Raw genomic sequence first — 288,358 nt, 5'->3', positions numbered from 1 at the left:
GAAGGGCGCCTACTCCCGTCTCAGACGCGTCCACCTCGAGGACAAAGGGCAACCCAGGGTTGGGATGCGACAGAATCGGAGCCGACACAAAGGCGGACTTTAGGGCCTCAAAAGCTCGGATGGCCTCGAGCGGCCAGACCTGGGAATTACTGCCCTTCCTGGTCAGATCCGTGAGAGGCTTGGCCAGCATGGAAAAGTCCCTGATGAACTTCCGATAATAATTGGCGAAGCCCAAAAAGCGCTGCAGGGAACGAAGACCACTGGGCTGGGGCCACTGTAAGACAGCCGAAACCTTCTCAGGATCCATGGAGAACCCCTCAGCGGAAATGACGTAACCTAAGAAGGTTACCTGGGATCGGTGAAATTCGCATTTCTCAAGCTTACCGAACAGCTTGTTCTCTCGTAACCGTTGCAACACTCGTCTGACATCCAGAATGTGGGCCTCCATGGATTCAGAATATACCAAGATGTCATCCAAATAGACTACCACACACTGCTGCAACAGGTCACGGAAAACATCGTTGATGAATTCCTGAAAGACTGCGGGCGCATTGCACAACCCAAAGGGCATAACCAAGGATTCGTAATGACCGGTCCTGGTGTTAAACGCGGTCTTCCACTCATCGCCCGCCTTGATCCTTACCAGGTTATATGCCGCCCTCAGGTCGAGTTTGGTAAAAACCGTGGCCCCTTTAAGGCGATCGAACAGCTCGGAAATCAAGGGTATCGGGTAAGCGTTCTTGATCGTGATGCGATTGAGACCCCTGTAATCGATGCAAGGCCTCAACTCACCGCCCTTCTTTTTCACAAAGAAAAATCCAGCCCCTGCCGGGGACGAAGATTTGCGAATGTGTCCGCGTGAAAGCGCCTCCCTCACGTACTCCTCCATGGCCTCATTCTCCGCTACCGACAGTGGATAGACTTTGCCACGAGGAGGAACGGCACCAGATTGTAACTCTATGGCACAATCGTATGGGCGGTGCGGAGGTAGGGCAACCGCGCGCACCATATCGAATACATCCCGGTACTCCTCGTATTCAGGAGGCAACAGAGAGTCCGAGGAAGTACACAGCAACTTGACAGACCCATGGATGCAACTAGCCCCACACTGCGGTGACCACGAGAGGATCTCGACCGATCTCCAATCGAAAGTCGGATTATGCTTCTGGAGCCAGGGGTACCCCAAGACCACCGAGTAGTGTGGAGACGAAATAACCTGGAGGCAGACCGACTCTCTGTGAACGGCACCAATGGCTATCCCCACTGGAAGGGTCTCATGAGTCACGTGTGGCGGCAGAAGGGGTCTGCCGTCTATCGCCTCAAGAGCCAGTGGGGAACCTCGAGCCTGCAGAGGAATGGAATTGGCGGCAGCGAACACACTATCAATGAACAAACCACCAGCACCAGAGTCCACCAACGCCTGGGTCGTCACCGAGCCCCCGACCCAGGAGAGGACAACAGTGATCAGTGGTTTGTCAACACGGGAAACCGGGGACGAGGAGACTCCACCCAAGATCTGCCCCCGACAGGATCTCAGGGTACGAGCGTTTCCCGGACGGTTCGGACATGCCAACCGAAAATGCCCACCGAGACCACAGTACATGCATCGGCCCTCGCGTCTCCGGAGTGCCCTCTCCCCCTCGGACAGGCGAGCAAACCCCAGCTGCATGGGTTCACCCCCAGACAAGTCATCCCCAGGAGGCGTGGGAGGAGAGGGAGGCACGGGTGGGACAGCAAACGTAGGCACCAATCTGTTAGAAGACCTCCGCAGGTTCTCCTTAAAGGAAGGTCTCTCCCTGAGTCTGGTGTCAATCAAAATCAGGAAAGAAATAAGAGACTCGAGCTCAACTGGTAGGTCCTTAGCTGCAACCTCATCCTTCAAGGCATCCGAGAGACCATGAGAGAAAGCAGCGACCAGAGCCTCATTATTCCAGCCCACCTCTGCTGCCAGGGTACGAAACTCAATGGCGTATTCAGCTACGGATCGTGAACCCTGTCTGATGGACATAAGGAGCTTCGCAGCAGAGGCAGCACGAGCCGGCACATCGAATACCTTCCGAAGAGAAGCAACAAAACCGGAAAACTCGGCAACCACCGGATTGTTGTTCTCCCATAAAGGGCTGGCCCAGGCCAAGGCCTTGTCCGAGAGCAGCGAGATCAAGAAGCCCACCTTTGATCTCTCAGTAGGAAAGGCATGTGGCAGCAACTCGAAATAAATGCCCACCTGGTTAAGGAAACCTCGGCACTGAGTTGGCTCTCCCCCAAAGCGCTGTGGAAGAGGGGCAGAACCGGTCATACCCCGAAACACCGCAGGCGCAACAACAGGTGTCGGGGTAGACTCTGGCGCAACAACCGGAGCGGCAGTAGGAGCGAGCCCAGGAGCGACAACCGACCCATCGGCAACGGGAGCGAAATGAGCCGTGCGTTCAAGCAGGGTTTGCAACGCCACAGCGAACCGACCCAACAGGTGATCCTGCTGATCAAGTCTGGCAACCAGCGTGGGTAGCGAGGATGGCCCTGTACCGTCAGAATTCATGGCTTGGTCCTAATGTCACGGAACCATGAACCAGACGTACAACAAGAGATAAGTGAAAATAAGAAGGCTTTATTGAAAATAAAGCTGTAAAGCAAAAGTCCAAACGGATGGTGAAACCGAGCAGAGTCTTTGCGAAGCCAGAGGTCAGGAACCAGAAGGGTAGTCAGACGAAGCCAGGATCAGGAACCAGCAGGGTAGTCAGACGAAGCCAGGATCAGGAACCAGCAGGGTAGTCAGACGAAGCCAGGATCAGGAACCAGCAGGGTAGTCAGACGAAGCCAGGATCAGGAACCAGAAGCAGCAGCAGTCTTAGAAGCATGTGAACACAAGAGGACCAAGCAAGGAACTGAAGCCACAGACCTCCTATATATATGAGCTAGGCATCCAGCTCCTCCCAGGGGAAGGAGGAGCCGCAGGGTGGAAGGCTACAAGAAACCCAGGACCCAAGATGGCCGCCAGCACATGTCAAACGAAGGAGAGCAGCAAGCAGGTAAGACCATGACATAGTGCCATTAATATGGATGACAGATATACAATCCCTTTAATATGGGTGATAGGTATATAGTGCCATTAATATGGGTGATAGGTATATAGTGCCATTAATATGGATGACAGATATACAATCCCTTTAATATGATTGCTCGGTGTACAATTCCACAAATATGGATGATAGGACCGTGTACAATCCCTTTAATTTGGATGATGAATGTACAAGTTCTGTAATATGTATGATAGTAATATGTATGCAATCCTTTTAATATGGATGATAAGTGTATATTCCCTTTAACTTGGGTGATAGGTGTATAATCCCTTTAATATAGGTAATAGGTGTACATTCCCTTTAACATTGTACAGCCATTCAGCTCAGCTGTTCATGCAGCCAACTCATCTCTGCTGTTCCTCCTGATGTTCCCTGAAGTGCCTCACTCTTTTGGAGTCATTAACCCTGTTTTACCCTCTTCCTTGGTGCTCATGCCTCCTACTACCTTTAAATTCCTTCTCACTTAAGCCATTAGTCATGTATATAGCGCCAACATATTTCACAGCGCTGTACACAGGATGTCACATCGGTCTCCACCAGGGAAGACAATCTAAATTTCCCGATCACTATGTAGTGTGTGGGGAGGAAGCCCAGGAGAACACGAGGAGAACCCACAAACTCCATGCAGAAGATGGCCTCCTGGTAGCCCATGTTATGGGCACTGGGTGTGGATCCACTTTACCAACTTACTGATTTAACTTTGGGCTAACCCTAAGGGAGTTATCCTGTCAAATTCCTGATTTTCACCATTTAAAGAGAGTCTGTCAGCATTATCAATCCTATTAACATTAAAATTATACTTTTCTGTGAACAAAGTGGTAATATGAATATTAGCTTTCTAAGCATAGAAATCCTCTCTTCTCATTATGGTAAGGCTATAATAAGTAGTGTATATGATATGCTTGTTAGGACACAGCTCTGTTCTCAGTATTCTGATGTCTAGCCCTGTCAATCAAGGGAAGGTGGGAGCATTCAGAACACAGGGGGTGTCACAAAAGCAGTGCTCCAAGGATTCAGCCTTGCCCTCTGGTGCTCCAACTTGCTCATTTGCATATGAGCAATATTTAGCATGCAGACAAAAGAAAGATATCATTTTAATCAGGCCCTACTAGGTAGTATGTCTGGTTTAATATCGTTGATAATGCTGACAGAGTCTCTTTAACGCCTATACAGGGATCTAGACTTCACTGCAGGAGACTCATCAGGCCTCTTGAAATTGTCCCGATGTGGTTGGAAGCTGACCTATGGGATCAGGCAATACACATAATCAGGAAACAGGCAGGAGTCAGGACAGGCAGAGTTTTTGTGCAATTTCGCGAAAGGTCGGGGCAAGTAGGCAGGCAGTTTGGTAAACAGGCCAAGGTCAGGGCAGGTGGCAGAATATCAGAGTCAGTTAACAGGAAGAAGTTTGGTACATGGGCAGACAATCAGAACAGCAGACCTTAACTGGTAAACTAGGAACCTAAGCTCAGGCAAGGAGTGAGAGGGCACTCCAGCATTTATAGGAGCACAGATTAGCTTATTTGTCAAGCAGGTGAACACACAGATCTATAGAAGAGGTGAGTTACAATGAACAATGGTCCTAATTCACACACAGGCAGCCAGTGCCCAAACACACAGGACAGCACCGACCATGAACCGCAATTGTAACACCCCAAACTTCATCCATGACTTTTATGCCTTCTTCCTGGTACGGACCCCAGACTTCCTCAACTCTTAAAACATTTTCCTGTTACCCAGGCTTCTTGCTTGAACCATGTGGAAATTCAGGCTGCCTTTTTGGAAAATCATCTTGTATCCTCCTTCCTCATGCCTTCTACACAACAACTAGGGTTACATGGCAACTTTGGCCATGACACACGTTGCACACTCAAATACCACAATGTAGCGCTGTGTAAATCACAACTAATGGAAATGAAATGGGTGGCAAGAAATTCAGCAGGCTTGAATTTCTTGCAACTGTCATGTCACGGTTGCAGCAACTTGCAGGTCGCAACGTGATCCCATCAACTTTCAACAATCAGCCTAGACTTAGTGAGTCTGATCATGGCCTGGCCTGGACTTTGTTTAGCAGTTCACCTCTGATTCAGAACGATGACATGTCCTACCTACCTGGTCCTGGCCGGTTTTGCTGCCGACACCCAGAGGAAGAGAGGAGAGAATTTTTTTCTCTGCTCTGAGGACTGCATTTAGGGGACTAAGGGGTTGTGTGAGAGTTATAGGGGGCGATAGAAGTCTTATCTGGGGTATGTATAAATTTGGTGTCTGATCTCAGGTCTGTAAAAATATGGGGTCTGATCTGGAGTCTGTATGAATTTGGGGTCTGATCTGTGGTTTGTATAAATATGAGGTCTGATCTGGGGATCTGCATAAATCTGGGGTGCAATCTGGGATCTGTACAAATTTGGAGTCTGATATTGGGTCTGTATGAATTTAGAGTGTGATTTTGGGTGTAAACTGGGGTCTTTACAAATTTGGGGTCTGATTTGGGTCTTTACAAATTTGGGGTCTGATTTGGACTCTGTATGAATTTTACGGCTGATTTGGGGTCTGTATTAATTTTAGGTTCTGGTCTAGGGTCTAGGAGTCTGCATACATTTTGGAGTCTCATTTGGAGTTTGCATTAAAGGGGTTGTTCGGTTTCCTATACTGGTGACCTATAGTCAGGATTGGTCATCAATATCAGATTGGCGGGGGCCCAACTGCCGGCACTGCTTTCCCTTTACAGTTTACATGCTCACTTTCTGCATTGCAGCGGCGGTACAGGGTAATTACAGATCCTCATTTTTCTATTCAATAGTACAGAGCAATTCTAGTTACACCCTGTCCCATTGAAGCGAATGGGACAGATGAGTTGTAATTACTGTTGTTATTGCAGCGCAGAGCAGGAAAGCAGTGAACAGAATGCAGCACTCAAACAACTCATTGGTGGGGGTGTCGGGAGTCAGACCCACGATGATCTGATATTGATGACCTATCCTTAGGATAGGTTATCAATATTGGAAATCAGACAACCCCTTTAAGGAGGGGTTGTCCACCCATGTGAGATTTATTTTTGAAAACTGTATAAAATGCCACAAAAAGTTGTGATACCTCTCTCATCCCACTACTAGCTCTTGGCCTGTCAACTGGAAATGTTTTTCTATGTGCAGCCCGGATTTAACTTATGAATTCATCCCTGGTTCTTGGCCATCTTTTCTCTTTGACATTGATCTGGTTTGGCCCTTTGGTTCACAGTCTAGCTTTATATTTTATTGACACATCCGGGCAACACAATCTGTGAACTTTTTGGTTTAACCTCAGTTGATCTCACAATTACCATAGCTGTAACCAATCTGAGGTCCATGACTTGGGCATATACAGTACCAGCTATGGAGTCCAGATCTTTAGGAGAACGTCAAGGTGAATCCATCTAGCTGTACACCTCAGGGCTTTTGAACTGTGAGAGACTTGTTTTCAGGCAGAAAATACTGACCTCATGTCAGTCAAACTAAAAAATCCTCCAAAAGCTTGAGCAGCCCATCCGTAGACAGCTTGTTTAGGGTTCTTGCTCCACATCAGTACAGTCCCCCTTGAGTTTCATCGAAGGCATCTCATTCAGCCAACCAGTATAATATTCTATGCAAATGAGGGGTGAGAACCTCAAAACTGCTGTCTACTGATGAGCCACTCTTCTTTTTGAATGAGTCTTTGATTTGTCTGACATGAGATAATGTGTATATTTCATTGCCATGGATTATTGAATGAAAATAAGTCATTACCCTCCCTGGATATTTTAAATGAGAACAAGTACTCCGTTCCCCTACCTGATCTGCAGCCAACCCATCTCATCCAGCCAAAAGTCCCCCTGATCTGTTCTGATGAGGGGCAAGAATTTCAAAACAGCTGCCTATAGACTGGTCTTCCCATATGGGACTTCTCTTTAGAAGGAGCTAACAAGGGTCTTAGAAGAACTTTCTTGATGTTATTTGTGTACTGTGACACATTCCTTGCCATCTTTGTGGCCAAATTTGGTGGCATTTGGACAATCTGTTTTCTGTAAGATCTTCTAAATGTTCATAGCTTTAGATATTTGGAAGACGTTTTTGTGTCCATGGTGGTAACTCAGATGGTGCTTAGGCCAAGTACGAAAAAGAAATTAGCAAAAAGCCAAACTGAGAGTTCAATCTAGAATATGGTGGGAACATCAACAGCATGGACTAGAGCCGTTCAGCTTAGTTCCTCTCAATCAGATTGGATCAAGAGGAGAAAACAACCAACTAACTACTTTTAAAGGGTGTTTTTTTTTAAAAAATTCTCTTATGAAAGAATAGATTTTGTAATTTTGCAAGGAACCGATACTTGACCAGAATCTCAAGAATATCAAAACTGCACTCTTAACCCTTTCAATTTTGGGAAGGCTCTGAAAAAAAAAAAAAAAAAGTTGCACTGAAGGGTGCTTAAACACATGATAACTGCCTGCACACACTCATAGCCATCTGTTAAGATGGCAGGATTCCTGCTTACAAGTTGGTTGGATATTTGCTCGAGGGCATAGATGCCAGCAATTATAGGTTTTAAGAGATGGTTTGCGTTACACTGCAAGTGCCATCTGCTCGGCATTAACTCCCTAGAAGATGCCAACACATTGACAATGATACACACAATCACACACACAAGGGAACTGTCAGGGGAGGGAAGACGCTGGGTGGAACCAGGCTGTTCACTCTACTACCTGCTGTGCTTTATGGATTCCAGGCAAATATCAAGAGCCACCTGGCCCCAACAAAGTACAGGAACTTATTGTTCTCCATTTGGCATAGTAGGGAAACCACTTATGGAATCCAAAAAACTGCAATGCTAGTGATCATTTTTAGATACATATTGGGCAGCTGGTACCTCCTTTGTACTTCATTCCCATATAATGGTTGGGGTTTCAAGTTAATTAAAGGGAACCTGTCACCAGTTTTATGGTGTCCTAACTAAGGGCAACATAAATAATAAATGACTGATTCTCTTAGCACAATGCTGGGTCGCTTTCTTTAATTAACCCAGTCAATCTGCCAACATCTTGTATTGAAAAGCTCCAGCTGATAATGATCAGTCATGAATATTTATGAGCTCCTGACAATCCCCGCCTACTTGCTGCTGATTGACAGTTTGTTTCCATATGAACCAGCAGCAGGTGGGCAGGGGAGTGGCTATAGCTCAGAATTAAAAATATGCTGGACTCAATGACATCACGCTGGACTCAAATCAGCTCATTACCATGCGGCATGCGGCATCTTTGTGTGTATATTATGAGATAACCATCTGTCACACCAGTAAGTGAATACATCTAAGGTACTTTTTAGTAGTTAATGATTGTATATAATTAGTTAGATTATAATCAAATATCAACATGACAGGTTCCCTTTAAGCAATATAGAGGTCACCAAGCTTGAACGCCACCCTACAATGAATGTGAAGGTCGTTGATGGGGGGATGAAGAACCAATGATTCAACCACTATCAAGATATGGTGGCCTGAACTGGTGCCAGTAGGGAGTTCCCATTTCGATGTTCCTTGTACATCTATCTAACTCAACAAATGTTAAGACCAACAAGGGTGTTATCACATAATTCAATGACTTGTAATCATTTGATGACTGGATATTAGGGTTGAGCGAACCCGAACTGTAAAGTTCGGATTCGTACCGAACTTTACGATTTTGGGACCTTGGACCCGAACATTTCAGTAAAAGTTCGGGTTCGGTGTTCGGCGCTTTCTTGGCGCTTTTTGAAAGGCTGCACAGCAGCCAATCAACAAGCGTCATACTACTTGCCCCAAGAGGCCATCACAGCCATGCCTACTAATGGCATAGCTGTGATTGGCCAGAGCGCATGTGACCCCGCCTCTATATAAGCTGGAGTCACGTAGCGCTGTACGTCACTCTGCTCTGATCAGTGTAGGGAGAGGCTGCAGCTGGACTTGTGATTTCAGGGAGAGCATAGGAGAGAATCTAACTCAGCGATCTACAGACAAACAGTTGTGTGGGTGCAGGGCACTATCGTTTCACCCTGCCCTGAGCTCATTGACCAAAAAATACTAACTTTTAGAATTCTGTTAATTAGGTGGGTGGCGGCGGAGGCCATTTTATGCATGCTCAGTGCACCAGCACTGCATCTGAGCTTTTGGGACATTGCAAATCACAATTTTTTTGGGGCAAACTACAACATCTGGATTAGTCAGTGTGCAATTTAAGGTAGAAATACACCCATCATTTTCTGGGGTTTTAAAAATACACAATTTTTTTCAAAAAACAGTATTTTCCAGATCTGCAAGTGTTAAATTCAAGTTTAATATATACAGCTTTCATATTCTGTTAGCAAAAAAAGACTTTTTGGGGGCAATCTACAACATCTGTATCAGTCAGTGTGCAATTTAAGGTAGAAATACACCCATCATTTTCTGGGGTTTGAAAAACACACTCTTTTGACAAAAAACACTATTTTCAGGCCTTGCAGCATCAGCACGTGTGAAATTACAGGCTTATATACTGCTGTCAAATTCAGTTTTTAAACAAACACTTATTTGGGCACAAAAAATTTAGTTGGCAGCCTTTGATGCAGATGTCATTGTGAGATACACCCTTAATACATTTGGGTTACATTCAGAGATTTTAAATACCGCCATTTGGTGCACCAATATTGAATTCATGCCTACACTGGTTCAGGCCCTGTCAGATACCCCCTCTACATACAGGGGTTTGAATTAGGCATTTGAACTACAGCCATTTGAACTACAGCCATTTTGTGCAAAGATATATTTACTTCAGGCCTACAGAGGTTCAGGCCTTCTGAGATACCCCCTCTACATACAGTTGTTTGAATTAGGCATTTGAAATACAGCCATTTTGAGCAAAAAAATATTTTATTGAGGCCTAGTCTGGTTCAGGCCATGTGAGATACACCCTTTACATACTGTCGTTCTATTCTACTATTAATTAAACCCCCATTTAGGGCAAGATCCTAAATTTAAAAAATATGAGGACAGTGTCAAATAAGCGACGTGGCCCAGGTCGTGGTGCTGCTGGTGGAGCTCCTGTTGCAGGGAGAAGACATGGTCGATCTGTGCCAGCTACACGCACAAGTGAAACCCCTTCCTCAGGTGCGAGTAGGCGACAGAACCTGCAGCGGTATTTGGTCGGGTCTAATGCTGCTCTACGAATGGTGAGGCCTGAACAAGTACAGGTGATAGTAGATTGGGTTGCTGACAGTGGATCCAGTTCCTTCACATTGTCTCCCACCCAGTCTCCTGCTGAAAGACCACAGTTGGCACCTGCAGCCGATGTCCATCAGTCTTTCACCTCACCCCCTTGCAAATCAGCCAAGCAGTCTGAGCCCCAAGTCATGCAGCAGTCTCTTCTGCTTTTTGATGACTCTGTTAGCAGGGTTTCCCAGGGCCATCCACCTAGACCTGCCCCAGAAGTGGAAGAGATTGAGTGCACCAATGCCCAACCACTTATTTTTCAAGATGAGTACATGGGATGACCATCACAGCACGTCTCGGATGATGATGAAACACAGGTGCCAACTGCTGGGGCTTTCGAAAGTGTGCAGACCGACAAGGAAGGCAGGGGTGAAGACTGGGTGGAAGATGATGTGGAGGACGATGAGGTCCTCGACCCCACATGGATTCAAGGTCATGCGAGTGACCGATGTAGTTCGGAGGAAGAGGCGGTGGTCGAACATAGCCACCAGCACAGCAGAAGAGGGAGCAGGGTGCAAAAGTGGAGCGGCCGTCCTCTAGACAGTACGCCTCCTACTGCCCACCGCAGCAAGGGACCGAGCACACCAAAGCCAGCTTCAAGGAGTTCCCTGGCGTGGCAGTTCTTCACACAATGTGCTGACGACAAGACCCGAGTGGTTTGCACGCTGTGCAATCAGAGCCTGAAGCGAGGCATAAACGTTCTCAACCTGAGCACAACCTGCATGACCAGGCATTTAAGTGCAAAGCACAAGCTGCAGTGGAGTAGACACTTCAAAAACCAAGAAAGGTCTCTGGCTCCTCCTGCTTCCTCTTCTGCTGCAGTCGCAGCCTCTTCATCCCCCTCTGGAGTGACAGTGCCACCTGGCACCCCACAATCTGCCAGCAACCCCAACACCTGGGTCACCCGCGATCCCTAGCCCTGAATGCCAGTATTTCTAAATTACTTGCCTTTGAAATGCTGTAATTCTGTCTGGTGGAGACGGATAGTTTTAAAGGCCTTATGGCGGTGGCTGTCCCACAGTATGTCGTGCCCAGCCGCCACTACTTTTCAAGGCGAACCATCCCTTCCATTTGCAACGAGCAGGACAGTGGGTCAGTTGGGGCTGCCATGCAGTGGGTCAGGTTTAGATGTAAATAAGTTTGTGACGCCAGTTGCAGCTTATGCAGGTACTATAGCAGGGCCCTTAAGATGGTATGAGCACATGTACTAGGTTAGGAATGCCAGAGGGGGGTATTGTCTCTGTATTGTGTCAACGGTGTCTCCTACCTGTAGTACGGCTGGACTCCTGTATCCTGGCTCACATGCAACAAAATTGAGTGTTGTAAATAGGAGTAATGGAGGAATGATGGAATTCCACACAGAGAATAGGGTCCAACTTGTCTTTACTTGAGGTTATCTTATGCAGCTCTAGATCCGTACAATGTTACAGCAATAGTCTAGGGTCCCAGCAGGTATTGGCAATATGTGGCAGGAATTATATATATCTTCTGCATCTAGTACATACACCTTTAAGAATCTGGCAGGTATCTGTCTTCTGCTCTGTCTATCTTCTGCTTTGTTTGGGCCTGACTAGCTATGGAGGTACTTATCTTCTCCTTGTATTTGGAATCTGTACTTACAAGACTGCTCGCAGGGAATGGTGGTTTCTTCCTGGAGATCTAGTAGTTCTGAAGTTGGCTGCTTTCTTTGTCATCCAGCTGAGGTAAGGAACTCAGGCTGGGAATGTTGCTTTGGGCCTCAGCAAAGGCCTAAATCCTTGGTTGGGATCCCTGTTTTCTGGGAGCTCCTATTCACACAGCCTTCCCCAACAGGGGGTGGCTGGAACACTGCCTAGAACTTTCTATCCTCCCTCTGAAGTAGGGTGTGGGAAGATTCCACTCCTCCTCAGATAGGGGGGAGCTAGCCTGGAATGGTCTATTCCAGTCTAGATATACTAACTAGCTTGGTTCTGCTACATACTGCTGCCACCTGCTGGTGTACATGAATATTACAGCATAAATACAATGCAACAGACCTGGAAAATACACATTGTGGGGAAAATGATGCAAACTTATACCAGATGACATTATGCATATACCTAACATTATGAAGCAGGGGAACAGAAGTTTAGTGACATACTTCAGGATGTTACACATTCACAACCAAGTAGGGGACAAAATCTGGTGTGCACTGCGCAACGCCATCTGTGGCAAGTTGCACCCAACTACGGATATGGCTACGGATACGTCAGGGCTGTTATATCTCCATAACAGCACACTGGGTAAATGTAGTGGCGGCTGGGCCTGAGGTGGATAGCAGTTTGGCACATGTCCTTCCACCACGGAGGATTGCAGGGCGCTTCAGTTTGACTCCTGTTGCTTCCTCCTCCTACTCTGCTTCCTCATCCTCTACCAGCTCCTCATCCGGTCAGCGAAACACCTTCACCACCAACTTCAGCAAAGCCAGGGGTAAACGACAGCAGGCAGTTTTAAAACTTATCTGTTTGGGGGACAAATTGGGGGAGCTGTGGACGGGTCTTGAACAACAGACCGAGGAGTGGTTGGTGCCAGTCAGCCTCAAGCTCGGCCTGGTGGTGTGCGATAATGGGTGAATTCTTGTAGCAGCTCTAGGACGAGCCGGTTTGACGCCCATCCCTTGCCTGGCGCATTTGCTGAATTTGGTGGTGCAGAGATTCCTTAAAAATTACCCCGACATGTCAGAGCTGCTACATAAAGTGTGGGTCGCCTGTGCGCGCTTTCGGCGTTCTCACCCTGCTGCTGCTCGCCTGTCAACGATTCAGCGTAACTTCGGCCTTCCCGCTCACCTCCTCATATGCGACGTGCCCACAAGGTGGAACTCCACCTTGCACATGCTGGACAGACTGTGCGAGCAGCAGCAGGCCATAGTGGAGTTTCGGAACAGCACCACTTCACCACCAATGACTGGGCCTCCATGCGAGACCTGTGTTCCTTGTTGCGCTGTTTCGAGTACTCCACCAACATAACAAGTGCCGATAACAATGTTCTCAGCGTTACAATACCACTTCTATGCCTCCTTGAAAAAACGCTCATGGCGATGATGGAAGAGGATGTGGCACAGGAGGAGGAGGAAGAGCGATCATTTCGTAGGGTTTCCGGCCAGTCATTCCCAAGTGGCTCCGAGGGTGGGTTCCTGCACCCACAAACCCAAGGTACACAATTGTCCAGCCAGGGCACAGTTCTGGAGGATGAGGAGGTGGAGGATGAGGAGATGGAGGAGGAGGAACCATGTTCACAGCAGGGTGGCACCCAGACCAGCTCATGGCCATCACTGGTGCGTGACTGGGGGGATACAGAGGACACAGACGATACGCCTCCCACAGAGGACAGCTTTTCGTTGCCTCTGGGCAGCCTGGCACACATGAGGGATTACATGCTGCAGTGCCTGCGCAACGACCGCCGAGTTGCCCACATTCTAACCAGTGCTGATTACTGGGTGGCCACGCTGCTGGATCCCCGTTAAAAGGACAACGTACCATCCTTAATTCCGTCACTGGAGCGTGATCGTAAGATGCGCGAGTACAAGCGCACGCTGGTAGACGCGCTGCTGATGGCATTACCACCTGACAGCGGGGGCACAGTGGAAGCACAAGGCGAAGGCAGAGGAGAAGGAAGAGGTCGCTAACGCAGCTGGGGCACCGCCAGCACCTCAGAAGGCAGGGTTAGCATGACCGACATGTGGAAAAGCTTTGTCAGCACGCCACATCAACCAGCACCACCAGCTGATATGGAACGTCTTAGCAGGAGGCAGTATTTCACCAACATGGTGGAGCAGTATGTGTGCACACGCCGACACGTACTGAATGATGGGTCTGCCCCCTTCAACTTCTGGGTCTCCAAATTGGGCACATGGCCTGAGCTTGCCCTTTTTATTTTATTTCATTTTAAGTTCTTTCCCTATCCACATTTGTTTGCAGAGCTGTTGCCATGCTCTTAAGCACATTGTACTGCCTTTTACATCCCTCTAGCCTTTTCAAGGACTATTTTAGAGCCATTTTAATGCAAAAAAGTGCCAATTTTAGTGCCCTAAAATGAAAAAATTCTTATTTTCAATTGTCGGGTGACATTTTACCATTTTTGGCGTATACAAACCCCTGCTGAGCCTGGGTGACAGGGGCCTAAATCTCTCAAAATCCTCTGTTCTATTGCTGGGTGACATGAACCCCCTTTTGCCGTGAATGAACCCCTGCTCTGCATTGCTGACAGGGAACTAAATTTAGTGAATACATCTGTTACTGATCGTAAGATGCGCGACTACAAGCGCACGCTGATGATAGCATTCCCACCTGACAGCGGGGGCACAGTGGAAGCACAAGGCGAAGGCAGAGGAAGAGGTCGCCAACACAGCTGGGGCACCGCCAGCACCTGAGAAGGCAGGGTTAGCATGGCCCAAATGTGGAAAAGCTTTGTCAGCCTTGGAGGTGCTGACCTGCCCTGCAGCCAGTGTATAGTGTGAACGTGTGTTTAGCACGGCAGAGAGCATTATCACAGGCCGCAGCCAATGTGGACAAGCTTACGTTTATTAAAGGGTTTCTACCACCAGAAATAATGTACTGTTATGTAGCTGACTGATATAGCGATGCGCTAATGTCAGCATTACATAACAATATGTTTCTAACGTTAGTCCCTGCAGCCGTTTTTGTAAAAAATGCACTTTTATTATATGCTAATGAGCCTCTAGGTGCTATGTGGGCGTAAAATCAGCACCTAGAGGCTCCGTGTTCTGCCTGCCCAGCTCCTCTTGATTGATGGCACGGTCCGCCGCATCGCTGCCGAAATCCCGCGCCTGCGCCGTTCACTTCTGTCTTCGGTGCAGGCGCAGTGAGTGAAGGCCGCTTTCCTGATGCCGGCTTCCTCACTGTGACGTAGTCAGCGCAGGCGCAGTGAGGAAGCCGGCATCAGGAGAGCGGCCTTCACTCACTAAGCCAAAGACAGAAGTGAACGGCGCAGGCGCAGGATTTCGGCAGCGATGCGGCGGACCGTGCCATCAATCAAGAGGAGCTGGGCGGGCACAACACTGGACCTGGGCGGCATAATGGGTGAGTGGACGGAGCCTCTAGGTGCTGATTTTACGCCCACATAGCACCTAGAGGCTCATTAGCATATAATAAAAGTGCATTTTTTACAAAAACGGCTGCAGGGACTAACGTTAGAAACACACTGTTATGTAGTGCTGACATTAGCGCATCGCTATATCAGTCAGCTACATAACAGCAATTCTGGTGGTAGAGACCCTTTAAAATGAACCAGGCATGGATCCCACAGGACTTGTCCGTACCTTGTGCAGAATAGACATTTATACCAGCCTCAACCATCCATTCTTGTACTCAAGTGCACTTATTCTTTGTTTTATTTTGTTATATGTCCCAATATTTTGGAGGATACCCCAACTTAAAAATAAAAAATAACACAAATCAGTGTTGGCTACCTATTCCTCCTTCACCGCTGCTTCCACCTACACCGCCACGTCAACCTACACCGCCACATCCACCCATCCACCGCCTCCTCAACCTCCTACTCCTAGATCCAGATTGTTATTTTTCATTTTTCTGTATTTTATGTTATTTTAAGTAATTTCTCTATCCACAGTTGCCATGCTCTTAAGCACATTTTGATGCCTTTTGCAGCCCTCTAGCCCTTTCCAGGACTATTTTAGAGCCATTTTAGTGTCCAAAAGTTCGGGTCCCCATTGAATTCAATGGGGTTCAGGTTCAAGTTCGGGTCCCGAACCCAAACTTTTTATTCAAGTTCGGCCGAACTCGTCGAACCCGAACATCCAGGTGTCCGCTCAAATCTACTGTAGATCTTTAAAGGAGATTACCAACTTCCATCTTTTAATTAAAAATGCATTAAGCTCCAGAAATACATCCAGGCCCCTCCTGAATTCCTTTATTGCACTCACTATCACCACCTCCTCAGGCAGAGAGCTCCATAGTCTCACTGCTCTTACCATAAAGAGTCCTCTTCTATGTTTGTGTACAAACCTTCTTTCCTCCAGACGCAGAGGATGTCCCCTCGTCACAGTCCTGGGGATAAATAGATGATGGGAGAGATCTCTGTACTAACCCCTGATATATTTATACATATTAATTAGATCTCCCCTCAGTCGTCTTTTTTCTAAAGTGAATAACCCTAATGTTGATAATCTTTCAGGGTACTGTAGTTGCCCCATTCCAGTTATTACTTTAGTTGCCCTCCTCTGGACCCTCTCCAGCTCTGCTATGTCTGCCTTGTTCACAGGAGCCCAGAACTGTACACAGTACTCCATGTGTGGTCTGACTAATGATTTGTAAATTGGTAGGACTATGTTCTCATCACCGGCATCTATGCCCCTTCTGATGGATGCAACCCATTATCTTATTGGCCTTGGCAGCAGCTGCCTGACACTGGTTTTTGCAGCTTAGTTTGCTGTTTATTAAAATTCCTAGGTCCTTTTCCATGTCAGTGTTACCGAGTGTTTTACCATTTACTATGTACGGGTGACTTGCATTATTCCTTCCCATGTGCATAACCTTACATTTGTCAGTGTTAAGCCTCATCTGCCCCTTATCTGCCCAAGCCTCCAATCTATCCAGATCCCTCTGTAGTATATATACAGTATACTGTCCTCTGTAGTATATATACAGTATACTGTCCTCTGTAGTATATATATACAGTATACTGTCCTCTGTAGTATATATACAGTATACTGTCCTCTGTAGTATATATACAGTATACTGTCCTCTGTAGTATATATACAGTATACTGTCCTCTTCAGTATATATACAGTATACTGTCCTCTGTAGTATATATACAGTATACTGTCCTCTGTAGTATATATATATACAGTATACTGTCCTCTGTAGTATATACAGTATACTGTCCTCTGTTGTATATATACAGTATACTGTCCTCTGTAGTATATACAGTATACTGTCCTCTGTAGTATATATATACACAGTATACTGTCCTCTGTAGTATATATACAGTATACTGTCCTCTGTAGTATATATATACAGTATACTGTCCTCTGTAGTATATATACAGTATACTGTCCTCTGTAGTATATATGCAGTATACTGTCCTCTGTAGTATATATACAGTATACTGTCCTCTGTAGTATATATGCAGTATACTGTCCTCTGTAGTATATACAGTATACTGTCCTCTGTAGTGTATATACAGTATACTGTCCTCTGTAGTGTATATACAGTATACTGTCCTCTGTAGTATATATATACAGTATACTGTCCTCTGTAGTATATATATATACAGTATACTGTCCTCTGTAGTGTATATACAGTATACTGTCCTCTGTAGTGTATATACAGTATACTGTCCTCTGTAGTATATATGCAGTATACTGTCCTCTGTAGTATATATACAGTATACTGTCCTCTGTAGTATATACAGTATACTGTCCTCTGTAGTGTATATACAGTATACTGTCCTCTGTAGTATATATATATATACAGTATACTGTCCTCTGTAGTATATATATATACAGTATACTGTCCTCTGTAGTATACAGTTGCAAGAAAAAGTATGTGAACCCTTTGGAATGATAAGGATTTCTGCACAAATTGGTCATAAAATGTGATCTGATCTTCATCTAAGTCACAACAATAGACAATCACAGTCTGCTTAAACTAATAACACACAAAGAATTAAATGTTACCATGTTTTTATTGAACACACCATGTAAACATTCACAGTGCAGGTGGAAGAAGTATGTGAACCCTTGGATTTAATAACTGGTTGAACCTCCTTTGGCAGCAATAACTTCAACCAAGCGTTTCCTGTAGTTGCAGATCAGACGTGCACAACGGTCAGGAGTAATTCTTGACCATTCCTCTTTACAGAAATGTTTTAGTTCAGCAATATTCTTGGGATGTCTGGTGTGAATCGCTTTCTTGAGGTCATTCCAGAGCATCTCCATAGGGTTGATGTCAGGACTCTGACTGGGCCACTCCAGAAGGTGTATTTTCTTCTGTTTAAGCCATTCTGTTGTTGATTTACTTCTATGCTTTGGGTCGTTGTCCTGTTGCAGCACCCATCTTCTGTTGAGCTTCAGCTGGTGGACAGATGGCCTTAAGTTCTTCTGCAAAATGTCTTGATAAACTTGGAAATTCATTTTTCCTTTGATGAAAGCAATATGTCCAGGCCCTAACGCAGCAAAGCAGCCCCAAACCATGATGCCCCACAACCATACTTCACAGTTGGGATGAGGTTTTGATGTTGGTGTGCTGTGCCTCTTTTTCTCCACACATAGTGTTGTATGTTTCTTCCAAACAACTCAACTTTGGTTTCATCTGTCCACACAATATTTTGCCAGTACTGCTGTGGAACATCCAGGTGCTCTTGTGCAAACTGTAAACGTGCAGCAATGGTTTTTTGGACAGCAGTGGCTTCCTCTGTGGTATCCTCCCATGAAATCCATTCTTGTTTAGTGTTTTACGTATCGTAGATTCGCTAACAGGGATGTTAGCATATGCCAGAGACTTTTGTAAGTCTTTAGCTGACACTCTAGGATTCTTCTTCACCTCATTGAGCAGTCTGCGCCGTGCTCTTGCAGTCATCTTTACACGACGGCCACTCCTAGGGAGAGTAGCAGCAGTGCTGAACCTTCTCCATTTATAGACAATTTGTCTTACCGTGGACTGATGAACAGCATGGCTTTTGGAGATACTTTTATAACCCTTTCCAGCTTTATGCAAGTCAACAATTCTTAATTGTAGGTCTTCTGAGAGCTCTTTTGTGCGAGGCATCATTTACATCAGGCAATGCTTCTTGTGAAAAGCAAACCCAGAACTGGTGTGTGTTTTTTATAGGGCAGGGCAGCTGTAACCAACACCTCCAATCTCATCTCATGGATTGGACTCCAGTTGGCTGACACCTCACTCCAATTAGCTCTTGGAGATGTCATTAGTCTAAAGGTTCACATACTTTTTCCACCTGCACTGTGAATGTTTAAATGGTGTGTTCAATAAAAACATGGTAACATTTAATTATTTGTGTGTTATTAGTTTAAGCCGACTGTGATTGTCTATTGTTGTGACTTAGATGAAGATCAGATCACATTTTATGACCAATTTGTGCAGAAATCCATATAATTCCAAAGGGTTCACATACTTTTTCTTGCAACTGTATATACAGTATACTGTCCTCTTCAGTGTCAATTACTTTACACAGTTTAGTGTCATCTGCGAAAATTGATACTTTACTATGCAAGCCTTCTACAAGATCATTAATAAATATATTGAAGAGAATAGGGCCCAATACTGACCCCTGAGGTACCCCACTAGTGACAGTGACCCAATCTGCGTATGTACTGTTAATAACCACCCTCTGTTTTCTATCCCTCAGCCAGTTACTTACCCACTTACAGACGTTTTCTCCCAGTCCGAGCATTCTCATTTTATATACTAACCTTTTATGTGGTACAGTGTCAGATGCTTTGGAGAAGTCCAGATATACGACATCCATTGATTCACCTCTGTCAAGTCTAGAACTTACCTCCTCATAGAAACTGATTAAATTAGTTTGGCATGACCGATCCCTCACGAAGCCATGCTGATATGGCGTTATTTGCTTATTTCCGTTGAGATGCTCTAAGATAGCATCTCTCAGAAAACCTTCAAACAGTTCACCCACAACAGATGTTACACTTACCGGCCTATAGTTTCCAGGCTCTGTTTTTGGACCCTTTTCGAATATTGGCACCACATTTGCTATGCGCCAATCCTGTGGGACATTCCCTGTCAGTATAGAGTCCGCAAATATTAGAAATAAGGGTCTGGCTATGACATTACTTAATTCCCTTAGGATACGGGGGTGTATGCCATCCGGTCCTGGCGATTTGTCTATTTTGATCTTTTTAAGTCGCTGCTGTACTTCTTCCTGGGTCAGACAGGACACTTTTAATGGGGAATTTATTTTTACATTCAGCATTTCATCTGACAGTTTATTTTCCTCAGTGAATACAGTGGAGAAAAAAATATTTAACAGCTTTGCTTTCTCCTCGTCGCTCTCTGCGACTCCCCCCTCATTACTCTTTAAAGGGCCGACACCTTCAGATTTATACTTTTTAACATTTATATAATTGAAGAACATTTTAGGGTTAGTTTTACTCTCTTTGGCAATTAATCTCTCAGTCTCTAGTTTGGCCACTTTTATTTGTTTTTTACATGTTCTATTTTTTTCCTTATAGTTTTTCAGTGCTTCCGCTCAACCCTCCTGTTTTAGTGATTCATATGCTTTTTTTTGGTCATTTATTGCTTTCTTTACAGTTCTATTTATCCACATTGGTTTATTTTTGTTCCTTAACCTTTTATTCCCATACGGTATGTACCTCTCACAATGAGATTTTAGGATGCTTTTTAAAGATATGCCATTTCGTGGCTGTATTTTTATTTTTGAGGACTTTGTCCCATTTAGTTGGCTAAATTTTGCTTTTTTGAAGTTTGGTATTTTTGTTCCTCCCTTTAGAAACGGTCTTTTGAATGATAATTGGAAGGTTATTACTTTATGGTCACTATTTCCCAGGTGTCCCACAACCTGCACATCTGTTGTTCTGTCAGGTCTATTGGTTAATACTCAGTCCAGTATGGCCGTCCCTCTAGTCGGTTCCTGAACCAGTTGGAGAGTTAATTGTCTTTGGTTATTGACAAGAACCTGTTTCCTTTATGGGATGTACAGCTTTCAGTTTCCCAGCCTATATCTGGGTAGTTGAAGTCCCCCATAATAACCACCTCAGGAAATCAATCAGGAAAAACTCCTGGTAACAAGGGATGGGGGGAAGGAAGTGGGGAAAGGGAGGGAGGCACAGGCCCGAAGCTTTTTTGAAAGACAGGCACATCAAGGCGAGAGGGGGAGGTGAGGGATATTAATCTTCTTAAGTGACATCCGGAAAGTCCATGATGGAATAATCTCTGAGCCAGCCTGCTGCAGTACAGGGTAGACATCCTCTTGCAGTTCACGACCAGGCATCTTCTGGTGAGCCACAGTGTCCTAAAAGAAGTTCATAAGTCGCCAGGTTTCCTGGGTAGCCTGAACCATATGGATCCAGGAAAGAAATAGGATTAAATTGTACTGTAGGCTCCTCATGGGAACATAGGCTCTGACTGAATTTTCCCGGTTGTCTAACAGGGCATACAAACTCCCAGAAGAGGTGTAAGAGTGTAAGAGGTTTGCTTGCATGAAACTTCCTAGGGGCAAGATCTCATGAATCGACAATCATGCCAGGCCTTTGTGCCCATAACCTTGCTATAAGCCACATTTTTCTAAACAGTCTGAGAAGTGGCAGCAGGAATCCCTGGAAAAGTGTCTGCTAGGTCTTTTGTTTGGATGAGCTAGTGGACAGTCTTTGGTTTCCACAAGTTAGGCTTGAGTCCCTCTAGGTGGTGTCCCCTTACAAACTTGAGAAGTTTCTAGAATTATCAGGAGGTGTCTCAGATGTATGATTAAAGCTGTCCCACTTGTCGCAACCCAGGCTTCTCCACAGAGCCACCTCCTTTTGTTGTGAGAGTCCTCCTGGGCTCCTTCTACCTAACAGTCATGGTGACATGAAGAAGCCAGGCTTGTGTTGTGTACTGAAGCACAGCAGGATTTTATACACAAGAGTCTTTCCCTCGATGGTGAGCTATCTGAGGCTCCACAGTCTGATCTTTTGATTGACCTTGGCTAAACGATCTTGCCAGGACTTTAGGGCTGCTTCTTTTTTCCCAAACCAGACTGACAAGATTTTGATGAAGTTCGGTTGAACTTGAAGGCCCACTCCCCAAATATCATGGCCTCTGAAGACGGTCATGTTGCCCATAGGGAGTGAACATTTGGCCATCCCTCTGACCTCTGAGTTCTGATGGACAGACTCTGTGAAGAGATCTACAACACAAATGAAAATAAGAGGCTAAGGAGGGAAGCCTTGTCTGACCCGAGAGAGGGTCAGAAAGGTTAGTTTTCCAACCGTTCACCAGGACCATCATGAAAATTAGAGATGAGCAAATTTCTTAAAATTTGTTTGGTCTCCCGATTCATAAATCTTTTTAAAAAAAAATCAATTCAGCCTGAATTAAATGTGCTTCAATTTCCCTGAATATTGGTATATAACACTGTAAGGTCTCCAGTGAAGACTCAAGAGAAAATTACCATGGATAGCTGAGTATCCTTCTGGGTGCTCTTGATACCTTGTGAAAATCAGTTGTGGTGTCCCAGAGAAAAAACTTTTTATTCTATAAACAAATGAGGACTTTAGTGCTCCGAGGGGAATGGCTAGTACTAGAAAGTTGGGATGCACTAAAAGGCTAGGCCCTGCCTCTTGGTGCACTGAAGCCCTCATTTGCAGTATTTGTTTCCCCCAGGAACACCCAAACCGATCTTCACAACACAAGTTCAGCAGGGTCAACCCTAGTGGAAAGTATGCCTGATTTTGAAGGATTCATCCTGCTGCCAGGTGCTCTTTAACTTTTGGGACATTTATGAGACTTTGTGTCTATGAGGATTGTGGCAGTGATTTTTTTCAACCATAATGCCCTTTTGCTGGTCTACAAGACAATATTCTTCTCTGGTGAGTAAGGCGTAAAGTTTATGTCCTTGATAATTTCATTTGCATGCAGAATGGGATTACCATGGGATTAATATTATTATTATTACTCAGCAGGGTTCGACAAAGAGCATAGGAATTAGGCCCTCCTCCTGAGGCATGATGGGAGGGTCATTGTTCTGAATAAAAAGCAAAAAACAACAACAATGTATGGCCAATGTATGGTTAAAATAACAAAATAATGCAACAGGAAAGCCATAGGTCTGTTCACTCATTGACTCCAGGTGGGGTTAAAAGAAAAAATAGAAAAACAAGAGTGGGCTGCTGACATTGATGAGACTCCAGCAGATCGTCAGAAAAGAATATGTAATTTCCCTATCAGTATGTCAGTTTTGTGTCTGCTCAGAATCTTCCTTCCAGGTGCTTCCATTTACAGTGCACCTCTTTAACAATCTGGATAAAAGCAGCCATCGATGGGCAAATTATGAATTCTACCTCTAATCACTGTCACACGGGAACCAATTTATACTTTGCAGATGTGAAAAGCACCTAACGCTGCAAAAAGCAACCCCCCCCTTCCCAATCCCAGCCATCACTCCAGTGATCAGCTCTTGTCAGGAACATTCGTTCTATGGAAAATGATCTACAAAGAGCGGTCTGTTTAATAGTGATGAATACAGATGGAGCTCTGCAAATCTGTGTCAGCAAGGCTCCGGATAGAAGCTCCGAGCCACTGTACCTTAAAGGAACAATGCACAGTATTTATGTTTAAAAATTAATTTCTACAACATTTAGACACAAACAAGTACAGGCCATAAGAAGGTAGATAATGTTTTATATAAAAATGTGGAGGTAATATTTTCCCTTCACAGAAGACTTCTTGTATCCAGTAAGTTCAATAAAAGATGATAGCCAGGAATCATTCTACCTACTTGTCAAAGGAATATTAGTATAATCCACTAATTCCTCAGGAACCATCACAGAGACTCTTCATATCCATGAGAATACAGCCTATCAATACAACAGAAACCACTGACATGGCTGAGATACTTAACATCCACGAGGATACAGCCTATAAATACAATAGAAACCACTGACATGGCTGAGATACCTAATATCCACCAGAATACAGCCTATAAATACAATAGAAACCACTGACATGGCTGAGATACTTAATATCCACGAGGATACAGCCTATAAATACAATAGAAACCACTGACATGGCTGAGATACCTAATATCCACCAGAATACAGCCTATAAATACAATAGAAACCACTGACATGGCTGAGATACCTAATATCCACCAGAATACAGCCTATAAATACAATAGAAACCACTGACATGGCTGAGATACTTAATATCCACCAGAATACAGCCTATAAATACAATAGAAACCACTGACATGGCTGAGATACTTAATATCCACGAGAATACAGCCTATCAATACAATAGAAACCACTGACATGGCTGAGATACTTAATATCCACCAGAATACAGCCTATCAATACAATAGAAACCACTGACATGGCTGAGATACTTATTATCCACGAGAATACAGCCTATCAATACAATAGAAACCACTGACATGGCTGAGATACTTAATATCCACGAGAATACAGCCTATCAATACAATAGAAACCACTGACATGGCTGAGATACTTAATATCCACCAGAATACAGCCTATAAATACAATAGAAACCACTGACATGGCTGAGATACTTAATATCCACCAGAATACAGCCTATAAATACAATAGAAACCACTGACATGGCTGAGATACTTAATATCCACAAGAATACAGCCTATCAATACAACAGAAACCAGTGACATCACCAAAACACTTCATATTCATGGGAATACAGACTATTAATACTGTACATCCAGAACCAGTGATATCAATGAGACTCCTCATATCCATGAGAGTAGAGTCTATTAATACAAAAGAAACCATTGACATCGCTGAGATACAGTTGTGTTCAAAATAATAGCAGTCAGACATCACTAACCTGATCAATCACTGTTTTTGGTAGAAATGATATCTCTACATGGCAAATAATTTACTAGCAGATGTAGTAGAGTAATAGATATCCAACAGTCATGACATGCATGCTGCTGATTCTGTGTAATTGAATCACTAATTGAAAGGGGCATGTTCAAAATAATAGCAGTGTGGAGTTCAATGAGAGAGGTCATTAATTTTTCGAAAAACCGTTGGCAATTATTGCCCTTTTTTAAGGAAGGAAGGCAGCAAATGTTGTACATGCTGGTTACAGTGCATTTTATCTCTGAGATTCTGAGGAAAATGAGTTGTTCCAGACATTGTTCAGAAGAACAGCGTACCTTGATTAAAAAGTTGATTGAAGAGGGGAAAACATATAAAGAAGTGCAGAAAATGATAGGCTGCTCAGCTAAAATGATCGCAAATGCTTTAAAATGGCAACCAAAACATGAGCGAAAAACTACCATTCGAATGGATAGAAGAATAGCCAAAATGGCAAGGACTCAGCCAACAATCAGCTCCAGGAAGATCAAAGAAGGTCTAAAGTTACCTGTGAGTACTGTTACAATTAGAAGACGCCTATGTGAAGCCAAGCTATCTGCAAGAAGCCCCCGCAAAGTCCCACATACATTTGCTGAAGAGGTTACAATTTACCAAAGAGCACATTGACCGGTCTAAAGAGACATGGCGCTACATTTTGTGGACTGATGAAAGTAAGATTGTTCTTTTTGGGTCTAGTGGCCGGAGACAGTTTGTCAGACGACCCCCAAAAACTGAATTTAAGCCACAGTACAGTGTGAAGACAGTGAAGAATGGTGGACAAGCATCATGATATGGCGATGTGTCTCATACTACGGTGTTGGGCCTATTTATCGCAGACCCAGATCATGCTGCTTTATGCTGAAGAGGAAATATCCTTGAAATGGGTGCTCCAACAAGACAACGACCCCAAACACACCAGCTAACGTGCAACATCTTGGCTCCAGACCAACAAGATTGACGTTATGGAGCGGCCGGCCCAATCCCCGGATCTTAATCCAATAGAAAACTTGTGAGGTGACATCAAAAATGCAGTTTCTGAGGCAAAACCAAGAAATAGAGAAGAACTGTAGGATGTAGTCCAATCATCCTGGGCTGGAATACCTGTTCACAGGGGCCAGAAGGTGGTGACTCCGAGCAGCACAGACGTCCAGCAGTTCTCAGAGACAGCGGTTATACAACTAAATATTAGGGAAGTGATTCAAAGGAAAGCAAAAACTTCAAACATTTTTCAGTTTATAGAGTGAATGTTTGAGTTTGTAAGGAAGAATACAAACACTGCTATTTTTTTGAACAGTCTAATATTCACTTTTCTTCACATTTTTTAGAGGAATAACACAAATTTTCTTTCTTTCTTTTCTTCATGTTTTGACTTGGAATAGAATGTGTAGTGTTCCCAATGCAATTGTGTGTATGGAAATAAAAGCTATTAGAGGGATTTTGAGCTGTGATCATTTTTTTAAACACACTGCTATTATTTTGAACACAACTGTACTTAAAGGGGTCCTCTCACTTCAGTAAGTTGAATTTATTATGTAGAGAAAGTTAATACAAGCCACTTACTAATGTATTGTTATTATCCATATTGTGTCCTTTGCCGTCTGAATTCATTTTTCCATCACATACACTGCTGGTTTCCATAGTTACAGACCACCCTGCAATCCATCAGTGGTGGTCGTGCTTGCACACTATAGGAAAAAGCATTAGCCTCTCTGGTGGCCGGCACCATGGGGGCGCACATAGGTTGGTACTTTTTCCTATATTGTGCCAGCACAACCACTACTGATGGATTGCAAGGTGGTCTGTAACCATGGAAACGAGCGGTGTATAATGTGATAAAAAAATAAATCCAGCTAGTAAAGGAAGCAATATGGATAATAACAATATATTAGTAAGTGGCTTGTATTAACTTTCTCTACATGATAAATGCCACTTACTGAAGTGAGACAACCCCTTTAACCGCCTCCGGACCGCCTAACGCAGGATCGCGTTCCGGAGGCGGCAGCCCTGCGCAGAGTCACGCATCTACGCGTCATCTCGCGAGACGCGAGATTTCCTGTGAATTTCACAGGATCGGAAGGTAAGCGAGTGGATCTCCAGCCTGCCAGCGGCGATCGTTCGCCGGCAGGCTGGAGATGCGATTTTTTTAACCCCTAACAGGTATATTAGACGCTGTTTTGATAACAGCGTCTAATATACCTGCTACCTGGTCCCTTTTGTTTGGATCGACCACCAGAGGACACAGGTAGCTCAGTAAAGTAGCACCAAGCACCACTACACTACACTACACCCCCCCCGTCACTTATTAACCCCTTATTAGCCCCTGATCACCCCTGATCACCCCATATAGACTCCCTGATCACCCCCCTGTCATTGATCACCCCCCCTGTCATTGATCACCCCCCTGTAAGGCTGCATTCAGATGTCCGATGATTTTTACGGATCCACTGATACATGGATCGGATCCGCAAAACACATACGGACATCTGAATGGAGCCTTACAGGGGGGTGATCAATGACAGGGGGGTGATGACCCCATATAGACTCCCTGATCACCCCCCTGTCATTGATCACCCCCCTGTCATTGATCACCCCCCTGTAATGCTCCATTCAGACATTCTTTTGGCCCAAGTTAGCGGAAATTATTATTTTTTTTCTTACAAAGTCTCATATTCCACTAACTTGTGTCAAAAAATAAAATCTCACATGAACTCCCCATACCCCTCACGGAATCCAAATGCGTAAAATTTTTTAGACATTTATATTCCAGACTTCTTCTCACGCTTTAGGGCCCCTAGAATGCCAGGGCAGTATAAATACCCCACATGTCACCCCATTTCGGAAAGAAGACACCCCAAGGTATTCCATGAGGGGCATATTGAGTCCATGAAAGATTGAAATTTTTGTCCCAAGTTAGCGGAAAGGGAGACTTTGTGAGACAAAATATATATATATATATATATATATATATATATCAATTTCCGCTAACTTGTGCCAAAAAAAAAAATTTCTATGAACTCGCCATGCCCCTCATTGAATACCTTGGGGTGTCTTCTTTCCAAAATGGGGTCACATGTGGGGTATTTATACTGCCCTGGCATTCTAGGGGCCCTAAAGCGTGAGAAGAAGTCTGGGATCCAAATGTCTAAAAATGCCCTCATAAAATGAATCTGGGCCCCTTTGCGCATCTAGGCTGCAAAAAAGTGTCACACATCTGGTATTACCGTACTCAGGAGAAGTTGGGCAATGTGTTTTGGGGTGTCATTTTACATATACCCATGCTGGGTGAGATAAATATCTTGGTCAAATGCCAACTTTGTATAAAAAATGGGAAAAGTTGTCTTTTGCTGAGATATTTCTCTCACCCAGCATGAGTATATGTAAAAAGACACCCCAAAACACATTGCCCAACTTCTCCTGAATACGGCGATACCACATGTGTGACACTTTTTTGCAGCCTAGGTGGGCAAAGGGGCCCACATTCCAAAGAGCACCTTTCGGATTTCACAGGTCATTTACCTACTTACCACACATTAGGGCCCCTAGAATGCCAGGGCAGTATAACTACCCCACAAGTGACCCCATTTTGGAAAGAAGACACCCCAAGGTATTCCGTGAGGGGCATGGCGAGTTCCTAGAATTTTATATTTTTTGTCACAAGTTAGCGGAAAATGATGATTTTTTTTTTTTCCTTACAAAGTCTCATATTCTACTAACTTGTGACAAAAAATAAAAACTTCCATGAACTCACTATGCCCATCACGAAATACCTTGGGGTGTCTTCTTTCCAAAATGGGGTCACTTGTGGGGTAGTTATACTGCCCTGGCATTTTAGGGGCCGAATGCGTGAGAAGTGGTTTGAAATCAAAATCTGTAAAAAATGGCCGGTGAAATCCGAAAGGTGCTCTTTGGAATGTGGGCCCCTTTGCCCACCTAGGCTACAAAAAAGTGTCACACATCTGGTATCCCCGTACTCAGGAGAAGTTGGGCAATGTGTTTTGGGGTGTTTTTTTACATATACCCATGCTGGGTGAGAGAAATATCTTGGTCAAATACCAACTTTGTATAAAAAAATGGGAAAAGTTGTCATTTGCCAAGATATTTCTCTCACCCAGCATGGGTATATGTAAAATGACACCCCAAAACACATTGCCCAACTTCTCCTGAGTACGGAGATACCAGATGTGTGACACTTTTTTGCAGCCTAGGTGGGCAAAGGGGCCCACATTCCAAAGAGCATCTTTCGGATTTCACCGGCCATTTTTTTACAGATTTTGATTTCAAACTACTTACCACACATTAGGGCCCCTAGAATGCCAGGGCAGTATAACTACCCCACAAGTGACCCCATTTTGGAAAGAAGACACCCCAAGGTATTCGCTGATGGGCATAGTGAGTTCATAGAAGTTTTTATTTTTTGTCACAAGTTAGTGGAATATGAGACTTTGTAAGAAAAAAAAAAATCATAATTTTCCGCTAACTTGTGACAAAAAATAAAAAGTTCTATGAACTCACTATGCCCATCAGCGAATACCTTAGGGTGTCTACTTTCCGAAATGTGGTCATTTGTGGGGTTTTTCTACTGTCTGGGCATTGTAGAACCTCAGGAAACATGACAGGTGCTCAGAAAGTCAGAGCTGCTTCAAAAAGCGGAAATTCCCATTTTTTTTGTACCATAGTTTGTAAACGCTATAACTTTTACCCAAACCATTTTTTTTTTTACCCAAACATTTTTTCTTTATCAAAGACATGTAGAACAATAAATTTTGAGAAAAATTTATATATGGATGTCGTTTTTTTTGCAAAATTTTACAACTGAAAGTGAAAAATGTAATTTTTTTGCAAACAAATCGTTAAATTTCGATAAAAATGGCAGCAGCAATGAAATACCACCAAATGAAAGCTCTATTAGTGAGAAGAAAAGGAGGTAAAATTCATTTGGGTGGTAAGTTGCATGACCGAGCAATAAACGGTTAAATTAGTGTAGGTCAGAAGCGTAAAAAGTGGCCTGGTCATTAAGGGTGTTTAAGCTACGGGGGGCTGAGGTGGTTAATAGCCATGAGAACAAAGCCTATCTATTACCCAGGAACCAGTGACATCACCGAGACTCTTCATATTCAGAGAATAGAGTCTATGACTACCAGAAGCTAGTGAAATCACCAGACATTTCATTTTCATGAGAATAAAGCATATAAATTTATCAGGAACCAGTGACATACCCGAGACACTTTATATCCATGAGAATACAGCCTATAAATACACCAGAAACAGTGACATCACGGAGACACTTTCTATCCATGAGAATATATCATATCAATTCGCCAGAAACCAGTGACATCACAAGACACTTCATTTATTCATGAGAATACAGCCTAATAATATGCCAGTAACCCGTGACATCACAAGACACTTCATTTATTCATGAGAATACAGCCTATTAATATGCCAGGAACCAGTGACATCACAAAACACTTCATTTATTCATGAGAATACAGCTTATTAATATGCCAGGAACCAGTGACATCAAAAGACACTTCATTTATTCATGAGAATACAGCCTATTAATATGCCAGTAACCAGTGACATCACAAGACACTTCATTTATTCATGAGAATACAGCCTATTAATATGCCAGTAACCAGTGACATCACAAGACACTTCATTTATTCATGAGATCACAGCCTATTAATATGCCAGTAACAAGTGACATCACAAGACACTTCATTTATTCATGAGATCACAGCCTATTAATATGCCAGTAACCAGTGACATCACAAGACACTTCATTTATTCATGATAATAAGGCCTATTAATATGCCAGAAACCAGTGACATCATAATACACTTCATTTATTCATGAGATCACAGCCTATTAATATGCCAGGAACCAGTGACATCACAAGACACTTCATTTATTCATGATAATAAGGCCTATTAATATGCCAGAAACCAGTGACATCACCGAGACTCTTTGTTGTCATGAGCATACAGCCTATTAATTCACCATCATTACCATAAACTTTGTGTCGCCATTTTTTTTAGATACATTCCCAATTTACAACCTTCATACATTTCACTGATACAAGAATGAACCTCCATGATGCAATCTTACTTTATATGTCAGAGCCTGGAGCTATAAAGCTAAAGGTTATTACTCAGTGACAGGTTATAAAACACAATAGATCACCAAGTGACTGAGAGGTTCGTAGCTGAGCTATGGAAATCGCAGATACAGTGTTACTGGATAATGTCTGTAGGTGGCTTATTGGCACAATATATATTTAGATGGAGATGGATTTTTATTGGCTGCTGAACTAAAAACATAATCATGGTCCATGTGGTTCCACACTACAGAGCCACGGGTCTTCCATGTGTCATCATGGGCTCAAAAATCTTCTGTAGACAAAGATGTGATTTTTGTAAGCCTGTGGTCAATGGGTATTCTTAAAACTAAGTTCACAAGTAACAGTAGGAGATTAATCCCAATGTGGGACACAACGAATTCAGGTCTATGTCGATGAATAGTCGGTAAAAAGCTGTCTGGGTCAAGTCTATGTTCTAGTTCAGATGGTGGCTATAAATGGCATTACATTGACATGAGCATTACGTTTATGTGCACTAATTTAAGCCTGAAGGCTTCCTCAGGCAAGTACCACCATACTCAGCTATTGTATGACTTCTCCAGGGCTTCTTCTGTCATTTATCATTAGACACAGTTCATTTCTCTACCTGGATGTTTATTGTAGAGGAATGGGAATTGTAGGTACGAGATATTCCCACAACTACAAGACAAAAAAGAGAAGCACTTAGCAATGTCTTTAGACAGGAATTCTAGTGAACAATCAATTTGTAGACACTTTTGGACAGGTTTACTAATTAAAATGCCCCAGAATGGTGGTAAATGGTAGTTAGATGAACTTGGGGGGGGGGGGGGGGGGGGGGGTAAGGGCTTTCCTTAAGGAGACCATCTCTATGTGAAGGCTTAGTAACAATCATCCATGGGAAAACAAACCTAAAAGCTCTTTCTCTGGGCGATAACTCTTTATACAAATTTAGACTAGACGGTCTAAAGGTGCACCAGATTTATTATCCAGTACCAGTCATTGGGTTACATCTGGCAACCAAGTCTTGAGAAACTACAAATAGCTAAGATTTAAGCATCTATGGTGTTTTGCAATTTACTGCAAAAAATGCACCAAAATGATACGCAACTAACATTACTAGCTAATTCCTCAGGCCGATGTTAAAAGCTGAGAACTGTGCCAATATCTTCCAGTCAGGAACATATCGGAGCCCCTCATGCACCACGTCACGGTGTATCAGCACGCATGGGGTCCTACCACTCAACTGCCCGTGGTGTGTGAACAGGGTCTGAACCAACTAACAGCCAGACTCTAATTAGGAATTAGCTAGTATTGTCAGTTGCGTATGATTTTGGTGCATTTTTTGCAGTGAATTGTGTATGTATGCGGCTCACAGCTTTATTCTACCTCACAGTGCATTGGTGATACCACTATGGAGGCATGTGAGAGTCTGGCTGTGAGTTGGTTCAGACCCTGTTCACACACCACGGGCAGTTGAGTGGTATTGCCGTTGTCTGCGGACCGCATGCGGAGGAATTGCTCCCCCGGTTATAGACACGCTACAGTGTCTGGGTTTGGAACATTTTCACCTGTTTAGGCCACTTTTTTCAGTGAGTTTTTGTATCTATGGTGTTTTGGTCACACCATTATGGACATAGGTAGGCCGCTTATTCTTCAAATGTCTCCACTTTAAGTTCTGCCTAACTTAAAGGAAATTGGGAGAGTCAACCCACAGTTGTACAAAAGGGTTCAATTCAATGTCAAATTTGCGCTTTTTTAATAGGTGTGACAACCAATGTAATGGGTGGTGATCCAGATTTAACCCATTTTGATTATCACAGTGTTAGAGCAATTTATAAGCCTATGACCACTTGACAGTATGACTACATGGGGTAACCATTAGTGACCCAATAACCAATATCTCTTTTATCCAGCATCCTCTTTTAAAAGCCACGTTCAGTAAACTAAATGGGTTGTCCGATGGGATAACAGTTTTTCGATAAGGGGTAGAATGTCCATTACCCACCGATGCCATTCTGATGCTTACTGTCACGGTCTCCCCTGTGACAGGGGTCAGAAGATCTAAGAGACTGGGTGCACGTGATGTGAGCTGACAGCTTGTTTGGTTTCACTTGCTTCTGTGTTGTTGCTGGTTATGACCACACCACTTGTCTTAGGTGTAGCTTAAGTGGTCATTCCAACTTCTCTATTTAGTCTGGTCTCACCATCATGCTATGTGGTTGATTGCTCCCTTTTGTTTGTGGAAGTGCTGGTGTCTGGTTCTCCTCTGAGTTCCTGCTCGTCCACATACTATGGAGTTAAGTGTCTTTTCCCTATTTCTTGTTCTTTGTTTTCCCCTATCTTTTGCTATTAGGCCTGAGGGAGTCTCCTGTTCCTTCAGCTGGGAAGGAACAGGTCATCTCTTGTCCTGACACTATTTGCAGTGCCCTTTAGGGTCGGATAGGGCTCTAGGTTCCAGTACATGAACATTCCTACCATCGAGGTCTGTTCATACTGATAGTAGTCAGGGCTCGGTTTAAGGATTCGCTAGGTGGCAACCTTTCCCTTTTCCCTAGTTTCCAGGCCTAGTACCTTTTCCCTTCCCTCTTGAGTTTACTACCCACACTGCGCTGTGACACTTACCAAGTTCATACTGGCCTCCACTTTCTGGTCCTGGCTTGACAGACAGGAAATGGCAGGACATCCCTGCTCATCCAATCCCTGGTTGAGGCAGATTACCACTTCCACCAATGATTGGGTCAGCAATCATCTCCTGTCATTTCCTTTCCATCGAGCTTGGACCCAGCAGGAACTTGGTGAATGTTGAACACAATGCAGGGGGATATGTTTGGTCATAATTCTTTCATTTTTTACGTGATTTTTCCCCAACCACTTTGACCTGGTTAAAAGGTTTCAAACAAATCTACCCACTGTCATGAACTTTAACTTGATCAAATACCAGATTTTAAAACAAGAGATTGTGTCAGAGCAGTGGAATCACTGGCATCGGCTTTTACAGGACAGCCAACTGGATTCAAAAGTTGTAGGAGTGCTCCGCTTACCTATATTTGTGACATTAGTAGGATACAGTAGGTGAGGAGTATGGTGGGAACCAGATGGCCTCATCTACTTATCTTTACAGAGCTACAGATGGACCTTGTCTCATGGATTGAGATATCTCGACATGAGTTGCAAAAGATGGCCATGTTAGGAAGTAGTGCAAATGTTCTTCTTCCAAAGTTGGTCATCTCACACAACATATCTCAAGATATCTTGAGCCAAGCAGAAAGGTAAGAAAGCACACATATTAAGAAAAGAGGGAAGGTAAGAAAGATACGTCGAGAAAAGAGGAAAAGTAAGAAGGGACACATGTCAAGAAAAGTGGAAAGGTAAGAAAAGAAAAATGTCAAAAAAGGAGGAAAGTTAGGAAAGGACCTGTGAAGAAAAATAGAAAGGTATAGAAAGGACACATCTGCATATGATATCTTATGAATAGAGATGAGCGTATCGAAGCTGACGAAGTGAAATTCGATCCGAATTTCAGAAATTATTCGATTTACACCGAATCCGAATTTCTTCACGCTTCGTGGTAACGAATCGCATTTTTTCCTAAAATGGCTGCTGCATGTGTCAGGACATATAGCAAGGAACTCTGGGAATGAAGGATCAACCACAATGCCATGCATGGAGCCAATCAGCAGCCAGTCAGCCCTGTGATTTCACAGCCCTATAAATAGCCTCAGCCATCTTGGATTCAGCCATTTTCCAGTGTACTTAGTGCAGGGAGAGACGTCAGCAGGCGCTAGGGACAGTGCTAGGAAAGATTTGAAAACATATTTTGCTCAATAGAAGTTCAGGGAAAGAGCATTAGAAGTGTAGGGAAAGGATACAGAGGATTTATTCCACAGCATTTATGTAGAACAGGGTTCAGTAGGGGAGTGTACAGCCTGGGTAATAGGAACAATCCTATTACACCTTGCTGCACTGATCCAAATTACCATTATACTGCTGCTCATTTCAGGTTTGCAATAGATAATACCTCTGTAATGCCAGCAAACCGTTCTTGCTATTGGGTTCTTTTTAGCCCTTGTGCGGTGCAGTTATATATATATGTTCTAAAGCCTTTTTTTTTTGTCGTGTATTAGTGGGTGGGAGGGGCTTATTAGCCATTGTGAAGTGAGAAAAATACAGCCCTTTTTGGCATGTATTAGTGGCAAAAAAAAAATATTATTTGCCGATCACGGCCGCAGTTATATGTTGTAAAGCCTTTTTTTTGTCGTGTATTAGTGGGGGGGGGGGGGAAGGGGGCTTATTATCCGTTGTGTGGTGAAGTGAGAAAATTACCTTTTTGGTGTGTATTTATTTTCCTTTTATTTTATTTTTATTTGATCTGACAGTAAGTCAGACAAAGAAGTGCCAGGCCCTGCACAGGAGAGTGGCAGAGGCCTAAATGTTTCTGGCACAGGCAGAGGTCACATCAGATTAAGGGGCCGTGGCAGCAGGGGTCGCAGCGAGAGGCCTGAACTCCCTGTGTCATCTAGCGGTCGTGTCTTGACCAGCAACCCAGCGGTTCTTGAATGGTTGACTCGATCTTCGACTTTGTTGCAAGTGACATCAGACACCCCCAGCCAAGAGTCGGTGAGTTCGTCAGACACAACCCTTAGTTGGCATGGCCCGGGAGTAGACCCTGTGCCCTCACCTGTCCTCAACATGCCTCTGTACTTTTCTGTTCCCTATATGGTGACGGTCTGAATATTAGTTCCCATAAAATAATATCGCCAAGAATCCACACAGTAAAATATCGCTGGTGTCACATAATAATCCACACAGGAGGCAAAGCTTCATGCTGGAACAAAAAAAAAGTTTAATGGAAAGCATGCATAAAAACAGGTTGCCACCGGTAGCCAGGACGCTACTGAAGCCCTGGCTGCCATGGTATGTTAGTGAGCAGCATTATACTCACGTGCGTCGTGGCCGCCGGTCGCTCCTTCTTCTGTCTGTGCGGCGCATTGCTAAGGCTTATAGCATTAGCAATGCGCCGCACAGACCTATGAGAAGAAGGAGCGCCCGGCGGCCACGACGCACGTGAGTATAATGCTGCTCACTAACATACCATGGCAGCCAGGGCTTCAGTAGCGTCCTGGCTACCATGGTAACCGATCGGAGCCCCAGCATTACACTGCTGGGACTCCGATCGGAACTGCAAACTGCCACCAATGATGGGGGGAGGAGGAGGACGACGACCCTGTGGCCTCCAATGATAAATACTGGGGAGGGAGAGAGGAGGGGGGGCCCACTGCCACCAATGATGGGGGGACGACCCTGTGGCCTCAATGATTAATACTGGGGAGGGAGGAGGGGGGCACTGCCCACATCCACCAATGATGGGGGGACGACCCTGTGGCCTCCAATGATTAATTCTGGGGAGGGAGGAGGGGGGGCCGACTGCCACCGATGATCGGGGGGAAGACCCTGTGGCCTCCAATGATTAATACTGGGGAGGGGGGGGGCCACTGCCACCAATGATGGGAGGGGCACCCTGTGGCCACTGCCACCAATGATTAATACTGGGGAGGGGGGGGGGCCCACTGCCACCAATGATGGGAGGGGCACCCTGTGGCCACTGCCACCAATGATTAATACTAGGGGGGGGGGGGTTACCAGAGGGGGCTGATAAGAGGGAGAGGCTGGGGGGGCTGATCAGAGGCTGGGGAACTGCCCGTCTGCCCCCATACAGTATAACGTCTCCTTGTGGCTGCCCCCCATACAGTATAACGTTTCCTTGTGGCTGCCCCCATACAGTATAACGTCTCCTTGTAGCTGCCCCCATACAGTGTAACGTCTCCTTGTGGCTGCCCCCATACAGTATAACGTCTCCTTGTGGCTGCCCCCATACAGTGTAACGTCTCCTTGTAGCTGCCCCCATACAGTGTAACGTCTCCTTGTGGCTGCCCCTATACAGTATAACGTCTCCTTGTGGCTGCCCCCATACAGTGTAACGTCTCCTTGTGGCTGCCCCCATACAGTGTAACGTCTCCTTGTGGCTGCCCCCCATACAGTATAACGTTTCCTTGTGGCTGCCCCCCATACAGTATAACGTCTCCTTGTAGCTGCCCCCATACAGTGTAACGTCTCCTTGTGGCTGCCCCCCATACAGTATAACGTCTCCTTGTGGCTGCCCCATACAGTGTAACGTCTTCTTGTTGCCCCCCATACAGTGTAACGTCTCCTTGTGGCTACCCCCATACAGTATAACGTCTCCTTGTGGCTGCCCCATACAGTATAATGTCTCCTTGTGGCTGCCCCCATACAGTATAACGTCTCCTTGTGGCTGCCCCATACAGTATAACGTCTCCTTGTGGCTGCCCCCATACAGTATAACGTCTCCTTGTGGCTGCCCCCATACAGTATAACGTCTCCTTGTGGCTGCCCCCATACAGTATGACGTCTCCTTGTGGCTGCCCCCATACAGTATAACGTCTCCTTGTGGCTGCCCCCATACAGTATAACGTCTCCTTGTGGCCCCAAGTGTTTTTTTCTTCTAAATGGGCATTTATCGCGATATATATCGTTATCGCGATAAATTTCTTAATATCGTTATCGTGGGAATATTTTTGATATCGTCCAACCCTAGCTCTGACCATGTGGACAATTTGGAGACCCAGTAGTTGAATGGGGCAGAACCATCAGTCAGTACGTGTAGTCGTGTGCACAGGTACTGTTCCACCATGTTGGTGAAATGCTGCCTCCTGCTAACACGCTCCATATCAGCAGTTGGGGCCGGTTGTTGCGGCGAGGTGACAAAGATTTTCCACATGTCGGCCATGCTAACCCTGCCTTCTGAGGTGCTGGCGCTGACACAGCTGCGTTGGCGACCTCTTCCTCCTCCCCTGCCTTCGCCTTGTGCTTCCACTTGTCCCCCGGCGTCAGTCGAGAATGCTCTCAGGAGCGCGTCTACCAGCGTGCGCCTGTAGTCGCGCATCTTCCGATCACGCTCCAGTGAGGGAATTAACCTCTTCCCGTCCGCCCATAGGATATAAACGTCCTATGGGTGGATCTCTATTTCTGAACGCACGTTTTAAAACGTCCGTTCAGAAACTGCAGCTGCACGCTAATCATGCAGCTGCTGATCGGGTTGCCCGCTGTCAGTGACAGCAGGGCAACCTAGAGAGGAGGCAGGGACAGTTCCCAGGTGTCCCTGCCTTCTGGATCGCTGCATACACAGCGCTCACCGAGCGCTGTGTATGCAGAGCAGGAAGCGCTGTGCTCTTCCTGTTACGGCCCGGCGGTCATGTGACCGCCATGACCGGAGAGTGCAGGAGCTGTGTGAGGTTTTTCAGAGACCTCGATCAGCCCTGCTCTGAGGCTGTACAGCGCAGTATTCTGCTGTACAGCCTCTCTGGGGGTGCATTTCTTCTGTAACTGGGGCTACTATGTCAGCCCCAGTTACAGGAGAAATCAACAGTGAAAAAAAAAAGTGTCCCCCAGAGGTCTTGTATGACCTTATGGGGGACAAAAAGTGTAAAAAATAAATAAATAAAGGGTTGAAAAAATAAAATAAAAAAAAGTTTCACGTAAAAAAAAAAGTCTCCAAGTAAGGAATAAAAAAAAAATGTTGAAAAAATAAAATTAAATAGACATATTTGGTATTTCCGCGTCCGTAAAAACCAGCTCTATAAAAATATCACATGACCTAACCCCTCGGATGAACACCGTAAATAAAAAAATAAAAAAACTGTGTCAAAACAAGCAATTTTTGTCACCTTACATCACAAAAGGTGCAACACCAAGTGATCAAAAACGCGTATGTCCCACAAAATGGTACCAATAAAACCGTCACCTCATCCCGCAAAAAATGAGCCCCAACATAAGAAAATCTCTCAAAAAATAAAAAAAATATAGCTCTCAGAACATGGACACATTAAAACATAATTTTTTTGTTTCAAAAATGCTATTATTGTGTAAAACTTTAATACATGAGAAAAAGTATACATATTAGGTATCGCCACGTCCGTAACAATCTGCTCTATAAAAATGTCACTTGACTGAACCCCTCAGGTGAACGCTGTAAAAATAAATAAATAGAAACTGTGCTAAAACAACCAATTTTTTGGTCACCTTGCCCCATAAAGTGTTATAATGAATGATCAAAAAATCATATGTACCCAAAAATGGTACTAATAAAACTGGCACCTTATCCCCTAGTTTCCAAAATGGGGTCACTTCTTGGGAGTTTCTACTGTAAGGGTGCATCAGGGGGCTTCAAATGGGACATGGCATCTAAAAGCCATGTGGAGTTCCTTTTCTTCTGCGCCCTGCCGTGTGCCCATACAGCAGTTTATGACCACATGTGGGGGGTTTCTGTAAACCGCAGAATCTGGGTAATAAATATTGAGTTTTGTTTGGCTGTTAACCATCGATGTGTTAAAGAAAAAATTGGATTAAAATGGAAAATCTGCCAAAAAAGTGAAATTTAAAAATTTGATCTCCATTTTCCTTTAATTCTTGTGGAACACCTAAAGGGTTAACAAAGTTTGTAAAATCGGTTTTGAATACCTTGAGGGGTGTAGTTTCTTCAATGGGGTCATTTATGGGGTTATCCACTATGTAGGCCCCACAAAGTGACTTCAGACCTGAACTGGGTTTTGGCAATTTTCTTAAAAATTTGAAGAATTGCTTCTAAACTTCTAAGCCTTCTAACGTCCTAAAAAAAAAAAAATTACATTTCCAAAATGATGCCAACATAAAGTAGACATATGGGGAATGTTAAGTAATAAATATTTTATAAGGTATCACTTTCTGTTTTAAAAGCAGAGAAATTGAAATTTTGAAAATTGAAAATTTTTCTAATTTTTGGGTAAATTTGGGATTTTTTCATAAATAAAGGTGAAATATTTTGACTCAAATTTATGATTATCATGAAGTACAATGTGTCACGAGAAAGCAATCTCTGAATGACTTGGATAAATAAAGGCGTTCCAAAGTTATTACCACATAAAGTGAGATATGTCAGTTTTGCTAAATTAGGCCTGGTCAGGAAGGGGGCAAATGGCCCAGATGGCAAGTGGTTAAGGACGGCACATTGTCTTTGTAATGGGGATCCAGCAGGGTGGCCACCCAGTAGTCCGCACACGTTAAAATGTGGGCAACTCTGCTGTCGTTGCGCAGGCACTGTAGTCGCTCATGCGTGCCAGGCTGCCCATAGGTAAGGACAAGCTGTCCTCTGTGGGAGGCGTATCGTCTGCGTCCTCCGTATCTCCCCAGCCACGCACCAGTGATTGGCCCGAGCTGCGTTGGATGCCACCCCGCTGTGAACATGCTTCATCCCCATCCTCCTCCTCCTCCTCCAGTAGTGGGCTCTGGCTAGACAAATTTGTACCTGGCCTCTGCTGTTGCAAAAATACTCTTTCTGAGCCACTTCTAAAAGACTGGCCTGAAAGTGTTAGAGATGACCCCTCTTCCTCCTCCTCGTCCTGGGCCACATCCTCTTCCATCATCGCCCTAAGTGTTTTCTCAAGGAGACATAGAAGTGGTATTGTAACGCTGATAACGGCGTCATCGCCACTGGCCATGTTGGTGGAGTACTCGAAACAGCGCAACAGGGCACACAGGTCTTGCATGGAGGCCCAGTCATTGGTGGTGAAGTGGTGCTGTTCGGCAGTACGACTGACGCGAGCGTGCTGCAGCTGAAACTCCACTATAACCTGCTGCTGCTCGCACAGTCTGTCCAGCATGTGCAAGGTGGAGTTCCACCTGGTGGGCACGTCACATATGAGGCGGTGAGCGGGAAGGCCGAAGTTACGCTGTAGAGCAGACAGCCGAGCGGCGGCAGGATGAGAACGCCGGAAGCGCGAACAGACGGCCCGCACTTTATGCAGCAGCTCTGACATGTCGGGGTAGTTGTGAATAGTGATGTCCCGAACTATTCGCCGGCGAACAGTTCACTGCGAACATGGCTTGTTCGCGTTCACCATGGCGGGCGAACATATGCGATGTTCGGTCCGCCCCCTATACATCATCATTGAGCAAACTTTGACCCTGTACCTCACAGTCAGCAGACACATTCCAGCCAATCAGCAGCAGACCCTCCCTCCCAGACCCTCCCACCTCCTGGACAGCATCCATTTTAGATTCATTCGGAAGCTGCATTCTTCGTGAGAGGAGGGACAGTGCAGCTGCTGCTGATTTAATAGGGAAAGTGTTAGCTAGGGCATTGTTCTGTGTCCACAGACTCATCTGCTGGAAGGACAGCGTCCTGACAGCACCCCAAAAAGCCCTTTTTAGGGCTGGTACATCAGTCTGCTTTTTTAAATTTTTTTATATATACATATATTGCAGTTGCCTGCCCGTGTGTGAGAGGCTGCAGACCCACAGACTGTACTGTGCGCACACCACTCATATAGGGTGTCACAATACCTTGCAGATAAAAATAAAGTACATTTATTTTTTCTGTGTGATATAATCGCAGTTGCAAGCCAGTGTGTGTCAGGCTCACACAGACTGTACTGTGCCCATTGCCCACCACCCATATCGGGTGGCACAGTACCTTGCACGCATAGTACCACTTATCTAAAAAAAAATGACAGGCAGAGGCAGGACACGCCGCAGGGGCTGTCGTGGTCGTGGTGCTGTGATTTCCACTGGCCCTGGAATAATGCCCAGTGTTCAGAGGCCAAGTACCCTGAACCCGAAAAATTCTGAGGACATAGTTGACTGGCTTACACAGGACACCCAATCTTCAACAGCTTCCGCTAAGAACCTTGACGCACCATCCTCCTCCAGCTCAGCTTCGGTCACCTGCTCTCAAGTTACCACTCTCCCGCCCGCCGCCACCACCACCACTACCACCACAGCCATGGCGCACTTTTCCGATATTCAGCCGGCGAACAACATGCCAGTGAGGCGCTTGATTTGCGACAGCCAGACACGTTGGAATTCAACACTCCTAATGTTCGACCGCCTGCTCCAACAAGAAAAAGCCGTCAACGAGTATTTGTATGACCGGGGTGCTAGGACAGCCTCTGCGGAGCTGGGAATTTTTTTGCCACGTTACTGGACGCTCATGCGCAATGCCTGTAGGCTCATGCGTCCTTTTGAGGAGGTGACAAACCTAGTCAGTCACACCGAAGGCACCATCAGCGACCTCATCCCATTTGTTTTCTTCCTGGAGTGTGCCCTGCGAAGAGTGCTGGATCAGGCTGTAGATGAGCGTGAAGAGTAAGAGGAAGAGTTGTGGTCACCATCACCACCAGAAACAGCCTTGTCATCATCGCTTGCCGGACCTGCGGCAACGCTGGAAGAGGAGTCTGAGGAAGAGGAGTCAGAGGAGGTATGTGGCTTTGAGGTAGAGGAAAGGAGGAAGACCAACCACAGCAATCCCAGGGTGCTCGTTGTTGTCACCTATCTGGGACCCGTGGTGTTGTACGTGGCTGGGGGGAAGAACAGACCGTCAATCACATCAGTGAGGACGAGGAGCGGGAAATGAACGGCATCCAACGGCATCCAACCTTGTGCAAAAGGGGGTCTTTCATGCTGTCATGTCTGTTGAGGGACCCTCGTCTAAAAAGGATGAAGGAGAACGACCTGTACTGGGTGGCCATGCTACTAGACCCCCGGTATAAGCAGAAAGTGGCGGAAATGTTACCAAATTACTGAAAGTCAGAAAGGATGCAGCAGTTCAAAACCAAACTAAAAAATATGCTTTACACAGCTTATAAGGGGGATGTCACAGCACAACGGGAATCTAACTGGGGAAGAGGTGAAAGTAATCCTCCTCCTACCACGACCACGGCGGCAAGGACAGGACGCTTTAAAGATGTGTTGTTGATGGAGGACATGCAGAGCTTTTTCAGTCCTACACATCGCCACAGCCCTTCGGGGTCCACCCTCAGAGAACGACTTGACCGACAGGTAGCAGACTACCTCGCCTTAACTGCAGATATCGACACTCTGAGGAGCGATGAACCCCTTGACTACTGGGTGTGCAGGCTTGACCTGTGGCCTGAGATATCCCAGTTTGCGATAGAACTTCTGGCCTGCCCCGCTTCAAGTGTCCTGTCAGAAAGGACCTTCAGTGCAGCAGGAGGCATTGTCACTGACAAGAGAAGTCGCCTTGGTCAAAAAAGTGTTGATTACCTCACCTTCATTAACATGAATGAGGCATGGATCCCGAAGGGACTGACAGTGGGGGATACGTTTGACTAACAAAAGGCCTGATGACATGCCTTGGCGTCAAAATGGTCCCCATGCTGCTGTATTTAATGTCTGCATATCGGATGACTTTTGTGAATTCTCCGCCACCAACTAGGGTTCAAGCCACAATGTTTTAGTCACCTTTCTGCCTGGAAAACATAATTTTTTCTGGCCGCTGCTACAACAGCGGCTGCAACAATTCAATATTTTTTCAGGCATGTGTACATGCCTAATTTTTCTGTCCTCTGGTGCTGCACTGTGGCTGCAAAAACAAAACAAAAACAAAAAAGGCACATACAAGTGTCAATTCCCCTTCGTGATCGTTACCTTGTTGTGGTGAAGGGGCTTGTGTATCACAATGAAGCGATCATCACCTCTATGAGTGTGTTGGCAATGTTGGCACACCCCAGATGATAAGGCCGTTGCTTCATTATGATCAGACCAAAAGCGATCGGCTGGATAATTTTTCATAGAAAAAACATAATTTTTTTTTTTAAAGTTGTATGGGTTTTTAAAGGGCTTCTGTCACTCCACTAAACAGTTTTTATTTTTTTTTGTGTACTTATTATCCCTATACTGCGATTTATCCATACATAATGTGATTAATCATTTTGGTTCAGTAGATTCTGCTAAAAACGTACTTTTATAATATGTAAATTACCTGTCTACCAGCAAGTAGGGCGGCTACTTGCTGGTAGCCGCCGCATCCTCCTATCATAATGACGCCCCCTCCGCATGTTGATTGACAGGGCCAGCGAACGGGATCTTTCTCTGCTGGCCCTGTTTGCATTCAAAATCTGGCACCTGCGCCGTAACGGTATTCAATCGGCGCAGGCGCACTGAGAGGCGGACGCTCGCTCGGCCGCTCCTTCCTCAATGCGCCTGCGCCAGGTGTAGATGTGACATCATCGGTGCAGGCGCATTGAGGATGGAGCGGCCGAGCGAGCGTCCGCCTCTCAGTGCGCCTGCGCCGATTGAATACCGTTACGGCGCAGGCGCCAGATTTTGAATGTCAATCAACATGCGGAGGGGGCGTCATTATGATGGGAGGATGCGGCTGCTACCAGCAAGTAGCCGCCCTACTTGCTGGTAGACAGGTAATTTACATATTATAAAAGTAAGTTTTTAGCAGAATCTACTGAACCAAAATGATTAATCACATTATGTATGGATAAATCGCAGTATAGGGATTATAAGTACACAAAAAAAAAACTGTTTAGTGGGGTGACAGAAGCCCTTTAATACATAAAATAAAAAAATCATAATAAAGTCTCTTAATAGTTTATTAGAAACAATGCAGACAATTTAAAAAATCCCCATCAATTCCAATACAAAGCAAGTACAGAGCTCAGAACTAAATTATTTCAGGATGTCGTAATGGTTCGTTAATTCGACAATGGTTATTCAATTCTACACACGTCCCCGGATAGGGGACGTAACAGGGATTAAACTGATAGGAATAGTACCAGTTAAGACACCACTCATATAGGGTGTCACAGCACATTGCTCCGTGCACGCGCAGTGCCCCCACTTGGGAGTAAGAGGACCGACCAAGCTGCTTTTTCCATCTCCCGGTTCCTAAAATCAATTCAGTTTGGTGTATCAGAGTTTGGTCCGTCACTGTGAAGGCAGTCGAAGGTACCCGACCTAAATTTTTTTTCACAAAAGGCAATCCCTGATATGGGACATAACAGGGATTAAACTGATAGGAATAGTACTAGTTAAGACACCACTCATATAGGGTGTCACAGCACATTGCTCTGTGCACGCGCAGTGCCCCAACTTGGGAGTAAGAGGACCGACCAAGCTGCTTTTTCCATCTCCCGGTTCCTAAAATCAATTCAACACAAGTCGCCGGATAGGGGACTTAACAGGGATTAAACTGATAAAAATAGTTAACACACCACTCATACCGTTTGGCAGAGTACATTGCACGGCGCACGTGCAGTGCCCCAAATTGGAAGTAACAAGAAGGACGCACACAGATAAATCACATTTCTGCAAGGAGTTTGTCAACTTTTGACAACTGTTTGCGGTTGTCTAAAATCCATTCAATACACGTCCTGATATGGGACGTAACAGGGATTAAACTGATGAGAATAGTACTACAGAAAATACCACTCATATCGGGTGTGAGAGTAAATTGCACGGTGCAGACGCAGTGACCGTGGATTCAAACAAAGGGGAGGGAGCCAGTGTTTTTTTAACCATCTCCCCGTTCGAAAAATCAATTCAATAAATAGATCCCAGATTGGGGACGTAATAGGGATTAAACTGATGAGAAGAGAGAACTACAGAAAATACCACTCATATCGGGTGTGAGAGTAAATTGCACGGCGCAGACGCAGTGACCGTGGATTCAAACAAAGGGAAGGGAGCCAGTTTTTTTTTAACCATCTCCCCGTTCGAAAAATCAATTCAATTCACCTTTCGGGGACCCTTAATGTTGTATGTGGCTGGGTGGAGGAAGAAACCTTCAATGACATCAACGGGACATGGCTAGCTTGGTATCCAACCTTGTGCAAATGGGGAGTTTGCGGTTGGGCAAATGCACTGTTTGCGGTTGTTTGCGGTGCATTAAAAGGGGAGTTTGGTCTGTCAATGTCTGTGAAGCGGGTGTAACCCTTACACTACCTGATCGATACAACATCATACCTGATCGTATACACACACTGGATGTTTTAAACCACGTTGCTCAAAAAAAAATTGGATTGTTAGGTGATTTATGCCCTTTATGGATTAAAACCCAACTCTGCGTCAATTATGTAATTTTCCATGGGAGTTTTGCCATGGATCCCCCTCCGTCATGCCACAGTCCAGGTGTTAGTCCCCTTGAAACAACTTTTCCATCACTACTGTGGCTAGAAAGAGTCCCTGTGGGTTTTAAAATTCGCCTGCCTATTGAAGTCTATGGCGGTTTGCCCGGTTCGCCAGTTCGCGAACATTTGAGGAAATTCGCGTTCGCTGTCCGCGAACTGAAAATTTTATGTTCGCGACATCTCTAGTTGTGAATGAATTTCAATCGAACACCGAAGTGATTGTCAAGGAGGGGCTGAACTGGAGGAGGAGAACATTGGAGCACAAGCAATGTGTAGCGAAATGGGTGTTTTTTTTACACAGGTGACAGAAGAGGAGGAGCAGGAGCAGCCCGAGGAGCAAGAGGGAGATGAGGAAGATGAGGCAGATTACCTAGACACACCGTGGCAGTATGCAGTGGAGATGAAGGCACGGAGTCCCTCTGAGTCACTTTCGCAAATGGCCCGATGCATGCTCACTTGCTTGTGTAGTGACAGAGGGATGACTTTTGGCTCTCCACCATGTTAGACCCTCACTACTGGTCCAAAATGGGGGCCTTTTTTACCCCTGCTTAGAGGGAGGACGAACTGAACTACTATAGCGGCATTCTATGCAGTCAGTTGGCCGCTGCCTATCTGCGCCTTCGTCCATCCTCTCGCAGGTCTTACCGGAGGGGCCCTCTGTGCTCACGTTCCACTGCCATGGATGCTGGAGGGAGGTGGGGTGGCAGGAGCAGTTACAGCTTCATCAGCAGCAGCCTGAGTCTAGAGTTGCTGATGAGCAGCTTTCTTCACCCACCTAGTGAAGAAACTGTTCACTAGTGATGTCGCGAACATAAAATTTTCAGTTCGCGAACAGCGAACGAGAACTTCCGCAAATGTTCGCGAACTGGCGAACCGGGCGAACCGCCATAGACTTCAATAGACAGGCGAATTTTAAAACCCACAGGGACTCTTTCTGGCCACAATAGTGATGAGAAAGTTGTTTCAAGGGGTCTAACACCTGGACTGTGGCATGCCGGAGGGGGATCTATGGCAAAACTCCCATGGAAAATTACGTAGTGGACGCAGAGTCGGGTTTTAATCCATAAAGGGCATAAATCAACTAACATTCCTAAATTGTTTGGAATAACGTGCTTTAAAACATCCAGTGTGTGTATACGATCAGGTATGATGTTGTATCGATCAGGTAGTGTAAGGGTTACGCCCGCATCACAGACATTGACAGACCAAACTCCCCTTTTAATGCACCGCAAACAGTTCATTTGCACAACCGCAAACTCCCCATTTGCACAAGGTTGGATACCAAGCTAGCCACGTCCCGGTGATGTCATTGAAGGTTTCTTCCTCCACCCAGCCACGTACAACACCAAGGGTCCCCGAAAGGTCAATTGAATTGATTTTTCGAACGGGGAGATGGTTAAAAAAACGCTGGCTCCCTCCCCTTTGTTTTTATCCACGGTGACTGCGTCTGCGCCGTGCAATTTACTGTCACACCCGATATGAGTGGTATTTTCTGTAGTACTATTCTCATCAGTTTAATCCCTCTAACGTCCCCAATCTGGGTGCCATTTATTGAATAGATTTTTCGAACGGGGAGATGGTATCAGTGGTTGGCACTGGCAGTGGGCACACTACAGTCAGTAGAAGCGGGCCTGACACACACTGGCAGCAGGCAAGCAACTGAAATTACACTAAAGTGTAAAAATTAAATGCCTTATTTATCGGCAAGCTACTGGGCCACCCGGTATGAGTGGTTGGCACTGGCAGTGGGCACACTACAGTCAGTGGAAGAGGGCCTGACACACACTGGCAGCAGGCAAGCAACTGAATTTAGACTACTGTCTAAAAATTAAATGCCTTATTTATCGGCAAGCTACTGTGCCACCCGGTATCAGTGGTTGGCACTGGCAGTGGGCACACTACAGTCAGTGGAAGCGGGCCTGACACACACTGGCAGCAGGCAAGCAACTGAATTTAGACTACTGTCTAAAAATTAAATGCCTTATTTATCGGCAAGCTACTGTGCCACCCGGTATCAGTGGTTGGCACTGGCAGTGGGCACACTACAGTCAGTTGAAGTCGGCCTGACACACACTAGCAGCAGGCAAGCAGCTGAAATTACACTAAAGTGTAAAAATTAAATGCCTTTTTTATGCAAAGTCCTGTGCCAGCCGGTATGAGTGGTGGGCACTGGCAGTGGGCACACTACAGTCAGTGGAAGTCAGCCTGACACACACTGGCAGGCAACTAACCTTAGATTAAAGTGTAAAAATTAAGTGCCTATTTTTTAAGCAAAGTCCTGTGCCACTCGGTATGACAGGGGTGGGCACTGGCAGTGGGCACACTACAGTCAGTTGAAGTCGGCCTGACACACACTAGCAGCAGGCAAGCAGCTGAAATTACATTAAAGTGTAAAAATTAAATGCCTTTTTTAAGCAAAGTCCTGTGCCAGCCGGTATGAGTGGTGGGCACTGGCAGTGGGCACACTACAGTCAGTGGAAGTCAGCCTGACACACACTGGCAGGCAACTAACCTTAGATTAAAGTGTAAAAATTAAGTGCCTATTTTTTAAGCAAAGTCCTGTGCCACTCGGTATGACAGGGGTGGGCACTGGCAGTGGGCACACTACAGTCAGTGGAAGTCAGCCTGACACACACTGGCAGGCAACTAACCTTAGATTAAAGTGTAAAAATTAAGTGCCTATTTTTTAAGCAAAGTCCTGTGCCACTCGGTATGACAGGGGTGGGCACTGGCAGTGGGCACACTACAGTCAGTTGAAGTCGGCCTGACACACACTAGCAGCAGGCAAGCAGCTGAAATTACATTAAAGTGTAAAAATTAAATGCCTTTTTTAAGCAAAGTCCTGTGCCAGCCGGTATGAGTGGTGGGCACTGGCAGTGGGCACACTACAGTCAGTGGAAGTCAGCCTGACACACACTGGCAGGCAACTAACCTTAGATTAAAGTGTAAAAATTAAGTGCCTATTTTTTAAGCAAAGTCCTGTGCCACTCGGGATGACAGGGGTGGGCACTGGCAGTGGGCACACTACAGTCAGTTAAAGTCGGCCTGACACACACTGGCAGGCAACTAACCTTAGATTAAAGTGTAAAAATGAAGTGCCTTTTTTTTAAGCAAAGTCCTGTGCCACACGGGATGACAGGGGTGGGCACTGGCAGTGGGCACACTACAGTCAGTTGAAGTCGGCCTGACACACACTAGCAGCAGGCAAGCAGCTGAAATTACACTAAAGTGTAAAAATTAAATGCCTTTTTTATGCAAAGTCCTGTGCCAGCCGGTATGAGTGGTGGGCACTGGCAGTGGGCACACTACAGTCAGTGGAAGTCAGCCTGACACACACTGGCAGGCAACTAACCTTAGATTAAAGTGTAAAAATTAAGTGCCTATTTTTTAAGCAAAGTCCTGTGCCACTCGGGATGACAGGGGTGGGCACTGGCAGTGGGCACACTACAGTCAGTTGAAGTCGGCCTGACACACACTGGCAGGCAACTAACCTTAGATTAAAGTGTAAAAATGAAGTGCCTTTTTTTTAAGCAAAGTCCTGTGCCACACGGGATGACAGGGGTGGGCACTGGCAGTGGGCACACTACAGTCAGTTGAAGTCGGCCTGACACACACTAGCAGCAGGCAAGCAGCTGAAATTACACTAAAGTGTAAAAATTAAATGCCTTTTTTATGCAAAGTCCTGTGCCAGCCGGTATGAGTGGTGGGCACTGGCAGTGGGCACACTACAGTCAGTGGAAGTCAGCCTGACACACACTGGCAGGCAACTAACCTTAGATTAAAGTGTAAAAATTAAGTGCCTTTTTTTTAAGCAAAGTCCTGTGCCACACGGGATGACAGGGGTGGGCACTGGCAGTGGGCACACTACAGTCAGTTGAAGTCGGCCTGACACACACTAGCAGCAGGCAAGCAGCTGAAATTACACTAAAGTGTAAAAATTAAATGCCTTTTTTATGCAAAGTCCTGTGCCAGCCGGTATGAGTGGTGGGCACTGGCAGTGGGCACACTACAGTCAGTGGAAGTCAGCCTGACACACACTGGCAGGCAACTAACCTTAGATTAAAGTGTAAAAATTAAGTGCCTATTTTTTAAGCAAAGTCCTGTGCCACTCGGGATGACAGGGGTGGGCACTGGCAGTGGGCACACTACAGTCAGTTGAAGTCGGCCTGACACACACTGGCAGGCAACTAACCTTAGATTAAAGTGTAAAAATGAAGTGCCTTTTTTTTAAGCAAAGTCCTGTGCCACACGGGATGACAGGGGTGGGCACTGGCAGTGGGCACACTACAGTCAGTTGAAGTCGGCCTGACACACACTAGCAGCAGGCAAGCAGCTGAAATTACACTAAAGTGTAAAAATTAAATGCCTTTTTTTATGCAAAGTCCTGTGCCAGCCGGTATGAGTGGTGGGCACTGGCAGTGGGCACACTACAGTCAGTGGAAGTCAGCCTGACACACACTGGCAGGCAACTAACCTTAGATTAAAGTGTAAAAATGAAGTGCCTTTTTTTTAAGCAAAGTCCTGTGCCACACGGGATGACAGGGGTGGGCACTGGCAGTGGGCACACTACAGTCAGTTGAAGTCGGCCTGACACACACTAGCAGCAGGCAAGCAGCTGAAATTACACTAAAGTGTAAAAATTAAATGCCTTTTTTATGCAAAGTCCTGTGCCAGCCGGTATGAGTGGTGGGCACTGGCAGTGGGCACACTACAGTCAGTGGAAGTCAGCCTGACACACACTGGCAGGCAACTAACCTTAGATTAAAGTGTAAAAATTAAGTGCCTTTTTTTAAGCAAAGTCCTGTGCCACACGGAATGACAGGGGTGAGCACTGGCAGTGGGCACACTACAGTCTGTGGGCCTGCAGCTCCTCACACACAGGCAGGCCAGGCAACTGCAATATGTATATAAAGGAAAAAAAAAAAGCAGACTAATGTTGCAGCCCTAAAAAGGGCTTTTTGGGGTGCTGTCAGGACGCTGTCCTTACAGCAGAGATCAGATGAGTCTTTCAGGACTGGAGTGGACACTGAATTCACTAGCCTAGCTATCGATTTCCCAATTAAATCAGCAGCAGTTACAGTCTCCCTCCTCTCACTAAGACTGCAGCTTCAGAATGAATCTAAAATGGATGCTGTGCAGGAGGTGGGAGGGTCTGGGAGGGAGGGTATGCTGCTGATTGGCTGGAATGTGTCTGCTGACTGTGAGGTACAGGGTCAAAGTTTGCTCAATGATGATGTATAGGGGGCGGACCGAACATCGCATGTGTTCGCCCGGCAGAGGCGAACGCGAACAAGCTATGTTCGCCGGGAACTGTTCGCCGTCGGATAGTTCGGGCCATCTCTACTGTTCACTAGCAGCTAGACATAGAGCTGTTATCTGTTAAACAAACTCCAGCTAGGACTGCTGCAATGCCACTGCCACAGAGGACCCCCAGAAATGGCAGATGGGTTAATGTAGGTTCTGGAAGACTTAGAGTGGTGGATAGAAGACATGTCCCACAGTCGGTGGTTCTCCATAATTCATTTGCAGCACTCTCAGAATGTAAGGACAACATGGATATGGACTCAAGCACAGAGGGTGAGAAACCATCGACTCCTATGTCTAATGTATGCAACAAAAAAGATAAAGTGAAGTCTCAAAGGAAGCAGCTGTTGCTGGGTGATTCAATCATAAGAAGTGTGGAGCTTAAAGAAAATGGTTTTGTGAGATGTCTCCCTGGGGCTACTGCTAGAAGAGATAGAAGACGTATTATTAATATTGTTAAGCAAGCAAAGCAGGAAGGGGACGTGGATGTTCTTGTCCATCTAGGGACAAATGACCTGGCTTGCAATGAAGTGTCAGAGGTGAAAAAATCTTTTATCACACTTGGTAATGACGTACAGGATTTTGCATCCACCATTTCATTTTCTGATGTTCTGCCTGTGCATAATGTTCAGAATGATAGGCAGAGGCGCATAAAGGAGTTCAACATATGGCTTGGTAAATGGTGTCAAGAGCAAGGATTTGGCTTTGTTTCTCATGATAGCTCTACTTGGAATAGAAAGGAACTGTACAAAAAAGATGGTTTGCATCTTTCTCTCAAAGGAACAAATGTACTTAGTGAACAACTCCAAGAATTTGCGGAAGAGTATTTAAACTAGGAAGGGGGGGCAAAAGAGTGAAAATAAAAGAGTCCAATTGCCCCCCGAAACAATGCCAGAACAGGTCAGAAGCACAGAGGTTAAGAAATGATAAGCTCAGAGTCCTGTCTACAAATGCTCGCAGTTTAGGTAAAAAAATCAATGAACTTGGGTCAATAATGGCATCTGAGAATGTAGATTTAGTGGCTGTTACGGAGACATGGTTTAATGAAAGAAATGACTGGGACATAACCATACCAGGGTACTCTTTATACAGAAGAGACAGAGAAGGCAAGAAAGGAGGAGGAGTGGCCCTGTATGTGAAAGATAGCATTAAATCTAACCTAATACAAGTTGGTGAGGCCAACATAGAGTCGGTTTGGGTTACGTTGCAGTTTGCTAACCATGCAGTAACTCGTGTAGGTGTGATATATAGACCACCTGGTCAAGTTAAAGAACTAGATGATCTACTAGTTGAAGAAATAGCTAAAATGACAATGAAAGGAGAAGTTATCATTATGGGAGATTTCAATCTTCCAGATATAAACTGGAAAACCAAAATAGCAAGTTCTACCAGGAGTACAGATATTCTAAATTCCCTACTGGGGTTATCTCTACAACAAGTGGTTGAGGAGCCAACCCGGAGGGAGGCCATTTTGGATTTGGTATTCACAAATAGGGATTCGGTATATGATGTCATTGTAGGCGAAACCTTGGGATCTAGTGATCACCAGTCAGTGTGGTTTAATATAAGAACTGTGAAAGAGTCCCACCACACAAAAACAAAAGTTTTAGATTTTAGAAAAACAGACTTTTCAAAAATGAAATTAGTCATAAATGAGTCCTTATCAGACTGGAACGGATTACATGGAGTCCAGGAGAAATGGGACTACTTAAAAGGTGCATTATTGAAGGCAACAGAAAATTGCATTAGACTTGTCAGTAAAAGCAAAAAAAGGAAGAGACCACTGTGGTACTCAGCAGAAGTGGCCCAAATCATTAAAAACAAAAAGCTAGCACTTTGGAATTATAAAAAAACCCAGAGCAATGAAGATAAGGAAATCTACAAGATTAGGCAGAGAGAGGCCAAGCAAGTTATAAGAACTTCTAAAGCGCAGGCAGAAGAAAAACTAGCTCAGTCTATGAAAAAAGGGGATAAGACATTCTTCAGATATATAAATGAAAAAAGGAAATTAAAACAAGGAATAACTAAATTAAAAACAAAGGACGGAAGGTATGTAGAAGAGAATAAAGGGCTAGCCGACTGCCTTAATGAATACTTCTGTTCAGTTTTTACAAAAGAAAAAGGAGAAGGACCTCCACTAGAAAGGATGACTAATAAATCATTTGATGCATGTGTCTTTACAGAGGAAGATGTTCTAAGTTTGCTGTCTAAGGTGAAGACAAATAAGTCACAGGGGCCTGATGAAATACACCCAAAATTATTAAAAGAGCTTAGTGGTGAGCTGGCAAAACCGCTAACAGATTTATTTAACCAATCATTAGTAACAGGAGTCGTCCCGGAAGATTGGAAATTGGCAAATGTCGTGCCCATTCACAAGAAAGGTAGTAGGGAGGAATTGAGCAACTATAGACCAGTGAGTCTGACATCAATAGTAGGCAAATTATTGGAAACCCTATTAAAGGATAGGATTGTGGAACATCTAAAATCCCATGGATTGCAAGATGAAAAACAACATGGGTTTACTTCAGGGAGATTATGTAAAACAAATCTTATAGATTTTTTTGACTGGGTGACTAAAATAATAGACGGTGGAGGTGCAGTAGACATCGCATATCTAGATTTTAGTAAGGCTTTTGACACTGTCCCACATAGAAGACTTATCAATAAACTGCAGTCATTGAGCATGGACTCCCATATTGTTGAGTGGATTAGGCAGTGGCTGAGTGACAGACAGCAGAGGGTTGTAGTCAATGGAGAACATTCAAAACAAGGTCATGTTACCAGTGGGGTTCCACAGGGATCTGTACTGGGACCAATTTTGTTTAATATCTTCATAAGTGATATTGCAAAAGGCCTCGATGGGAAGGTGTGTCTTTTTGCTGATGACACAAAGATATGTAACAGGGTTGATGTTCCTGGAGGGAAACGTCAAATGGAAAAGGATTTAGGAAAACTAGAAGAATGGTCAGAACTCTGGCAACTGAAATTTAATGTGGATAAGTGCAAGATAATGCACCTAGGGCGTAAAAACCCAAGGGCAGAATATAGAATATTCGACACAGTCCTGACCTCAGTATCTGAGGAAAGGGATTTAGGAGTAATTATTTCTGAAGACTTAAAGGTGGGAAGACAATGTAATAGGGCAGCACGAAATGCCAGCAGAATGCTTGGATGTATAGGGAGAGGTATAAGCAGTAGAAAGAGTGAAGTGCTTATGCCGCTGTACAGAACACTGGTGAGACCTCACTTGGAGTATTGTGCGCAGTACTGGAGGCCATATCTCCAGAAGGATATAGATACTCTAGAGAGAGTTCAGAGAAGAGCTACTAAACTAGTACATGGATTGCAGGATAAAACTTACCAGGAAAGGTTAAAGGACCTTAACATGTATAGCTTGGAAGAAAGAAGAGACAGAGGGGATATGATAGAAACTTTTAAATACATAAAGGGAATCAACTCGGTAAAGGAGGAGAGCATATTTAAAAGAAGAAAAACTACCACAAGAGGACACAGTTTTAAATTAGAGGGGCAAAGGTTTAAAAGTAATATAAGGAAGTATTACTTTACTGAGAGAGTAGTGGATGCATGGAATAGCCTTCCTGCAGAAGTGGTAGCTGCAAATACAGTGAAGGGGTTTAAGCGTGCATGGGATAGGCATATGGCTATCCTTCATATAAGATAGGGCCAGGGGCTATCCATAGTATTCAGATATATTGGGCAGACTAGATGGGCCAAATGGTTCTTATCTGCCGACACATTCTATGTTTCTATGTTTCTATGAACCTGAACCAGCTGGTGGTGGCATACTTGGAATGCACCCTGCCAGCCGTCATTGAAGATCCGCTGGACTACTGGGCAGCCAAACTAGATTTGTGGCCGCAACTGGCCGAGTTTGCCCTGGAAAAGCTATCCTGCCCGGCCAGTAGTGTGGCATCAGAGCAGGTGTTTTGTGCGGCGGGGGCCATAGTTATGCCAAGTAAAACTCGCCTGTCCACCCAAAATGTGGAGAGACTGACCTTTGTCAAGATGAATCAGGCATGGATCAGCCAGGATTTCCACCCGCCAATGCATGATGCATCAGACTAGATCATCCATGCTGCCTCACCCAAACCTTGACAAAAGAGACCGGTTTGTTCTGGCTACCCTCAGCTACTATTCTGATGCTGCCACCTGCCTGATACCACACATCTGAGGCCAAGTTATCCTTCTTACACCCACCATTAGGGATGAGCGAATCCGTAGATGTTCGGGTTCGCCGGGTTCGGCTGAACTTAAGGTCAAAGTTCGGGTTCGGAACCCGAACTTGAACCCGAAATCCATTAAAGTAATTGGGGACCCGAACATCACTTTATTATGTTCCGTTATAACATCGATATAACGGAAAATAATAGCATTCTTAAGACAGAATGCTAAATAAAATGGCCATTGAGGGGTTAAAAATAATAATAAAAACTCACCTCATCCACTTGATCGCGCAGCCGGTATCCTGTTCTTTCTTCTTTCTGCAGGACCTGCAAAAGGACCTGCAATGACGTCACCGCGCTCACCATGTGGGGAGCACGGTGACGTCATCGCAGGTCCTTTTGCAGGTCCTGCAGAAAGAAGAAAGAACAGGATACCGGCTGAGTGATTAAGTGGATGAGGTGAGTTTTTTTAAAATTATTTTTAACCCCTTATGGCCATTTTATTTAGCATTCTGTCTTAAGAATGCTATTATTTTCCGTTATATCCATGTTATAACGGAAACTAATAAAGTGAAGTTCGGGTCCCCATTGACTTTAATGGGGTTCAGGTTCTTTAAAATAGAAAATAATAAAATCACCCGAACTCGAACTTCATTGAAAAAGTCCGGATTCGCGTCCGGGTACCCTAACTCGCAAAGTTCGTCACGAACCCGAACTTTGTGTTTGCTCAATTCTACCCACCATCGTCAGCGGGTACTGTTAGTGCTACCCACCTCCCCACTCTGTCACCAGGTCACTCTGTGGTCTCTTGATGCTGCTGATGCCACCTCCACACTATGTCACCTTGCCACTCTGTGGTCTCCTAATGATGCTGCCACCTCCACACTATGTCATCCTGCCACTCTGTGGCCTCCTCATGCTGCTGGTACCTCAACACTGTCACTTTGCCACTATATGGTCTCCTGATGCTGCGGCCACCTCAACACCATGTCACCTTGCCACTCTGTGGCCTCCTCATGCTGCTGGTAACATAGTAACATAGTAACATAGTACATAAGGCCGAAAAAAGACATTTGTCCATCCAGTTCGGCCTGTTATCCTGCAAGTTGATCCAGAGGAAGGCAAAAACCCTGTGAGGTAGAAGCCAATTTTCTCCACTTTAGGGGAATAAAAAATTTCTTCCCGACTCCAATCAGAATAACTCCCTGGACCAACGACCCCTCTCTAGTAGCCATAGCCTGTAATATTATTACACTCCAGAAATACATCCAGGCCCCTCTTGAATTCCTTTATTGTACTCACCATCACCACCTCCTCAGGCAGAGAGTTCCATAGTCTCACTGCTCTTACCGTAAAGAATCCTCTTCTATGTTTGTGTACAAACCTTCTTTCCTCCAGACGCAGAGGATGTCCCCTCGTCACAGTCACAGTCCTGGGGATAAATAGATGATGGGATAGATCTCTGTACTGACCCCTGATATATTTATACATATTAATTAGATCTCCCCTCAGTCGTCTTTTTTCTAAAGTGAATAACCCTAATTTTGATAATCTTTCAGGGTACTGTAGTTGCCCCATTCCAGTTATTACTTTAGTTGCCCTCCTCTGAACCCTCTCTAGCTCTGCTATGTCTGCCTTGTTTACAGGAGCCCAGAACTGTACACAGTCCTCCATGTGTGGTCTGACTAGCGATTTGTAAAGTGGTAGGACTATGTTCATATCACGGAAATCTATGCCCCTTTTGATGCAACCCATTATCTTGTTGGCCTTGGCAGCAGCTGCCTGACACTGGTTTTTGCTGTTTAGTTTGCTGTTTATTAAAATTCCTAGATCCTTTTCCATGTCAGTGTTACCGAGTGTTTTACCATTTAGTATGTACGGGTGACTTGCATTATTCCTTCCCATGTGCATAACTTTACATTTGTCAGTGTTAAACCTCATCTGCCACTTATCTGCCCAAGCCTCCAGTCTATCCAGATCCCTCTGTAGTAGTATACTGTCCTCTTCAGTGTAAATTACTTTACACAGTTTAGTGTCATCTGCGAAAATTGATACTTTACTATGCAAGCCTTCTACAAGATCATTAATAAATATATTGAAGAGAATAGGGCCCAATACTGACCCCTGAGGTACCCCACTAGTGACAGTGACCCAATCTGAATGTGTACCGTTAATAACCACCCTCTGTTTTCTATCACTCAGCCAGTTACTTACCCACATACAGATGTTTTCTCCCAGTCCGAGCATTCTCATTTTATATACTAACCTTTTATGCGGTACAGTGTCAAATGCTTTGGAGAAGTCCAGATATACGACATCCATTGATTCGCCGCTGTCAAGTCTAGAACTTACCTCCTCATAGAAACTGATTAAATTAGTTTGACATGACCGATCCCTCACGAAGCCATGCTGATATGGCGTTATTTGCTTATTTCCGTTGAGATGCTCTAATATAGCATCTCTCAGAAAACCTTCAAACAGTTCACCCACAACAGATGTTAAACTTACCGGCCTATAGTTTCCAGGCTCTGTTTTTGGCCCCTTTTTGAATATTGGCACCACATATGCCACGCGCCAATCCTGTGGGACATTCCCTGTCAGTATAGAGTCTGCAAATATCAGAAATAAGGGTCTGGCTATGACATTACTTAATTCCTTTAGGATACGGGGGTGTATGCCATCCGGTCCTGGCGATTTGTCTATTTTAATCTTTTTAAGCCGCTGATGTACTTCTTCCTGGGTCAGACAGGACACTTTTAATGGGGAATTTATTTTTGCATTCTGCATGTCATCTGACAATTTTTTTTTCCTCAGTGAATACATTGGAGAAAAAAATATTTAACAGCTTTGCTTTCTCCTCGTCGCTCTCTGCGACTCCCCCCTCATTACTCTTTAAAGGGCCAACACCTTCAGCTTTATACTTTTTAACATTTATATAATTGAAGAACATTTTAGGGTTGGTTTTACTCTCTTTGGCAATTAATCTCTCGGTCTCTAGTTTGGCCGCTTTTATTTGTTTTTTACATGTTCTATTTTTTTCCTTATAGTTTTTCAGTGCTTCCGTGCAACCCTCCTGTTTTAGTGTTTTATATGCTTTCTTTTTGTCATTTATTGCTTTCTTTACAGTTCTATTTATCCACATTGGTTTCTTTTTGTTCCTTAACCTTTTATTACCATACGGTATGTACCTCTGACAATGAGTTTTTAGGATGTTTTTAAAGATATCCCATTTTGTGTCTGTATTTGTGAGGACTTTGTCCCAGTTAGTTTGGCCTATGGCCTCTCTTAGTTGGCTAAATTTAGCTTTTTTGAAGTTTGGTATTTTTGTTCCTCCCTGTAGAAACGCTCTTTTGAATGATAATTGGAAGGTTATTACTTTATGGTCACTATTTCCCAGGTGTCCCCCGACCTGCACGTCTGTTGTTCTGTCAGGTCTATTGGTTAATACTAAGTCCAGTATGGCCGTCCCTCTAGTCGGGTCCTGAACCAGTTGGGAGAGGTAATTGTCTTTGGTTATAGCCACGAACCTGTTTCCCTTATGAGATATACAAGTTTCAGTTTCCCAGTCTATATCTGGGTAGTTGAAGTCCCCCATAATAACCACCTCATTATGATTTGCCGCCTCGTCTATCTCGTTTAGTAGTAGATTTTCTGTGGACTCTGGTATATTAGGTGGTTTATAGTAAACTCCTATTAGTAATTTATTGTTGTTTTTAGCTCCATGTATCTCTACCCATAGTGACTCCACATGTTCATGTCCCTCACTTATATCTTCTCGGACTGTGGGCTTTAGACAGGACTTTATATAAAGGCAGACCCCTCCCCCTCTCCGGTTTTGACGATCCTTTCTAAACAGACTGTAACCTTGTACATTAACTGCCCAGTCATAGCTATCATCCAGCCATGTCTCAGTTATTCCCACTATGTCATAGTCCTCCTCACACATCACTAATTCCAGTTCACCAGTTTTATTAGTCAGGCTTCTGGCATTAGTATACATACATTTGAGAGGTTTATGTATATTTTTTACCCTACACCTTTCCTTCTGAACTGTTCTAGTCCCTCCTTCCATTCCTCCCCCATTCTTATTACCTTGCCCCCGGTCTCTATCTGCACTATCTTCCCCTCCTATAATGTAATTACCCTCCCCCCCAGTCCCTAGTTTAAACACTCCTCCAACCTTCTAGCCATCTTTCTCCCCAGCACAGCTGCCCCTTCCCCATTGAGGTGCAGCCCGTCCCTACGATAGAGCCTGTTGCCGATAGAAAAATCGGCCCAGTTCTCCAGGAACCCAAACCCCTCCATCCTACACCAGTTCTTGAGCCACTTGTTAATCTCCCTAATCTCCCATTGCCTTTCTTGTGTGGCTCGTGGTACAGGCAGTATTTCGGAAAATACTACCTTAGAGGTCCTTGCCCTCAGCTTTTGACCTAAATCCCTGAAATCATTTTTAAGGACTCTCCACCTACCTCTAACTTTGTCATTGGTTCCGATATGGACCATGACCGCTGGATCGTCTCCAGCCCCTCCCAGTAATCTGTCAACCCGATCCGCGATGTGTCGAACTCTAGCGCCAGGAAGACAGCACACTGTTCGGCGATCACGGTCTTTGTGACAGATTTCCCTATCTGTTCCCCTAATAATGGAGTCTCCCACTACCAGCACCTGTCTGGCCTGCCCTGCTCTCCTGGTTCCCTGCTTACTGGAGCTGACATTCCCCTGACTGGCAGAGGAAGTGTCTGGCTGCAGCAGTGCCGTCCCCGGACTGACATCCCCCTCATGTGCCAAACGTGCAAACTTGTTGGGGTGTGTCAGATCAGGGCTAGCCTCCCTGGCACTCTTCCCTCTACCCCGCTTTCTAACTTTTACCCAGCTAGCTACCTCACTTTCCTCAGCCTCCTCTCTGTCACCCTCCCCCTCATCTACCCCAAAGAGTGCTTGCTCGGTGAGAAGCAAACTCTTTTGCAAATTATCAATGCCTCTCAGTGTTGCAACTTGCCCATTTAGAGACTCGATCTGCGATTCCAAACGGATAATTTGCTCACATCTAGAACAAAGATATACACCCTCGAACGGCTGTTCCAGGACTGCATACATCATGCAAGATGTGCACTGGACTGCGTTGTAAATTGTGCAACACATACTAAATGGGGAATACAACAGTAAAAAAGTAAAACAGTATAAATGATTTAGATTTAGACCCTGTCTGCTGTAGTTGAAGGACCACGTAAAATTAAGCCAACAACACACAAGGAAATTATATCCAACCTTAGTTTCCAAACTCCTTTTCTTAAACTCCTTATTTTTTACCCCACTTAATAAGAAGCCACTTAGTAGAGCAAGCCTCAGAAAGAGCAGGCTCTGAAGAGTATAAGTGGCTCAATTTATAGCACCTGGTTGCCCCAGGCACTCGCCTTAATTAAGCAGAGGAAAAAAAAAAAAAAAAACGATTTTAAATGCAAGTACAAAAATACAAACACTTAACTTTCAATGATCTCTGCTGCAATCCACACTCAGCCACCTGCAATCACTCCCACAAAACCACACACAGCTCTAGAACTCCTTATTTTTTAACTCCACTTAATAAGAAGCCACTTAGTAGAGCAAGCCTCAGAAAGAGCAGGCTCTGAAGAGTATAAGTGGCTCAATTTATAGCACCTGGTTGCCCCAGGCACTCGCCTTAATTAAGCAGAGGAAAAAAAAAAAAAAAAAACGATTTTAAATGCAAGTACAAAAATACAAACACAAACACTTAACTTTCAATGATCTCTGCTGCAATCCACACTCAGCCACCTGCAATCACTCCCACAAAACCACACACAGCTCTAGAACTCCTTATTTTTTAACTCCACTTAATAAGAAGCCACTTAGTAGAGCAAGCCTCAGAAAGAGCAGGCTCTGAAGAGTATAAGTGGCTCAATTTATAGCACCTGGTTGCCCCAGGCACTCGCCTTAATTAAGCAGAGAAAAAAAAAAAAAAAAAAACGATTTTAAATGCAAGTACAAAAATACAAACACTTAACTTTCAATGATCTCTGCTGCAATCCACACTCAGCCACCTGCAATCACTCCCACAAAACCACACACAGCTCTAGAACTCCTTATTTTTTAACTCCACTTAATAAGAAGCCACTTAGTAGAGCAAGCCTCAGAAAGAGCAGGCTCTGAAGAGTATAAGTGGCTCAATTTATAGCACCTGGTTGCCCCAGGCACTCGCCTTAATTAAGCAGAGGAAAAAAAAAAAAAAAAACGATTTTAAATGCAAGTACAAAAATACAAACACTTAACTTTCAATGATCTCTGCTGCAATCCACACTCAGCCACCTGCAATCACTCCCACAAAACCACACACAGCTCTAGAACTCCTTATTTTTTAACTCCACTTAATAAGAAGCCACTTAGTAGAGCAAGCCTCAGAAAGAGCAGGCCCTCAACACTATTTCACTTTACCACTCTGTTGTCTCCAGATGCTGCTGCCACCTCCATACTATATTACCTTGCCACTCTATAGTCTCCTGATGCTGCTGCCACCTCCACACTAGGTCACCTTGCCACTCTGTGGTCTCTTGATGCTGGTGCCACCTCCACACTATGTCACCTTGCCACTATGTGGTCTCCTGATGCTGCTGCCACCTCCACACTATGTCACCATGCCACTCTGTGGTCTCCTGATGCTGCTGCCACCTCCACACTATGTCACCTTGCCACTCTGTGGTCTCTTGATGCTGGTGCCACCTCCACACTATGTCACCTTGCCACTATGTGATCTCCTGATGCTGGTGCCACCTCCACACTATGTCACCTTGCCACTATGTGATCTCCTGATGCTGCTGCCACCTCCACACTATGTCACCTTGCCACTTTGTGGTCTCTTGATGCTGGTGCCACCTCCACACTATGTTACCTTGCCACTATGTGGTCTCCTGATGCTGCTGCCACCCCCATACTATGTCACCTTGCCACGCTGTGGTCTCCTGATGCTGCTGCCACCTCAACACTGTAACCTTGCCACTCTGTGGCCTCCTCATGCTGCTGCTGCCACCTCCACACTATGTCATTTCATGCTGCCCCCCCCCCCACTTCAAGACTTGGCCACAATTTTGCCATTTTCATCATTTATTTGACCCTTCTTCTGATCTGTCAGAAGGAAGGAAACATGAGACACACAATGGATCCTGTCTGTGTAACAGCTGTAAGGCCTGTATGGTCCCATCAGACTTAGCTTATGATTTGGTAGCCAAAAGCAGTGAGTACAAAACACAGAAGACATGCAAATATTCCATTCACGTGTCATCTCTGTTTTGCATCCACTCATGTGTTTTTTGGCATTAGCAATACTGACGGATTACTGACCAAATGCTGACCGAGTGAAGGCGGATGCTCCACTGACAGGATCCGTTTTTTTGGGGGTTATTGTTATGACGGATCATAGGAAGGGCAAAATAATAGTTAGTGACGTCAACACAAACTTACTGCTGACCTCTGTAGAATCAGCTGACGACGGTGTAAAAGAAGTGCGCTCTTTCATGCTACAGTAGGATCTTGGGCCTCTGCACCGTTCTTTATACCTGATGCTAACATGAACCTGTAAGGCAGAGTTCACATTTTAGTTATTTGGTCAGTTTTGGCTCCGTAACTTCCCAAATAAGTGAACTGTGCAGTGATTCTAAGAGCGACACCTGTCATCTGCTTGTCATACTGACATACAGTATTGTTTCACTACCACAGCAGACTCCCTATGCGTGTTACTGCAAGGCACAGTGTTCTACGCCACTATACAGGCTGTCTGCAGCCAGGAAATAGCCATTTTTTAACACGATTTGCCACAAATTAATTCAGATCGAATCGAATCTTTTCGGAAAATTCGGTGAACCGACCGAACCGAATTTCTGAGAAATTCGCTCATCTCTACTTATGAACTTGAGATTCATGATTTCTCAGTTCATAGTAGACCCAAGTCATTAGCAAAGAAAGCCAGGATGGAGGTGAAACTGAAAGAAGGGCTTGATAAACCAAATAAGATTACCAAAATTATTTTTTAGTCAGAGTTATTCTACTATTGTCCTAGATTCAAACTGTCAAGAAATGTCCATGCAAGGACATACAAGAATATGCCTTCTTAAAGAGCCATTCTTATGTTGAACATAGACCATTTTGAAGATTTGAAAAAAAAATTGGGCATTTTTTTTTTTCTTTTTTTCAAAAAATGTGGGAATAAAAGATACATTGAATTACACATGTGTTCATGAATATCCTTCTCTATTATCGATGGTTCCATAAACCCTCATCCAAAGACAATGTTGATCATCCAACCAGCAATCAAACGCATCAAACAGAAAACCATTCAGGTTTTCAGCTGGGCGTAGTGATTACCAACTGTCTTTGATTAATGGTTCTAGTCCTTGCAATGCAATCTTACAGTTCTTTTTGGTAACGGCAACAATATTAAAATTGATGAATGTCGTTGTGCGGAGAGGACGTATCTATCAGCTGAGCACACTGTAGAATGAGAATCACTGATAAGAAGAAGAAAACAGCAGATACTAATTTAAAAGCGTCTACCCAAACTTAACAAATGTCCCTGTTGGACTGAGACTATAGAATTAGAATTAGGAGGAGAAGGATTACAAATGATACCTTAACATAATTTTCTATACTCAGGATAAAATATGGAGAGCGCAAAACATTTACATATTTTTTAAGGAAAATACTAATATTAAGATTAATTATTACAACACAGGATTACAGATTGTTGTAATGAGAAAGGATAAAGAACCGTTGAATTAAAAGCTACCAAATAACAATGCAAAATTAGACAAGAATAAAACAACAATAAACTTCAACCTATATAAAAGAATATTAGTACTATAATACTGCTCCTATGTACAAGAATATAACTACTATAATACTGCTCCTATGTACAAGAATATAACTACTATAATACTGCTCTTATGTACAAGAATATAACTACTATAATACTGTCCCTATGTACAAGAATATAACTACTATAATACTGCTCCTATGTACAGGAATATAACTATTATAATACTGCTCCTATGTACAAGAATATAACTACTATAATACTGCTCCTATGTACAAGAATATAACTACTATAATACTGCTCCTATGTACAAGAATATTAGTACTATAATACTGCTCCTATGTACAAGAATATAACTACTATAATACTGTCTCCTATGTACAAGAATATAACTACTATAATACTGCTCTTATGTACAAGAATATAACTACTATAATACTTCCTCCTATGTACAAGAATATAACTACTATAATACTGCTCCTATGTACAGGAATATAACTATTATAATACTGCTCCTATGTACAAGAATATAACTACTATAATACTTCCTCCTATGTACAAGAATATAACTACTATAATACTGCTCCTATGTACAAGAATATAACTACTATAATACTGCTCTTATGTACAAGAATATAACTACTATAATACTGCTCCTATGTACAAAAATATAACTACTATAATACTGCTCCTATGTACAGGAATATAACTATTATAATACTGCTCCTATGTACAAGAATATAACTACTATAATACTTCTCCTATGTAGCGGAATATAACTACTATAATACTGCTCCTATGTGCGAGAATATTAGTACTATAATACTGCTCCTATGTACAAGAATATAACTACTATAATACTGCTCCTATGTACAAGAATATAACTACTATAATACTGCCTCCTATGTAGCGGAATATAACTACTATAATACTGCGTCCTATGTACAAGAATATAACTACTTTAATACTGCCTCCTATGTACAAGAATATAACTAATATAATACTGCTCCTATGTACAAGATTATAACTACTATAATAATGCCTCCTATGTACAAGAATATAACTACTATAATACTGCTCTTATGTACAAGAATATAACTACTATAGTACTGCCTCCTATGTACAAGAATATAACCTCTATAATACTACTCCTATGTAGAAGAATATAACTACTATAATACTGCTTCTATGTATAATAATATAACTACTATAATACTGCTCCTATGTATAAGAATATAACTACTATAATACTGCCTCCTATGTAGAAGAATATAAATACTATAATACTGCTTCTATATTCAAGAATATAATTACTATAATACTGCTCCTATGTACAAGAATATAACTACTATAATACTGCTCCTATGTACAAGAATATAACTACTATAATACTGTCTTCTATGTTCAAGAATATAACTACTACAATACTTCTCCTACATTATGTACAAGAATATTACTACTATAATACTGCCTCATATGTACAATAATATAACTACTATAATGCTGCCTCCTATGTACAAAAATATAACTACTATTAAAGTGCCTCCCATGTACAAGATTATAACTACTATAATACTGCCTCCTATGTACAATAATATAACTACTATAAGACTGCTCCTATGTACAGGAATATAACTATTATAATACTGCTCCTATATTCAAGAATATAACTACTATAATACTGCTCCTATGTACAAGAATATAACTACTATAATACTGCTCCTATGTAGAAGATTATATCTTGTATAATACTGTCTCCTATGTACAAGAATATAACTACTATAATACTTATCCTATGTACAAGAATATATCTACTATAATACTGATCCTATGTACAAGAATATAACTACTATAATACTGCCTCCTATGTACAAGAATATAACTACTATAATACTACCTCATATGTACAATAATATTATTACTATAATACTGCCTCCTATGTACAATAATATAATTACTATAATACTGCCTCCTATGTACAAGAATATAACTACTATAATACTGCTCCTATGTACAAGAATATAACTACTATAATACTGCTCCTATGTACAAGAATATAACTTCTATAATACTGCTCCTGTGTACAAGAATATAACTACTATAATACTGCTCCTATGTACAAGAATATAACTACTATAATACTGCTCCTATGTACAAGAATATAACTTCTATAATACTGCTCCTATGTACAAGAATATAACTACTATAATACTGCTCCTATGTACAGGAATATAACTACTATAATACTGCCTCCTATATACAAGAATATAACTACTACAATATTTTCCTAAACTTCGAATTCCGCTTCTGATGCTTTGATTTGCCCAGCAATAGTGATAACTACTGATCCACCATATGTAGAAAAGTATCTAGAAACTTTGCAACAAGTGCCCCCAAGTGCGCAAGTGACAAAAATGCGACAAAAATGTACACTGCCGGAGACTCCGTAAGATTCGCTTATTGTACACGTTAACTGTGGAAGCTTTGGGCAAGCGTGTTCGTAGCGGCATGACGTAGGGGTGCGTGTCGCGCTTCTCCCTACGCCGCCTCTCCCTCTCCCCATGCCTCCTGCTCTACCTCCTGCTCTGATGCGGTATGCGGAGCCCGGCGAGTGACCAGCTTGGAGAGCGTGCACTTCTGTTGCAAATCGGGAGCTGTCTTGAGCGGAACACGGGACTCGGCATTCCGGCGTGGGCCCTGGGGGACGACGTTCTGATCCTTTCATCGGACGAGGCTATACTCCTGGACGCATTGGCTAAGTGATGGATCCTGCGCTGTACGGCTGAGGTCCCCACGATGTACGGCTGAGGTATAGTTTAGTTTCCCTACCTTGAGTGGATGTCGGGAGACAGCGAGACCCGTCTGGAGCCGGAGTATGTGCCACGCTTTGTCCTAGCCCCGTCGATCCTTTGGTGGATGCCTTGTGCCCCTCTCATCCTGGCCCTGCTGACCATGCGGTGGAGTCTGGTGAGCCGCACGCACCGCTGCGCTTCTCTCTCTTCTGACTGTCCGCTGATTGCGGGCGAGCGGTGGTGATTGGCTGTAGACGTTGGTGGAGCCGTGAGTGAGGTCTGTGTTCTGTGGCCTCCCCCCACCCGGATTCAACGTGTGGTATGCTTGTGAGGAGTGGAGACCACGGGTGGAGGCTTGCTGTCCCCCATTGTCCCAGCTGCAACTGCTAGGTGTACTTTCGGATGTACCAGAGGTCTTGGGCTGATTGACTGGACAACCTTTTTGGCTCGATTTCCTGGGTGGACCAGCTCTATTTGGGGGGCTCTAATGGTCGGGCCGGACTATGGGGTTTAATAAGTCTTTCCCCTGATCTACTATAGTGGTCCCATGCGCTTAAAATATACTACCCCTACAGGACTTTTATGTAATAAGCCCTTTGGTCCCACAGTGATCCGGGGTTGATTCCTACCTATGCCGACGGATTATATTATATTCTTATGCCGTGCGAAAGGAGTTCCTCATTTCTATAGCGGTTCTCCTAAGATGGTATAGCGGTGGGAGGGGGCCCATATAGTGTGGATATTTGTATGCCTGTTCCTTAGTTTAGCAGGCCCCCTGTTTCTATTTCTGTCTTTTACTTATATTTAGCTCGCTTCTGGAAACCAGGCGCAATACTTATTTGTAACTAAATTAAGTTAAAGACATTAATTAGTGGCCCTGCCACACACTGCTACGAACATGACTCTTATAGAATGAATACTAGCTATATCTGAGTTTGTTAGAGGTCAGGAACCGCTCTTTGTTCTAGGGGTTGATCTCTATATAAGTATTTGTAACCTTTTACAGCCTTTCTACTAGGGGGACGTAACTTAGTAGATACTGTGCAAGTATTTTGTGTGTAGGGGTACGTTTCTATTTATTTAGCTTAAAAAAATGCTGCCAAAGTTCCGTAAATCAGGAGGAGTGACTTCCCCAAAAGGAGGATCAGGAGGGAGCCCACAGGCCCGATTAGATAAATTTCTGAAGTCACCACCACCCAAAACTAGAGGAGGGGTACACAGGTCTACCGCCCAGACCGAGTCAGGATTAGAAATTCCGGATCAGTTAGAACGGGGTTTATCGAAGGTCAGTTCCTCCCATAGTGAAGGTTTCGATAGTATTAATAAAAAACTCCAAGATATACTGGGTGTAGTAAACGCTACTAATACCTCGGTGGCAGAGTTGACCTCTTCCCTTTCAGTTGTTCAAGGGGATGTTACCATAATAAGAGACGAAATGGTGAAATTGAGACTAAAGGTGAAGGAGTTGGAATCTGCAGTCAACTCTGTCACCGTAGAGAATGGTCTATTAAAGAACAGATTAGAAGAGGTAGATGAAGACCGCTCTTGGTTAAGAAGGAAAGTGGTTGAACTGGAGGACAGATCTCGTAGATATAACCTGCGGTTAGTAGGGTTCCCAGAAGGGGTAGAACAGGATAACCCGTCGAATTTCATTCAGAAATGGCTGGTAGAGAATCTGGGACCAGACATTGACGTGTCTACCTTCTGTGTGGAAAGAGCCCATAGAATCCCCTTTAGGGTACATGCACACGTTCAGGATTCATGTGCGGAGAATCCGCACTGAAATCCGCAGGTGTTCGCAGGCAAATCTGTGCGGTCAATCCGCATTAATTGGTGCGGATTTGCATACGGATTTGCGTGCGGATTTGGTGCGGATTCGGTGCGGATTTTCCGCATGCGGATTTCACTAAGTGAATGAAGAAAATCCGGTCAGGAAAAAAAAAATTAATTGACATGTCGCGGATTTTAAAATCCGCACCGCAGGTCAAAATCCGCGCGGAAAAAATCCGCATCGTGTGCATTGAGAATTTCAAATTCTCATAGAATACAATGGACACGACCTACGGTGCGGATTTTCCGCACGCAAATCCGCGCGGAAAATCCGCACGCAATCCTGATCGTGTGCAGGGGGCCTAAAAAAACCTCCTCCAGGGGCCCCTCCTAGGGCTATCCTGGCAAAATTTGTTTGCTCAAAGGATCGGGATTGGGTCCTTAGACGCAAAAGAGAAATAGCAGATACACAATTTAACGGTAATTTGATATCAATTTTTCCTGATTTTTCGCGAGAAACTCAAAATAAAAGAAGAACTTTCTCTGATGTGAAAAAAAGATTGATTGCGGCTAAGATTAACTATTCAATGTTATATCCCGCTAAATTGAGAGTGGTATATAATGATTCGGTGCGGTTCTTTTCCACACAGACGGAAGTGGCACAATGGTTGGACTTGAAGGGTCTGAGTGGCGTGGAAGGCAGGTGAGGCGGGAGTTTAATGAGGGGAGGTGGCGGGGGGGAGGTTTGGTGGAAGGAGAGAGGTTGATGGGTATTGTGAAATGCCCTGTCAACCAGATAGGGGTTTGGTGGGGGGGTTTAAGGGAGGGATTGGCTGCCGTCGTTTGCCGTGTAGATTCGCGTGCTTCTCCGTTAGGGAAGGGGGTTTTGGAAAGCTCATTTATTAGCAGGATATGCCGTGTAACATTCTATTTTGGAATGTGAGAGGGCTGGGAGACAGGGTGAAGAGGACGGTGGTGTTTGACCTTGTAGTCCGCCACTTACCGGCGATTGTGGTACTGCTAGAGACCCATGCTACATTGGATAGGATTTACACATTGAAAAGGAAATGGGCATCTCTTGAGTACCACGCTTGCTACTCTTCTTATGCAAGAGGGATTAGTGTTTATATTCATCACGGGATGGAGTACCAACCGCTAGATAATTTGATTGATAGAGAGGGTAGATTTGTATTTCTTCATGGGTATTGGAAAGGGCAGGAGGTCATTCTGGCTTTTATTTATATTCCCCCTCCATTTAATGCAACGGTGTTTGCACTGCTAGTGCAATATATATCTACAAAAAATCAATGTGCGCTTTTTGTGGCAGGTGATTTTAATGCAGTACCGGATCCTGAGTTGGATCGGTTCTCGTCGGTCTCCGGGCGCGGCCGCGCAGGATCCCCCTTGACTACTATATGCCAGGAGTTGGCGCTGGTTGATATCTGGCGCCACCTATATGGCAATAAAAAAATCTTTTCATGTTTTAGCCAGTCATTCGGGTCAATGTCCCGTATAGATTTGGCGTTCGCAAGTCGTGATCTGTGCGGACGAGTCCTGAGAATGAGATATGAACCCCATGGAATCTCGGATCACTCCCCAGTCTTTGTTGTGTTTAAGGAGGCTCCAAATACAGGTAGAACTTTTAAACTGAACCCGCATTGGTTCGATGTAATAGGGGAGCAATCCCGAATAGACCAGGATATTCGGGAATTTTGGGATCTTAATGTAGGATCGACACATATTCACTATGTATGGGACGCCTTGAAGGCTCATATAAGGGGCCTATACTTTAGTAAAATTAATAGGTTTAGAACGGAAGCACGCCATAGTGAACAACAATTGACACACTTAATAAGGAGTTTACAATCCGCATTAAATGACTCCTATACGGAACAATCTATTAAAGAGTTAAAAGAGGCCAATTTACAGCTCAAGACGCTACTATATAAAAAAGCACAACATAAGCTTCTATTTCAAGGCCAGAATCGTTTTTGCGAATCTGGTAAAACGGGTCGGTTTCTGGCTCGTTTGGTGGCCAACCAGAGGGAGTCTACCAGTATAAGAGAAATTAGGAATCTACAGGGGACTGGTGTGGACTCTGCAGAGGAGATAAGGGAGGAATTTGCGAGATATTACTCTACCCTCTATAAATCTGAGTCTATGTGTAGTCGGACTGTTATGGATCAATATCTTCAAAAATTAGAGCTCCCCCAGTTGGGCTCTCAAGATAGAGAGCGTCTGGACTCCCCCATTCTTTTAGAGGAACTCCAGGCGACTCTTCCCTCTCTAAAATATAAATCAGCCCCTGGACCAGACGGATTGCCGTTTGATCTATACAGGTTTCACGCTAGCGTACTCTTGCCGATTCTGCTTCTAGTCCTGAATGAATCTTGTGGATGCGGTGCTTTACCCCCATCATTTGGGGAAGCAGTGATTACCTTGGTTCTGAAAAAGGACAAAGATCCGTGTGATATGGGATCATATAGACCCATATCACTTTTGAATACGGATTATAAGATCTTTGCTAAGATTTTGTCTAACCGTTTAAAGAAGGTCATAGCGGGTTTGGTACACCCTAATCAGACGGGTTTTATTCCGGGACGACAGATACAGATGAGCCTATATAGGGTTTATCTGAATCTGTCTGTTGGGGGTAGTATGGACCACTCCATTCTGTCCTTAGACGCTGCAAAGGCGTTTGACAGGATGGAGTGGCCTTTCCTGTGGGCTACAATGTTTCACTTTGGCATCGGGAAGCCCTTTCTGGAAATGACTCAAATGCTATATGCACATCCAGTTGCATGTATTAGTGTCAATGGTATTAGATCTTCCCCCGTTATGATGCGGAGGGGGATGCGACAGGGTTGCCCCCTGTCTCCTCTCCTCTTTGCTCTCTTTATTGAACCGTTGGCTTCTCGGATTCGCTTAGACAGACGTATAGACAGCTTTGGAGTTGAGGGCGCGGGCGATAAAATAAGTCTATATGCCGATGATGTGATTCTGTTCTTGGACCAGGGGTGGAAAATTCTCCCGTATGTTATAGAGGTAATAGAAGATTTTGGTAAACTATCAGGCTATAGAATTAACTGGTCAAAATCATCGCTTCTTCCGCTGAACCGCAAAGGCTGTAGATGAGGGGAGGCGAGTTCGTGTTTTGGTCCCCAATGATACTTTAGACTATCTGGGGGTTAAGATTGGGCTCCCTATAAATAGGTTTTATGATCTTAATCTGGCCCCGATTCTGAATAAAGTTAGGGACAAAATCTGTGCTTGGCGGAAGCTGATATTGGCACAGACGGATAGAATAGCTTTGATCAAAATGATTATCCTCCCGATAGTTTTATTTCCGTTGTGTGCCTCACCCATTTGGATAGACGATATCTTTTTTCATAGGTTGGAGGCTATGATTAATGACTTAATTTGGGGAAGGAAGAGAGTGCGTATAAAGCAGAGGTATCTATGGTTGTCGGAGGCAGATGGTGGGCTGTCACTACCCTTTTTCCAAGGTTATTACTTGTGTGCACAGATTCAGCGTTGTCGCTGTTTCAAGGAGAGTTTACTTTCACGATATTTAACAAAACTTTTTGATAAACCAGTGGATAATATTTTTGCATGCCTGGAGAATGGGTCCATGGGAATGAGGAGGTCCTTGTTGATCCCGTGCTCTCTGCAGAGGGTTTGGAACAGACTGAAGAAGACCCTTAAGTCTTCCGGTCCATTTGGTTTCACCCCTCTGTGGGAGAACAGGGAGCTGGAGGAGTTCTTCAAAATTACAGATTTTGGTTATTGGGTCCGTAAGGGTATTAACAGGGTGTCTGACCTTTTTTATATGGGTCAGTTTAAATCACTATCGGAGTTTGGTTTTACTGATAGTTCACCATTAGATTTATTTATGTACTCACGTTTGAAACATATATTTAATGCCTCTAGGAATAGAGGCTCTTTTTTTCCACAAGAGAATATATTTTTTGATTTTTGTGACGCTCAGAAATACGAAAAAGTGAAATTATCCAGACTGTATGGAAAACTCCGAATCGCACTGGCAACTGTAACACCTTTCAAGAGCACAGTTAAGTGGGAGCAGGAGCTGAATTGCCCCCCACTACAGTGGTCTACTATTTATAGGAATGTGAGAAGGGTGTCAGTTTCCAGTGCGCATAGGTTAATCCAATTTAAGATCCTTCATAGACTTTACTACATGCCTAAAATTCAAGGAAAATTTCCCCAAAATAAAGAGCGGGATTGCTGCTGCTCCAAATGCGGATACATTAATGCGGATTATGTCCACTTGCTTTGGAGCTGCAGCAAAATAAGAAGTTACTGGGATGAGGTCTTCGCTACCCTACAAAGGGAGAGCTCAACGAACTATAACCCAGGGATTCTGATAATGCTCTTTGGAGAATGTGGGTTAGAAGGGGAAGTCCCGGCCCAGGTTAGACGGATTTGGATGCGGGGTTTGATGGTCGCTAAAGCTATATTGATGAAGTATTGGGGCTCTGTCTCCCCGCCCTCAATAAGGGAGTGGGGTGCATACCTTCAAAAAATTAATGTTTATGAGGACATCGAAAGGAAACGGAGAATTGCACGCAAATCTACATAGCTATAAAGTGTTATTATTGTAAACATTAAATGATGGAGTGGACGGCAGCCAATGGGGAGGGGGGGGGGATATAGTTATTAATATTTTATTATTGTGAGGGTGTTCTTGGGATGCTGTATAGAACTTTTCTATATGTAAGGATGTTTGTGTTTACCATGTTAGGCATACCGTTATGATTATTATTGTCTTATGTACAAACACCATGTTTTGGAAAATAAAAATATATATTTAATTAAAAAAAAAACTGTGGAAGCTTTGCAACAGGTTTTTGGGAAAAAATATGGTTCTTGCACATAAAAAGAGTACTGCCTGCTTAAAAGCTGATGTGCAGTGCAACACAATCTATACATCTATATCATTCGGAATTAGTCTGAATCGTGAATCGAGTTACTCATAATTAGGTCCGAATAAATTCTGTCAGAAATAAAAGTGCTCCAGTTGTCCTGAAAAGTTAACGCTCCTCAGACTGTTGAGTCAGCATTAGTAATGGGACAGTGATTATATTGGTACTGGTAAACGGATGGTGGCGTGTGTCAACAAACAGCGAATTGAAAAAACACACTACAATTTCAGATTTTTTGTGGTAGCCGATGTCTTCTTCTTTGTCTTCTGATCTGTAAAATGCTGGCCTCCATTTTGAGCGATTCATGCAAGAAGAATAAAAAAAAAATAATTATTGCCTTTGCTTTTTAGATTTTCATTACAAATTAGATTCGAGTGGGATCCATTTTTTTTCACCTCTAACCATAATTAAAACTTAGATCAGGAGTTCTCAGTTCTTACTGTTAGGAGAATGCTGTTCTACAGGGTGGGCCATTTATATGGATACACCTTAATAAAATGGGAATAGTTGGTGATATTAACCTCCTGTTTGTGGCACATTAGTATATGTGAGGGGGGAAACTTTTCAAGCCGGGTGGTGACCATGGCGGCAATTTTGAAGTCGGCCATTTTGAATCCAACTTTTTTGAAATTCCCAATAAGTTTGATGTGTCACATGACCCTCTTCCTATTGAAAAAACAAAAGTTGGATTCAAAATGGCCAACTTCAAAATGGCCGCCATGGTCACCACCCATCTTGAAAAGTTTCCCCCCTCACATATACTAATGTGCCACAAACAGGAAGTTAATATCACCAAACATTCCCATTTTATTAAGGTGTATCCATATAAATGGCCCACCCTGTAGTTCAGCCAGTCATCATAAAGTATACCTCCTCCCTTTTGGGTTGTAGTTGGAAGCACCAAATATATAGCATTTAAAGGCTATGAACTCCTTTGGAGGCAGTTTATTTTTATTATTGCATTTTACTCTTTTTGGTTTAAAAAATCATTATTTCAATATTTCTTTTTTAAACAATTTCAATAGTGTCTGTGTTCGTGAGACAAGGATGTAATATTACCACTTTACAAAGCGTTGGTGTGGCCTCATCTGGAATATGCAGTTCAGTTCTGGGCACCAGTCCATAGAAAGGACGCCCTGGAGCTGGAGAGAGTACAGAGGAGAGCGACTAAACTGGAGGGTCTTAGTTGTGAGGAAAGTTTAAAAAAAATGTAATTTATTTAGTCTTAAGGAGAGACATCTAAGGGGAGGGGCATGATTAACCTATACAAATATATAAATGGGCCATACAAAAAATATGGTGAAAAGCTGCCTCCGACTGCCGTCTGGAGAAGAAAAAGTTCCGGTCTCCAGAGGCACCATAAAAACTGTAAATCTGTGGAACATCAGGACGTGGCCACAGCAGGAATGGTGGATGGGTTTATAAAAAGCTTAGATGAATTCATAAAAGTAAATGACATGCATGCTTATGAAAGTGTGTAGAAATCAGGGTCTCATGCCCCTTTTTCTAAAATTCACATCCCCACCTATTCCTTGGTTGAACTTGATGGACATGTCTTTTTTCAACTGTGATAATTATGTAAGTAGGTAGCTATGTAACTCTAGTGGAGAGGTGACATCTGCAAGGATGCTGATACGGAAAGGAAGGTCGCCAAGAGGGTATTATTTTGACAGAAAGTTATTACAGAAGGAGGCGCAATGGATATTCAGACTGCAAACGTTTCAACCGCAAGGTCTGAATGATCACATCTCATATATGTGCTTCCTGTAAATCACTGGAGTAGCGCATGCATTCCCTCTTCTCACTCTTCTCTTCACTAGTGATATCCCTTATGCCTTAATCGATTTGAGGTCTCCTAACTTCCTTATGATTTTATATACGCCCCAGCTACTTTTCTACATTCATGTGTTCATAGATATATCCTTACAAACTTGCCTCAGCGCTGTCCGAATATGAACGTTATGACAGTAATAAAATAAGCTGTCGGAACTTCAGTATATGGACAGTATGAATTTTCTCTTTTAGTGTACCTAACTTGCCTTGATTACCATCATTGCCGTGCTGCCGCTACCGCCGTTTGGTCCCCGATTATCTTGGGGGTGTTTTGACACTCCAGCTGGTATCGCTCGTTCAGTGGGTGGGCAGTGTAGGCGGGGTTGAGTTGCGGTTAGCCGCGCACCCTCCACGCCATTGGCCGACCCAGTGGCTCGATCCAACATAGGGGAGGGGCTTCCTCCTCATAACCTGAGTATCTCAGCGGCTGCGTACGGTCATTCTAGCACAGCTGCCACCGGCCTCAGAACATGAGGCGGTTGGCGTTTATGTTTGTCTGCAGCCCAGATATCTTAATAGGACATAGGGCAGAGAGTCTCTTTTGGTAGGGTACCTATAGCCAGAATTGCAGCCCATATGTCAGCGTGATTAGCCGCTTGCACCAGCAGGTGACTACACTTAGCTGGTGGTGTTGACCTTTTGTAGCCGGACTGGTTTATTGGAGGTGCAACAACCACCACCTGCTAATGTTCATGGTGTGGTCATAGTTTTAAGTTTTAAGTGGTGTATATGTAATGAACAGCTCATTGTTGCCTTGTTGCCTCACATGTGGATGTCCAGTTACACTGATTCTCAGCTGTTCATTACATCAGATTCACTATTGAACTGGTCTCTCGTGTGTGGCTAGTCGTCCATCAATTTATTACAATTTGTGTTGTCCCTCCTTATATTTTAATAATATTCAATAAAGGTGATTTTATCAATTCTTTGCAACGTTCCGTTATTCAGTGATACAGTCCTGATCAAAAGTTTAAAGGGTTTCTATCACTTGGGATCACATAATTTGATGTCAGACACTAGCGATTTGCTAGTGTCTGCTCTTGCCAACCATCCTAATATAACAGCTTTTGGCCCTGCGGTTTTGATAGAAAACGAACTTTTATAAATATGCTAATGAGCCTCTAGGTGCTATGTGGGCGTCATTAGCACCTAGAGGCTCCGTCTACCTTCATACACAGCCGCCGCCCAGCTCGTCCCTCCAGCCCGCCCATGTCTTCCTGAATGCGATCCTCCGTGTGACGCGGCGTACGAATTCCCGCGCATGCGCCGTGCGCGGCTGTATTCGGCGCATGCGCATTGAATGTCTGACCGCTCCCAGCTCAGACATCTCAAATGCGCATGTGCCGATGACGTCACAGTGCTCCGAGGGACAGAGGACGGCCGGCAGCAAGCAGAGGAGGAAGCATTGTGTACGATCGTCGCTGGATCTTTGGATTAGGTAACTATTTAGTGATAATTTCCACTTATACCACCAACGATTGAATGACAGATATTATAAATATTAATAAAGCAATTATAAAGAAAATAAAAGAAATGAAATCTTTGAATTTTTTTTTTTTTTATAAACCACTTTACCACCAACGATCCAAATAGGGGCATATATATAAAAATAGATATATATTAATGATATATTAGGAGTATATATAAATATATATATATATATAAATATATTTATATATAAATATATGACTATATTAAAATAAAATTATATATAAATATTGTTATATAAAATTAAATAAATAAATATATATATATATATATATATATATATAGACAAAAGAAGGACAGCATTCAAAGTAAAAAGTAGTTGTGTTTAATAACCCATGTGGATGGCAACGTTTCAGCTCAAACAAGAGCCTTTGTCAAGCTTGAAAAAGGCTCTTGTTTGAGCTGAAACGTTGCCATCCACATCAGTGATTAAACACCACTACTTTTTACTTTGGAGTGCTGTCCTTCTTTCGTCCTTGTTCATCTGGGCTAAGCAGCTGTATCCCTGGACATAGCACCCTCCTTGTCTGTTTCCAGTGCCGCCATATATATATATATTTTATATATATATATATATATATATATATATAATCGAATGCAATCCAGTAAGTTAAAATATAGTGATTCCTTTATTATCTGGATACATTGGGGGCGTAGGAAGTCTACAGTAACGAGCAGCCATTTTTCCTGTTTATAGCAAGTGCTGCCACTTTTAAATATTTAATAATTTAAATAAATTTAAATATGCAAATGTATCGATATAAATTTTAATTTTTATGAGACAAATTTTATTAAAATTTACTTTTAAATTATTTTTAGTTTATATTATTTTTCAACATATGTTGAAATTAAATATAATTTTAAATGTCCAAGAGTTTAAATAAAAATGTAATAATATTTTTGGATATTAGGTATTATAATATTACATATTATATTATAAATTATATAATAAAAAAAATAAACATGTAAAGGTTAATTAATTATTAAATAAATATTTATATTCATTATAAAATTACAATTAAAATTTATTTTACAAATATAAATATTTATTTTTAATAATTATTTTGAAAAATACTATATATTTTAATACGAAAAATAATTTTTTTTTAATTTTTAAATTTTTTTTTATTAATATAAATATAACATTTATTTACATAGACAGTCTTTATATTAAATACAAAGTATCAATCTTGAATTTTAAATAAGATAATTTTAAAAATAAGTTATAAATAAAAATTCCATTAAATCTGAATATTTTTTTAAAATAAAAAATAATTATTTTTCATTATTATATAAATATAATAAAAATTGGGTTATAGAACATATGGTGGCAATGTGTATTACGCTTTAAATAGTAAAATCTTAATGTGACTTATGTGTCTTAACTCTCTGACGTTTTTTTAACAAGACTTATTTATTTATTTTTTAAATAACTGTTATACTTAAAAAAAAATTTAAAAATAATTTGTTAAATTATGTATTAAAATTTTATTTAAAAAAAAAAAATTGACTAGAGAGTCGGTATATTATTATTCTATTTAATAAATGTATTTTTGTATATCACATGTATATGATTATTTGTTGTAATATTATTTATAAAACATTAATCAAATTTTTTTTAGTTTAATTTATAAAATGTGACATTATGTAAACGAAATTTTATTTTTAATTTTAAGGTTTAATTACTTTTGGCAAGTTTAGAAAACAAAGGTAATTATTTGAACAAGAAATATTTAAAAAGAAAAGGTAATTATATATATATATATATTTTTTTTTTTTAATTATATTTTTATAAACAGGTGTTATACTTACAAAAGTTTTATACTAACAGATGTTATCTAAAAAAGAATTTTTATTGATTTATATTTTCATAACATAAAAAAATATCTATACATGTAAAGCTAAATTTATTTGATTATAAATATTTGTATGCATTATAAAAATATATTTTAATTAATGATTTTAGTATAATATAAATCATTTTTTATTATTTTTTAATAATTTCATACGAAAATAATACATACAAATTATACTTAAAAATAATGGTTCAAGGATATATTTTAATAAAATAGATAACATTTATATTTTTTTCACGATAGTCTCGGTATATTATGATTTTATAAAAATAATATTTTTTGTTATATTTTATTTTAAAGGTATAATTTCTTTTGGACAGTTTATACAAGAAAACTAATTATCCTAACTACAATTTGAAAAAAAAAAGGTATTTTTATATATTTATTTTTTTATTAATTTCTAATATGCATCATAATTGATTATGAATTTATATAATTTATTTTTCAAAATAAACAATTGAAAAATGTATTTTTTTGATCTATAAAAACTACAGGACCGCCGTACGCAGGATTGCATCCTGGCAGCGGACATTTTATTTTTCATGGACGCTACGGCGCGTCCTCTCGCGAGAGGCAAAATTTCTTGTGAATGCTCACAGACAGGCGCACGCGTTCACAGTTACCATAGGTAAACAAGTGTATCAGCAGCCTGCCAGCGGCCATGTTTCGCTACCTGCTATCCTAATCTATCTGCTATCCAGTCATCTAATGTTCCTATTGGCTTTGATCAACCGCCAGAGGACACAGGCACAGGGGCGGACACAGACAGCAGAGGGCCCCTGTGTAAAGAATGTAAGAATGTACATGGGACCAAACTCCCCCCCCCCCCCCCCCCACAAGCCAAATTTGCAACCTGACCTATTCCGTCATAACATTACTTATAGCAATAGAAAACATACAGGGTAAGGCTACTTTCACACATGCTACACTACGCTCCGGCCACCTGATCCAGCTGAAAATGCAAGGAATCGGCTGGACACAAACCACAGTATACGGTCCCGCTGATTCTCGGCATTATTGCCAGATTGTGGATGGATCTCTGCCGTACCCCATTCTAGTCAATGGGGCAGGCGGGCATTCTGTCAGCATCCAGCAGTTCTGGATCCTGTGAATTCCAGTAGCCTGTCTTCTTTATGAACAGCCTACCATAATCACTAACACAGATGTGAATGTAGACAAATACAGGTCCACATACCTCGTACATCCAGTGATGTCTCATTTGATGTAGATGTTCTCTGTCCTCATCTTCTCCTTTCAGACCATACCGCCTTGATGATTTTTCTGCCATCTCTTCTCTCTGCAGAGTTTGAAAGACAGACATTTTAGTTTCCTACTTTTCCATCATCCTCCCAAATTCTGAACACCCCATCCTGGCACACCCAATACTGTGCCCGCGGTGCTCCCTATACAGGTTACACACAGATATTTCCCCTTCAATAATTATTGGCACACAGTGTCCAAAAAAATAACTGTGCCTAGAAAACAGTGTCACAGAGACTAATAGTGTGAACATAATGTTCCCCAAAATTAATTGTGCTAAGCTGATATCGTGCCAGGGTGCCCCCCACAGTAACAGTGCTCACCAATAGAAATAATTATATACCAGACAACAGGTAGTAGTACTAGTGCCCCTACAGTAATAAAATCCACACTGTGTCCCAGAAGGAATAATACTCCCATAGTGCTCATACTAGTATTCCAGTTTCTCATAGTCCCTCAACAGTAATAAAGGGCACCATAATACCCCCGGTAGTAATAATTCTCTTTAAAAAAAATTGAAAGTAAATATATAAGTACACTGTTGTGTGGCAGTATAAAAAATACCTCCTCTTAGTGCCCCCTTTAGAGCCAATGTCCCCATAGAACCCTCATAATGTGTGCCAATGCCCTTTACTGTGTGCCCAAAAAAACATTTAGTGCCCCCAATTGAGACAAGGTCCCCATAGTGCCCTATAATTTGTGGCTGTATAAAATACTCATATATCGTGCCCCAATAGTGAGACTCCCCTCATCCCCAAGGTGCCATGTCAATGTGCCATAATAAAATGCCCCCATAATGTGAGCCGGTATAATTACACTATATAATGACACCAATAGTGCTCCTTTCCTCCCTTCTCCATAGTGCCCCCCATGTAGGCCAGTATATAAGATAGGGTCCCCAGTAGATGCCCCCATAGTGCTCCCGCTTCTCCATAGTGCCCCCATGTGTGCTAGTATATAAGATAGGGCACTCAAAGTGGTCCTCCCCTCCATTTTTCCCCGCATGTCTGCCAGTATATAAGATAGGGCCCCAGAGGATGCCCCCATAGTGCTACTTTTCCCCCTCTCCATAGTGACCCCTTATGTGTCCCAGCATATAAGATAGAGTCCCCATAGTGCTCCTTCCTTTCTATAGTGCCCCCATGTGTTCCAGTATATAAGATAGGGCCCCTCATATTTCTCCCCCCCGCCATAGTGCCCATGTGTGCAAGTATATAAAACAGTTATTTTGCATATTACAGTATATAAAATAGTCAGGCCCCCCCTTTTTTCACTTGCTCAGATAGGCCCCCATATCTGTTGCTCAGGACCCCCCCTATCAGATGCCCATTAACGCCCACATATCACTTGCACAGACCCCCCCCCATATTCTAGTTGACCAGGACCCCCCCCATCTCAGTTACTCATGAGGACCCCCCCAATATCAGTTGTTTATTTATTCAGCCGCTTCACAATATGTAAGTTGTTCAGCCCCCCCAATATCAGTTATTTATTTATTCAGCCCCCCCATATGCTCATTCAGGCGCCCCCCCCCTTGCTCAGTGAGGAGTCGGACCCCCAGAGTCAGGCACCCCCATATGCTTATTTCAGGCCCCCCATAATTTGAAAGACCCCAAGGTCCCATGATATCAGACCTCAGATCAGACTTTAATAAATAATTAAAACTTACCTCTCCTGCTCTCTCTGTCCTGTGTCCAACAGCACGCGCTGCACACGTGACCTGACTGCGTACAGCGTCAGGTCATAGTGCGCGCTGTACGCAGTCAGGCTGGAGGAGACCAGCGCCGCAAGGGTAAGTAAGGAAGCGCCAATCTCTTTCATAGTAGTGAGCGCTTCAGGATGCGCTTACTAGTATGATACTAGTGAGCGCTTCCAGAAGCGCTCACAAGTATGAATGGGCCCCCTCACACGCTTACTTGTGCCAAAAAAAAAAAATGAAGGAACTCGCCATGCCTCTCTTGTAATACTTATAGCGTGCTAAAAATTATTTAATGCAAATATATAAAAATAAAAATAATAAAAGGAGGTTACAATTCATTAGGGTCGTAAGTTGTCCAAGCAATAAACCCTGAAAGCATGGTATTTACGAATTGTAAAAAGAGTTTTTGTCATAAAAGTAAGTTTAAGATAGGGTATCTGAGGTGGTTAATCTATATATTTTTATTTTACAGATTCAATAACAAAAATATGCCGGCCTGTATTGTGACCAAGTGTCGTAACAAAACTGGCCGTCGAGGACAAAGTCAGCATATAAAAATGCATTATTTTCCAAATGACGTTGACCGTGTAGTTGTGTGGCTTGCACAAACTGGTCAAAATTTTGTTGACATTAATTGTGTTGCCAAAAAAATAAGTGAAGGAAGAAAATCAAACAAATATGTCATTTGTTCTGAACATTTTACGGAGGATTGTTATCGAGTCAGTCATTACGGAAGAGTTTTGAACAGGGATGCTGTTCCAACTATCTTTCCTGATGTCGTTGACGGAGAAAATATTATTGAGGAAACTTTAAAAAAACCTACTGGACACTCCAGAAAGCGAGTTCGGCAAACTGATATTCAAACATTAACTGTTCAAGAAAATATTGTTCACGTGGATCATATTCAACCTGAAATAGTAAAACATGGTATGTGTAGTGTATCAACCCAAACTGAGTACAATTTGAGCAATAGCAGGGTGTATTTTTTATCCACGTCTCAATCATTCAATGAAGACCAATTTACAACACAACAGGAACATTGCTTATTGAATCCAATTATGTCCACACCTCAACATACAGGTGTACGTAGAGTTATACAAAGCAGTCCTGGATTTTCATCACCTCTAAAAAAAAAAATTAATTTAGATTCGGAAGTATTGGATACAAATTCAATTCTTATGGGCGATATATGTCCTTTATCACCAATTCAACATGAAAACTCTGAACAAGCAGAGGTTGGTGAAGTGCAATTATCAATTGTTGTAGATCAAAGTTTACAGTGCCAATCAGAATATCTACCAGGAATATCAACTTTGGATGAATCTGAGAATTTATTGTGCGATTCATTACTCATTGAACCAAATAATTCTGATGGATGCATGCAATTTCTTACCCCGGAAAACTTGGTAAATGATAATAAATTAATTGTATTTGAGAGCAGCCTTGAAAAACTATTTCCAAAAATTAAATGTCAAAAAATCAAAGATTGCAATTTTATGGTAAAATCCTGGACAAAAAATTATAATGGTTCCTTTTGCAAATTCAAAGGGACTTGTAGTGCTGGACATTCTTTTTTATTATTTGAAACTCAACCAAAGATAGGACGTTACTGTGCTGGTAACATATTGACCGCTTCTTCAATTCTTTTCTCTGGTCAGAATTTTCAAAAAATAAGTGAATTTTGTAATATTTTTGGTTTATCATTTATTTCTCAATCAACTTATTACAGATACCAGACCAAATTTTTATTTCCAGCAATCCATATTGCTTGGGAAAAAGAAAAAAATTTGATAATTAATTCAAAAGTTGGACAAACCCTTTGTGTTTCCGGTGATGGTCAATGTGACAGTCCTGGCCATAGTGCAAAGTACTGCATTTATACTGTTATGGACCTTTTAACCAAAAAAATTGTTGATTTTGAAGTGGTACAGAAAACTCAATGCTCATCCTCTGTTGCCATGGAGAAGTTTGGTTTTGAGCGTGTTTTGAACAGAATGGCAGAAAATGGACTAAAGGTTAAAATATTTGCATCGGAGCGACATGTCGGAATAAGATCTAAAATAAAAAAAGATTATCCATCTCTAATACACCAATTTGATGTCTGGCATTACGCTAAATCTTTAAAGAAGAAAATGCATACAGCATCCAAACTCAAATTCTGCAAAGAAATAACACCCTGGATTGAAAAATTAATAATACATTTTTGGTTTTGTGTGCAGACATGTGAAAATTCACCAGAACTTCTAAAAGCAAAATGGCTTTCACTACTTAATCATGTGAAAAATGTACACACCTGGGAAGGAGATTTGTATTCGGCATGCACACACGAACCAATAGAAGACATTGACCGTGAAGTACTCTGGTTACAATTGGGAACTCCACCTTACACCAAGATTGATGAAATTGTAAATAGCAAACAGTTGTTGTCTGATTTACCTCATCTCGCACATAACTGCCACACAGGGGAACTAGAAAATTTTCACAGTCTAGCCCTTAAATACCGCAGTAAACGTATTCATTTTGGAATTGATGGGATGGAAGCACGGACCAAACTGGCTTCATTGACCCATAATAACAACGTTGGTCGTGAGCAAGCTGTTGTGAAAGTACCAAAAAAAAATACAGAGGCAAAGGGAACTCTTCGGACAGCTTTAAAAATTCCAAAAGGCAAGGGGAGATGGATAGTACGCAACGTTTATGAAAAAGCTAATGTTGACTATTTAGAAAACCTCCAAATTGATGTGATTCAATTAGTGGAAAAAATTATAACAAGTGACTGGGTGTCCCGTGCACCGAATTTACCACCTAATCTTCTAAATGCCGAGAGACCATGTAAGGAGGATATAAAAAAACAACAATTAACTCGGTTTAGGGCTAGGTCAATTGCAGAAAAAACACCAATTGTGAATTTTGAATAAACATTTATATGTATACTAAAATGCATAAATAATTTTTGTTATCTTTCAATTTTTAAATTATGTTTTTTTTTAAATATAATTATTGTTATTTCTAAGTTGACATAAAAAATGTAATTATAAGTAATAAATTTTTTTTTTCTATTTATATTTTTGAATTTATTTTCTAATTAATGATCAATGATCTAATTATTTATATATATATTATGAAAGTAAGTTTAATTTTAAATTTCAATCAACAAAGAGCAGCGTTAAGTTACAAATGGAAGTTAATTGAAACATAAAAGTGCAAGAGGCAGAAGGCTGGCAGGGTTGTTAGGTTTAGGCTACTTTCACACCTGCGTTCAGGTGTCCGCTCATGAACTCCGTTTGAAGGGGCTCACGAGCGGCCCCGAACGCAGCCGTCCAGACCTGATGCATTCTCAATGGAGGTGGATCCACTGATAATGCATCCGCCTGCCAGCGCTCAGCCTCCGCTCCGCTCAGTGATTGGACACCTGAACGCTGCTTGCAGCGTTCGTGTGTCCGCCTGGCCGTGCATAGGCGAGCGGATCCGTCCAGACTCACAATATAATGGGGACGGATCCACTTTAAGATGACACCATATGGCTCAATCTTGAAGCGGATCCGTCCACCGTTGACTTTCAATGTAAAGTCTGAACGGATCCGCTCAGGCTACTTTCAGACTTGTAAATGTTTCGAAGTTATAATGCAGACGGATCCGTTCTGAACGGATGCAAACGTCTGCATTATAGTAGCTGATCAGTCTGATAAAAAATCAGACGGATCCGCTCCGAACGCTAGTGTGAAAGTAGCCGTTCAATGGCTGTGTAACTTACAACGTCACGTGCCTGCTATAGATACTTTCATAATGCATCATGAAGTTTAAACTTTGCTTCATATTGAGTTACGCTGGCAGTAAAGCAAGACTGGCCTGCAATTGCTCCCTGTGCTCTTCACAGATTAAAGCATGTTCACACTCAGCACATGTGACAGACGTCACAGAGTCTGGAGACGCAGTGTAGAACTTACTGCTGCCTGCAACATCCTCCAACATGACCGTTTTTGCATTCGGCCAGTAATGGTGTGTGGTTTAATTTCGTTGTAGGGCCGCATAGCCCTCCATGTGCTTGCCAGAGGTAGCCTCACTGCCATTAGGTACCCAGATGAGATCCTCATACACCTTGTGAGACCATATGCTGGTGTGGTTGGCCCTGGCAAGACAATGCAAGACATCATGTGCCTGGAGTGTTTCAGCTGTTCCTTCAAGATGAAAGCATTGATGCTATGGACTGGCCCGCCCGTTCCGCAGACCAGAATCAAATTGTGCACATCTTGAACATCATGTCTCGCTCTATCCACCAACGTCACCAACGTCTGTACATGAGTTGTCAGATGCTTTATTCCACGTCTGGGAGCAGATCCCTCAGGAGACCGTCCACCACCTCATCAGGAGCATGCACAGGCGTTGGAGAGAGGTCATACAGGCACGTGGAGGCCACACACACTACTGAGACAGAATTTTACTTATTTTAAGGACATAGTTTTAAGGCAACCTATAGATGAACTTGTTTACCTTGTTAACCATGTGAACGCCTGCTCTTGTGAGAGCACATTCAACTAAAATATTGCGTCTTGACAGATGACGCACAGATACGTAGAGGAGGAATAACCCATCCGCACGCAGGATGCACCCCTGCGTTAAGCAATCATGAGGCTGATAATATCTATCTATTCAATAATACATTGCAATCAGATAATATTTATAACTTTAATTCAAACAAAATATATAAAGTATACATTCAAAATTTAAATTTTATTTTCATAAACAACACTTTATAATAAAAATTTTTAACTAGTTTCAATCCAGTTGAACATCAATCAAAAAACAAATAAATGTATATATAAAATAAATAAATAAATTATTAATTAACCAATAACTTAATATTTTTTTTATTTAAATAAAGCTAGTAGAATTTTAATTAAAAAATAAATAAATAAAAATTTTAAATTTAACAATAACATTTAAACTTTTTTATTAAAATAAAGCAATAAAAAATATAATTTACTCAAAAGCGATAAATTCAGCAGCACGTTCTCTACATGTTTTATATCCAAGATACATTGACTCAGGATCAGGAAATGAAATTCTAACACTGTTGACGGCACATGCAGGAATAGGTCGTCGATTTGATTTACCAAGGTATCCATGAATCCAGGCCGTAAAGGATCGATAGGCAGTTTTTCTAAGCAATCTAAAAAAAAATGCACATAAAATAATTTATTATAATATTATTTTTTTATATTATATATAATAATTTCAATTTTAAAACAAAATTGTACCTGTTCAAATCCTTTACAGATGGTTCATGTTGGACAATTCCCCAAGATCGAAAATTTATATTTACTGTCTCCACTCTTTTACAATATATAACAAATAATTCATGCTCTGTAATGCAAGTTATGCCTTCCAAAAAAGGATCGGCATTGGAAATTTCTTTGCAACAGACTGACTCTATATTGGTTGTCATTGGAATGCAGTTCATACACTCACACCAATCAGAATGACCAATTCTATTTTCCTCTTCAGTATCTTGAAAGACAATATAATTTAAATTTTCTGATTTTAATGGATTAGTTGCAAAAGATACTTGGCTCGGTGTTGCAGAACTGTATAGTTGGTTCATTTGACTCAATAATTCTTCCAACTGTAAAAAAAAAAAAAAAGAATATTTACAAAAAATTGTGATATTGTTAGAACAGTGAAACTAAAATTATCTGAGTAAGATTATAATTAATATAAAAAAAAATTAATTAATTTAGTAATAAAAAAAATATTTGACAATATGTTATAATATAGTAACTTTAAATTAAAAAAATTAGTAATTATGAAAATTTTATATAAAATTTTTAGTTTTTTATAATTAAAATTACAAATTTAGAAAAAAAAATTTGGGGACAAAATTTTTCTGAAATATATATAATTTTTTAATGGAGGCTAACATAAGTTTAATTTTAAATAAAATATAAAAAAATATAGTATTTTAAATTTAAATTAAATAAAAAAAAATTTATAGTTAGTCGAAATTATCTGTTTATAAACATCTATTTGATACATAGTATTGTTTTTTGTTTTTTTATAATATACATAAATAAATTAATTTAATAAAGAATCAATTAACTAATTTTTGCATACAGTACATAATGATAAACCAAATATTGTTTTAAAAAAAAAATTTCTAATTTTTTTTATTGATAAAAATTTTTTTTTTATTATTAAATAAAAAATATTTTTTTTTAAAAAATGTTAAAATAAATAATCAATGTTAATTGTTTAAAGGTATATATTCAAATCCAAAAAAAAAAAACATTTTTTAACTTTTAAAATAAAATAAATATATTTTTATTACCTCTTTGTCAAAACCAGTAGAAGAGTCGTGTAAACTAACCCGCCTGTTGAGTTCATAGTTACTATCTTCTGTTTCTTCTGCCACATCCACAATATCAATATCATTAAATGGCTAAAAAAAAGTATGTTAAAAAAATAAGAAATATATAAATTAAAGTATTTATCCATAGCATAGACGGAACAGTTAGTTATGTAGAACATCATAATTTATTTAATAAAACTAAATGGAAATTAGAAATATAATAATAGAACTGAATAAGGTATTCAAAATCTATAAAATGTTTATAAAGAATGAACCACGTCCAATGTTTAATTTTTGTTATTTAAAAAAAAAAAAAAGGTATGCATGCAACATTGAAAAATAAATTCGATCACTATAATTGCTAAATGCGTTATCTCAAATTGGCCAATCAGAAATTAAAGAGATGCTATATGAAGGGGCACAGTGCACATAATTCTCTTGGTGTGTTTACTATTTGAGTATTGAGTGAAAAAACCTCTCTCGTATAAATAAAAACGACATCCTCTGTACTCACTTTCACGATGAATGCAATGCAGCAAACGGAGGTGAGCGGGCCATCCTACGCGTGTTCAGTCGTCACTAAGTAACGCTCCTCCTTCCAGAAGTTGGAGGACCTTTGATAAGTAATGTCACTCAAACGCCGGCCGGCCAGCTAGCTGCATTCTATTCATTTCAAAAATGAGTACATATAATTGTCGTTTTACCTATAGTAGATAGCTTGTTTCAAACAAAACTGACTTCTTTTACACACAAAGCCAGCTATGTGTGTAGTTTATGATACATGAAGGGACACATAGGTCCATGAGTGTGACAAGCATAGGATGATATATGTGTGTATTGTGCTGGCCCCCTTGATGGTCCTATGTGTCATAGCACACATTCCTTATAACAACTGATCCACCCCATAACAGCGTCATCAAAGGTGCCACGTAAGTGTCCTTAACATATACACCATAACAGTGTGCTTCACCGATAGCGTCCTCCACAGATCCACCATAACATCGTCCTACACCGGTCCACCATAAAAGTGTCCTTCACAGATCACACATAACAGTACCATGCACATATACCACATAACTATGTTATACCCATCTTCGTAAGCGCCTTATATGTGAAAATGAGATTAAATATACCTCGAGTTAAATTACATTAAAATCTAAACTTGTCTATAGTTTTCACTATATTTCTTCCAATAATGGCATTCTGTCTAAATTACTATATCGTGCAGCACTATTTACATTTGTATAGCTTTTTTTTATACGAGTAAATATATTTAGTTAGAGCTTTTTAATTATATTTATTAAATCCATATAATTACCAATATACTGTTGTCTTCTTCTTCTACAATGCATTGTACGATTTCGTAGTTGCTAGCAATAATAATTTCAGAATTTTGACCACTACTGATAGTAATAAAAAGTTCTTCAGAATCATCGTGACCAGTACATTCCTTTAATAAAAAAATTTTTAGAAACAAAAAATAAGCATCATGTGAATTTACTACAAAAAAATCAAAATTTATAAAAATATTTATAACACTCCTACGGCTATAAAATACTCACCTCAGGGAAAGTGTTGATAATTATGAATATTATAATTTTTTAGAACGGAAATACAATAAGATAATTTTTAAAATATATACTAATGTAAAAAATTTCTTTTTAAATTATTTATTTACTAAAAATCGTAGTCTAATTTTAAATCAAAAAAATTTACTATAAATATTCTATACATTAACAAAGTATTTACTGTTTGTTATTAGTTTAAATCCTTATTGATCAAAGTTGTTTCCCATGTGTAAAATTAAAATTTTTGGAATGTTATCTTAAAATTTAATCTTACTAGTGTACTGGTAGAATTAATTTCCGCAATCTCAACCACAGTTTCTTCACTTTTCTTCTCATCTATTCCTTTATTTTCCTTTAAAAAAAAAATTATTTTTTATTTTTACATGATATATAACTCATTAGATACACAAGAAATATAATAAAAATACACTCCGATTATAAAATTATACTTACCATTGTACAATTTAAATATAATAATATTAATACAATTCTCAAATGTAATTTTATATTGCCTAAACGGGATATTGATGCGATTTGAAATTGGGAAAAAAAAAAAAAATGAATTTAATAATATAATATAATATAACATTTCTAATTTTTTGTATAAACATATATATGACAAACGCTATGTAATATTAATTGTTCTAAATATATTTTGTACACTACACTATATATTAATAAAAAAATATTTTTTTATTAAATATAATTTACATAAAAAAAATCTAATAAATAAAAATTTAAAATATTACATGGTGTTTGTATAATCAGATTATGCTTTACAAAAGTATTACAAATTTGTGTGAAAAAATCTGACTTCCTTATATAATTACAATACCATTTGTATTTCTAAAAAATAAATAATACTGTATTACAAAATAAAAAACTGTAATAATTAACAATTTTATACTATTCCAAAATTATAAATAATAATAATAATAATAAAAACATTTAAATAATCAACTGTAAATTTTTTAAAAAAATTCTCTAAAAAAAAGTGATAGCTAAATAAAAAATTAAAAAAATATATAAGGGTCTATTCACACGTCCATTTTTTCTTTCCTGATCTGTTCCGTTTTTTCATGAACAGATCTGGACCAGATCTGGACCCATTCATTTTCAATGGGTCCTTGAAAAAAACGGACAGCTCAATGTCTGATTTTTTCCAGGACCCATTGAAAATGAATGGGTCCAGATCTGGTCCAGATCTGTTCATGAAAAAACGGAACAGATCAGGAAAGAAAAAACGGACGTGTGAATGGACCCTAAAACCGTTATAAATAAAATGAAAAAAAAAAGTGCAATCATTTATATCATGTCCGTTTATATAAATAAAAATTTTTTAATTTTTTAAATTTTTAAATTTTTAATTTTTGAAAATTTTTAATTTTTGAAAATTTATAATTTTCTTATAATTATTTTTTATCGAATAAATATGTTTATTATAGTAATTGAATATTAAAAATTATTCAAATAAAATTAAAAATATAATTTTTTGTAATTATCTTAGTTAAATTATTTTTAGCAAATTTATTACATCTAAATTATTTATTTAATATTATTATTATGAAAGTTTCATATATTTTTTTAAATTATATATATATATACATTTTATATATATATATATATATATATATATATATATCAATATTTTTTTTTATAATCTAAATCTAAATTACTTGATGTGTATAAAATATTGTTTGGATTTATTTTTATTGATAATATTTTAAAATATTTATTCAAGTAAAATTAATAATTATTAAATATTTTCTATTCAATCAAAAATTAATTTGATTTATTTTTACAATTTGTTTTTTATTTAAAGATTAACATTATTAGAAAATAAACAAGTTTATAAATAAAAATGTTTAAATATATATTTTTTTTTTAATGTAAAAAATACTAATTTTTTTTAAACAAAATATTAGTATATAAAAGTATTAAAAAGTGATTTATTTTTTTACTTAAATATATAATTATAATTTATTAAATATATTATATTTAAAAAAATTATAATACATACTAAAAATATAATATTAATAAATAAAATTTAAAATAATTACTAAAAAAAAAAATTAAATTTTTTATGTAATATTAAAATATATATTATAAAAAATAAATTACTAAATTTATAAAGATCATTAAATATTCAGTTTTTAAATTGTTAATAAAAAATTAACATTTTGGTCAGCTTATATAAATCGAATATTAATTTTTATGTTTACTTTTAAAAAGTAAAGTATAAAAATATATTGATATATATATATATATATATATATATATATATTGATATATAAATATATTAATATATACATATATATATATATATATATATATATATATATATATATATACACATACCCATTTGTTACACTAAAAATTTAATACACAGATGTGAATGTATTTTATACAAAACACAACTGTTGCAAAATTTATGCCGGAGTTTATATATTGATTTATAACAGTAATTTTATGTAAGTATTTATAAATTTATATATTAAATTAACTGCTATATATATATTTAAGATTTTATATAAATATACATAGATAGATATTATCTAAATCTATGTATTTATAAATACTCCTAATATATCATTAATATTTATCTATTTTTATATATATGCCCCTATTTGGATCGTTGGTGGTAAAGTGGTTTATAAAAAAAAAAAAAATTCAAAGATTTCATTTCTTTTATTTTCTTTATAATTGCTTTATTAATATTTATAATATCTGTCATTCAATCGTTGGTGGTATAAGTGGAAATTATCACTAAATAGTTACCTAATCCAAAGATCCAGCGACGATCGTACACAATGCTTCCTCCTCTGCTTGCTGCCGGCCGTCCTCTGTCCCTCGGAGCACTGTGACGTCATCGGCACATGCGCATTTGAGATGTCTGAGCTGGGAGCGGTCAGACATTCAATGCGCATGCGCCGAATACAGCCGCGCACGGCGCATGCGCGGGAATTCGTACGCCGCGTCACACGGAGGATCGCATTCAGGAAGACATGGGCGGGCTGGAGGGACGAGCTGGGCGGCGGCTGTGTATGAAGGTAGACGGAGCCTCTAGGTGCTAATGACGCCCACATAGCACCTAGAGGCTCATTAGCATATTTATAAAAGTTCGTTTTCTATCAAAACCGCAGGGCCAAAAGCTGTTATATTAGGATGGTTGGCAAGAGCAGACACTAGCAAATCGCTAGTGTCTGACATCAAATTATGTGATCCCAAGTGATAGAAACCCTTTAAGACCACTTGAAAAAGGGCAAAAAATCCTATTTAGCACGGCTGGATCTTAACAAGGTTCCAAGTAGAGCTTCAACATGCAACAAGAAGAAATGGGAGGGAGACAAAACATTTTTTGAGCATTCAATTTAATGAAAACAATGAATAAACTGAAACAGGCTGTTTTTCAGCTGATCAAAAGTTTAGGACCACACCTCCAAAAAAAAAATAAACCCCCCCCAAAACAGAAATCCAACTTCCAAACATGAACTCAGTAATGAGTAGCTCCGCCGTTATTGTTTATCACTTCAAAAATTCGTTTCGGCCTGCTTGATGCAAGCGTTTCCATGAGGTGAGTGGGAACATTTCTCCAAGTGGTGAAGACGGCCGCACGAAGGCCATCTACTGTCTGGAACTGTTGTCCATTTTTGTAAACTTCCCTTGCCATCCATCCACAAAGGTTCTCAATTGGATTTAGATAAGGGGAACACGCAGGATGGGCCAAAAGAGTGATGTTATTCTCCTGGGAGAAGTCCCTTGTCCTGCGGGCATTGTGTACTGTAGCGTTGTCCTGTTGAAAAACCCAGTCGTTACCACACAGACAAGGGCCCTCAGTCATGAGGAATGCTCTCTGCAACATCTGGACATAGCCAGTGGCCGTTTGACGCCCCTGCACTTCCTGAAGCTCCATTGTTCCACTGAAGGAAAAAGCCCCCCAGACCATTATGGCGCCCCCTCCACTGTGGCGCGTAGAAAACATCTCAGGTGGGATCTGCTTGTCATGCCAGTAACGTTGGAAATCTTTAGGACCCTCAAGGTAAAAAAAATTCTCATCAGAGAATAAAGCTTTCTTCCACCTTTGAATGTCCCATGTTTGGTGCTCTCTTGCAAAGTCCAAACGAGCAGTTCTGTGGCGTTCAAGGAGACGAGGTCTTTGAAGACGTTTTTTGTTTTTGAAGCCCTTCAGTCTCAGGTGTCGTCTGATGGTTATGGGGCTGCAGTCAGCACCAGTAAGGGCCTTAATTTGGGTCGAGGATCGTTCAGTGTCTTGATGGACAGCCAATTGGATCCTCCGGCTCAGTGCTGATGAAATATTTTTGGGTCTTCCACTTGACTTTTTTGTTCCATAACCCTCAGGATCATTTAAGAAATTCCAAATGACTGTCTTACTGCGTCCCACCTCAGCAGCGATGGCGGCTGTGAGAGACCCTGCTTATGCAGCTCAACAACCCGACCACGTTCAAAAAGGGAGAGTTTTTTTGCCTTTGCCATCACAACGTGTGACTACCTGACAGAAGATGACAATGAATCCACATCTTTGCACAGATTTCGCCTTTTAAAGGCATGTGGTCCTAAGCTTTGGATCAGCTGAAAAACAGCCTGGTTCAGTTTAATCGTTATTTTCAATTAATTGAATGCTCAAAAAATGTTTTGTCTCCCTCCCATTTCTTCTTGTTGCATGTTGAAGCTCTACTTGGAACCTTGTTAAGATCCAACAATGTAAAATATGATTTTTTGCTATTTTTTAAGTGGTCTTAAACTTTTGATCAGGACTGTATTTACACCCAGGAAACACCTTAATCCCCACTAGCAAGAAGATTAACCCCTTGCTCACCAAACAGCAGGAAGGAAAACCTTAAAGGGGAAGTGCACATGCCAACTGCCAACAACACGTTGACCCCGTTGACACCAATATGACCGTGACAGTGACTTCCTTGATCCAGGATCCCCCATAACTTGGGGTCTCCTCTATTGCCTGGGGGACCAAAGCACTGGCCAGGGCATCGACTTGTCTTCAGGCATGGTGGCACTAACCCTGATGCATCTCCTTTGGTAACAACTTTGGTTACAGTTATTGATGTAGCCATTGACTCCACAATCATCTGCTTAGGTGGCACACCTGTGTTCTCAGTTCCAATTCATGGACTTGCTTCAGGCCTGGACTGTAGCCATTCTTCTTTGCGCACCTATTGCGCTGCACTACTTTTACAGGGGACACATTTGCAGAGATCACCTTATCCCTCTGAATAACCTACTCATCTTTTGCCTCATCCAGCAGAAGATGCAGCAGTCCCTTGCTCAGCACTCACCGCCATGCCACCAGTTAGCGCTGATGGAGTAAAAGCACCGTTCAATTTCTCCATGTGTTCTCCACCATACCCTCTATCCACAGTATAGGGGATAAGTATCTGATCATAGGGTCTGACCGCTGGGATTCCAACACCCATGAGATCATGAGAATGCCCCTTCTTTCAAGGAAGGTGGACACAGTACCCCAATTATCGTGACTGATTTTAGTCCAATTGCTGTAGATAGGGAATAAATCAAACTTTTTGGACAAACCCTTTAAAATTTTAAAACACTGTATTTTATTAAGAATGTTTCCATTAAACAACATGTAACATCTTCTAACACTGAATGAGAGTTACGATCACAGCTGATCAGTGCATAGACACCTGTTTGTGGTCAGCCCCTTGTGCGTTCTGGGCCAGATGGAGACTCATGGAGCTTTCTAATACTCTGCCTCAAGCACATTTCCAAGTAAAATAAATGGAACTTTAGCCCGATCAAACGACAATACAGCGAGGAGCTGAAGTGTTAAAAGCAGATATCTGAGGATAGTCCCACACTATCCATCCTGCGTATTAGAGCCGTGCCACTTTCTGCCGGAATCAGCTGTTCTGCAAAGTGCAGCGTTTTGTCAATTATAATAGGAAAAATAAACTTTGGAAACAATTTAAAACAGTCTCACCAAGAAAGCAAATTTTGTTTGACAGCTTCACAGCACATTAAGAGGTAGAACTGCTGTAAATCCCCAAATTGCACCTGAAATATACCCAGAATAGGTGCTTTATGAGAAACCCCATAAGCGCACTGCCGAGCAGCAGAGGTAATTGGTTCAAACTGCGATCCTTTCCTCGGTAAATCCACAGGCTTATACTGATTGGATGCTTATCATACTTCATTAGAAAATCCCGATCACATTTGAGCATTACTTTAAGGCTTATAACAAAGGCGCACAACCTAGAGGCTGGTGGGGTCCCTGAGGTCATTCTCTAGCCACAGATTGGTACCTGCTCACACGTAGTTTCCATGTCAGAGAGAAAAGGATTGGAGTGTGGCACGGACTGGTGAGTGCTAATGGTGCACTGTGTGTCCATCTTTGGGACTCCATACATTGGCAGAATGGGGGTCTCCTAATATCTATCCATTCCAAAAAGTAGAGAGGTGACCATAAGATGAGCAAATTTCATCAGCCATCAAATTTTGTCCGAATAAAATCAGCCGAAATCAAAAATGTCCCAATTGCCCAGAAAAGTCCTGTATACATCTCTTGGGTTCCTTAGGACTGTGGCCAGCCCTTTTAAGATCTTTATAGGGGTTGTGCATGTTTGGGGGGATGTGATTGGTAAATTCCCTTTCTTGGGCTAACCTGCGAAGGGAAGCATAGTTACCTGCCTCCGGACACTGGCTTCCTGCTCCTCCACTCCACGTTCTCTGCTGTTCCTCACGGGTTCCTGGATATTAACTTTCATTTTCATGCCACTGCAGCCAATCGCTGGCTGAAGCGGGGACCTGCTAACTTTGCGTTATGACAAATGGTCACATGATGCAAGGGGAGCAGGTGACTGCTGCGGACATCGATTGGCTGAAGTGGGTCAAACCCGGAAGTTTACTTTCAGGGACATGAGTGGAGCAGCAGAGGCTGTGGAGGGTCGAAAAGTAGGTCTGCCCAGGAGTGAGTGTTAGTCAAAATCCCCCTCGGACATACACAACCCCTTTAACACACAGCCAGCATTAGTAATGTGACAGCAGCAAATGCGGCTATGGAAAAATGCATGGTTGATGGTGGTAACAAACAGCCTGTGTAATAACACAAGTAAATTTAAAAAAGTCTTGGGAAAATAAAACACTCTCGTTAGACATTGGTATCTAATTTGCCCCATAAATTAATTAATAGTCAGACTGGATACATTTCGAAAAGTCATGTTCCTTCGTGATATCTTAAGGGATCCAGAACACCTGTTATTACATATCCTTCGCGAGGATGCCAGCTATCTGTCCGCATGTTAATGCCCTGGAGATAGCAAGTGCTTCGGGCAAACCATACATATGCCTACAAAATGAGCAGTCTGAAAAGGTACATATAGTTTTACTTTGTTTTTGTTCTAAAAAAATATTATCTGATAAAATACCAAATAAATAATAATTATGTTTGCCCAAAAAAATCAATTTTTGTTGAATTATAATTCTGCTGCATAAATAAAACTCCAAGGTCTCTATTACTGAGAGACGATTCCTACTTATTATCTCCTGTCGTAATAAAAGTGGGTCAAATCAGTAGGTCACTACGGCAATTTGCAGACAGTGTGATAAACCCCCGGTGGCCCTCTGAGGCTATTGGCATCATTATGGTAAAGTGGCTCCAGGCCCTGCTACCTTTATTGACACCAGCAGATGGCAGTAAAGAAAAGCTCAAGGACGTGACCTTTAACTTCTTCCAGCATTTATCATGTGGATCAAAACGGCCATGAAAAGGTAGACTAATAGAAAACAAATAAAAAAAACGCAAACATTAGTATAAAAATTAATATTTAATGTTTTTTGAAATAAAAGAGAAACTTTCTCCTGTTCATATGGATGTCAATGATGAGTAAAGAAAGTTGTATCAGCTGCTAAAAAAGTGGAGGAAAAGCAAGCAAAACCACTGAATACAAACAAAATCTTGCATATTAGAACAACTATAATAATGCCTCCTATGTACAAGAATATAACTACTATAATACTGCTTCTATGTACAAGAATATAACGACTATAATACTGCCTCCTATGTACAAGAATATAACTACTATAATACTGCCTCCTATGTACAAGAATATATCTACTATAATAATGCCTCCTATGTACAAGAATATAACTACTATAATACTGCCTCCTATGTACAAGAATATAACTACTATAATACTGCTCCTATGTACAAGAATATAACTACTATAATACTGCCTCCTATGTACAAGAATATAACTACAATAATACTGCTCCTATGTACAAGAATATAACTACTATAATACTGCCCCCTATGTACAAGAATATAACTACTATAATACTGCCTCCTATGTACAAGAATATAACTACTATAATACTGCTCCTAAGTACAGGAATATAACTACTATAATACTGCTTCTATGTACAAGAATATAACTACTATAATACAACCTCCTATGTACAAGAATATAACTACTATAATACTGCCTCCTATGTACAAGAATATAACTACTATAATACTGCTCCTATGTACAAGAATATAACTACTATAATACAACCTCCTATGTACAAGAATATAACTACTATAAAACTGCCTCCTATGTACAAGAATATAACTACTATAATACTGCTCCTATGTACAAGAATATAACTACTATAATACTGCTCCTATGTACAAGAATATAACTACTATAATACTGCTCCTATATACAAGAATATAACTACTATAATACAACCTCCTATGTACAAGAATATAACTACTATAATACTGCCTCCTATGTACAAGACTATAACTACCATAATAATGCTCCTATGTTCAAGAATATAACTGCTATAATACTGCTCCTATGTACAAGAATATAACTACTATAATACTGCTCCTATATACAAGAATATAACTACTATAATACAACCTCCTATGTACAAGAATATAACTACTATAATACTGCCTCCTATGTACAAGAATAAAACTACTATAATACTGCCTCCTATATACAAGAATATAACTACTATAATACTGCTCCTATGTACAAAAATATAACTACTATAATACTGCTCTTATGTACATAGGAGCAGTATTATAGTAGTTATATTCTTGTATATAGGAGGCAGTATTTTATAGCAAGACACGGAGGCTCCTATTGCATCAACTCTCTTTACTGTCCACCATAGCAGCAAAGAAGGAACAGTACAATCAGAAAAGAAACCATAGCAACCAGCTCCACCCCTACATCCCAGTATATATGGGCTCAACCCCCCCTGAGATCCTCCTCTTTCTTTGTGTGACCACATAACTGTTGAACACTTCTGCAACTGTAAACTCCGGAATGGACCCGGCAACGAAGAGAAAACCTTTGATAGGCAACACCTTCAACGAAAGGAGACCATGGACTAGCGTTGGTATTGAACCCAAACAGGAACACGGATGAACATCCTCAAGCGTAAAGACGCCTCAACCTGCGGGTGGAAAGACAATCGAAAATAAAGAACAAACTGGTTGCCAACAAGTACAGTTGATAAAAGAAATCTAGCATATCTATGAGTAAACATCCAAAGTAATACATACTAACACCACACCTAGATATTACTGAATACCCAAGGGTGGGAATAAGGGGCGGGCAATACTCGCCTCTGTGTCTTTAATAAAATCATGACTTTACGTCATAAAATAGGAAAATAATGCAATTTTATAACAAGACACGGAGGCTCCTATTGCAAGTTTAAAGCTGAGAAACCACAGCCGCAAAGGCATGCGACTGAGGCCGGAAGTAGAATTCTCGAAAGATGGAGACCCTAGACCAGTCTTCCAGCCTCATGACATCTTCAAGGCGTGCCCCCGACACTGCCATAGAGGTAGCCGATGCACTGCGGACCGAGTGAGCCGTGAAAATACCCGTATCAATGCCCGCCAGGCCAAGAATCCACTTCACCCAGCGATAAAGAGTAACACTGGTGACCAGAGAGTAAGGTCTGCGAAAAGAAATGAACAAATGAGGAAACTCAGGGGAACGTAAGGAAGAAGTGCGGGACTCATATTCCTGCAAGCAAGCTACTGGGCATAGCTGAGGCGAATGTGGGAAGTAGGGATAAACCACCGAGCGGATATTGTTTTTTGTTCGCCTAGAAGTATTGAAATGAACACCCTGCGGAGTAAACGAACGGGCGTCGTAGTCTAAGGTCCGAACGTCTGAGACCCTCTTACAGGAGATTAAGCAAAACAACGTGGCCAGCTTGGCGGATAGCTGGTGGAGGGACAATTGGGAATTAGGCGTCCAATCCGAGATAAAATTCAAAACTACACAAACATCCCAGGTGGCCGAAAAACCCGGCCTGGGAGGTCGGGAGAGGCGAGACCCTTTCAGTAAACGACACACAAGAGGATGTTGACCCGCAGGACAACCATCGAAACCCTCGTGTCTAGAAGAGATTGCCGATCTGTACAAATTGATCGTACGATAGGCTTTCCCTGCGTCGTAGAGTGAGGATAAAAAGGATAAGACCGTAGTCACAGGAGCTCGAAGGGGATCCATATTGCGTTCTCCGTACCAACGATCCCAAGCGTCCCAAGCGGCTCTATAAGCACGTAGTGTTCCTGGGGCCCACGCGCTTTCCAATAAGAAGACAGTTGTTTCTGAAACTTCTGACATCTCGCTGGAATTCCCGAGACCCTGCATGCAAGAAGACGAAGGGAACCTGACTGCAACAGTGGGTGAGGCTCTCCTGCCAGGTCCAGGAGAAGGGAGGGACGATCCGGAAGGAGGAGAGGATAGTCGACTAGGAGATCCAGTATCTGCGGAAACCAAGACTGGGATCTCCAAAAGGACAGGACGAGGATCAATTCCGCCGACTGACGCCGAACCTGAAGGAGGACCCAAGGGGTGAGAGCAAACGGAGGGAATGCATAAAGTAATGTCCCTCCCCAAGGTTGAAGGAACGCGTCTACCGCCTCCGCGAGAGGATCTGGCCGCCAGCTGAAGAACCTGGGCAATTGAGCGTTCAATCAGGACGCGAACAGATCTATAGAGGGTGGACCCCAGCGAGATGACAAAGCCAGGAACACCCCCACATCTAGCTTCCAATCGCTGGAATCCAGGATGGAGCGAGAATTCCAGTCCGCCAACGTATTGTGGAGGCCGGGAAGATGTTCCGCCACCACCAAGATGCCCCTGGCAAGGCAGAACTCCCAGAAATCCTTCGCCAAGTTGGTCAAAACCGAAGAGCATGTCCCACCCATACCATTGACGTACCGAACCGCTGAGATGTTGTCCATCCGCAGTCTGATACAAGTTGTGATGGTGCCATTGGCAAAACTGCGAATCGCCAATAATCCCGCCAATAACTCCAGCCCGTTGATATGGAGACGGGCTTTCTCCGGGGACCAAGGACCCCCCGTGGACACCCCATTGCAGTGTGCCCCCCAACCGTGTAAGCTGGCGTCCGACTCTATCACTAGGTCTGGCTGAGGACTAAAGATAGCCTTGCCGTGCCAGACCGAGAGATTCTGGATCCACCATCGCAACTCGTCCTTCGTTTCCCTATCTAAGGAGATGGTGTCGGCACCCGCACAAAGTGGGCGATCTTGAGCCGTTGTAGGGCTCGGTAGTGTAAGGGGGCTGGGAAGATAGCTTGAATGGAAGAGGCAAAAAGTCCAATCAAACGGGCCAGGTGACGGAGCGACAAGTGCGGTCGTAGCAACGCATGGCGGAGCTCCTTGCGGATAGCGCAGACTTTGGTCAGGGGAAGATTGAGTGTTAGTGCGATCGAATCCACTCTGAACCCCAGGAACTCCATCGAAGTGGAAGGGGTCAGGCAAGATTTCTCCTGATTTATGATAAACCCCAGGTTCGAGAGAAGATTGACAGCCATGGTGAGATGCGTGCAAAGAATAGAGGGACTTTGTGCCATGATGAGAATGTCATCTAAATAGATTATCATTCGGACTCCCCTGCTGCGGAGCCAGGCCACCACTGGCTTCATCACTTTGGTGAAGCACCAAGGGGCGGAAGAGAGACCGAATGGCAGGCAAGTGAAACGCCAAATCTGCTCTCCCCACCGGAAACGGAGCAAGTCTCTGGAGACCGGGGACACCGGGACAGTCAAGTACGCGTCTTTGAGGTCTAATTTGACCATCAAGTCGCCAGGAAGGAGCATGTCCCGTAATAGATGGATGCACTCAATCTTGAAGTGACGATATTGTACTATCGAATTTAGTGGTCTTAAATTGATGACGGGGCACATCTGGCCTCCCTTCTTTTGTACAAGGAACATATTGCTGATAATGCCCTTGGGGCGCGTTGTAGCGCGTTCTATTGCCCCCTTGTGAAACAGTTCCTTCAGCTCCGAGTGAAGCTGATGCTGAGCAGGCACGGACATCCGTATAGGAGGGGGGCGAGGTAGGAGGATCGGGGAGTCTATAAGTTCTTTAGTAAAGCCCCTGACGGTGTTCAGAACCCATGGGTCTGAGGAGATTCCTGACCAGACATGAAAGAAAAATCGGAGTCTGCCCCCTACATAATTTGTCAAAGAAGATAAAGGAGGAGGAAGATTGGGACTTACCCACTGGTCGCCTTGAGCTGGGAGCATCTTGAAACCCTCTGGATCGTCCTGGGGTGCCTCTTGAAGGGAAAAATGACAGCTGGTACCGTTGATCCTGTAGCGAGGATCGATATGCATAGGAGCCTCTTCCCGTGCTGCGGGGTTGGAAACCGGAACGGCCGGACAGGCGGCCCCTGGAGCTGCCGGCCCTTCCAGAAAAACGATAATTGAAAACCTTCCTCATGGAAGTTTGGGCTTTGTCCAGCGCTGTAAAAGCGCCGACATACTTCCCCAATTCCTTAATAAAAGACTCTCCAAATAACAGTCCCTGGGCCTCTTTGCCCGCCTCCGATAAAGCCAGATTGGAAAGCTTAGGCTCCACTTTCATTAATATGGCCTTTCGCCTCTCTATGGCCAGGGAAGTGTTTACGTTCCCTGTAATGCAAATTGTCCTTTGGATCCATCCTCCTAACTCCACTGGATCCACTAGTTTACCTTCAGCTTTGGCGGACTCCGTCAAAGATTCTAGCAAGCGGGCCTGTAATGTCAAGGAGCTTGTCTTGGACGGCCCTAAGGGCTGAATCTAATCCTTTTTTAGGGTTAAACCCCGTTTTGGAGAGGAACTGCACCATTTTGGGGTCTACCGTGGGGGTCTCACACACTTTGTGAGGGATTAATGGTCGTGGGCATTCCGCACGCAATTTGTTACGGGAATCCTTGCTTAAAGGAGCGCGTATCCTGGACTCCAAATATTGGGCCACGTGTGTAGCTGGGAGCCACTCCGCGGAGCGGGGGTGATGGAGCTCCTCTGGGTTAAAAAGTGGTTCCCCCAAAGTGTCTACCAGAAGGTCCCCCTGTACTGCCTGCTCCAGAGGGGTGGCCGTGGCTGTTAACGCTATGAGAAGAGCTACTAAAGGTGAAGGGTCTACCGTCACATCAGCCAATTCCTCATGTGAGTCATATGTGGACTCCTCTAGTGCCTCCTCAATGGATTCGCTTTCGGAATCAGACTCTGGCTCAGGCTGGGTCCTGGCTGACTTCCACGCGCGAGATTTTTCTGCCTGGCGTGGGCAGGCTCTTTTCCGCGGGACAACCGCGTGATCATGGGATGGGTTTTGACCATCATTCCTAGATGTTCTGGAGGCTGATGGCACAATAACACTTGGGGCTGACATGCTAGACTGCGCGCAAATGGCTTGAGAGATGGATTGTGTCAGGGCAGAAGACATAGAGCCCATAGCCGCGATTATCGCGTTAGATATGGATTGGTGCAACATAGTATTCTGTATGTCAGGATGAGGGACGTCTACCCTGCTATCCAAACTTGGGGAAACCTGAACCGCTGGGAGGTTATCTGGGGCAGGGGCAGTGCTAGAGCTCCGTACAGACATGATGAAGAAACACTGTGGCAGGAGTAAGTCACCCCAGACCACAGGAAAGGAAAAACCGGCAGGGCAGCAAACCACCTGTGAATGAAGAAAAATGCTAATAAGGGACTAATCCAAAGGAATAGTTTAAAAAGAAGGCCGTGGGACAGTAGACTCACCAAAGGGGCAGAACCAGCACTGATCGGCACCGCAGGGCAATGTGGCTTGTACTAGACCAGAAGATGAAATGGCGACGAGATCCCGTGAGATCTCGGCGTAAAAGGTGATGGACGCCGCAATTCTCGCGGGTCTCGCAAGACCGCGGCAGAGCATAAGGGAGGAAAAATATGGCGCCCGAAATCTCGGTCTCGCGAGACTTCGGGCGGAGAGACGGGAGGCGCGCGCCAAGAACGGCGGGACGCCGGAGAAGGACGGTTCCAAGATGGCCGAAAACGGTGCGTTCAGAAGAAACGGGAGGCGGAGAATTAAGGGAGGGGGAAACCTCGGGATGGGTAACAAGACCGCCAGGCAATAGCGGGACAACCGTTTAGAAAGCGCAGCCGGAGACGCGCTGCTGAAGAAAGGAAAAAAATAACTATAGAGATAAGGAAAATGTGAGGAAAAACCTGTAAGCAATAATTAGGATAATATAGTAACCCAAAAGGGGAAAAGACAAGCAACACATAGAGAGATATATATCCCAAAAAATACATTAACAACTAAAACCACGAGCTGAGGCACAGAGGTACTTATCTGCCATGGTAGCAGCAAAGAAAGAGGAGGATCTCAGGGGGGTTGAGTCCATATATACTGGGATGTAGGGGTGGAGCTGGTTGCTATGGTTTCTTTTCTGATTGTACTGTTCCTTCTTTGCTGCTATGGTGGACAGTAAAGAGAGTTGATGCAATAGGAGCCTCCGTGTCTTGTTATAAAATACTGCCTCTTATATACAAGAATATAACTACTATAATACTGCTCCTATGTACAAAAATATAACTACTATAATACTGCTCTTATGTACAAGAATATATCTGCTATAATACTGCTCCTATGTACAAGAATATAACTACTATAATACTGTCTCCTACGTACAAGAATATAACTACTATAGCACTGCTCCTATGTACAAGAATATAACCACTATAATACTGCCTCCTATGTACGAGAATATAACTACTATAATACTTTCTCCTATGTAGAAGAGTATAACTACTAGAATACTGCTCCTATGTGCAAAAATATAATTACTATGATATTGCTCCCTATGTACAAGAATATAACTACTATAATACTGCTCCTATGTTCAAGAAGATAACTACTATAATACTGCTCCTTTGTACAAGAATATAACTAATATAATACTGCCTCCTATGTACAAGAATATAACTACTATAATACTGCATTCTATGTACAATAATATAACTACTATAATACTGCTACTATGTACAAACATATAATTACTATAATACTGGTCCTATGTAAAAGAATATAACTACTATAATACTGCTCCTATGTACAATAATATAACTACTATAATACTGCTTCTATGTGCAAGAATATAACTACTATAATACTGCCTCCTATATACAAGAATATAACTGCTATAATACTGCTCCTATGTACAAAAATATAACTACTATAATACTGCTCTTATGTACAAGAATATAAATACTATAATATTTTTCTCCTATTTAGAAGAGTATAACTACTATAATAGTGCTCCTATGTACAAAAATATAATTACTATAATATTGCTCCCTATGTACGAGAATATAACTACTATAATATTGCTCCCTATGTACGAGAATATAACTACTATAATACTGCTCCTATGTACAAGAATATAACTACTAAAATACTCACTGCTATGTGCAATAAATTAACTACTATAATACTGCTCCTATGTTCAAGAATATAACTACTATAATACTGCCTCCTATATACAAGAATATAACTACTATAATACTGCCTCCTATATACAAGAATATAACTACTATAATACTGCTCCTATGTACGAGAATATAACTAGTATAATACTGCTCCTATGTTCAAGAATATAACTACTATAATAATGCCTCCTATATACAAGAATATAACTACTATAATACTGCTTCTATGTAGAAGAATATAACTACTATAATACTGCTCCTATGTACAAGAATATATCTACTATAATACAGCTCCTATGTACAAGAATATAACTACTATAATACAGCTCCTATGTACAAGAATATAACTACTATAATACGGCCTCCTATGTACAAGAATATAACTACTATAATACTGCTCCTATGTACAAGAATATAACTACTATAATACTGCCTCCTATGTACAAGAATATAACTACTATAATACTGCCTCCTATATACAAGAATATAACTACTATAATACTGCTCCTATGTACAAGAATATAACTACTATAATACTGCCTCCTATGTACAAGAATATAACTACTATAATACAGCTCCTATGTACAAGAATATAACTACTATAATACGGCCTCCTATGTACAAGAATATAACTACTATAATACTGCTCCTATGTACAAGAATATAACTACTATAATACTGCTCCTATGTACAATAATATAACTACTATAATACTGCTCCTATGTACAAGAATATAACTACTATAATACTGCCACTTTTTACAAGAATATAACTACCATAATACTGCCTTTTATGTACAAGAATATAACTACTATAATGCTGCCTCCTGTGTACAAGAATATAACTACTATAATACTGCTCCTATGTACAAGAATATAACTACTATACTACTGCTCATATGTACAAGAATATAATTACAGTCGTGGCCAAAAGTTTTGAGAATTACATAAATATTGGAAATTGGAAAAGTTGCTGCTTAAGTTTTTATAATAGCAATTTGCAAATACTCCAGAATGTTATGAAGAGTGATCAGATGAATTGCATAGTCCTTCTTTGCCATGAAAATTAACTTATTCCCAAAAAAAACTTTCCACTGCATTTCATTGCTGTCATTAAAGGACCTGCTGAGATAATTTCAGTAATCGTCTTGTTAACTCAGGTGAGAATGTTGACGAGCACAAGGCTGGAGATCATTATGTCAGGCTGATTGGGTTAAATGGCAGACTTGACATGTTAAAAGGCGGGTGATGCTTGAAATCATTGTTCTTCCATTGTTAACCATGGTGACCTGCAAAGAAACGCTTGCAGCCATCATTGCGTTGCATAAAAATGGCTTCACAGGCAAGGATATTGTGGCTACTAAGATTGCACCTCAATCAACAATTTATAGGATCATCAAGAACTTCAAGGAAAGAGGTTCAATTCTTGTTAAGAAGGCTTCAGGACATCCAAGAAAGTCCAGCAAGCACCAGGATCGTCTCCTAAAGAGGATTCAGCTGCGGGATCGGAGTGCCACCAGTGCAGAGCTTGCTTAGGAATGGCAGCAGGCAGGTGTGAGCGCATCTGCACGCACAGTGAGGCGAAGACATTTGGAAGATGGCCTGGTGTCAAGAAGGGCAGCAAAGAAGCCACTTCTCTCCAAAAAAAACATCAGGGACAGATTGATCTTCTGCAGAAAGTATGGTGAATGGACTGCTAAGGACTGGGGCAAAGTCATATTCTCCGATGAAGCCTCTTTCCGATTGTTTGGGGCATCTGGAAAAAGGCTTGTCCGGAGAAGAAAAGGTGAGCGCTACCATCAGTCCTGTGTCATGCCAACAGTAAAGCATCCTGAGACCATTCATGTGTGGGGTTGCTTCTCATCCAAGGGAGTGGGCTCACTCACAATTTTGCCCAAAAACACAGCCATGAATAAAGAATGATACCAAAACACCCTCCAACAGCAACTTCTTCCAACAATCCAACAACAGTTTGGTGAAGAACAATGCATTTTCCAGCACGATGGAGCACCGGCACGTGCAAAAGGCAAAAGTGATAACTAAGTGGCTCGGGGACCAAAACGTTTACATTTTGGGTCCATGGCCTCGAAACTCCCTAGATCTTAATCCCATTGAGAACTTGTGGTCAATCCTCAAGAGGCGGGTGAACAAACAAAACCCACTAATTCTAACAAACTCCAAGAAGTGATTATGAAAGAATGGGTTGCTATCAGTCAGGGATTGGCCCAGAAGTTGATTGAGAGCATGCCCAGTCGTATTTCAGAGGTCCTGAAAAAGAAGGGCCAACACTGCAAATACTGACTCTTTGCATAAATGTCATGTAATTGTCGATAAAAGCCTTTGAAACGTCTGAAGTGCATGTAATTATATTTCACTACATCACAGAAACAACTGAAACAAAGATCTAAAAGCAGTTTAGCAGCAAACTTTGTAAAAACTAATATTTTTGTCATTCTCAAAACTTTTGGCCACGACTGTACTATAATACAGTAAAGTATTTGGGATTTATATGGGCTTTAAAGGCTTTTTAAGGGTTACAACTGCACACAACAGGGGTATAAAATTCTGTCTAAAATTAAGTCAACCAATGGTTTGTTAAAGTGTAGTCAAAGTGTCTATCCCGACTGCACATTCCTTCTCCAGCCTCAGTCCAGGTGATAGATCTGGATAAGGTCTGGACAGCCTGTCTCAGTCTTAACCGTCTATAGTCCTTGTACATCAGCCCCCATGTATTTTCCCTTTAGCTGAAACATGACACGGTTCTACTTTGTATTCCAAATTCATGTTCTGAGTCTCTTTGCTTATGGTTTGTCCTTGACCTCCTTTGATCCTTTGATCAGGTCTGTCATGAAGCGTTAACTCAATAGTCCATTGTTGATAAATCTCACAAATCAATTTAGAGAAATGGAACTGTGGCCAGGAGACCCAAAGGCATGAAGATTGATGTAGTGTTTATTGTAGCCGTTTTTTAAGCAGAAGACCCCACTGTCTCTGAAGGACTTTGAAACACAAACTGTCATTCAAAGTCTATGGCAATCACTACTCAGATTCCACGCTTGGACCTATCACGCCTTGGGCAAGATTAACCTCTTTCCTTTTGTATACGTACACTGGTTCCTGAGATCTCCTCCTATGAGTGCTACAGAACTTATCAGAACCTCGAGATTCAGAGAAGAGAAGCCAAGACACAAAGAATCTCTGATGAAGGCTACTCTCTGATGAAGGCACAACTTGATGTTCTCGGGCTGCTGACCGTAAACCACATTGGCATTGTGAACTCCACACCGCGATACAGACCTACTTATTTTAATGGATCTACGATCGATAAAATGTAGCGAAAGATAGGACATGTCCTAATGTTTGCGGCGTAGAGGCAAGGACCTGGATGACCCCAGGGAAACACACCTGGCCACGAAAGATTGAATATATCCTATCTTTCGCCGCATCTTACTAATCACGGACCTATTGAAGTCAATGTGTCCACACTGCAGTGTGGTCCGCAACCACGGGCACGGTTGACACCATAGTCGTGTCAATGCAGTCTAAAGGGGCTTTCAAACTTTGTTATATTGATGACCTAACCTCGGAATAGGGCACCAATATCTGATTGGGTGGGGTCTGACATCCAGGAGCTGTTTAAGGGCACCGCGGCGCTCCTCACAGCTTACCAATAGTGTTGAGCGCGAATATTCGAATTGCGAATTTTTTTCTCGAATATCGCAATTTCGAGATTTCGCGAATATTTAGAATATCGTTCTATATATTCGCGAAATAGAATATTCGTTTTTTTTCTTTTTTTTTTTTATTATATTTTTTTCTTTCCCACTTCCCTAAAGTTGTTCTTACCTGTCCTTTGGATTCCTGGCTTCCTGGCTGCTCCAGTCAGTGGCGCTTTCAACTTACTGCTATATTCCATATTAGCTAAATTACAATCTAATCTATATGTGTATTTTACGAAATTTCGCAATAGTCGCAATTGCGATGCGAGTAATATAACACGAAATATTCGCATGAAGATTTCAACTTAGCACTGCTATACTCCATATTCTAGCCTAATATGGAATATAGCTGTGCTAAGTTAGCACTGCTATATTCCATATTAGGCTAGAATATGGAGTATAGCTGTGCTAAGTTGAAATCTTCATGCGAATATTTCGTGTTATATTAGTCGCATCGCAATTTAATATAACGCATCGAGTAATATAACACGAAATATTCGCATGAAGATTTCAACTTAGCACTGCTATACTCCATATTCTAGCCTAATATGGAATATAGCTGTGCTAAGTTAGCACTGCTATATTCCATATTAGGCTAGAATATGGAGTATAGCTGTGCTAAGTTGAAATCTTCATGCGAATATTTCGTGTTATATTAGTCGCATCGCAATTTCGACTTTTTCAAATGTTCTTAATATTGCTCTAACTTCGTCTTTTAGAAATTTCGTAATATTGCTCTAACTTCGTCTCTTAGAATATTACGAATATTCTAAAAGACGAAGTTAGAGCAATATTACGAAATTTCGTAAAATACACATATAGATTGTAATTTAGCTAATATAGTGCTATAATCCCTTTTTTTTCCTGTAATTTTTTTTGCCTCTTCTGAACTTAAGTTTTGTAAAATATGTACACTATTAAAAATTATTACTATAGCAGTATATTAGCTTAAATACAACCTATGTGTATTTTACGAAATTTCGTAATATTGCTCTAACTTCATCTTTTAGAATATTACGAATATTCTAAAAGACGAAGTTAGAGCAATATTAAGAACATTTGCAAAAGTCGAAATTGCGATGCGAGTAATATAACACGAAATAGTCGCATGAAGATTTCAATTTAGCACAGCTATATTCCATATTCTAGCCTAATATGGAATATAGCAGTGCTAACTTAACACAGCTATATTCCATATTAGGCTAGAATATGGAATATAGCAGTGCTAAGTTTAAATCTTCATGCGACTATTTCGTGTTATATTACTCGCATCGCAATTTCGACTTTTGCAAATGTTCTTAATATTGCTCTAACTTCGTCTTTTAGAATATTCGTAATATTCTAAGAGACGAAGTTAGAGCAATATTACGAAATTTCGTAATATACACATATTAGCCTAGCCATAGTCATTAGCATAGGAACGTTGCCTTATACTATCAAGATAAATTTTCGCAATATGCGAAAAATAATTTCGCGATAATTGGAATAATTGCGAATATTCGATTTCGACGAATATAACACGAATATTCATGCGAATATTCGCGAAATATCGCGAAACCGAATATGGCACCTCCCGCTCATCACTACTTACCAAGCCCAGTGCCATACATTGTAGTTACTGTGCTTGGTATCGTAGCTCAGCCCCGTTCACTAGAATGGGACTGAAGTGTGTCTAGGCCATGTGATCAATGGACGTGACATCACTAACTAAGAGAAGACTGTGGTGCTGACAGGAGTGCTGCGACCTTCTCAAACAGCTGATCGGGGGGGATCCCAGGTGTCAGACCCCCACCAATCAGATACTGATGACCTGTCCATAACATTATCAGTATAAATAAGATGGAAAACTCTTTAAATTTACTGATCTGTATTTTCTATGATTCCAGGCAAGACCAACCTTAAAAGATTTACGAAAACTGAACCAACTGCAGTGAGAATTATAGTTCCACAGCCGAGGATTGGATGACACATCTATGGGCGGCATTATGGTGTGCGTTTCAACCCACCAATCTCACTAAATGGTCGCCAGTCAAGACAAGCCTTCCGAAGTGTCAGGATTAAGGATATTTAAGGGTGGCGTTCTCTTACACAACTTACCACTATCATTCCCTGATGAGCCAGGCTTTCTGATCCTGCCAAAATGTGTTGGAAGTAAGGCTGATATACACTTAGGGAGAGATAGTGAGGTGAGGGTGTAGGTTCCAGTGTCAGACAGGGGTCGTCCTTCCCAGTGTGGGTTTTCCGCTTTGCAGACAATAGGGCATAATTTGTAAAGGACACCCAGACAAAAAAGAGAGTTACCATATGGCTTCACAAGGATCTCTGTCCAGACTGGAGAACTGTGTATTATGCTATGACAACCCCAATTTTATGTTTAACTACTGCTTCTAATGCAATTATTTTACCATATATTAATAAAAGTTATGTTTTAATGTTTTATGATTTTCTGCATCCATCTTGAAATATAATACAGTAAACTGGTGTGGAACTACCACCATAAAAAAAATTGTGATTGGTACAATGTACTTTGGTACCTTTGGTACCTGTGACCCTGTGGGATAGTTAGCTAGCAAGTAGAGGTGAGTTAAGCTTGCTAATTGGCAGACTGCCCTAAGGACTTACAGACAGGTTGAGGTGACACCCACAGCGGAGGGGAACTTTGAACAGTGCTTCTGTGTCCTCATACTCACAAACATTCAAAAGGCTGTGCTAGACCAAGTCAGGAGAAACAGACCAGCCAGCTACCACACAATAAAAGTACCTATGTAGAATGTGGCATGCTGGACTGTGCAATATAGAGACAGTCAGCAAGTGCAAATAAATGTTGCTGAGAGTGCACCAAGTGGAAAGGAGTTTATGACTGTGATCAAGCCTAAAGAGTGTGAACCATGTTGCCTATATAAACTAGTATTAAGCTATCTTTATCCCAGCCACAGAGACTGTAGGGCAGAGTTGTCATCACTCATTGAGTTGGGTGGAACACCAAGACCACAACTTGTCCCAGAGGGAAAATCAATCCTATTGTCTCTAGTGAAATCTTGTTGTCCATAGTTCAAGTGCAATTGGCCATGGGCCGCCATCATCTAGGGTTCTCCACCTCCCAGTTCCCTACATTCCCTTTGCAAACATTCTGAGCAACAAGACATTGGAGCCAGAGCTTCTTGAGAACTTCACAGGTCCATGTGGAAGAATCTATTGGTCAAGTGTTTTCTCTAATTTCAGGGACTACTGGGCTGCCGCACAGTAGCACAAAGACAGAGAGTGGAATAATTCCTCCATCATAATGGGGTTAGAAAGCGCCTGTTGATCTGTTTCTCAACCAACCTTTTTTTATTATTTCTTGATTATTTTTATATGCTGCTGTAACGTGTCCAAGAAGACGACCCCTGGATCATGGAAATTAAGCAAGCGACTGCACAATGATGATTGAACGCAGAAGGCGGCCGAATACTCATTGTCACTTTCGGAAAATCGTCCTGCATGGCTGTGCCAAGGAACTTGGCAGTAAAAAGCTTCTGTTATTCTTCTTCTCATTGTCATGGAGTAAAGCATCAGATATGAATGCTGTACATATGTATATTCCATTACCAGCAGAGGGAAATTACATATTCCATAGCTGTTATTTGAGCATTTTAGAAGTCCTCATTAAAGGGCAACCCTTGTTTCTAACATTGCTATCCTGTCGCACAATTCACCTACATGTAAAAACCACTTCTGTTCTATTTACCACTAGGTGGCAATCTACACACAGCTGTTTCAAGCTCACAATGACCTGAACAAAGCTTGGTTCCCCGGTGGTGGCAATGTGAATCCAAGGGTTTTACATGTTTGAGTTGGTTGAACTGGAGAATAATTTGCAATAAAGAAACGGAGGAGCAGCCTGATCATATATGTTAAGTATTCATATATACAGAGCCCTTGGAACTCCATCACCTTGACAATCTAGAGGACCCTCACCATCAAGCTTTGCTGCCTAGTTCAGTTTTCCCAATGAAACACTTACTAGGTTATGCCCCAGGTAGTGGCTACTTATATGGGTAGTTGGGAGCCCTCGATCCCTTTCAAAGACTAGGTGAGTCACTGATTCAGCAGTCATAACTTCTATAGACTTTAGTAGAGAGAGTCATGTGCATGCCCAACCACATCTCCTTATCTGGCTCAGGTAGAGACCAAGGCCCATCAAATATTTTGCAGCATGTTAAAACTGAGAACTGCATTCATAGAGGGGCAGGATAGTTGCAGGACACACTGAGCTCAAGCAGATTGACTTTGAAGGTGTGGTAAGAAATAGCTTTCCTGTGCGGGGCGCTGCAGAGAGAATGAGAAATAAAAAGTGATGGCATGTCATTAGGATATGTCATCACCTTATGGTTAGTTGGAGTCCGATTTTTGGGACTACCAACGATCTTGAGTTCAAAGCAGGTGCAATGCCGATTTAGTGTCCAATGCGCTGTTTTTCCCTTCACAGGGTCACCCTTATCACCCCCTGTGCTGTGGTTCCCTGTACAACCAGTATGGGAATGTAGCTGTGCACAGAAAATTTAGAAAAGGGGCACAAAGCTAAACCAGTCCTGCAGCTCGTTCATTCTTAAAATCAGTAGGGTTAGACGGATACTCACAGATCATAAAGAACCAGAATATTCTAGTGACTTGACAATGAGATTACCCCATAAACTGATTATGATGAAGTGAAATTTGCAGCTCTGAGGAGGTTATAAATTTATGAAACCTTCAGTTACTGGAACCTTCCAAACTTGCCATGTTATATTAGGTTTTTCTTCGGGATTATGTTCTTGCTCCTCACAGATCTTATATGGTAGTGATGTCAGATCCCATTATAGCCTGATTTTTATAAAAGTGAAGCTCAGGGCTTAACCAGCATCTTGTGTTCTGAGTCGTCCTGATAACACAGTCTGGGAAATAACTGGGCATCCAGGGCTAATACCAGACATTGTACAGTAAATATCAGCAAATGACATCTCATCCGGACAAAGCTTTGTCTCAGCTGGAGGTGATGGGGGAAGTTATAGAGCATAGCAGTAGATGTCTGTGTTACGTTGCAGTTACTGAACTGATTTTTTTGTGATGTTTTTCAGGATGGACTCTTGAACAGACCTCATTAAAGCTTAGAAATAGTTAATAGCTGAATGTTAAAGCCAAAAAGAGCAGACAGACACATGGGTCAAAGGTCTTCGCCAGCTGCAGGTGGCATTGACGTATATTCTTCACATGCAACTAATGGGTTTGATCCACAATAAACTATCAATAGGATTAAGGATTGGTAGATGAGACTAATTATGAGAAAAGACTGTTTCTGGTCTTGTCCATCAGTGGTGAGGTGGCCATATATGGAGCTTATGGTAGTATGCCAACATAGGGGGAATGGGGGTGGAGATACCCTCCAGGTCTCACCTATTTATAAATAAACCCTTTTGGGCGCCAGTAGTGGTCGATTGATAATGGTGGATTGGTGTCGAGCTACTTAAGTGTGTAATAGGTTTTGCATCAGCGTTATATTTGTAAAAAAGGAGTGAAGGTAAAGGGATGTGTATAGAGATAAAAATGTATATATATATATACACATAAGTAAAAAATCTGCATAAAGGATCAAATGATTGTACACATATGTTAATTCTGCCGAAAGGATAAAAAGAATAAAAAGGATTGTACACATAGGTAGGATCACTGCATACCGTCTCGAGTGCCTAAGAGACCGTGTTCTGCAGTATCGTACACAATATAGTGTGGTACAGTTAGGCAAATCAATAGGTAAAAATTTGGTTTAAAAGGATACCAATACATATATTAAAATAATGTGGTATCGTGGGTACATTTACTCACTTCACGAGGGGGGCGGTTTACCAGGATAAGCATAATACACCTGTAAACCGATTACCCCCCCAGCCTGGATCGCTTCTAGAGTTTTAACGGATGAAGGCAGCCAATCACACGGGTGCTTCTCTTCAAAGGTCTTTATTGCATGTACATATAAATCCGGCTCAACGCGTTTCGGGACAGGCACGTCCCTTCATCATGATGAAGGCCTAATGAAGGGACGTGCCTGTTCCGAAAGGGTTTATTCAAAAATAGGAGAGACCTGGAGGGTATCTCCACCCCCAATCCCCCTATTTTGGCATACTACCATATTCTATACAGGCAGACACCCTTGTCGACCTGACTAAACCCAGAGCAGCCTGTAGTACTTAGCACCCAACTTTCTTTCCACCCCACTCCTATAAACCCGAGGCGCCTCAAGTCTTTGAGATCTAGTGGAATCCCTTCCAATAGATCCGTCTGACCCTCATACTTTCTCTCTCTCTCTTATACCCATATATGGAGCTACCAGAACCTGAGAACAGCCAATTCTCTCCATGGCGGGTCAGCAGCTGAGATTTTGGAATATACTGTATGTTTGTCAGTGTAACTCCTACAGTCATGACTCCTGTGCCTCCTACTCCAGGATTAGAAAAACATGGCTGCTTTCTTCCACAGTGCCACGTCTGTCCACAGGTTGTGTCTGTGATTGCATTTCAGCTCCATTGAAGTGAACAGTACTTAGCTGTAATATCACACATAACCTATGGAAAGGTGTGATGCTGTTTTCATAAGAAGATAGCCATGCTTTTCTAATCCTGGACAACAGCCCACATGCACCCTAGGAGAAAGATGCAAACTTCCCCTCTTGGGAAAATGGAGATACCACATGGACAGATCTGATGATGTGGATGGTCTTCTCAACTGTAGGCTGCATTGACTTAGGCCCTTTACATCCAACTGATGTGAAGGACCTAAGTCAATACACAATAGACTTCTACCGCCTGTCAATTATAATAGGGATCAATAGATGGGACTACCTGTGAGAATAGAGTGGTTCTGACCATCAATGGTGAGGTTGCCATGCATACAGCTACCAGAACCTGCAAGTAAGAACAGTCCATTGTCTCTATGACGGCCGAGCAATTTTGGCACACATGTTTATCAGTATAATTCCTATAGTCATGTCTCCTGTGCTGGAAATGCAAAGTTCTCCTTCTAAGGAATCCAAGAATTTCAGGAGGCACAACATGTTATAATACAATACTATAAATGTATACAACCGTCTAGTAAATGTCTTAAACAGTCACTAATAAAAAAAAAAAAAATTGTTATGTCATAGAGGCATATCAAATATTTAGATGGGTGGTGGTGCAAGAGTTAAAACCCCCACCGATACCTAGAAGGAGGGGAGAGAAGTATAAATATATCGCATTCTCTCTTGTTGCTGCATAGAAGTCTATGGACCCGTCTTGATTTCGTCCTCAGCAGCGAGGAGAGACAGCACGCTTTGTTCTAGGAATCAGTGGGGGTCTAAGCGCTCTGACCCCTACAGATCTAAACTTTTTAAATGTCTCTTTGACACATCAAAAGTTTTTTTTAAAGTTAGTGACCTTTAATAGATGTAACCATAAGTATTTATGAACGGGACTTGTTGTAGGTTTGTCAGTATTGTCTACATTCTCTCACTCCACTCTGATAGATTTACTGTTCCTCTTCTGAAGTATAGACACCCACATGACAGTCCACATGTGCACCTGTAGTTCTTAGGGTTTCCATTCCTTTCACCGGAGAGCAAAGTCTGGTAGAAAACAGTTCTTCAGGGAGCTTTCCTCACACTACTATATATAAACTACAATTTAGTATATTACTATGTTCCCCCTTGATATGGAGACTCTGGCTCCAGACCTACCCAGTGGATTTCAACATACACATCTTAATAGAAATGAGAAATAAGTTGTATCAGTTACTTATTGTCGTCTACTGCTACTCCTTAACTAGCTAACAGTTTTGCATCAGCTCTGCTCAGGCTTTGAGAAATGCACTTAACAGCAGGGCAAGGTGGGTGGGCTGATTTTGTTGCTCATATCTCTGGACTGGTAATAGCTAGAGATATGGCCAAGCTTTCAAACAATACCATAATCACAGCATTAACTCAACATCAGCAGGAAATATATCAATGTTAGAAACTGAGTGGGAAGTAAAAGTGGTAAAACCAGCTTTTACTTTTACTTTAATCTTTAGTCACTGCCATCCTGATTTCTAACCAATGTATAGAAGATAATGCTGTGATTCTGGTATTGTTTGAAAGCGTTCAAACAAGACCAGGCCCATATCTCTATCTGCTACCTATCCAGAGATATGAGCAGCTAAAGAAGCTTCCCGTCCCCCACTTCAATCTGGAGGTGGAGGTGACAAAAAAAAATTATAAAAAATATGTATAAATTTGGCCTTATCATCATTGCAGTAACCCACATAACAAAGTAATAAATTCCACCAAATAATGTTAAAATTGAAGCTTTTTTTATCTTTCCTCCTAAAAAATAAAATAATAAAAGTTATTTAATACATTGTATGTACCCCAAAATTGCTCCTAAAAAACCATACAACTAATCCCACAAAAAAAAAAATTGTAGTAGAATTTTTTTTTTAAAGTTGACTGCTGGAACGCAATTGGGGGAAAATTTTACTAGTTCTTAAGGCTAAAGTTAATTATTTCACTAAGAGGTTAAAAATGCAGTCGTGTCCCCTGAGTTGTGCGCCAATAACATTTACAATATCTACATCTACAATAAAAAAAAAGGGACATTTTTGGAAGGGTTTTTCCAATTTTAATGTGACTGTTAGGAGGGTAAACAGGTTGTCCAGGATTGCAAAAAAAAATGGCTTCTTTCTTCCAAAAACAGCACCACGCTGGTCAACAGGTTGGGTCTGGTATTGTAGGTCAGCCCTATTTAAAAAATGAAGCTGAGCTGCAGGCACAAGCTGTGGACTGGTGTAGTGTTTTTTTTAAAAGAAAGCAAAATTATTATTGTCCCAAACAACGAAAACTGTGACTACCCATAAAATATTTTCCTTAAAGGGGTTGTCCATAAAGATGCAGGCATGCATCTTTCAAATGGGACCTTCTAAACCACAAATGTAATGAACAGCTCCTCCAATATATTCAAAATGGAAGGAAATATTACTAAATAAGTTGGGGCAACCATTTTAAGGGTTCGGCCAGAATTATCTATTATGGTCAAATGCAGACGAGAAGGATCTGGAGGATCATCCTGAAGTCATATTTTGTAGGTTCCCCGAATGATGTGCAGCATTTCTCAGGCTATTGGATAAATGTGGAAATCACTACAATCTGCGGCTTCTGAGCGGAAGTCACAGCTGCAGCACGGACCTCGCTCCCCGGGGCTCGGCACAGATTTCACGCCCCCACAGTCTCACAGTGGAGGAAGGGATGTGTACACCACTTAATGTAGGAATGTTCATAGAATAAAGGTTGATAAAGTTTATTTTGCAAGGTCACTGCTGTGCAAGAATTTATTTTAAATTATTGATACATTGTATCATTATTGTTATTCCTCTTTTTCTTTGTTTTTCATACCGTGGATTTGAGTTAATATATGGACTGTATTTCTATATACTCCTCCTGATAGTTGGAGAGGTAGGGGTTAAATTCACAGATGCCAGTCGCCTTTCATTTCTATCAGACCCCTCCTCTATTCTCATTATAAACAGCAGGGGGATTTTAACCAGTTTGCTATGACTAAGTTTGCATTCACACGACCGTAGTGTTTTACCGTACGTAAATTGCGGATCAACAAAACACAGATACTGCCTCATTTGCAGACCGCACATGGCCGCCACTGTGATAAAAAAATGCATATTCTTGTCCGCATTTGTGGACAAGAATAGGACATACTCTATCTTTTTTGCGGGTCCTCAGAACGGAACTAGGAGTCCCAATAGAAGCTGGCTACAATATTTCTCTGTGCAGTATTATAGTAGTTATACTATTGTACATAGGAGCAGTATTATAGTAGTTATATTCTTGTACATAGGAGCAGTATTATAGTAGTTATATTCTTGTACATAGGAGGCAGTATTATAGTAGTTATATTCTTGTACATAGGAGGCAGTATTATAGTAGTTATGTTCTTGTACATAGGAGCAGTATTATAGTAGTTATATTCTTGTACATAGGAGCAGTATTATAGTAGTTATATTCTTGTACATAGAAGCAGTATTATAGTAGTTATATTCTTGTATATAGGAGCAGTATTATAGTAGTAATATTCTTGTACATAGGAGCAGTATTATAGTAGTTATATTCTTGTACATAGGAGCAGTATTATAGTAGTAATATTCTTGTACATAGGAGGCAGTATTATAGTAGTTATACTATTGTACATAGGAGCAGTATTATAGTAGTTATATTCTTGTACATAGGAGCAGTATTATAGTAGTAATATTCTTGTACATAGGAGCAGTATTATAGTAGTTATATTCTTGTACATAGGAGCAGTATTATAGTAGTTATATTCTTGTACATAGGAGCAGTATTATAGTAGTAATATTCTTGTACATAGGAGGCAGTATTATAGTAGTTATACTATTGTACATAGGAGCAGTATTATAGTAGTTATATTCTTGTATATAGGAGCAGTATTATAGTAGATATATTCTTGTACATAAGAGGCAGTATTATAGTAGTTATATTCTTGTACAAAGGAGTAGTATTATAGTAGTTATATTCTTGTACATAGGAGCAGTATTATAGTAGTTATATTCTTGTACATAGGAGCAGTATTATAGTAGTTATATTCTTGTACATAGGAGCAGTATTATAGTAGTTATATTCTTGTACATAGGAGCAGTATTATAGTGGTTATATTCTTGTACATAGGAGCAGTATTATAGTAGTTATAGTCTTGTACATAGGAGCAGTATTATAGTAGTTATATTCTTGTACATAGGAGCAGTATTATAGTAGTTATATTCTTGTACATAGAAGGCAGTATTATAGTAGTTATATTCTTGTACATAGGAGGCAGTATTATAGTAGTTATATTCTTGTACATAGGAGCAATATTATAGAAGTTATATTCTTGTACATAGGAGCAGTATTATAGTAGTTATATTCATGTATATAGGAGCAGTATTATAGTAGTTATATTCCTGTACATAGGAGCAGTATTATAGTAGTTATATTCTTGTACATAGGAGGCAGTATTATATTAGTTATATTCTTGTACATAGGAGGCAGTATTATAGTAGTTATATTCTTGTACATAGGAGCAGTATTATTGTAGTTATATTCTTGTACATAGGAGCAGTATTATTGTAGTTATATTCTTGTACATAGGAGCAGTATTATAGTAGTTATATTCTTGTACATAGGAGCAGTATTATAGTAGTTATATTCTTGTACATAGGAGCAGTATTATAGTAGTTATATTCCTGTACACAGGAGCAGTATTATAGTAGTTATATTCTTGTACATAGGAGCCGTATTATAGTAGTTATATTCTTGTACATAGGAGGCAGTATTATAGTAGTTATATTCTTGTACATAGGAGCAGTATTATAGTAGTTATATTCTTGTACATAGCAGCAGTATTATAGTAGTTATATTCTTGTACATAGGAGGCACTATTATAGTAGTTATATTCTTGTACATAGGAGGCAGTATTATAGTAGTTATATTCTTGTACATAGGAGGCAGTATTATAGTAGTTATATTCTTGTACATGGGAGCAGTATTATAGTAGTTATATTCTTGTACATAGGAGCAGTATTATAGTAGTTATATTCTTGTACATAGGAGGCAGTATTATAGTAGTTATATTCTTGTACATAGGAGCAGTATTATAGTAGTTATACTATTGTACATAGGAGCAGTATTATAACAGTTATATTCTTGTACATAGGAGCAGTATTATAGTAGTTATATTCTTGTACATAGGAGGCAGTGTTATAAAAGTTATATTCTTGTACATAGGAGCAGTATTATAGTAGTTATATTCTTGTACATAGGAGGCAGTATTCTAGTAGTTATACTATTGTACATAGGAGCAGTATTATAGCAGTTATATTCTTGTACATAGGAGGCAGTATTATAGTAGTTATATTCTTGTACATAGGAGCAGTATTATAGTAGTTATATTCTTGTACACAGGAGCAGTATTATAGTAGTTATATTCTTGTACATAGGAGCAGTATTATAGTAGTTATATTCTTGTACATAGGAGCAGTATTATAGTAGTTATATTCTTGTACATAGAAGGCAGTATTATAGTAGTTATATTCTTGTACATAGGAGGCAGTATTATAGAAGTTATATTTTTGTACATAGGAGGCAGTATTATAGAAGTTATATTTTTGTACATAGGAGCAGAATTATAGTAGGTATATTCTTGTACATAGGAGCAGAATTATAGTAGGTATATTTTTGTACATAGGAGGCAATTTTTATTGTTATAAAACAAACATAAATGCAGAAATACTTTTTCATCATAATAAATCAGACTTTTTCATCATTCAGTATAAATTATACATGTTCATCAGGAAATAAAATGCATATTAACTGTAACTTAAAAGCACATTTTAGCTAAAGCAGAAAAAGAAGAAAAGTAAAATAAAATAAGAAACAAACACAGTTACACCGTACACTTGAACCGTCAGTCTAGATGGACGTTCCTCCATAGTTTTATATTTTCCCCTTTTTTCCTGACCTCTAATGACCGGATCCACCTGAGTTCTGACATGATGAGGGTTATAGCTGTGGTATGATGGAATGGCTCGCTATGGATGGACACTCGGGTTCTGGTTTGCCAGTGGTAATATTTGATGACGGTGATTATCAGATACATGGTCCCCCGGTCGATGTTATTCACATGAGATGTGACACCATAAATTATTTCTGGGTATTTTAGGGACTGTAATGATGGGATTTTTAGCTTGGCGGATATGTCATGCCAGATTGTCCGCCCACCCCAGCACTCTGATATAAAATGGAGCATAGTCTCCTCCTGCTGACAACCTAAGGAACACATGCGATCTGACACACTGAGGAATTTTAGATTCCCCCTGACAAAGAGTTTTCCCTGCAATGAGAGCCAGCCAATATCACAGAACTTACGGGGCAGCCTTGGTCCATTCAGAAGCCTCAGACTATCCTGTAAGGTTGAGGTTGGACAGTCTGGAAGTGCTAGCTGTAAACAGTAGAAGGTCCTACATACTCTGGAGTATAGATCTTTCCTGGTTTTACTCTCAATGAAAGACTTGTCTATACCCCATTTCTTCAGACATCTTACACCATAGTCCAGGTACTGGGGGAGGAAGTCACGAGTCAATCGGCCCCTCTTGAGACTGCCACCTCGCATCCAAGGTGCTGCAAAAGGCAATATCCAATCCCTGATACTATTCACCCACAGGGAGCTGTTGTTTGAGTCCAGGTCACCAAAATTAACTTTAAGAAACATGGAGTCAAAGAAAACCCTTGGATTTAACATATCCAGCCCACCCTCTCTCCTCTGTAGGTAGGTGATCCCTCTTTTTACTGGGTTCAACCTGTTCCCCCATAACAGCTGGAAGAACAGGCTAAAGAGCCTAGCCGAGAATGATTCTGGCAAAGGAAAGACGACAGAGATGTACAAGAAGACAGGGACCAGGTAAGTCTTCAGCATAGTAACCCTTTCTCTATAGGTCAGCCTCCAGTTCTTCCATCGCTGAACCTTTATATTTCCGGCATCCAACTTTTCCTCCCAATTTAGTTTGGCATTATCTTCCCTACCAAATTTAACCCCAAGGATTTTAATATGGGTGGAGGCCTTCGCAAACTGTGGCAGATCAAAATCAGGGTCAGTATCCGATGTCCAGAAAGCTTGACTCTTCTCAAGGTTGACCAGAGACCCTGAGGCCTCCGAGTAGCTTCTGATGGCTGCCGACAACATCTCCACCTCACGAGGCTCAGATATCACCACAGTCACATCATCCGCGTAGGCAACAATACTCAGGGGCAGGCAATGGGGGACCGGCACCCCCTGAAAATCACACTCCTGCAGTGACCTCAGGAACGGGTCCAAGGCAAACACATACAGCAGTGGACTCAGCGGGCAACCCTGTCTCACCCCAGCCTCAACCCTGAACGTGTCACCCTGCCAACCATTGATTAGAGGAAAGCTCTCAGCCTCTCTGTACAAAGTTCTCAGCCAATCTACAAATTGTCCCGGAATGCCGTACTTTGATAAAGTGGCCCATAGATACTCGTGGTCTACTCTGTCAAAGGCTTTAGCCTGGTCCAGACCTACAACATATCTCCCACACCTCAGAGCTTTACATCTCTCAAACATCTCCCTTATCGAGATGACTGCTCCAGAGATGTTCCGCCCTTTTACTGTGCCGAACTGACAGCCTGCCAACAGTGCCCGGGACAAACAAACTAACCTAGAGAACAGAATTTTTGCCAAAATCTTCCTGTCGACATTCAAGAGGGCAATTGGCCTCCAGTTCTTGATGTCACTAGGCTCTTTCCCTTTAGACAGCAGAATTAACGAGGACACCCTCATGGACGGAGGCATCAGGTGATTTTCTAGACAATTTTTGTACACATCCACGAGGATTGGAGCTAAGTGGTCTTTGAACTTCTTATAAAATTCTGCAGTAATACCGTCTGGACCTGGTGCCTTCTTCAGATGTAATTTATCAATGGCCACTTTAACCTCCTCCACCGTTATTTCTGCTGTTAAAAGAGAAAAGTCCAAATCTCTAGTATCAGGCCCTGGAGTTGCCTCCAAAAATTGGGTCACTTTTTCCTTATCCAAAGCCTTCCTCTGAAACAAGTCAGCATAGTAGCATCTCACCACCCCCAGGATACCCTCCCGAGATTCTTGTAAAACTCCCTGGGAGTCAGTGAGACCTGTGATCAGTTTTTTAGCTACGCGCTCCCGGCAGTTCTCAAAGGGATCAGGAGCCCCTAAGGACCCATAATCCCGTTCAGCTACCAGGGAGGTGTACCTGCTGTACTGATACTGCCTTATCTCAGATTTCAGCCGGTCAATCCTTTGTTGGTCATCCCCACCCATCGAATAGAGTGACTCCAATTCTTTGCGCAGTCTCAGATACTGGCCATACTTACTCTTCCCCTTCTTAACTGACAGTCTCTGTAAGAGGGACCTGATCTCCTCCTTGACATCCTCCCACCAGTCAGCCATGTTCTCATAGAAATCCACTCTGTCAAGTTGGTTCTGAAAGAAAGAGTAAATGTATTCCTGGACAGAGCTATCATCTAAAAGACTAGCGTTCAGTTTCCATAGCCCTCTACCAAGATCTGGATGCTTAGTGGCGCCCAAACAAAAGTACAAGGCCAAATGGTCAGAATAAGGGACTGTCTTTTCCCTTCTTTCACTGATGGCTTCAGTAGGACTCACCAGAGCCAGATCTATCCTACTACTGCGTCCTGCACAGGTGTAAGTGAACTTTGGACGCCTACCACCCTGTACAAAAACATCAGACAGGCCGGCATGCAGAATAATGTTGTTTAGGACCTTACAGTCCCTAGTAAGGGGTCTACCACTAGGCCTGTCACTGGTTGTAGTGGTGGCATTAAAGTCTCCAGCCATGATAATAGGAATAGATGTGAATAAGTATGGCTTAACATCATTAAAAAGCTGAGTCCTTTCGCTCACTGTCTGTGGCCCATAGACGTTAATAAGCCGGAGTCTTCTACCTCGGATGGTAATCTCTAGCAGAAGGCACCTTCCCATCGAGATCTCCGTCAGTCTATGTACAATTACATCATGGGTGTTAAACAAGATAGAGACCCCGGCATAAGGCTCCACAGACATCGACCAAAAGGACGGACCAGACTGCCACTCTCGCTCTGCCTCTCGTATGAGACCTGAGGTGTTTAAGCGTGTCTCTTGCAAGAAAAACACATCGGCCTTGAGGTATCTCAGGTGTTCGTAGACGGCATGTCTGGTCTTTCTAGCTCTAATACTATTCACATTGCTGGTGACCACTTTAAGATGGAAGTCTGCCATCAGGAGAAGAAGAAGAAAGATAACCCCCATCATCATAAATCAGGGTCAGAGTTTTCTTGCTGACTACCAGTTTCCATATCCCATACAGCCTGTGACTCGGCATGAAGAGGTCTCCTTTTTGTGGGAGGATCCCCTCTTGGGTCGTCATCACATTCCGCCATCATACGCTTCAGCTCTCTCTCTATTTCTGCCTCTCCATCTGACTCGGAGAGCACACCGTATCTGTTGGTTGTTACAGTTCCATCAGCCTGCCTGTCCACTCTTATTTTAGTGGGTTTTTGGACGGTGGTCCATTCACCCTCAGGCCTGCGGCTGGACTTATCTTTTTTCCGTTTAAGGATTTTATTTTCCCCAGTGGTGGGTGCTGGGGCAGGGGAGGAGACAGACACTGGATGCTCTACAGGCTGCTCCACAACCTCCATGTCCCCCTCGGTGTTACCTGCCTGCGGGTGGTCCGGCACAGTATCATTCATGTGTGGGGTCTCTGGCACTGTGTATAATGACCCTGACAATAGCGCCTCCTCCTCCTGCTCCTCATCTGGGACATCTGCCCCTTCCACCAAGTCCTCATCAGGGAGATTTCTACAGATGTTATGCCATGCTTCAGGACAGTCTCTGTGGGGGTGACCGATGTTACCGCACAGGTTACACCTTATGTTCTGGCAGGTGGCGCTCACATGGCCGATGTCCCCGCACAGGCTGCACTTCATCATGGTGCAGACACTCGCCACGTGACCTGATTTCCCACACTTGAAGCATAGCCTGGGCTGACCAGCATAGAAACAAACCCCTTTCTCCCGGCCAATGAAGAAGGAATTGGGAAGGTGATGGGTGATGTTCTGGTGCTGGTGTAATGTAACCAGGACCCTCCATCCCCCAGTCCAGATTCCATCCTCATCCCTGGTCTTGGTCAGGTTTGACTTGAGGTCGCAATGCCTCCTGAGCCAGATAATAATATCCTGAGGGGGGACAGACTCGTTCCAGAAAATGATGGTGACATTTACAGTGTCAGGCTTAGAGATGGGAATGAAGCTGAACTTGTTCCACCCCTCAGTATCTCTGACCCGGGTGTAGAGAGCCCAGAACCGGTCCAGATCAGACATGAGCTTGAAGCTAATATCATAGCCCTGTCTGTCTGGGAGGTTTATTACTGCCAGGATGTTGGCTGGCAGGAAGCCCATCTGGGTGCACAACATGTCTCTGACCACACACCTTCTGTCAGGGAGATCTTCTTTTGCCCCTTTATGTCTAAACCTGACAACGTTCCTTCTCTTGAAGGCCTGGCCTGTGTATCTGGCGTTAGAGGGAAATGATGGAGAACCCCGACTCCAAGCATTCCCAGATGTCTGACCAGTACCAGTATCCTGCGGGGGGCGACGTGTGGGCTGCTGACCGCCCGTACTGTGGGACTCTGCTGCCTGTGGTGTAACTAAAGGGGGGAACTCCTCAGCCTGAGACTGCACTGCCCCCTCCCCACCATCAATACCAGGGTTCTCTATGTTCCCAGCAGCCATAGATGACTCCTCCGCTGGAACATTATCACCCACAGAAACATCAGCAACATCAGACATGGCAGCCATAGAGGACTCCTCCACTGGGACATTATCACACACAGAAATATCAGCGACATCAGACATCTCAGCAGCCATAGAGGACTCCTCAGCTGGGACATTATCATCCACAGAGACATCAGACATCTCAGCAGCATTACAGTCCTCAGTATTAACCCCCTGCACCCCACAGTCCTGAGCGTCCTGCACCCCACAGTCCTGAGCGTCCTGCTCAGACACACCCTGAGGTGCTGCTACAGTGTTACCTGTAGGTGTCAGTCCACAGTCCTCCTGCAGTGCACTGCCTCCTGGGACTTGTGGTGTCTGCACTGCCACTTCATTGCTGTCATCAGGTAAGAGTCCACAGTTTTCATCTTGTGCAGTACTTACTGCTGGGACTTGTAGTACCTCATCGGGGGCTGATGCAGGACTTGACTCTTGTTTCTTAGATGTACTTTTCTTGTACAACTCTCTCTCCTCAAAGGGAAGAGTTGCTGGCTGTAATATGGGTCTTACGTGGGACTGCAGGGTTTCAGACCTAGATGTTGATTTGGTCCCAGAGTTTTTGTCCTTCTCAAACCTCTGCTGGTTCTGGAATGTCTCTCCCACTGGTCCCATTTTCTCCAAGACAGAGTCGATCTCCTGCGCATTGTCAGCGAGTTCCTTGGCCAGTGAGTCCAGCTTCTTGTCCAGTAAGGCCTGCTTCCCTGGGTTTGCAGCCTTTAGTTTGTATGTGCAGTTTATCTGTTTCTGCAGGTACAGCTTATGTTTCTTCAGCATCTCCATTCTCCTCACCAGTGCTGGGATCTGCTCAGCCAGGTGGAGCTCAGGTGGCTGCTCCGGAGGCCTCTGATTGCTGCTGGGGAGTTTTGCAGGCTGTTTGTTTGCAGTACAGGTTTCTGTCTGTCCTGGAACAAGAATCTGCATTTTTGGTGCAGAGCCTCGCAGTCCCTGGAGTTTTGCGGCTGCTGTCACTGCTCTTGGGTCACAATCTCCTGGTGGGCGACTGGATCCCGGCTGTGTAGCAGAGACGGTACTGGTAGCACCTTGAGGTCTTCCTCCATTACTGCCTTTGATCTCCTTCACAGCTTGCATGCCCCCAGACTTTCTGCGCTCAGAACCTATCACCACACGCTGCTGCAGATTCTCCTGGATGGTTTGCTTTTCCAGAGATGTCCTCCTCTGCCTCCCCGGGGTGGAGGTGGATTGTCCACCTGAGGCCGGCAATGGAGATTGTCTCAGCTCCTGCACACTCTGCACGGTTCTTACTTCTGGACTTTCCAACACTTTGGTCTTGCACACAGGTGACCCTTCATTCACACTGGCAGGTGGTTTCACCGGACACTTACTTTTTCCTTCTTCTTCTCTTACGCTGGAACTGCTTCCCAGATTTGGCCTAGAAGCCTGGGCCTTGCTTGGGGAGCTTCCCCCCCGGGGGTGGCCACTCCCTGGACTTTCTCCAGACATCAAAAGCCTCAGGAGAGCTCCTGACACACAACCTCTCAGCAAGGAGGCAGTATTATAGTAGTTATATCCTTGTACATAGGAGGCAGTATTATAGTAGTTATATTCTTGTACATAGGAGCAGTATTATAGTAGTTATATTCTTGTACATAGGAGTAGTATTATAGTAGTTATATTCTTGTACATAGGAGCAGTGTTATAGTAGTTATAGTCTTGTACATAGGAGCAGTATTATAGTAGATATATTCTTGCACATAGGAGCAGTATTATAGTAGTTATATTCTTGTACATAGGAGCAGTATTATAGTAGGTATATTCTTTCACATAGGAGGCAATTTTTATTAGTATAAACAAGCAAAAATACAATAATACATTCCAAAATAAGAATGAACAAACAATTATTAAACTGAAATCATACATATCATCAAAATAATAAATTTATAATAACTTTAACTTAAGAGTCCATTGCAAATAGATGGGAGAAAAGATGAATAAATAAACATAATTTCAGGATACATGAACCAAAAATTACTCCAAATATACACTCCTCCATACTTTTTCATTCTCGCCCTTTCTCCTAACTTCTATAGATCTGATCCACCTTAGCTCCGACAGGATGAGGTTTACGGCTTTCTCATGATTGAAGGGCTCACTGTGGATGGACACTCTTGTTCTTGTATGCCAGTGATAGTATTTAACGATAGTAATAATCAGATGCATGGTCCCCCGGTCAATGTCAGCTACCTGTGATGTCACACCATATACAATGTCTGGGTAGGTCAGAGACTGCAGTCTTGGGATTTTTAGCTTGCTGGTTATCTCCTGCCATATCTGTCGCCCTCCCCAGCACTCGGTTATAAAATGTTCCATAGTCTCCTCCTGCTGACAGCCCAAGGGACACATGCGATCTAGAACACTCTTTAAATTGCCTCTGACAAAAAGCTTCCCATGGAATGACAGCCAGGCAATGTCAAACAACTTTGCAGGAAGCCTTGGTCCGTTGAGGAACCTAAGACTTTTCTGCAAGGTGGCTGTTGTGCAGTCTCTCAGTGCTGGCTGCAAGTTATAGAAGGTCCTACAGATCCTTATATAGAGATCCTTCCTGGTCTTAGTCTCCAGATACACCTTGTCTATTCCCCATTTCTTCACACACTTTAGACCATATTCCAGGTACTGGGGGAGGAAGCCACGAGTAAACAGACCCCTCTTGAGACTGCCGCCTCGCACCCAAGACTCTGCAAAAGGCAATATCCAGTCCCTGACACTGTTCATCCACAGGGAGCTGCTGTTTGAGTCCAGGCAACCAAAATTAACTTTCAGAAACATGGAGTCAAAGAACACCCTTGGATTTAACATATCCAGCCCACCCTCTCTCCTCTGTAGGTAGGTGATCCCTCTTTTTATTGGGTTCAACCTGTTCCCCCACAAAAGTTGGAAGAACAGGCTAAAGAGCCTAGCCGAGAAAGGTTCTGGCAAAGGAAAGACAACAGAGACGTACAAGAAGACGGGGACCAGGTAAGTCTTCAACATAGTAACCCTTTCTCTATAGGTCAGCCTCCAGTTCTTCCATCGCTGAACCTTTGCATTTCCGGGATCCAACTTTTCTTCCCAATTTAGTTTGGCATTATCTTCCCTCCCAAATTTGACCCCAAGGATTTTAATATAGGTGGAGGCCTTTGCAAATTGTGGCAGATCAAAGTCTGGATCAGTACTTAACGTCCAGAGAGCTTGACTCTTCTCAAGGTTGACTAGAGACCCTGAGGCCTCCGAGTAGCTTCTGATGGCTGCAGACAACATCTCCACCTCTCGAGGCTCAGATATCACCACAGTCACATCATCCGCATAGGCAACTACTTTCAAAGGCAAGCAGTGGGGGACCAGCACCCCCTGAAAATCACACTCCTGCAGTGACCTCAGGAACGGGTCCAAGGCAAACACATACAGCAATGGACTCAAAGGGCAACCCTGTCTCACCCCTGCCTCTACTTCAAAAGTGTCCCCTTGCCAAACATTGATTAGAGGAAAGCTCTTCGCCTCACAATATAAAGTTTTCAGCCAATCTACAAATTGTCCTGGAATACCGTACTTTGACAAAGTGGCCCATAGATACTCGTGATCCACTCTGTCAAAGGCTTTAGCCTGGTCCAGACCTACAACATATCTCCCACACCTCAGAGCTTTACATCTCTCAAACATCTCCCTTATCGAGATGACTGCTCCAGAGATGTTCCGCCCTTTTACTGTGCCAAACTGACAGCCTGCCAACAGTGCCTGGGACAAACAGACTAACCTAGAGAACAGGATTTTTGCCAGAATCTTCCTGTCGACATTCAAGAGGGCAATCGGCCTCCAGTTCTTGATGTCACTAGGCTCCTTACCTTTAGACAGCAGAATTAGCGAGGATACCCTCATGGACGGAGGCATCAGGTGATTTTCTAGACAATTTTTGTACACGTCCACGAGGATTGGGGCCAAGTGGTCTCTGAACTTCTTATAGAATTCTGCTGTTATACCATCTGGACCTGGTGCCTTCTTCAGATGTAACTGATCAACGGCCACTTTAACTTCCTCCACCGTTAATTCTGCTGTCAAAGGAGAAAAGTCCACATCATTAGTATCAGGGCCTGGAGTTGCCTCCAAGAATTGAGTCATCTTCTCTTTATCCAAAACCTTCTTCTGAAACAAGTCAGCATAGTAAGATCTCACCACCCCCAGGATACCCTCCCGAGATTCCTGCAAAACACCCTGGGAGTCAGTGAGACCTGCCACCGATTTATTAGCCACACGTTCCCTGCAATTCTCAAAGGGATCAGGAGCCCCTAAGGTCCCATAATCCCGTTCCAGAACCAGGGAGGTGTACCTGCTGTACTGATACTGCCTTATCTCAGATTTCAGTCGGTCGATCTTTTGTTTTTCATCCCCACCCGCCGAATACAGTGACTCCAATTCTTTCCGCAGCCTGAGATACTGGCTTTACTTACTCTTCCCTCTTTTAACTGACAGTCTCTGTAAGAGGGATCTGATCTCCACCTTGACATCCTCCCACCAGTCGGCCACGTTGTTATAAAAGTCCACTCTCTGTAGCTGAACCTGGAAAAGAGAGTGGACACAATCCTGGACATAGACATCATCCAGGAGGCTGGAATTAAGCCTCCATAGCCCTCTACCAATATCAGAGCGTCTAGTGGCTCCCAAGCAAAAAAACAAAGCCAGGTGGTCAGAGTAGGGGACGACCTTCTCACTTATCCCGCTAACAGTCTCTGTGGGGTTCACAAACGCCATGTCGATTCTACTGCTTCTGTCAGCACAAGAATATGTGAAGTTTGGCTTTCTGCCACCCCATGTGAAGACATCACTTAGGCCAGCCTGCGATATTATGTTACTTAAGACTCTGGAGTCTCTGACCACCGCTCTGCCCGAGGACCGGTCACCTGATGACAAAGTGACATTAAAGTCCCCCGCCATTACCACAGGTATAGAGGTGAAAAGATACTGATTCACATCATTAAACAGCTGGATTCTCTCAGCCACTGTCTGTGGACCGTAGATGTTAATAAAGCGGAGCCGTCTACCATGGATGGTCACTTCCAGCACCAGGCACCTTCCCATAGCTACCTCCATTAACCTGTGCACAGTCACGTCATTGGTGTTAAACAATATGGCCACCCCGGCATAAGGCTCCACAGCCAGCGACCAGTAAGAAGGACCAGACCGCCATTCACTCTCAGCCTCACGCAGATGCCCCAAGGTATTCAAACGTGTCTCCTGCAGAAAGATGACATCTGCATCCAGGTATCTGAGGTGATCGTATACCGCGTGTCTGGTCCTTCTTACTTTGATGCTGTTCACATTGCTCGAAGCAACTTTTAGAAAAAACCCAGCCATCACAAGACAACAGAGAAAGAGCAGATAAGTGACTCCCATCATCATAGGTCAGGATCAGAGGCTTCCTGCCTACCACCGGTCTCCATATCTGACTCTACAGGGGCTTCTACAGGAGGGGGCTTCTTCTTTGTTGGGGGGTCCCCTGTGTCTGCCTCACACTCATTATCTATTCTCTGTTGCTCTTCCTCATAATCTCCATCAGACTCTGATAACGCCTCATATCTGTTTGATAGGACCATGACGCCTGCATCGGTACTGACTTTTTTCCTGGTGCTTTGGCCCAGGTTATGTTCCTCCTCAGACTTACGGGAAGACTTATCTTTTTTCCTCCTTTTGTTCCTCTTGGCCTCTTCATATACAGAAGGTGATACAGAGGCGGCTGCCTGAGACTGGTCCTGAGTGACCACCTCCATGGTGCCCTGTGTGTTCTCTGAAGGCTGAGGTTCGGGTGTTGTCTCACCTGACCCCTGTTGTACCTCGTGCCTCGTCAGTATGGTCCCTGACATCAAAGCCTCCTCTTCTATAGCGCCTGCGGCCTCCACTAACTCCTCATCTGGAAGCTCCTTGCATACGTTATGCCAGGCATCTGGGCAATCCTTATGTGAGTGGCCTATCTGTCCGCAGAGATTGCATCTAACGTTCTTACACGTGGCACTCAGATGGCCGAGCTCACCACACAGGTTGCACTTGACCACTGTGCACACATTTGCCACATGACCGACCTTGCCACACTTGAAGCACTTTCTAGGTTGCCCAGGATAGAAACAGACGCCCCTCTCTCTACCGATAAAGAAGGAGTTAGGGAGATGTAAGGTGATGTTATTGTGCTGGCGCAGCTTCACCAGCACCTTCCACCCTCCAGTCCAGACACCATCATCGTCCCTGTTCTTAGTGAGGTCGGACACGAGGTCACAGTGCCTCCGGAGTCACACCACAATGTCCTGGGGAGGAACAGATTCATTCCAGAAAATAACATTCACAATAGCAGTGTCTGGCTTGGAAATGGGAATGAAAATGAACTTATTCCAGCCCTTCGGTGTCTCTAACCCTGGCAAAGTTTGCCCAGAACCTATCCAGACTAGACATAAGCTTAAAGCTGACATTATAGCCCTGCCTGTCTGGTAGATTTATCACCGCCAGGATGTCCTCTGGAGCAAACCCCATCTGGTGACACAGGAGTTCCCTCACCACAAACCTCCTATCGGGGAGGTCTTCTTTGGTGCCTCGGTGTTTAAACCTCACCACGTTCCTCCTCTTAAACACCTGGCCTGTATAGCCTGCACTGGGGGTGAAGGATGGAGCGCCGCGGCTCCAGGCATTTCTGGGAGGATCCTGACGGGGCTCACTACCCTGAGTATTGGGGCGAGTGTCTCCACTAGAGGGGCTTGACGGGGGGGCACTACCCTGAGTATTGGGGTGCGCGTCTGCACTAGAGGGGACAGTCTCATCCGATGTGGGTTGTGTTAAGGGGGGGAAATTACAGACATCATTCTGTACACCTTCCTGACCGCCATCCACCTCTATATCCCACACAGACTGTACAGTATCCCCAGCCCCCGACCCCTCATGTACAATATCAATGTCCCCGGTCTGTGCCCCAGTAACAGAGCTCTCCAGCGTCTCCGCATCACCCTGACCCATGGATACATGTCCACTGTCCTGCCGTTGGGCTGGCTCTGCTGGGACTTGTGGTGCCACATATCCAGGATGTTGCTCAGGGACAGCTGAAGGTTCTTGCGGCTGCACTTGCCCACCTCCCTTCTGGAAAGAGAAACTTGCAGGCTTCAGTATTGGTTGTGTCACTCGCCGGGGCTCATCTGGGGACACGGACCCTGATTGTGCTCTAGAGGAGCGGGATCCAGAGTCACTGTTCTGTCTCTGCTGTGAGAAACGTTCCTGGTTCCCGTAGGACTCGGCCAGGGGCCCCATCCTCTCCAGGACACAGTCCATCTCCTTCACCACCTGTGCCAGCTCTATGCTCAGTGAGTGCAGCTTGGTACCGTACAATGTGTTACTATCGGGGTGCGCAGTTTTCAGGTTATATACACAGTCTATCTGCATCTGCAGCAGTTGTTTGTGGTGCTTTAACTCCCCCATTCTCCTTACCAGAGCCGGGATCTCCTCCGCCATCTGCAGCTCAGGTGCTCGCGTGGTCTCCTTCACCTGCTGTCCTGGTCGGGGCAGGGGTCCAGGCTGTTTGGATTCACCGGTCTCCTGCAGCTTTGCCTTTCCAGCTTTACTGCTAGTACTTGCAGTTGCATCTGCTGAGGCCTGTTCACACTTTGCAGTGTTTGTAGACATGGCATTCCTGGTTACCTGTAGAGGCATTGCTGCAGATCTGGTGCGGCTTTGGCAGGCCAAGCTGGAAACCACAACTTGCTGTTTCAGGTTTTCTTGCAATGTTTGTTTCTCCAGTGACGTCCGTCTCTGTCTGTGTGCAGGAGAGGGGAGCTGCTCACCTGCTGCACGACCTGTGCTCATCACCTCTGCACCTTGCTGGCTGGACTTGGGATCCGCTTGCATCTTCACTGCACTCACTTTCTTCTCTTCTTCTTTCTTCAGAACAACAATATTTCCTTCATTCTGCTGCTGACTGGAAACTTTGGGATTAGTATCCACTTTAGGAATGGTTTGGGAGTTTTCTCCCAGTGTAGGCCTGGAAGCCTGGGCCTTGCTGAGGGAAGTTCCCCGCCCGGGCTGGCCACACCCTGGGCTCTGGACAGACATCCACAGGCTCAGGAGAGCTACTTACACACGTCCTCACAGCTAGGAGGCAGTATTATAGTAGTTATATTCTTGTACATAGGAGCAGTATTATAGTAGTTATATTCTTGTACATAGGAGCAGTATTATAGTAGTTATATTCTTGTACATAGGAGCAGTATTATAGTAGTTATATTCTTGTACATAGGAGGCAGTATTATAGTAGTTATATTCTTGTACATAGGAGCTGTATTATAGTAGTTATATTCTTGTACATAGGAGCAGTATTATAGTAGTTATATTCTTGTACATAGGAGTAGTATTATAGTAGTTATATTCCTGTACATAGGAGGCAGTATTATAGTAGTTAGATTCTTGTACATAGGAGAAGTATTATAGTAGTTATATTCTTGTACATAGGAGCAGTATTATAGTAGTTATATTCTTGTACATAGGAGGCAGTATTATAGTAGTTATATTCTTGTATATAGGAGCAGTATTATAGTAGTTATATTCTTGTACATAGGAGCAGTATTATAGTAGTTATATTCTTGTACATAGGAGCAGTATTATAGTAGTTATATTCTTATACATAGGAGGCAGTATTATAGTAGTTATATTCTTGTACATAGGAGCAGTATTATAGTAGTTAAATTCTTGTACATAAGAGCAGTATTATAGCAGTTATATTCTTGTACATAGGAGGCAGTATTATAGCAGTTATATCCTTGTACATAGGAGCAGTATTATAGTAGTTATATTCTTGTACATAGGAGCAGTATTATAGTAGTTATATTCTTGTACATAGGAGCAGTATTATAGTAGTTATATTCTTGTACATAGGAGCAGTATTATAGTAGTTATATTCTTGTACATAGGAGCAGTATTATAGTAGTTATATTCTTGTACATAGGAGCAGTATTATAGCAGTTATATTCTTGTACATAGGAGAAGTATTATAGTAGTTATATTCTTGTACATAGGAGGCAGTATTATAGTAGTTATATTCTTGTACATAGGAGGCAGTATTATAGTAGATATATTCTTGTACATAGGAGGCAGTATTATAGTAGTTATATTCTTGTACATAGGAGGCAGTATTATAGTAGTTATATTCTTGTACATAGGAGGCAGTATTATAGTAGTTATATTCTTGTACACAGGAGCAGTATTATAGTAGTTATATTCTTGTACATAGGAGCAGTATTATAGTAGTTATATTCTTGTACATAGGAGGCAGTATTATAGTAGATATATTCTTGTACATAGGAGGCAGTATTATAGTAGATATATTCTTGTACATAGGAGCAGTATTATAGTAGTTATATTCTTGTACATAGGAGGCAGTATTATAGTAGTTATATTCTTGTACATAGGAGGCAGTATTATAGTAGTTATATTCTTGTACATAGGAGCAGTATTATAGTAGTTATATTCCTGTACATAGGAGGCAGTATTATAGTAGTTATATTCTTGTACATAGGAGCAGTATTATAGTAGTTATATTCTTGTACATAGAGCAGTATTATAGTAGTTATATTGTTGTACATAGGAGCAGTATTATAGTAGGTATATTCTTGTACATAGGAGCAGTATAATAATAGTTATATTCTTGTACATAGGAGCAGTATTATAGTAGTTATATTATTGTACATAGGAGGTAGTATTATAGTAGTTATATTCTTGTACATAGGAGGCAGTATTATAGTAGTTATTTTCTTGTACATATGAGCAGTATTATAGTAGTTATATTCTTGTACTGTACATAGGAGCAGTATTATAGTAGTTATATTCTTGAACATATGAGCAGTATTATAGTAATTATATGCTTGTACATAGGAGCAGTATTCTAGTAGTTATATTCTTGTACATAGTGTCACGGAACCATGAACCAGACGTACAACAAGGGATAAGTGAAAATAAGAAGGCTTTATTGAAAATAAAGCTGTAAAGCAAAAGTCCAAACGGATGGCGAAACCGAAGCAGAGTCTTTGCGAAGCCAGAGGTCAGGAACCAGAAGGGTGGTCAGACGAAGCCAGGATCAGGAACCAGCAGGGTAGTCAGACGAAGCCAGGATCAGGAACCAGCAGGGTAGTCGGACGAAACCAGGATCAGGAACCAGCAGGGTAGTCGGATGAAACCAGGATCAGGAACCAGAAGCAGCAGCAGTCTAGAAGCATGTGAACACAGGAGGACCAAGCAAGGAACTGAAGCCACAGACCTCCTATATATATGAGCTGGGCATCCAGCTCCTCCCAGTGGGAAGGAGGAGCCGCAGGGTGGGAGGCTACAAGAAACCCAGAAACCAAGATGGCCGCCAGCACATGTCAAACGAAGGAGAACAGCAAGAAGGTAAGACCATGACAGTACCTCCCCCTCAAGGGCCCCTCCTCCGCGGAGTAAAGAACGGTTTCTGAGGGAAGCATGCGTGGAAGGCTCGGAGCAAGGCAGGAGCATGGACATCTGCGGAGGGAACCCAGGAACGCTCCTCTGGACCATAACCACGCCAATGGACCAAAAACTGCACCCGACCGCGGACCAGGCGTGAGTCCAGGATATTGCTCACCTCATACTCCTCACGATTACCCACTTGGACCGGACGAGGCCGAGGAACCGAGGAAGTGAAACGATTACACACCAGTGGCTTCAACAGGGAGACATGAAACACGTTGGAGATCCGCATGCCAGGAGGAAGCGCAAGGGCATAGGCTACCGGGTTTACCCTGCGAAGCACTCGGAAGGGACCAACAAAGCGAGGCGCCAGCTTGGGAGTGGGCACTCGAAGGTTGAGGTTGCGGGTGGACAACCATACACGGTCTCCGACCTGGTAGGAAGGAGCAGGCGCTCGTCTGCGATCAGCCTGGAGTCTCTGGCGCTGCGCAGAGACCTCAAGGGACTTCTGGATCAGTACCCAAGAAGCACGTAGGACGGAAAGGTGATCCTCCACAGCCGGAATATCCTGGAACCCATAATTGGCCATGAAGGGAGACGTCCCAGAGGAAGAGTTCACCGCCGTGTTCCTGGCAAACTCAGCCCAAGGCAGGAGGTCAACCCAATTGTCTTGGTGATCGGAGACATAGCAACGAAGGAATTGCTCCAAGGCCTGATTGGATCGTTCTGCGGCCCCATTGGACTGAGGGTGGTAGGCCGAGGAGAAGGAGAGATGAATCCCCAACTGGGAGCAAAAGGCGCGCCAGAACCTGCACACAAACTGACTCCCCCGATCCGACACAATCTCCTTGGGCAAACCGTGCAACCGGAAGAACTCCCTGGCAAAAATCGTGGCCAACTCTTGTGCAGAGGGTAACTTCTTGAGAGGAACACAGTGGCACATTTTGGAAAACCGATCCACAATCATGAGAATGACCGTATGGCCTCGGGATGCAGGGAGGTCCACAATGAAATCCATCCCCAGGTGTGACCATGGGCGCTCCCCGGTGGCTATGGGTTGCAGAAGACCCAACGGAAGGTGCCGAGGGGACTTACTCTGGGCACAAACGGAGCATGCCGCTACATATGCGGCGATGTCGGAACGTAGGGAAGGCCACCAGAACAGACGTGAAACAGCCCAAGACAGCTGATTCTTTCCAGGATGCCCCGCGGTCTTGGAGTTATGGTAGGTTCGCAACAACCGAGTGCGCAACTCCTCAGGCACAAAACATCTGCCGTTGGGTCTCCCAGAGGGAGCACCAGATTGAGCCGCCAAAATCTGCTCACCCAGGGGAGAGGTCAGGCTGGTGCGAATGGCGGCCAAGATCTGATTAGGAGGTATGACCGAAGTCGGAATCGACTCCTCCCTGGACAGCTCGGAGTACTGCCGTGATAAGGCATCCGCCCTGATGTTCTTGGAACCGGGTAGGTAGGAGACCACGTAATTAAAACGTGACAAGAACAGAGCCCATCTGGCCTGACGTGGTGTCAATCTCTTGGCCTCAGAAAGGTAGGTCAGATTCTTGTGGTCCGTCAGGATGAGGACCGGAACCACCGAACCCTCGAGCAAGTGCCTCCATTCTTTAAGGGCCTGCACGATGGCCAATAACTCCCTGTCACCAATCTGATAGTTGCACTCCGCGGAAGACAGTTTCCGGGAGTAAAACCCACAAGGAAGCAGAGGACCCTCTGGTGTTCTATGCTGAGACAGAAGGGCGCCTACTCCCGTCTCAGACGCGTCCACCTCGAGGACAAAGGGCAACCCAGGGTTGGGATGCGACAGAATCGGAGCCGACACAAAGGCGGACTTTAGAGCCTCAAAAGCTCGGATGGCCTCGAGCGGCCAGACCTGGGAATTACTGCCCTTCCTGGTCAGATCCGTGAGAGGCTTGGCTAGCATGGAAAAGTCCCTGATGAACTTCCGATAATAATTGGCGAAGCCCAAAAAGCGCTGCAGGGAACGAAGACCACTGGGCTGGGGCCACTGTAAGACAGCCGAAACCTTCTCAGGATCCATGGAGAACCCCTCAGCGGAAATGATGTAACCTAAGAAGGTTACCTGGGATCGGTGAAATTCGCATTTCTCAAGCTTACCGAACAGCTTGTTCTCTCGTAACCGTTGCAACACTCATCTGACATCCAGAATGTGGGCCTCCATGGATTCAGAATATACCAAGATGTCATCCAAATAGACCACCACACACTGCTGCAACAGGTCACGGAAAACATCGTTGATGAATTCCTGAAAGACTGCGGGCGCATTGCACAACCCAAAGGGCATAACCAAGGATTCATAATGACCGGTCCTGGTGTTAAACGCGGTCTTCCACCCATCGCCCGCCTTGATCCTTACCAGGTTATATGCCGCCCTCAGGTCAAGTTTGGTAAAGACCGTGGCCCCTTTAAGGCGATCGAACAGCTCGGAAATCAAGGGTATCGGGTAAGCGTTCTTGATCGTGATGCGATTGAGACCCCTGTAATCGATGCAAGGCCTCAACTCACCGCCCTTCTTTTTCACAAAGAAAAATCCAGCCCCTGCCGGGGACGAGGATTTGCGAATGTGTCCGCGTGAAAGCGCCTCCCTCACGTACTCCTCCATGGCCTCATTCTCCGCTACCGACAGTGGATAGACTTTGCCACGAGGAGGAACGGCACCAGATTGTAACTCTATGGCACAATCGTATGGGCGGTGCGGAGGTAGGGCAACCGCGCGCACCTTATCGAATACATCCCGGTACTCCTCGTATTCAGGAGGCAACAGAGAGTCCGAGGAAGTACACAGCAACTTGACAGACCCATGGATGCAACTAGCCCCACACTGCGGTGACCACGAGAGGATCTCGGCCGATCTCCAATCGAAAGTCGGATTATGCTTCCGGAGCCAGGGGTACCCCAAGACCACCGAGTAGTGTGGAGACGAAATAACCTGGAGGCAGACCGACTCTCTGTGAACGGCACCAATGGCTATCCCCACTGGAAGCGTCTCATGAGTCACGTGTGGCGGCAGAAGGGGTCTGCCGTCTATCGCCTCAAGAGCCAGTGGGGAACCTCGAGCCTGCAGAGGAATGGAATTGGCGGCAGCGAACACATTATCAATGAACAAACCACCAGCACCAGAGTCCACCAACGCCTGGGTCGTCACCGAGCCCCCGACCCAGGAGAGGACAACAGTGATCAGTGGTTTGTCAACACGGGAAACCGGGGACGAGGAGACTCCACCCAAGATCTGCCCCCGACAGGATCTCAGGTGCGAGCGTTTCCCGGACGGTTCGGACATGCCAACCGAAAATGCCCACCGAGACCACAGTACATGCATCGGCCCTCGCGTCTCCGGAGTACCCTCTCCCCCTCGGACAGGCGAGCAAACCCCAGCTGCATGGGTTCACCCCCAGACAAGTCATCCCCAGGAGGCGTGGGAGGAGAGGGAGGCACGGGTGGGACAGCAAACGTAGGCGCCAATCTGTTAGAAAACCTCCGCAGGCTCTCCTTAAAGGAAGGTCTCTCCCTGAGTCTGGTGTCAATCAAAATCAGGAAAGAAATAAGAGACTCGAACTCCACTGGTAGGTCCTTAGCTGCAACCTCATCCTTCAAGGCATCCGAGAGACCATGAGAGAAAGCAGCGACCAGAGCCTCATTATTCCAGCCCACCTCTGCTGCCAGGGTACGAAACTCAATGGCGTATTCAGCTACGGATCGTGAACCCTGTCTGATGGACATAAGGAGCTTCGCAGCAGAGGCAGCACGAGCCAGCACATCGAATACCTTCCGAAGAGAAGCAACAAAACCGGAAAACTCGGCAACCACCGGATTGTTGTTCTCCCATAAAGGGCTGGCCCAGGCCAAGGCCTTGTCCGAGAGCAGCGAGATCAAGAAGCCCACCTTTGATCTCTCAGTGGGAAAGGCATGTGGCAGCAACTCGAAATAAATGCCCACCTGGTTAAGGAAACCTCGGCACTGAGTTGGCTCTCCCCCAAAGCGCTGTGGAAGAGGGGCAGAACCGGTCATACCCCGAAACACCGCAGGTGCAACAACAGGTGTCGGGGTAGACTACGCGCAACAACCAGAGCGGGAGTAGGAGCGGGCCCAGGAGCGACAACCAACCCATCGGCAACGGGAGCGAAATGAGCCGTGCATTCAAGCAGGGTTTGCAACGCCACAGCGAACCGACCCAACAGGTGATCCTGCTGATCAAGTCTGGCAACCAGCGTAGGTAGCGAGGATGGCCCTGTACCGTCAGAATTCATGGCTTGGTCCTAATGTCACGGAACCATGAACCAGACGTACAACAAGGGATAAGTGAAAATAAGAAGGCTTTATTGAAAATAAAGCTGTAAAGCAAAAGTCCAAACGGATGGCGAAACCGAAGCAGAGTCTTTGCGAAGCCAGAGGTCAGGAACCAGAAGGGTAGTCAGACGAAGCCAGGATCAGGAACCAGCAGGGTAGTCAGACGAAGCCAGGATCAGGAACCAGCAGGGTAGTCGGACGAAACCAGGATCAGGAACCAGCAGGGTAGTCGGACGAAACCAGGATCAGGAACCAGAAGCAGCAGCAGTCTAGAAGCATGTGAACACAGGAGGACCAAGCAAGGAACTGAAGCCACAGACCTACAAGAAACCCAGAAACCAAGATGGCCGCCAGCACATGTCAAACGAAGGAGAACAGCAAGAAGGTAAGACCATGACACATAGGAGCAGTATTATTATTATAGTAGTTATATTCTTGTACATAGGATCAGTATTATAGTAGATATATTCTTGTACATAGGATCAGTATTATAGTAGTTATATTCTTGTACATAGGAGCAGTATTATAGTAGTTATATTCTAGTACATATGAGCAGTATTATAGTAATTATATGCTTGTACATAGGAGCAATGTTATAGTAGTTATATTCTTATACATAGGAGGCAGTATTATAGTAGTTATATTCTTGTACATAGGAGCAGTATTATATTAGATATATTCTGGTACATAGGATCAGTATTATAGTAGTTATATTCTTGTACATAGTAGCAGTATTATAGTAGTTATTTTCTTGTACATAGGAGCAGTATTATAGTAGTTATATTCTTAACCAAAACTCTTTTTATTGAGAGTGCAAAAGGTCTGTTCCAAAAATACGTATCAGTATATAGCCATGTGCAAATGGCAGCAGTAGAATGGGTACAAATATTCTTACAGACCATATAATATCTACTAACATAGTGAGTATGAACAAATTTAGTTAACACAAAACAAAAGAAAAAGACACGGACAAGAGTGGGGAATTGGGAGGAGGGGTAGAGTGGGGTGGGTAGAGGAGGGGAGGAAGTTCTTCCAATTCACTCGGGGTTGCGATACTTCTACCAAGGTCGCCACAGTTCGAGAAATTTGGAACGTGTGCGCGTTTCCCAGTGGGCTAACTCCTCAAATCTAAACAGTTGGTCTGTTTTCTCGGTCCACATCAACATTGAGGGTGGCGAATCATTCTTCCAGAGGAAGGGTATCAACATACGTGCTGCAGTAAGAAGCATGGTCGGGAGGTCAGCCTTGGCAGGAGTAAGGGAATCATTGGGACACCAGAGGAGAACTAGTTTTACATCCACGGAAAACCTGTGCTTTCCCTTAGTGCTGGATGCAGTGTTTTTTTTACAAAAATAATAACTACTGATGTCCATAGGACTAATATACACTTATTAATCCAGCACCTATTCCAAGTTACCAAATACTTAACTTTTATTTGTGTATTAGTAAAACGAATTGCTACCTTAACTATATCTTAAAATTGCAGTGCGTTACAGTCCTCACTTGTCTATTAGAGTACTATAATGTAGTGCAGCATCCCCTTAATGTGGGATACAGGACACTCCTAATCACCACTGATGCTGCTGGCTGCGCGCTGCCAGCATGCTCAACATTCAGTGTGCGATTCCCCTTATGCTGTTTGGGGCTGTAAGCTGCACTGTATTAAAACTAGAGCCTCACGCTGCCCCCCGACATGTTTCGCCGTTACCGGCGTCTTCAGGGGTTAGGGCAGAGTGTGCGCGCGTCTCCTCCCGGATGGTTTATAAGACCTTTGTTGATGATGTCATCAATGTGTGGGCGTGATTGAAACCTCTGATGCGGCTCTGTTAGGTGTAGTGCCGGACCTACTTCCTTACGGTGACTCCTCCCATCCACATTTGACCCGTGATTCGCATGTCATCATCTCAACGCGCCGCGTCTGTGCTAGGGGCCAGGGTTTCCCACTGCGCATGCCCGTGGACTTGGTTTGCGGCACCTAAGGTACAGCCTACACTGCTCATGGCGCATGCTCAAGAACATAGAAAGTTAGTGGAGCCTGTTTAACTGCGCATGTCCGTCGGTTTCATGCATCGGCGCTCCGCTTCCACCTACTATACTTGCCACGGCGCACGCTCAGGGACTTAGAATTATGTTGAGTCCACCCTATTGTTTTGGTTATGGTTACGCTTGTCACGGTGGATGCTTGGGGACTTGATCATCGGCGTTATGGATCCTGCTTTGCTCATCTATCCTGGCCAATCTACTATGTAGGTCAAGACCCCTGTCGTTTTTTCTGCTATGGCCCTATATATTACCTTATATTCACACTCTCCTGGTGCTGATCCAATTCCCTTCTATGTTTTTAGCCCGTCCTCCATTGGCACTTCTCACCATACTCATCCCGATACTTTGACCTTCAGGATGGTGATATTGTGGCTCATATCCCAGTCATCAATGACATTCATCTATTGTTTTATATTTTGTTTATTAGTATGTGCTCATTGAGAGGTTCTGCCCGGTGGTAGTGGGTTCGCGTTTGATTATATAGTTTGCCAATCGCAGTCGTTGTTCTACGGTCTGGTGGGTGGACGTTTATACTGGTGAGCTATGTGTTTCCCAGCCTCCATTGGGTTCGTCCCTCTACCCATACTCACCTCCTAACTTGTACACTAAATTCATAGTGTTGGTGGCCAATCACTATTTGGCCTCTCTCAAAGTCATGTTTTAGCCCATCAGTTGCTCTAGGTTTTTTCTAGGTAAAAACCTAGAGCAACTGATGGGCTAAAACATGACTTTGAGAGAGGCCAAATAGTGATTGGCCACCAACACTATGAATTTAGTGTACAAGTTAGGAGGTGAGTATGGGTAGAGGGACGAACCCAATGGAGGCTGGGAAACACATAGCTCACCAGTATAAACGTCCACCCACCAGACCGTAGAACAACGACTGCGATTGGCAAACTATATAATCAAACGCGAACCCACTACCACCGGGCAGAACCTCTCAATGAGCACATACTAATAAACAAAATATAAAACAATAGATGAATGTCATTGATGACTGGGATATGAGCCACAATATCACCATCCTGAAGGTCAAAGTATCGGGATGAGTATGGTGAGAAGTGCCAATGGAGGATGGGCTAAAAACATAGAAGGGAATTGGATCAGCACCAGGAGAGTGTGAATATAAGGTAATATATAGGGCCATAGCAGAAAAAACGACAGGGGTCTTGACCTACATAGTAGATTGGCCAGGATAGATGAGCAAAGCAGGATCCATAACGCCGATGATCAAGTCCCCAAGCATCCACCGTGACAAGCGTAACCATAACCAAAACAATAGGGTGGACTCAACATAATTCTAAGTCCCTGAGCGTGCGCCGTGGCAAGTATAGTAGGTGGAAGCGGAGCGCCGATGCATGAAACCGACGGACATGCGCAGTTAAACAGGCTCCACTAACTTTCTATGTTCTTGAGCATGCGCCATGAGCAGTGTAGGCTGTACCTTAGGTGCCGCAAACCAAGTCCACGGGCATGCGCAGTGGGAAACCCTGGCCCCTAGCACAGACGCGGCGCGTTGAGATGATGACATGCGAATCACGGGTCAAATGTGGATGGGAGGAGTCACCGTAAGGAAGTAGGTCCGGCACTACACCTAACAGAGCCGCATCAGAGGTTTCAATCACGCCCACACATTGATGACATCATCAACAAAGGTCTTATAAACCATCCGGGAGGAGACACGCGCACACTCTGCCCTAACCCCTGAAGACGCCGGTAACGGCGAAACATGTCGGGGGGCAGCGTGAGGCTCTAGTTTTAATACAGTGCAGCTTACAGCCCCAAACAGCATAAGGGGAATCGCACACTGAATGTTGAGCATGCTGGCAGCGCGCAGCCAGCAGCATCAGTGGTGATTAGGAGTGTCCTGTATCCCACATTAAGGGGATGCTGCACTACATTATAGTACTCTAATAGACAAGTGAGGACTGTAACGCACTGCAATTTTAAGATATAGTTAAGGTAGCAATTCGTTTTACTAATACACAAATAAAAGTTAAGTATTAGGTAACTTGGAATAGGTGCTGGATTAATAAGTTTTACATCCAAACGCACCTCAGAGGCGCATATCTGGTTAATTTTGTTCTCTATTTGAGACCAGAAGGGGCGTATTTTACTGCAGGACCACCATATGTGTGACAAGGAGCAGACTTCTGTTCCACACCTCCAGCACTGCTCCGGAACATCCGGGTTGAGCCTATGTAGGAATTCTGGTGTTTTGTACCAGCGGGTCAATAGTTTGTAAGAATTCTCTTGTATTTTGATGCATCGGTTGAAGCCATGTGAATGAGCTAAGATAAAGGCCTTCTCCGGCTCAGTCAATTGGATTTTGAGTTCCTTTTCCCAGGCAGACACAAAGTGCAGTGCTGGAGGAGCAGAAGAGAGCAGCTCCCTGTAGAGTGTCGAGAAGGGCTTTTTCGGTAACTCGGGAACACAAAGCTTCTTCTCAAGCCAAGTAGGTGTATCATTAGTAAGGGGAGGTAGCTTAAGGGCTTTAATATCACGACCAAATGCCCCAATAGAAAGGAAGGAGAGGGCTTTAACCCTCGGCAGATCGTGGATCTTTTCCCATGCCAAGTCCCCAGATGTAGAAGCGATATCTTGTAAGGTGAGGTCAGAAAGTATGCTCCAGACTCCGGAGGGTCTGAGTATATCGGGGTGAATATAGTTCTGTAGTAGATGCAGGGGAAGGTGGATATTAGGGAACCTAAGGTCTTGGGATTTATATAGTTTGGCCCATTCCACCAACATGCCTTTCCAAATGGGAGAGGCATATGCGTTATTCGGGGTGCATGTGCGGATTCCCCATAGGATAAGTCCTTCTTTGTAGGTGATAAGAGCACGCTCAAGTTGTACGCAAAGATTCGGGGGTTGGCGGGAGAGGAGAGAAAAGCACCTGTTCAGGAGCGACGCTGTATAATAAGTTTGGATGTCGGGCATACCAAAGCCCCCAAATCTCTTTTCTCTTGTCAATATTGAGTAAGCTATCCTAGAGGATTTGCCCGCCCACATGAACAAAGAGAACATACGACGTATCTCCACAAAAAAGGAGCGAGGGAGCCAAATTGGTAGCGTTTGTATTAAATATAGAAGTTTGGGTACAATGAAGGCTTTAAGGAAGTTCTTCCTGCCTATCCAAGAGATGAAGGGGAGTTTAAGGGACTGTAGATGTGTTCTAATATCTTTGAGTAGGGGGCCGTAGTTAAGATTAAATAGGTCATCTTGGTTAGCTGAGATTCATATCCCTAAGAACGTAATATCACGGGGGGCCCAAGCAAAGGAGGTGGTGCGTTTGAGGTTCTTGACTATATAGGATTTGCATGAAACATTCAGGGCCATGGATTTGCTATAATTAATTTTGAAATTAGAGATCCATCCGAACTCTTCGAACAGAGAATGGAGCCGTGGGAAAGAAATCGTGGGGTTGGTGGTCATAATTAGCAGATCATCGGCAAATGCTGCGGTGGTATGCATACAAGAACCCATCCTGATACCCTCAATGTCAGGGTCTTGTCTGATCTTGCATAGCAGGGTTTCCATTACTATGACAAAAAGAGACGGGGAGAGGGGGCATCCCTGCCTAGTGCCATTAGATATGGCAAAGGCTGGTGAAAGAGTGCCGTTGACCTTGACTCTGGCAGAAGGGGACGAGTATAAAGAGAAAATAGCCGCGATAAACTGATCGGGGAAGCCAAATTTCGACAGTGCCGCAGACATATACTGCCAACTGACCCTGTCGAAGGCCTTTTCCGTGTCTGTGCTGAGCAAGGCTAGCGGAGTTGAAGTGCTCCGCGCCCAATTCATGAGGTGGAGGAGGCGGACGGTATTTTCGTTCCCCTGTCTGCCAGAGACAAACCCAACCTGCTCCCTATGGATGATATCGGGGAGAATCTGCTGGATCCGCTGAGCCAAGATCTTAGCCCACCATTTTACGTCCGTATTAAGGAGGGAGATTGGGCGATAACTACCACAATTTAGGGGATCTTTGTTCTCTTTATGAATAATCGTAATGTGGGCCGAAAGCGATTGGGGGGGAAGTTGACCTCCGTTCAGAAGGTGATTACACATGGAGCGGAAGTGGGGGACTAGGATATCTTGAAAATTTTTATAGTACATAATGGAGAAGCCGTCAGGTCCAGGGCTCTTCCCTGAGGGAATAGAGGCCAGTACTTTCCGCGCTTCAGAATCTGTTATTAGGGCTACTAGCTGGGTTGCCTGGGACTGGGTGATATTAGGGAGATGTAGGGAGGAGAGGAATTTTTCCGTGGCGTCTGTGAGGGTATTAGACGACTGATTCGAGGGGGGTGGAAGATTATAGAGCTCCGTATAAAAGGTACTAAAGGCCTTCGCAATGTCAAGAGTGGACTTCAGGTGGGTTCCTTTAGCATCTTTGATAGCAGAGATAAAAGAGTCAGAGTGTTGTTTTTTAACTAGCGCTGCCATAAGTTTGTTCCCTTTATCGCCATGAGCGTACGATTTAAATCTGGAGAGTAGGAGCAGTTTGGCCGATGTTACATTTAGTAAGTTCTTAAGCTTAGTTCTTGCATCACTAAGTTCAGTGGCACAACTAAGTGCCTGTGATTTTATTTCAAGACACGGAGGCGAGTATTGCTTAACCCTTTCTTTACTACACACAAATACCAGCAAAGAATTAAACAACAAAAATCCACCAATGGGCATACAGCCCTCCCCCTTAGTCACAGTATAAAGGGAACACCCCATAAGTCCTTCCTCCTCTTTCTTTGCTGCTGCACAAGTTAAGTATCCCACCCTCCTGCTTTCAGGGGTGGTGGTATTGTTGTCCTATATCAATTTTACTGTTTTCATAGCATTTTAGGGTGATTTATTGTTCCCCTGATAATTGATTCCCTATTTTAGCTGGTCTGACGTTTTTTCCCATAGGATTTGTTTGCCGTTTTCCCCTTACAGTTCTCCTCTCCTGTCCGCCCCCCCCCCCCCCCCCCTCTATCCTGGACTTAGGATCGGGGGGTTTATTGTGTTATTTCTGGTTTGCTCTACCTGTATTCGGTGCCGACGCGATTACTTTCTCCTCCACTGCACCGTCGCGTCCGAGATCTCGCGTCGTCTCGCGGGATCTCGGCCGCCATCTTACCTTCCCCTGCCGCTCGTTCCCGCCACTCCTGCTGTTACGTCCGAAGTCTCGCGTTACTTTCCGAGATTTCGGACGTTCTCTGTTCAGAGCCGCACCGTTTCTATTCATTCGGCGTGCGGTCTCCCATCATCACGCTTCATCACTCCGGAACGGCGGCTCCTTTTGCTGCAGAGTGACTAACTCTGCTAGCAATCTTCTGGTCAGCTTTGGTTTAGGTTTAGTGTTAGTTAGCCTCAGGTTGTCTTCCCTATTTCCCACCTTAGGCAATATCGCTTTTACTGTGCATAATCATGTCTGCTCAAAAGGCTCCACCTACGGCCCTTGGGACCCCCTCTCATGGGGACTTGCCTTGTCCCCCACAGAATATGGGGATTATCCCATCTCCAAGGGGGGCTAATGCAGTATCACCTGACCCTCAGGCCCTGACCCTGCAGAAATCTATCTCTGAGGCCATTATCTCTGCCATGGGCTCTATGTCCTCAGTGTTAACACACTCGATATCCCAGGTCCTAATCGCCAATACTTCATCTGTGGTGGCCCCTAACCCCATTCCTATACCAGCCCCTATTGCCTCCAGAAATGATATGACTGATGGCCTTGGTCCATCCAATGACAGCGCGCCCCGGCCGCGCAAAAGAGCCTGTCCGCGCCAGGCAGAAAAAGCACGGCATTGGAAATCTGCTCGGTCCCACCCCGAGCTAGAGTCTGATTCTGACAGAGAATCTGAGGAGGAGGCTTTGATTGAATCGTATAATGATTCAGAGGAGTTTGACGATGATACGTCACCTGCTCAGGGGACATCTGTCTCCTTTTCATCGTTACCTCGGCGACCGATAGAGGTCGACCCGACAGACCCGGGCCAATCCGTTTCCCTTATGGACCCAGCAGGGGAGGCTCTCTTTGACCCGGACTCCTTGCACCACCCCAGGTCCGCGGAATGGCTTCCGGCTCCCCACATTGCTAATTACTTGGAGTCCATGGTCCGTAAGCCCCTTAGTAAGGAGGCACGGAACAAACTCCGGGCAGAATGCCCTCGCCCGGCAATACCTAATAAGGTATGTGATACACCGGTCGTGGACCCAAAAATGGTCCAATTCTTATCCAAAACGGGATTTAGCCCCAAGAGAGGCCTAGACTCGGCCCTTAAAGCTTGCCAAGACAAGCTACTTGATATTATGGGGCCCCTAACAAAGATTTTTGATTTGGCGGAATCCGCCAAGGCTGAAGGCCAAATGGTCGACCCGGACGAACTCCGTGGTTGGGCCCAAAGAGCCATTTGCATGGCAGGTAATGCAAACACCTCCCTCAGTATCGAACGGCGCAAAGCCATTTTATTAAAAATTGAGCCAAAATTGACCAATATGGCTTTGTCAGAGTCTGGCAAGGATGCCCAAGGTTTCCTCTTTGGGGATCCCTTCATTAAGGAGCTAGGAAAATTTGTAGGGACCTTTACCGCATTGGATAAAGCCCAAACGTCGATGCGTAGGGTATTCAGTGGTAGGGTTTCCACCAGGGCCGGCAGTACCAGGGGCCGTCTGTCCGGCCGTTCTTCTTTCCAGACCTGAGGTTCGGGTCGAGGCTCCTTCTCATCATACCGCCCACCTATCCATGAACAGAGACATCAACCATCGTTCTTCCCTTCCCGTGGTGCTTCCGGACGGGGAAGACCTTACAGAGGAAACCCAAACCTCAGACGCCCATTTGGTAAGTCTACCTCCACTTCTCCCTTTTTTGGAAAACTGTGTAGGGGGCAGACTCCAACATTTTATTCATGCTTGGGCGCTCATTACCAACGACCCCTGGGTGTTGTCCACGGTTCGGGGTTTCCACATAGAGCTAGTCGCCCCTCCTGTGCTTCCATCCCCGCTTCCTTCCACGTTCCGTTCACAGGAATCCCAGAGCCTCATAGATGTGGAACTAAGAGCCTTGTATCTCAAGGGAGCTGTAGAACCGGCCCCTCTCGATCACGAAGGGGTAATCAGCAGTATTTTCCTGGTGGAGAAAAAGGGAGGCCAGTTCCGTCCCGTTATCAATCTCAAGGCACTGAATGTGTTTGTCAGGTACAGACATTTCAAGATGGAGGGCATCCATCTTCTAAGAGACATGCTGCTGCCCGGGGACTGGATGGCCAAGTTAGATCTCCTTCCAGGGATCTTCTGCGTTTCCATTGGCAGGGGACGGTTTGGCGCTTCTCGTGCCTCCCCTTCGGTCTCTCGTCCGCCCCCTGGTGTTTCACCAAACTGATGCGTCCAGTAGTGGCATGGCTCCGCTATCGGGGGGTGAGACTAATAATCTATCTGGACGATATCCTGATTATGGCTGCGGACCGTGCCTCTCTGCTGTCCCACCTGCAGATGTCAATTCATCTTCTTTCAGCTCTGGGTTTCATTATCAACCGAGAGAAGTCTTGTCTAATTCCTTCTTAGTCCATGGAGTTTCTCGGATTCCAGCTGGACTCTCTGTCCTTAACTCTCAGTCTTCCCATTGCGAAGGTGCGGTCGTTCCGCAAAGAGTTGCGTCGCACTCTATCCCTTCCGCAGATTTCCCTACGTCATTTGGCCAGAGTGATAGGTCTATTGTCATCTTCCATTCAAGCTATCTTTCCGGCTACCCTTCATTATCGGGCCCTGCAGCGCCTCAAAATCGCACACCTGCATGCCGGTGCTTCTTATGCGGACCTGATCTCTCTGGATCAGGAAACGAGAGACGAGTTGGAATGGTGGATTGCCAACCTCTCTGCCTGGAATGGCAGGGCCCTGTTCGGCCCGCGACCGGATATAGTAATAGAGTCGGACGCCAGCCTTCACGGTTGGGGTGCCCATTGCGAGGGTGTTTCCACGGGAGGTCCTTGGTCCACAGTAGAGTCCCACTTACACATCAATGCTCTGGAGCTTCTGGCAGGCTCCTTTGCCATCCGCAGCTTCACCAGTGGGAGGGCCAAGGCCTGTATTCGCCTTCGCATGGACAATATCTCAGCAGTCCGGTACATCAATTCCATGGGAGGTACCCGGTCGAGGATGTTGACACACTTGGCCAAGGATTTCTGGGATTATTGCCTGTCCAATGGAGTTTCTGTAGTGGCGGAGTACCTACCAGGATTACACAACACGCTGGCCGATTGGAGCTCTCGCTACATCTCAGACGCCAGCGACTGGAGGTTAGACATGGAGATATTTTCTACCATCGAATCTCTCTGGGGCCCGTTTTCGATCGACCTTTTTGCGTCGCGCTGGAACGCCCAACTGCCCAGATACTTCAGTTGGAGACTGGACCCGTCCGCGGAGGCAGTGGATGCTTTTCTCGATGATCCCTCGGACTTTGGCCTGTGGTTTCCACAGCTGTTGGAACTTCTGGTGGAGATTCCCAGGTTACTTCCTCTCCGGACATCGCTGCTGCTGGATCCGCTGAATCATCCTCATCCGCTGGTACTGGAGGGGTCCCTACGTCTTCTGGCCTGCAGAGTGTCGGGTTGCCCTGGCAGACCGAGGGACTTTCGGAGACAGCTATTTTCCTATTGGAGAGCGCATGGGCCCCAGGGACCAGAAGAGCCTATAGGACGGCGTGGCGATCCTGGGCTAGTTGGTGCAGCCTTCGGAACCTGGATCCCACTACGGCCGCTGTAGGCAATGTGGTTCAATTTCTTAGTTCTCTTTATGAAGAAGGTAAAGCATATCGGACTATAAATGTGTTCCGATCAGCCATTTCCTCCGGTCATAGGGGCTTTGATGGTTGTTCGGCGGGACGTCACCCTTTGGTGTGCCGGTTACTTAAAGGTTCCCGTTTTGCGCGTCCTCCCAGGCCTCGTTTTTCTAGCACTTGGGACGTGTCATCCGTTTTATCTTTCCTGTCTGGTTGGCATTCCAATGAAGATTTGTCCCTTCGCCAATTATCGGCTAAATTAGTTACTCTCTTTTGCCTGGTCTCTTGTAAAAGGGTTTCGGATGTCCGGGCATTAGATCATGACGCCCGGTCCTTTACTCCGGAAGGTGTAACATTCAATATTTCCCGGCGTACAAAACTAATATCACTTCGGTGTCTTATCCCTCTTTTCCTTCTTCAGTGGCGCTCTGTCCAGTCACTTGTCTGAAGGAGTACGAGACCAGAACTCGGTCTTTGAGGTCTTTCTCTGCTTCCCAGTTGTTTATTTCTTTCCGTAGGCCTTTTGCTCCGGTTGCCGCGGTAACTCTGTCTCGTTGGGTGAAGTGGATTTTGTCTCTCTCTGGTATAGATACTTCCATTTTTACGGCACATTCTGTTCGCGGCGCTTCCGCAACTTCCTTAACTCTGTCCGGTGCGCGCCTGGAGGACGTCATGAAGCTGGCAGACTGGTCACGTGTCTCCACGTTTAGGGAATTTTATTTTAGGCCGGATCCACATGTTTTCGCTTCTATGGTGAATCGACTTTAAACTAGCAATATGAAGCCTCCGTGTCTTGAAATAAAATTGAATGATTTTCCTAAAATATGACGTAAAGTCATGATTTTATGAAAGACACGGAGGCGAGTATTGCCCCTCCCATGTATTATCCCTCCCTGGGGTTATGTGGTATGTATTTATTTTTATGTAAATGTTTTCTGTCATTATTGTTATTTAGGACTTTTGTGGATATTGTTGAATTATTAACATTGTTCTTACCTTGTCTGACGCTATGTCACATCAATAGGATTAACGCTTTGGCGTTGCTGGAGATTATCTGTTGCTTTCTCTCTTTTAAGGTTGATCTCATCAAATCCGTTGAAGAATGAAGAGGACCCTCTGCAATTTCGGTTTGCCATCTTCTCTTCAAGTCGATAGTTCAAGACATGTTGGTCTTCCGGTTAGAGTTTGCCTGGTTCCGGTTGTTCCAGTTTGGTTCGTTGGTGGAGTTATCAAGACAAAGAAAGAGGAGGAAGGACTTATGGGGTGTTCCCTTTATACTGTGACTAAGGGGGAGGGCTGTATGCCCATTGGTGGATTTTTGTTGTTTAATTCTTTGCTGCTATTTGTGTGTAGTAAAGAAAGGGTTAAGCAATACTCGCCTCCGTGTCTTTCATAAAATCATGACTTTACGTCATATTTTAGGAAAATCATTCAATTGTTTGTGCGTAAGTTCGAGCGACTGAATTTGGGACATAAGGGTGGCAATGGCTTGAGAGCGCTGTTTTTTAACATGGGAGCCGAGGGCGATAAGTTCACCACGGATCACCGCTTTATGGGTTTCCCATACAATCGGTGGTGAGGGAGGTGTAAGGCCTGCATTATTCCGCTGGAAGAACTCAGACAGTGAGGAAGCTAGTTTCTGTCATTGAGGCGCCAATTCCATTCCCTTTTTGGAAGAGTAGTCAAGGTGAAATGTATAAAAATTGGGGAGTGATCCGACAGAGTAATATTACCTATTTTAGCACGCAGGAGCAGTTGGGCATGATTTGAGGATAAGAAGAAGTGGTGTAGTCTATGGTATGAGGACTTGGCATGGGAGAAGAAGGTATAATCCCTACCAGAGGGGTTCAGAGTGCGCCATGTGTCAAACACACCTAATTTTTTCAAGGCTAGTTTCAAACGCCTTAGACGTACGTGTGTAATAGCCGATTTCCCGGAGGAGGAGTCTAAGCTAGGATCTAGGGATACATTAAAATCTCCCCCTAAAATGACAATGCCTTCTTTGAAGGAGGATAGGAGCGTGAGGGTCTGAATCAGCCATTGGACCTGTCCCCTATTTGGAGCATAAACGTTAGCTAGTGTGATCTGGGTGTCAGCTATTGCGCCCTTCACAAACAAGTACCGACCATCCGGGTCTGAGGAAGAAGCCGAGACTACGAAGGGTAGTTGCTTGTGAATAGCTATGCTAACACCTCTGCTAGCCGAGCTATGTGTGCTGTGGTACCATTGCGAGAATTTTTTGGGTGGTAGGTTAGGTATCTTACCCGACCGGAAGTGGGTCTCTTGAAAGAATGCTATGGAGACTTTGTCTTTCTGCAGTAGAGATAGGATTTGTGATCTCTTGCATGGCTCATTGAGACCTCTAACGTTGAAAGAAGAAACTATGACTTCAGCCATCCCCGGGCGGTAGTTGGGTACATTGCATATCAACAGTTGTAGACCAGTCGAGCGTGGAAGAAGGAGGGAAGGACACAGTGGGAGAAGGGAATAGTAGTTATATTCTTGTACATAGGAGGCAGTATTATAGTAGTTATATTGTTGAACATAGGAGCAGTATTATAGCAGTTATATTCTTGTACATAGGAGGCAGTATTATAGCAGTTATATTCTTGTACATAGGAGGCAGTATTATAGTAGTTATATTCTTGCACAAAGGAGGCAGTAATATAGTAGTTATATTCCTGTACATAAGAGGTAGTATTATGGTAGTTATATTCTTGCACATAGGAGGCAGGATTATAGTAGTTATATTCTTGTACATAGGAAGCAGTATTATAGTAGATATATTCTTGTACATAGGAGGCAGTATTATAGTAGTTATATTCTTGTACATTGGAGCAGTATTATAGTAGTTATATTCTTGCACATAGGAGCAGTATTATAGTAGTTATATTCTTGTACATAGGAGCAGTATTATAGTAGTTATATTCTTGTACATAGAAGGCAGTATTATAGTAGATATATTCTTGTACATAGGAGCAGTATTATAGTAGATATATTCTTGTACATAGGAGGCAGTATTATAGTAGTTATATTATTGTACATGGGAGCAGTATTAAAGCAGTTATATTCTTGTACATAGGAGCAGTATTATAGTAGTTATATTCTTGTACATAGAAGCAGTGTTATAGAAGTTATATTCTTGTACATAGGAGCAGTATTATAGTAGTTATATTCTTGTACATAGGAGCAGTATTATAGTAGTTATATTCTTGTATATAGGAGCAGTATACACTGCGTGCAGAATTATTAGGCAAATGAGTATTTTGACCACATCATCCTCTTTATGCATGTTGTCTTACTCCAAGCTGTATAGGCTCGAAAGCCTACTACCAATTAAGCATATTAGGTGATGTGCATCTCTGTAATGAGAAGGGGTGTGGTCTAATGACATCAACACCCTATATTAGGTGTGCATAATTATTAGGCAACTTCCTTTCCTTTGGCAAAATGGGTCAAAAGAAGGACTTGACAGGCTCAGAAAAGTCAAAAATAGTGAGATATCTTGCAGAGGGATGCAGCACTCTTAAAATTGCAAAGCTTCTGAAGCGTGACATCGAACAATCAAGCGTTTCATTCAAAATAGTCAACAGGGTCGCAAAAAGCATGTGGAAAAACCAAGGCGCAAAATAACTGCCCATGAACTGAGAAAAGTCAAGCGTGCAGCTGCCAAGATGCCACTTGCCACCAGTTTGGCCATATTTCAGAGCTGCAACATCACTGGAGTGCCCAAAAGCACAAGGTGTGCAATACTCAGAGACATGGCCAAGGTAAGAAAGGCTGAAAGACGACCACCACTGAACAAGACACACAAGCTGAAACGTCAAGACTGGGCCAAGAAATATCTCAAGACTGTTTTTTCTAAGGTTTTATGGACTGATGAAATGAGAGTGAGTCTTGATGGGCCAGATGGATGGGCCCGTGGCTGGATTGGTAAAGGGCAGAGAGCTCCAGTCCGACTCAGACGCCAGCAAGGTGGAGGTGGAGTACTGGTTTGGGCTGGTATCATCAAAGATGAGCTTGTGGGGCCTTTTCGGGTTGAGGATGGAGTCAAGCTCAACTCCCAGTCCTACTGCCAGTTTCTGGAAGACACCTTCTTCAAGCAGTGGTACAGGAAGAAGTCTGCATCCTTCAAGAAAAACATGATTTTCATGCAGGACAATGCTCCATCACACGCGTCCAAGTACTCCACAGCGTGGCTGGCAAGAAAGGGTATAAAAGAAGAAAATCTAATGACATGGCCTCCTTGTTCACCTGATCTGAACCCCGTTGAGAACCTGTGGTCCATCATCAAATGTGGATTTACAAGGAGGGAAAACAGAACACCTCTCTGAACAGTGTCTGGGAGGCTGTGGTTGCTGCGGCACGCAATGTTGATGGTGAACAGATCAAAACACTGACAGAATCCATGGATGGCAGGCTTTTGAGTGTCCTTGCAAAGAAAGGTGGCTATATTGGTCACTGATTTGTTTTTGTTTTGTTTTTGAATGTCAGAAATGTATATTTGTGAATGTTGAGATGTTATATTGGTTTCACTGGTAAAAATAAATAATTGAAATGGGTATATATTTGTTTTTTGTTAAGTTGCCTAATAATTATGCACAGTAATAGTCACCTGCACACACAGATATCCCCCTAAAATAGCTAAAACTAAAAACAAACTAAAAACTACTTCCAAAAATATTCAGCTTTGATATTAATGAGTTTTTTGGGTTCATTGAGAACATGGTTGTTGTTCAATAATAAAATTAATCCTCAAAAATACAACTTGCCTAATAATTCTGCACTCCCTGTAATAGTAGTTATATTCTTGTAAATAGGAGCAGTATTATAGTAGTTATATTATTGTACATAGGAGGCAGTATTATAGTAGTTATTTTCTTGTACATATGAGCAGTATTATAGTAGTTATATTCTTGTACTATACATAGGAGCAGTATTATAGTAGTTATCTTCTTGTACATATGAGCAGTATTATAGTAATTATATGCTTGTACATAGGAGCAGTATTATAGTAGTTATATTCTTGTACATAGGAGCAGTATTATTATTATAGTAGTTATATTCTTGTACATAGGATCAGTATTATAGTAGTTATATTCTAGTACATATGAGCAGTATTATAGTAATTATATGCTTGTACATAGGAGCAATGTTATACTAGTTATATTCTTGTACATAGGAGCAGTATTATAGTAGTTATATTCTTGTACATAGGAGCAGTATTATAGTAGTTTTATTCTTGTACATAGGAGCAGTATTATAGTAGTTATATTCTTGTACATAGGAGCAGTATTATAGTAGTTATATTCTTGTACATAGGAGGCAGTATTATAGTAGATATATTCTTGTACATAGGAGCAGTATTATAGTAGATATATTCTTGTACACAGGAGCAGTATTATAGTAGTTATATTCTTGTACATGGGAGCAGTATTAAAGCAGTTATATTCTTGTACATAGAGCAGTATTATAGTAGTTATATTATTGTACATAGGAGGTAGTATTATACTAGTTATATTCTTGTACATAGGAGGCAGTATTATAGTAGTTATTTTCTTGTACATATGAGCAGTATTATAGTAGTTATATTCTTGTACTGTACATAGGAGCAGTATTATAGTAGTTATATTCTTGTACATATGAGCAGTATTATAGTAATTATATGCTTGTACATAGGAGCAGTATTCTAGTAGTTATATTCTTGTACATAGGAGCAGTATTATTATTATAGTAGTTATATTCTTGTACATAGGATCCGTATTATAGTAGATATATTCTTGTACATAGGATCAGTATTATAGTAGTTATATTCTTGTACATAGAAGCAGTATTATAGTAGTTATATTCTAGTACATATGAGCAGTATTATAGTAATTATAAGCTTGTACATAGGAGCAATGTTATAGTAGTTATATTCTTGTACATAGGAGGCAGTATTATAGTAGTTATATTCTTGTACATAGGAGCAGTATTATATTAGATATATCCTGTTACATAGGATCAGTATTATAGTAGTTATATTCTTGTACATAGTAGCAGTATTATAGTAGTTATTTTCTTGTACCTAGGAGCAGTATTATAGTAGTTATATTCTTGTACATAGGAGGCAGTATTATAGTAGTTATAATCTTGTACATAGGAGCAGTATTATAGCAGTTATATTCTTGTACATAGGAGGCAGTATTATAGTAGTTATATTCTTGTACATAGGAGCAGTATTATAGTAGTTATATTCTTGTACATAGGAGGCAGTATTATAGTAGTTATATTCTTGCACATAGGAGCCAGGATTATAGTAGTTATATTCTTGTACATAGGAAGCAGTATTATAGTAGATATATTCTTGTACATAGGAGGCAGTATTATAGTAGTTATATTCTTGTACATATGAGCAGTATTATAGTGGTTATATTCTTGTACATAGGAGCAGTATTATAGTAGTTATATTCTTGTACATTGGAGCAGTATTATAGTAGTTATATTCTTGTACATAGGAGCAGTATTATAGTAGTTATATTCTTGTACATAGGAGGCAGTATTATAGTAGATATATTCTTGTACATAGGAGCAGTATTATAGTAGAAATATTCTTGTACACAGGAGCAGTATTATAGTAGTTATATTCTTGTACATAGGAGCAGTATTATAGTAGTTATATTCTTGTACATGGGAGCAGTATTAAAGCAGTTATATTCTTGTACATAGGAGGTAGTAATATAGTAGTTATTTTCTTGTACATAGAAGCAGTGTTATAGAAGTTATATTCTTGTACATAGGGGGCAGTATTATAGTAGTTATATTCTTGTACATAGGAGCAGTATTATAGTAGTTATATTCTTGTACATGGGAGCAGTATTATAGTAGTTATATTCCTGTACATAGGAGCAGTATTATAGTAGTTATATTTTTGTACATAGGAGCAGTATTATAGTAGTTATATTCTTGTACATAGGAGGCAGTATTATAGTAGTTATATTCTTGTACATAGGAGCAGTATTATAGTAGTTATATTCTTGTACATGGGAGCAGTATTATAGTAGTTATATTCCTGTACATAGGAGCAGTATTATAGTAGTTATATTTTTGTACATAGGAGCAGTATTATAGTAGTTATATTCTTGTACATAGGAGGCAGTATTATAGTAGTTATATTCTTGTACATAGGAGCAGTATTATAGTAGTTATATTCTTGTACATGGGAGCAGTATTATAGTAGTTATATTCCTGTACATAGGAGCAGTATTATAGTAGTTATATTTTTGTAGATAGGAGCAATATTATAGTAGTTATATTCTTGTACATAGGAGGCAGTATTATAGTAGTTATATTCTTGTACATAGGAGCAGTATTATAGTAGTTATATTCTTGTACATAGGAGCAGTATTATAGTAGTTATATACTTGTACATAGGAGCAGTATTATAGTAGTTATATTCCTGTACATAGGAGCAGTATTATAGTAGTTATATTCTTGTACATAGGAGCAGTATTATAGTAGTTATATTCTTGTATATAGGAGCAGTATAATAGTAGTTATATTCTTGTACATAGGAGCAGTATTATAGTAGTTATATTATTGTACATAGGAGGTAGTATTATAGTAGTTATATTCTTGTACATAGGAGGCAGTATTATAGTAGTTATTTTCTTGTACATATGAGCAGTATTATAGTAGTTATATTCTTGTACTATACATAGGAGCAGTATTATAGTAGTTATATTCTTGTACAAATGAGCAGTATTATAGTAATTATATGCTTGTACATAGGAGCAGTATTATAGTAGTTATATTCTTGTACATAGGAGCAGTATTATTATTATTATAGTAGTTATATTCTTGTACATAGGATCAGTATTATATTAGATATATTCTTGTACATGGGAGCAGTATTATAGTAGTTATATTCTAGTACATATGAGCAGTATTATAGTAATTATATGCTTGTACATAGGAGCAATGTTATAGTAGTTATATTCTTGTACTTAGGAGCAGTATTATAGTAGTTATATTCTTGTACATAGGAGCAGTATTATAGTAGTTTTATTCTTGTACATAGGAGCAGTATTATAGTAGTTATGTTCTTGTACATAGGAGCAGTATTATAGTAGTTAAATTCTTGTACACAGGAGCAGTATTATAATAGTTGTACATAGGAGCAGTATTATAGTAGTTATATTCTTGTACAAAGGAGCGGTATTATAGTAGATATATTCTTGTTCATAGGAGCAGTATTATAGTAGATATATTCTTGTACATAGGAGCAGTATTATAGTAGTTATATTCTTGTTCATGGGAGCAGTATTATAGTAGTTATATTCTTGTTCATGGGAGCAGTATTATAGTAGTTATATTCTTGTACATAGGAGCAGTATTAAAGCAGTTATATTCTTGTACATAGGAGCAGTATTATAGTAGTTATATTCTTGCACAAAAGAGGCAGTATTATAGTAGTTATATTCCTGTACATAAGAGGTAGTATTATAGTAGTTATATTCTTCCACATAGGAGGCAGGATTATAGTAATTATATTCTTGTACATAGGAAGGAGTATTATAGTAGATATATTCTTGTACATAGGAGGCAGTATTATAGTAGTTATATTCTTGTACATTGGAGCAGTATTATAGTAGTTATATTCTTGTACATAGGAGCAGTATTATAGTAGTTATATTCTTGTACATAGGAGCAGTATTATAGTAGTTATATTCTTGTACATATGAGCAGTATTATAGTATATATATTCTTGTACATAGGAGCAGTATTATAGTAGATATATTCTTGTACATAGGAGGCAGTATTATATTAGTTATATTATTGTACACAGGAGCAGTATTATAGTAGTTGTACATAGGAGGTAGTATTATAGTAGTTATATTCTTGTACATAGGAGGCAGTATTATAGTAGTTATATTATTGTACATAGGAGCAGTATTATAGTAGTTATATTCTTGTACATAGGAGCAGTATTATAATAGTCATATTCTTGTACATAGAAGCAATATTATAGTAGTTATATTCTTGTACAAAGGAGCAGTATTATAGTAGTTATATTCCTGTACATGGGAGCAGTATTAAAGCAGTTATATTCTTGTACATGGGAACAGTATTATAGTAGTTATATTCTTGCACAAAGGAGGCAGTATTATAATAGTTATATTCTTGTATTTAGGAGCAGTATTATAGTAGATTTTTTTCTTGTAAATAGGAGCAGTATTATAGTAGTTATATTCTTGTATATAGGAGCAGTATTATAGTAGTTATATTCTTGTACATAGGAGGCAGTATTATAGTAGTTATATTCTTGTACATAGGAGCAGTATTATAGTAGATTTTATTCTTGTACATAGGAGCAGTATTATAGTAGTTATATTCGTGGACATAAGAGGCAGTATTATAGTAGTTATATTGTTATACATAGGAGCAGTATTATAGTAGATTTTATTCTTGTACATAGGAGGTAGTATTATAGTAGTTATATTCTTGTACATAGGAGGCAGTATTATAGTAGTTATATTCTTGTACATAGGAGGCAGTATGATAGTAGATATATTCCTGTACATAGGGGCAGTATTATAGTAGTTATATTCTTGTACATAGGAGCAGTATTATAGTAGTTATATTGTTATACATAGGAGCAGTATTATAGTAGATTTTATTCTTGTACATAGGAGCAGTATTATAGTAGTTATATTCTTGTACATAGGAGCAGTATTATAGTAGTTATATTCTTGAACACAGGAGCAGTATTATAGTAGTTATATTGTTATACATCAGGGGCAGAATTATAGTAGTTATATTGTTATACATCTGGGGCAGAATTATAGTCATTTTATTATTGTATAAGTGGTACAGTACAATATTTGCTATATGCTTGCACTCTACATGAGAAGCACTGAATGACAGTATTTTATTAGCTGTGGATGCAGAATTTTTAGTTGACGTACAGGAATTGTTTATATAAATTTTTCAGAAGTTTTCATCTGTTGTAGAGATTTAGAACTGATGTTTTTTTTTTTCCCAGTAAGGGTCGTTAACTCCATAGATTTGACAGCGCTAAGAATTTTTGAAGAATTTCTGTCTGGTGTTTGGGAGCTGCCTCAGTGTCCATCCATCATTTTCTGCGTAGTTCCTGCCAATGTAGACGTTTTCCCCGCCGTTGTACGCATTTTACTTATTACCCTGTAAAGATGATCCGTCTTCTTTTACTGAATGTTGTGGGCCCAACTGAACCAGTTTCTGAAGTTTTTTTTATCAGTCACCTAAATCTTGATTAAACGTCTCTTGGCAGAACCTGCTCTCACTTTTCTATTCCTGTTCTACTTTTGATCTATGTAAATCCTGGAGACTTATTTTCTAAAGTATTTATTCTAATGCCCTCTCTCTAAATTTTTTGCTGGGACCATAAAGTCAGAATTTTAACAATGGAAAAGAGATACAGCAACCAGACGGGCTCGTTCTTTTGTTTTTCAGGCTCAGATGACCCATAAGTGCCTCGGTGCCCCCAGAGTGATTATCACAGATACTACCAATAGTGTTGAGCGAACTTCTGTTTTAAGCTCGGCGTCTAAAGTTCGGCTTCCGGTTAGTGAAGAATCCCGATATGGATTCCGAATTCCGTTGTGGTCCGTGGTAGAGGAATCAATAATGCCCGATTATTGATTCCGCTTCCACGGACCACAACGGAATTCGGAATCCATATCGGGATTCTCCACTAACCGGAAGCCGAACTTTAGACGCCGAACTTAAAACAGAAGTTCGCTCAACACTAACTACCAAGTTTTCCAATCTTAGACACATCTTAGACACATGTCACCATGGCTGCCCCGAATGACCCAAGAGTGCACACCACAGTTCCCACCTCAGATTTTCACCACCATGTTTGTCACAGACATCCCCATACTATCAGCCAAAGATGCTCCTCTGAATGAATGCCCCTGATGACAATACTTCAGACTGCCAATCAGATATAGTCTGTCATTATATGAGGAACTAGCCATTATTACACTGAGACTACTCTGGGCTACCAAAGTGAGTTTGATGATGTCATCATAGTAGGTTGCAAGTTGGACTATTTGGGTTTTCTTGTGCACTTTGCTCTTGAGTTAGAATCAGTGGTTTATTGTTGAATCCAGACAATAAATCTACACAATACATGAAAAGCACAATGCCATGGAGATGTAACCTTAACACAGCATGAAACACTGGTAATTATCAGGGTCTACGGTGCCTTGGAGTTCATGTAAATATTATGTGAACTAGGCAAACTCTTCAGTTAACTCTTTTTGCTTTCATTTTCTGCAGGATTTTTAGACTTGGAAGAGGCAAATATACTTGCCAAATATACACCTGGGGAACCATGGGTCAAGATCTAGAGGAGGAAGCCAGTAGACCACTTAGTCATTGAGCGGGTGAGGTGGAAAACACTACCTGGATGCATTACAACTGGGCAGGAGATAAATGGCATTTTCTCCGGTTGCCCAGACTTCATGGCAACACAGCTGCAATGTGTGAGTCTGACATTTACATTCTCCTACTATGGCACAAAATCTGAAACTATATGTACTCAATGCATCATCAAAATAGTCCTCAGGTTTGAGGTGATACTAACAGTTCAATCCGAGGGTGTGCAAATAGCGACATTGTTTTTAGTCGTATCTTCATTTTTTTATTTTATACCCTAGATAATGGTAGCATTATCCACATCACTACTCTAGACCACCAGGAATGTTAGCATTAACTCCATAACCACCATACACCACTATAAAGGTAAGCGTTATCTCCTTCATTACTCTAGAGCAGTAGTGGTGAACCTATGGTACAGGTGCCAAAGGTGGTACTCGAAGCCCTCTCTGTGGGCACCCGCACCCTACAAAAATCCTATGGCATACCAATATGCCTTACACTTATCCTGCCATTCATCAGCGCAGGGCACTGAATGTAGGCAGGCTTTTATAACTAAATGATAAAGTACATGGGAGATATACTATATTGGACTGTAGTATTCAGGTAAAATTACAGTGTTGGCACTTTGCGATAAATAAAACTCAACCAACCAATCAGCATGGCCATTTCTCTTGTAAAACACCTGTATTGGTTGTCTACTAGCTCATCTTTACAGTATGGTAGGGCATGTCGTGTACTGCCCTCTGTAAGTGCCAGGAGGAGCTGCTCCTTTGGATGTCAGGTGATGGCGATTCTATTTTATTTTTATGGTACACTGTGTTCTATACAGGATCCTGAAGAAGCTCCTGTCCTCATCATAGAAAGTGTTGTATAGCTTACAGTAGCTTTTCTTGACTGTTATCTGTAAGGATTTGCTTTACCTATCTCCTTTATCTGTTTATTTTTCTTAAATCTTCTTTTCCTTAGGATGACATTTTGGGTTTTGAAACCAATTACACCTAGATGTTCGGGGAGTTTGGCCGTACTTTAAAAAAAAGTTTGGGTTCGGGACCTGAACTTGATCCGAACTTGGACCCGAACCCGAACCCCATTGAAGTCAATGGGGACCCGAACTTCACTTTATTATTTTCCGTTATAACATAGTTATAACGGAAAATAATAGTATTTGCTTTTTCAGATCGTGAAAACTCTGATCCGACAGTATATTCTAACAGAGGCGTTCCGATGGTGATGGGGACGCTTCAAGTTAGAATATACTAAGAACTGTGTACATAACTGCCCCCTGCTGCCTGGCAGCACCCAATCTCTTACAGGGGGCTGAGATCCACACAATTAACCCCTCAGGTGCCGCACCTGAGGGGTTAATTGTGCGGCTCTCAGCCCCCTGTAAGAGATCGGGTGCTGCCAGGCAGCAGGGGCCAGACCCTCCTCCCTCCCCAGTATTAAAATCATTGGTGGCCAGTGCACTCCTCCTACTGGTAAGTGAAAGGTCTGTGCAGCGCATTGCTTATAGCACAGACCTGTCACTTACCAGTAGGAGGAGCGCCCGGCCGGCCACAGACAGCGCACGTAAATATAATGCTGCTAAAAGGGATTGCAGTAGCGTCCTGGCTGCCATGGTAACCGATCGGAGCCCCAGCGATTAAACTGGGACTCCGATCGGAACTGTCGCTCCGCTGCCACCAATGATGGGGGGGAGGGGGGTTGTTAACCAATGATTTTAATTAGGTGGGAGAGGGGAGGCCGCACTGGACACTAATGATTTTAATAGGGGGTGGGTGGGGGTGGGGGGGCCGCACTGGCCACCAATCATTTTAATTAGGGGTGGGGGGGAGAGGGGAGGCCGCACTGGACACCAATGATTTTAATAGGGGGGGGCGCACTAACCACCAATGATTTTATTAGGGGGGGTTGGGGTGGGGGGGCCGCACTGGCCACCAATGATTTTAATACTGGGGAGGGAGGGGGGGTCTGGCCCCTGCTGCCTGTCAGCACCCGATCTCTTACAGGGGGCTGAGATCCGCACAATTAACCCCTCAGGTGCAGCAGGGGGCCGTTATGTCCACAGTTCTCAGTATATTCTAACTTGAAGCGTCCCCATGACTATGGGAACACCTCTGTGTTAGAATATACTGTCGGATCTGAGTTTTCACGATCTAACTCAAATCCGATGGTATATTCTAACATAGAGGCGTTCCCATGGTGATGGGGACACTTCAAGGTAAAATATACCATTGGATTGGAGAAAACTCTGATCGGATGGTATATTAATATTACCCGAACACCTAACCCAAACCCGAACTTTTACTGAAATGTTCGGCTTCGGGTGCCGAACACCGCAAAGTTCGGTACGAACCCGAACTTTACAGTTCGGGTTCGCTCAACCCTACCAGTTTTCCATAGAGTTATGGTTACAATGGCTTCAACATACATTGGACAATCTAAAACCTCGTAACTTGAGGGACCATTCATCTGAGGCAAGTGCACGGATTTCTGGGACAATCATGGCAAGGTGTTTTTCACCAGAATAAAAGAAGATTTGATCTTTAGAGTATGGGAACATTTTTGGAACATTTGGAACTTAGAAAATTCTGCCCTTTTGATCCAGATCAAGATCTATGAAGAGACAATCAGATTTAATGGGTAAAGCTGGCCATACTCACCTCACCAAACCTTGTATTATTAACCCTTTCAACCCCGGGCCAGTTTTCACCTTCCTGCCCAGGCCATTTTTTGCTAATTTGACGAGTCACTTTATGTGGTTATAATTTTAAAATGCTTTTACTTATCTAGGCCATTCTGAGACTGTTTTCTCATCACATATGGTACTTCATGACGGTGGTAAAATTGAGTCAAAATATTTCATTTAAATTTCTCTACTCTTATAATAGATAGTAATAACTCCAAAAATAGTTACTACTTTACATTCCCCATATGTCTACTTCCTGTAGACATATGGGGAATGTAAACTTTTGTGAATGCCATTTTATTTTTTGGGGACGATAGAAGGCTTAGAAGTTTAAAAGCATTAGTTTAAATAAATTTTTCAGAACATTTCCAAAACCCACTTTTTAGGGACCAATTCAGCTCTCGGAACCACCCAAAAATGACATTTTAGAAACTACACCCCTCAGGCTACTCAAAACTGATTTTACAAACGTTGTTAATAGGGCTGAGCGAACCCGAACTGTAAAATACTTTTATCCGTCTGTTAGTTAGGTGGGCGGTGGCGGAGGCCATTTTATGCAAGCTCAGTGCACCAGCACTGCATCTGAGCTTTTGTGACATTCAAATCCAAGCACTAATAATCTGGTTTTAAAAAAATCACCCTTTTTTGGCAATATCCAACATCTGATGCATTTGCAGGATTAGTCAGTGTGCAATTTAAGCTAGAAATACAGCCATAATTTTCTGGGTTTTTTAAAACACCCTTTTTTTGCAAAATACACAATTTTACAGCCCTTGCTGCATCTGCACGTGTGAAATTCAAGCGCTATATACAGCTTTCATATTCTGTTACTAAAAACCCCCACTTTTTTGGCAATATCCAACATCTGGATTAGTCAGGTTGCAATTTAAGCTAGAAATACAGCCATCATTTTCTGGGTTTTTAAAAACACACTTTTTGTGCAAAATACACTATTTTACAGCCTTAGCTGCATCTACATGTGTGAAATTCAATTGTTATATACAGCTTTTATATTCTGTTATTAAACAAACACCCGTTTTGGGCAAAAAACTTAATTTTGCAGCCTTTGCTGTATATGTCATTCTGAGATACACCCTTTAGATACTGTGGTTCTATTCAGATATTTGAAAAACAGCCATTTTGTGCAAAATAAATAAATTCCGGCCTTGTCTGTATCTGTACGTGTGAGATACACCCTTTACATACTGTCGTTCTATTCTGCTATTAAAAAACAACCTTTTTTTTGCAAAATACTTAATATTGCAGCCTTTGCTGCATCTGTGATTGTTAAAAACAAGATTTAAAAATTTAGTAATTTTCTGGCTATGAAAAAACACACATTTATGGCAATATCCAACATCTGGTGCCTTTGCAGGATTAGTCAGTGTGCAATTTAAGCTAGAAATACAGCCATAATTTTCTGGGTTTTTAAAAACACCCTTTTTTGGCAAAATACACAATTTTACAGCCCTTGCAGAATCAGCAGGCATGAAATTCAAGGGTTATATACAGCTTTCATATTCTGTTATTAAACAAGCACCCGTTTTGGGCAAAAAACTTTATTTTGCAGCCTTTGCTGTATATGTCATTCTGAGATACACCCTTTAGATACTGTGGTTCTATTCTGTTATTTGAAAAACAGTCATTTTGGGCAAAAAATACTTACATTTCGGCCTAGTCTGGATCAGCACGTGTGAGATACACCATTTAGATACTGTGGTTCTATTCAGTTATTTGAAAAACAGCCATTTTGGGCAAAAATCCTTAATTGCGGCCTAGTCTAGATCTATACGTGTGAGATACACCCTTTAGATACTGTGATTATATTCTTTTTTGGCAAAATACATAATTTTACCACCCTTGCTGCATCCGAACGTGTGAAATTCAAGGTTTATATACTGCTGGGCTTTGGGCTTTAGGCACCAATACAGGGAAAGGTTCCATATGGGGTCGCCCTTGTTGGGGCGGGTGCTCTGTGTTTGTTAGGCAGGATACCTGTTTAGCCCCCTACCCTTTACATAGGTAGGGCCTTTTTCTAGGGTATAACAGGAGAATAAACAAACGCCTTGACTACAAGAGTGACGGTCACCAGTGTCCTTCTGCCACTCTACAAAAGGACCATCACGCCACCAGGTGTAGATCTCTCTACTGGATGTAGAAAGATCCACCCTTTATTCTTTTTCCATTTATCCTGTGGAATAAGTAAGTGGCGCTTTTATCTAATTGCGTTTTTTTGTCTCACAACAATGTGGTGTATTCTATACCTATTTTAAACAATACATAGTAAAAGTTATGTTTTAAGATACCCAGTTCACATAATTTTCTGACAGTTTATATACTGCTGTCATATTCAGTTATTAAACAAACACCCATTTTGGGCCAAAACTTAATTTTGCAGCCTTTGGTGCATATGTCATTGTGAGATACACCCTTTAGATACTGTGGCTCTATTCAGATATTTGAAAAACAGACATTTTGTGCAAAAAACTTTAATTGCGCCTAGTCTGTATCTGTACGTGTGAGATACACCCTTTACATACTGTTGTTCGATTCTGCTATTAATTAAACACCCATTTAGGTCAAGATCCTAAATTTGAGAAATATGAGGAGAGTGTCAAATAAGGGACGTGGTCCAGGTCGTGGTGCTGCTGGTGGAGCTCCTGTTGCAGGGAGAGGACGTTGTCGATCTGTGCCAGCTACACATACAAGTGAAACCCCTTCCTCAGGTGCGAGTAGGCGACAGAACCTGCAGCGGTATTTGGTCGGGCCTAATGCGGCTCTACGAATGGTGAGGCCAGAACAAGTACAGGTGATAGTACAGGGTGGGCCATTTATATGGATACACCTTAATAAAATGGGAATGGTTGGTGATATTAACTTCCTGTTTGTGGCACATTAGTATATGTGAGGGGGGAAACTTTTCAAGATGGGTGGTGACCATGGCGGCCATTTTGAAGTCGGCCATTTTGAATCCAACTTTTGTTTTTTCAGTAGGAAGAGAGTCATGTGACACATCAAACTTATTGGGAACTTCACAAGAAAAACAATGGTGTGCTTGGTTTTAATGTAACTTTATTCTTTCATGAGTTATTTACAAGTTTCTGACCACTTATAAAATGTGTTCAATGTGCTGCCCATTGTGTTGGATTGTCAATGCAACCCTCTTCTCCCACTCTTCACACACTGATAGCAACACTGCAGGAGAAATGCTAGCACAGGCTTCCAGTATCCGTAGTTTCAGGTGCTGCACATCTCGTATCTTCACAGCATAGACGATTGCCTTCAGATGATACGAGATGTGCAGCACCTGAAACTACGGATACTGGAAGCCTGTGCTAGCATTTCTCCTGCGGTGTTGCTATCAGTGTGTGAAGAGTGGGAGAAGATGGTTGCATTGACAATCCAACACAATGGGCAGCACATTGAACACATTTTATAAGTGGTCAGAAACTTGTAAATAACTCATGAAAGAATAAAGTTACGTTAAAACCAAGCACACCATTGTTTTTCTTGTGAAATTCCCAATAAGTTTGATGTGTCACATGACCCTCTTCCTATTGAAAAAACAAAAGTTGGATTCAAAATGTCCGACTTCAAAATGGCCGCCATGGTCACCACCCGTCTTGAAAAGTTTCCCCCCTCACATATACTAATGTGCCACAAACAGGAAGTTAATATCACCAACCATTCCCATTTTATTAAGGTGTATCCATATAAATGGCCCACCCTGTAGATTGGGTTGCTGACAGTGGATCAAGTTCCTTCACATTGTCTCCCACCCAGTCTCCTGCTGAAAGATCAGAGTTGGCACCTTCAGATGATGTCTATCAGTCTTTCAGCTCACCCCCTTGCAAATCAGCCAAGCAGTCTGAGCCCCAAGTCATGCAGCAGTCTCTTCTGCTTTTTAGCAGGGTTTCCCAGGGCCATCCACCTAGCCCTGCCCCAGAAGTGGAAGAGATTGAGTGCACCGATGCCCAACCACTTATGTTTCAAGATAAGTACATGGGGGGACCACCGCAGCACAAAACTGCTTCTATGACATTTGTAACCCCCTTTCTTTGAAAATTATTAAAAAAGAAAAGAAAAAGAAAAGAAAAATGAACCAGGCATGGATCCCACAGGACTTGTCCGTACCTTGTGCAGAATAGACATGTATACCGGCACTAACCAGCCATTGTTATACTGCAGCGCAATTGCTCATTCTTGTATTTTGGATATTTCACACTCTTTTGGAGTGTACCCTAATAAAAAAAATTATAAAATTAAAACCAAAAACCAGTGTTGGCTACCTCGTCCTCCTCCACTGCCGCTTCCACCTACACCGCTATGTCCACCGCCTCCTCAAACTTCTACTCCATATGGACCTCCACCTCATAAATCAAATAATTTTTTTTATTTGTATGTATTTTATTTTATGTAATTTCACTACTTTGTCTGTTACATTTTCGGGTGAAATTCACCAATTTTTGGGTGTGATGTACCACTGCTATACCTAGTAGACAGGGGAGAAAAAAAATCACTAACTTGTCTGTTACATTTTCAGGTGAAATTCACCAGTTTTTGGGTGTAATATACCCCTCCTCTACCTAGTTGACAGCTTAATATATTTCACTAATTTTTCTTTTACATTTTCGGGTGACATTAAACAATTTTTTTCTGTCATAGACCCCTGCTCTACCAAGTAGACAGGTTAATAAATTTCACTAATTTTTCTGTTACATTCTTGGGTTGACATTTTACAATTTTGGACGTGAATAAACCCCTGCTCTGCATAGGTGACAGGGAATAAAATTTCAGAAATTCTTCTTTACTTGATGCGCCTCCTTTCATTCAATGCTTAAACTTTAACAATTTGTCCACCATTTGCTCTTTAATAATTTGTTCCACATTTGCGCCTCAATAACTTTTCCCATATTTCCGCTCGATCAAAATAAAATGTAATTCATTTGTCTCCCTTGGATGTGGTCTCTCTTTCTCACGCTCCCTCTCCGACGTGGAACCCTGATTCGCGATAACCGTGATCAACATGGTAGGCTCAGAAAAGAACATCGAAAGTTGATAGAGAAGATATCCAAATGGATGGTGGACGTCACGGGGGCACCTCTGCATAGGTGACAGGAACATAAATTTCAAAAAATCGTCTGTTACATTGTCAGGTGACATTTTACCAATTTTGCCGGATAGAAACCCCTGCTCTGCATAGGTGACAGAAAATAAAATTTCTGAAATTCTTCTTTAATTGATGCGCGACACCTCCTTTCATTCAATGCTTAAACTTTAACAAGTTGTACCACATTTGCGCTTCAATACTTTGTCCCATATTTCCACTCTATCATATTTAATTTGAAACAATTGACCTCCCTTGGATGAGGTCTCTCTTTCTCATGCTCCTTCTCCGGCGTGGAACCCTGATTCGCCGATAACCATGATCAACATGGTAGGCGCATAAAAGAACATCGAAAGTTGATAGAGAAGATATCCAAATGGATGGTGGACGTCACGGGGACGTGCGATCAGGCAGAAGTTATCTAGAGTCAACAAAGTGGCAGCAGGGCCTCTCCTGTCTAACGTTTCCAAATCCAAAATACCGCAGTGACATTCGCTATAATTTTTTATTAATCATTCCAATAACAGGGCATCTTAAGAGTCCTGTATTGTTATTTATCGTCACTACCTCCCCGAGTCGGGAGTGGGTAATTGCCGAACGCCACCTCCTTAACTTGGAAGCTTATGCTTCAATATTTTGTCCCACATTTCCGCTCGATTACATTTAATTTCATCCATTGACCTCCCTTGGATGTGGTATCCCTTTCTCAGGCTCCCTCTCTGGCCTGGAACCCTGAATCCCCGCCGCCAGTGATCACCATGGTAGGCACATAAAAGAACATCGAAAGTTGATAGAGAAGATATCCAATTGGATCGTGGACGTCACGGGGACGTGCAACATGGTGGGGCAGTATGTATGCACACGCCTACATGTACTGAATGATGGGTCTGCCCCCTTCAACTTCTGGGTCTCCAAATTGGGCACATGGCCTAAGCTTGCCCTTTACCCCTTGGAGGTGCTGGCCTGCCCTGCAGCCAGTGTATTGTCTGAACGTGTGTTTAGCACGACTGGAGCGGGTTATCACAGGTTATATTTTCCAATGTTTTGAGGTGTACCCAAATTTAAAAAAATAAAAATAAATTTAAAACCAAAAAGCAGTGTAAGCTACCTCCTCCTCCTCCACCGCCGCTTCCACCTACACCGCCACATCCACCGCCACCTCAACCTCCTACTCCATATGGACCTCGTCCTCCTAGATCAAGATTATGATTTTTTATTTTTACGTATTTTATGTTAATTAAATTAAATCATTTCCCTATCCACATTTGCTTGCAGAGCACTTGCCATGCTCTTAACCACATTTTGATGCCATTTGCAGCCCTCTAGCCCTTTCCATGACATTTTTACAGCCATTTTAGTGCTCAAAAGTTCGGTTCCCCATTGACTTCAATGGGGTTCGGGGTCAAGTTTGGGTTCCGAACTCAAACTTTTTTGTGAAGTTCGGCTGAACCCGTCGAACCCGAACATCCAGGTGTCCACTCAACTCTATTTGTTAACCCTTTTGTTGCCCCACGAGAATTAAATGAAAATTAAAATGGAATTTCAAAGTTTCATTTTTTTCAGCATATTTTAAATTTTAATCTATTTTTTCTGCAATACATCAAGGGTTAACTGCCAAACAAAAGTCAAAATCTAGTACCCCATGTGTGCTCAGAAACTGATGTATAGGCACACAGCATGCTTCAGAGTGGAAGGAGCACCATATGGCTTTTGGAGAGCGGATTTAGCTGAAATGTTAATTCGGAGCTATGTTGCATATGACAGTGTAAACCCCCAAAAAGTGACCCCATTCTGGAAACTACACCCCTAATGGAATATTTCAAGGTGTATAGTGAGCACTTTGACCCATCAGGTGTTTCGCAGAATTAGGAAAAGGAAAAATTTAAAAAAATTCCAGAAAAAGTTGCTTTACACCCACATTTTTCACTTTCACAAGGGGGAACAAGACAAAATCAAAATGCACCCCACATTTTGTTCGACATTCCCCCTGGAATGCGCCAACACCCCATATGTGCTCAAAATATGATGTATGGGTGCATGGCAGGGTTCAAAAGGGAAGTTGCACCATAGGACTGTAACGCTACCAAACCACAGGGGAAAACACGTGAGGCTCACAGTGGGCCGATGGGTGCAATAGTTCATGTACTCACGGTTAGCAGATGCCTCCCTGGGCCGGCGTATAGTGGATAGGAAGACAGCACAAAATCCTCCGTGGCCCTTTCGGTTGCAGGGAACACCAGCCAGATGTTGGTTGAGGTGCCCTTGATGGTAATTGGTGTTAGGTGCTTTTGCAGCTGGCCCCTGGTTCATGACACCAGCACCATTAGGTGAAAATGTTGAGAGCAGTGGTAGTAAGAACGAGGAGTCGGTAGTTGTGAACTAGTTGAACATTTACTGACAATTAATAGTCTCTGGACAGTTGGTACAGTTCATCAATGGAATGCTTTTGTAAGCATAAAAAGTTTAATGGTAATCCTATTGTCAGGTAATGGCAGATGTCTATGAGGAGTTGTCCTTTTAGAGTACACTCTTTACAGGCAAGGATCCCGGTGGTAATCCTACGTTCACTTTACAGCACACTGGCACTAAGGATGCTAATAACTATTTATCTAGGAGTTATCCTTTAAGGGCGCTCCCCTCACGGCAGTCAAACACATCTGCTTCATTCTTTGGCAAGAAACTCTTCTAGAAAGGTTTAGGTTTTCACTACTACCCGGAAGGTTTAGTTAGTGATAAAGACAATTCTGGGCCTATATTGTCTAGTTGTGTCCAGACACTTGGAAAGCTACTCCTGGTCACTTGTGCTAATGAGGTCCATAAGCCATAGTTAGCTGTTAGCCTCGCTAGGCTCTCTGCATCTTGGTGTATAGACTCACTGTCTGGTGCTTGTCTTCTAGGCTTCTATATCTTCTCTAGGCTTGATCAGGGCCCAGAGGAAAGTGAAGCAGCTACATGGTGACTTTGACCTGTCTCCCTCCAACATGGACTTGCTTCTTCCTCCTCCAACTTCCTTCTCTACCTTCTCTACACTCACTAAGCTAGACACCCCCCACTATATATACTATATGGTGCCAGCCCCACCTAGGGGAGAATGGATGCAAATGACATTGCCAGCGAGAAAATAGGAAATACAATACAATGCAATTACAGATGCTTAAAGTGTCCCATTCTCACACATATGTGGGACACTGCAGGACTTTTGGAGGACAGATTTTGCAAGATTAGCTTTTTCGAGCTATGAAAACACCCTGATGTACCCCTAGAGTGGAAACACCCAAAAATTGACCCCAATCTGGAAACTACACCCCTCAAGAAATATTTCAAGATGTGTAGTGAGAACCTTGTCCTCAAAAGGTAATTCATGGAATTGGCTGTGAAAATAAAAAAATGTAATTGTTTCCAGAAAAATGGATTTTAGGCCCAAATTTTTCACTTTAACAAGGGGGAACTGGAGAAAAGGTACCCCCTAATTTATTGCCCATTTTCTCCTGATTATAGCAATACCCCAAATGTGCTTGTATACTGCTATATGGGCGCACAACAGGGGTCAGAAGGAAAGGAGCACCAAATGGCTTCTGGAAGGCAGATTTCACTGGAATAATTAACAGGCGCCATCTTGCAATTGAACACACCCTGAGGTACCCCTAGAGTAGAAACCCACCAAAAGTGGCCCCATTATGAAAACTACACCCCTCAAGGAATATTTCAAGGTGTGTAGTGAGCACTTTGACGCATCAGGCGTTTCACAGAATTAGGAAACACTTGAAACACACTGTGAAAATGAAGAATTAACATTTTTTCCAGAAATACGCCAACACCCCATATGTGGTAAAAAAAAAAAAAAGATGTATGGGCACATGGCAGGGCTCTAGAGTCAAACAGCTAAATATGGATTTTGCTGACCTGAATTGGCAGACATGTATTTTAGGAGCCATGTCGCATTAAATAAATTTTCTGAGGTCCCCAGAAATTAAAAACCCCAACAAGTGACCCCATTTCAGAAAGAGCACCCCCGTACGAACATTTTAAGTGGTAGAAAGGGTACTTTTCAGCAAAAAGGTGTCTCATAGGAAGACAGAAACACTTGTGATAGCATTTCAAAGCACAGATTTGTGAAAAAAGAAAAATTACTTTCAGACCCTAATTTTCCACAAAGGGAAAAGATTGTGCGTGTGTGCAAAAACTGTAGTATAAAAATACACTACAGTGAACACTGGATAAAAATTTAAATTATAACTATATATATAGAAATATAGAACTCTATATATATTTATATAAAGCCCTAACTACAAGTTCTTTTTAAAAAAAAAAAATAATGAAAAATTAGCCAAAAAATCAGCACAGATGTGAAAAAAAATATTAAATAAAATCCGCAGGTGCTAATCAGGCAGGTACGCACTGAACAGTACTTGGCGGTCACAGTTCGCAGAAAAAGTGGTGCAGAGCTGGGAAATGGTGTCCGTAAAAAAAGGATGGGGGAGAATGGGGGGATGGGGGGAGGGAGGGGGGGTTGGAAGGGACAGGGACAGGGAGGTTGGTTTAGGGATCCGGAACAGTTGCAAATGAAAAAAAAAAATCTGTGCAGATATTCCAGATGTTCTTCTTTACTTCTTTCTTCTCTTTTCAGCAGGAAAGGGGTTAAAAGCGCCCAGCAAGGCACAAGCAGCACAGAAAGGCACAGGACCTCTCTGCACGCAGTCACCAGCTAGAATGGCTGCATGCAGGGAAGTTCTGCCCCTTCTTGGGCAGCTATAGCGCTGCCACTGGCTGGACCGTTGTTCCAGCCAATAGCAGCGCTGGCAATGGACCCAAAACACTGGTGTCTAGAGTTGAGCAGACACCTGGATGTTCGGGTTCAACGAGTTCGGCCGAACTTGAAAAAAAAGTTTGGGTTCGGGACCCGAACTTGACCCGAACTTGAACCCGAACCAGAACCCATTTGAAGTCAATGAGGACCCGAACTTTTGGGCACTAAAATGGCTCTAAAATAGTCCTGGAAAGGGCCAGAGGGCTGCAAAATGCATCAAAATGTGCTTAAGAGCATGGCAACTGTTCTGCAAACAAATGTGGATAGGGAAATAACTTAAAATAACATAAAATACAGAAAAATTTAAAATAACAATCTGGATCTAGGAGTAGGAGGTTGAGGAGGCGGTGGATGGGTGGATGTGGCAGTGTAGGTTGACGTGGCAGTGTAGGTGGAAGCGGCGGTGAAGGAGAAATAGGTAGCCAACACTGATTTGTGTTATTTATTTATTTTTTATTGGGGTATCCTGCCGTGCTAAACACACGTTCACACTATACACTGGCTGCAGGGCAGGTCAGCACCTCCAAGGCTGACAAAGCTTTTCCACATGTCGGCCATGCTAACCCTGCCTTCTCACGTGCTGGCGGTGCCCCAGCTGTGTTGGCGACCTCTTCCTCCTCCTCTGCCTTCGCCTTGTGCTTCCACTGTGCCCCCGCTGTCAGGTGGGAATGCTATCATCATCAGCGTGCGCTTGTAGTCGCGCATCTTCCGATCAGTAACATATGTTTTCACTAAATTTAGTTCCCTGTCAGCAATGCAGAGCAGGGGTTCATTCATGGCAAAAGGGGGTTCATGTCACCCAGCAATAGAACGGAGGATTTTAAAAGATTTAGGCCCCTGTCACCCAGGCACAGCAGGGGGTTTATTCACGGCAAAAGGGGCTTCATGTCACCCAGCAATAGAACAGAGGATTTTGAGAGATTTAGGCCCCTGTCACCCATGCACAGCAGGGGCTCATTCACGGCAAAAGGGGGTTCATGTCACCCAGCAATAGAACTGAGGATTTTGAGAGATTTAGGCCCCTGTCACCCATGCACAGCAGGGGTTTGTATACGCCAAAAATGGTAAAATGTCACCCGACAATTGAAAATAAGAATTTGTTCAATTTAGGGCACTAAAATTGGCACTTTTTTTGCATTAAAATGGCTCTAAAATAGTCCTTGAAAAGGCTAGAGGGATGTAAAAGGCAGTAAAATGTGCTTAAGAGCATGGCAACTGCTCTGCAAACATATGTGTTATAGGGAAAGAACTTAAAATGAAATAAAATAACTAAAAATTACAAATTATTAACCTGCAATTCAGAGAAGGAGGTGGATATGGAGTCGGAGGTTGAGGAGGCGGTGAATGTGGTGTTGTAGGTGGAGGCAGCAATGGAGGAGGAGGAGGTAGCCAACAATGTTTATTTTTATTTTTTATTGGGGTAGGTCGCCTCCAAAATATTGGGACAAATAAAAAAAAATAAAACAAAGAATCATTGCACTTGACTTGAGTACAAGAATGTATGTTTGATGGTGGTATAAATGTCTATTCTGCACAAGGTACAGACAAGTCCTGAGGGATCCAAGCCTGGTACATTTTAATAAACGTGAGCTTGTCCACGTTGGCTGTGGACAGGCGGCTGCGTCTGTCTGTAATGACGCCTCCTGCCGTGCTGAATACACGTTCAGAGAGTACACTGGCTGCAGGGCAGGCCAGCACCTCCAAGGCATACAGGGCAAGCTCTGGCCACGTGGACAATTTGGAGACCCAGAAGTTGAATGGGGCAGAACCATCAGTCAGTACGTGTAGGCGTGTGCACAGGTACTGCTCCACCATGTTGTTCAAATGCTGCCTCCTGCTAACACGCTCCATATCAGCAGTTGGGGCCGGTTGTTGCGGAGAAGTGACAAAGCTTTTCCACATGTCGGCCATGCTAAAACTGCCTTCTGAGGTGCTGGCGCTGACACAGCTGCGTTGGCGACCTCTTCCTCCTCCCCTGCCTTCGCCTTGTGCTTCCACTTGTCCCCCGGCGTCAGTCTGGAATGCTTTTAGGAGCGCATCTACCAGCGTGCGCCTGTAGTCGCGCATCTTCCGATCACACTCCAGTGAGGGAATTAAGGACGGCACATTGTCTTTGCAACGGGGATCCAGCAGGGTGGCCACCCAGTAGTCAGCGCACGTTAAAATGTAGGCAACTCTGCAGTCGTTGCGCAGGCACTGCAGCATGTAGTCGCTCATGTGTGCCAAGCTGCCCAGAGGTAAGGACAAGCTGTCCTCTGTGGGAGGCGTATCGTCTGTGTCCTCCGTATCTTCCCAGCCACGCACCAGTGATGGGCCCGAGCTGCGTTGGGTGCCACCCCGCTGTGAACATGCTTCATCCTCATCCTCCTCCACCTCCTCCTCATCCTCGTCCTCCTCGTCCTCCAGTAGTGGTCCCTGGCTGGCCAAATTTGTACCTGGCCTCTGGTGTTGCAAAAATCCTCTTTCTGAGCAACTTCTAAAAGACTGGCCTGAAAGTGTTAGAGATGACCCCTCTTCCTCCTCCTCGTCCTGGGCAACATCCTCTTCCATCATCACCCTGTGTTTTCTCAAGGAGACATAGAAGTGGTATTGTAACGCTGATAACGGCGTCATCGCCACTGGCCATGTTGGTGGAGTACTCGACAGCGCAACAGGGCACACAGGTCTCTCATGGAGGCACAGTCATTGGTGGTGAAGTGTGTCTGATCCGCAGTGCGACTCACCCGTGCGTGCAGCAGCTGAAACTCCACTATGGCCTGCTGCTGCTCGCACAGTCTGTCCAGCATATGCAAGGTGGAGTTCCACCTGGTGGGCACGTCGCATATGAGGCGGTGAGCGGGAAGGCCGAAGTTACGCTGTAGCGCAGACAGCCGAGCGGCGGCAGGATGAGAATGCCGGAAGCCCGCACAGACAACCCACACTTTATGCAGAAGCTCAGACATGTCGGGGTAGTTGTGAATGAATTTCTGCACCACCAAATTCAGCACATGCGCCAGGCAAGGGATGTGTGTCAAACCGGCTAGTCCCAGAGCTGCAACGAGATTTCGCCCATTATCGCACACCACCAGGCCGGGCTTGAGGCTCACTGGCAGCGACCACTCGTCGGTCTGTTGTTCTATACCCCGCCACAACTCCTGCGCGGTGTGGGGCCTGTCCCCCAAACACATCAGTTTCAGAACGGCCTGCTGACGTTTACCCCTGGCTGTGCTGAAGTTGGTGGTGAAGGTGTGTGGCTGACTGGATGAGCAGGTGGAAGAAGAAGAGGAGGAAGCTGAGTAGGAGGAGGAGGAGACAGGAGGCAAAGAATGTTGCCCTGCGATCCTTGGCGGCGGAAGGTAGTGCACCAAACAGCTCTCCGCCTGGGGCCCAGCCGCCACTACATTTACCCAGTGTGCAGTTAGAGAGATATAGTGTCCCTGGCAGTGCTTACTGGTCCACGTATCTGTGGTTAGGTGGACCTTGCCACAGATGGCGTTGCGCAGTGCACACTTGATTTTATCCTATACTTGGTTGTGCAGGGAGGGCACGGCTCTCCTGGAGAAGTAGTCTGGGAAAGACGTACTGTGGGACAGCAAGCGACATGAGCTGTTTGAAGCTATCTGTCTCCACCAGCCTGAATGACAGCATTTCAAAGGCCAGTAGTTTAGAAATGCTGGCATTCAGGGCCAGGGATCGACGGTGGCTAGGTGGGAATTTATGCTTTCTCTCAAAGGTTTGTGAGATGGAGAGCTGAACCCTTCCGTGTGACATGGTGGAGATCCTTGGTGACGGAGGTGGTGGTGTTGGTGGCACATCCTCTGTTTGCTGGGCGGCAGGTGCCAACATTCCTCCAGAGGCGGAGGAAGAGGCCGAGGCAGCAGCAGAAGAGGGAGCAGGAGGGGCCTGAGCCCTTTCTTGGTTTTGAAGGTGCTTACTCCACTGCTGCCCGTGTCTCGCATGTAGATGCCTGGTCATGCAGCTTGTACTAAGGTTCAGAACATTAATGCCTCGCTTCAGGCTCTGATGGCACAGCGTGCAAACCACTCCGGTCTTGTCGTCAGCACATTGTGTGAATAAGTGCCATGCCAGGGAACTCCTTGAAGCTGCCTTTGGTGTGCTTGGTCCCTGGTGGCGGTGGCCAGTAGCAGGTGAACTTTTTTGGCGACGGCTGCTCTTCTTTTGCACCCTGCTCCCGCTTTTGCTACGCTGTTGGCTCGGTCTCACCACTGCCTCTTCCTCCGAACTCTGAAAGTCAGTGGCACGACCTTGATTCCATGTGGGGTCTAGGACCTCATCGTCCCCTGCATCGTCTTCCACCCAGTCTTCCTCCCTGACCTCCTTTTCGGTCTGCACACTGCAGAAAGATGCAGCAGTTGGCACCTGTGTTTCGTCATCATCAGAGACGTGCTGAGGTGGTATTCCCATGTCCTCATCAGGAAACATAAGTGGTTGTGCGTCAGTGCATTCTATGTCTTCCACCCCTGGGGAAGGGCTAGGTGGATGCCCTTTGGGAAACCCTGCCAGCAGAGTCTTCAAACAGCATAAGAGACTGCTGCATGACTTGAGGCTCAGACAGGTTCCCCGATATGCACGGGGGTGATGTGACAGACTGATGGGCATGGGTTTCAGGCGCCACCTGTGCGCTTTCTGCAGAAGACTGGGTGGGAGATAATGGGAACGTGCTGGATCCACTGTCGGCCACCCAATTGACTAGCGCCTGTACTTGCTCAGGCCTTACCATCCTTAGAACAGCATTAGGCCTGACCAAATATCGCTACCTGAGGTAGTTGGTTCACTAGGATGTGTGGCTATGGCAGAACGGCCACGTCCTCTCCCAGCACCAGAGGGTCCACTAACACCACCACGACCATGTCCGCGTCCGCGTCCCTTACTAGATGTTTTCCTCATTGTTACTGTTCACCACAATAAGAAAAAAATTATTTGGCCCAATGTATTGAATTCAAATTCAGACCTTTTTTTACAGGCACCTAACACTATCTGGCTATCTATTTAAATACTTGCTCAGGCCTTACCATCCTTAGAACGGCATTAGGCCCGACCAAATATCGATGTAGATTCTGGCGGCTACTGGGACCTGAGGTAGTAGGTTCAGTAGGATGTGTAGCTGTGGCAGAACGGCCACGTCCTCTCCCTGCACCAGAGGCTCCACCATCACCACCACCATGACCATGACCGCGTCCCTTATTAGATGTTTGCCTCATAGTTAGCATTTACAAAGCAAAGTAAAAAGTGGTTAAGTCTGTTAAAAATAATTAACCGCCAATAAAAACCTTGATGTAGGGTATTGCACTCAATTTTTTTTTTTTTAACTCTATATGACAGCGGTATTTGTGGCCTAAATGTGACACTCACTTATGCTTGTCTAATCCCAGATGTGCAGTATATCAGAGGGTTTTTTCACCCCAGTAACCAAAAAGCCGTATTTATGGCCAAAATGTGACAGTCACTTATGCACTTCTTATCCCAGATGTGCAGTATATCAGAGGGTTTTTTCACCCCAGTAAGCAAAAAGATGTATTTCTGGCCTAAATGTGACAGTCACTTATGCTTGTCTAATCCCAGATGTGCAGTATATTAGAGGGTTTTTTCACCCCAGTAACCAAAAATCCGTATTTTTGGCCTAAATGTGACAATCACTTATGCACGTGTAATCCCAGATGTGCACTATATTTAACAGATGTATTTTTTTATCCCCAGTAAGAAAAAAGCTGTATTTCTGGACTTGCAGACATGCAGATAGCCTGTGCTGGTGCACTATCATTGCATAAAATGGCTGCTGATTATGTATTGATATTGACTAACTGAAGAAAAAAAAGTTTCGTTTTCAGTAGTAGTTGGCTCAGGGCAGGCTTAAAATTGGGCACTGCACCCACAAAACACATTTGCTGTAGATCGCTGAGTACAAAAAGCTGTTTTTGATAAGAATTCTCCCTGATCTCTCCCTCACAGCAGCTGCAGCCTCTCCCTACACTAATCCGAGCAGAGTGACGGGCAGCGCTACGTGACTCCAGCTTAAATAGAGGCTGGGTCACATGCTGCAGTTGGCCAATCACAGCCATGCCAATGGTAGGCATGGCTGTGATGGCCTTTTGGGGCAAGTAGTATGACGCTTGTTGATTGGCTGCTTTGCAGCCTTTCAAAAAGCGCCATAAAAATTGCCGAACACCGAACTTTACAGTTCGAGTTCGCTCAACTCTACTGGTGTCCCCTGCCTGACCTAGGAGGAGACAGGTGCTGACTTTTTCAGCACCATTCACCTCCAGATGACACACCCTGCAGCTCCCTATCGCAGCCAGAGCTTCAATGCGCATGTGTAGGGAATCCAGCCAATAGCAGCGATCGGGGCTGCAGGGGGGTGGAAATACCTCCCCCAGCCCTTAGCTAACATGGCTGCCTGCTTGGCAGAGCAGCCATCGCACCCCGGTTCCCGAGCGGTTATGCCCGGGGGCCGGGTGTTCATTGCGCCGTAATAGTACAGCACTGAGCGGCAAGTCACGTCCCACTGCGCTGGTCGAGAAGGGGTTAACTTATCTTCCCTAGCAAAACAAAAAAAAATCCGGATTACAATTTTTTCTTGCCACAGATTTTAGTAGAAATGTGTTTATTGAATTTATTTATTTATTTTACACATTTACATAGCACCAACAAATTGTGCAACATAATACAAATCTTGGTTAGTGGTTGGGGGCCTACTGGCTTCCCGTTGGGGCACTTTGAGCCTGTTATCATTGGCACTAAGCCAAATGTTAACTGAATGGAAGGTTAGAGCCTCAATTAAACTTTGTGAAATCTTTTGGCATGCCTTTTCGAGAACAAGAACATTTTATACAGTATCTTTCTAGAACCGTATGTCTCATTAGCTGGTCCTTGAAACGGGCATTGAGGAATTTTGCTGCCTGGCAAATTCTGCACACTACACAAATTCTCTCTCCGATGGTCCTGCAGAGTCATATTTTTAATGTGTCTGTCCATTGATGGGCCAATTGACTTAAGAGTGTTACATCTGCCCATCCTGTCAGAGCAGAGAGAGAGAGACATTATATTAGTCCTGGAGCCTACGTGTAAGATTAACCAAGACGAGCAATTGAGTGTAACTTTGACATTTGGCTCAGTGCTTGTGTGTCTCTCCGCGTGATAAGGGATAAGCACTTGTTCTGCAGGAGTAATTGTATTTGAAAGTTGAATTTGTGTTACTTTACCGATGTTCCGCAAGGTAAGATCCCATTACCCTTGTCATCAAACTCCTTTCTTTTTTTTTTTTAAAGATCTGGGTCTGATATGAAAATGAAAAGATGAAAATGTAAGTTTTCTTTACGGAAAACCTAAATTTTTCAAACTAAATAAAAAAAACTCAAATATATTCCTGGAGCACAATGTCACTAGAGGAATAGCTGCAAGGATAAATGAACAATTAGTGGAACAGTCCTGCTGAGTCAGCCCAGTTCTAATCAATTAAAATTTGCTCCAGATTCTTAGGAACTTTAGATTTATAATTTAATTTACCGGTATAATTATTATAGGTTTTTTTTGTGTAGATTTTTTTTTCGATAAACAGGGAATTTTACCTTGGCATATAAATTGTTTTAATCTACATTTTCTTTCTTGTAAATTAGATTTTTAATTTTACACTTGATTTTATTTTAAATTGAAAATGAATATTTAAAATGCATTGAAATATTTAAACCCATGAACAAAATAATTTTAATTGACATTGTGTAACTGTGTTTCTGAAGGACAGTGACTTTTATGGTGACAGAATCTATTACGGAGGCATTTGGTTAATGCTGTTATGGAGGCATTGTGACAGGTACTGCTATGGAGGCACTGAGCCCGACTGTTATTTAGTACTGTGACAGGTACCATTATGGAGGCAATGACCTTTACGGTTATTAGTTACTGGGACTAACACTGAGACTAACACTGTTTTGAGTAATGTTACAGGCACTATTATAGAGGCATGTGAGATGTGGGTGTATGTGCCATTAGTGTGCCAAAGTTCTTCACTCAAACGCTCCCATTTATTTTGAGCAAGGGCTAGTGAATGTTGCAAGATGAACTCTCCAGATCCATAATTGCTGGATGCTACCCTAATGCCCACCGGCCCCATTAACTATAAACAGGACTGGCGGAGATGCGGTCACAACCCGGCAGTTATGCCGAGAACTGGCAAGAAGACAAGTACTGTAGTGCACAGTGTTTTTTGTCCAGCCAAATCCCGGCATGCTATGCTGGTACAGCCTGCCGGAAAGGCTGTACCGCTAGTGTGAAACTAGTGTTTGCTTGGTAAACTTTACATTGATAGCAATAAGCATATTGTGCTGCATGTGTAATGCCCTGGAGCAAGGGTACTTTGGACTATGGAAGTTTGTGGACATTTGCTCCTATTGCTACTACGCAAAGCTATCAGCTTGATTGCACGTGGAAGGATTAACTTTCACTGTGATTTATGCAGTTTTTTACACTTATACTGTTTTATATTGTTGAACTGCACTATATCTGCACTGCACTGCACTATGGAAAAGGTTAATGCACAGCCAGTTAATACCGAGAGACTTTGAGACTTTCTATCTATGCAATAAGAAGTTAAAAACTTCCAGAGTTACTATAAGGGACTATGCAAGGTTTTGGAGGGAAAAGAAACAGACACACTGCCTTTCTGACTTTAGCTCTGTTGTTTATGCCTGAAGTCTATGACAGACTGAAATTGCAACATCGTTTCTGTTTAGGGTGTGTTTCTCCACTTCACCCCTCCCACTCGAAAGTTCTAGTTCTATTAGAAACTGTACATAGGGGGAGCAGTCAGAGCCCCTAGTTGGCTGCAGATACTTTAGTAGAACAGACTAGACTCTTTGACTAGAGGGCCAGCCGGATGGCTGATTCATAGTACCAGTCTTTTCAGAAAGAGAGAGGGACAGCTATCTCAGGCCTTTTCTCAGCGCAAAACCTTCTTCTGCCAGGGAGGAGACTGGAGAATCCAGTTCAATGCAGTTACTATATTGTTTGCACTTGAGTTTCTCCACTGGTTTACTGCAGACCTTAAGGCTAGGGCTACACTACGACATGTGTCGCGCGACACCATAGACTATCATTATAAAAATTGTTGTGCGACATTACTGTGACAAAATGTTGTGCGACAAATGTCGTCGTGTAGTTCTAGCCTAACTCTCTGGACTTATTTTCCATTTGGGTGTACCACACCTAACCCTCCCCTCCAGAGGGCAGCAACATGAGGTGACACCTCAGCGTTGTCCAGGGGACCCAGCATAGCATTGGGACCACCCCAACCATGGACTGCAGATGGCTTGCAGTACCTGAAAGAACTGTTCATCTCTCCTTGCTTTTTCAGCTTCTTTTAGCTGCAATTTGACTTTATGTTGCTCCTCTTCCTTTTCTTTTCTGTACCACTCCTGTTCACGATATCTTTGCTTCTCCTTTCTACGTTGGTCGCTTAATTCTTGGTGGTGAACCAGCTACTTCATTCTCCCCTTAACAACCTCTGCCATACATGTATGGTAAAATTGTTGGTGAGCCGGGTATCTCAGGTGTCCTGATAATACCCAGGGGGCGCCACATAAAGTCAAGTGTTACTAATAAAATTATAGTGGGTTACACTATTAATATCTTGGCGAAAAGTTGCACTTACTTTACCGGGGAGGAGGGCATAGGATAAAGCTCAAGACACCTATACCTCAACCTCCCCAGCCGAGATCGCTTCAAAAGATGTAGTGGTAGCTTCCTGGTCCCCAAAAGGATGACACCGGGGCTCCAATATATGCAAGAAGTCTTTTATTAGTTCAGCTCGATGCGTTTCGGGAATAAATCCCTTTTTCAAGAGCATATACATATAACAGAAAGGGACGAACTTATATAGGGGAATACAAACACATGATATTAGGTCATCCTCCTTAGGGGAGGGAAGCAAAGGCCAAAGAATGAGGTTATTTCCTGTCCATTGTTGTATCCATTAGGCATAATGATAAAATCAATCCATTTAATAATCTTATGTTCACTCTTTATCCAAAGTGTCCAGTGTATTTGTAAATAAAGAATATTTATATAGCCATACCTAAAAACTAAAGGAAAATGGGGCCGGAAGGCGCCCGCTGAGGCCCAGGACTAATGTCTACGATCAGCCATAAACCCATCGTAGACATTTAACCCCTCAGATGCCATGGTTGAATGGGACCATAGTATTTGAGTGGTGAAAATGTGGGATCCATATGCTCCCGGACCAGTAACAGCCTCCATCGGCTGAGATCGGGGAAGCTGTTACATAGCAATGATACCCTGGAGCCTGCTTGATGCTTAATGAATAAACATCTATTACAGAATACAAATGGAAATCTAATGATTGCTTGTTATAGTCACCTAGGGTGACTTGAATAAAGGGGGAAAAAGGAAAAAAGTTTAAAAATATAGTAAAAAATAAAAAAAGTTTAAATCACCCCCTTTTCCCAAAATGAAAATAAATTTAAAAAAATCATAGGAATTGCAACGTGCAAAAACACCTACTGTATATTTTTAAAATATAAAAATATTTGTCCCATATGGCCAATGGTGTAATGGGAAAAAATTCTAAATGGCCAATTTGTAATTTTTTCGTCACTTCAACTCCCCCCAAAAATGAATAAAAAGGGATCAAAAAGCCATACACACCCCAAAATGGTATTGAAAAGTACAGATTGACTTGCAAAAAATTGAGCCCTCACACAGCACCATAGACTTAATAATATAAAAAAAATTATGGGGGTCAGAATATGGTAAAAAGGGAAAAAAATAATTTTCCACATTTTTTTATTTTCTCAGGATTAAAACAAAAGAAAAATCTAAATGTGGCATTGCTGTAATCATACTGAGCTTACTGCATAGGGAACACCGTGAAAATAAAACCCATAAAACTGTGGTAGAATTGAATTTTTTTTCCCTATTGCACCCCATTTTGAATTTTTCCCCCCACTACATTGTATGCAATATTAAATGGTGGCATTAGAAAGTACAACTTGTCCCACAAAAAACAAGTCCTTATTTGGTTATGTGAGTGGAAAAAATAAAAAGTTATGGCTTCGGGAAGGCAGGGAGTAGAAAATACAAAAACGCAAAAGCGGAAAATTGCTTGGTAAGGAAAGGGATAAACAGGGTAGATAAGGGTCAGGCCAAAGTCAGGCCAATAACAAGACCGATCAGTGATGTACAAATCGATCACTGCTCATTTTTGGCCGTATAACAGGACCCTTATCTTCTCGTGCTCTTTTTTATTTCAGGACTTAATTGCCCATGAAATGAGGACTTACCGTATCTTCTCATTTAACGTCTACAGTGTAAGGGGAAAAAGTGGACTGTAGATTTACTGAGTAATATAATTTTGGGAAGGCAATTAGCAGATTATCTTTTTAGTGCTCTGACTTTAGACCTCTGGACTGAATTACTGCTCAAACTTATACAAACACAAGTAAGTTCTCCCTCAGAGGCGTCTCCGCGAATGCTGAGCGCTGCTTTCCGTAAACATCACAGAGCCGGGCGATCATTCCTGAAATAGTCAGTGTGGCGGGAAGGTTGGGTCCTGTAGAGGTGCATTGTGGCTGCGATATGTCACTATAATCAGAAATAACTGCCTTCCATATGAACTGTACATCAAGGGGACCAAGTGCACAAGAGTCCATGGAAGTATAGTGCCCCACTAGGACACTGCTAGTAGGTGAAGGGTTAATGTCTTAGGCCTAGTTCACACGAACGTGTGTGATCCGTGGCCGTATTGCGGGCCGCAATACACGGCCACAGTTCCGTGTGCATTCCGCATCACGGATGCGGACCCATTCACTTCAATGGGTCCGCAAATCCGGAATTGCGGAACGGCTGCACGGAACGGGACCCCTCGGAAGCACTACGGAGTGCTTCCGTGGGGTTGCGTCCCATACTTCCATTACGCAAAAAGATAGAACATGTCCTATCTTTTTGCAGAACGGGCGGATCGCGGATTAAAGTGAATGGGTCCGCGATCCGATGCGGCTGACCTACGGCCGGCGATCGTGCATTGCACGGGCACGGGTCACACACTCAACTCGGCCTTAGACTGCATGACGTTTTTCTACATCCACAGTCCCGCTCCACTGTTTCGCACTGTTTATATGTAATGCTACTTTAAGGGTGCGTTCACACAACGAATTGTAAAAATGCCATTTTAAAACCGGAGCGACCTCCACGCTAATTGCAAAAGCAGGTTTTTTCTTTGTTTCTTTTTGTGGGTTTTTATGCACTTTTTTGAGTGGGGGGTTGTATACTTCAATAAAAATCTTCATTTCTTCCTTCTTTTTTGTTTCTTTTTTCCTTGCTTTTTTCTCCAGGTGGAAGAAAAGAAAGTGCTGCTTCCCATGGAAACAAATGGAGGCGTTTTTGACGCTAATTCAGGACTAGGTCTTAGAGCACATTCACACAACGGATTTTAAAAATCCACCTACATAATTCAGCCAGAATCCATGTTTTTTCACATGGTTTTCGAGGATTTTTTAGTTTTGGTTTTTCAATGCGTTTTTCTTTTACCCAATCTGTCTTTACTTCAATAAAAATAGCTTGTGATTTTTGGCTCATGGTTGGACTGCACAGAAAACGTGCAAAAATGTACGGACAAGTAGGGGGCGATTTTTTTTTTTACATTTTCAGCTCGTTTCAATGCGGTATTCAACAAGTGAGCACTGCTTCAACAAACAAATTCTGCTTCCCATTGAAATGAAGGAGTCTGTTTTGAGACATTTTTGGAGCTGATTTAGAGGCAGAAATAAGCCAAAAATCTCTATGTGAACTGGCCCTTCTGGCCTGACCTAGCCATGTACTGTATGTAGTTTGACTAATCAGAAGGAACATGAGGTTGCAATAGATACATTGTGAGTCCAAACCTGGCCAAGCAGCTGCATGCAAGCCTTACATCACCAAGCACAAAAATTCCCATAGACAGTCAAAAATTTTGCAAAAAGCCATCGTCAAATTAGAAAGTCAAAGTCAGATTCCCCTGCTCTAGACAACTCCTCTCCATCTCTGGCCCTGTATATGCCCTGAAATGGTGTACCCTTATGACTAGTGCCTCTCACATCTACTTGCTAGCTGACCAAAACACAGCAGTACGGCAGACTTTGCCTCCAGTAGCAGCTTCTCCCCAGCACACACTTTCTCTCTGCCTACATACTACTGACATGAGTCAGTATGTATCATTCTATTGGCAGGTGCTCCTCCTTTCGACTTGAAGACCTTCATAACTGGATCATGTGATCAAAAGGTCCTGTACACATAACATAACCATATCAATAACACAACTTACTTCTCTATGTACGCCAGTGAACACAACTGGTCATTAAGAGGTGGCATAACCACAACATGCACCTATACAATGCCCATCAACCATGCAGATGGAGGTGTCCATACAACATACTCATGTCCTTTGTGCTCAGGGCATGTCTACCTACATTAATGCATTTACATATTAGGTAACATCCTGGGTTAAGGACTCATAACATCATATTACATGGTGCATGGAGTAACATAAGAAGATGGTGCTGGTTATATGGCCCACAAGTCCCGGGAAATATAATGGTCTGGTGAAATTACATTTTACAATGATTACTGGATTCACTCATCTGCTAATCTTGAGGTTCACCATTTTGTAGGTGAACCATGCAGGTGTGTGATTTTCTTTTTACTTCTGTGAATGGATCTTCTTCTCAATGATGACATCTTCCTGCAGAAGGAAATCAGGCAGATGACAACAATCAGATGATTTGCGCTCAATAACCTGGATGTGTTACTCATTAGAGACAAGAGCTCATTGACTATAATGTATTCCAAAACGGTGACTCACGTTGTATGGAGGGGGGGGGGGGGGGGTCTCCAGGCGGGTATTTACAACTGCAATTAAACAAGCTTCCTAGAACCATCATTTTCATTTCTTTGAAATTGACAATGTGTAATATTGTGAACATTAAGGATGATTTTCCAGAGACAGATGTACAAATAGAGCCCGAGATGAGGTGGAAGGGTTCAGCACGTAAACGTGGGGAGCCCGATGTCTTTACGTAGGTGAATAAAGGGTATGAAGTGCTCCGCAGGTGACTATAGTTACATGAATTAATGTTACTACCCTGGAGCTGGATTTTTTTGTGTTTGGACCCATACTTACAATCTTTAGACAATATTTCAAAAGCTGCATATAGAACACCATGTCATCTGAATACTGCTATATGATTCTCACTAAATAGCACCATATAGTGTCCAAAAATACCACCGCAACTGCTACACCACTCCAGCACTGGCCCTGGTCTCCTGTTCCATCATGAGATTGTGCAAGCAGTTTCCTCCTCCCCCTTGACCTCTCAGGCACTGGACCGAATCCTGTTCTCGGAGGTTGCCACTTCAGATTGATTAGATGACTGGTTCCTCCAAATGAAGTCTGACCCGCGGTCTATATGAAGCAGTGTCTTGTGTCTGGACCTCACTTGTATGAACCTTTCCTGGCTCCTGTCCATTTATCATTGTGCATTGTGCTGTCTTTGTTGTTACCTTCTGTCTTTGGCTATGTTCTTGACCTCCCCTTGCCAAGCCCTTCTTCCATGTCTATCTGCTGTTTGTAGCGGTTTGTGGATACTGACCTCTGCCACGTTTCGGACCATCACCACTCTTTGGATACCTAGATTGCTTGTCTCTCGACTTCTGTTTTATCCCTTGTACTTATGTTTTCTGCCTTCCTATTGCTGGACCCCGTCTCTGTTCTCGACAACGCCATACTGTCTACAGAGCCACTGTCATTAGGCCTACCCCAAGAAACATGACCTGGGGATTCCCTGCAACAATGTCCAGAACTTTGTATAGGATATGAAGGCTACCTTAGACTCCTTGCCTTGGTTTGTCATTGGTACTCACATTGTAGTCACAAGATTCCACCTCTCTGTTCTCTGCTGTGTGAACTTTAACAACTGCCCATATAGCACTGACATATATTTCCGTTCCATTTCTCCAGAGAACTTTTGGAAACAAGAGCCTAGTATACAAGCCCCTAAAACCAGCCATAGGCCCACCAGAAGCCTTTATAGACCTTGGACAAATCTACTTCTTTTGCAAGGTTAGCTTTGGCTATATAACTATCTATCTAAGAAAGCTGGATGGTTACGGACAGAATCTCTAACACTTTAACAGCAGAAGGGGTTTATATTTAATGGGTGCCAGGATCAACTTGATCACCTGTTACTGTCAAGGGAAGCTTTCACCGGGTCTTCTGAAGGGAGAGTGGCTCCTAGTGCTGGCCAATAGAAGGAGAATTCTTATGCATATAGAAAGTCATATTAATAACACCTTTAAAGAAGACACCAGCTTCTTGCATGAAGCTGCCCAAATGCCTACAGAATTTGTTGTGCAATTCCTCTATTAGTCCAGGTCCATCTGGGTGTTACCAACTGAGGGTGTGTCCCTGCACAGTCTAATACTATCCATTCAGTGCTGCAGACTGTGCAGAGAAATGCCTCAACTGTTAACATGCATCTGGACCTTCATAACTTCATAGATTCTGCCCAATATACTGAGTACTATGGATAGCCCCTGGTCCTATCTTATATGAAGGATGGCCTTATGCCTATCCCATGCATGCTTAAACCCCTTCACTGTATTTGCAGCTACCACTTCTGCAGGACACATTCTATGTTTCTATGGAATAATTGAGGAATGGAACTTTATAGGAAGAAATTGCTAAAGAGTCAGGAGAGGTTACAGGTCCTATACCATATTGTTTTAATTTTTCACAGTCTGCACTGATTCATTTCATAATATACTGCATCTATACAGTGAAGTAAACTCCATTTTCTGGTACAGTAAATCTCCCACAAAGACATAAGATTCTAGATCCCTGAAGCCACCACTAGGGAGAGCTCCTGCAGACTGCGTCACAATAGAACCCTATGTATAAACAGTATGCAGCAAGCTCTTAAGCTCCCTCTAGTGGTGTCTACAAGCAGCTAGAATTTTATGATTTTACTCTCTGTCTAGTCAGAGGATTTCGCATTCTACATCAATATATTTTGATTGAATGGAGACATCGACTCATTTTATTATTAGATACAAAATCCAATTAAATTCTTCCAAACTAATAGAATTGATTCTGAGCATGGGACAGGCTGAGTGGAGGTCATGTCAGTAATATTCACATGACCGATTTTTTTGCTGTGTTTTATTTATCGGTGTATTGTTTTATTCAGCTTTGCTCATTAGAATATTTATTATGGCTGGGTATTCTCTATGTTTCATGCTCCGGAGGTATAAAACTTACATGAGGCTCAGTGATTCATTGCCGGGTATTACCAAGGGACTGGCCTCTCCATAAATTTGCAATCTCAGATGTTCCACTTTTAATCCTGGATGTTATTTTAAGATGCCGACACATTAGGATTTTCTATCTTATTTTATAGCGCAGGACGCAGTCGTATGTTATAAATCACCGAACAGAAGGAAACGAGTCAATGGAAAAGTGAAGTTTTATTTGCAAATGAAATAACCCCCAACACACAAAATATAAGTTATGAAAATATGCATGTGCCACTACCCAGAATGCTTTTCTTCATCTGAGTTGCCTGTAGATCTTATACTTGAATTATGCCATGTGTATTTATAGGCAACTGTTAAAAATGCAATGTGGCCTTAAACTGCTGTGGAAGTCTCTAAGAAGGCAGAGAGGGAATCCAACGTACCTACAGCATCTTCTGGAGTCTGCTGGAGCAAGAGAGACACTCTAAGTTACATGCTTAGTGGGGTATAGAGGAAACTGAAAGTGACTTCAAAGTATCTATAACTTCTACTAGAGTCTGCTGGAGCAAAAGAGAGACTATAAGTTCTATATGGTGGTGCCTACTGGTGTATTTAGGACACCGTGATTCCAACGTACCTACAACTTCTACTGAAATCTGCTGGAGCAAGAGAGAGAGACTTTAAGTTATGTATGGGGCTTAATGGGGTATAGAGGAAGCTGAAAATGACTCCAAAGTATCTACAACTTCTACTAGAGTCTACTGGAGCAAGAGAGAGACTATAAGTTATATATGGTGGTGCCTACTGGGGTATTTAGGACACAGTGATTCCAACGTACCTGTCACCGCCAGACATTTGAGAAGCTCTGGCAGACGTACTTCAGAACCTCCTGCTTGAGGTTCTTTTGCTTTGCTTTCGTTTTGTCATCTCGTACTGTCACCGCCAGACATCTGAGAAGCTCTGACAGACGTACTTCAGAACCTCCTGCTTGAGGTTCTTTTGTTTTGCTTTCGTTTTGTCATCTCGTTTCCCTCTCTTAGTTGTCATCTAGTTGCACTGATTGCATCCCTTTAAATCCCCTCCCATACTGCATCACTGGGCGGTTTATAATGTCACGGAAGGTGTTACAGAAAACTAGAAGACACAAATGAAGATCCGAGTGACTTGATCCAAAACTAAGGAACCAAAGGGTAACCCTGCAACAGCCCTAGCTCTCTCCCTTACTGCTCAGCATATGCAAGAATCTCTATGGTAGATAATTGCATACCCTCGTTCCTCGACTGTATGAAACCTGAACACCCTATAATAGTGAGGGGACACGACCACCGGCTCCCTACACTTAATACGGAGGGAGTCAGGATCACCTATGATCAAGCAAACAGGAAAACATAGATAAATGAACAGACTTATCTGTAGAAGCATCAGTTGTAGCATCCAGCATGCACACACTCCAGGAAGTTGTATAAACCGCCAATTGATGCAGTATGGGAGGGGATTTAAAGGAATGCAATCAGTGCAACTAGATGACAACTGAGAGAGGGAAACGAGATGACAAAACGAAAGCAAAACAAAAGAACCTCAAGCAGGAGGTTCTGAAGTACGTCTGTCAGAGCTTCTCAGATGTCTGGCGGTGACAGTACCTACAACTTCTACTGAAGTCTGCTGGAGCAAGAGAGAGAGACTCTAAGTTATGTATGGTGCTTAATGGGGTATAGAGGAAAGAGAAAATGACTCCAAAAGTATCTACAACGTCTACTGGAGTCTGCTGGATCAAGAGAAGGACTCAAAGTTATGTATGGTGCTTACTGCTTACTGGGGTATATAGGAAACTGAAAGTGACTCAAAAGTATCTACAACATCTACTGCAGTTTACTGGAAACAGATAATGACTCCAGCTCATGTACAGTATTGTTATGACAGTGGTTGTAGAACCACTTTGCCAACCAACAGATTTGACTTTTGGGCCAAACCTAAGGGCATTATCCTTGCAGTTCCCTGTTATTCACCTGTTAACCCCTCTACGGGGATCTGGACTTCGCTGCAGGGTGACCCACCTGGCTGCTACCTCATGGAATAGTCTCTGTGTGGTTGACAGCTCACCCACAGGAGCCAGAGACACCAGTGTGGAGCATTGAAGGATTAGGCTAAATCATCAGGGACAAGCCGAGGTCAGGGCAAGCAGAGTACAGGCAATCTGAGGAACAGTCCGAGAGCAATATGGTAATTAGACACAGGTCGGATCAGGTAGTGGAGAATCAGAGTCAGGAATCGGGCAGAAGTCAGTACATAGGCAGACAAACAACACACTTTTGCAGGAACTGGAATAACCTATTGTTCAGGCACATTTCCTTATGGTAAAATGCTTTAGATACCTAGGAATGATTAACCATAGGCTGGGAAAGAATTAGGATGCTCATGCTGGCCCTTTAAGGAGACAGAGGCAAGAAACAGGCTGAAGCCTGCAAGGAAGACAACACGGGACTTCAGTGCCTAGGCTTAGTACTGAAGGCTAGAGGAGGGCAGCAGCATCGTGAGTGGAGCAGCACTTATGCCCACCTGGAGGAGCGGGACTGCATCATGCATAGGCCACTGATATAACAAGTTTCTAATGGGTCTAATGGGGGTCTACTGAAAACAGAGACTGACTCCAATTTATCTACAGTGCCTACTGAAATCTATTGGAACCAGAGTAACTCCAACTTATCAACAGTGATTATTGGAATCTATTGGAGCCAGAGTAATTTAAGGTGTTTTCTGTAGTCTGCTTGAACCAGAGAGCAACTCCAAAGTATCTTCAACATCTGCGGGAGTATAATGCAAACAGAGAGTAACTCCAAAATATCCACCATGCATGCTGCAGACTATTGGAACATCAACTTATATATAGTGTCTTTGGGTGCCTAATGGAAACTGAGTGACTCCAAAGTACTGTCTGCACAGCATCTACTAGAGTCTATTGGAAATAGAGGGTGACACAATATAATAAGTGATAACCAGCATGGGTTTACTAAGAACAGAAGCTGTCAGACTAAGGTAGTAGGCCGAGGTACTGTAGTAGAAGCCTGGACAGAGGGGCAGCTGTGGATATTGTGTTTTTGGACTTTGCAAAGGTGTTTGATATTGTCCCTCATGGACGTCTAATGGGTAAATTGAGGTCTATTGGTTTAGAAAATATAATTTGTAATTGGATTGAAAATTGGAATCACGATCGTATCCAAAGGGTTGTGGTCAATGATTCCTACTCTGAATGGTCCCCGGTTATAAGTGGTGTACCCCAAGGTTCAGTGCTAGTTCCCCTAGTATTTAACTTATTCATTAATGACATAGAGGATAGGAGTAGAAGTGCTACTAGTGTAATACGGTCCAGTCTATGGAAGATGCTTATAAGCCACAAGCTAACTTGGAGAAACGTATGCCCCTTGCAGAGGAGCGTGTGCGGATTAGGTCCGGATGCGTTGTGAATGCGTTCAGTGAAAAATGCGCAATTTCTCAAAGTCATTCGGTTTTGTCTGCGATCGCGTTCAGCTGTACAGTTGTACAGTTTTTATAGCGCGGGTGCAATGCGATTTCTTAGCAACCATCATCTCTTAGCAACCATCAGTGAAAAACACAGCCCCATTCACTTCTATAAGACCAAGAAAATCGCAGAATATAGAACATGTTGCGATTTTCACGCAACGCACTAGTGATGCGTAAAATCCAACGCACATGTACACAGCCCCATTGAAATTAATCGGTCCGGATTCGGTGCAGGCAAAATGCGTTCGCATAACGCATTGCGCCCGCGCGGAATACTCGCTCGTGTGAAAGCGGCCTTACTGTTTAGGCTTCCACTTGGAAAATGAGGGTTCAGTATGGATAAATGTTAAGTTCTGCACCTGGTGAGCAACAATCTGCATGCAGCGTATGTCCTAGGGGGAGTAAAACTGGGAGAGTCACTGGATGAAAAGGATCTGGAGGTATTAGTAGATCATAGACTAAATATCGGCATGCAATGCCAGTCGGCTGCCTCTACGGCCAACAGAATTTAGTCTTGTACTATGAGGTATGGACTCGCGAGACAGGGATGTCACACTGCCAAATGTCACGGTAGGTAAGATAAGGTAAGGAAACATAACACGACAAGGCAAACAAAACAACCGACTAGGCCCCAAATGCTAGGAAACAAAGGGGTTCCCTCCTAGCAATCCCTAAGCTGCTATGCCCATGTGCATATCTCGATGGTAGATATGCACATGCCCACGTACCTAAGACTATAACACACTGAACCAAACCCTCAGCTGTAGGGAAGAGGGAAAGAGACACTCAGCTTCTTCAACAACCGAAAGAGCTAGCATCACCATAGAGGCCTAGTAAAAACAGCCTCAGCAGGAAAAAGGGAAAAGGACTTATCTAGAGATCTGTTCGAGCAGACGATCCATCAAACTTCCAAAGCTCACACAAGGCAGAACTATAACCTGCAAAGGCTATAGGGAGAGGGAGGAATAAATAGCTTCACCAATTACCTAAAGAACAACACCTGGGAGGAGGTGGGATTCAATTCAAACCCACAACAAAACAAACTGTCAGATCGAGTCACGTGCAGCAACTCTGACAGTTCTTCTCAGAACATCCACAGAGCAGGGCGTGACACGACTATACAAAGCATTGGTGCAGCCTCAACAGGAATGCGCGGTTCAGTACTGGGCACCAGTCCATAAAAAGGATGCCCTGGAGTTAGAAAACGTTCAAAGGAGAGTGACTAAACTCATAAGGGGCTTTTTAGGATCTCAGCTATGAGCAAAAATTTTACGAACTGAATTTGTTTAGTCTTGAAAAAAGACCTAAAGGGGGACATGATTAACCTGTACAAAGACATATAAATGGACCATGCAAAAAATATAGAACAAAGCTATTCTGTGTTAAACCCCCTAGAATAACAAGAGGCCACTCCCTACGCCTGGAGAAAAAAGATTCAGTCATAAGAGTAGAGAAGCATTTTTTACAGTAAGGATGCAGGAGCTGGTCACAGCAAATACAGGAGATGCTTCAATTTCAAGGTTTAGGTGACTTTATTTCAAAATAACATTGAGGCATATTACAATGTATAGAACTTATCATATCTACAGTGTCTACTGGAATAGGAGAGTAAATCTATCATATCTACAGTGTCTACTGAGTCTACTGGAACAGGAGAGTAAAGGTCCATTCACACGTCCAAAATTCTGTTCCGCATTTTGCGGAATGGAATTGCGGACCCATTCATTTCTATGGGGCCGCGTGATGTGCCGCCCGGATCCGGAAATGCGGACCCGCACTTCCGGGTCCGCATTTCCTTTCCCGAAAAAAATAGAACATGTCCTATTCTTGTCCGCAATTGCGGACAAGATTAGGGATATTCTATTATAGTGCCGGCAATGTGCGGTCCGTAAAATACGGAACGCACATTGCCGGTGTCCGTGTTTTGTGGATCCGTGGATCTGCAAAACACATACGGATGTGTGAATGGACCCTAAATCCATCATATCTACAGTGTCTTCTGGAGTCTACTGGAACCAGAGAGTAAACCCATAATATCTAGAGTACCTACTGGAGTTTAGTGGCACCAGAGAGCGAATCCATCATATCTAGTGTCTACTGGAACCAGAGAGTAAATCCATCATATCTACAGTGTGTAATGGAGTCTCCTGGAACAGAAGAGTAAATCCATCATATCTACAGTGTCTACTGGAACAGGAGAGTAAATCCATCATATCTACAGTGTCTACTGGAGTCTACTGGAACCAGAGAGTAAACCCATAATATCTAGAGTGCCTACAGGAGTCTACTGGAACCAGAGAGCGAATCCATCATATCTACAGTGTCTACTGGAGTCTACTGGAACAGGAGAGTAAATCCATAATATCTACAGTGTCTACTGGAGTCTACTGGAACAGGAGAGTAAATCCATCATAGCTACAGTGTGTAATGGAGTCTACTGGAACCAGAGAGTGAACCCATCATATCTACAGTGTCTACTGGAGACTACTGGAACAAGAGAGTGAATCGATCATATCTACAGTGTCTACTGGACTCTACTGGAACCAGAGAGTAAACCCATAATATCTACAGTGTCTACTGGAGACTACTAGAACAAGAGAGCGAATCCATCATATCTACAGTGTCTACTGGAGTCTACTGGAACAGGAGAGTAAATCCATAATATCTACAGTGTGCAATGGAGTCTACTGGAACAGAAGAGTAAGTCCATCATATCTACAGTGTCTACTAGAGTCTACTGGAACAGGAGAGTAAATCCATAATATCTACAGTGTGTAATGGAGTCTACTGGAACAGAAGAGTAAATCCATCATATATACAGTGTCTACTGGAGTCTACTGGAACCAGAGAGTAAAACCATAATATCTAGAGTGCCTACTGGAGTTTACTGGAACAAGAGAGGGAATCCATCATATTTACAGTGTCTACTGGAGTCTACTGGAACCAGAGAGTAAATCAATCATATCTACAGTGTGTAATGGAGTCTACTGGAACAGAAGAGTAAATTCATCATATCTACAGTGTCTACTGGAACAGGAGAGTAAATCCATAATATCTAGAGTGCCTAATGGAGTCTACTGGAACCAGAGAGTAAACCCATAATATCTAGAGTGTCTACTGGAACCAGAGAGTAAACCCATAATATCTAGAGTGCTTACTGGAGTCTACTGGAACCAGAGAGTAAACCCATAATATCTAGAGTGTCTACTGGAGTCTACTGGAACCAGAGCGCGAATCCATCATAACTACAGTGTCTACTGGAGTCTACTGGAACAGGAGAGTAAATCCATAATATCTACAGTGTGTAATGAAGTCTACTGGAACAGAAGAGTAAATCCATCATGTCTACTGGAGTCTACTGGAACCAGAGAGTGAATCCATCATATCTACAGTGTCTACTGGAGTCTACAGGAACCAGAGAGTAAATCCATCATATCTACACAGGGCCGTCTTTAACAAGGGGCAAAAGGGGCAGCTGCCCCGGGCCCAGTTGCTCCTGGGGGGCCCAAGGCAGCTGCCTCTTGAGCCCTGCTGGCCACTGCCCCGGGTGTCAGGCTGTCAGCTACACAGGGGGTGCTGCCATGCCATGTCTGCTGGCACTCCAGGCAGCGTACTGTGAGAGAGCTGTGATTCTCTAAGACCTTAGATGACATCATCACCATGTGACCAGTAACCTAGCAATATTACTGGTCACATGGCTATGAGGTCATCAAGGTCCTTTCTACCAGGAGTGTTGCTGTAGAAGTTTGCCTTTTGTGAAGATTACATCAGAAAAAGGTGACAGGGGCTGTTATGCTAATATACTGTAAACTACTGTATAGTGGGGTGCTGTATACTGTGGGGGGCTGTATACTGTGGGGGCCTGTATATTGTGGGGGGCCTGTATACTGTGGGGGGCTGTATACTGTATACTGTGGGTGCTGTATATTGTGGAGTGCTATACTGCTGTACTGTATAGTGTGGGGGGCTGTATACTGTATACTGTGGGTGCTGTATATTGTGGAGTGCTATACTGCTGTACTGTATAGTGTGGGGGGCTGTATACTGTGGGGGGCTGTATACTGTGGGTGCTGTATATTGTGGAGTGCTATACTGCTGTACTGTATAGTGTGGGGGGCTGTATACTGTATACTGTGGGTGATGTATATTGTGGAGTGCTATACTGCTGTACTGTATACTGTGGGGGGCTGTATACTGTAGGTGCTGTATATTGTGGAGTGCTATACTGCTGTACTGTATACTGTGGGGGGCTGTATGCTGTGGGGGGCTTTATACTGTGTACTGTGGGTGCTGTATATTGTGGAGTGCTATACTGCTGTACTGTATAGTGTGGGGTGCTGTATCGTGTATAGTTTGGGGTGCTTTATACGGTGAGGTGCTATACTGCTCTACTGTATACTGTGAGGTGTTGTATACTGTGGGCTGCTATACTGCTCTACTATATACTGTGGGGTACTGTATAGTGTGGGGTGCTATACTGCATACTTTGTGGTGCTGTATACTGTGGGCTGCTATACTGCTCTACTATATACTGTGTGGTGCTGTATACTATAGGGTGCTATACTGTATACTGTGTGGTGCTGTATACTATAGGGTGCTATACTGCATACTGTGGGGTGCTGGGGTGCACTGTAATGCTAGGGTGAGCCGAGCCCTGGTCTCCTTCCTGCAGAGCGGTGCCCACTTCCAGCCTGAGCCCAGCTGCCCAGAGCACTGATCCTGAGCCGCTGGAGTCTTCAGAACTGGAAGTATTTACAGTCATTCACTGTACTCTACCAGATGTGTGGATTTTTTGTGTGTGTGTTGTGGTGGAGGGTGTGATTGCCTGCTAAGGTGTGTGAAGGCGGGATCCAGGGGGCCCAAGTAAATTTTTTCCCAGGGTCCAATCAATATTAAAGACGGCCCTGTATCTACAGTGTGTAATGGAGTCTACTGGAACAAGAGAGCGAATCCATCATATCTACAGTGTCTACTAGAGTCTACTGGAACAGGAGAGTAAATCCATAATATCTAGAGTGTGCAATGGAGTCTACTGGAACAGAAGAGTAAGTCCATCATATCTACAGTGTCTACTAGAGTCTACTGGAACAGGAGAGTAAATCCATAATATCTAGAGTGTGCAATGGAGTCTACTGGAACAGAAGAGTAAGTCCATCATATCTACAGTGTCTACTGGAACCAGAGAGTAAACCCATAATATCTAGAGTGCCTACTGGAGTCTACTGGAACAGGAGAGTAAACCCATCCTATCTGCAGTACCTATAGGAGTCTACTGGAACAAGAGAGCAAATCTATCATATCTACAGTGTCTACTGGACCCAGAGAGTGACTCCAAGACTCCCACATATCTGCAGTATCTGTTGGAGTCAGACAGTAATACAATTTTATTTTCCGAGGACACTGCAGCCATACTGGGGCTCTAACTCATCTACAGTGTCTACTTGAGTGTACTGGAGACACATAGTGGGCGCTGACTTATCTACAGTGTCTGTAGGAATACGGTATATTATCAGAAATACCCCTCATGTTTAACTTTTGATTACATTGGAGGATATAAATGCTTTTCAATCTTTTTTTGCTCCATCCACCATGCTGTACACTGCTCCTCTGCTTTTACTGAAACCAACCAGAAACTCTCCAGGAAGTAAGTGCCTGGAAAGAAAAGTCCAAATAAACCATAAAGCCCCAGGAAACATGAAGCCAGACATAGGGGTGAACCCCAATAAGGAGGGGGCGGGTGGAGTGACTTCCGTGTTACACTATGTGAAGGTGTAGTCAATTCCTAGACCCTCTGGTTTTTGGGTCCCCCGGGCTCTGGCTCTGCACTGGATCTTCTATACTCCCCACTTATTAATATCAGATCCTTGAAGTAACGAGTATTAAGAAACTTTATGAAGCTGATGATAAGTTTTCTGTAATAAGATTGAAGCTTTTCACTGACAGACGGCGGATTTACTCTCCTTGTAGTTGCTGTCTGCACTTAATTACAGCCGAAGGCATCATCCTATATTACTGAACGTTCAATATCTCACTGAAGCAGGAGGAAGGCTCGCTAGCATCTGCACAGCAGCACTAAGGATTTCAGCAGAGGGGGCAGTGACCAGTCCAATCATGGGGAAATGTAACATAGGACAGAGGTGTATGAAGTGAGGCGGTCACAAGCTGAGAGATACATAGAGGAAGGAGCAGGACCCTCCCAGCAGCACAGAGGATTTCAGGAGTGGGGTGTGCAGTTCTTGTGGAGGTCGAAAGCTGAGAGCTACATAGAGGAAAGGAGCAGGGTCCTCCCAGCAGCACAGAGGATTTCAGGAGAGGAGTGTGCTGATCTTGTGGAGGTCACAGGATGACTGTTACATAGAGGAAGGAGCAGGGTCCTCCCAGCAGTACAGAGGATTTCAGGAGAGGAGTGTGCTGATCTTGTGGAGGTCACAGGATGAGAGTTACATAGAGGAAGGAGCAGGGTCCTCCCAGCAGCACAGAGGATTTCAGGAGAGGAGTGTGCTGATCTTGTGGAAGTCACAGGCTGAGAGTTACATAGTGGAAGGAGCAGGGTCCTCCCAGCAGCACAGAGGATTTCAGGAGAGGAGTGTGCTGATCTTGTGGAGGTCACAGGCTGAGAGTTACATAGTGGAAGGAGCAGGGTCCTCCCAGCAGCACAGAGGATTTCAGGAGAGCAGTGTGCTGATCTTGTGGAGGTCACAGGCTAAGAGTTACATAGTGGAAAGAGCAGGGTTCTCCCAGCAGCACAGAGGATTTCAGGAGAGGAGTGTGCTGATCTTGTGGAGGTCACAGGATGAGAGTTACATAGTGGAAGGAGCAGGGTCCTCCCAGCAGCACAGAGGATTTCAGGAGAGGAGTGTACTGATCTTGTGGAGGTCACAGGCTGAGAGTTACATAGTGGAAGAAGCAGAGTCCTCCCAGCAGCACAGAGGATTTCAGGAGAGGAGTGTGCTGATCTTGTGGAGGTCACAGGATGAGAGTTACATAGAGGAAGGAGCAGGGTCCTTCTAGCAGCACAGAGGATTTCAGGAGAGGAGTGTGCTGATCTTGTGGAGGTCACAGGCTGAGAGTTACATAGTGGAAGGAGCAGGGTCCTCCCAGCAGCACAGAGGATTTCAGGAGAGGAGTGTGCTGATCTTGTGGAGGTCACAGGATGAGAGTTACATAGTGGAAGGAGCAGGGTCCTCCCAGAAGCACAGAGGATTTCAGGAGAGGAGTGTGCTGATCTTGTGATGGTCACAGACTGAGAGTTACATACTAGAAGGAGCAGGGTCCTCCCAGCAGCACAGAGGATTTAAGGAGATGAGTGTGCTTATCTTGTGGAGGTCACAGGATGAGAGTTATATAGTGGAAGGAGTAGTGCCCTCCCAGCAGCACAGAGGATCTCAGGAGAGGAGTGTGCTGATCTTGTGGAGGTCACAGGCTGAGCGTTACATAGTGGAAGGAGCAGGGTCCTCCCAGCAGCACAGAGGATTTCAGGAGAGGAGTGTGCTGATCTTGTGGAGGTCACAGGATGAGGGTTACATAGTGGAAGGAGCAGGGTCCTCCCAGCAGCACAGAGGATTTCAGGAGAGGAGTGTGCTGATCTTGTGGAGGTCACAGACTGAGAGTTACATAGAGGAAGAAGCAGAGTCCTCCCAGCAGCACAGAGGATTTCAGGAGAGGAGTGTGCTGATCTTGTGGAGGTCACAGACTGAGAGTTACATAGAGGAAGAAGCAGAGTCCTCCCAGCAGCACAGAGGATTTCAGGAGAGGAGTGCACTGATCTTGTGGAGGTCACAGGATGAGCGTTACACAGTGGAAGGAGCAGAGTCCTCCCAGCAGCACAGAGGATTTCAGGAAAGTCTTGTGTTGCTTTGTTGTTTTTTTAGAACCTGTCCACTTTAAGAAAACGTGTACCTTATTTTTCTACCATGACTTTGCTGGTAATGTTCTGCATCTACACGAAAGAACAGATAATTCTCTCTTCATTCTCCGTCGGTTATTATAACGCTGCCAGCTTCTGCATCAAAGATAAAGCCAGCTGCATCTACGTAACTGATCTGTCCTTTGGGGGATTCACTGGTAGCCACATCGACTTATAATGTGCAATTATCTACAGAATAATAACATATTTCTGGAATGAAATTGGTCAACGGCATTCAGTTCTAGAATACCACATATACAGCACAGAACCGAGCTCTTAAAGGGAAACACACACAGAACTTTACATTATTTTACTTCCTGTATTATACTCCAGAGCTGCACTCACTATTCTGCTGGTGGAGTCACTGTGTACATACATTACTTATCCTGTACTGATCCTGAGTTACATCCTGTATTATACTCCAGAGCTGCACTCACTATTCTGCTGGTGCAGTCACTGTGTACATTACATTACTTATCCTGTACTGATCCTGAGTTACATCATGTATTATACTCCAGAGCTGTACTCATTATTCTGCTGGTGCAGTCACTGTGTACATACATTACTTATCCTGTACTGATCCTGAGTTACATCCTGTATTATACTCCAGAGCTGCACTCACTATTCTGCTGGTGCAGTCACTGTGTACATTACATTACTTATCCTGTACTGATCCTGAGTTACATCATGTATTATACTCCAGAGCTGTACTCATTATTCTGCTGGTGCAGTCACTGTGTACATACATTACTTATCCTGTACTGATCCTGAGTTACATCCTGTATTATACTCCAGAGCTGCACTCACTATTCTGCTGGTGCAGTCACTGTGTACATTACATTACTTATCCTGTACTGATTCTGAGTTACATCATGTATTATACTCCAGAGCTGTACTCATTATTCTGCTGGTGCAGTCACTGTGTACATACATTACTTATCCTGTACTGATCCTGAGTTACATCCTGTATTATTTATACTCCAGAGCTGCACTCACTATTCTGCTGGTGCAGTCACTGTGTACATTACATTACTTATCCTGTACTGATTCTGAGTTACATCATGTATTATACTCCAGAGCTGTACTCATTATTCTGCTGGTGCAGTCACTGTGTACATACATTACTTATCCTGTACTGATCCTGAGTTACATCCTGTATTATTTATACTCCAGAGCTGCACTCACTATTCTGCTGGTGCAGTCACTGTGTACATACATTACTTATCCTGTACTGATCCTGAGTTACATCATGTATTATACTCCAGAGCTGCACTCACTATTCTGCTGGTGCAGTCACTGTGTACATACATTACTTATCCTGTACTGATCCTGGTCTACATCCTGTATTATACTCCAGAGCTGCACTCACTATTCTGCTGGTGCAGTCACCGTGTACATACATTACTTATCCTGTACTGATCCTGAGTTACATCCTGTATTATCCTCCAGAGCTGCATTCACTATTCTGTTGGTGCAGTCACTGTGTACATACATTACTTATCCTGTACTGATCCTGAGTTACATCCTGTATTATACTCCAGCGCTGCACTCATTATTCTGCTGGTGCAGTGATTGTGTACATATATTACTTATCCTGTATGGATCCTGAGTTACATCCTGTATTATACCCCAGAGCTGCACTCACTATTCTGCTGGTGCAGTCACTGGGTACATACATTACTTATCCTGTACTGATTCTGAGTTACATCATGTATTATACTCCAGAGCTGCACTCATTATTCTGCTGGTGCAGTCACTGTGTACATACATTACTTATCCTGTACTGATCCTGAGTTACATCCTGTATTATTTATACTCCAGAGCTGCACTCACTATTCTGCTGGTGCAGTCACTGTGTACATACATTACTTATCCTGTACTGATCCTGAGTTACATCATGTATTATACTCCAGAGCTGCACTCACTATTCTGCTGGTGCAGTCACTGTGTACATACATTACTTATCCTGTACTGATCCTGGTCTACATCCTGTATTATACTCCAGAGCTGCACTCACTATTCTGCTGGTGCAGTCACCGTGTACATACATTACTTATCCTGTACTGATCCTGAGTTACATCCTGTATTATCCTCCAGAGCTGCATTCACTATTCTGTTGGTGCAGTCACTGTGTACATACATTACTTATCCTGTACTGATCCTGAGTTACATCCTGTATTATACTCCAGCGCTGCACTCATTATTCTGCTGGTGCAGTGATTGTGTACATATATTACTTATCCTGTATGGATCCTGAGTTACATCCTGTATTATACCCCAGAGCTGCACTCACTATTCTGCTGGTGCAGTCACTGGGTACATACATTGCTTATCCTGTACTGATCCTGAGTTACAACAGAGGTTTCCATCCCCGTTCTTCCCTGCCAGAGGTGGACAATGGCGTGGCAGACCCTACAGAGGAAATCAGTCCTCACGACGACATTTCGGTAAGTCCTCCCCCGATGGGGGCTTCTTTGGAGCATTGCATAGGGGGCAGACTCCTGCATTTTTCCCCTGCTTGAGCGGCAATAACATCCGACCCTTGGATTTTATCCACTGTAGAAGGCTTCCACGTGGAACTCGTGGCTTCGCCAGACCAGATTCCAACCCCTCCCACCTCCCTGCTGTCTCGCCCCCACGCCGCGCTGGTAGACCTAGAACTCACTTCCCTCTACCACAAGCGGGCGATCGAGAGGGCACCACCAGGCATGACGGGGGTCATCAGCTCTATCTTTCTGGTCCAGAAGAAAGGGGCTCAGATGCGCCCTGTTATCAATTTACGGGCTCTGAATGCGATTGTCCGCTATCGCCACTTCAAGATGGAGGGCATCCATCTACTCCGAGATCTCCTCATTCCGGGCGATTGGTTTGTAAAACTAGACCTCAAGGACGCTTACTTAACAGTACCTGTGTCCGCCCCATCCAGGGACTTGCTGCGTTTCCTGTGGAGGGGAGAAATCTGGAGGTTCTCTTGCCTCCCTTTCGGCCTTTCCTCAGCACCATGGTGCTTCACGAAACTTATGCGACCAGTGGTGGCCTGGCTCCGCAGTCGTGGGGTCCGCCTCATAATATACCTGGACGACATTCTTGTCATGCACCAGTCAGCCTCGAATCTGTTGATACATCTCCGCTGGACGACGGACCTTCTATCCCGTCTAGGTTTTCTAGTCAACCACGAGAAGTCGTGCTTAGAACCGTCGCAGAGGATGGAGTTTTTGGGGTTTACCGTGGATTCGGTTTCCGCCTCCACATTTGTTTTCTGCTATGATTGCTCAACTTTAAACTTAGCAATAGGAGCCTCCGTGTCTTGCTGTAAAACTAGGTGATTTTCCTAGTCTATGACGGAAAGTCATGGTTTTATTAAAGACACGGAGGCGAGTATTGCCCACCCTGGGATTCCCTCCCTTACAATGTATTTTTCTGTGGTTTTCACTCTGATTGGCATGCTTTGTCTGCATAGTCGGCTTAAGATGTTTATTATGGCAGGATCGCGTATGACTTGCGATGTATTCTTCTGCCCATTGCTTAATTTGTTTATTACTTTCAGGAGGAAGTTGATTCGCTTCGGGCTTCAGTTGCTCTGCTCCAGTTATAGCCATGTTGGCTTTCAAGGGAGAAAGGTTCCAGTGATCTCAGCTGATGATGTTCGTTCGGATGTTCCGGTGGTTCCATGATGGTCGTTTTCCCGATTCAAGGTTCCGGTTTCGTGTTCGGTGGTTCCGGTCATGGTGTCAGGCTCGTAAAGAAAGAGGAGGATCTATAGGAGGAGCCGTCTGTTATATGGACTGTGAGGGGAGGGAGATGTTACTATGGTTACGTGATGTTATGTAAATTTTTTCTTTGCTGCTGTGTGGTGACAGTAAAGAAGGAGATAGCAATACTCGCCTCCGTGTCTTTAATAAAACCATGACTTTCCGTCATAGACTAGGAAAATCACCTAGTTACATCCTGTATTATACCCCAGAGCTGCACTCACTATTCTGCTGGTGCAGTCACTGTGTACATACATTACTTATCCTGTACTGATCCCGAGTTACATCCTGTATTATACTTCAGAGCTGCACTCACTATTCTGCTGGTGCAGTCACTGTGTACATACATTACTTATCTTGTACTGATCCTGAGTTACATCCTGTATTATTCTCCAGAGCTGCACTCACTATTCTGCTGGTGCAGTCACTGTGTACATACATTAATTATCCTGTACTGATCCTGAGTTACATCCTGTATTATACTCCAGAGCTGCACTCACTATTCTGCTGGTGCAGTCACTGTGTACATACATTACTTATCCTGTACTGATCCTCAGTTACATCCTGTATTATACTCCAGAGCTGCACTCACTATTCTGCTGGTGCAGTCACTGGGTACATTACATTACTTATCCTGTACTGATCCTCAGTTACATCCTGTATTATACTCCAGAGCTGCACTCGCTATTCTGCTGGTGCAGTCACTGTGTACATACATTACTTATCCTGTACTGATCCTGAGTTACATCCTGTATTATACCCCAGAGCTGCACTCACTATTCTGCTGGTGCAGTCACTGTGTACATACATTACTTATCCTGTACTGATCCTGAGTTACATCCTGTATTATACTCCAGAGCTGCACTCACTATTCTGCTGGTGCAGTCACTGTGTACATACATTACTTATCTTGTACTGATCCTGAGTTACATCCTGTATTATTCTCCAGAGCTGCACTCACTATTCTGCTGGTGCAGTCACTGTGTACATACATTAATTATCCTGTACTGATCCTGAGTTACATCCTGGATTATACTCCAGAGCTGCACTCACTATTCTGCTGGTGCAGTCACTGTGTACATACATTACTTATCCTGTACTGATCCTCAGTTACATCCTGTATTATACTCCAGAGCTGCACTCACTATTCTGCTGGTGCAGTCACTGGGTACATTACATTACTTATCCTGTACTGATCCTCAGTTACATCCTGTATTATACTCCAGAGCTGCACTCGCTATTCTGCTGGTGCAGTCACTGTGTACATACATTACTTATCCTGTACTGATCCTGAGTTACATCCTGTATTATACCCCAGAGCTGCACTCACTATTCTGCTGGTGCAGTCACTGTGTACATACATTACTTATCCTGTACTGATCCTGAGTTACATCCTGTATTATACTCCAGAGCTGCACTCACTATTCTGCTGGTGCAGTCATTGTGTACATACATTACTTATCCTGTACTGATCCTGAGTTACATCCTGTATTATACTCCAGAGCTGCACTCACTATTCTGCTGGTGCAGTCACTGTGCACATACATTACTTATTCTGTACTGATCCTGAGTTACATCCTGTATTATACTCCAGAGCTGCACTCACTATTCTGCTGGTGCAGTCACTGTGTACATACATTACTTATCCTGTATTGATCCTGAGTTACATCCTGTATTATACCCCAGAGCTGCACTCACTATTCTGCTGGTGCAGTCACTGTGTACATACAATACTTATCCTGTACTGATCCTCAGTTACATCCTGTATTATCCTCCAGAGCTGCACTCACTATTCTGCTGGTGCAGTCACTGTGTACATACATTACTTATCCTGTACTGATCCTGAGTTACATCCTGTATTATACCCCAGAGCTGCACTCACTATTCTGCTGGTGCAGTCACTGTGTACATACATTACTTATCCTGTACTGATCCTGAGTTACATCCTGGATTATACTCCAGAGCTGCACTCACTATTCTGCAGACTTCGGAGCTGAAATCTCTCATGTATTGTGTTGATATAGCTGGCTCTGGTGGTGCTCCTCCTGTGCAGTGCCGCCCTCACACCAGGCTGTGATCGGAGGATAGCCGTCTTAGTCTTTAGGAGGGTGTCTCACTGCCGGCTTGCTGACTGTGTCCAGTGACAGAAGATTTGTATATAGTGTTAGCATAAATGACATAAATGTTGTATTCCCTGATTTGAGCCCATGATCAGGTAACCACCTTTTCTACAGTAGACTCCGCCCACCACTATATCTAGCCAATGGTAATGCAGAGGATCCACCCTCCGGCTTGTGACCTCCAGGAAGCTCAGTTGCTGTATGTAGCAGGGTGGCCCCTTCTTTTTTTTAGTTGGGGGGATCTGCTGTCACAGTCTGTAGGACTTATAGGTAACGCACTCTGGGGTGGAGTTCCCCTTTAAGCACCACGGATCTGTTTCATGAATTATTACCATTTTGTCTTGTTCCTTCCTGCTTTGGCTCGTTAGGTTGTGTTCCTGCTCACAGATAACGGCCCCTTCTGTTCATTGATGGTAATTGGCCATTGCTGGAGCGGAGAGATGGGAAATGAGACATCTCTTGGCAGGAGGTCTCGTCGTAGGTGAGAGGATTGGGCGCTGGAGCTCAGTAAGTGACTGGGGCTCATCTCACCGCTCTCCGTTCTGCTGGTTTAGTCTCATGCTCTAGTCACATCCAAAGCTGCATTCAGCGTTCTTCTGGCTGATGCTTCGGTAATACCTGCACTAGACGTTCACCTCCTAATGTCAGCCTCAGATCTGATCATTTGACCGTCGAGCCCTCTCTCTCTATAACCCCCCCGTGTACCGCCATGACCTAATTCATATGATCGCCATATAGTTGCGCCACTTCAGTTTCATGTCCGGTGCGGATTAGACATGAAGACTCAATGTTGTCACGGCGGCTCCGACCCCAGGCGGTGAACATCTCCGTAACCGGGCATTACACCGCTCTGATGTCTGCTGGAATTACAGGGCTTACATCCCATCCGGACGCCGCCAGCGGGAGGCACCCTGCCTGTAATCCGTCTCAAGGACTTCACCAAGGACACCGGGACCGGAAAAAAGTTACTTCGTCAAGTCTTAAGGAGCCAGTCACCTAGTGTGCAATAAAAAGTTCTGCAGCTTTCTAATAGAGGTTGTGGTCGCGTTCAAGATCTCTGCTTGCTGGGTTTGCAGTAGTTGTATCTAGACCGTCTAGACCAGGCATGCTCAACCTGCGGCCCTCCAGCTGTTGCAAAACTACAACTCCCAGCATGCCCGAACAGCCTACAGCAGGGCATTGTGGAGGGCCGCAGGTTGAGCATGCCTGGTCTAGACCATGCCCCTGATCATTTGTTACAATGTGTCAGTGCAGGAATAATGTGTCAAGCTTTTTAGGTCACAAAGGATTGTCTGGACTGGTTGCAACTGTAACAAATCTTCAGCTGTGAGGAGTTTAAGGTCTGTCTGACTCTTATTGGGTGGGGAAGTCTGACTCCCTAGTGAATGTGTTGCAGCAGGGCCAGTCTTAAAGGGCTTGTCTCATCAGATATAACTCTATTTAAAATGCCGCCACTATGCGATCGGCTGATTTCCCGATCCCTGTGGTCACCGCCAGACGTGCGTTTACCCTGCAGTGGCCCCTGCAGGCGAAATGTAGTATTACATGGTTGCCATTCAGATGAATGACCGCCCATGCAATGCAAGAACTGCCTTCCGGCTTATAGAGGGGGACTCTCAATGAGGTTAGAGAGCCCCTTTAAGTTAGACGTGCCCCTACATATACTGAGGTGTCATATAGTGCTGCAATACAGTGCCTACTTCTAAGCATCATATAGGAGGATGCAGAAATAATGCTAATTAAGCATTAAAAGTCTTAATACCGCTGTTCTACAATGCAGATGATGGTAGCAGGTCCTCTGTGGCGCCCCCTTCAGATCACGGAGGGGTTAAGGAAGCGCTCCGGCTGCGGGGATTGCAGGGAGTTTAATTGGACATTTTCCCACATGGAAGAATAAGATTGTAATTGGAGCAGAATGATGCCAAATGATACATTTGTTGGGCTCATTTGCATGTCATTACCCACAATCCCCAGGGTGCCGCTGAAAGGCACAATAATAGCGCTGCGGAGCAGTAAGTGGCGGAGCGTTGGAGAGAGCCGGATCGGATGAGAACGCCGCCGTCGTCTCCAGCTCAAGGGCCCTTTTCCGTGTGCGCTGTAAGCAATGTGGATCCTGAGCGACCACCACTTGTAGAACTCATTAGCACTCGAGCGGTGCCTCGGATCCTCCTCACGGGGCCCCTGACGGCGTCTCACTGCTCGGGGGGGGGGACCGAAAAGTGGGCAATTGTGCTATAAGCGGAGCCATGAGATTACAGAGAGGACTTTATACTCAGTACGCCCATAATTCCATGCTCTGCTGCTGTTATCATTAGCCTCTTAGTCCAGGAATAGCATGCTAAAACTGCAGTGAAGACTGACACTGAGAAACAGAGGAAATGAGGGTTCACTTTGGTGTCATCCTGCACATGTGGCTTCCTAGGAAAAGTTGTCAAATTAATATTTAGTGACATCTGTTCCTTGGAAACCTGGGTGACAACCACTGTAACCATCACCACACCCCGCCCCCAACCAGTCAGCACTTCTGTACCAAAAATACAAAAAATACCTAGCTTCACAACAATGCACTCCACCCCCATACCTACACCCCAACCTCATACCTACACCCCAACCTCATACCTACTCCCCAACCTCATACCTACTCCCCAACCTCATACCTGCACCCCAACCTCATACCAGCATCCCAGTCCCATACCTGCACCCTAACCCCATTCCTACACTCAAGCCCCATGCCTACACTTGAGCCCCATACCTGCACCCCAACCCCATACCTACACCCCAACAACATACCTACACCCCAATCCCATACCTAAACCCCAATAACATACCTACACCCCAATCCCATACCTACACCCCAATAACATACCTACACCCCAATCCCATACCTGCACTCCAACCTCATATTTACACACCAGCCCCATATCTACACGGAAACCCAATACCTGCACCCCAACCCCATACCTACACCCCAGCCTCATACCTACACCCCAGCCTCGTACCTACACCCCAGTCCCATACCCACACCTAAACCACATACTTACACACCAGCCACATACCCACACCCCAACCCCATACCTGCACCCCAACCCCATACCTGCACCCCAACCCCATACCTGCACCACAGGCCTGTACCTACATGACAATCCCATACCTGCACCCCAGCAGCAAATCTACACCCCAAACCATAACCCCATACGTATACTGCTCCCATACCCATAACCTAACCTCATACCTTTCATACTGTACCTACACCCCATCCCCACATCCCACTCCCATACCTATATCTCAACCCCATACCTGTACTACTTCCATACCTACACTCCACTCCCAACCCCACATCCCAATCCATTTCCTACACCCCATCCCCATAGCTACACCCCAGCCCCATACATAGCCTTCACAACCATAACTATATCCTAACACCATACCTATACTACTCCCATACCTACACACAGTGGCGTACATAGAGATGTAAGGGCCCCATAGCAAGGATCAAACCAGGCCCCCCACATAGGACAGAAGGGTTTCCGCCTAAACCTTTTTCAATGACCCTTGGCCCATTCTCCCACTGCCTCATTTGCTAAAAGTTGTTCCTTTAGAGGGTAGAGTCCTGACCAAGTTTTTACCTCCAGTAGAAGAGGAGATGATCCCAACTAAGACTGAGCCCCCTCCTGCCCTGGGCCCCATAGCAGTCGCATGGTCTGTCGCTATGGTAGTTACACCACTGCCTACACCCCACTACTATACTCACACCACATCCCATACCTCTACTGCTTCCATACCTACACTCCATTCCCAACCCCACATCCCAACCCTATACCTACAACCCACTCCCATACCTACACCCCTCTGCCATAACCACACTCCACCATCATACCCACATCCCATACCTACACCCCCACACCTACACCCCACTCCCACACCTACACCCCACTCCCATACCTACACCCCACCCCATACCTACACCTCACTGCCTTACTTACACCCCACTCCCATACCTACACCCCACCCCATACCTACACCTCACTGCCTTACCTACACCCCACTCCCATACCTACACCCCACTCTCATACCTACACCCCACCCCATACCTACACCTCACTGCCTTACCTACACCCCACTCTCATACCTACACCCCACCCCATACCTACACCTCACTGCCTTACCTACACCCCACTTCCATACTTACACCCCAGCACCATACTTACAACCCAGCCCCATACCTACACCTCACTGCCTTACTTACACCCCACTTCTATACCTACACCCCAGCACCATACTTACACTCCACTCTCAAAGTCACATCCCAACCTACACTCCACTCCCATACCTACACCTCACTGCCTTACTTACACCCCACTCCCATACCTACACCCCACACCATACCTACACCTCACTGCCTTACCTACACCCCACTCCCATACCTACACCCCACCCCATACCTACACCTCACTGCCTTACTTACACCCCACTCCCATACCTACACCCCACCCCATACCTACACCTCACTGCCTTACCTACACCCCACTCCCATACCTACACCCCACTCTCATACCTACACCCCACCCCATACCTACACCTCACTGCCTTACTTACACCCCACTCCCATACCTACACCTTACTGCCTTACCTACACCCCACTTCCATACTTACACCCCAGCACCATACTTACAACCCAGCCCCATACCTACACCTCACTGCCTTACTTACACCCCACTTCTATACCTACACCCCAGCACCATACTTACACTCCACTCTCAAAGTCACATCCCAACCTACACTCCACTCCCATACCTACACCTCACTGCCTTACTTACACCCCACTCCCATACCTACACCCCACACCATACCTACACCTCACTGCCTTACCTACACCCCACTTCCATACCTACACCCCACACCATACCTACACCTCACTGCCTTACTTACACCCCACTTCTATACTACACCCCAGCACCATACTTACACTCCACTCTCAAAGTCACATACCAACCTACACTCCACTCCTATACCTACACCCCTCTACCATGTTCACACTCCAATCCCACTGCCGTACGAACACTCCAACCCCATACCTACACCCCACCCTCATAAATACACTCCACGCCCATACCTACACTCAACTCCCAAAGTCACATCCAAACCCTATACCTACACCCCACTCACATACCTACACCCCTCTACCATGCTCATACCCCAACCCCATACCCACTCTACAGCACTATACCTACACCTCACCCCACCCCTATACTTACACCACACTCCCATACCTACACTTCACCCTCATACCTGCACCCCACTGCCATACCTACATCCAACTCCCATAACTATGTATACCCCACTGCCATACCTACATCCAACTCCCATAATTATGTATACCCCACTGCCATACCTACATCCAACTCCCATAATTATGTATACCCCACTGCCATACTTAAACCCCACTTCCAAACCTACACCCCACCCTCATAGCTACACCCCACTGCCATACTTACACCCCACCCCCATACCAAGAGAGATTTGCCAATCAGAAGCCTAATAAGTGACAACTGGGGCTGGTTTTAAGGGGTGGAAAACTATTGAGTCGCCTAGACTTCCTATTTATTATGGGGCACACAAAAACGAGAGCCAAGTGAAGCCGCCCGGTATTATTTGACACTCTCGGGTGGTATTATTTAGGAATAGAATTTCTGTATTTTGTGGGAACAGTATGGCGGTATTAATGGCCCTATAGGGAAATATTTTCTGGACACTTCATATTCTTTGGGCACTATATATTATTATTATGTGGAATTTGTATGACAATATTATGGTGGCACTATATGGCGCTATTATGTAGACTGAATGTGCAAGAAAAACCAAGAGCATGTTCACATAGCGAATCTCAATCCACTTACATTACGTCGAAATCCAAAGGGCAGTTGTTTTGTTTGGAAGCCCATCCCTGATGACAACCTTTGCTGGAGGAGAACCAGTGGTTACATTGGTTGTCAGCGAAGGGCGACAGGAAGAAAAATAAAATGAACGCTTGTCCTCGTTTTACTTCTGGCTGATTACTGTGTCGCTTCAGAAGGCGTTTCTGCCATATGGCAAGGCATTGATGTGTGCAGGCGCGGTGCGGGCTCTGTTCCGATACTTTCAGCTCGAAGAAACGAAATATCCGCACTGCAGACGCCTTTTATCCACTTTCATCCTCCTAATATATGCAGAATCTCTGAATCAGCAGAATCATTCTTCCCGGGAGGTCACAGCCAGGTCATGGTGTCCAAATTGGTAAATTAAAGGGGAACTCCACAAATGTGCCATTTACAGGGACTGTCCAGTTTGGGCAACACCTTTAAGATTGGGGTCAACCTGCAGTGTAGAACATATTAAACAAAAGTTTTAAAGGGGTCCTCCACTCACATGTACTATTTCCTCTATGAGATAGTGTAAATGACTGCATTTAAAGGGATTGTCCAGTTTGGAGGGGTGATTTCTTTGATTTCTTAGTGTACACATTTTGATCAAAAGTGGCATATAAAGGGGAACACACCACCAATAATCACTCTTTGCCAACTTCACTAGTCCCATGGATTGCATTTAAAGGTATGCCTTAGTTTAGACAACACATTTGAGGTTTGGGTTCAACTGGAATGAAGCCAAATGTTCTTAGAACCATTGGTAATACAGTGCAGAGGGTAGTTAAAGGAGGGCTCCGCAAATGTACACTTTCAGGTTTCAGCTAGCACAACAGGGCAACCCTTTTAATGATTGGGGTGTATAAGGGGGTTCTCCTGCTGTGAGCCTCAGTAGGTAAATAAAATATGGTGGACAAGGGTACTTAAAGTAGATCTCCACAAATATTTACCCATCTCATACGTTAATCTCACTGAAGGCACAGACTAGACCCCACCTTTTAAGAATGGGAGTCACCTTTAGTAAAGAAGAAAATCAGGACCAGGGATAAGTGCCGAAAGGATGACAGAAGACAGTAGTTTAAGGGGGTGTCCAGAGTCGGGGGACACCTTTTTTTTTAAGTACTGTAGTAGTATATCTTACCCTTCTCTTTATTATTTGCAATTAGTGGATTATCCCATTTACACCACCCCTTTTTTATTTTTGGGGTTCACCTACAGCAAAGTAGAATGTGGAGGGTTCCTGATGATGGGAAAATAGTTAAAGGGATTCTCCAGAAATTTGACCCTTCCCATTTGGACAAACCCTTTTAAAGCTTGGGGTCACCTGTTCAGCTGTACAGGGACATGAGATGGTTACTACAGGTTTAATTAAATAATTAGTCCCATGGCAAGGATAATAAGCAAGTGACAGCTTTACCGCATTGATATTTACAAATGTAGCGAAAGTTAACTGGCAACATATTAAATACAAATTGCAGCCTTCTCATTGGCCAACAAGCAAGAAGGGAGGTTACTGATGAAAAAGAAAATCTAGAATATTCAAAATTACGAATATATATCACTATATTCTAAATATTTGCAAATTCTCGAAGTGCCGATATTCGCAAATAATATTTGCTATTCGAATATTCGAGCCCAACGCTACGTAGCACGTTACTAAAGTAAATTAATACAGGTGCCCAGATACCCTATGGTAGTATGTGGAGAGGACCAGCCGCCCTTCATTGTAGTTAGCTAGCCAGTGGAGGTGAGTGATGATCGCAACTTGGTGCATCACCTATAAGACCTCGATAGAGGTTGGAATAGCACAGGGGAGGACTGAGCAGGGACAGCTGACGATAGCTTTTTCTAGCCCTGGTACCCGGTTCTGAGGACCTTGTGATGCTTAAGGTCAGGACTAATAGACCATTTCGCTTGCTGTAGAGAGAAACGCCTGTGTAGAGAGCAGCGTACTGGACTGTGCTACCTACAGACAGCTGTAGACACTGAGATAGTGTCACATTGGAGGGCTGTGAGCGTTTGTTTGCAATGTGAAGAGGAACCACGGACCGTGGACATGCCTGTACAAAGTGTGGGCCTCGTGGAGAGTAACCTACACCAAGCAACAAGGAGCCATCTTTGTTACTGCAGAGTTGTCGGAATGGGACCTGGACCAGAGACAGTGGTCCCATAAAATCTAAAGAGACTGCAACCATTAAGCCAGTGAGACGTTTGTAACCATCAAGCTTGTTCAGTAAAAATTTTTGCGAATATCGGCACTTCGAGAATTCGCGAATATTTAGAATATAGTGCTATATATTCGTAATGACGGATTTTTGTTTTTTTTTTTCTTTTTTTTTTTACACAGTACACATCAGGTGATCATCCCTCCCTTCTTCTAGCTTGTGGGCCAATGAGAAGGCTTTGTCACAGCTTAGCAACATCCCTAGCATCCAATAGAAAAGTTGCCTACCCCATGCCGATATTTCGCGCGCATTACGCAAATAATACATTGCCGATTTTCACAATCAAGAATATAATCTCGAATTCGCGAATTCACGAATACATGACGAATATTCTACAAAATATTCGCGAAATATCGCAAATTCGAAAATTGCCCCTGCCGCTCATCACTAATAACTACTGTGGCCTCCTGATTCCTTCTGCCATCCTTAAAGGGATTGTGCAGGTGTTTTATATTGATGACCTATGATCCTCAGGATAGGTCTTCAATATGACATCGGCAGGGAGTCCGAGTCCCGGCACCCCTGCCGATCAGCAGAGGAGGCGGCGCTCATGTCAGCACTGCTTCCATTTCAGAATTACACTGCGGGTTGTCTCGCTCGTCGCGGTGCGCAGTGTAATTGCAAGTGCTCGTCCCATTAAATTCACATTCACTACACCGCGCCGCTACTACAAACGATACAACGTGCAATCTTGAAGAGGAAGCAGCTATCACATGGAGCGCGACCACCACCCTTTCAAACCGCTGCAAGGCAGGGGTGCCGGGACTCGAACCCTCTCGACGATCTGATATTCTAGACCTATACTGAGGATAGATCATCAATATTAAACCACTTTAAGCCAGTGTAGACCACTCACTGGCCAAAAAGATCCTCTCTAACATGCTGAGCCAGTTCAGGACAGTCACTAATCAGGCAGTATCAGCAGTAAATCCGCCATCTGATGCCAGTTTATGCCATTTGGCCAAGTGACAAACAGCCTGAAGGTCATCAGCCAGTGCCTCCCAATGTGGAATTCTTACCGTTATCAAGCGCCCTCTGCAATCCCAGAGGGTTAGATGCTCTCCTTATATGGTCGCTATAATTTTCACATCGACCTTATATCATCCAGAGCGGCTTTGGCCGAGCTATCATCTATGAATTTAATATGGGTTCACATCTTTACGAGCTCGTTGAGAGAACATAAAGTCCAAGACAAGCTGCGTCGTCTTTTGATCAGAGAGTATGAAACATAAATCGAGATTTATTTTTTTTGGTGTCCTTTCTCTACATGTATTACAGCAACGGTTTCACCTACACAATGTCATGGTATGCTGGGATTTGTAGTCTTGAAACAGTTGTAAAGCCACAGGCTTGAGATCACAGAGCCTAAGTGATATTACTTTAATTGGACTTAAAGGAGAAGGCCAGACAAAAATGTACATTTATTTTAAGATTCAAAAAAGAATATGATCCGGAAACATTTTCTCGGGTGAAATCTTTTACATTTCTATTCATTGAGTGAGCTGCTGGGTGACTACCATAAGAGACAGACAATACAATATGTAGTCATGTTGTCACCAATTTTTCAATTGTAGAAACACAAGTAGAAACACAACCCCACTGGCACTGGCTAAACCGAGGCGTGGAGTCCAAGGGATCCTCTGTACAAGGATCTTGACTTCACTGCAGGAAATCCCCAGGTCACAATCTCTGGAGTAGTCTTGGACTGGTGATCGTGGTGGTGAGACAGTAGCGAGATCAGGAACTAAGCCGAGGTTCATAAACAGGAAGACAGGAGGTGTCCAGATGCATGGTCACTAGAGATGAGCATATTTAGTTTTGGGTCCGATTCAGTGGAATTGGCCGTCAGATTCAATTTGGTCTGAATAACTCCCCTATTACCCTTAAAGTCAATTATAACTAATAGACAGGAGCCAGGAATGGATTGCCCCTTAATCTCCAGGAAATTATTTTGAGGATGAACTGGGATTAAAGAGGAATACTTGATGACCTGGAAAGAAGGCATCATGTTTGAAAGAGGGCAACCACAACCAGTCACTGACCTCAGCAGTGTTCCATCTGATAGCCATCCCCTGCAGTTTTAACATTAGGTTTGATGGAGTGTCCCTTTATGTGCAAATTCCTCTATTTTCTCCATAGAGCCACATGATATAACATGGCTCGTGTTAACAGAGCTTGACTCTAGGGACTACTTTCCATAATTGTTGTGTGAAAACTCATCGCTCCCAATCTCAATGGACCGAAAACCAATTTTATGGTCTTAAGAAATCCAAAAAGACTGAAAAAAGGATTAATTGGAAATTGTAATCATAATGTATACATCCAATCTGCTGGTCAGGAGAACCCTCCATGGACGGTGGCAGAGGACAGCTGATCTTCTCAGAGTTAATTATGTTTAAGTAGTGACAGATGGATTTCCTTACATTATGATTATTGACAATTTACCATAGTTAACGATGAAATTCAGAAACTGAAGATGGGACTGAGGCCGTCTGTTGGGATTTTATCTCATCCAAAATTGTTTATTTGCTGTCAATGATAGTTGGAGGTGAACCAATGACTTAAAAATTCTCTTGATGCCAGTGATATAATCAGTTGCTTGAAAAAGACCACATTGGTCAAAATGTCGCACTAAGTTGGTGATTAAATTTTGGAAAACAGAAGACAAGTGAGTGATGCGGTTTCCCTACATGTACTAGTGATATAATCGAGAGAAGACGTTTGCATTCAGTCATGATCTCCGGCTACCTTACTATAATAAAGCTGATGTGGACCCACTGTGTCACTTGAACAGATTTCACTTGGGACTACTCCCAAGGACATTGGCCAAGTGTCCACATGTGCTTACCCTCTAACCTCTTTACAGGGATCTGCACTTTCTGCAGGGTAACCACTGGGCCACTATCTACTGGAGTAGTCAGAGACCTCAAATCTTTGTCACGGACAGGCAAAGTACATGCAATTCAATAAACAGGTCAAGGTCAAAACAGGCAGAGTACATGCAATCCGATCAACAAACCGAGGTCAGGGAGGGCAGAGTGCATGTAATTCGATAAGGTGAGGTGAAGTCAGCCAGTTCATGGTCAGAACAGAGAACAGTCTAAGGTCAGGTATACAAAAGAAGCAAACAAACATGACACACCTTAGCGGGAACCTAGCAAATAGAACCTAGACTGGTCAGGCACATTTCCCACATGGAGGGAGTCTCTCAAGGGAGTCTGCACATGCACCCTATGGACAGAAAGAGGCATTGCTGTCAGGAAATAAGCCACAGCCTGTGAGGAAGGAGTATCACTACTGGGACTACGCACATACTCCACCTGCCCTGAATTTGCACTGTGTTCAGGCTAAGATTTTTTCCCTAGTCCTTGGTGCACCAGTGTCTCTGAACCTCGTGGGTCAGCAGCCAACTACAACAGGACTACTCCTGGAGGTAGTGGTCTGGTTGGTTCCCTGCAGTAAAGTCCAGATCCCTGTATAGGAGTTAAAGGGTGAATGCCAGGACAGCGGCCTTAGGTTTAGCCCAAAGTCAAACTGGCTAGTTAGCACAGTGGGTCCACACCCACTGCCAGTTACAGTAAGCTCAGGCCATGGACCCCACTGATCCATCCCCAATGGGCTTGTCAGAAGTTCTCCAAAATATCGACCAGCAATGCACAAGTGAGAACCAGATATTGTCCTATTAGGTAATATATCTACCTGTCTGGAGTCTCTGACTACTTTCATAGAGGTGCTGCTCCGGTAGCTGCTCCTACTCCGCAAGTTGCACTGATGGGAGAATTCGCTGCTCGGTATTAGTGATGAGCGGCAGGGGTCATATTCGAATTTGCGATATTTCGCGAATATTTTGTAGAATATTCGTTGAAAATTCGCAAATTCGAAAATTCGCGATTTATTTTTTTACAAAAAAAATCGGAAAGGTAATGATTGTGTAATATGCGAATTTTCGGAATTTGAATTTTCGGGTTCGAATTTTTTATTGCAAATTTTTCAACTTACAACTTTTAGACAAAGAAGATTATATCACTATATTAGCTAAATTGCTCTATTCGATTTTTTTCGAATATTCTCTATATTGCTATAACTTTGTTTTTTCGAATATTCGTAATATTCTAAAACAAGAATATATAGCAATATAGCGAATATTCAAAAAAAAAGAATATAGAGCAAAATTCGCAAACACTACTACTCCTAAAGTCAAGTATATTGCAGCCTTCTTATTGGCCCACAAGCTAGAAGCAGTGAGGGATCATGTGTACTGATAAAAAAAAATAAAAAATATTGAAAAAAATTCGAATATTCGAAATTTCGAATATATATAACTATATTCGAAATTTTCGCGAATTTTCGAAGTACCTATATTCGCGATAAAAATTCTAAATTTGAATATTCCTGATCAACACTACTCGGTATGATGAGAATCGCAATTGTGGTTTTATACACCAATGTACTGTGCACTTCCAGCTGCTATCCCACCAGTTTCTCACCGATCGTGTCAAGGTTGCCTCTGGTGAGGCCTTGGACTGGATCAACCCACTGTGGGAAAGGAATGATCCCCTTACTAACTACTTAAAGGACTTCCTTGTGACCTTCTGGAGGGTATTTGATGAGCCTGGACTCACCACTTCTGCAGCTTCATCTCTGTTAAACCTTTGCCAGAGCAGTTTATCTGTGAGCAAATACGCTATCCAGTTTAGAACATTGGCCTCACAACTCTACCAGCACAAATACGCAACAGCAATATAGCACCTTCTGACCTTCTAGACTCAGATGGAGCAATATTAAACTTGCAAGCTATGAGGGAATGTTTTGGCACACCTAAACTGAGTTACCTTCAGCACAACATCATATCGAAGTCCCTAAAAATGGCTTTATTACAAGATTTTCAGACTAGAGAACCCTCTTGGTTTGAAAAATTATTTTCTCAAACACAGACTCCAAAAAAACTCATACACATGATAAGCAGGAATTTACTCCAAAGCGATATACCAAAATCTCTCTACTTTTTGAAAGAATGGGAAAGAGATTTAAATACCATATTTACAAATGAAGATACCAAAGAAATATTACTCTCACCGAAACTATCCTCGAGATGCACTAATATTCAAGAAAACACATACAAGGTGATATCCAGATGTCCCCAAAACAAACTTGTCTGTGGAATTGTCTTTTGAAGGTACACGGTTCACGTGATGGCCCTCCTAGACTCAGGTTCGACAGGAAACTTCCTGCATCAGGCTTTGGTGGACTGGTATTGCCTTCCAGTGCAGCGTCTGGAAAGGCCCTTAACTGTAACTTTAGTTGATGGGAAGTCTCTTACTGAGACAATACAGTATATCACTGAACCTCTGAAACTCCTTGTGGGTGCACTCCATACAGAAATAGGATTCTCGGCAGGTATTACATTGGGTAGAGGCTTGGTGTTTATCCAAGGTGCTTCTGGTCTGTTCAGCTACCATTCCGCCAAGTCTGCACAGTCTGCCAGCCGCATACTATAGTTATGCTGATGTCTTTGACGAGAAGGAGGCTGAAACTTTACCTCCCCATCGACCCTACAATTACCCTTCTGATCTCATTCCAGGAACTAGCCCCCCTAGATGTCTTGTTTATCCCTTGTCAGTACCTGAGACACAAGCCATGTCTGAGTACATTAAAGAGAACCTTGTGAGAGGTTTTATCCGGAAGTCCTCATCTCCAGCTGGAGGCGAGTTTTTCTTTGCAAAAAAGATGGTTCCCTCCGACCCTGCATTGATTATCAGGGATTTAAATCGATATCCCTAGCCTCTAATCTCTGAACTATTTGATCGGCTGCAGGGAGCCAGAGTTTTATCCAACCTGGATTTGCAAGGCGCCTACAATATGACACAAATCTGGGGGGGGGGGATGGGCGATGAGTGGAAGACCGTCTTTAATATAAGGGTGGTCATTATGAGTGCTTGGTCATTCCATGAGTTTGTGAACGGCATCTCCCTACACCTGTGTAACTACCTCCTGTACACCTGTGTAAATGTTTATCTGGATGACATCTTGATTTATTCTCCAAACTTATCTAGCCATCGCAGGCATGTGGGCATGGTGCTCCAGTGGTTAAGAGAGAATTGAATGTATGCCAAAATTGAGAAGTGTGTGTTTGAGAAGACCTACCTTCCGTTTTTAGGCTACATCATATTGGATCAAGGTGTACAGGTTGTGGGGGTTTGCTCTGGTAGGCAGATGGTAGCAGTGGCAGTATAGAGGCTTAGGATACAGGCTTTGTGTCCAAACCATGCTCTTTTATTCACTCCAGTGCATCACATCAAAACTGTGCAATTCACACAACAGCAATGTCCATAAACCCCACCTCCCACAAAGGATCCCCAAACACTGCAGGCGTCTTGGTGCCTGTTCACACAGTCTCTCACATCAGTGGTCAGTACTACACCTTGTTGTGGGGCGGGTTTGTCCAAGTTCGTGCAAGTTAGACAGGCCATGTGTCGGCCTGGACAAGGGATTGGCTCCGGCCACAGGATCTCTTTCTTTTGGTCCTTCGCTGAGCCTGCAGCAATTGGGCAGTTCTTGTTAGACGAGCGGACTACAGCGCTCAGCCCGACCGAGCGATCAGCCTCCAATACAGCTTCCTGCAGTGAGACAGGAGACCACACTTCATCAGCCGCCCCACAGTCAGTGAGCCTCAAACCTATATCCACAGCCCTGGGTGTAGCAGGCAGACCACACCCAGCAAGCATAGTGAAGGATTAACTCCTTCCCTACCCAACTAAGGCCAGAGATAACCGACCTGCCAGGATCAGTGTAGACTGACACCTACAACTGAAACCCGTCCACCCGTGGTGGTCCGTGGGGAACAGACACCCACTCTGCTCTTACTCCACCAGGGCCACGACCCCCGGTGGTACATATCTTCCATCCACTACCACTACAGACATTCTCTTACAAGGTGGATCTATAAAATGGCTTGAATTGGCCTTACCTACCAGCCTGTGGGCCATACAGAGCTTTCTCGTATTTGCAAACTATTACAGGCAATTCATTTCTCATTTCTCCACTCTGACTTCACCTATTGTCACAGCGGGCGTGCACTCAGTCTAACAGATAACGCACCAACCAGGCTCTGGGCGAGAGACAGGGGAAGGGTCACCTCCTAACTAATCCCTGACCTCTTTCCCTGCACTGCTCAGCCCACCTACAGACCTTTAAGGTAGGTATGAGGTGTCCCCGTGCCTGGGCTGACAAAACCCTGAATTGAGATGGTGAAGTGGGGAAATAGGAGGAGCCTGCTCGCACAGAACCTGGATGGGATAGATGACAGAAAACAACCAAACTTGAAATAACACTTATCTCCCTGAGCTGGAACAGACAGCCAACCTTCCTTCCTAGCTTCCAAGACCACAATGATTAGTATAATACGCCCAGAGCACTGGGCTGGTGTACTATTTAAACTAATGACCTCACCCAGTGCACTTGATGAGAGGCGGATCCAGCACGGCTCCAAAACAAACACTAAACTCGTGCTGCTATCCTGGCCGACCTTCGCACATCGTCAGAGTGGGGCATGACAGTACCACCCCTTCTACGGGTGACCTCCGGACACCCCGGACCAACCTTATCCGGATGGGACCTATGAAAGGCTCTCACCAGTCGCCTGGCGTTGACATCCGACGCCGGAACCCACATCCTCTCCTCAGGACCGTATCCCCTCCAGTACACCAGGTACTGAAGGGAACCACGAAGAACTCTCGAGTCGAGAATCCTGGAGATCTCAAACTCCAAATTTCCCTCGACTAGAACAGGAGGAGGAGGCAATGGCGATGGTTCCACCGGTCTCACGTATTTTTTTAGTAAAGACCTGTGGAACACATCATGGATCCTCCAAGTCTGCGGAAGATCCAGCCGAAACGCCACAGGATTGATCACCGCAGAAATTTTATACGGACCAATAAATCTTGGACCCAGTTTCCAAGATGGCACTCTCAATTTGATATTCTTAGTGGACAACCACACCAGATCACCCACACACAGGTCCAGACCAGTCATACGTCTCTTGTCAGCCATTCATTTATACCTCTCACCCATCCTTTCCAAATTCACTTGAATCCTCCGCCAGATAGAGGATAAGGCAGAAGAGAATCTCTCCTCCTCTGGCATCCCAGAGGAACCAGATCCAGAAAAGGTACCAAACTGAGGATGGAAACCGTATGCGCCAAAAAATGGCGACTTACCCGTGGACTCCTGCCTACGGTTATTCAACGCAAATTCTGCTAAGGACAAGAATGAGGACCAGTCCTCCTGATTCTCAGCCACAAAGCACCTCAAGTAGGTCTCCAGGTTTTGATTAGTACGCTCCGTCTGACCATTCGACTGTGGATGAAAATCCGAAGAGAATGAAAGTTGAATGCCAAGCCGAGAGCAGAACGCCCTCCAAAACCTGGAGACAAACTGCGTGCCCCTATCAGAGACCACATCCGAAGGAATACCATGCAATTTCACAATATTATCCACAAAAATCTGCGCAAGAGTCTTAGCGTTAGGCAGACTCGTTAGTGGTATAAAGTGAGCCATTTTACTGAAACGGTCAACTACCACCAAAATCACTGTTCTCCCGGAGGAACTCGGCAGATCCGTAATAAAGTCCATAGACAAATGCGTCCAAGGACGAGATGGAATAGACAATGGAAGAAGTGAACCAGGGGGTCGAGTATGAGCAACCTTTGACCGAGCGCAGATTTCACAAGCTGTCACGTAATTCTCAATGCTCTTACGTAACCCTGGCCACCAGAACCTCCGGGATACCAGATCACAGGTGGACTTACCACCAGGATGTCCAGCGAGAACAGTATCGTGATGTTCCTTGAACACCTTGTATCGTAGGCCCTCAGGAACAAACAACCTCCCTGGGGGACAAGAACCAGGAGCCCCCTCCTGGGCTCCCAACACCTCCATCTCCAATTCAGGGTACAGAGCGGAGACCACCACCCCATCCGCCAAAATCGGCGCCGGATCTTCTGAATCACCTCCCCCAGGAAAGCTGCGAGACAAGGCATCTGCCTTGACGTTCTTGACCCCTTGGCGAAAGGTAACCATGAAATTGAACCTGGTAAAAAACAGTGACCATCTGGCCTGCCTAGGGTTCAGACGTTTGGCAGATTGCAGGTAAGCCAAATTTTTATGGTCAGTATACACCGTAACGGGGTGAGACGCCCCCTCTAACCAGTGACGCCATTCCTCAAAGGCCAACTTGATAGCCAACAACTCTCTATCTCAAACATCATAATTCCTCTCGGCGACCGAGAGCTTCTTGGAGAGGAAGGCACACGGGACCCACTTGCCAGGAGATGAACCCTGTGACAGCACCGCCCCAACCCCCACCTCTGATGCATCAACCTCCACTACGAATGGCTGAGACACATCCGGCTGCACCAGAATGGGAGCAGACGCAAAACGCTCCTTAACAGCCAAAAAGGCCTGCAATGCCTCATCCGACCAGACAGAGACATCGGCGCCCTTCTTGGTCATATCAGTAAGAGGTTTTACTAGGGTAGAATGATTCGAAATTAATTTTCTATAATAATCCGTAAACCCCAAGAACCGCATCAAAGCTTTCTGATTCTCTGGTCGGTCCCACTCCAGAACCGCCCGGACCTTTTCGGGGTCCATACGAAAACCGGAATCAGAAAGCATGTATCCCAAGAACGGAAGCTCTTGCACCGCAAACAAACATTTCTCCAATTTGGCATATAACTTATTCTCCCTAAGGATCGTCAGAACCTGTCTCACATGATCCTGATGGGTCTTCAGATCAGGAGAATAAATTAAAATGTCATCCAGGTAAACTACTACGAACCTCCCCACCAAGTGATGAAAAATGTCATTGACGAATCGCTGAAATACTGCTGGCGCGTTCGTCAACCCAAAAGGCATCACCAGGTTCTCAAAATGACCCTCGTGCGTATTGAAGGCCGTTTTCCACTCATCCCCCTCCTTGATCCGGATCAGATTGTAGGCTCCTCTCAAATCCATATTGGAGAACACCTTGGCTCCAACAATCTGATCAAAAAGATCAGAGATCAAAGGCAGGGGATATGGATCCCGGACTGTAATACAGTTCAATTCCCGGAAATCCAAACACGGTCTCAGTGATCCATCTTTTTTCTTCACAAAGAACAAACCTACTGCCACTGGAGACTTAGATGGTCTAATATGACCCTTTGCCAAACTCTCGGCGACATACTTTCGCATGATCTCTCTTTCGGGTTGAGAGAGGTTGTAAAGCCGAGACTTTGGCAACTTAGCCCCAGGAATGAGATTAACTGGACAATCATAGTCTCGATGAGGGGGCAATTCCTGAGCCCCACCCTCCGAAAAGACATCCGCAAAATCTGAGAGATACTGAGGTAAAGCCGTAATGGACACACCAGAGATAGATGTGCCAAGACAATTATCCGAACAAAACTCACTCCAACCAATGATTTGTTTCGCTTGCCAGTCTATAATTGGGTTATGTCTAGTCAACCATGGCAACCCCAAAACTATAGGAGCTGGCAAATCCTTCATGACAAAACAAGAAATAATTTCAGCATGTGAATCACCCACCCTTAAGTGAATGCCATGAACAATGTGCGTAAGGCTCCTTTGAGAAAGAGGGGAAGAATCAATTGCAAAAACACGAATCTCATTCTCCAAAGTGCAAGTACTTAGTCCCAGGCTTTGAAGAAAAAGAAAGTCAATTAGGTTTACCCCAGCACCACAATCAAGGAATACATCAACAAAGAAATTTTTTGACTCTAGCGCCACCATAGCTGAAAGGAGAAAACGGGAACAGCAGGGAGCTTACATACCTGTCTGCTCCACCACCCCATTCCTACTACCAAGTGTGAGGGAAGTTTTTTTTTTCTTTTTTCTTTTTCTCTTCCACCTGTGATTTAACATAAGGACAAGAAAAAACAAAATGACCCCTCTTTCCACAATAGTAACATAGATTGTGCACTTTTCTAAAGTCTCTACTATCAGAATGGCAAGATATCTGACCTAACTGCATGGGTTCCTCCTCTACCCCAGAGTTATAAGTATTATCACCCTGGGCAGTAGGAGAAACAAAACCACACGCAGGAGGGATCCCCTGCACGGAGGGACCCTTACACCTCTCTCTGATACGTCTATCCAACCGTATAGCCAAAGACATTGCATTCTCTAAAGTATCCGGGTACTCATGAAAAGCCAGGGCATCCTTCAACCTTTCAGATAACCCCTGACAAAACTGACTACGTAACGCGGGGTCGTTCCACCCCGACTCAGTAGCCCACCTCCTAAACTCTGTGCAGTAACCCTCTGCAGTATGTTTACCCTGTAGTAAGTTACGCAATTTCGATTCTGCCATTGAGACCCGATCTGGGTCATCGTAAATCAATCCCAGGGCTTTGAAAAATTCCTCCACCGACCAGAGAGCCAGAGAACCGGGCGGCAGAGAAAAAGCCCAGGATTGCGCGTCCCCTTTAAGCAAAGACATGATGATACCAACCCTCTGATCTTCATTACCTGACGAAAATGGACGCAGACGAAGGTACAATTTGCATGACTCTTTAAAGCAGAAAAAATCATCCGTACCCCCCTGTAAATTTCTCGGGAAGAGCGACTTTAGGCTCCCCACCAATTTGACCTGTACCTGATGCCAGAACCCTCTGACACTGTGTGACCGAACTACGCAGATCCGCAACCTCTAGGGATAAACCCTGCATGTGGTCAACCAGTGCATCAATTGACGCCATCACAAAAGCGCTGAGTGATGGCAGTCACAGTATGACGGATTATAATGTCACGGCGGGCGTGCACTCAGTCTAACAGATAACGCACCAACCAGGCTCTGGGCGAGAGACAGGGGAAGGGTCACCTCCTAACTAATCCCTGACCTGTTTCCCTGCACTGCTCAGCCCACCTACAGACCTTTAAGGTAGGTATGAGGTGTCCCCGTGCCTGGGCTGACAAAACCCTGAATTCCCTGAGATGGTGAAGTGGGGAAATAGGAGCAGCCTGCTCGCACAGAACCTGGATGGGATAGATGACACAAAACAACCAAACTTGAAATAAAACTTATCTTCCTGAGCTGGAACAGACAGCCAACCTTCCTTCCTAGCTTCCAAGACCACAATGATTAGTATAATCCGCCCAGAGCACTGGGCTGGTGTACTATTTAAACTAATGAACCAACCCAGTGCACTTGATGAGAGGCTGATCCAGCACGGCTCCAAAACAAACACTAAACTCGTGCTGCTATCCTGGCCGACCTCCGCACATCGTCAGAGTGGGGCATGACACCTATCTCTGCCCTGACCAAGAAAGGAATTAATCCCAAATGATGGACTGCTGAGGCCGAATCCACTTTTCAAACCCTCAAATAGGCATTCACAAAAGCCCCAGCACTCCATCATCCTGACGTGTCTAAAGAGTTATTGTAGCACAGAAAAACTCCACAGGTAAAATGGTCACTTGTGGTTATTTCTTGAAGGCCTTCTGGAACGCTGAACGCAGCTACTCCATTGGAGACAGGAATTTTATAACAAGACACGGAGGCTCATATTGCTATAACCTTTCTTTACTTCTACCATAGCAGCAAAGAGAAAAAAGGTATACAAAATGGAAACCATAGTAACAGACTCCTCCCCTTATCCCAGTATATCCATCCTTGTCTTCCTGGGCTCTTCCTCTTTCTTTGCTGCTACCAGGCAGATAAGTACTCTCCAGCTCTGTAGCGCTGCTCAGTGTCTGGTATATTTGTTTTAGTTTGATTGGATTTACCCCTTTATGGGTTTTTGGGGATATTTCATTAACAGACATCATTATTACTGTCATATATATATATATAGTTTTCTTGTGTATAATTTTTTCCCTTCAGATTTTTTATTCCTTATTGCTCCCTATTTGCTCATAGGATATTGCCATCTTTAGCGGACCTTGCGGCTCCTCCGCCCTCCTGGCGTGAACCGCTTTCCCTCCAGTTACTTTTCGTTTCCCCTGGTTACCTCAGGTTGCGTCCGCCATTGCGCGCGCTTTCTGTCTTCTTCCTCTCCTTCCCCGCCCGAAGTCTCGCGATTCGAGATTTCGGGCGCATTTTTCCTTGTTCGGCTGTTGGTGACGGCGGGATCTCGCGAGATTTTGCTGTCCCTGTGAGTTTCCCCGCTCTGAACACACCGGACATTACCGCTCTGCTCGTCTTATCATCCTTGCGGTTTTCTTTGTGCTCCTCTGTGCCTTGTAAGTTCATTTCCTTATATATCCGTTTTCTTCCTCTGATATATTCTTGTGTTTGTTTTGTTACTACATGCTCTCTCTTTTCTTTTTCTTTTAGTGCAATATCTGCTACTTCCTGGCTGGGGTGATTAACTCCTGCTGTTCCTTCTAGTACCATGTCTCTCAGAAAGAATTCCGTTGCTTCAGTGGCCCCTAGTGACCCCCCCCCCTGCAGAACAGGATTCCCCTACTCAGGATAGGAGGTCCGAGGTGATCCACCTGGACGACCATGATTTGGCACTGCAAAGATCAATATCAAGTGCCATCATAACCGCCATGGGTTCAATGTCCTCTGCATTGACCCAGTCTATCTCTCAGGCCCTTATGGCTCGTCCTAGCACCGCTGCCCAAGGCTCGGTCCAGCTTCCAGGGCCATTACCTATTGCCTCCAGAACACCTCAGATTGATGGGCCATCCCCATCCCAAGATAACGCGCATTGTTCGCGTAAACAAACTTGCACCCGCCAGGCAGAAAAAACGCGGGCATGGAAGACTGCCAGGTCTCTACCTGAGCCAGTGTCAGACTCTGATAGGGAGTCGGAGGAGGCTCATGAGAATGTCGATGATTTGACTTATGAGGTGAAGGACGATTTGGCGGATATTGCTGTGGACCCGGCACTTAATGTATGCCCGGAGCCCCCTGTACTACACCAGGGGTCAGCAGAGGATCTCTTAATGGATCCGTCTGGGGAACCATTGTTTAACCCCGATGAGCTGCACCATCCCCGCTCTGCGAAATGGATGCCCGCCACGCATGTGGCACAATATATGGAGGCTCGCATACGCAATCCGCTTAGTAAGGAATCGCGTAATAAGTTGCGAGCAGAGTGCCCTCGTCCTTTGATACCACACAAAGTGTGTGAAACGCCCTCAGTGGATCCTAAAATGGTCCAGTTTTTGGCGAAGACGGGTTTTAACCCCCGTAAAGGGCTGGACGTTGCTTTGAAGGCAGTCCAAGACAAACTACTGGGCATTACAGGTCCTTTAGCAAAAATTTTCGATTTGGCTGAGTCCGCTAAAGCGGCAGGTAGCCAGGTGGACCCAGAAGAATTGAGAGGTTGGGCCCAGAGGGCCATATGCGTGGCTGGTAATGTTAATGCCTCGCTCGCCATTGAAAGGCGTAAAGCGATACTGATTAAGATCGAGCCAAAGTTGTCTAACTTGGCTTTGACTGAAGCGGGCAAAGATGCCCAGGGGTTGCTCTTTGGCGACTCTTTTATTAAGGAATTAGGGAAATATGTAGGAGCCTTTACGGCTCTTGATAAGGCCCAGACATCGATGCGTCGAGTCTTTCAAGGGCGTTTTTCCAACAGGGCCGGCAGTTCAAGGGGCCGACTGTCCGGCCGTTCCAATTTTCATGCCCGGGGTTCCGGCAGAGGCTCCTTTACGTATAGAGCATCCCTCCAGGATTAGAGACACCAGCCGGCCTTTTTTCCATCACGAGGCACTCCTTTCCGGTCACGAGGTTTCAGAGGAAATCCAAGCTCCCGACGACCATTTGGTAAGTTATATTCTTCGTCCTCCACCTTTTTTAGACCATTTTGTCGGAGGCAGACTCCGTTTCTTTTCTCATGTGTGGCCAGGCATAACCTCAGACCAATGGGTCCTTTCTACTGTGCAGGGGTTCACGATAGATCTGATTGCCGATCCAAGTTCCATCCTTGCCCCCCCTTCAATACCACTGTCCAATTCAGCACGATTCCTATTTCAGAGGGAACTATCGGATCTACTACAAAAAGGCGCGAACGTGCACCAGAGAATCGAAGGGGTGTGATCAGCAGTATTTTTCTGGTGCAAAAGAAAGGGGGCCAGATGCGCCCTGTGATCAATCTGAAAGCCTTAAACGCTTTTGTACAATATCGACATTTCAAGATGGAGGGCATCCATCTTTTGAGAGATCTGCTTCTTCCAGGTGATTGGATGGCCAAGATAGATCTGAAAGACGCCTACCTCACGGTTCCAGTGTCTCCCTCTTCAAGAGACCTGCTTCGGTTCCTATGGAACGGTCAGACCTGGCGCTTCACATGCCTTCCGTTTGGCCTATCCTCCGCCGCCTGGTGCTTTACCAAGATCATGCGCCCAGTGGTGGCTTGGCTTCGCAGCAGAGGTGTCCGCCTAATCGTCTACCTGGACGATATCTTGATCATGGCCCAATCACATACACTCCTACTGAGGCACCTCCACTTGACGGTGTCGCTCGTTTCCAATTTGGGGTTCATCGTCAACCAGGAGAAATCTTGTCTGACCCCTTCCAGGTCAATGGAGTTCCTGGGTTTCCAGGTGAACTCGGTAGAGTTATCCCTCAGTCTTCCCCTCTCAAAAATCAAGACCATCCGCAAGGAGCTGCGGCATGTCCTGCGACTGCCTCAGATGTCATTGCGACATTTAGCGAGGATAATCGGACTTCTGGCCTCCTCGATCCAAGCCATCTTTCCAGCCCCCCTCCATTATCGGGCGTTGCAGCGCCTCAAAATTGCTCATCTTCGAACGGGGGCCTCTTACGCAGATTTTGTCACATTGGATGCAGAGACAAAAGACGAAATGAGATGGTGGATCCACAACCTGTCAGTCTGGAATGGCAGAGCAATTGTGGGTCCCCAACCGGATCTGATCATAGAATCCGATGCGAGCCTGCACGGATGGGGAGCACATTGCAGTGGTGTTTCCACGGGCGGTCCATGGTCTCAAGAAGAATCCTGTCTTCACATCAACGCCATGGAGCTTCTCGCAGGGTCGTTTGCCATTCGCAGTTTTGCCAATGGTGTGGTCAGTTCAGCCATCAGACTCCGCATGGACAACATATCAGCGGTCAGGTATGTCAATTGTATGGGTGGAACACGGTCGGTGGTTCTGACCCATTTGGCGAAGGATTTTTGGGAGTTTTGTCTCGACAGGAACATTTCTGTGGTGGCAGAATACCTTCCAGGCCTTCACAATACCCTAGCGGACTGGAGTTCACGCTACATCTCGGACTCCAGCGACTGGAAATTAGACGAGACGGTTTTTTCTGCTATTTCTTCTCGGTGGGGTCCCTTTTCAGTCGACCTGTTCGCTTCCCGTTTAAATACCCAGCTGCCCAGGTTTTTCAGCTGGAGGCCGGACCCCTTGGCGGAAGCGGTAGACGCTCTACTTCAACACTGGGGAGAAGCGCTGATGTATGCATTCCCTCCCTTCACGCTCATCCCGAGGGTACTCCTTCAAGTTCGTCAGCAGTTGGCGAACCTGGTTCTGATTGTGCCATTTTGGAGAATGCATTCTTGGTTCCCTCAAATCCTGGAACTTCTGGTGGATTTTCCGCTTCTTCTTCCCGATCAGTTGTCACTGCTTCTAGGGCCTGCAGGGGAATTTCATCCACTCCTACAGAACGGATCGTTACGTCTCCTAGCCTGCAAGATCTCGGGTGTCCAGAAGGAGGCGCTGGACCTTCAGGAACGACTAGGTTCTTATTGGACTGCGCTTGGGCACCCGGAACGTGACGAGCTTGGGGTTCTTGGTATCGCTGGTGCGTCGAGCGGACTTTGGATCCCGTTGAGGCTCCTGTGAATTGCATTTTAGCCTTTTTATCCTCACTTTTTGAGGCAGGGAAGGCTTACTGTACCATCAATGTCTTTAGGTCAGCAATTTCCTCCAACGGTTTCGAGGGACGTCCGTCAGGTCAACATCCCCTGGTCTGTCGTCTACTCAAAGGCTCACGCTTGGCCCGACCTCCTAGGCCACGGTTTTCATCAACCTGGGATGTTTCTGGTGTCTTAACCTTTTTAGTCAATTGGCCCTCTAATGATCAATTGTCATTACGTCAGTTATCGGCCAAATTAGTCACTTTATTCTGTTTAATCTCCTGTAAGAGAGTTTCGGATGTGCGTGCTTTGGATTGGGACGCTAGATCCTTCACCCCGGAGGGGGTCCACTTTAACATTTCCCGACACACAAAAACCAGTATCCATTCGGTCTCTTACCCCCGTTTTCCGGCTTCACCACAACTATGTCCTGTGGCGTGTTTGCGCAAATATGAAGATAGAACCCGTCCATTGCGGTCGCCTTCTCTTCCCCACTTATTCATTTCTTTTCGCAGCCCATTTGCTCCGGTTACCAGCGTTACATTATCTCGCTGGGTTAAGTGGATTTTCTCCCTTTCCGGGATTGATACGACTGTCTTCACGGCACACTCGGTTCGCAGTGCGGCAGCTACTTCCATGACAACATCTGGAGCTCGCTTAGAAGATGTTATGAGATTGGCGGATTGGTCCAGGACTTCCACTTTCCGCGAGTTTTATTTCAGACCGGCATCACACGCTTTTGATTCTTTAGTGGCTCAGCTTTAAACGAGCAATATGAGCCTCCGTGTCTTGTTATAAAATTGCAGGATTTTACTAAAGTATGACGTAAAGTCATGATTTTATTAAAGACACGGAGGCGAGTATTGCCCTCCCTGGACCCACCCTTTTGGGCTTGAGTAAGTATGTAATGTTGATTTACCCTATGGTCAGGATATTGAAATTGTTAGTATTATTACTACATGTGGATTCTATGTTTTTCTGATGCACTGGATTATGGTCATAGAATGTTTTCTTTATATCCTTTTTTCCTAGGTTGAGAGACTAACGGCTTCATGCTTTTGAGTTACACAGTTCCGGTCCGGTCGGATGTCCGGTTGTTGCGGTCCAAGCCGACAGGTTCAAGAGGTTTTTCGTTATCCGGTTGTTTTCAGCGCCAGTCGTTCCGGATGAACAGCGCTGGTTGAGACGCAAAGAAAGAGGAAGAGCCCAGGCAGACAAGGATGGATATACTGGGATAAGGGGAGGAGTCTGTTACTATGGTTTCCATTTTGTATACCTTTTTTCTCTTTGCTGCTATGGTAGAAGTAAAGAAAGGTTATAGCAATATGAGCCTCCGTGTCTTTAATAAAATCATGACTTTACGTGATACTTTAGTAAAATCCTGCAATTGTTGGCCATTAAGCTAGCCTTGGAAGAGTGATGTAATTTGCTGGAGGGTGCCATTCATCCCATCATTATATATACACAGATCATGTATCAAACTTGGCTTAGCTGCCCATAGCAACCAATCAGATTCCACCATTCATTTTCCAAAAGAGTTGTTAAAAATGAAAGGTGAAATCTGATTGATTGCTATGGACAACTAAACCAGTTCTACTTTACACCAGTTTGGTAATTGACCCCATATGTATCTGTCTGTTCAGACTGTGCCCAGAACAAGTCCTCTAGGCAGAGGCCTGCTGGCCTACTCCTTCTCTTGCCTGTACCAGATACCCCATGGCAACACATTGGAATGGATTTTGTTACTGATCACCCCTCCTCATCTGGCTGCACCTAATCTGGGTAGTGGTTGTTCGATTCTCTAAGATGACACATTTTGTTCCTTTAACTGGATTACTCTCTGCTGTACAATTGGCCCACTTATTTATTAAGCACATTTTCCATCTGCATGGCCTTCCTAAACACATCAGGGGTCATTTATGAATAGATATACGCCACTTTTTGGCATATATCTGTCGCAGATTTTGGCACAAAGGTTATTTGCGGCAAAATCTGCAACTTTTGACCACTTTACGCCAGTGCTGAAAAAAGGTTGTGTGGTGTGCGAATGTAAGAGGGTGGGCCGGCAGGCCCGACCGTGTTATAATTTTCTGCGCCAGTTTTGGGCTATCCATCACGCTACTCCTTCTGGAGACAACCCAAAGATCATTCGGCTCTTCTGGAGACAACCCAAGTATCATGCTGCTCTTCTGGAGACAACCCAAGGATCATGATGCTCTTCTGGAGACAACCCAAGGATCATGATGCTCTTCTGGAGACAACCCAAGGATCATGATGCTCTTCTGGAGACAACCCAAGGATCATGCTGCTCTTCTGGAAATGACCCAAGGCTCGTTCTGCTCTTCTGGAGATAACCCAAGGATCATGCTACTCTTCTGGAGATGACCCAAGGCTTGTGCTGCTCTTCTGTAGAGAACCCAAGGATCATGCTGCTCTTCTGGAGATGACTGAAAGATAATACCATCTTCTAGAGACAACTCAAGGATTATGCTGCTCTTCTGGAGATGACCCAAGGATTATGCTGCTCCTTGGCCTCATCTGAATAAAAAAAAGTGCTCTCCTGTAGCAAAATGAATGGGGGGGGGGGGGGGTAGTAGGAAATATTCAATCTCTTAACCCTGATAGTCCCCTATATTCTATATATACAGAAAAAGATAATACTAAGAATAGGATAAAGATCCTTCTTTAAAAAAAACAACTCTGCTATCATAAACACTCCTCCTGGAAAGTTAATAATCTGCCCAAGTATTACTCTGCCCTAAACTAATTAATTTCACCTAAGATCTGCATCATCTGAGCGCCATCAAGAAATTACAAATAAGTGCAGCAATAAACCTCATGCTCCGCGCTTACATACATAGACCGGTGAGGGACGGGCTCAGCTTTATGGCACAATTTACTTCCTTAACGATTGATACAGTCCCTCGACGTCGGCGATGTAATATGTTGTGTATATCTTGTTAATATTGCAGCGTGAGCTTGTTGAGTTTTCATGTCTCCACCTGAGCTATTAAATTATCAAACTGAATTTCCTAAATGTTTGATAAGACAAGGAGCTGGAGGCCACTGCTCCGGGAACTTAAGAGCTTAGAGATAATTTCAAGTAATACACTATCTGTTCAATGATCCATAAAGTCAATGGGTGTAGAGACCCCTACATACAAGAGGTTCAGAAACAGAACGCTAAATTTTTATTAAATATTCTATGTATTGCCGATTACGTGAATTTTCTAAGCCACAATCAATTTAGTGTTGGCTAGACATGGGTGCAGAGTCTTAAAGATCCTCTGGTCTTCACCTTTAACCCCCAAAAGGCGGTATGAACTTTTCTGCATGAAGATCCTCAGGTTGCCGTCCATAGAATATCCTGGTTTGGTGACAGTAATAGCATTGTCAAGAACAGAGCCAGGCAGTGTCGGACTGGGGTACCTAGGGCCCACCAGTAAAAAAAAAATTGGGGGCCCACCGTACGGATACATTAAAATATAATAAATAATCTAACAAGTTTTTTATATGAGCATAGGCTGGTTGAGGGGCTGTACATTGACTATATGTATGTAGTGCAGTAAGTCTACTGTGTTATGTGCCACTTGTGCAGGGGGTGGGAGACTAGGGGCCCACCTTGCTCAGGGGCCCACCGGGGGATTCCCCTGTACCCCTGTGGGCCAGTCCGAGCCTGGAGCCAGGTGCTGTGCAGTTAGGGTGGACAGACCAGAAGATGAGGTGGGACCAGAAGCATGCCCATAACATACAGTCAGAAGTAGAACAATAGGTACTGGATGGACTATCCAAAAGCAAGGCCATAGTCAGGATCAGGGTCATGCAGGGTGCCTTAGCAAGCTGACACTGTAGAGGATCCAGAGGGAAGACCATGAGCCAGAGCAGGGGAGGAGAAAGCGTCTGGTTGCTAGACACAAGCCTTTAACAGTGCTGGAAGGTGAGGATAGTAAGAAAGACATGGTTAATATGAGGTGAAAAATAACTGACTCCACCATTGGGCCTCAGTGCTTGTCTATATCTCACTAAAACTAATCACACAACCATAGGAAATAATGGTCAATTATGGTTACAAACAAAATGGGTACCCAATATTAAGCAATTATATAGAAAAAAAATGGTGGGTGACCTTAATTAATACTTAACTTTTAATGTACAATTAAAATAATAGCCCAATAAGGACAATAAACAAACAATCGCACACAGTGGTGCACCTCAAATTGCTGAACCATACCACAGGAGTATTCTCTGAGGTAATTGACCTTTGATTAGGGTATAGGTAGGGAAAGGACGGGGATCCACGTGCTGGGTCTCTTCTCCTATAAGTCCCTACTACAATTACACTATCTATCCCTATACAGGGGGTGAAAAATGCTCAACCTCAGAAGGGCGACCCCCCCCCCCCCCCCGTGTCATTCCTGACTCCTAAGGTGTCCCCTCTTGTCCCTGTGCTGTGCCAGTTGACTGCCCACCTTCGTCAGAGGGAAGGAAACAACTACAAGGGCCCAGTTATGGATAAAGATAACTTTCCAACGCGTTTCATTGGCCTCGGGCCAGCTCATCAGAGGACTCGCAACAATATGTCAGCAGTTTATCAACAAACTAGAAGTTCAACTTAACTTCAAAGTGGAGATGAAGGATCAATTGGATGCAGAGGTATAGTCCGGAAGTCGCCATCCATTCCACTCCACAAAAGGAGGCCATCAGTTTTCACATGCTGTATGGTGTCCAGCCGGGCTTGTGGCAGCAGCGTATGAGAAGCTGTGCAACAGCGCTTTTTAAAGCCAGCCGCGCAGACCAGTAGCCACGCCCCATCCGGCATGTGACCTATAATATCAAAGCCCGTGACATCACCATCACATGGGCTGTCATGTGACTCGGAAGGATCTGCGCAGCAATCACATGAAAGGGTGGGGGTATCCATCCAATATCAAGCACACCCACTAAATGATGCTGCTGAGAGGCGCTGCTTGACGAAGACTCAATGCTTGGGTCCATCGATGTCGAGGCCCTTTATTCCTCAATCCCACATCATCTTGGGATAAAAGCAGTCAAATCATTTCTGGTGACTAGAGGCTGTCAGTTTCAGGCACACAACTCTTTTATTCTATTGGAATTTACTCTCACATGTAACTACTTCCTTTTTGACGGTACCTTCTACTACCAGCTCAGGGGCACCGCAATGGGGAGTCCATGTGCCCCATCGTATGCAAATTTGTTACTGGGCTGGTGGAAGAAGAGTATAGTGTTTACCGATCCCCCCGACCCACATACAATGGATATTGTCATGTGGGCAAGATTCATCTTTATAATCTGGCGGGGGGAGAGGGAGGGATTTAAAGACCTTCTATTAGCCCTAAATAAGAACAATATAGGCCTGAGATTCACCTCCAAAATTGCGAGTAACCTACTTCCCTTTCTGGATGTATTAATTGAAAGGGGCCCTAGGGGGAAGATCCAAACAAAAACTTTTAGGAAACCCACAGCTACCAATTCTTTACTTAACTGGGAAAGCTACCATCCTAGGCCACTAAAATAGGGGATCCTCACGGGCCAATATTTGAGGATGAAAAGAAATTGTTCCACACTTGGGTATTTTAAAGAACAAGCAGGGGATCTTCATGCAAGATTCGGGGAGAAAGGGTACTCCGACTATATCTTGAGGAAAGCATATCAAAGAGCTTTAAAAAGTCACCGCACGGAACTCCTGCATCCTAATAAGGAACAAAAAGGGAAGGAGTCAATCCGCTTGATAGCCACCTTTGATGGCGGAGTTAAAAAGATTATTTCCAAACACTGGGGTATTTTCCAACTTGACCCAGATATTAGGAGTGCCATCTCAGAAACCCCACAGATCACATATCGGAGGGGACAGAACATACGGGACCGTTTGGTCCACAGTCACTTTAGTGCACTGAAAAAGAGTGGGGTTGGCTTCACCCGATATGTGATTGTTATCATTGTAGTGGCTGCATAGCCTGTGCATACATTATTCAGGGTCGCACATTCACCAGTAATGTGACATCTAAAAGATACCCCATAAAAGGTTTTATCAACCGTCGTTCCAAAGGGGTCATTTATAAAGCAAATTGTGTCTGCAGGCGGATCGGAGAACACCTAGCGAAACACATTGATCTCATGCATGGGGGAGACTATCAAAAAGTGAAATTCATGGGGATCGAGGTTGCTTCCCCATTAAAGAGAGGAGGTGACTGGGACAAGAGGATTTTGCAGAGGGAGACCTGGTGGATTTTTGAATAGAAAACGACCCAACCGAGGGGTCTTAATGAACAACTTTTCTATGGCTGTTATATTTAGGTTCCACCAAGGTCCCCCTCTGCGTATATCCTCTCTGCCCTCTGTGGACATGCTAAAGTTGGAGGTTATATTACCTCCAATAAGCCCTCATTTTTTCTAGACCCTGTTGACCATTTTAATCCTGGCCATTTTAAGCCCTGTTTAGACTAGGCAGAGTTATTACACTGTGCCGTAGTCTCCTATTAGATACACCGGTGAGGGATGGGCTCAGCTTTATGGCACAATTTACTTCCTTAACGATTGATACAGTCCCTCGACGTCTGCGATGTAATGTGTTGTGTATATCTTGTTAATATTGCAGCGTGAGCTTGTTGAGTTTTCATGTCTTCACCTGAGCTATTAAATTATCAAACTGAATTTCCTAAATGTTTGATAAGACAAGGAGCTGCTTTAGCGCAGCCTTGTTGGGAGTGATGGGGATGCTTGTTGCCTGATTGACATCCCTACTCCCGTCATACCACGGCTCTCAGCAGCGTCATTTAGTGGGTGTGCGTGATATTGGATGGATAAACCCACCCTTTCATCATGTGATTGCTGCGCCGGCCCTTCCAAGTCACATGACAGCCCATGTGACGGTGATGTCACAGGCTTTTGATCATGTGACGGGTGATATTACAGGTCACATGCCAGATGGGGCGTGGCTACTGGTCTGCACCGCTGGCTTTATAAAGCGCCACTGCACAGCTTCTCATACTCTGCTGCCGCAAGCCCCGCTGGACGCCATACAGCATGTGAAAACGGAGGGCCTCCTTTTGTGGGGTGGAATGGATGGCGACTTCCAGACTATACCTCTGCATCCAATTGAGCCTTTATTTAAGTTGAACTTCTAGTTTGTTGATAAACTGCTGACATATTGCTGCGAGTCCCCTGATGAGTTGGCCCAAGGCCAACGAAACGCGTTGGAAAAGTTATTTATTTATCCATACTAGGGCCCTTGTGGTTGTTTCCTTCCCTCTGACAAAGCTGGGCAGTCAACTGGCGCGGCGCAGGGACAGGAAGGGACACCTTAGGAGTCAGGAGTGAACGTCCTTTTTAGGGTTAGCATTTTTTACCCCCCGTGTAGGGATAGATAGTCTAATTGTAGTAGGGACTTATAGGGGAAGAGACCCAGCACGTGGATCCCCTCGTATCCCCACCTATACCTTAATCAAGGGTCAATTACCTCAGAGAATACTCCTGTGGTATGTTTCAGCAATTTTGAGGTGCACCACTGTGTGCGATTGTTTGTTTATTGTCCTTATTGGCCTATTATTTTAATTGTACAGGGTGGGCCATTTATATGGATACACCTTAATAAAATGGGAATGGTTGGTGATATTAACTTCCTGTTTGTGGCACATTAGTATATGTGAGGGGGGAAACTTTTCAAGATGGGTGGTGACCATGGCGGCCATTTTGAATCTAACTTTGGTTTTTTCAATAGGAAGAGGGTCATGTGACACATCAAACTTATTGGGAATTTCACAAGAAAAACAATGGTGTGCTTGGTTTCAGATGCCTTCAGATGACCCCAAAGATAAAAGTCTAAGGGGGTCAGATCGGGAGACCTTGGGGGCCATTCAACTGGCCCCCAAGGTCCAATCCACTTTCCAGGAAACTGTTCATCTAGGAATGCTCGGACCTGACACCCATAATGTGGTGGTGCACCATCTTGCTGGAAAAACTCAGGGAACGTGCCAGCTTCAGTGCATAAAGAGGGAAAGTGGATTGGTCGTCGTGGGCCAGTTGAATGGCCCCCAAGGTCTCCTGATCTGACCCCCTTAGACTTTTATCTTTGGGGTCATCTGAAGGCAATTGTCTATGCTGTGAAGATACGAGATGTGCAGTACCTGAAACTACGGATACTGGAAGCCTGTGCTAGCATTTCTCCTGTGGTGTTGCTATCAGTGTGTGAAGAGTGGGAGAAGAGGGTTGCATTGACAATCCAACACAATGGGCAGCACATTGAACACATTTTATAAGTGGTCAGAAACTTGTAAATAACTAATGAAAGAATAAAGTTACGTTAAAACCAAGCACACCATTGTTTTTCTTGTGAAATTCCCAATAAGTTTGATTTGTCACATGACCCTCTTCCTATTGAAAAAACCAAAGTTGGATTCAAAATGTCCGACTTCAAAATGGCCGCCAAGGTCACCACCCATCTTGAAAAGTTTCCCCCCTCACATATACTGATGTGCCACAAACAGGAAGTTAATATCACTAACCATTCCCATTTTATTAAGGTGTATCCATATAAATGGCCCACCCTGTACATTAAAAGTTAAGTATTATTTAAGGTCACCCACTCTCCCATATTTTGCATTGAATGACAACGGCATACAGAGAGAAGATTGGAGATGAGCAGTCTGGGCTGGATGCAATCTTGTAGGTATGTCATTTGAGAAAGATGACTGGGAGACTGGGATTCTGTAGAAGCTCTAGGTCAGAGGAAGTCCCAGTACCACCAAAGCTCCTGGAGTGAAAAAAAATCACTTTGTCCATGCATTAAATTCAGGTAGAGCATCATAAATGCCTCAGGGATGACATCAGCCTCAATATTTTTTCAGCTCACCCCCAAGATATAACTGCTACTCACCATCCAGTATTTACATCTATAACCCAAGGAGAAGCCAAGCTTTACCCCAGGTGCACACCTGGCAATGTATTTGAAGGGAAGTTCCACCCTGTGGGATACTCTGTTTTGTTGCATTCATCTAGATTTAAGTCAATATATGGAAACTTGAGATCACACAATCTGGATCAAGGATTTGTATCCTGCCCATACCATGTGCAACTCATTTTGGAAGAAGCTCCACCCATGAGGATCTTCTCAGATCCACGGTCTCCTAAGCTAGCATAATGAATGGGATTCTGAAGCCAGGCTTCACAAACAATTACAAATATGAGAACCTAGGAATAGGCTGAACAAGTATGGGGAAGCAGTGGATGGATTTTCCTCATCCTTTCATCAGGGGTTTAGATGGGTAAAGGAGTTTTTGGAGGGTTTTTTTAAGTGTAGTTTGCTGGATGTATTAAAACACTGATAAAAGTCTTGTCGTTAAAGGGGTTGTCTGGTCTTGGAGCCTAAAACCCTTGGGGTAATCCTCTGTACCCCTGAACATAAACCCCACTCACCTGTCCACGGACTTGCCACCTGCTAGTTCCCGGTTGCTTCTGATCCCTGTAGGACCAGAAAACAGCTTCGTCCCCAGACCACTGCAGCCAATCACAGGCCTCAGCAGTCATAGGACCGAGCAGCTTGAATGCTATGTAACATCAATAAGGTACCATCCAAGCTGCTCTTACTGCTGAGACCTGTGAATGGCTGCAGCGGTCACGGGGCCAAGCTGCTTCCTGGTCCAGCTAGGATCGGATGTGGCAGAGAATGAAGCAGCGGAAAGACCACACACAGGTGAGTGGAGTTTTTTTTATGGTGAGTAGGACAGGGGAAGACCCCAGGGGTTGTTGGCTCCAAGGCTGGACAACCCCTTTAAATATGTAATAAAAAAAAGGATGAAATGCATGTTACAGAGTTGATAAATCAGAAGGTGGCCCCTTTCTAAGCTTTGCTATGAGACCAATAATTTTTACACCCCAGTGTCAGCCAAGTGGAAGATCACTTCTAATCAATGTTAGAGAAGGGGGAGGGGCTGTGACAACCACTGGTGCATTTTCTAGCACAGACGCAAACAGTTGTAGAATTATCCTAGAAATTGTGACAACAATTAAACCTTTGAAGACAGAGGGAAGGATCAGTCATTTGCTTTGCACAAGGCTTTCATTAGCGGCAAGGGAACATTGGCATTTAGAGGGCCGGCTGCTTTACACGGAGGTCAGAAACACTTTTCAGACGGAGAACCCCACACTGTGTTATTGATAACCGAAGAAGTGAAAGCGACGTTCTAATTAATGGAATACATAACACAGGAGCCTCCGAGAAAATCTCCAGGATGGTATTATTTCCAGGGCCGTAAACGAGTCGCTTTTCTTTCTGGGTTTTGTCTGTCCTGATTGGCTTTTTCCAAGAATTTCCAACAACATTCAAGAAACACAGAGAATTATCTAAAATGTGACCGAGTACTGAACTAATAAAGGGGGGCTCCACCACCCCAAATTCATTTAGGATCTTATTAGTCAGAGTCAAAGCTGAAGGTGGTGATGACGCTGGAAACAAAAATTTCCTCCTATTTTTAGATAGCAGTGGAGAGCAATACCGCCATGCTATTACATATTATTACCAACATACAGTTCCCACATAATGCTGACATACACTTCCCAAAAGACAAGCACCTTACAGCAAGTGAATAGCATTCCTATACAGTGCACATATAATACTGACATCCACTGCCCAAATAGTAGTGCCTTACAGTGAAGACATACCATTCCTATACAGTGCACATATAATACTGACATCCACTGCCCAAATTATAGCGCCTTACAGTGAAGACATGCCATTCCTATACAGTGCACATATAATACTGACATCCACTGCCCAAATTATAGCGCCTTACAGTGAAGACATGCCATTCCTATACAGTGCACATATAATACTGACATCCACTGCCCAAATAGTAGTGCCTTACAGTGAACATATAAATGTGTCATACAGCGTACATACATCTACTTCCCAAGAAATATTGCCGGAGGTATACATACTGTATACTGCTAAATGGTGTCTCAGCTGATTCGACAAACCATAGGGAAAGTGTGACTGATGAGGTCTCCTTAAGGGGGTGCCTAAGGACAATTGCTTATTTTGCTCATGCTACCATCTTGCCCAACCAGCGTGCATTACCTTAGCGGGCTTTGTGTATTCTGTAAAGAGTATGATTGGCGCATACGCAGTTTGAATTTCGCTTTGAGATCCACTGCACATGCGCTGACGCACGTGCGAGATTTCAGAGCCGGTTTGCCTGGAGGTTTTCTTTAATGGTTTAGTGCAGGCGACCATGACTTGTATTCCTCCAGGACCTGGGTCCCTCTCCGTCCACCCTGACCATGGTCTACAGTAGGGTGATTGTCCTTTAAATATAACGGTTTTATCTTCCATTCTTTATGAATGGGATGTTATAAATTTTCCTCGTTATCCTGTTAAGTCGATGTCTTTTTCTCAATGGGAGAATCGTCCCTGACCTATATTAGTCACTGGAGATGGAAAACCTTGTCATTTGACTTTTAAAGCTCCGATCAGTTTGCTAGAAGACATCTGTCGCTTATAACTCCTGGATGGCTGTAAAAATGAAGAATTGCATAATTAATAACTCTCCCAGGCTTCCTCAAGCATAAAATTAAGGTCTGGTTTTCCTATCTTTTTTGCGATTTCCATTTTTTGTAATTGGCTTTTGTGTGGTTGCGTAGCAACCCGCAAAACGCCAACAGATTTCAAAAGTAGTGATATCCCAGCTAATTGATAATATACCTGTGTGCATGACAATCCACAAAACTTCTTAATGAGCAAGATTCCAAAATTATTTCAACTTTTAATTGAATAGCTGGAAGTTTGGTTGATGTGAGAAGGGATGTGACCTCAGCAAACCTTCTTCTCTGCATGGAGGAGAGGTTTAACTTGGGGCCAGTCATGGAGGTAAAGATGAGTTTTTTTTGGCACTAATGATGCTGACAGAGTAAATCCAATGTCATGATGTAGAACTAGAACAAACTGGAAATCGAAATCCAGAAGATCAAAGAGCTAAGCCCCGAGAACCCAACATCTATCAGGTATCCTTGATGTCATCTTCCTTTCCTCTAGGTGATAAATTGACTTATCTAAGTTTCATATGTAGAAGTTCATGAACATTTGAAAATTAATGAGAGCAGAGCAGATGGAAAGGAAAATATAGTTAAAGAAAACATCAGTCAATCTGATTGAAACCCAAAACCAGGACAAAAAACAGAGAGGTCCAACCAGGAGAAGATGGCAACCAACTAGAAGAGTTTACCATGTATTAATTTGTAACCAAATCCTCCATGTCCCGATGATTGATTAGACCCTTAAGTAACTTTGAAGACCAGTTGACCAACTTTACGATGTCTTCATAACTGTAAGCACACCATAAGACCAAAGAGCCAAGCCCCAACAGCCCAACATCTAATCAGATGCCATATCATGTGTCTGTGACATCATCTTCCCCTCATCAGACGACCTAGGTGAAAAATTTACTTATTTAAGCTTAAATTGTAGAAGTTCATGGACATTTTAATAAAATGAGAGCAAAGCAGATGGAGACAAAAATAGAGTTAAAGGAACCATTAGTCAATCTGACTGAAATCCAAGACTATGACAAGAATCAAATAAGTCCATTGAGGAGAAGATGGTAATCAAGTAAGAAGAGTTAACCATGTATTATTCAGAACTCATGGATGTAAGCATTGCCTTTTAGGGATACAGAGTTCCACCATTAACTGTAGGGTCTATTTTTGGGGCAAACCTTCCAACTTTTATTGATGAATGGTTAGATCCTTCAGTAGTAGACCAGTTGACCAACCTTATATAGTTTTCAAAGTTCTCAGCAAGCAATTACTGTATAATGTACCTCTATTTTGAGTATGAAGTTAATTTTTGTGTAACTTTGCCAACACTTATCTTGATTGACATGACGTATACTTTAGACACAACCAGAGATGTATTCTCAATTCCGTTCTTTGCTGTAGTGTATTCTGGGATATTTTCCACACATACAATGCCTGGTATAAAAAATGATCTTGCTTACAATGATCTTCAACAAGAAATGTTGTCTAAACCAGCATGGAAAATTGCAAGATTTAAGATCCTGATGTCTAAGACTTACCAAAAACATTGAACACCTATGTATTTATTCTGCAGGAAAGGGACAGTGAAGAAAGGAGAGGACATGTGTAAATCCAACATGCCTAAAACTTATTTCCCTCAACATATGCCATTGGTAAGAGTCAAGAGACTCAAATACACATGAAATAGTCAGCCTGTCCAGGAAAATCTGTGACTTTGGCCAACATTATCTGATGTGTATGGTCACCTTAAGGTAGGTTATATCTCTGGTTCTTGTGGGGTCTTATCTCCCCCCCCCAAAAAAAGTATCTGCGCATGCTGAAATCCAACCTGCCTTCCCCTTCTCTTCTCCGACATCTACCCCTTAAGGAGGGTCAGTATCCCCCCCCCCCATCCTCTGATTAAATGATCGGCTCGTCCCAAGGTCATTCATCAAAATCTGTTGAACAGAGCTACAGACCATATCAAGAGTGATCCGTCACTAAAAAAAACAATGGAAGTATCTTCCAAACTGGAAGGCAACTATGTGGCTAAACATGGTCCAAGGATTAAGTGCCAAAACCTGAAATGTTTCCATGTCCTCTCCCTCGTTATCACTAGTCATTGCTTCTGCACGAGTGACAGCAGGCGTCTGTTCTACGTTGTTACATTTAATGACATTTTGTCCTTCCCAATGTGTCCTGTTCCAGTGATTTGATTCTTTCAGCGAAATTTGCACAGTTTTCCGCCTGCCTGCTGCTCGGCTTTTAAATATTCTTTAGCTTTGGGCATTTTCAACGACCTTCGCTTCCTCTGAGCTCAGATACCGATAGGGCTGTCTGGTGTTTAGTTACAGAGACGGAGATGTTTTAAACTGCTCGATAAATGCAGATGAGCTGATGTTGCTGGGGATGTAGCAGTATCTAAAAGCAGTCACTAAAATGTTGTGGCAATGAAGTTGTTTCCCAGGAATTGAAAACGGCTCTCAGATCGCCAAAAATCACACAGATGCGGAATGATCACATATGGGCTGCAAGGTAAAAAGCAACAGCCCGCACCCATAGTAAAACAAGTAAGAATAAAATAACGAGAAGGAGACAAAAAAGGAAAAAAATGGGGGGTGGGGGTGAGAGGTGATGTGTCACGGTGCGGTTCACTGTGACAGTTGTGGCCGTGTAGGCTGGCTGCATGCCCTCTCACGTACTGGTTGCAGGCTGACTCCTGTGTATGCTGGTTGCTTGGGACTCTGTGCAGGCTCTGTGAAGAACGAGCCTCACTGGCTCTCCGCCTTCTGGGTTTTGCCTCTGGTCTGCACTTGGTTCTGTGGTAGTGCTACCACTATTGTCTAACCTGCATATGTTACTGTCATGTTTCTTATTTCATGTGTAATAAAATACTCTGTTGGTCCCTGGTCTGTATCTTGCCTGTGTCCTATTTTCACGACGTTCTGGTGGTGTCCCTGGGCCCCCGGACCGTGACAGAGACCATGTGGTAACATTGGACTGCTGCACTACCTAAAGGAGACCCTAGTTACAGACCAGGTCCAAGCTCTAAGAATTTGTGGGTGAGGCTGGTGACTTGGGTGAGCAATGCAAAGTGGAATGACATCAAATGTGACTGCAGAGCAGAGTTGTGAGACACTATCTGTTACTGCAACTGCCAACACAGTAGGTCTGCCAAGAAGTTTAACCACCAAGCATAGTGCCTCAGAGGTAGGTAGGGCTATTATGATATTTTTCATATATTTTGTACGAGCTGTATGATATATATGAGCAAAAAAAATAGAGGTATTAAAAAAGCCTAGTGGACTCTGCCAGAACGTGTAAATGCTAAGTATAGTGCCTCTGCCAAAAAGTGTAACCATCCTGCATAATATTTCTGCCAAAATTGTATCCAGTATCTCTGCTAAGAAGTAGAATCTAACAGAAAGGGCATCCCCAGCTTAGTGTAACTGCCAATCACAGTGCTTCTGCCTAAAAGTATAACCATAAAGCCTAGTATCTCTTCCAAAAAGTGTAACCTCCAAGCACAGTGACTCTTCCAAGATGTATAACCATGCTGCATAGTACCTCTGCCAAGAAGTGTAACCATGAAGCATAGCACCTCTGCCAAGGTGTGTATTGTAATGCATAGAGTCTCTGTCTTGAAGTGTAACCACCAAGCATAGAACCTCTGTCAAAAAGTGTAACGACCAAGGATAGTACCTCTGCCAAAACTATTAAGCATAGTACCTCTGCCCAAAAGTGTAACCATGAAGCATAGCACCTCTACCAAATAGAGTAACTGCAAAGCATACTCACAGGTGCTATAGGATCATTGTATAAGGCTATGATGTCTGTTTCATTGCTCAACTCAATGTAGGGGTGACAACTGTTGTCTCTCTTGCCAAGGACCATAGAAATCATATAGACTGGAACAACTCCAATCCATGCCAATCCATTAATTGTAAACTTTATACTGACCAGAAAGAGTTTTTTCTAATACTGAGCTCTCGATCCCGGTGTGATAAAATTGTACCTGCCTGCAGTCACCACTAGGGGGTGCTTAAGAGAGCTATGGCAGCTGTATTTTAGCTGACAAAACAGGACATCAAAGCAAAAAAAAGAGCGTAGTAAATTAGGCGGCCACAGTAATTTGGATGTAGGGTAAAATTTTGCATTAACTATCGGTTGCCCCAGAACAATTAAATTTTCTCCCTCTCCGACGCGGATCAGGCGGCGGTGACTTAAATGTTACTTCTGTCAATCAATAGAGAAGATATTAAGCACAAGATTTCTTCTCGCTACACAGTGTCAGCGGGCGCCGCACAAAGCGAGCGAGTGGGAGGAGGTTTAAATGTAGATACTTTGCAAGCTCGAGAACAAAAAGGTCAAATATCCCAAAGAGACGAGGAGGTGAACAATTTAATATAATGGCTCCCGCTCAGAGCATTACTTCTTGTGCTCCTTCTGAAAAGAAAAAGGAAAAAAATGCACATTTTGGTGACGTCCCTGGAAGCTACAAAAAAATCGAGAAAATGAAAAAATCTGCAAGAACCTGAGGCCACTGGATTCTACTGTAGTGATCTGAGGTGGGGGCTTCATGAGGCACGAAAGTAAAAAGTTTCAAAAATGAGGAGCAAAAAATAATTTTGGGTTAGAAAAAATCTAATTCCTCAGTTTTTCCCCCTAGAAACGTTGGAATTACTGGACAACTAGGTTAGCAGTCTGCTGCTACTGTCGCATGATATCGGGTACACCACACTGACAAGGTATTGAAAACACACATTATCCTGTACCCCAAGTGTCAGTGTCATTATCCTGTACCCCAAGTGTCAGTGTCATTATCCTGTACCCCAAGTGTCAGTGTCATTATCCTGTACGCCGAGTGTCAGTGTCATCATCCTGTACGCCGAGTATCAGTGTCATTATCCTGTACCCCAAGTGTCAGTGTCATCACCCTGTACCCCAAGTGTCAGTGTCATTATCCTGTACCCCAAGTGTCAGTGTCATTATCCTGTACCCCAAGTGTCAGTGTCATTATCCTGTACCCCAAGTGTCAGTGTGTCATTATCCTGTACCCCAAGTGTCAGTGTCATTATCCTGTACCCCAAGTGTCAGCGTCATTATCCTGTACCCCAAGTGTCAGTGTCAGCATCCTGTACCCCAAGTGTCATTATCCTGTACCCCAAGTGTCAATGTCATTATCCTGTACCCAAAATGTCAGTTTCATTATCCTGTACGCCAAGTGTCAGTGTCATTATCCTGTACCCCAAGTGTCAGTGTCATTATCCTGTACCCCAAGTGTCAGTGTAATTATCCTGTACCCCAAGTGTCAGTGTCATTATCCTGTACCCCAAGTGTCAGTGTCATTATCCTGTACCCCAAGTGTCAGTGTCATCATCCTGTACGCCGAGTGTCAGTGTCATTATCCTGTACCCCAAGTGTCAGTGTCATTATCCTGTACCCCAAGTATCAGTGTCATTATCCTGTACCCCAAGTGTCAGTGTCATTATCCTGTACCCCAAGTGTCAGTGTCATTATCCCGTACCCCAAGTATCAGTGTCATTATTCCGTACCCCAAGTGTCAGTGTCATTATCCTGTACCCCAAGTGTCAGTGTCATTATCCTGTACCCCAAGTGTCAGTGTCATTATCCTGTACCCCAAGTGTCAGTGTCATAATCCTGTACGCTGAGTGTCAGTGTCATTATCCTGTACCCCAAGTGTCAGTGTCATTATCCTGTACCCCAAGTGTCAGTGTCATTATCCTGTACCCCAAGTGTCAGTGTCATTATCCTGTACCCCAAGTGTCAGTGTCATTATCCTGTACCCCAAGTGTCAGTGTCATCATCCTGTACCCCAAGTGTCAGTGTCATTATCCTGTACCCCAAGTGTCATTATCCTGTACCCCAAGTGTCAGTCATTATCCTGTACCCCAAGTATCAGTGTCATTATCCTGTACGCCAAGTGTCAGTGTCATTATCCTGTACCCCAAGTGTCAGTGTCATTATCCTGTACCCCAAGTGTCAGTGTCATTATCCTGTACCCCAAGTATCAGTGTCATTATCCCGTACCCCAAGTATCAGTGTCATTATCCTGTACCCCAAGTGTCAGTGTCATTATCCTGTACCCCAAGTGTCAGTGTCATTATCCTGTACCCCAAGTGTCAGTGTCATTATCCTGTACGCCGAGTGTCAGTGTCATCATCCTGTACGCCGAGTGTCAGTGTCATTATCCTGTACCCCGAGTGTCAGTGTCATCACCCTGTACCCCAAGTGTCAGTGTCATTATCCTGTACCCCAAGTGTCAGTGTCATTATCCTGTACCCCAAGTGTCAGTTTCATTATCCTGTACGCCAAGTGTCAGTGTCATTATCCTGTACCCCAAGTGTCAGTGTCATTATCCTGTACCCCAAGTGTCAGTGTGTCATTATCCTGTACCCCAAGTGTCAGTGTCATTATCCTGTACCCCAAGTGTCAGTGTCAGCATCCTGTACCCCAAGTGTCATTATCCTGTACCCCAAGTGTCAATGTCATTATCCTGTACCCAAAATGTCAGTTTCATTATCCTGTACGCCAAGTGTTATTGTCATTATCCTGTACCCCAAGTGTCAGTGTCATCATCCTGTACGCCGAGTGTCAGTGTCATTATCCTGTACCCCAAGTGTCAGTGTCATTATCCTGTACCCCAAGTATCAGTGTCATTATCCTGTACCCCAAGTGTCAGTGTCATTATCCTGTACCCCAAGTGTCAGTGTCATTATCCTGTACCCCAAGCGTCAGTGTCATTATCCTGTACCCCAAGTATCAGTGTCATTATTCCGTACCCCAAGTGTCAGTGTCATTATCCTGTACCCCAAGTGTCAGTGTCATTATCCTGTACCCCAAGTGTCAGTGTCATTATCCTGTACCCCAAGTGTCAGTGTCATAATCCTGTACGCTGAGTGTCAGTGTCATTATCCTGTACCCCAAGTGTCAGTGTCATTATCCTGTACCCCAAGTGTCAGTGTCATTATCCTGTACCCCAAGTGTCAGTGTCATTATCCTGTACCCCAAGTGTCAGTGTCATTATCCTGTACCCCAAGTGTCAGTGTCATTATCCTGTACCCCAAGTGTCAGTGTCATTATCCTGTACCCCAAGTGTCAGTGTCATAATCCTGTACGCTGAGTGTCAGTGTCATTATCCTGTACCCCAAGTGTCAGTGTCATTATCCTGTACCCCAAGTGTCAGTGTCATTATCCTGTACCCCAAGTGTCAGCGTCATTATCCTGTACCCCAAGTGTCAGTGTCATCATCCTGTACGCCGAGTGTCAGTGTCATTATCCTGTACCCCAAGTGTCAGTGTCATTATCCTGTACCCCAAGTGTCAGTGTCATTATCCTGTACCGCAAGTGTCAGTGTCATCATCCTGTACCCCAAGTGTCAGTGTCATTATCCTGTACCCCAAGTGTCATTATCCTGTACCCCAAGTGTCAGTCATTATCCTGTACCCAAAGTGTCAGTTTCATTATCCTGTACCCCAAGTGTCAGTGTCATTATCCTGTACCCCAAGTGTCAGTGTCATTATCCTGTACCCCAAGTGTCAGTGTCATTATCCTGTACCCCAAGTGTCAGTGTCATTATCCTGTACCCTAAGTGTCAGTGTCATTATCCTGTACCCCAAGTGTCAGTTTCATTATCCTGTACGCCAAGTGTCAGTGTCATTATCCTGTACCCCAAGTGTCAGTGTCATTATCCTGTACCCCAAGTGTCAGTGTAATTATCCTGTACCCCAAGTGTCAGTGTCATTATCCTGTACCCCAAGTGTCAGTGTCATTATCCTGTACCCCAAGTGTCAGTGTCATCATCCTGTACGCCGAGTGTCAGTGTCATTATCCTGTACCCCAAGTGTCAGTGTCATTATCCTGTACCCCAAGTATCAGTGTCATTATCCTGTACCCCAAGTGTCAGTGTCATTATCCTGTACCCCAAGTGTCAGTGTCATTATCCCGTACCCCAAGTATCAGTGTCATTATTCCATACCCCAAGTGTCAGTGTCATTATCCTGTACCCCAAGTGTCAGTGTCATTATCCTGTACCCCAAGTGTCAGTGTCATTATCCTGTACCCCAAGTGTCAGTGTCATAATCCTGTACGCTGAGTGTCAGTGTCATTATCCTGTACCCCAAGTGTCAGTGTCATTATCCTGTACCCCAAGTGTCAGTGTCATTATCCTGTACCCCAAGTGTCAGTGTCATTATCCTGTACCCCAAGTGTCAGTGTCATTATCCTGTACCCCAAGTGTCAGTGTCATTATCCTGTACCCCAAGTGTCAGTGTCATAATCCTGTACGCTGAGTGTCAGTGTCATTATCCTGTACCCCAAGTGTCAGTGTCATTATCCTGTACCCCAAGTGTCAGTGTCATTATCCTGTACCCCAAGTGTCAGTGTCATTATCCTGTACCCCAAGTGTCAGTGTCATTATCCTGTACCCCAAGTGTCAGTGTCATCATCCTGTACCCCAAGTGTCAGTGTCATTATCCTGTACCCCAAGTGTCATTATCCTGTACCCCAAGTGTCAGTCATTATCCTGTACCCAAAGTGTCAGTTTCATTATCCTGTACGCCAAGTGTCAGTGTCATTATCCTGTACCCCAAGTGTCAGTGTCATTATCCTGTACCCCAAGTGTCAGTGTGTCATTATCCTGTACCCCAAGTGTCAGTGTCATTATCCTGTACCCCAAGTGTCAGCGTCATTATCCTGTACCCCAAGTGTCAGTGTCAGCATCCTGTACCCCAAGTGTCATTATCCTGTACCCCAAGTGTCAATGTCATTATCCTGTACCCAAAATGTCAGTTTCATTATCCTGTACGCCAAGTGTCAGTGTCATTATCCTGTACCCCAAGTGTCAGTGTCATTATCCTGTACCCCAAGTGTCAGTGTAATTATCCTGTACCCCAAGTGTCAGTGTCATTATCCTGTACCCTAAGTGTCAGTGTCATTATCCTGTACCCCAAGTGTCAGTGTCATCATCCTGTACGCCGAGTGTCAGTGTCATTATCCTGTACCCCAAGTGTCAGTGTCATTATCCTGTACCCCAAGTATCAGTGTCATTATCCTGTACCCCAAGTGTCAGTGTCATTATCCTGTACCCCAAGTGTCAGTGTCATTATCCCGTACCCCAAGTATCAGTGTCATTATTCCGTACCCCAAGTGTCAGTGTCATTATCCTGTACCCCAAGTGTCAGTGTCATTATCCTGTACCCCAAGTGTCAGTGTCATTATCCTGTACCCCAAGTGTCAGTGTCATAATCCTGTACGCTGAGTGTCAGTGTCATTATCCTGTACCCCAAGTGTCAGTGTCATTATCCTGTACCCCAAGTGTCAGTGTCATTATCCTGTACCCCAAGTGTCAGTGTCATTATCCTGTACCCCAAGTGTCAGTGTCATTATCCTGTACCCCAAGTGTCAGTGTCATTATCCTGTACCCCAAGTGTCAGTGTCATAATCCTGTACGCTGAGTGTCAGTGTCATTATCCTGTACCCCAAGTGTCAGTGTCATTATCCTGTACCCCAAGTGTCAGTGTCATTATCCTGTACCCCAAGTGTCAGTGTCATTATCCTGTACCCCAAGTGTCAGTGTCATTATCCTGTACCCCAAGTGTCAGTGTCATCATCCTGTACCCCAAGTGTCAGTGTCATTATCCTGTACCCCAAGTGTCATTATCCTGTACCCAAAGTGTCAGTTTCATTATCCTGTACGCCAAGTGTCAGTGTCATTATCCTGTACCCCAAGTGTCAGTGTCATTATCCTGTACCCCAAGTGTCAGTGTAATTATCCTGTACCCCAAGTGTTATTGTCATTATCCTGTACCCCAAGTGTCAGTGTCATCATCCTGTACGCCGAGTGTCAGTGTCATCATCCTGTACCCCAAGTGTCAGTGTCATTATCCTGTACCCCAAGTGTCATTATCCTGTACCCAAAGTGTCAGTTTCATTATCCTGTACGCCAAGTGTCAGTGTCATTATCCTGTACCCCAAGTGTCAGTGTCATTATCCTGTACCCCAAGTGTCAGTGTAATTATCCTGTACCCCAAGTGTTATTGTCATTATCCTGTACGCCAAGTGTCAGTGTCATTATCCTGTACCCCAAGTGTCAGTGTCATTATCCTGTACCCCAAGTGTCAGTGTAATTATCCTGTACCCCAAGTGTCAGTGTCATTATCCTGTACCCCAAGTGTCAGTGTCATTATCCTGTACCCCAAGTGTCAGTGTCATCATCCTGTACGCCGAGTGTCAGTGTCATTATCCTGTACCCCAAGTGTCAGTGTCATTATCCTGTACCCCAAGTATCAGTGTCATTATCCTGTACCCCAAGTGTCATTGTCATTATCCTGTACCCCAAGTGTCAGTGTCATTATCCCGTACCCCAAGTATCAGTGTCATTATTCCGTACCCCAAGTGTCAGTGTCATTATCCTGTACCCCAAGTGTCAGTGTCATTATCCTGTACCCCAAGTGTCAGTGTCATTATCCTGTACCCCAAGTGTCAGTGTCATAATCCTGTACGCTGAGTGTCAGTGTCATTATCCTGTACCCCAAGTGTCAGTGTCATTATCCTGTACCCCAAGTGTCAGTGTCATTATCCTGTACCCCAAGTGTCAGTGTCATTATCCTGTACCCCAAGTGTCAGTGTCATTATCCTGTACCCCAAGTGTCAGTGTCATCATCCTGTACCCCAAGTGTCAGTGTCATTATCCTGTACCCCAAGTGTCATTATCCTGTACCCCAAGTGTCAGTCATTATCCTGTACCCCAAGTATCAGTGTCATTATCCTGTACGCCAAGTGTCAGTGTCATTATCCTGTACCCCAAGTGTCAGTGTCATTATCCTGTACCCCAAGTGTCAGTGTCATTATCCTGTACCCCAAGTATCAGTGTCATTATCCCGTACCCCAAGTATCAGTGTCATTATCCTGTACCCCAAGTGTCAGTGTCATTATCCTGTACCCCAAGTGTCAGTGTCATTATCCTGTACCCCAAGTGTCAGTGTCATTATCCTGTACCCCAAGTGTCAGTGTCATTATCCTGTACGCCGAGTGTCAGTGTCATCATCCTGTACGCCGAGTGTCAGTGTCATTATCCTGTACCCCGAGTGTCAGTGTCATCACCCTGTACCCCAAGTGTCAGTGTCATTATCCTGTACCCCAAGTGTCAGTGTCATTATCCTGTACCCCAAGTGTCAGTTTCATTATCCTGTACGCCAAGTGTCAGTGTCATTATCCTGTACCCCAAGTGTCAGTGTCATTATCCTGTACCCCAAGTGTCAGTGTGTCATTATCCTGTACCCCAAGTGTCAGTGTCATTATCCTGTACCCCAAGTGTCAGTGTCAGCATCCTGTACCCCAAGTGTCATTATCCTGTACCCCAAGTGTCAATGTCATCATCCTGTACGCCGAGTGTCAGTGTCATTATCCTGTACCCCAAGTGTCAGTTTCATTATCCTGTACGCCAAGTGTTATTGTCATTATCCTGTACCCCAAGTGTCAGTGTCATCATCCTGTACGCCGAGTGTCAGTGTCATTATCCTGTACCCCAAGTGTCAGTGTCATTATCCTGTACCCCAAGTATCAGTGTCATTATCCTGTACCCCAAGTGTCAGTGTCATTATCCTGTACCCCAAGTGTCAGTGTCATTATCCTGTACCCCAAGCGTCAGTGTCATTATCCTGTACCCCGAGTGTCAGTGTAATTATCCTGTACCCCAAGTATCAGTGTCATTATTCCGTACCCCAAGTGTCAGTGTCATTATCCTGTACCCCAAGTGTCAGTGTCATTATCCTGTACCCCAAGTGTCAGTGTCATTATCCTGTACCCCAAGTGTCAGTGTCATAATCCTGTACGCTGAGTGTCAGTGTCATTATCCTGTACCCCAAGTGTCAGTGTCATTATCCTGTACCCCAAGTGTCAGTGTCATTATCCTGTACCCCAAGTGTCAGTGTCATTATCCTGTACCCCAAGTGTCAGTGTCATTATCCTGTACCCCAAGTGTCAGTGTCATTATCCTGTACCCCAAGTGTCAGTGTCATTATCCTGTACCCCAAGTGTCAGTGTCATAATCCTGTACGCTGAGTGTCAGTGTCATTATCCTGTACCCCAAGTGTCAGTGTCATTATCCTGTACCCCAAGTGTCAGTGTCATTATCCTGTACCCCAAGTGTCAGCGTCATTATCCTGTACCCCAAGTGTCAGTGTCATCATCCTGTACGCCGAGTGTCAGTGTCATTATCCTGTACCCCAAGTGTCAGTGTCATTATCCTGTACCCCAAGTGTCAGTGTCATTATCCTGTACCGCAAGTGTCAGTGTCATCATCCTGTACCCCAAGTGTCAGTGTCATTATCCTGTACCCCAAGTGTCATTATCCTGTACCCCAAGTGTCAGTCATTATCCTGTACCCAAAGTGTCAGTTTCATTATCCTGTACCCCAAGTGTCAGTGTCATTATCCTGTACCCCAAGTGTCAGTGTCATTATCCTGTACCCCAAGTGTCAGTGTCATTATCCTGTACCCCAAGTGTCATTATCCTGTACCCCAAGTGTCAGTCATTATCCTGTACCCAAAGTGTCAGTTTCATTATCCCGTACCCCAAGTATCAGTGTCATTATCCCGTACCCCAAGTGTCAGTGTCATTATCCTGTACCCCAAGTGTCAGTGTCATTATCCTGTACCCCAAGTGTCAGTGTCATTATCCTGTACCCCAAGTGTCAGTGTCATTATCCTGTACCCTAAGTGTCAGTGTCATTATCCTGTACCCCGAGTGTCAGTGTCATTATCCTGTACCCCAAGTGTCAGTGTCATTATCCTGTACCCCAAGTGTCAGTGTCATTATCCTGTACCCCAAGTGTCAGTGTCATCATCCTGTACCCCAAGTGTCATTATCCTGTACCCCAAGTTTCAGTATCCTGTACCCCAAGTGTCAGTATCCTGTACCCCAAGTGTCAGTGTTATTATCCTGTACCCCAAGTGTCAGTGTCATTATCCTGTACCCCAAGTGTCATTATCCTGTACCCCAAGTGTCAGTGTGTAATTATCCTGTACCCCGAGTGTCAGTGTCATCATCCTGTACCCCAAGTGTCAGTGTCATTATCCTGTACCCCAAGTGTCAGTTTCATTATCCTGTACGCCAAGTGTCAGTGTCATTATCCTGTACCCCAAGTGTCAGTGTCATTATCCTGTACCCCAAGTGTCAGTGTGTCATTATCCTGTACCCCAAGTGTCAGTGTCATTATCCTGTACCCCAAGTGTCAGCGTCATTATCCTGTACCCCAAGTGTCAGTGTCAGCATCCTGTACCCCAAGTGTCATTATCCTGTACCCCAAGTGTCAATGTCATTATCCTGTACCCAAAATGTCAGTTTCATTATCCTGTACGCCAAGTGTCAGTGTCATTATCCTGTACCCCAAGTGTCAGTGTCATTATCCTGTACCCCAAGTGTCAGTGTCATTATCCTGTACCCCAAGTGTCAGTGTCATTATCCTGTACCCCAAGTGTCAGTGTCATTATCCTGTACCCCAAGTGTCAGTGTCATAATCCTGTACGCTGAGTGTCAGTGTCATTATCCTGTACCCCAAGTGTCAGTGTCATTATCCTGTACCCCAAGTGTCAGTGTCATTATCCTGTACCCCAAGTGTCAGTGTCATTATCCTGTACCCCAAGTGTCAGTGTCATTATCCTGTACCCCAAGTGTCAGTGTGTCATTATCCTGTACCCCAAGTGTCAGTGTCATTATCCTGTACCCCAAGTGTCAGCGTCATTATCCTGTACCCCAAGTGTCAGTGTCAGCATCCTGTACCCCAAGTGTCATTATCCTGTACCCCAAGTGTCAATGTCATTATCCTGTACCCAAAATGTCAGTTTCATTATCCTGTACGCCAAGTGTCAGTGTCATTATCCTGTACCCCAAGTGTCAGTGTCATTATCCTGTACCCCAAGTGTCAGTGTAATTATCCTGTACCCCAAGTGTCAGTGTCATTATCCTGTACCCCAAGTGTCAGTGTCATTATCCTGTACCCCAAGTGTCAGTGTCATCATCCTGTACGCCGAGTGTCAGTGTCATTATCCTGTACCCCAAGTGTCAGTGTCATTATCCTGTACCCCAAGTGTCAGTGTCATTATCCCGTACCCCAAGTATCAGTGTCATTATTCCGTACCCCAAGTGTCAGTGTCATTATCCTGTACCCCAAGTGTCAGTGTCATTATCCTGTACCCCAAGTGTCAGTGTCATTATCCTGTACCCCAAGTGTCAGTGTCATTATCCTGTACCCCAAGTGTCAGTGTCATTATCCTGTACCCCAAGTGTCAGTGTCATAATCCTGTACGCTGAGTGTCAGTGTCATTATCCTGTACCCCAAGTGTCAGTGTCATTATCCTGTACCCCAAGTGTCAGTGTCATTATCCTGTACCCCAAGTGTCAGTGTCATTATCCTGTACCCCAAGTGTCAGTGTCATTATCCTGTACCCCAAGTGTCAGTGTGTCATTATCCTGTACCCCAAGTGTCAGTGTCATTATCCTGTACCCCAAGTGTCAGCGTCATTATCCTGTACCCCAAGTGTCAGTGTCAGCATCCTGTACCCCAAGTGTCATTATCCTGTACCCCAAGTGTCAATGTCATTATCCTGTACCCAAAATGTCAGTTTCATTATCCTGTACGCCAAGTGTCAGTGTCATTATCCTGTACCCCAAGTGTCAGTGTCATTATCCTGTACCCCAAGTGTCAGTGTAATTATCCTGTACCCCAAGTGTTATTGTCATTATCCTGTACCCCAAGTGTCAGTGTCATTATCCTGTACCCCAAGTGTCAGTGTCATTATCCTGTACCCCAAGTGTCAGTGTCATTATCCTGTACCCCAAGTGTCAGTGTCATTATCCTGTACCCCAAGTGTCAGTGTCATTATCCTGTACCCCAAGTGTCAGTGTCATCATCCTGTACGCCGAGTGTCAGTGTCATTATCCTGTACCCCAAGTGTCAGTGTCATTATCCTGTACCCCAAGTGTCAGTGTCATTATCCCGTACCCCAAGTATCAGTGTCATTATCCCGTACCCCAAGTGTCAGTGTCATTATCTTGTACCCCAAGTGTCAGTGTCATTATCCTGTACCCCGAGTGTCAGTGTCATTATCCTGTACCCCAAGTGTCAGTGTCATTATCCTGTACCCCAAGTGTCAGTGTCATCATCCTGTACCCCAAGTGTCATTATCCTGTACCCCAAGTTTCAGTATCCTGTACCCCAAGTGTCAGTATCCTGTACCCCAAGTGTCAGTGTTATTATCCTGTACCCCAAGTGTCAGTGTCATTATCCTGTACCCCAAGTGTCATTATCCTGTACCCCAAGTGTCAGTGTGTAATTATCCTGTACCCCGAGTGTCAGTGTCATCATCCTGTACCCCAAGTGTCAGTGTCCTTATCCTGTACCCCAAGTGTCAGTGTCACTATCCTGTACCCCAAGTGTCAGTGTCATTATCCTGTACCCCAAGTGTCAGTGTGTCATTATCCTGTACCCCAAGTGTCAGTGTCATTATCCTGTACCCCAAGTGTCAGTGTCACTATCCTGTACCCCAAGTGTCAGTGTCATTATCCTGTACCCCAATTGTCAGTGTCATTATCCTGTACCCCAAGTGTCAGTGTCATTATCCTGTACCCCAAGTGTCAGTGTCATTATCCTGTACCCCAAGTGTCAGTGTCATTATCCTGTATCCCAAGTGTCAGTGTCATTATCCTGTACCCCAAGTGTCAGTGTCATTATCCTGTACCCCAAGTGTCAGTGTCATTATCCTGTACCCCAAGTGTCAGTGTCATAATCCTGTACGCCGAGTGTCAGTGTCATTATCCTGTACCCCAAGTGTCAGTGTCATTATCCTGTACCCCAAGTGTCAGTGTCATTATCCTGTACCCCAAGTGTCAGTGTCATTATCCTGTACCCCAAGTGTCAGTGTCATTATCCTGTACGCCGAGTGTCAGTGTCATCATCCTGTACGCCGAGTGTCAGTGTCATTATCCTGTACCCCGAGTGTCAGTGTCATCACCCTGTACCCCAAGTGTCAGTGTCATTATCCTGTACCCCAAGTGTCAGTGTCATTATCCTGTACCCCAAGTGTCAGTGTAATTATCCTGTACCCCAAGTGTTATTGTCATTATCCTGTACCCCAAGTGTCAGTGTCATCATCCTGTACGCCGAGTGTCAGTGTCATTATCCTGTACCCCAAGTGTCAGTGTCATTATCCTGTACCCCAAGTATCAGTGTCATTATCCCGTACCCCAAGTATCAGTGTCATTATCCCGTACCCCAAGTGTCAGTGTCATTATCTTGTACCCCAAGTGTCAGTGTCATTATCCTGTACCCCGAGTGTCAGTGTCATTATCCTGTACCCCAAGTGTCAGTGTCATTATCCTGTACCCCAAGTGTCAGTGTCATTATCCTGTACCCCAAGTGTCAGTGTCATTATCCCGTACCCCAAGTATCAGTGTCATTATCCCGTACCCCAAGTGTCAGTGTCATTATCCTGTACCCCAAGTGTCAGTGTCATTATCCTGTACCCCAAGTGTCAGTGTCATTATCCTGTACCCCAAGTGTCAGTGTCATTATCCTGTACCCCAAGTGTCAGCGTCATTATCCTGTACCCCAAGTGTCAGTGTCATTATCCTGTACCCCAAGTGTCAGTTTCATTATCCTGTACGCCAAGTGTCAGTGTCATTATCCTGTACCCCAAGTGTCAGTGTCATTATCCTGTACCCCAAGTGTCAGTGTCATTATCCTGTACCCCAAGTGTCAGTGTCATTATCCTGTACCCCAAGTGTCAGTGTCATAATCCTGTACGCTGAGTGTCAGTGTCATTATCCTGTACCCCAAGTGTCAGTGTCATTATCCTGTACCCCAAGTGTCAGTGTCATTATCCTGTACCCCAAGTGTCAGCGTCATTATCCTGTACCCCAAGTGTCAGTGTCATCATCCTGTACGCCGAGTGTCAGTGTCATTATCCTGTACCCCAAGTGTCAGTGTCATTATCCTGTACCCCAAGTGTCAGTGTCATTATCCTGTACCCCAAGTGTCAGTGTCATCATCCTGTACCCCAAGTGTCAGTGTCATTATCCTGTACCCCAAGTGTCATTATCCTGTACCCCAAGTGTCAGTCATTATCCTGTACCCAAAGTGTCAGTTTCATTATCCTGTACGCCAAGTGTCAGTGTCATTATCCTGTACCCCAAGTGTCAGTGTCATTATCCTGTACCCCAAGTGTCAGTGTAATTATCCTGTACCCCAAGTGTTATTGTCATTATCCTGTACCCCAAGTTTCAGTGTCATCATCCTGTACGCCGAGTGTCAGTGTCATTATCCTGTACCCCAAGTGTCAGTGTCATTATCCTGTACCCCAAGTATCAGTGTCATTATCCCGTACCCCAAGTATCAGTGTCATTATCCCGTACCCCAAGTGTCAGTGTCATTATCTTGTACCCCAAGTGTCAGTGTCATTATCCTGTACCCCGAGTGTCAGTGTCATTATCCTGTACCCCAAGTGTCAGTGTCATTATCCTGTACCCCAAGTGTCAGTGTCATTATCCTGTACCCCAAGTGTCAGTGTCATTATCCCGTACCCCAAGTATCAGTGTCATTATCCCGTACCCCAAGTGTCAGTGTCATTATCCTGTACCCCAAATGTCAGTGTCATTATCCTGTACCCCAAGTGTCAGTGTCATTATCCTGTACCCCAAGTGTCAGTGTCATTATCCTGTACCCCAAGTGTCAGCGTCATTATCCTGTACCCCAAGTGTCAGTGTCATCATCCTGTACGCCGAGTGTCAGTGTCATTATCCTGTACCCCAAGTGTCAGTGTCATTATCCTGTACCCTAAGTGTCAGTGTCATTATCCTGTACCCCAAGTGTCAGTTTCATTATCCTGTACGCCAAGTGTCAGTGTCATTATCCTGTACCCCAAGTGTCAGTGTCATTATCCTGTACCCCAAGTGTCAGTGTAATTATCCTGTACCCCAAGTGTTATTGTCATTATCCTGTACCCCAAGTGTCAGTGTCATCATCCTGTACGCCGAGTGTCAGTGTCATTATCCTGTACCCCAAGTGTCAGTGTCATTATCCTGTACCCCAAGTGTCAGTGTCATTATCCTGTACCCCAAGTGTCAGTGTCATTATCCTGTACCCCAAGTGTCAGTGTCATTATCCTGTACCCCAAGTGTCAGTGTCATTATCCTGTACCCCAAGTGTCAGTGTCATTATCCTGTACCCCAAGTGTCAGTGTCATTATCCTGTACCCCAAGTGTCAGTGTCATTATCCTGTACCCCAAGTGTCAGTGTCATCATCCTGTACGCCGAGTGTCAGTGTCATTATCCTGTACCCCAAGTGTCAGTGTCATTATCCTGTACCCCAAGTGTCAGTGTCATTATCCCGTACCCCAAGTATCAGTGTCATTATCCCGTACCCCAAGTGTCAGTGTCATTATCTTGTACCCCAAGTGTCAGTGTCATTATCCTGTACCCCGAGTGTCAGTGTCATTATCCTGTACCCCAAGTGTCAGTGTCATTATCCTGTACCCCAAGTGTCAGTGTCATTATCCTGTACCCCAAGTGTCAGTGTCATCATCCTGTACCCCAAGTGTCATTATCCTGTACCCCAAGTTTCAGTATCCTGTACCCCAAGTGTCAGTATCCTGTACCCCAAGTGTCAGTGTTATTATCCTGTACCCCAAGTGTCATTATCCTGTACCCCAAGTGTCAGTGTGTAATTATCCTGTACCCCGAGTGTCAGTGTCATCATCCTGTACCCCAAGTGTCAGTGTCCTTATCCTGTACCCCAAGTGTCAGTGTCACTATCCTGTACCCCAAGTGTCAGTGTCATTATCCTGTACCCCAAGTGTCAGTGTGTCATTATCCTGTACCCCAAGTGTCAGTGTCATTATCCTGTACCCCAAGTGTCAGTGTCACTATCCTGTACCCCAAGTGTCAGTGTCATTATCCTGTACCCCAATTGTCAGTGTCATTATCCTGTACCCCTAGTGTCAGTGTCATTATCCTGTACCCCAAGTGTCAGTGTCATTATCCTGTACCCCAAGTGTCAGTGTCATTATCCTGTATCCCAAGTGTCAGTGTCATTATCCTGTACCCCAAGTGTCAGTGTCATTATCCTGTACCCCAAGTGTCAGTGTCATTATCCTGTACCCCAAGTGTCAGTGTCATAATCCTGTACGCCGAGTGTCAGTGTCATTATCCTGTACCCCAAGTGTCAGTGTCATTATCCTGTACCCCAAGTGTCAGTGTCATTATCTTGTACCCCAAGTGTCATTATCCTGTACCCCAAGTGTCAGTGTCATTATCCTGTACCCCAAGTGTCAGTGTCATTATCCTGTACCCCAAGTGTCAGTGTCATTATCCTGTACACCGAGTGTCATTGTCAGTATCCTGTACCCCAAGTGTCAGTGTCATTATCCTGTACCCCAAGTGTCAGTGTCATTATCCTGTACCCCAAGTGTCAGTGTCATCATCCTGTACCCCAAGTGTCATTATCCTGTACCCCAAGTTTCAGTATCCTGTACCCCAAGTGTCAGTATCCTGTACCCCAAGTGTCAGTGTTATTATCCTGTACCCCAAGTGTCAGTGTCATTATCCTGTACCCCAAGTGTCAGTGTCATCATCCTGTACCCCAAGTGTCATTATCCTGTACCCCAAGTTTCAGTATCCTGTACCCCAAGTGTCAGTATCCTGTACCCCAAGTGTCAGTGTTATTATCCTGTACCCCAAGTGTCAGTGTCATTATTCTGTACCCCAAGTGTCAGTGTGTCATTATCCTGTACCCCAAGTGTCAGTGTCATTATCCTGTACCCCAAGTGTCAGTGTCACTATCCTGTACCCCAAGTGTCAGTGTCATTATCCTGTACCCCAAGTGTCAGTGTCATTATCATGTACCCCAAGTATCAGTGTCATTATCCTGTACCCCAAGTGTCAGTATCCTGTACCCCAAGTGGCAGTGTCATTATCCTGTACCCCAAGTGTCAGTGTCATTATCCTGTACCCCAAGTGTCAGTGTCATTATCCTGTACCCCAAGTGTCAAGGTCATTATCTTGTACCCCAAGTGTCATTATACTGTACCCCAAGTGTCAGTGTCATTATCCTGTACCCCAAGTGTCATTATACTGTACCCCAAGTGTCAGTGTCATTATCCTGTACCCCAAGTGTCAGTGTCATTATCCTGTACCCCAAGTGTCAGTGTCATTATCCTGTACCCCAATTGTCAGTCTGATTGTGCATTCATTAGACCTCTCCCTTCTTTCACACTCCTAATTTTTTTGTGTGAAACACATTTTCCTCTTCTTTTTCCTCTCCGTCTCTCCAACAGACTTAGGGCAGTGACTTTGTTTCTCCACCGCTCGTAGACTCTACTTATCCTGTAGAAAGGCAGAACTCTCTCTTTCTCTACTGGTAAATGAGGTCCACAGTCTAGACACAACTTTGAACCACAAGTGTCAAAATGTCTCCAGAATGTTCTCCAACCATTTCCTCCTCAGTGAGATCCTTCCTCGTTACTCATACTTGCAGGTGACTCATCAAGAGAGACGTCATCTTGCCATATACGCGGTGAATGGTGCTTTGAGTACTGTACTTACAATAAAAAGTCAGATAATTAGCAGAACTTTACACAATATATCAACCCAAGGGAATACTTTTGACGAGTACAAGTTGCTAGTTACAGTGAGTGAAGCCTCTTTGGGTGTCAGGACGTGTTGTCAGGAGCAGAATAATTTACCTTTAAAAACCTAACTCCAAGTCATGTGTGTTAAATTCCATCCAGTTCTAGGTCTATGTTGAACCAGCATCAACCCCACTTAGCCAGGCATACTGTCTGGCAGGGTTGATCCTGCTGATTAAAATGATACCATTCTTGTCACAATCGGTTGTGGCGTTCCCGAGGGAGGGGGAAACACTTGTATTCCATAAGCAAGTGAGCCCGAGGGGGTGGTACGAAACCCTCTGTGCACCTCAGCTCCTTACATTTCTAATGCTGGCCACGCCCCTGCAGAGCCCTGAAGCCCTCATTTGTCATTTCTAGGGAACACCATTACCGATTTTCACAAGATTTGATTATTTTGACCAGGAGGATCAACTCTACCAGGCAAAATGCCTGGTTTAATGGGATGGATTCTGCTGACAAGAGGTCCTTAAAGAGGTTGTTTGAAGAAAAGCTAAGGAGGGTTAGGGTTAGACTGGCTGATTTAAAGGGGTTCGCCAGGAATGATTTAATATTGCCACCGGCAACTTGTTCTAGAATGTGAGCAGGACAGATTGCTTCCACTTGCATAGCTAACTAGGGGAGTGAGAGGGTGAGGCCTCACTGCACTGCTCTACAATAGATAGTAATGATGCATTACTGCATACGATATGCCATCATGGCTGAGCAGCCTGACAGGAAAATATGTACCGTAGTATATGCAAGTGCCAGAGCGTAGTGTGTAATGAGATCCCACCTAGACAGCGCTGCAAGTGGAGGCAATCAGTCCTACTTACATTCTAGAACAAGTTGCCGCTCGCCATATTAAATCATTCCTGGAGAATCCCTTTAACAGGTTAGAAGTTAAAGTGGGTGTATACCAAGGAATTTTAGTAGTTCATTCGCCATAATTTCCTTGTAATGTAGTTGGTTAGTGATGCCTGATACCTGCGGCGTTCATGAAGTGCGAAGTAACTGTACATGCATCCTGACCTTTAGGTGGGACTAGGAGGGGCCAAGAGACTAGAAAACACTAGCTATGTAACAAAGAGTTAAGTTTCTCCTTTTTTTATCTACTAAGTTTTTGGTGGTAGCCTCAAACTGTTAATTCAGTGGTTTGTTCATGATAAGGTTTTCTCCTGGTGGTAGCCTCAAACTATTCATTCAGTGCTTTTTCATAATAAGATTTGCCCCTGTTGGTAGCCTCAATTGGTTCAATCAGTGCATTTTCATAGCACGATTTCCCCCTGGTTGTAGCCTCAAACTGTTCAATCAGCTCTTTTTCATAATAAGATTTTTTATCTATTGCTGTGTTCGTGTCTTCACAAAATGTTTCTCTGTAAAACAGACTGGCACATTCCAGGACTCCAGCTCTTTATGGGTAACTACTCTTTAACAGAGCCGAGCAAAGAAAATTTGCTTGGCTGCCTGAGAGGCCTTGGTTGGGGTACTATTTCTCCTTATGGAGGGCACCAAGTATGTATTGTAAGCCAGTCAATGCTCCTCTGGGTTTCTGGAAAAAATTAAAATAAATTAGCACATCTTACTTCTGCCGACATCAGATAGGCTTAGTAAAGCTAATTTTAATATCTTTCCCAGAAACCCAGAGTAGTGTTGCCTGGTTTACAATGCTTCACATACATACTGTGCATGTTAGGCGATCTCTATAATGAGAAAGAGTACCTTCCCCCAGACAAATCATACAGTATATATTCATACTACGCTGTTGCTCTTGCTCTCCCTCCCTCTGTTTGATAAGGATCTGAACTTTTTGGGGAAATTTGGGTCAAATTCTGATTCTGTAGAATCTGTTTGCTAATCTTTACTCAGGACTAGTGTTGAGCGAACTTCTGTTTTAAGTTCGGCGTCTAAAGTTCGGCTTCCGGTTAGCGGAGAATCCAGATATAGATTCCGAATTCCGTTGTGGTCCGTGGTAGCGGAATCAATAATGGCCGATTATTGATTCCGCTACCACGGACCACAACGGAATTCGGAATCCATATCGGGATCCTCCGCTAAACGGAAGCCGAACTTTAGACGCCGAACTTAAAACAGAAGTTCGCTCAACACTACTCAGGACCAAATTTGTCACGTAGCCCTATCTAAACAACAGAGCATTAGTGGACTATGTAGGCTCTCAACAAGAATAATCTTCCTTCTTGCCATCATCTGTACAAGGCTTGACCTCAAGAATTTCCACAGATTGAAGGTGCCGAGTTAAAAGGGCATGGTCCCTTGTGAAGGCTCCTGTTGTTCCTTAAGGAGTCTAAAAGACTTCATAAAGAATAATTACAATGGGAAACTCTACTTCTTGTGGAAGATTCCTTTAATGACCTTTATGACTTGACCGGATGTTCTAAAATGGCCACCATACTATGCCACCAGGTATTCTTTCTCATTACAGCTTCTTCTTGGGCTTTTGACCTTTATTGACCTTAAGTGTTTATTTACTAATCTGTAAAGGAACATCATAAAGAGTGAAAGACTCAACAGGAGTGAGTACAATTTTTTTGATTTTAGAAGATGAGGAACTTTAGTTACGGATGTGTGACAAAATGAGTCACCGAGGAGAATAGAACTGCAACAGCCAGCCTTGGCATAAGTGTTATTTTCCATTAGACTGTAATAAACAGCTTGAAATTCGCACATTCTGTCCATTGATATTGTGAAGACGCCTTACATCGTTCTCAAAATGAATCCATTTGGTAGCAATCGAAAAGAAAAAAAAAATCTCCCTCGGCTCCTCCAGCATTCAATAGTTGGAATGGCTGTGATTCAGCAAACACGTTAATTTGTCATTCGTCTCTGACAGTGTCCCTTTTATTAAGATCAATGGTGTAATGGCACGGGATGCTGGCACCGCTATGTGCGCTGCTATATTTGTCCATTTCCCTCAGCCGTTAAACTTAATATGGTACAATAAAAAAAACATATAAAATAGATACAAACCTGCTTATGATTCACTTGGGGTTAATATAATCACAGAAGTGACCGGGACGCAGCGGGGGACTCATGGTGATCGATGATATTGTGTCATCACATGGTATTAAAAAACTCCAGCGCAATGTCGTTTGGCTCTAAGGAAGTATTAACGACTAGTATCATTGTATATATAGGATTGTACACCCCCCGCTGTTCGTTATAATATTATAAGGCACCAAGGAGGTCTATAGGCTCTGGAGGTTCTTGGTGAGGTTCCTAAGCAAAACATGGTGTGGGGCCCATCCAATCAGTTCAAAAGAGTAACAAAAGTGTCCCGCCAATAGACTTGTAGAGTGCAGAAATAAAACCGCCATTTAGTTCCCAAATAATAGCACCGTACAATTGCATACGATACTACAGCCATGAAATGCTAAACAACTACATTTTTTAAAAAACTGAAGAGTAATGCTACATAGAAAATGGCAATTAGGACGCCCGTGCTAACCAAATACCATACGAACGTTTGGCATACTAGAGTGCTGAAAGTTCATTTGGCAGCTGCTACATCCCTGTACCTAACCGTCTCTTAATACACACGTGTCTCATAGCTTGCAGCCCTTCTTCTCACTTCTTCATGCCTCCCTTTGCTGTTTTTACATTAAAGCGTACTTCCAGTTATAAAACAACTTTCCATAAATGAATAGCACAGGTGACTATAAGAAACTTTGTAATATATCTTATTAAAGAAATAAGCCTTTATCTGCTTTTATGAGGCTGCTTTGCTCTTTCCTGCCATTAATATTTATGTCTATGGCAAAATGAGGGGGAGGAGGAGGTTTCTGGATAACAGATACACAAATTGCAGTTGCTTAGCTCTGTCACACTTAAAGGCTAAGGACATCTTTGTGGGCATTTTTTTTATTATTGCATTGCACTCATTTTGAGCTAAATATATATTTTTTAAATTGGTCTTTCTTAAAAATATTGATCCCTTTTTCTGTATAGAGCTGAGATGCTCTAGTAGCACCCTTTGGATTTTTTGTCTTTTCTGTCAGACCAGGAGCTGACAGGCTCCTTATCTCTGATTTCTGACGTTATAAACACTCATTATAGCTCAGTTCTTATCTTACTGATAAGAATGTGACTTAAATAAGTGTTTATGACTGAGTGAAGGGAAAGAAGAGGAAAAAAAACCAGGAGGAAGCATAATTCTTTGCTGTGATATATCACAAACTTTCTTATAATCACCTGTACTATTCATTTCTGAAAACTTGTTTATAGCTGGAGACACACTTTAAAAGGATCTCGTATCAATGGAGAATCAGGCTGAGCTTGGACGCTGCCACTCCATTCATTCTCTTTGAAGCCAGTAATAGCCCATCCAAAACCTATTCAGTCGAAAGGGGATAACTTTTTATAACCAGAATACTCCTTTAAACTTCCTAAGCAGAGGTGTAGCTAGAGGGGGTGAAGAGGTAGTAGTCACACCCAGGCTCTAGTATCTTAATTAGCCAAAAGGCTTCTTGAAAAAAATAAGTAAATGCAGGTACGATACACAATACAGGGTAGGTGGGAGAACCTGAGGCAGATATCACATTGGGGTTCATAAACTTCAACTTACGCCCCTGTGGACTGTGCACTGTGTCTAACACAAGCCTGTGCACCATACAGAAGTCCGTCTTTTCTACAGTAGATAGTAGAACTTCCGGTGACCACTTCTATGCAAGGAACTACATGTACTAAAAAAGTAGTCACCAAGAAAGGAAGTCGGGCAGTTGCCCGGTTACCTGGATTTTAAAGGGTAACTGTCCTATTTTTTTATTCATTTGCTAGTTTATTAGAGTTAGGCATGTATGCCTGAGTTAGTCTGTCAATGATTGTCAAAAGATCTGTAATTACCTTATAATAACAGTTTTCATTAATGTCCTCTGTCCCTTTCCACTGCTCCCTTAAAAGACCGTTGCTAGGGCTTGTCTGTCTTCCTTTTAGTATAAACAGAAGACAAAAGGGGCAGCCCCTCCACACCACATACCTGCGTTAGGCTTCAGAGTGAGGGGGCGTGTCTCTCAGTAATCCAATCTGATTGTCTGGCAGGGAGCTGCTGGCTACAGCAAGTGTGTATGAGAAGTGAGGGAAAGCAGTTTTGGCCTCAGAGAACTGGCAGAGGAGCCATCTTGAGAAGGTCCTCATATTGTAAATGTTTAAACAGCCGCAACTAAGTTAAAAACTTAAGGAAAACAGTGGCATGTGAAGAAACTAAAGATTGCTTTATGCATAATGCTGCTGCAGCGGTAACATATGCTAAAATCAAATTTTTGATGAAAACATGACTGTTTCCCTTTAATTTTCTGTAGACTACACAAAAGTAAGCCAAAGGGACAAACAACCCTAGATTGTATAAAAGCATGTAATACCAGTTACCCTGGGTCATGAAGTTATTATGATGGAGTTACACTTTAATATGTCTCTTCTCAAATGTACCAAAATCATGATGTCAGCAGCTAACGTTTGCCAGTTTTGCAGGGACTTTTTGGTGAGTCTCGCTATAATGAGGTTTTACTAAATTGAAATGACTAAATCTCACTATATTTCACCATAAATTTTTCTCCACTGCTGATGTTAAGAGTAAGACTCTTTGTACTTGGTATAAAGAGCATCTTGAGTTTCATGGGATACTTTGGTGCATGAGGCTGGATAGTCGATGGAGTCAGCACTCTCTGAAGAGAAGCACATCTTGAAGCAAGATGAAAGTTTCAGCCTTTTACCATTACATTCAAAGGTTTTTATATCAAAAGGCTTTCGATCTTCTACTGAACATCTCGAGAACACATCCGAGGTCTGAGACACACGACTTCTTCCCTGAAGTTAAGGTTCTGAGTCTTTTGGCTTAAATCTCGCTTTAAAGTCTTAGCAGGGGTACAGATATTCTCCTGTGTGAAGATATGTTCAGATAAATAGAAAAAAATAGGAGGTTCTGGCATCAACCTAGACATGTGGTCTACCAGTTGGATGTGGGTCGGTGGTAGATACTGTATGTAAGAATCTCCTATGTGGTCGAATGCAATGGTTCAGTTTCTGATATAAAAAATGTCAAGCTGAGATTTGGTGCCTGGCACCTCAGATTTGCAAATTAAGCATTAGTTAAAAATGAAGGGATGGGCAGGACCCTTGACCATTGGGGTGAGCACATATTACCACAAAACAGAAAGGAAACTCTAAGACTAGCCATGACTACTATTGACCAAAGTTCTTACAATTATGGCCAAGGGCGGATTGGTCATAGACCTTACAGGGGAATTTCCCGGTGGACCAATGCCCAGGGGGGCTGCATGAGCCCTCCTCATGGCCGGCCAGTGGAAGTTTTTGGGGATGTATTTTGGCAGTATTTTGTGATGGATTGTGGTATTTAGCTCTGTTGGGGTTGTATAATGTGCCACAATATGGTATTGCTGGCCCTGCCTTCCATCAATTTGGACCTGACTAGAAAACAGGGCCACTTTTAGAATTTTTTCCAGGGTTCAGTCTGCCCCAGATTATGGCAATAAAAACTGCAGCAAACATTAAAGGGGCTCCGGAACTTATATACACTGAACAAAAATATAAACGCAACACTTTTGGTTTTGCTTCCATTTTGCATGAGCTGAACTCAAAGATCTGAAACATTTTCTACATACACAAAAGACCCATTACTCTCAAATATTGTTCACAAATTTGTCTAAATCTGTGTTAGCGCTTCTCCTTTGCCGGGACAATCCATCCCACCTCACAGGTGTGGCATATCAAGGTGCTGATTAGACAGCATGGATATTGCACAGGTGTGCTTTAGACTTCCCACAATAAAAAGCCACTCTGAAATGTGCAGTTTGATCACACAGCACAATCTCACAGATGTCGCAACGTTGGAGGGAGCGTGCAATTGGCATGCTGACTGCAGGAATGTCTACCAAAGCTGTTGCCTGTGCAATGAATGTTCATTTCTCTATCATAAGCCGTCTCCAAAGGCGTTTCAGAGAATTTGGCAGTACATCCAACCGGCCTCACAACTGCAGACCACGTGTAACCACACCAGCCCAGGACCTCCACATCCAGCATGTCCACCTCCATGATCGTCTGAGACAAGCCGCCCAGACAGCTGCAGCAACAACCAAAGAATTTCTGCACAAACTGTCAGAAACGTCTCAGGGAAGCTCATCTGCATGCTCGTCGTCCTCATCGAGGTCTGGACCTGACTGCAGTTCATCGTCGTAACTGACTTGAGTGGGCAAATGCTCACATTCGATGGACTCTGGCACGTTGGAGAGGTGTTCTGGTAACGGATGAGTCCCGGTTTTCACTGTTCAGGGCAGATGGCAGACAGCGTGTGTGGTGTCATGTGGGTGAGCGGTTTGCTGACGTCAACGTTGTGGATCGAGTGGCCCGTGGTGGCGGTGGGGTTATGGTATGGGCAGGCGTATGTTATGGACAACGAACACAGGTGCATTTTATTGATGGCATTTTGAATGCACAGAGATACCGTGACGAGATCCTAAGGCCCATTGTTGTGCCGTCCATCCACGACCATCACCTCATGTTGCAGCATGATAATGCACGGCCCCATATTGCAAGGATCTGAACACAATTCCTGGAAGCTGAATACATCCCAGTTCTTTGAGGGGTGCTATATACCTGTTTCCTCCAAATACTGATTGAGGGGTGCTATATACCTGTTTCCTCCAAATACCGATTGAGGGGTGCTATATACCTGTTTCTGCCAAATACTGATTTAGGGGTGCAATACACCTACTTCCACAAAATACTGATTGAGGGGTGCCATATACCTTTTTTTTCTGCCAAATACTGATTGAGGGGTGCTATATACCTGTTTCCACCAAATACTGATTGAGGGGTGCCATATACCTTTTTCCGCCAAACTGATTGAGGGTTACTATATACCTGTTTCTGCCAAATACTGATTTAGGGGTGCAATACACCTATTTCCACAAAATACTGATTGAGGGGTGCCATATCCCTGTTTCCGTCAAATACTGATTGAGGGGTGCCATATACCTTTTTCCGCCAAATACTGATTTAGGGGTGCAATACACCTATTTCCACAAAATACTGATTGAGGGGTGCCATATACCTGTTTCCTCCAAATACTGATTGAGGGGTGCCATATACCTTTTTCCGCCAAATACTGATTGAGGGGTGCAATATACCTTTTTCCGCCAAATACTGATTGAGGGGTGCTATATACCTGTTTCTGCCAAATACTGATTTAGGGGTGCAATACACCTACTTCCACAAAATACTGATTGAGGGGTGCCATATACCTTTTTTTTCTGCCAAATACTGATTGAAGGGTGCTATATACCTGTTTCCACCAAATACTGATTGAGGGGTGCCATATACCTTTTTCCGCCAAACTGATTGAGGGTTACTATATACCTGTTTCTGCCAAATACTGATTTAGGGGTGCAATACACCTATTTCCACAAAATACTGATTGAGGGGTGCCATATACCTGTTTCCGTCAAATACTGATTGAGGGGTGCCATATACCTTTTTCCGCCAAATACTGATTTAGGGGTGCAATACACCTATTTCCACAAAATACTGATTGAGGGGTGCCATATACCTGTTTCCGTCAAATACTGATTGAGGGGTGCCATATACCTGTTTCCGTCAAATACTGATTGAGGGGTGCAATATACCTTCTTCCGCCAAATACTGATTGAGGGGTGCAATATACCTTCTTCCGCCAAATACTGATTGAGGGCTGCCATATACCTGTTTCTGCGAAATACTGATTGAGGGGTGCTATATACCTTCTTCCACCAAATAGTGACTGAGGGGTGCTATATACCTTCTTCCACAAAATACTGATTGAGGGGTGCTATATACCTTCTTCCACCAAATACTGATTGAGGGGTGCAATACAATGGATGTGCAATGTGCATGTGAGAGATGTTTCTCTGCTGTCCATACATACATGCTACAGACATAGCGCTGTGATGTCACAACATTACTTAGTGCACCAATCACTAATATCTACTGAGATCTTATAAAATGTGAAGTTGTGTGTACTGCGGAAAATAAATCGCATCATTAGGGATTTTCACAATGGCGCATTTTTTAAAAAACTCGATCTGCATATAAAGCGAATGTTCTAACATGCATGTGAAATGTAATCAAATACACTGCTTAATGTCAAATTACTTACAGTGATGAGGAGCAGTGATGGAGTAACATCTGCTGGGACGGTTCGCGAAACGTGTTCAAATGTTCGCGAACCGCAAGTTCTTCACAATGTAAAAGAATATGGCGGGCAAGAATATCACCATATGTGCGCATGTTCGGCAAATCGCGAACGAGCAAATTTCGCCGCGAACCGACCGCCGGGCGAACCGCAAGGGCATCACTAATCAGGAGTTCTTCCTCAACGTCGCGAAACTTGCTGCCAACCATCTTTACTGATCGCATCCAACTTCGGGTCGGTGGAAACCAGTGGCTGTAGTAGGCCACGCCTATTTTGAGCATGCACATACGTGGAAATTAAATTGCCGATATTTCGCAATGAAAAGGATAATGAATGGAGATCGCAAATTCGCATAATACATCAGGTATGTCACTGTCCATGTTGTGGGACGACTTGTGCACTTCTAGTAATTATTTGGTGGCTGCAAATATGAGCTGAAGGTTTTTCGGGTTCGCCTGCCATTAAAATGAAGGGGGTCCGCCATTTGATTGCGTTTGCACGATCCTGTTCACAAATCGTCCCAGCCGATGTTTGTCCATCACTAGCCAGCATACTCACCGGACATGTCACCCATTGACCATGTTTGGCCAATGTTCTGCAGCTTCGCACAGCTATTGAAGAGGAGTGGACCAACATTCCACAGGCCACAATCAACAACCTGATCAACTCTATGCAACGAAGATTTGCTGCACTGCGTGAGGCAAATGGTGACCACTGGTTTTCAGACACCCCCCCCCCCCAGTAAGGCAAAACTGCACATTTCAGAGTGGCTTTTTATTGTGGGCAGTCTAAGGCACACCTGTGCAATATTCATGCTGTCTAATCAGCACCTATCCTGGATACCCCAGCCATAAACTTTTATCCCCTGTTCTTAACATAGCCATACCTCCCATAAAATCGTGTTCAGCAGTGAATGTCCATCCCCTGTCCTAAACACCATTTAAACCTCGGTAGACATTACATCTCCCCATCGATGTTCCTATGGACCACACTGTATTTTTCTCTATAGAATGTTATAACCTTTAATACAATTTCAATATTACATTATTAATGCAACACAGTATTGAATTCTGAGTCTACAAGGATAAATCACTCATCTCAATCGTCTCCAGAAAATCTATGGAAATATTATAAGCATAGACTTAGGAGCTCAAAGACAATCATCAATGGCAGAAAAAAGCCAAACAGACCGAACAGTGAGGGCCCAAAGGGAGATAATGTTTTGTTATAATCCTATCAACCTAACAAGACAAAGAACTGTACGATACAGTATACAGAACAAAGATAAATTATAACGGTGTTGTAACATCATAAGTTAATATTAGTAACTGGATAAAAGCAAGAGAAGACTTTCTAGAACATGGAAAATGTTACCATTATTTCATTTGTGCATACAAAAGACACTAAATAATGAATAAAATACAAATACATAATAATGCAACAAAAGTATGAGAATTAAACCCCAATAATACTCCCCCATACACAAGAATATAACTACTATAATACTGCTCCTATGTACAAGAATATAAAGTTGCAAGAAAAAGTATGTGAACCCTTTGGAATGATATTGATTTCTGCACAAATTGGTCATAAAATGTGATCTGATCTTCATCTAAGTCACAACAATAGACAATCACAGTCTGCCTAAACTAATAACACACAAAGAATTAAATGTTACCATGTTTTTATTGAACACACCATGTAAACATTCACAGTGCAGGTGGAAAAAGTATGTGAACCCTTGGATTTAATAACTGGTTGAACCTCCTTTGGCAGCAATAACTTCCACCAAACGTTTCCTGCAGTTGCAGATCAGACGTGCACAACGGTCAGGAGTAATTCTTGACCATTCCTCTTTACAGAACTGTTTCAGTTCAGCAATATTCTTGGGATGTCTGGTGTGAATCGCCTTCTTGAGGTCATGCCACAGCATCTCAATCGGGTTGAGGTCAGGACTCTGACTGGGCCACTCCAGAAGGCGGATTTTCTTCTGTTTAAGCCGTTCTGTTGTTGATTTACTTCTATGCTTTGGGTCGTTGTCCTGTTGCAACATCCATCTTCTGTTGAGCTTCAGCTGGTGGACAAATGGCCTTAAGTTCTCCTGCAAAACGTCTTGATAAACTTGGGAATTTATTTTTCCTTCGATGATGGCAATCCGTCCAGGCCCTGACGCAGCAAAGCAGCCCCAAACCATGATGCCCCCACCACCATACTTCACAGTTGGGAGAAGGTTTTGAGGTTGGTGTGCTGTGCCTCTTTTTCTCCACACATAGTGTTGTGTGTTTCTTCCAAACAACTCAACTTTAGTTTCATCCGTCCACAGAATATTTTGCCAGTACTGCTGTGGAACATTCAGGTGCTCTTGTGAAAACTGTAAACGTGCAGCAATGTTTTTTTTTGGGCAGCAGTGGCTTCCTCTGTGGTATCCTCCCATGAAATCCATTCTTGTTTAGTGTTTTACATATCGTAGATTCGCTAACAGGGATGTTAGCATATGCCAGAGACTTTTGTAAGTCTTTAGCTGACACTCTAGGATTCTTCTTCACCTCATTGAGCAGTCTGCGCTGTGCTCTTGCAGTCATCTTTCACTTTAGAAAAAAGACGACTGAGGGGAGATCTAATTACTATGTATAAATATATCAGGGGTCAGTACAGAGATCTCTCCCATCATCTATTTATCCCCAGGACTGTGACAAGGGGACATCCTCTGCGTCTGGAGGAAAGAAGGTTTGTACACAAACATAGAAGAGGATTCTTTACGGTAAGAGCAGTGAGACTATGGAGCTCTCTGCCTGAGGAGGTTGTGATTTTTTTTTTGCCTTCCTCTGGATCAACTTGCAGGATAACAGGTCGAACTGGATGGACAAATGTCTTTTTTCGGCCTTACATACTATGTTACTATGTTACTAAGAGCAGTATTATAGTAGTAATATTCCTGTACATAGGAGCAGTATTATAGTAGTTATATTCTTGTACATAGGAGGCAGTATTATAGTAGTTATATTCTTGTACATAGTGGCAGTATTATAGTAGTTATATTCTTGTGCATAAGGGAGTTATATTATAGCAGTTATATTCTTGTACAGAGGAGACAGTATTATAGCAGTTATATTCTTGTATATAGGAGGCAGTATTATAGTAGTTATATTCTTGTATATAGGAGCAGTATAATAGCAGTTATATTCTTGTACATAGGAGGCAGTATTATAGTAGTTATATTCTTGTACAGAGGAGACAGTATTATAGTAGTTATATTCTTGTACATAGGAGCAGTATTATAGTAGTTATATTCTTGTACATAGGAGAAGTATTATAGTACTTATATTCTTGTACATAGGAGCAGTATTATAGTAGTTATATTCTTGTACATAGGAGCAGTATTATAGTAGTTATATTCTTGTACATAGGAGCAGAATTATAGTAGTTATATTCTTGTACATAGGAGCAGTATTATAGTAGTTATATTCTTGTACATAGGAGCAGTATTATAGTAGTTATATTCTTGTACATAGTAGCAGTATTATAGTAGTTATATTCCTGTACATAGGAGCAGTATTATAGTAGTTATATTCTTGTACATAGGAGCAGTATTATAGTAGTTATATTCTTGTATATAGGAGCAGTATTATAGTAGTTATATTCTTGTATATAGGAGCAGTATTATAGTAGTTATATTCTTGTACATAGGAGCAGTATTATAGTAGTTATATTCTTGTATATAGGAGTAGTATTATAGTAGTTATATTCTTGTACATAGGAGCAGTATTATAGTAGTTATATTCTTGTACATAGGAGCAGTATTATAGTAGTTATATTCTTGTACATAGGAGGCAGTATTATAGTAGTTATATTCTTGTACATAGGAGCAGTATTATAGTAGTTATATTCTTAACCAAATTTATTTTTATTCAAAGTAAGTAAGGCATATCAATCGATCACAAACCATCGTAGCATCACTGGTAAGGCAAAGTCGCAAATCGGTCATGGAAGTGACCACAAATGCATGTCAGTGCAACACATGTTGTACAAAATGATACTTCAAATGTGAAAGACAATAAAAATCAAATATAACACAAATAAGAGGAAAAGAGAGGGAAAGGAAGGGAAAGGAAAGGGGGGGGGGTAGGGGAGTTTTCCCCAACTCCGTCAGGGGAACTTCCTATATGTCTTCCAGGGCGACCAGATTTTCAGAAAGCGGGAACGCGTGCAAGATTCCCAGTGGGCCAGCTCTTCAAACCTGTAGATCTGATCCACCTTATCCCTCCACATCGAAACAGTGGGAGGTTCAGTATCCTTCCAAAGCAGCGGGATGAGCAGTCTCGCCGCGTGATGAGCATAGTAGGAAGATCAGATCTACAGGGGGAAAGCGAGTCATTAGGGCACCAAAGCAGAATCAGTTTAGGATCCAGCTTAACCTGCTTAGCACCCACCTCATTTATCAGAGCTTCTATACTGGTCCAGAACGCTTTAATCTTTTCACAGTGCCACCAAATGTGTGACAGAGAGCCTACGTCTTTTCTACACCTCCAGCACTCACTTGGGAAATCTGCATTAAGCCTATGCAAGAACTCCGGGGACTTGTACCATCTCGTGAGCAGCTTACATAGTAGTTATATTCTTGTACATAGGAGGCAGTATTATAGTAGTTATATTCTTGTACATAGGAGCAGTATTATAGTAGTTATATTCTTGTACATAGGAGCAGTATTATAGTAGTTATATTCTTGTACATAGGAGCAGTATTATAGTAGTTATATTCTTGTACATAGGAGCAGTATTATAGTAGTTATATTCTTGTACATAGGAGCAGTATTATAGTAGTTATATTCTTGTACATAGGAGGCAGTATTATAGTAGTTATATTCTTGTACATAGGGGGCAGTATTATAGTAGTTATATTCTTATACATAGGAGCAGTATTATAGTAGTTATATTCTTGTACATAGGAGGCAGTATTATAGTAGTTATATTCTTATACATAAGAGCAGTATTATAGTAGATATATTCTTGTACATAGGAGCAGTATTATAGTAGTTATATTCTTGTATATAAGAGCAGTATTATAGTAGTTATATTCTTGTACAGAGGAGCAGTATTATAGTAGTTATATTCTTGTACATAGGAGGCAGTATTATAGTAGTTATATTCTTGTACAGAGGAGCAGTATTATAGTAGTTATATTCTTGTACATAGGAGGCAGTATTATAGTAGTTTTATTCTTGTACATAGGAGGCAATTTTTATTGGTATAAAACAAACATAAATACAGAAATACTTTTTCATCATAATAAATCAGACTTTTTCATCATTCAGTATAAATTATACATGTTCATCAGGAAATAAAATGCATATTAACTGTAACTTAAAAGCACATTTTAGCTAAAGCAGAAAAAGAAGAAAAGTAAAATAAAATAAGAAACAAACACAGTTACATCGTACACTTGAACCGTCAGTCTAGATGGACGTTCCTCCATAGTTTTATATTTTCCCCTTTTTTCCTGACCTCTAATGACCGGATCCACCTGAGTTCTGACATGATGAGGGTTATAGCTGTGGTATGATGGAATGGTTCGTTATGGATGGACACTCGGGTTCTGGTTTGCCAGTGGTAATATTTGATGACGGTGATTATCAGATACATGGTCCCCCGGTCGATGTTATTCACATGAGATGTGACACCATAAATAATTTCTGGGTATTTTAGGGACTGTAATGATGGGATTTTTAGTTTGGCGGATATGTCATGCCAGATTGTCCGCCCACCCCAGCACTCTGATATAAAATGGAGCATAGTCTCCTCCTGCTGACAACCTAAGGGACACATGCGATCTGACACACTGAGGAATTTTAGATTCCCCCTGACAAAGAGTTTTCCCTGCAATGAGAGCCAGCCAATATCACAGAACTTAGGGGGCAGCCTTGGTCCATTCAGAAGCCTCAGACTATCCTGTAAGGTTGAGGTTGGACAGTCTGGAAGTGCTAGCTGTAAACAGTAGAAGGTCCTACATACTCTGGAGTATAGATCTTTCCTGGTTTTACTCTCATTGAAAGACTTGTCTATACCCCATTTCTTCAGACATCTTACACCATAGTCCAGGTACTGGGGGAGGAAGTCACGAGTCAATCGGCCCCTCTTGAGACTGCCGCCTCGCATCCAAGGTTCTGCAAAAGGCAATATCCAATCCCTGATACTATTCACCCACAGGGAGCTGTTGTTTGAGTCCAGGTCACCAAAATTAATTTTAAGAAACATGGAGTAAAAGAAAACCCTTGGATTTAACATATCCAGCCCACCCTCTCTCCTCTGTAGGTAGGTGATCCCTCTTTTTACTGGGTTCAACCTGTTCCCCCATAACAGCTGGAAGAACAGGCTAAAGAGCCTAGCCGAGAAAGATTCTGGCAAAGGAAAGACGACAGAGATGTACAAGAAGACAGGGACCAGGTAAGTCTTCAGCATAGTAACCCTTTCTCTATAGGTCAGCCTCCAGTTCTTCCATCGCTGAACCTTTATATTTCCGGCATCCAACTTTTCCTCCCAATTTAGTTTGGCATTATCTTCCCTACCAAATTTAACCCCAAGGATTTTAATATGGGTGGAGGCCTTCGCAAACTGTGGCAGATCAAAATCAGGGTCAGTATCCGATGTCCAGAAAGCTTGACTCTTCTCAAGGTTGACCAGAGACCCTGAGGCCTCCGAGTAGCTTCTGATGGCTGCCGACAACATCTCCACCTCACGAGGCTCAGATATCACCACAGTCACATCATCCGCGTAGGCAACAATACTCAGGGGCAGGCAATGGGGGACCGGCACCCCCTGAAAATCACACTCCTGCAGTGACCTCAGGAACGGGTCCAAGGCAAACACATACAGCAGTGGACTCAGCGGGCAACCCTGTCTCACCCCAGCCTCAACCCTGAACGTGTCACCCTGCCAACCATTGATTAGAGGAAAGCTCTCAGCCTCTCTGTACAAAGTTCTCAGCCAATCTACAAATTGTCCCGGAATGCCGTACTTTGATAAAGTGGCCCATAGATACTCGTGGTCTACTCTGTCAAAGGCTTTAGCCTGGTCCAGACCTACAACATATCTCCCACACCTCAGAGCTTTACATCTCTCAAACATCTCCCTTATCGAGATGACTGCTCCAGAGATGTTCCGCCCTTTTACTGTGCCGAACTGACAGCCTGCCAACAGTGCCCGGGACAAACAAACTAACCTAGAGAACAGAATTTTTGCCAAAATCTTCCTGTCGACATTCAAGAGGGCAATTGGCCTCCAGTTCTTGATGTCACTAGGCTCTTTCCCTTTAGACAGCAGAATTAACGAGGACACCCTCATGGACGGAGGCATCAGGTGATTTTCTAGACAATTTTTGTACACATCCACGAGGATTGGAGCTAAGTGGTCTCTGAACTTCTTATAAAATTCTGCAGTAATACCGTCTGGACCTGGTGCCTTCTTCAGATGTAATTTATCAATGGCCACTTTAACCTCCTCCACCGTTATTTCTGCTGTTAAAGGAGAAAAGTCCAAATCTCTAGTATCAGGCCCTGGAGTTGCCTCCAAAATTGGGTCACTTTTTCCTTATCCAAAGCCTTCCTCTGAAACAAGTCAGCATAGTAGCATCTCACCACCCCCAGGATACCCTCCCGAGATTCTTGTAAAACACCCTGGGAGTCAGTGAGACCTGTGATCAGTTTTTTAGCTACGCGCTCCCGGCAGTTCTCAAAGGGATCAGGAGCCCCTAAGGACCCATAATCCCGTTCAGCTACCAGGGAGGTGTACCTGCTGTACTGATACTGCCTTATCTCAGATTTCAGCCGGTCAATCCTTTGTTGGTCATCCCCACCCATCGAATAGAGTGACTCCAATTCTTTGCGCAGTCTCAGATACTGGCCATACTTACTCTTCCCCTTCTTAACTGACAGTCTCTGTAAGAGGGACCTGATCTCCTCCTTAACATCCTCCCACCAGTCAGCCATGTTCTCATAGAAATCCACTCTGTCAAGTTGGTTCTGAAAGAAAGAGTAAATGTATTCCTGGACAGAGCTATCATCTAAAAGACTAGCGTTCAGTTTCCATAGCCCTCTACCAAGATCTGGATGCTTAGTGGCGCCCAAACAAAAGTACAAGGCCAAATGGTCAGAATAAGGGACTGTCTTTTCCCTTCTTTCACCGATGGCTTCAGTAGGACTCACCAGAGCCAGATCTATCCTACTACTGCGTCCTGCACAGGTGTAAGTGAACTTTGGACGCCTACCACCCTGTACAAAAACATCAGACAGGCCGGCATGCAGAATAATGTTGTTTAGGACCTTACAGTCCCTAGTAAGGAGTCTACCACTAGGCCTGTCACTGGTTGTAGTGGTGGCATTAAAGTCTCCAGCCATGATAATAGGAATAGATGTGAATAAGTATGGCTTAACATCATTAAAAAGCTGAGTCCTTTCGCTCACTGTCTGTGGCCCATAGACGTTATTAAGCCGGAGTCTTCTACCTCGGATGGTAATCTCTAGCAGAAGGCACCTTCCCATCGAGATCTCCGTTAGTCTATGTACAATTACATCATGGGTGTTAAACAAGATAGAGACCCCGGCATAAGGCTCCACAGACATCGACCAAAAGGACGGACCAGACTGCCACTCTCGCTCTGCCTCTCGTATGAGACCTGAGGTGTTTAAGCGTGTCTCTTGCAAGAAAAACACATCGGCCTTGAGGTATCTCAGGTGTTCGTAGACGGCATGTCTGGTCTTTCTAGCTCTAATACTATTCACATTGCTGGTGACCACTTTAAGATGGAAGTCTGCCATCAGGAGAAGAAGAAGAAAGATAACCCCCATCATCATAAATCAGGGTCAGAGTTTTCTTGCTGACTACCAGTTTCCATATCCCATACAGACTGTGACTCGGCATGAAGAGGTCTCCTTTTTGTGGGAGGATCCCCTCCTGGGTCGTCATCACATTCCGCCATCATACGCTTTAGCTCTCTCTCTATTTCTGCCTCTCCATCTGACTCGGAGAGCACACCGTATCTGTTGGTTGTTACAGTTCCATCAGCCTGCCTGTCCACTCTGATTTTAGTGGGTTTTTGGACGGTGGTCCATTCACCCTCAGGCCTGTGGCTGGACTTATCTTTTTTCCGTTTAAGGATTTTATTTTCCCCAGTGGTGGGTGCTGGGGCAGGGGAGGAGACAGACACTGGATGCTCTACAGGCTGCTCCACAACCTCCATGTCCCCCTCGGTGTTACCTGCCTGCGGGTGGTCCGGCACAGTATCATTCATGTGTGGGGTCTCTGGCACTGTGTATAATGACCCTGACAATAGCGCCTCCTCCTCCTGCTCCTCATCTGGGACATCTGCCCCTTCCACCAAGTCCTCATCAGGGAGATTTCTACAGATGTTATGCCACGCTTCAGGACAGTCTCTATGGGGGTGACCGATGTTACCGCACAGGTTACACCTTATGCTCTGGCAGGTGGCGCTCACATGGCCGATGTCCCCGCACAGGCTGCACTTCATCATGGTGCAGACACTCGCCACGTGACCTGATTTCCCACACTTGAAGCATAGCCTGGGCTGACCAGCATAGAAACAAACCCCTTTCTCCCGGCCAATGAAGAAGGAATTGGGAAGGTGATGGGTGATGTTCTGGTGCTGGTGTAATGTAACCAGGACCCTCCATCCCCCAGTCCAGATTCCATCCTCATCCCTGGTCTTGGTCAGGTTTGACTTGAGGTCGCAATGCCTCCTGAGCCAGATAATAATATCCTGAGGGGGGACAGACTCGTTCCAGAAAATGATGGTGACATTTACAGTGTCAGGCTTAGAGATGGGAATGAAGCTGAACTTGTTCCACCCCTCAGTATCTCTGACCCGGGTGTAGAGAACCCAGAACCGGTCCAGATCAGACATGAGCTTGAAGCTAATATCATAGCCCTGTCTGTCTGGGAGGTTTATTACTGCCAGGATGTTGGCTGGCAGGAAGCCCATCTGGGTGCACAACATGTCTCTGACCACACACCTTCTGTCAGGGAGATCTTCTTTTGCCCCTTTATGTCTAAACCTGACAACGTTCCTTCTCTTGAAGGCCTGGCCTGTGTATCTGGCGTTAGAGGGAAATGATGGAGAACCCCGACTCCAAGCATTCCCAGATGTCTGACCAGTACCAGTATCCTGCGGGGGGCGACGTGTGGGCTGCAGACCGCCCGTACTGTGGGACTCTGCTGCCTGTGGTGTAACTAAAGGGGGGAACTCCTCAGCCTGAGACTGCACTGCCCCCTCCCCACCATCAATACCAGGGTTCTCTATGTTCCCAGCAGCCATAGATGACTCCTCCGCTGGAACATTATCACCCACAGAGACATCAGCAACATCAGACATGGCAGCCATAGAGGACTCCTCCGCTGGGACATTATCATACACAGAAATATCAGCGACATCAGACATCTCAGCAGCCATAGAGGACTCTTCAGCTGGGACATTATCATCCACAGAGACATCAGACATCTCAGCAGCATTACAGTCCTCAGTATTAACCCCCTGCACCCCACAGTCCTGAGCGTCCTGCTCAGACACACCCTGAGGTGCTGCTACAGTGTTACCTGTAGGTGTCAGTCCACAGTCCTCCTGCAGTGCACTGCCTCCTGGGACTTGTGGTGTCTGCACTGCCACTTCATTGCGGTCATCAGGTAAGAGTCCACAGTTTTCATTTTGTGCAGTACTTACTGCTGGGACTTGTAGTACCTCGCCGGGGGCTGATGCAGGACTTGGCTCTTGTTTCTTAGATGTACTTTTCTTGTACAACTCTCTCTCCTCAAAGGGAAGAGTTGCTGGCTGTAATATGGGTCTTACGTGGGACTGCAGGGTTTCAGACCTAGATGTTGATTTGGTCCCAGAGTTTTTGTCCTTCTCAAACCTCTGCTGGTTCTGGTATGTCTCTCCCACTGGTCCCATTTTCTCCAAGACAGAGTCGATCTCCTGCGCATTGTCAGCGAGTTCCTTGGCCAGTGAGTCCAGCTTCTTGTCCAGTAAGGCCTGCTTCCCTGGGTTTGCAGCCTTTAGTTTGTATGTGCAGTTTATCTGTTTCTACAGGTACAGCTTATGTTTCTTCAGTGTCTCCATTCTCCTCACCAGTGCTGGGATCTGCTCAGCCAGGTGGAGCTCAGGTGGCTGCTCTGGAGGCCTCTGATTGCTGCTGGGGAGTTTTGCAGGCTGTTTGTTTGCGGTACAGGTTTCTGTCTGTCCTGGAACAAGAATCTGCATTTTTGGTGCAGAGCCTCGCAGTCCCTGGAGTTTTGCGGCTGCTGTCACTGCTCTTGGGTCACAATCTCCTGGTGGGCGACTGGATCCCGGCTGTGTAGCAGAGATGGTACTGGTAGCACCTTGAGGTCTTCCTCCATTACTGCCTTTGATCTCCTTCACAGCTTGCATGCCCCCAGACTTTCTGCGCTCAGAACCTATCACCACACGCTGCTGCAGATTCTCCTGGATGGTTTGCTTTTCCAGAGATGTCCTCCTCTGCCTCCCCGGGGTGGAGGTGGATTGTCCACCTGAGGCCGGCAATGGAGATTGTCTCAGCTCCTGCACACTCTGCACGGTTCTTACTTCTGGACTCTCCAACACTTTGGTCTTGCACACAGGTGACCCTTCATTCACACTGGCAGGTGGTTTCACCGGACACTTACTTTTTCCTTCTTCTCTTACGCTGGAACTGCTGACATACTTTCTGTCCATAGAAACTTTGGGATTTACATCCCTGACGGAGGTTGTCTGGGTGCTTCCCAGATTGGCCTAGAAGCCTGGGCCTTGCTTGGGGAGCTTCCCCCCCGGGGGTGGCCACTCCCTGGACTTTCTCCAGACATCAAAAGCCTCAGGAGAGCTCCTGACACACAACCTCTCAGCAAGGAGGCAGTATTATAGTAGTTATATTCTTGTACATAGGAGCAGTATTATAGTAGTTATATTCTTGTACATAGGAGGCAGTATTATAGTAGTTATATTCTTGTACATAGGAGCAGTATTATAGTAGTTATATTCTTCTACATAGAAGCAGTATTATAGTAGTTATATTCTTGTACATAGGAGCAGTATTATAGTAGTTATATTC

This window comes from Bufo bufo, chromosome 6 (assembly GCF_905171765.1).
Source record: "Bufo bufo chromosome 6, aBufBuf1.1, whole genome shotgun sequence".
Classification (NCBI taxonomy): Eukaryota; Metazoa; Chordata; class Amphibia; order Anura; family Bufonidae; genus Bufo; species Bufo bufo.
The sequence above is the reverse complement of the archived record's forward strand: the minus strand, read 5'-3'. Positions refer to the sequence as shown.